This window comes from Doryrhamphus excisus, chromosome 11, assembly GCF_030265055.1.
Source record: "Doryrhamphus excisus isolate RoL2022-K1 chromosome 11, RoL_Dexc_1.0, whole genome shotgun sequence".
Lineage (NCBI taxonomy): Eukaryota > Metazoa > Chordata > Actinopteri > Syngnathiformes > Syngnathidae > Doryrhamphus > Doryrhamphus excisus.
In genome coordinates this window covers 18,926,465-19,213,954 of record NC_080476.1, presented here as the reverse complement: position 1 = coordinate 19,213,954, position 287,490 = coordinate 18,926,465, and the positions used below count along the sequence as shown (strand labels likewise).

The window sequence follows — 287,490 nt, the reverse complement described above, 5'->3', positions numbered from 1 at the left end:
TTCCTTTAAACTTAAATAGCCAAAAAATTACCACTTCCACACGGATAGGGAGGATAACTATTAACAGTTATTTAACCTTTAACATGAACTTGAATCAAACGTAATAATTTTTTCTGGGTACATGATATCAAGGCGGGGGGGCCTCAAACTAGTGTCCTGCGGGCCACGTTTGGCCCGCGGGCCGCGTGTTTGAGACCCCTGCCATACAGCATCCGTATCAAACTTGCGCGGGCCGCACTAACATTGAATTTTCATATCAAGGCGGGGGCCTCAAATTAGTGTCCTGCGGGCCACATTTGGCTGGCGGGCCGTGTGTTTGAGACCCCTGCCATACAGCATCTGTATCAAACTTGCGCGGGCCGCACTAACATTGAATTTTCATATCAAGGCAGGGGCCTCAAAGTAGTGTCCTGCGGGCCACATTTGGCCGGCGGGCCGCGTGTTTGAGACCCCTGCCATACAGCATCCATATCAAACTTGCGCGGGCCGCACTAACATTGAATTTTCATATCAAGGCGGGGGCCTCAAATTAGTGTCCTGCGGGCCACATTTGGCCCGCGGGCCGCGTGTTTGAGACCCCTGCCATACAGCATCCATATCAAACTTGCGCGGGCCGCACTAACATTAAACTTTCATATGAAGGCGGGGGCCTCAAAGTAGTGTCCTGCGGGCCACATTTGGCTGGCGGGCCGTGTGTTTGAGACCCCTGCCGTACAGCATCTGTATCAAACTTGCGCGGGCCGCACTAACATTGAATTTTCATATCAAGGCAGGGGCCTCAAAGTAGTGTCCTGCGGACCACATTTGGCCCATGGGTCTCATGTTTGAAACCCCTGCCGTACAACATCCGTATCAAACTTGCGCGGGCCGCACTAACATTGAATTTTCATATCAAGGCGTGGGCCTCAAAGTAGTGTCCTGCGGACCACATTTGGCCCGCGGGCCGCGTGTTTCAGACCCCTGCCGTACAGCATCCGTATCAAACTTACGCGGGCCGCACTAACATTAAACTTTCATATCAAGGCGTGGGCCTCAAAGTAGTGTCCTGCGGGCAACATTTGGCCCATGGGCCGCATGTTTGAGACCCCTGCCGTAAAGCGTTCATCAACACTTACAATCCTGCAAAAAAAAGTCCATTATATCCGACATAATTGAACGCTTGTGAAGTAATCGCGGATAACACGAACGATATTCAATAAAGCGGCGGCGTTTTTTTTTTTTTTTTTTTTTTGTCATTTGCGTTATCAATGGCCGCCGTTCCGAGTTCTGAACGCCATCTTTCAATTATCATTCATTGTTAAGGGTTTTATTCTGCTTGTCAAAGCGGGAGTCATCGCCGCTTCTCCCACAATGTTGAACCAACGTATCCTAAACGTTGGAAAGCCGGGAGCGAGTCTGAGGCAGTAATGAGTTTGTGTGAGAAGACGGGGTCACGACACAGTGTGTGTGTGTGTGTGTGTGTGTGCGTGTGTGTGTGTGTGTGTGTGTGTGTTAATTAATCTGTTCCCGGGTGGGAGGAACTGAAGCGAGATGATGAGATTTAAGAGAGTAAATGGGCGCACTGCACTCTCGCTGTCCTCTGTTGAGTGAGCGAGCCGGGGTTAGAGGCTGGGCAAATGGCCGTCACCATGGTAACCAGATAACTTCCCAAGGCCCGCCCCCCCGGGGTCTGTCATTCACGTCAATCAGTCATTCAGTCATGACAAGAAAAAAAAGAACACATCGTCCCCACCCGCTTCTTCTCGCCGATGCACTAAAACAAACGTGTGTTTGGAGGGAATCGCACCTGTCGGTGAATCCTGCACCACTGTCAGCTCGTCTACAGCATGGGTCTCAAACACGCGGTCCGCGGGCCAAATGTGGCACGCAGGACACTACTTTGAGGCCCCCACCTTGATATGAAAGTTTAATGTTAGCGCGTCCCGCGCAAATTTGATATGGATGCTGTATGATATCATGTACCCAGAAAAAATTATTACCTTTGATTAATGTTCATGTTAAAGGTTAAATAACTGTTAATAGTTATCCTCCCTATTTGTGTGGAAGTGGTAAGTTTTGGGCGATTTAAGTTTAAAGGAAATAACTTGAAGGCTACCGTTTACGTCGCTATAGCACTCTAGTTTGCGAGTTAGCATGTGTCTCAAGAGCCTGCAGTTACGCAATATGTTGTAAATCAGGGGTCTCAAACACGCGGCCCGCGGGCCAAAGGTGGCCCGCAGGACACTACTTTGAGGCCCCCGCCTTGGTATGAAAGTTTAACGTTAGTGCGGCCCGCGCAAGTTTGATATGGATGCTGTATGGCAGGGGTCTCAAACACGCGGCCCGCGGGCCAGATGTGGCCCGCAGGACACTAGTTTGAGGCCCCGGCCTTGATATGAAAGTTTAATGTCAGTGCGGCCCGCGCAAGTTTGATATGGATGCTGTATGGCAGGGGTTCCAAACATGCGGCCCGCGGGCCGAATGTGGCCCGCAGGACACTAGTTTGAGGCCCCGGCCTTGATATGAAAGTTTAATGTCAGTGCGGCCCGCGCAAGTTTGATATGGATGCTGTATGGCAGGGGTTTCAAACACGCGGCCCGCGTGCCAGATCTGGCCCGCAGGACACTACTTTGAGGCCCACGCCTTGATATGAAAGTTTAATGTCAGTGCGGCCCGCGCAAGTTTGATATGGGTGCTGTATGGCAGGGGTCTCAAACACGCGGCCCGCGGGCCAAATGTGGCCCGCAGGACACTACTTTGAGGCCCCCGCCTTGATATGAAAGTTTAAGTTTGATACGGATGCTGTATGGTATCATGTACCCAGAAAAAATTATTACGTTTAATTAATGTTCATGTTAAAGGTTAAATAACTGTTAATAGTTATCCTCCCTATTTGTGTGGAAGTGGTAAGTTTGTTTTTAATAAATGCGTTGTTTTTTGGGGGGGAAAACTAAGCGATGTGCACGCGTTGAAGATGCTCGGAGGCGTTAATGAGATAGTTGACACTTTGGGGGTTAATGAGGGGCCAGAGGGGGGGAGACGGCTAAACGAGCGGACTTCCGCTTGAATGAATGTGATTGGCGGCGTTGTAACTGCGCTTTTGACATTGGAGCTGTTTTTTTTTGTTGTGTTTTTTTTTTTTCTCTCATCGTAACGTAATCAAGAGAAGAATTCGCCGAATTATCCGTTGTTCTTTTGTCTCGACTATCCTTGAGGGTCGGCTCGTTACAGACGCTGATGCGCCTCGATGCTCCTAAAACAAAGTCAGCGGCAGCGAGAGGGAAGAAAAAAGGATGGGGGGGGGATAGGATAGGAGGAGAAGTGAGAGTCCCCGTCCCGCCCCCCCGCCCCCGCCATTCCGCAGATCTCCCATCAGCTCTTGTCATCCCTCTAATGAATATCAGTTAAATTGCTCCGTGGTTGTGAGGAGTTTGGATGTCAATGTGATTTGTGCGAATGTGGCGGATGGAGGGGGTCCGGACTAATGAAAGGCGAACCGGGTCTGACAGAGTGATGAGCATCGAGTCCGTCAGACCAATCACAGTCGAGTGGCTTGACAGCGCCCCGCAAAGAACAAAATGGCTGTCGGAACACACAACAAAATCGGTGAATCCTCGGTCGAAAACAATCAAAGTCTTGCACGTTTTTTGAAATAACAACATGTATAAAATACGATACAGTAAAGTAACCGAGTCGGAAGAGTCGTTCACTCACGCAGCCTCCATGTCCAAAAATGACATGATGGATTATGACAGCTTCAAACGGAGTTGCATCAAGCTTGACCTCCGACCTTCCACCTCTGTTCTGCCAAAGTATGGGAGGAGTCACGCGATGATGCTAAATGAAAATGCTAAATACACAACAAAGACTGTTTTCAAATCATCACACAATGTGACACAAGTTTGACTTGAGTCGAAGTCACCTGACTCGAGTCCACAATATGGTAAATCAGTAACTGTTCCATTTGTTCACTTCCTGCTTTCCTAATATAGTTAGTTATTTTTATTTTATTTTTTTATTATTTTTTTTTTTTACAGGTAAGACGTATGCATTTAAGTCCTTACCGTAGCTGTAGCTTTAGCCTTAGCTGTAGCTTTAGCTTTATGTAGCATGGACAATGCCCTTAACTTTAACCTTAGCGTTGCTCTTTTAACAATAGCTGACTGCCTAGCTCTTTTCTCTATGTACTTAGCCTTAGCCTTAGCCTTAGCCTTAGCCTTAGCCTTAGCCTTAGCCTTAGCCTTAGCCTTAACTTTAGCCTTAGCCTTAGCCTTAGCCTTAGCCTTAGCCTTAGCCTTAGCCTTAGCCTTAACTTTAACTTTAACCTTAGCCTTAGCCTTAGCTTTAACTTTAACCTTAGCTTTGGCCTTAGCCTTAGCCTTAGCCTTAGCCTTAGCCTTAGCCTTAGCCTTAGCCTTAGCCTTAGCCTTAGCCTTAGCCTTAGCCTTAGCCTTAGCCTTAGCCTTAGCCTTAACCTTAGCTGTAGCTTTAGCTTTAGCCTTAGCTTTAGCCTTACCCTTAGCTTTAACTTTAACCTTAGCTTTAACCTTAGCTTTAACCTTAGCTTTAACCTTAGCTTTGGCCTTAGCCTTAGCCTTAGCCTTAGCCTTAACTTTAACCTTAGCCTTAGTCTTAGTCTTAGCCTTAGCCTTAGCCTTAGCCTTAGCCTTAGCCTTAGCCTTAGCCTTAGCCTTAGCCTTAGCCTTAGCCTTAGCCTCAGCCTCAGCCTCAGCCTTAGCCTTAGCCTTAGCTTTAGCTTTAACTTTCACCTTAGCTTTAACCTTAGCTTTCACCTTAGCTTTAGCCTTAGCCTTAGCTTTAGCCTTAGCCTTAGCCTTAGCCTTAGCCTTAGCCTTAGCCTTAGCCTTAGCCTTAGCCTTAGCCTTAGCCTTAGCCTGAGCCTTAGCCTCAGCTGTGGCTGTAGCTGTAGCTTTAGCTTTAGCATTTGCTGTAGCTTTAGCCTTAGCTTTAGCTTTAACATTAGCTTTAGCTTTAGCTTTAGCTTTAGCTTTAGCTCGACTGCATATGTAAGAACAGGCGATCGGCCTAGCCACCAAAATGGAGGAAATGGCCGCTTGCAAATCCAACTCACGGTGAATGAAATCTATTTCCTGCCTATTTTTGTAGCGAAACAACAAAGATAAGAGATTTTCTCCCACAAATACTGGAGTGCGGACGCGTGCCGCCGTACATCCAAATGGAAACAAACAAGATCTAAATGAAGACGGACAAAGAGAGGTAAAGAGTTTGAGTTGGGCTTATTTCCAAAAGCGCCTTCACCAGTGGGCGCCCCAGCTAGCCGTCAAAGTGGTTTTGCTGTGATATGTGACAGATTTGCTGTAGACACTCTAGACATTCTCAGGGCTCCTCTCTATATGTCGTTAGTTTAATGCACACTGACATCACCAATTATAGGGAGCTCCTTGCTCAAATAGCATGTCAAAACCTGTGTATCAATCCATTAGATCCTGCCTTGTGTCACTTAAAGTGCTATCTTTTGCTATCAGTTTTGTGTGTAAAAAAAAAAAAAATACTAATGCAGGGGTCTCAAACTCAATTTACCTGGGGGCTACTGTAGCTAGGTTCTGGGTAGACTGGGACACATTTTTTTCCACAAAAAAAAACAAAAACGCATTTATTAAACAAAAAAATATACTAACTTTTTCAGTGCTTTGGTTCCGATTTTCTACAATAAAAGCTCTGATAAAACATTCCACTCTTCTCAAATATCTTAATTTTTATTTTTCTGCACAAAATAACATAAAAAATAAATAAATCAAGAATGAAAAAAATCAACCAATCAGTAATAAATAAATATAATAATAATAATAAAACACCAAATAATAAATACTTAAGAAACCACATATAGTTAGTGGGTAGACAAATTATTTTTTTCACATTAAAATGAACAAAGCATTATTAGAGCCCTGTAGACATGACAAAACACGACTATAGTCACATTTATACTTTTTTTATTTACAACACATTGCGCAACTGCAGGGTCTTGAGACACATGCTAACTCGCAAACTAGAGCGCTAGCGACCTAAACGGTAGCCTTCAAGTTATTTCCTTTCAACTTAAATCGCCAAAAACTTACCACTTCCACACAGATAGTGAAATCAACTATTAACAGTTATTTAACCTTTAACATGAACATTAATTAAACGTAATAATTTTTTTCTGGGTACATGATACCATACAGCATCCATATCAAACTTGCGCGGGCCGCACTAAAATTAAACTTTCATATGTAGGCGGTGGCCTCAAACTAGTGTCCTGCGGACCACATTTGGCCCGCGGGTCGCGTGTTTGAGACCCATGCCATACACCATCCATATCAAACTTGCGCGGGCCGCACTAAAATTAAACTTTCATATCAAGGCGGGGGCCTCAAACTAGTGTGGCCCGCGGGCCGCGTGTTTGAGACCCCTGCCATACAGCATCCATATCAAACTTGCGCAGGCCGCACTAATATTAAACTTTCATATCAAGGCGGGGGCCTCAAACTAGTCTCCTGCGGACCACATTTGGCCCGCGGGCCGCATGTTTGAGACCCCTGCCATACAACATCCATATCAAACTTGCCCGGGCCGCACTAACATTAAACTTCCATATCAAGGCGGGGGCCTCAAACTAGTCTCCTGCGGACCACATTTGGCCCGCGGGCCGCGTGTTTGAGACCCCTGCCATACAACATCCATATCAAACTTGTGCGGGCCGCACTAACATTAAAGTTTCATATCAAGGCAGGGGGGCCTCAAACTAGTCTCCTGCGGGCCACATTCGACCCGCGGGCCGCGTGTTTGAGACCCCTGCCATACAGCATCCATATCAAACTTGCGCGGGCCGCACTGACATTAAACTTTCATATCAAGGCGGAGGGCCTCAAAGTAGTGTCATGCGGACCACATTTGGCCCGCGGGCCGCGTGTTTGAGACCCCTGACATACAGCATCCATATCAAACTTGCGCGGGCCGCACTAACATTAAAGTTTCGTATCAAGGCGGGGGGCCTCATACTAGTGTCCTGCGGACCACATTTGGCCCGCGGGCCGCGTGTCTGAGACCCCTGCCATACAGCATCCATATCAAACTTGCGCGGGCCGCACTAATATTAAACTTTCGTATCAAGGCGGGGGGCCTCAAACTAGTGTCCTGCGGGCCACATTTGGCTTGCGGGCCGCGTGTTTGAGACCCCTGCCATACAGCATCTATATCAAACTGGCGCGGGCTGCACTAACATTAAAGTTTCATATCAATGCGGGGGCCTCATACTAGTGTCCTGTGGGCCACATTTGACCCGCGGGCTGCATGTTTGAGACCACTGCCATACAGCATCCATATCAAACTTGCGCGGGCCGCACCAACATTAAACTTTCGTATGTAGGCGGGGGCCTCAAACTAGTGTCCTGCGGGCCACATTTGGCCCGCGGGCCGCGTGTTTGAGACCCCTGCCATACAACATCCATATCAAACTTGTGCGGGCCGCACTAACATTAAACTTTCATATGTAGGCGGGGGCCTCAAAGTAGTGTCCTGTGGACCACATTTGGCCCGCGGGCCGCATGTTTGAGACCCCTGCCATACAGCATCCATATCAAACTTGCGCGGGCCGCACTAATATTAAACTTTCGTATCAAGGCGGGGGCCTCAAACTAGTGTCCTGTGGACCACATTTGGCCCGTGGGCCGCGTGTTTGAGACCCCTGCCATACAGCATCCATATCAAACTTGCGCGGGCCGCACTAACATTAAACTTTCATATGTAGGCGGGAGCCTCAAACTAGTGTCCTGCGGGCCACATTTGGTCCGCGGGCCGCGTGTTTGAGACCCCTGCCATACAACATCCATATCAAACTTGCGCGGGCCGCACTAACATTAAACTTTCATATGTAGGCGGGGGCCTCAAAGTAGTCTCCAGCGGACCACATTTGGCCCACGGGCCGCGTGTTTGAGACCGCTGCCATACAGCATCCATATCAAACTTGCGCGGGGCGGCGCTAACATTAAACTTTCATATCAAGGCGGGGGCCTCAAACTAGTCTCCTGCGTACCACATTTGGCCCGCGGGCCGCATGTTTGACACCCCTGTTGTAGAGTCACTCAGAGGCTCCTCTTATTGGAAATGATTGCAAGATATATGACGCTGTTATGACACTGGGTGTGTGTTAGAGAACAGGCCAATGTCAGCCAGGCTTTACACGCCGTGACTGATTCCTCCTAAATGCATTTCAGGGTTTTGCACAAATACATTTTCAGAGCTAAGTAAACAATGCAGGCCATTATGTAGATGTATTGTTTATGCATTTATTTGGCGCTGCGTAGCGGGGATGAGCCGGCCAGTGTGAGAGCTGTACATACAAAGACAGGAAAACAAAGAGAGACAGACAGCTCCACTTCTCCCCAAGACATCAACCCCGCTAATGGCACACGCATGGTTTTACATCCTGTCAGCATTTTTTTGTTTGTTTTTTTTTACACGCCAAACTGATAGCAAAAGGTAGCGCTTTAGCTAAGGCCAAAGCTAAGGTTAAAGCTAAGGCTAAAGCTAAAGCGACAGTACCTAGAGAAAAAAGACCAACGCTAAGGTTAAAGTTAAGGGCATTGTCCATGCTACCTAAAGCTAAAGCTAAAGCTAAAGCTAAAGCTAAAGCTAAAGCTAAAGCTAAAGCTAAAGCTAAAGCTAAAGCTAAAGCTATGGCAATGACAACGACAACGACAACGACAACGACAACGACAACAACAACAACGGCTAAAGCTAAAGGTAAGGCTAAGGCTAAGGCTAAGGCTAAAGCTAAGGCTAAGGCTAAGGCTAAGGCTAAGGCTAAGGCTAAGGCTAAGGCTAAGGCTAAGGCTAAGGCTAAAGTTACGGCTAAGGCTAAGGCTAAGGCTAAGGCTAAAGCTACGGCTACGGCTACGGCTACGGCTAAGACTAAAGCTACAGCTAAGGCTAAGGCTAAGGCTAAGGCTAAGGCTAAGGCTAAGGCTAAGGCTAAGGCTAAGGCTAAGGCTAAGGCTAAGGCTAAGGCTAAGGCTAAAGCTAAGGCTAAGGCTAAAGCTAAAGCTAAGGTTAAAGTCCAGACTCCAGACTACGGACTATGGACTACGGACTACGGACTACGGATTCCAGACTCCAGACTCCAGACTCCGGACTTCGGACTCCGGACTCCGGACTGCGGACTGCGGACTACGGACTACGGACTACGGACTCCAGACTACGGACTACGGACTACAGACTCCAGACTCCAGACCAAAACTACAGACTACAGACTAAAACTACAGACTACAGACTTCGGATTCCAGACTCCAGACTCCAGACTCCAGACTACAGACTACAGACTACAGACTACAGACTCCAGACTCCAGACTCCAGACTCCAGACTACAGACTACAGATACCAGACTACAGACTACAGACTACAGACCCCAGACTACACACTCCAGACTACAGACTTCAGACTAACTCCAGACTCCAGACTCTAGACTCCAGGGCTGAAATGAGCATAATCGGTCCCCCTTTAACACCACTATAGAACCAAATCCTTCAAGTCTGGACCTGCCTCCTCCTTTAGAGCATAAATAGATTTGATCTTGCACCAAGTTCTCAGACTAGACCTGTCCTATCAAGAACCCTAGCAAGAACCCATGAAACCTGACTTTTGGTTTCAACATTTACTTTTATCATTGAATTATTATTGGATCTCGTTATTCAAATTTGAGCATTATAAGAGCAAAAAAAATGATTTCCTTCTTCGCCTTTGTTAGTGTTCTTAACGAGGACGTCTTGACAGCTCCGTCCCGAGATGGAAGGAAAACTCAGGACATGTGCTTCCCTGCTCCGGCGAGACGTAGCCGGGAATTTTGACGCATGATGTCACGCTAATGTGACGAGACAAGCTTCGTGTTGTATGGCGGCGCTCGCAAAATACGCTGCTCGGGTCTTTAAGAGCTTTATTCCGTCTTTTCCTTGCGTGGCGGAGGTGGCACCGGGTTTGGAATGTCGTGGAAAAAATCGGAAAAAAGAGCGAGAGTGAGGAATAGTGAGAGAGAAAAAGGGTAGGAATAAAAAAAGAAAAAAAAAACAAAAGCCAGACCCGTGACCTCTTCGGCCGTGCAATGTGTCTGGAGTTGGCAGGGGACGCAATTGAGAGTGACACTCCTGGTTGGAGCTGCCAAACTGCCACTTCCTGTCCTCTTTATTCACACATAGCAGGAGTTTAAGTCGGACGTTTGAAGAGCAGAGAACAGACATGTGTCTCCTTGTACGGACATCCGGAATGACTGGCGTTAGCGTGGTTTCCCACTAGCGGATTGTTTTTGTTTTTGTTTTTGTTTTTCGGAAAATTAGGTTGTGGAAAAATGTATAATATTATGGGAATAAAGTCAAAATATTATTAAACATTTACAAAGATTATTTAATATTTGAAAAATGAAATAAAAATGAAAAAAAAATCATTCTATTGCATCTATATCACAAAAATATATGCAATTTTTTCTAAAATCGAAGTCTTAATATTACGAAAAAAATGACAAAACAAAATAAAGTTAGATTTTTTTCAAAAATTTGGTTGAGGAAAAATGTATAATGTTATGGGAATGAAGTCAAAATATTATTAGACATTTACAAAGATTATTTAATATTTGAAAAATGAAACAAAAACAGCAAAAATGAAAAAACATAATATTGCATCTATATCACAAAAATATATGCCATTTTTTCTAAAATCTAATTTTTGAAAAAGTCTTAATATTACGAGAAAGAGACACAATAAAATAAAGTTAGATTTTTTTCGGAAAATTAGGTTGAGGAAAAATGTATAATATTATGGGAATAAAGTCAAAATATTATTAAACATTTACAAAGATTATTTAATATTTGAAAAATGAAACAAAAATGAAAAAAATAATTATTCTAATTTGCATCTATATCACAAAAATGTATGCAATTTTTTCTAAAATCGAAGTCTTAATATTACGGAAAAAAAAGACAAAACAAAATAAAGTTAGATTTTTTTCAAAAATTAGGTTGGGGAAAAAATTTATATTATTATGGGAATGAAGTCCAAATATTATTAGACATTTAAAAAGATTATTTAATATTTGAAACATGAAACAAAAACAACAAAAATGAAAAAAATATTCATTCTAATATTGCATCTATATCACAAAAATATATGCATTTTCTTCTAAAATCGAAGTCTTAATATTACAAAAAAAAAGACAAAACAAAATAAAGTTTGATTTTTTTCGGAAAATGAGGTTGCGGAAAAATGTATAATATTATGGGAATAAAGTCAAAATATTATTAAACATTTACAAAGATTATTTAATATTTGAAAAATGAAACAAAAATGAAAAAAATAATTATTCTAATTTGCATCTATATCACAAAAATATATGCAATTTTTTCTAAAATCGAAGTCTTAATATTACGGGAAAAAAAGACAAAACAAAATAAAGTTTGATTTTTTTCAAAAATTAGGTTGAGGAAAAATGTATAATATTATGGGAATAAAGTCAAAATATTATTAGATATTTACAAAGATTATTTAATATTTGAAAAATGAAACAAAAACAGCAAAAATTAAAAAAATATTCAATCTAATATTGCATCTATATCACAAAAATATATGCATTTTCTTCTAAAATCGAAGTCTTAATATTACAAAAAAAAAAGACAAAACAAAATAAAGTTTGATTTTTTTCGGAAAATGAGGTTGCGGAAAAATGTATAATATTATGGGAATAAAGTCCAAATATTATTAAACATTTACAAAGATTATTTAATATTTGAAAAATGAAACAAAAATGAAAAAAATAATTATTCTAATTTGCATCTATATCACAAAAATATATGCAATTTTTTCTAAAATCGAAGTCTTAATATTACGGAAAAAAAAGACAAAACAAAATAAAGTTTGATTTTTTTCAAAAATTAGGTTGAGGAAAAATGTATAATATTATGGGAATAAAGTCAAAATATTATTAGACATTTACAAAGATTATTTAATATTTGAAAAATGAAACAAAAACAGCAAAAATTAAAAAAATATTCAATCTAATATTGCATCTATATCACAAAAATATATGCAATTTTTTTCTAAAATCAAAGTCTTAATATTACGAAAAAAAGACAAAACAAAATAAAGTTAGATTTTTTTCAAAAATTAGGTTAGGGTAAAATGTATATTATGGGAATAAAGTCAAAATATTATTAGACATTTACAAAGATTATTTAATATTTGAAAAATGAAACAAAAACAACAAAAATGAAAAAAATATTTATTCTAATTTGCATCTATATCACAAAAATATATGCAATTTTTTCTAAAAAATCAAAGTGTTAATATTACGAAAAAAAAGACACAACAAAATATAGTTAGATTTTTTTCGGAAATTAGGTTGGGGAAAAATGTATAATATTATGGGAATAAAGTCAAAATATTATTAGATATTTCCAAAGATTATTTAATATTTAAAAAGTGAAACAAAAACAACAAAAATGAAAAAAAAATATTTATTCTAATTTGCATGTTTATCACAAAAATATATGCAATTTTTTCTAAAATCAAAGTCTTAATATTACAAAAAAAAAAAGACAAAACAAAATAAAATTGGATTTTTTTCAAAAATTAGGTTGGGGAAAAATTTATAATATTATGGGAATAAAGTCCAAATATTATTAGATATTTACAAAGATTATTTAATATTTGAAAAATGAAACAAAAATAACAAAAATGAAAAAAATATTTATTCTAATATTGCATCTATATCACAAAAATATATGCAATTTTTTCTAAAATCGAAGTCTTAATATTACGAAAAAAAAGACAAAACAAAATAAAGTTAGATTTTTTTCAAAAATTAGGTTGTGGAAAAATGTATAATATTATGGGAATAAAGTCAAAATATTATTAGATATTTACAAAGATTATTTAATATTTGAAAAATGAAACAAAACAGCAAAAATGAAAAAAAAACATTCATTCTAATATAACTCTAATTTCACAAAAATATATGCCATTTTTTCTAAAATCTAATTTTTGAAAAAGTCTTAATTTTACGAGAAAGAGACACAACAAAATAAAGTTAGATTTTTTTCAATAATTAGCTTGGGGAAAAAAGGTATAATATTATGGCAATAAAGTCAAAATATTATTAGACATTTACAAAGATTATTTAATATTTGAAAAATGAAACAAAAACAGCAAAAATTAAAAAAACATTAATTCTAATATTGTATATATTACATTACATCTATATCACAAAAATATATGCCATTTTTTCTCAAATCTAATTTTTGAAAAAGTCCTAATATTACGAGAAAGAGACACAACAGAATAAAGTTTGATTTTCTTTTCGGAAAATTAAAATATATAATATTATGGGAATAAAGTCAAAATATTGTTAGACATTTACAAAGATGATTTAATATTTGAAAAATATAAAAAAAGCAAAAATGAAAAAATAGGAAAAAATGTATAATCTTATGGGAATGAAGTCAAAATATTATTAGACATTTACAAAGATTATTTAATATTTGAAAAATGAAACAAAAACAGCTAAAATGAAAAAAATATATGCAATTTTTTCTAGAATCTCTAGAATCGTTTTTCAAAAAGTCTACGAGAAAGAGATATAAAATAAATAAATATAAAGTAAATATAAATAAATATAAAATAAATATAAATAAATATCAAATAAATATCAAATAAATATAAAAAATATAATAAATAAAATAAATATAAAATAAATATAAAATATAAAAACAGCAAAAAATTTTTAAAAAAGGTCATACTAATATTGCATCCATAATCACAAAAATATATGCCATTATATGCCATTATTATTAATATATATGCCATTATTATTATATGCCTACGCCGTCCCTTCCCGCCGGAGGAATGATGGGACACCAAGCGAAATTGCATTTTTATTTGTTTTATTTCTTCCTCTAATTGACTGAAATATGAAAGCTTCCTAAACATTATTATGGAGACTTTATCATTGGATTGGGACGTCCTCTAACAATTGGACTCATCATTTTGATATTTGATGTCAGGCAGCCTTTTAACTTGGTTAGGATCAGGTTTGTCACTCTTCTTTGTGTAATCTTCTCCTCTTTAATGGCTTTGTTTTCCTTCCCTCCCAGCATCCTTATCAATGTTTTCACCGATACAAATGAGATTCAAAGTCCGGCTCCAGCTTTCATTGCGTCGTTGTGTCCCCGCAGGCGGAATGTGTTTTATTTCTCTGATTTTCTCCACTTTCCTACCTTTGTCTTTCCACTATATTCATCTTCTTTTTTTTTTCGATGTGACTGAGACGCGGTCTGCGCTCGCACACATGCACACATTATCCTTGGGCTATTACGGGATAAGTCAATTTGATCCATCCAAGGCAGCGGATGTCATTTTATTCATATATTTTCAAGCCTGGTGACTTTATTAAAGGCTAGTGCTTCAGTCTATCCTGAATGGATGAATGCACCCCCCCCCCCCCGCCGCCGCCTGATGAAACAGAGGAAAAATGAATCCCGCACAAATGACCGCAGTCATCCGAGCTGTCATGTTCACAAAGTCGGAATTTTTATACGCGATTCAAAAAATGCGGCACATTTTATCACAATGTTTGCTATTCATGTGCGACAAAAAAACAACAAAAAATGGCTGAAGAGAATTCCATTTTGGGAGGGGGGTATGGGGGTAAAGGGGGGTGAAACGTTACAGTTCATGGAGAAAGTTGGAGACGACACAAAAATGTGTCTATTCATGCCAACTGGTGTCCTGACCCCCCCCCCCCCCCCCGGCTGCCATTGCATTCCGTCAAAGGGAGGAAATTAAAGGGCTCTTCACCGGACTTGAGCGCTTCCTTTCTTTCTTTCTTTTCCGAGACGGTTTCATCCGCCCCTCGTTCGCTTGAGGTCAAGTCTTTATTGGCAAAAGTTGTTCTACTATTGTGGCGTTCGTTCAGACCAAAAAAAAAAAAAAGCGATGCCAGAACACGCAGAGGAAGGTCCCAAGAAGGACCCAAACATAACCGAAATCTGACCCAAACCTGACCCAACCCAAACCAAACCTAACCCAAACCTAACCGAAATCTGACCCTAACCTAACTCAACCCAAACCTAACCTAACCCAAACCTAACCCAAACCTGACCCTAACCTAACTCAACCCAAACCTAACCCTAACTTAACCCAAACCTGACCCCAACCAAATCTAACCCAACCCAACCCAAACCTAACCCTAACCTAAGCCAAAACTGACCCTAACCTGAAACTAACCTAACCCAAACCTAACCCAGACCTAACCCAAACCTAACCCAAACCTAACCCAGACCTAACCCAAACCTAACCCAAACCTAACCCTAACTTGACCCTAACCTAACTCAAACCTGACCCTAACCTAACCCAACTCAAACCTAATCCTAACCTAAGCCAAACCCGACCCTAACCTAACCTAAACCAAACCTAACCCTGACCCTAACCTAACCTAAACCAAACCTAACCCTGGCCCTAACCTAACCCAAACATAATCCAAACCTGACCCTAACCTGAAACTAACCTAACCCAAACCTAACCCAAACCTAACCCTAACTTGACCCTAACTTAACTCAAACCTGACCCTAACATAACCCAACTTAAACCTAATCCTAACCTAACCCAAACCTAACCCTAACCCTAACCCAAACCTGACCCTAACCAAATCTAACCCAAGCCAAACCTAACCCTAACCTAAGCCAAACCTGACCCTAACCTAACCAAATCTAACCTAAACCAAACCTAACCCTGGCTCTAACCTAACCCAAACCTAACCCAAACCTAACCCAAACCTAACCCAAACCTAACCCAAACCCAACCCTAACTTGACCCTAACCTAACCCAATTCAAACCTAATCCTAACCTAACCCAAACCTGACCCTAACCTAACCTAAACCAAACCTAACCCTGGCCCTAATCTAACCCAAACATAATCCAAACCTGACCCTAACCTGAAACTAACCTAACCCAAACCTAACCCTAACCTAACTCAAACCTGACCCTAACCCAACCCAAACCTAACCCAAACCTAACCCTAACCTAACCCAAACATAACCCAAACCTGACACTAACCTAAAACTAACCTAAACCAAACCTAACCCAAACCTAACCCAAACCTAACCCAAACCTAACCCTAACCTAACCCAAAACTGACCTTAACCTAACCAAATCTAACCTAACCCAAACCTAACCCTGGCCCTAACCTAACCCAAACCTAACCCAAACCTGACCCTAACCAAAACTAACCTAAACCAAACCTAACCCTAAACTAACCCTAATTTGACTCTAACCCAACCCAAACCAAACCTGACCCTAACCTAACCAAATCTAACCTAAACCAAACCTAACCCAAACATAACCCAAACCTGACCCTAACCTGAAACTACCCTAAATCAAACCTAACCCAAACCTGACTGTAACCCAAACCAAACCTAACCCTAACCTAACCAAATCTAACCCAAACCTAACTCTAGCCCTAACCTAACCCAAACATAACCCAAACCTGACCCTAATCTGAAACTAACCCAAACCTAACCCAAACCTAACCTAACCTAAGCCAAACCCTGACCTGCTCCAGCTTTACCAAAAATCTTTTAGATGCTTTCCGTTGAACCATACCAGATGATCCAGCAGTGTGTGTGTGGAAGGGGGGTGTTGGCATGGGTGGGTTTGGGGGTGTTGGTACGACAGTTCCCAAATCTAAATTCACCCCCCCCCCTTGCCACTGAAAGCCTCCACCTCCCTTTTTCCCGCCCCTCGTCAACAAGCATCAAGAGCCGTATGGCGGTGATGTTGTCAGGCTTCCTGTCTGTGAAGCCCCCCCCCCCCCCCCCCCCACCACCACCATAAACCAACAGCGACGTGAGTGATTGATCCAGCAATGAAGATGGCAATACTCCTCTGCATCAATATGAAGGCAGCCTGCGGGATTGGAACCTTTTCAGACGGCTCTCTGTTTCTCCTCCGAGGGGAAAATCCATACACAATTGATGGAGCTTCAAAGAGGGGCTTTATTGTGGGATATCAAATAAAACATCAAGAGAACACAGGGAAGGGGAGCAGGAGACGGAACCAAAGACTACACCACAGGGAGGGGGGGCCTTTGAAAGTGGGGGGGGGGGGGGGGTACAAAGAACCATTTGCATTTTTGCTTTATCTTCCGTTTTGCACCTGAAATGGAATAAAGTACATGGACTTTGTTTAGGACGTCAACGCTATCTATGGTGTTATTACACGGGAAGGGAAAGTAGGGAAAAGTGGGTGGGTGAGAGGGAATGACGACAAGGCTGATAGGCGTTCCGATGGAAGTGTTTATACCACTTTATTGGGAAGTGGAAGTCAAAAAGGCAGAGATATCAGTCGTGTCTCTTCTGTTTTCCGCATTGCTTTGATTTTTTTTTTAAGTTTTAATATTACGAGAAAAAGACACAAGAAAATAAATTTAAAAAAATTAAAAAAAAAATTTGGTTGGGGAAAAACTTGTTTGGGAAAAAAAATGTTATGGGAATAAAGTCAAATAAATAAAGTCAAAATATTATTAGACATTTACAAAGATTATTTAATATTTGAAAAATTAAATAAAATTACAAAATAAAATAAAAAACAGCAAAAATGAAAAATTTATGCCATTTTTTCTAGAATCACGTTTTTGAAAAAATCTTAATATTACGAGAAAAAGACACAACAAAATAAAGTTACATTTTTTTTCAAAAATTTGGTTGGGAAAAAATGCTATGGGAATAAAGTCAAAATATTATTAGACATTTACAATGGTTATTTAATATTTGAAAAATGAAATAAAATATAAAAACAGCAAAAATGAAAAAAATCTGCCTTTTTTTCTAGAAGTTTTAATATTACAAGAAAATGACACAACAAAAAAAAGTTAATTTTTCTTCAAAAATTTGGTTGGGGAAAAACTTGTTTGGGGAAAAAATGTTATGGGAATAAAGTCAAATAAATAAAGTCAAAATATTATTAGACATTTACAAAGGTTATTTAATATTTGAAAAATTAAATAAAATATAAAAACAGCAAAAATGAAAAAAATCTGCCATTTTTTCTAGAATCATGTTTTTGAAAAAGTCTTAATATTACGAGAAAAAGACACAACAAAATAAAGTTACATTTTTTTCAAAAATTTGGTAGGGAAAATTTTTTATGGGAATAAAGTCAAAATATTATTAGACATTTACAAAGATTATTTAATATTTAAAAAATTTAAAATATAAAAACAGCAAAATATTTTATACTAATATTGCATCTATAATCACAAAAATATATGCCATTTTTTCTAGAATCACATTTTGGAAAAAGTCTTAATATTACAAGAAAAAGACACAACAAAATAAAGTTAATTTTTTTTCAAAAATTTGGTTGGGAAAAAAAACTAATAATGTTAAGGGAATAAAGTCAAAATATTATTAAACATTTACAAAGGTTATTTCATATTTGAAAAATGAAATAAAATATAAACACAGCAAAAATGAAAAAATTATGCCATTTTTTCTAGAATCACATTTTTGAAAAAGTCTTAACATTGCAAGAAAAGGACACAACAAAATAAAGTTTAATTAAAGTTTATTTAATATTTGAAAAATGAAATAAAATATAAAAACAGCAAAAATGAAAAATGTATGCCATTTTTTTAGAATCACATTTTTGAAAAAGTCTTAATATTACGAGAAAAAGTAAACAAAATAAAGTTAGATTTTTTTCAGAAAATTAGGTTGGGAAAAAATTTATAATGTTATGGGAATAAAGTCCAAATATTATTAGACATTTACAAAGATTATTTAATATTTGAAAAATTTTAAATGTAAAAACAGCAAAACTTAAAAATATATGCAATTTTTTCTAGAATCTCGTTTTTGAAAAAGTCTTAATATTACGAGAAAAAGACAAAACAAAATAAAGTTTGATTTTTTTCAGAAAATTAGGTTTGGGAAAAATATATAATATTACAGGAAGTCAAAATATTATTAGAAATTTACAAAGATTATTTAATATTTGAAAAATATTAAATATAAAATATAAAAACAGCAAAAATGAAAAAAGTTCATACTAATATTGCATCTATAATCACAAAATATATGCCATTTTTTCTAGAATCTCGTTTTTGAAAAAGTCTTAATATTTCAAGAAAAAGACACAACAAATTTTTTTTTCAAAAATTTGGTTGGGAAAAAATTTATAATGTTATGGGAATAAAGTCCAAATATTTTAGACATTTACAAAGATTATTTATGATTAAAAAAATGAAATAAAAACAGCAAAAATGAAAACAAGTTCATACTAATATTGCATCTATAATCACAAAAATATATGACATTTTTTCTAAAATCAAATTTTTGAAAAAGTCTTAATATTACAAGAAAAAGACACAACAAAATTAAGTAATATTTTTTCGAAAATTATGGGGAAAAAAATGGGGAAAATCATATAATATTATGGGAATAAACATATTTCCTGTTATCATGTCTAAGACTAATAATAAAGGTGACTATAGGGGTGTTATTTCATGTCTACAGGGCTCTAACAATGTTAGAACCTTATTTGGTATATTGTATTTCTTATGAGCTGATTCACATAAAATTAGCGTGTAGGCCTCACTGCTAGGAGACCCGAGTTCGATTCCATTCCCGGTAGAAAATGAATGAATTATTCACAATTTTGTTTTTTTACGGACCTTTTTGTAAAGAACTAAAAATGGAGTTTCACTCACTGCGGCCAGGGCGTGTCGGTGAAACGGCACTTTACCCAATACCCTGCGCCTTGCAGCGATAGCACTTAATGTTTGTCCTCCTCTCTGACTCATCCTCTCTCTCCGCGATGCTCTTTGCCGCTGATTGATGGATGTGTCAGGTATGATGGGGCACGGTGGCGTCATGTGACTGCAGCAGATGGCACAACTGAGTATCAGAGCGGGTTCACCTGCTGTTTGCTCTCCTGCATTACTGCCATCGAATGCCGCCGAGGGAGGGAAAGGAGAGAAAAGGAAAGTCGACTGACACAAAACATTGGAGATAAGACGACAAAGTTGAAGACTTGCGTGGAGGTGATGCAATATGAATATGAAGAATTCGTATTTATAAAAAAAGTATTTATTAAACATGAATAAATCAAAGCAATAATCAATTAAGAATAAATAGATTTGTACTGCGTAGGTTGAAATGAGAACGAAAATGAAAGAAAAAGAAAGCTATTTCTCTCTTTCACCCCAAAATTAAAAAAAAAAAATAATAATCTAATATCAACTCCAAATGTTAAAGCTCTAATATACTCAAATGTTTCAGTTTATGAACTAAAAAAAAATGTGGCTACTTTTTGCTTCACTTTTTTTGGAGTTCTGCTAACTTATTCGGGTTTATTATACAGTGTAGCATTTTGAGCAAAATTCTATTGACACTGCTTAAATAAAATAAAATAAAATAAAATAAAATAAAATAAAATAAAATAAAATAAAATAAAATAAAATAAAATAAAATAAAATAAAATAAAATAAAATAAAATAAAATAAAATAAAATAAAATAAAATAAAATAAAATAAAATAAAATAAAATAAAATAAAATAAAATAAAATAAAATAAAATAAAATAAAATAAAATAAAATAAAATAAAATAAAATAAAATAAAATAAAATAAAATTAAATTAAATTAAATTAAATTAAATTAAATTAAATTAAATTAAATTAAATTAAATTAAATTAAATTAAATTAAATTAAATTAAATTAGGAAAGCAGGAAGTGAACAAATGTAACATGGCTCTTTGCCATGAAGCTGACCCTGTCCGTCAGCTCAGACTATATTGATATTGTATAGGATATATACTATATTGACAGTTACTATGGTACCCATCAGTGGTACCCACTTTTTTTGAGTTCTATTACAGTGTAGCAAACTTAGTTGTTTTGACCAAAATTCTAGCGGTAAAAAAATGAATCATTAAATTAAAATTTAATTTAATTTAATTTAATTTAATTTAATTTAATTTAATTTAATTTAATTTAATTTAATTTAATTTAATTTAATTTAATTTAATTTAATTTAATTTAATTTAATTTAATTTAATTTAATTTAATTTAATTTAATTTAATTTAATTTAATTTAATTTAATTTAATTTAATTTAATTTAATTTAATTTAATTTAATTTAATTTAATTTAATTTAAGCAGTGTCAATAGAATTTTGGTCAAAATGCTACAGACAGCTAAGTTTGCTACACTGTAATAAACCCGAATAAGTTAGCAGAACTCAAAAAAAGTGAGGCAATCAGTTGCCATATTTTTTTTGGGGAGTTCATAAACTCAAACATTTGAGTATATTAGAGCTTTAATATTTGGAGTTGATATTAATTGATATAAATAATTAATATGAATTTAATTTAATTTAATTTAATTTAATTTAATTTAATTTAATTTAATTTAATTTAATTTAATTTAATTTAATTTAATTTAATTTAATTTAATTTAATTTAATTTAATTTAATTTAATTTAATTTAATTTAATTTAATTTAATTTAATTTAATTTAATTTAATTTAATTTAATTTAATTTAATTTAATTTAATTTAATTTAATTTAATTTAATTTAATTTAAGCAGTGTCAATAGAATTTTGGTCAAAATGCTACAGACAGCTAAGTTTGCTACACTGTAATAAACCCGAATAAGTTAGCAGAACTCAAAAAAAGTGAGGCAATCAGTTGCCATATTTTTTTGGGGGAGTTCATAAACTCAAACATTTGAGTATATTAGAGCTTTAATATTTGGAGTTGATATTAATTGATATAAATAATTAATATGAATTTAATTTAATTTAATTTAATTTAATTTAATTTTATTTTATTTTATTTTATTTTATTTTATTTTATTTTATTTTATTTTATTTTATTTTATTTTATTTTATTTTATTTTATTTTATTTTATTTATTAAAATTTTATAAAATTTTACGAGGGGATATGAGCATCCAATGACATAACGGGTCACGTACCGAATTACGAGGTGATATGACCATACATGACCATACTTTTACAATCAGTAATTGTTACATTTGTTCACTTCCTGCTTTCCATAATACAGTTTAAGTTTTTTTTTTTGTTAAAAAAAATTAATTCCTACCCCTCCATCTGGTACTTTTACAATCAGTAACTGTTACATTTGTTCACTTCCTGCTTTCCTAATATAGTTTAAGTAGTTTTTATTTATTTTTAAATTAAATTAAATTAAATTAAATTAAATTAAATTAAATTAAATTAAATTAAATTAAATTAAATTAAATTAAATTAAATTAAATTAAATTAAATTAAATTAAATTAAATTAAATTAAATTAAATTAAATTAAATTAAAGTTTGTTACATTTGTTCACTTCCTGCTTTCCATAATACAGTTAAATTTTTTTTGTGTTTTTTTTTATTTTTATTTGACAAAGGACTGACGAAAACCTTTCATTCGAAAAGTGAAAGTATATTCATTTAGTCTCAAGTAGTGTTATGAAGGAAGCCGAGGTACTACAAACACAAAAGATGACAAAGTCGAAAGGGGAAAACTCGCGCGGAGGTGATGCAAAACGGAGGAAACGGCGTAATGAAACGCACAATATCAACCATCTCTGTTCTTCTTCTCTCTCGGATAATCATCTCGTAATGACGGGATGCGCCGGAGCGGCCATTTAACACCCGTTCCAGACCAGCGCATAAGTACAGATAGAGGGGCTACACAAAGTAACCGTGACTGATCACTCGGGCCCGGCGTCGCCAAGGGACATCCTCTGTAATTCTCTTAGTGTAGCGTAATATCATTTATCCTACAAATAGACGTATGACCCTGCAATAACCGTGTCACTCGGAGTTCAAGACCGCACGGCGAGTGCATTGAAAGGACACGGCGTGCAATTAATATCATCGGGCGGCGTACTGGGCTCGGCGCCTGCCGTAGTGCGACGCAGATAAGGAACGCCATTCACACGTATACATTACATATGCATAAGAGCAAGGGCGGTGCTGACTAATAGAAGCACTCGGCGAGCGCCCGTGAAAGTATAAACGTGTTATCAGTGATGGATTCCGCCACGGCGACCCACCTTGACGGCGGTCCAAGCGCCGCCATCCTCCGCCACCGCCGCCGCCGCTATCTGCCCTCTCCAGCCCCGTTCCTGTGTATTATTCGGAGAGTGAGTGGCAGCTGTGTGTAAACGCCGGCGCCAATATGTCAACCGCCACCAATCTGCACTCCCGTGGGGGGTGGGGGGGGGGGGATTTCTACCGGGGAGTTCAGCCCGAGTATCACACCGCGGAGAAAACAATTTCTGCTGCCAATACTCCCACGCGTATGAGAAATGTTTTAATATTTGCCGCTGCTTTATGGCCGCGTTTGTGACAGTGATGGAGAAAATGTCAGCTTTTTTTTTTCCCCCCCGCCCTTAAATGCCACTCTTTGTCTCCGTCTGTTTCTTTTCATTGATCCCTGCCGCTGACTCCCGATCGATAACGTCCGCCAAAGCGTTCTTGTTTGGTTCCTCTCAAACCTTTCAGCAATGCAGGTTTTCGCACTTTACTTTCTTGGCTAATTAGTTGTCCGAGAGGCCAAAATGGCACTTTAACGACAGACAGACGTATTTTTTTGTCAAATGATGGCGCACTAAAAATAACATGTTGTTAGTAATGACTTGCCACAAAATAATAAAGGAAAAATAATAAAGATCATTACTAAATTCAGAAAGTTCTTCCATTCTTAGGACCTGAGAGTCAATTCAAGTGTTACAAAAATCATAAAAATTACAAACAAAATTTGATTTCTGCACAAAAATAATTACAATTTAAAAAAATAATGTTTTCTTAACTATCTCAAATTTATGCTTCTAAAAATCACATCAATCATGTTGTTAGTAATGACTTGCCACAAAATAATGACTTGCTCAATATAGAAAAAATAATAAAGATCATTACTAAATTCAGAAAGTTCTTCCATTCTTTGGACCTGAGAGTGAATTCAAGTGTGACAAAAATCATAAAAATTACAAACAAAATTCGATTTCTGCACAAACATAATTACAATTAAAAAAAAATTCTTTACTATCTCAAATGTATGCTTCTAAAAATCACATAGGATGAAATAGGCTAGCATCTTCCTATCTTCCTGACTTGCCCAATATAGGAAAAATAATAAAGATCATTACTAAATTCAGAAAGTTCTTCCATTCTTAGGACCAGAGAGTCAATTCAAGTTTGACAAAAATCATAAAAATTACAAACAAAATTCGATTTCTGCACAAAAATAATTACTATTTTAAAAAAATAATGTTTTCTTAACTATCCCAAATGTATGCTTCTAAAAATCACATCAATCATGTTGTTAGTAATGACTTGCCACAAAATAATGACTTGCCACAAAATAATGACTTGCCCAATATAGGAAAAATAATAAAGATCATTACTAAATTCAGAAAGTTCTTCCATTCTTAGGGCCTGAGAGTCAGTTAGTCAATGAAGTGTGACAAAAATCATAAAAATTACAAACAAAATTCGATTTCTGCACAAAAATAATTACAATAAAAAAATGTCTTTACTATCTCAAGTTTAAGCTTCTAAAAATCACATAGGATGAAATAGGCTAGCATCTTCCTATCTTCCTGACTTGCCCAATATAGAAAAAATAATAAAGATCATTACTAAATTCAGAAAGTTCTTCCATTCTTAGGGCCTTAGAGTCAATTCAAGTGTGACAAAAATCATAAAAATTACAAACAAAATTTGATTTCTGCACAAACATAATTACTATTTAAAAAAATAATGTTTTCTTAACTATCTCAAATTTATGCTTCTAAAAATCACATCAATCATGTTGTTAGTAATGACTTGCCACAAAATAATGACTTGCCACAAAATAATGACTTATAATAATGACTAAAATAATAAAGATCATTACTAAATTCAGAAAGTTTTTCCATTCTTAGGACCTGAGAGTCAATTCAAGTGTGACAAAAATCATAAAAATTACAAACAAAATTCGATTTCTGCACAAAAATAATTACAATTTAAAAAAATAATGTTTTCTTAACTATCTCAAATTTATGCTTCTAAAAATCACATCAATCATGTTGTTAGTAATGACTTGCCACAAAATAATGACTTGCTCAATATAGAAAAATAATAAAGATCATTACTAAATTCAGAAAGTTCTTCCATTCTTTGGACCTGAGAGTGAATTCAAGTGTGACAAAAATCATAAAAATTACAAACAAAATTTGATTTCTGCACAAACATAATTACAATTAAAAAAAAATTCTTTACTATCTCAAATGTATGCTTCTAAAAATCACATAGGATGAAATAGGCTAGCATCTTCCTATCTTCCTGACTTGCCCAATATAGGAAAAATAATAAAGATCATTACTAAATTCAGAAAGTTCTTCCATTATTAGGACCAGAGAGTCAATTCAAGTGTGACAAAAATCAAAAAAATTACAAACAAAATTTGATTTCTGCACAACCATAATTACTATTTAAAAAAATTATGTTTTCTTTAGTATCTCAAATTTATGCTTCTAAAAATCCCTGAAATAAGGGATGTGCTACAAACTAAAGAGCTATTAAAGATCAGTAAGAAGCATTTCTTCCCTCCAGCCTTTGCACACTTGAAGCTATTGACAGTAATTGACCCAAACTTGCTCCCCAGTAGGGTAATTCAGTCCCTGTTGTCAAGCCAGACCAAAGGAGAAACATTTTAAAGCTCTACTCGGACTCGGGATATACTTCATCAATTGTTGCCTCCAGGAATTAGATGGTGACGAGCGCTTGTGTTCTTGTTTTCACCCCGATTCTCCTGACAGAATAAGTGGTCCTTTGTTTTTTTTTTAGCTAAAAGATGATTGAAATGTTTGCTTGAACACAAGAGCAACAATAAGTCAATTTAACTTTTCGTTCAATGGAACAATGGAGCTTCAGGTTGTGCAAAGGCGTCAAACAGTAGCAATGCCCTTATTCCAAACATGACATTTCTATGTAAAATTTTTAAAAAAATCCCTGAAATAAGGGGTGTGCTAAAAACTAAAGAGCTATTAAAGAGCAGTAAGAAGCATTTCTTCCCTCCAGCCACTGCACACTTGGAGCTATTGACAAAACTGACCCAGACTTGCACCCCAGTAGGGTAATTCAGTCCCTGTTGTCAAGCCAGACCAAAGGAGAAACATTTTAAAGCTCTACTCGGACTTGGGATATACTTCATCAATTGTGGCGTCCAGGAATTAGATGGTGACGAGTGCTTGTGTGCTTGTTTTCACCCCCGATCCTCCTGACAGAATAAGTCCTATAGGTCCTTTGTTTTTTTTAAGCTAAAAGATGATTGAAATGTTTGCTTGAACACAAGAGCAACAATAAGTCAATTTAACTTTTCATTCAATGGAACAATGGAGCTTCAGGTTGTGTAGGGACGTCAAATGGTAGCGATGCCCTTATTCCAAACATGAAATTTCTATGTAAAATTTCAAAAAAAATCCCTGAAATAAGGGGTGTGCTCCAAACTAAAGAGCTATTAAAGAGCAGTAAGAAGCATTTCTTCCCTCCAGCCTTTGCACACTTAAAGCTATTGACAGTAATTGACCCAAACTTGCACCCCAGTAGGGTAATTCAGTCCCTGTTGTCAAGCCAGTTTGCTTGAACACAAGAGCAACAATAGGTTAATTTAGCTTTTCCTTCAATGGAACAATGGAGCTTCAGGTTGTGTAGGGACGTCAAACGGCAGCAATGCCCTTATTCCAAACATGAAATTTCTATGTAAAATTTCAAAAAAATCCCTGAAATAAGGGGTGTGCTACAAACTTAAGAGCTATTAAAGAGCAGTAAGAAGCATTTCTTCCCTCCAGCCTCTGCACACTTGAAGCTATTGACAAAACTGACCCAAAGCGACAATGGAGAAACATTTTAAAGCTCCACTCCGACTCGGGATATACTTCATCAATTGTTGCCTCCAGGAATTAGATGGTGACAAGCGCTTCTGTGCTTGTTTTCACCCCGATCCTCCTGACAGAGTAAGTGGTACTTTCGTTTTTTGTTTTTTTAAGCTAAAAGATGATTGAAATGTTTGCTTGAACACAAGAGCAACAATAGGTCCATTTAGGCCAAATCGTCCAGGGTCATTCGGGGGACATCGGGCGGAGAGATGATAAAACAAAACGCATCGCTTCCTTTCCACGTTGACACCGCAGATAATTAATGCTCTGTTCTCTCAAAAAAAAAAAATGTCTTCCATTTCTGAGGGTCAGAGAAGGAGCGAGAATGGAGGAGTACGGAACTGATCCAAGATAGTGTTTATAGACACGCGTCCATGCATACATACACATTAAGTTTATAAATCGAGCCAAAACACGCGGTGAATTCATTAGCTGGTAAAATACAACAATAGATAAACTGTAAATCTCCACGGGTATCCATAATAAAGACAGGAAACAGATGTACAATACCGGGAAGCGCCAAAAAGTTGACACATTCAGCAGGTTGACGCTAGAGCAAACAGTACTTTACGGCTCACTCGCACCATTTGAATGTTTTCCCTGCGGTCCACTACAGCTCAATCAATATTTACAATGTGAGAAATGGTCTTCTAAATCCTGTGTCACAGCTTCCAGGTCCGTCCTCACGGCAGGAGAACAACAACAACCAAGTCGTACATCAGCAAACACTAAATGGTGCGGGGACACTCATGGTGACAGACTGCTATCTTTTCCAAATACTAGCTCGAGACCCAAAACCTGCTGAACTTGGGGATTCGGATCTTTGAAGTTAATCTTTCTAATTATGAAAATATGCATTGATTGATCCTGTCCTTCATTGCTTGTCCTCAATTGAACCACGGCTATATGCTACAGTCTTTAGGGATGTTAATTTAATTTAATTTAATTTAATTTAATTTAATTTAATTTAATTTAATTTAATTTAATTTAATTTAATTTAATTTAATTTAATTTAATTTAATTTAATTTAATTTAATTTAATTTAATTTAATTTAATTTAATTTAATTTAATTTAATTTAATTTAATTTAAAAAAATAAATAAAAACAACTTAAACTATATTAGGAAAGCAGGAAGTGAACAAATGTAACATGGCTCTTTGCCATGAAGCTGACCCTGTCCGTAAGCTCAGACCATATCACTATATTGACAGTTACTATGGTACCCATTATGTCATTGTATGGTCATATCACCTCGTTTTTTTAATTAAATTAAATTAAATTAAATTAAATTAAATTAAATTAAATTAAATTAAATTAAATTAAATTAAATTAAATTAAATTAAATTAAATTAAATTAAATTAAATTAAATTAAATTAAATTAAATTAAATTAAATTAAATTAAATTAAATTAAATTAAATTAAATTAAATTAAATTAAATTAAATTAAATTAAATTCCCAAATACTAGCTTGAAACCCAAAACCTGCTGAACTGGGGTACTCAGATCTTTGAAGTTAATCTTTCTAATTATGAAAACTGCATTGATATTTTCCTGTCCTTCATTGCTTGTCCTCACTCGGACCACGGCTATATGCTACAGTCTTTAGGGATGTTTAATTTAATTTAATTTAATTTAATTTAATTTAATTTAATTTAATTTAATTTAATTTAATTTAATTTAATTTAATTTAATTTAATTTAATTTAATTTAATTTAATTTAATTTAATTTAATTTAATTTAATTTAATTTAATTTAATTTAATTTAATTTAATTTAATTTAATTTTAAAAAATAAATAAAAACAACTTAAACTATATTAGGAAAGCAGGAAGTGAACAAATGTAACATGGCTCTTTGCCATGAAGCTGACCCTGTCCGTAAGCTCAGACCATATCACTATATTGACAGTTACTATGGTACCCATTATGTCATTGTATGGTCATATCACCTCGTAAAATAAAATAAAATAAAATAAAATAAAATAAAATAAAATAAAATAAAATAAAATAAAATAAAATAAAATAAAATAAAATAAAATAAAATAAAATAAAATAAAATAAAATAAAATAAAATAAAATAAAATAAAATAAAATAAAATAAAATAAAATAAAACTAAACTAAACTAAACTAAATTAAATTAAGTTAAAACAACTTCAACTATATGAGGAAAGCAGGAAGTGAACAATGTAACATGGCTCTTTGCCATGAAGCTGACCCTGTCCGTCAGCTCAGACTTAGTCACTCCTCCTCGGAGGTTAGTGATTTTCCATGACACACGCTGTGCTGCAGACCCAGTGGGCGAGAGGCCATTCATCAAGGGAACCGAGTAAGAGAAGCTGATGGCGCGTGGACTCAGCGTCCTGCAAACACCACAACAAGGTGGCGCGGCGTGTCAAAGCGGCACAGTGTCAGGTGACGGCGACTCTGGAGGAAACGGACCGGTCACGTCTCGGACGATGAGGCACAGGCCTTAGCGCCCCCCCCCCCCAACCCCTCCCTTCTGCTTCAACCCATCCATCACAACTCCAAACAGCTGCCTGCTGCTGTCACCGTCTGCTAACGTGACTCCTCGTGCACGGCTGCTTTCGTTCTCATGATTGCGACCTCACAGCTAGGAGACCCGAGTTCAATTCCACCCATGATTCATGAATCATCATGGATCCACGATTTTGGAAAGATTTGGACCTTCAAAGGCTGTGATCTTAAACTTTCCACTTTAATGATGGTCTGCAATAAATTGCAAAAAATTAAATTAAATTAAATTAAATTAAATTAAATTAAATTAAATTAAATTAAATTAAATTAAATTAAATTAAATTAAATTAAATTAAATTAAATTAAATTAAATTAAATTAAATTAAATTAAATTAAATTAAATTAAATTAAATTAAATTAAATTAAATTAAATTAAATTAAATTAAATTAAATTAAATTAAATTAAATTAAATTAAATTAAATTAGCCCTGTGATTGGCTGGTGACCAGTCCAGGGTGTACCCCGCCTCTCGCCCGAAGACAGCTGGGATAGGCTCCAGCACCCCCTATATATTGACACTATATTGACACTTACTATGGTACCCATTATGTCATATCACCTTGTTCTTTGGTATGTGACAAAAAATTTAATTAAATTAAACTAAATTAAATTAAAATAAAAAAAACTAAACAATTTTTTTAACTATATTTGGAAAGCAGGAAGTGAACAAATGTAACACAAATTAAATTAAATTAAATTAAATTAAATTAAATTAAATTAAATTAAATTAAATTAAATTAAATTAAATTAAATTAAATTAAATTAAATTAAATTAAATTAAATTAAATTAAATTAAATTAAATTAAATTAAATTAAATTAAATTAAATTAAATTAAATTAAATTAAATTAAATTAAATTAAATTAAATTAAATTAAATTAAAACAAAAAAAACTATAAAACTGTATTATGGAAAGCAGGAAGTGAACAAATGTAACAGTTTAAATTAAATTAAATTAAATTAAATTAAATTAAATTAAATTAAATTAAATTAAATTAAATTAAATTAAATTAAATTAAATTAAATTAAATTAAATTAAATTAAATTAAATTAAATTAAATTAAATTAAATTAAATTAAATTAAATTAAATTAAATTAAATTAAATTAAATTAAATTAAATTAAATTAAATTTAATTAAATTAAATTAAATTAAATTAAATTAAATTAAATTAAATTAAATTAAATTAAATTAAATTAAATTAAATTAAATTAAATTAAATTAAATTAAATTAGCCCTGTGATTGGCTGGTGACCAGTCCAGGGTGTACCCCGCCTCTCGCCCGAAGACAGCTGGGATAGGCTCCAGCACCCCCTATATATTGACACTATATTGACACTTACTATGGTACCCATTATGTCATATCACCTTGTTCTTTGGTATGTGACAAAAAATTTAATTAAATTAAACTAAATTAAATTAAAATAAAAAAAACTAAACAATTTTTTTAACTATATTTGGAAAGCAGGAAGTGAACAAATGTAACACAAATTAAATTAAATTAAATTAAATTAAATTAAATTAAATTAAATTAAATTAAATTAAATTAAATTAAATTAAATTAAATTAAATTAAATTAAATTAAATTAAATTAAATTAAATTAAATTAAATTAAATTAAATTAAATTAAATTAAATTAAATTAAATTAAATTAAAACAAAAAAAACTATAAAACTGTATTATGGAAAGCAGGAAGTGAACAAATGTAACAGTTTAAATTAAATTAAATTAAATTAAATTAAATTAAATTAAATTAAATTAAATTAAATTAAATTAAATTAAATTAAATTAAATTAAATTAAATTAAATTAAATTAAATTAAATTAAATTAAATTAAATTAAATTAAATTAAATTAAATTAAATTAAATTAAATTAAAACTGTATTATGGAAAGCAGGAAGTGAACAAATGTAACATAACAGTTACTGATTGTAAAAGTACCAGATGGAGGGGTAGGATCTCACGATCGTGGCGGCTAACGGGCCATGCTTATCCACTGACGTCAACATCCTGTCCTGTCCTGGCCTCAGTTTTAGTTTTGGGAACCACAAGTAAAATAAAAACCCGAGAACCTCATATTGTTGTCGTTTGATACGTCATCTTTTCCAGTGTCTATTTTTAGTCATCTTACATGCATTTGCAAAAACGGGGTTAATAACCAAAGACCAATCCACATAATAATAATCATAATAAAGCTGAAATTGTTTACCTTCGGCGGTACAATGCAAACATCAGGCTATGATTTAGCTGAAATCCTTCACTCCACTATAGGCATCAGTATATCATCAGGCTGCCTGTCAGGCGCTTTATCACATTATGTTTATCATGTTATGATGATGCACAAGTTTAATTACGGATAGATAGATGCTTCATTTATCTTTCCCCGCCGCTGACGTTTTGATTAAAATGTTTAAAGGATTATCCATAGTGCTCCTATTTGTGTCCTTGTGTTTGTCTTTTCAACTTTCATGCACTCATCTGATTTATTCCCTTGTCTATAAATAAGTAGACGGCGTCCATGTTGATGGATCGGAGTGTTGACATTGTACCAACTGCAGGTAAACAATTACTATTCAAGCTTCGTCGTTGCAGGATCTATACCAGGATGCCGCCACTTAGCCGTGGGGGGACAAAAGGTTAGCTTGCCAGCTATTGTTCAGTCGGCGCTCGCGGATCATTGCCGTTATATTAATACGCAATTCAAGAAATAACAGACTCGCTTGTTACATCACGTCATGTCGGGAAGTTCAAACGATTTACAGCAAAAAAAAAAAAAGGGTTTCCAAAAAAAAAAAAAAACGCATTTATTAAAAACAGAAAAATATACAAACTTTTTCAGTGCTTTGGTTCCGATTTTCTACAATAAAAGCTCTGATAAAACATTCCACTGTTCTCAAATATCTTCATTTTTATTTTTCAGCACAAAATAAGATGAAAAATAAATAAATCAAGAATAAAGAAAATCAATCAATTACTAATAAATAAATATAATAATAATAATAATAAAACGGCAAATAATAAAAACTTAAGAAACCACATATAGTTGGTGGGTAGACAAATTATTTTTTTCACATTAAAATGAACAAAGCATTATTAGAGCCCTGTAGACATGACAAAACACGACTATAGTCACATTTATACTTTTTATTTACAACATATTGCGCAACTGCAGGGTCTTAAGACACATGCTAACTCGCAAACTAGAGAGCTAGCGACCTAAACGGTAGCCTTCAAGTTATTTCCTTTCAACTTAAATAGCCAAAAACTTACCACTTCCACACGGATAGGGAGGATAACTATTAACAGTTATTTGACCTTTAACATGAACATGAATCAAACGTCACCAGTCATGATGTGTAAAATAAAATAAAATAAAATAAAATAAAATAAAATAAAATAAAATAAAATAAAATAAAATAAAATAAAATAAAATAAAATAAAATAAAATAAAATAAACGTAATATTTTTTTCTGGGTACCTGATACCATACAGCATCCATATCAAACTTTAAACATTAAACTTTCATATCAAGGCGGAGGCCTCAAAATAGTGTCCTGCGGGCCACATTTGGCCCGCGGGCCACATATTTGAGACCCCTGGGTCTTGAGACACATGCTAACTCGCAAACTAGAGCGCTAGCGACCTAAACGGTAGCTTTCAAGTTATTTCCTTTAAACTTAAATAGCCAAAAACTTACCACTTCCACACGGATAGGGAGGATAACTATTAACAGTTATTTGACCTTTAACATGAACATGAATCAAACGTCACCAGTCATGATGTGTAAAATAAAATAAAATAAAATAAAATAAAATAAAATAAAATAAAATAAAATAAAATAAAATAAAATAAAATAAAATAAAATAAAATAAAATAAAATAAAATAAAATAAAATAAATCAAACGCAATAATTTTTTCTGGGTACATGATACCATACAGCATCCATATCAAACTTTAAACATTAAACTTTCATATCAAGGCGGAGGCCTCAAAATAGTGTCCTGCGGGCCACATTTGGCCCGCGGGCCGCATGTTTGAGACCCCTGATTTACAGTTTACGGCCAATGAGTGTTTATTCGGAGTCCGGCATGGCTTCAAATATCCAAACCCAGTGGGCGGGATCCTGCTGTGGTTCTAATACTGATCGGAACCATGAGTCACTGCGATAAAAAAAAAAAAAAGAAATCAGGAGAAGATAGGGTTAAATCTCTTCCTCGGTGTGTGTGTGTGTACTATGTGTGTGTACTATGCGTGTGTAGTACATTGTGGGCCTACATCTGTCAGAGTGCGATTACAGTGTTAGGAGTTTATGAGACAGTCTCTGTAGCAACAATTATTCATGTCCCTCAGGCCACCGGAGTGAAAGGCCTTTCCCAGACGAGACTGGGAGGAAGAGGATTAGGGGGAATACGAGGAAGATGTGTGACACAGGAAACTATGTTGTATCATGGTGACATTTTTTTTCTTTCCCAGAAGGGTTATTTATGGTTTGTTGTATCAGATACATAATTTGCAAATGTTTTCTTTTATTGTGAGTGATGGCATCAGGTGAGAAAATATCATTGCTCACAATCAAGTGAGTCACACATGACGGATGTGGAATGTTTACACTTCATTGCTGTCAGATATTTGAGGCAGATACTATGATAAAGTTATACCCCAAATGTAATGGTAATGGTAATGGTAATGGTAATGGTAATGGTTTTATTTCATTTGAACATGCATCAGATTACAATTGAATGCATCCCATAATCAGTTCCCAGTTCCACATGTCCGAAAGGAGTAGGAAGAAGCAAAGCTTATTAAATCCTACCCCTCCATCTGGTACTTTTACAATCAGTAACTGTTACATTTGTTCACTTCCTGCTTTCCTAATATAGTTTAAGTTGTTTTTATTTATTTTTTTAAATTAAATTAAATTAAATTAAATTAAATTAAATTAAATTAAATTAAATTAAATTAAATTAAATTAAGGAAAGCAGGAAGTGAACAAATGTAACAGTTACTGATTGTAAAAGTATGGTCATATCACCTCATATTTCAGTAAGTGACAAAAAAAAAACGAAAAAAAAATGTAAACTATATTTGGAAAGCAGGAAGTGAACAAATGTAACAGTTACTGATACCAGAAAGCTAACACAAGAGGAAGGTTAAGTATACCTGTGGTTTTACATTAACCCTCTTCTTGTGTTAGGGCTGGCACCGACCCGGATTAAATTAAATTAAATTAAATTAAATTAAATTAAATTAAATTAAATTAAATTAAATTAAATTAAATTAAATTAAATTAAATTAAATTAAATTATGGAAAGCAGGAAGTGAACAAATGTAACAGTTACTGATTGTAAAAGTATGGTCATATCACCTCATATTTCAGTAAGTGACAAAAAAAAAACGAAAAAAAAATGTAAACTATATTTGGAAAGCAGGAAGTGAAGAAATGTAACAGTTACTGATACCAGAAAGCTAACACAAGAGGAAGGTTAAGTATACCTGTGGTTTTACATTAACCCTCTTCTTGTGTTAGGGCTGGCACCGACCCGTATTAAATTAAATTAAATTAAATTAAATTAAATTAAATTAAATTAAATTAAATTAAATTAAATTAAATTAAATTAAATTAAATTAAATTAAATTAAATTAAATTAAATTAAATTAAATTAAATTAAATTACTATAAAACCTATATTCTTCTAATTTGTAATTTGTCTTGCAAATCTTGAAAATTGAGCTGCTGCAATTTCATTGTACTATATGTAAAATGACAATAATTGGGATTATTATTCTGATTTTGGTCATTTCTAGCATTAATTTAATAAAGCATTGTGGATGATGGGTTTTCCTTCTTTTTGTTTGTATGCAAATATCTGATCTCATCATGTGACCAGTTGAAAAAAGTATTGCTTTCAAACAAAACAGTTCCTTATTTAGCCGGAAAATTCTGTTTATATAAATAAGAGATAAGAAAAGACGTGTGCGTACTTCTGGGAAAATGTTTCAATATTTTTCGACACTTGGAAAGGAACACTCTGTGTCATACTTTTGCTTTTCTTCAAGACATACCGTCGGGATGCGTTGTCAACAAAGTCCTCAAATGTACAAGACAGTCGACGGACACTTCGAAATACGAAATATGGATGCTGTATGGTATCATGTACTCAGAAAAAATTATTACGTTTGATTAATGTTCATGTTAAAGGTTAAATAACTGTTAATAGTTATCCTCCCTATCCGTGTGGAAGTGGTAAGTTTTTGGCTATTTAAGTTTAAAGGAAATAACTTGAAGGCTACCGTTTAGGTCGCTAGCGCTCTAGTTTGCGAGTTAGCATGTGTCTCAAGACCCTGCAGTTGCGCAATATGTTGTAAATAAAAATATATTTTTCTGTTTTTCTGCTCCTCTCCCAATCATTCACTTTCCATTCATCGCCATGAGACACCTTGGCGATGATGCCAGTAAAATGGGATCAATAGCATCGGAAAAAAGGGAATAGACAATCTCTTACCCCCTTGAACTTCTGTACCCGTGATTGATTTGTCCCCCGCCACCTCAGAGGAGACATTAGACATGAAACATGCGTGTGTGTGTACACCTGCGTACGTGTGTTGAAAGCATGTTTTTATAAAAGTGCTGCATATGTGCGTGCGTGCCAGTGATTGACGACCCCGAAATGCACACACATCATCAGCGAGGCATTTGCGAGGCGGGTGAGTCAAGGGCTGTCATCCCCCTCGGTCTCCCCCATCGGAGGCCTCCCTCGGCGGCTGATTTATAGTAAATCATTAAAATCTGCTTATTATTGCAGAGCAGGGGTCTCAAAGTCAATTTAACTGGGGGGCCACTGGAGCTAGGGTCTGGGTGAGACTGGACGGCATCAGGTTTTCCAAAAAAAAAAAAAAAAAGCATTTATTAAAAAAAAAACTTTGCTTTGGTTCCAATTTTCTAAACTAGACAGCTAGCGACCTAAACGGTAGCCTTCAAGTTATTTCCTTTAAACTTAAATAGCCAAAAACTTACCACTTCCACACGGATAGGGAGGATAACTATTAACAGTTATTTAACCTTTAACATGAACATTAATTAAAACGTAATAATTTTTTTCTGGGTACATGATACCATACAGCATCCATATCAAACTAGTCTCCTGCGGGCCACATTTGGCCCGCGGGCCGCGTGTTTGAGACCCCTGCCATACAGCATCCGTATCAAACTTGCGCGGGGCCGCACTGACATTAAACTTTCATATCAAGACGGGGGCCTCAAAGTAGTGTCCTGCGGGCCACGTTTGGCCCGCGGGCCGCGTGTTTGAGACCCCTGCCATACAGCATCCGTATCAAACTTAAGCGGGCCGCACTAACATTAAAATTTATATCAAGGCGGGGGCCTCAAAGTAAAGTCCTGCGTGCCACATTTGGCCCACGGGCCGCGTGTTTGAGACCCCTGCCATACAGCATCCGTATCAAACTTGCGCGGGGCCGCACTGACATTAAACTTTCATATCAAGGCGGGGGCCTCAAAGTAGTCTCCTGCGTACCACATTTGGCCCGCGGGCCGCGTGTTTGAGACCCCTGCCATACAGCATCCGTATCAAACTTGCGCGGGGCCGCACTAACATTAAACTTTCATATCAAGGCGGGGGGCCTCAAAGTAGTGTCCTGCGTGCCACATTTGGCCCGCGGGCCGCGTGTTTGAGACCCCTGCCATACAGCATCCGTATCAAACTTGCTCGGGCCGCACTGACATTAAAATTTATATCAAGGCGGGGGGCCTCAAAGTAGTCTCCTGCGTGCCACATTTGGCCCATGGGCTGCATGTTTGAGACCCCTGCCATACAGCATCCATATCAAACTTGCGCGGGCCGCACTGACATTAAACTTTCATATCAAGGCGGGGGGCCTCAAAGTAGTCTCCTGTGTGCCACATTTGGCCCGCGGGCCGCGTGTTTGAGACCCCTGCCATACAGCATCTGTATCAAACTTGCACGGGCCGCACTGACATTAAAATTTATATCAAGGCGGGGGCCTCAAAGTAGAGTCCTGTGTGCCACATTTGGCCCGCGGGCCGCGTGTTTGAGACCCCTGCCATACGGCATCCATATCAAACTTGCGCAGGGCCGCACTGACATTAAACTTTCATATCAAAACGGGGGGCCTCAAAGTAGTCTCCTGCGTACCACATTTGGCCCGCGGGCCGCGTGTTTGAGACCCCTGCCATACAGCATCCATATCAAACTTGCGCGGGGCAACACCGACATTAAACTTTCATATCAAGGCGGGGGGCCTCAAAGTAGCGTCCTGCGTACCACATTTGGCCCGCGGGCCGCGTGTTTGAGACCTCTACCATACAGCATCCCTATCAAACTTGCGCGGGCCGCACTGACATTAAACTTTCATATCAAGGCGGGGGGCCTCAAAGTAGCGTCCTGCGTGCCACATTTGGCCCGCGGGCCGCGTGTTTGAGACCCCTGCCATACAGCATCCATATCAAACTTGCGCGGGCCGCACTAACATTAAACTTTCATATCAAGGCGGGGGGCCTCAAAGTAGTAACCTGCGTACCACATTTGGCCCGCGGGCCGCATGTTTGAGACCCCTGTTGCAAACGCTCACAGAGCGATGGTCAGCAAGCTCCGGCACAGAAAATCCATTTTTTGATGCATGTTGGGAAATAAACAGCCAGATGTCTTTTTTCATAAACATCGCCAATGAAAGAAGCTGGCTGGGTTCCTGTGGAACAGCTGGAGAAGAGAGTCTGTCCTTAAAAAGTGGAATTGAAGGGCTCAAGAAACTTTATGACACACACACACACACACACACCTGTCTATGCAAGTGTAAATGTGATGTGACTTGAACAATGACAGGTGTGTTTGTCAAGGATGGAGCTGTCACTTCAAATCAGAGGACGAGGTCCTCTCGCCGTGCAGGTTTTCCACTTCTTGGGCTCTCGGAGTATCGCACAAAAAAAAAAAAAACAGGAAGTGTTGTTTCGGCATCTTTGTTGATGTGCACATCAAAACTCCGGCATGGAAAAACACGCGGTGGCTATCGATGCCTCATTACGGTGTTCTTTTTTAACCTGAACACACCACCGTCAACACATTTCCTATTTATTCACACTTACTATGGTACCCATTATATCACTGTATGCTCATATCACCTTGTACTTCGGTACTAGGTGCATTATTAAAAAAAAAACAAAAAAAAAAACCTTAAACTGTATTATGGAAAGCAGGAAGTGAACAAATGTAACAGTTACTGATTGTAAAAGTATGGTCATGTATGGTCATATCACCTCGTACTTCGGTATGTGACAAAAAAAACTAAACAAAATTTTTTTTTAACTATATTTGGAAAGCAGGAAGTGAACAAATGTGACAGTTTAAATTAAATTAAATTAAATTAAATTAAATTAAATTAAATTAAATTAAATTAAATTAAATTAAATTAAATTAAATTAAATTAAATTAAATTAAATTAAATTAAATTAAATTAAATTAAATTAAATTAAATTAAATTAAATTAAATTAAATTAAATTAAACTATATTCAGAAAGCAGGAAGTGAACAAATGTAACAGTTACTGATTGTAAAAGTACCAGATGGAGGGGTGGGATTTAATAAGCTTTGCTTCTTCCTACTCCTTTTGGACATGTGGAACTGGGAACTGATTATGGGATGCATTCAATTGTAATCTGATGCATGTTCAAATGAAATTAAACCATTACCATTACCATTACTTTGATGGACAAAATTAATAATAAATGAAATTAAATGAAATTAAATGAAATTAAAACAAAAACACAAAACGTAAACTATATTTGGAAAGCAGGAAGTGAACAAATGTACAAAACGAAAAAAAATATGATACTCAAATTAAATTAAATTAAATTAAATTAAATTAAATTAAATTAAATTAAATTAAATTAAATTAAATTAAATTAAATTAAATTAAATTAAATTAAATTAAATTAAATTAAATTAAATTAAATTAAATTAAATTAAAACTAAAACAAAAAACTTAAACTATATTAGGAAAGCAGGAAGTGAACAAATGTACAAAACGAAAAAATATATATTTATATTAGGAAAGCAGGAAGTGAACAAATGTAACAATTACTGATTGTAAAAGTACCATCACCATGACCAAAATGTCCAAATAAATAAATTGTTAGTATTACTATTAGTTGGGTATCGGGTATGTATGATTATGATACTCAAATTAAATTAAATTAAATTAAATTAAATTAAATTAAATTAAATTAAATTAAATTAAATTAAATTAAATTAAATTAAATTAAATTAAATTAAATTAAATTAAATTAAATTAAATTAAATTAAATTAAATTAAATTAAATTAAATTAAATTAAATTAAATTAAATTAAATTAAATTAGGAAAGCAGGAAGTGAACAAATGTACAAAACGAAAAATTTTTTTTTATTTATATTAGGAAAGCAGGAAGTGAACAAATGTAACAATTACTGATTGTAAAAGTACCATCACCACGACCAAAATGTCCAAATAAATAAATTGTTAGTATTACTATTAGTTGGGTATCGGGTATGTATGATTATGATACTCATATTAAATTAAATTAAATTAAATTAAACTAAATTAAATTAAATTAAATTAAATTAAATTAAATTAAATTAAATTAAATTAAATTAAATTAAATTAAATTAAATTAAATTAAATTAAATTAAATTAAATTAAATTAAATTAAATTAAATTAAATTAAATTAAATTAGGAAAGCAGGAAGTGAACAAATGTACAAAACGAAAAAAAAAATATTTATATTACGAAAGCAGGAAGTGAACAAATGTAACAATTACTGATTGTAAAAGTACCATCACCATGACCAAAATGTCCAAATAAATAAATTGTTAGTATTACTATTAGTTGGGTATCGGGTATGTATGATTATGATACTCAAATTAAATTAAATTAAATTAAATTAAATTAAATTAAATTAAATTAAATTAAATTAAATTAAATTAAATTAAATTAAATTAAATTAAATTAAATTAAATTAAATTAAATTAGGAAAGCAGGAAGTGAACAAATGTACAAAACGAAAAAAAAATTTTAAATTTATATTAGGAAAGCAGGAAGTGAACAAATGTAACAATTACTGATTGTAAAAGTACCATCACCACTACCAAAATGTCCAAATAAATAAATTGTTAGTATTACTATTAGTTGGGTATCGGGTATGTATGATTATGATACTCAACCCAAGCCAGAATAATAAACCAAAAAATCCGAATCAGTTGTTTTGAGCGTCGGCCTCGTGAGATGGATGATCGTAAAAGCGTGGCCAGGTTGCGGTGACTCACACTGTGAAGAAGAAAATCATTATCTGGGCGTGTATCCATCTGAAGACCATTAGCAGCAACAAAAGTGAGGATCAGCGTTTGACGTGCTATCCGAGCGAGTTCTAAAGGGAGCACAATGAAATCATGCTGATTATTCCCGCAAAATAACTCAGGTGAGAATGGCAAGCTTGTCTGTCGCCCGCCTTGGTTGGTCGCACGGTTTGTCAAACCGCTTTTCAATTACAGCCTTTAACTTCCAGCGTTCCCGCATCTCCATGAAATGATTTTAATGGAGTTTTTGGCGCCATTGTTTGTTATTCCCGACAGGTCTTCTCGGGAGGATGAGGAGAGCGAAGGAAAGATAACACGATACAAAGCGGGCGAGCGGGTGTTACACTTTGTCACTTCCTGTCGACGCCATTTAGCTGAACATGTGTATGAACCCAAGGCGTGGCTACGCTAATACAATATTTTATATCGGGAAAATAAATGGATTCACTTACTAAGCGTTCCGTGGGCAGTTTTGTGGGAATTTTCAGTTCAGCCACATATCGACACTAGCCACGTTTTTCTCTTTCCGAATAGAATCTTTCCGAAAACAATGGTATCCACGGGAAGGAATATTCCAATCTCCTGTTTACATGCGCCGCTATAATCAAACAGAATAGTCAATAGGGCATGCCCAGTAAAATGTAGTTTTACTTCCACTTGTTGGAATAACTCCGTATTGCCGGTTTTTCCTTTCGTCCAGTCTTGAAATAAAATAAAATAAAATAAAATAAAATAAAATAAAATAAAATAAAATAAAATAAAATAAAATAAAATAAAATAAAATAAAATAAAATAAAATAAAATAAAATAAAATAAAATAAAATAAAATAAAATAAAATAAAATAAAATAAAATAAAATAAAATAAAACTAAATTAAATTAAATTAAATTAAATTAAATTAAATTAAATTAAATTAAATTAAATTAAATTAAATTAAATTAAATTAAATTAAATTAAATTAAATTAAATTAAATTAAATTAAATTAAATTAAATTAAATTAAATTAAATTAAATTAAATTAAATTAAATTAAATTAAAAGAAGAAAGAAAGCAGGAAGTGAACAAATGTACAAAACGAAGAAAATTTTTTTTAAACTATATTTGGAAGCAGGAAGTGAACAAATGTAACAGTTACTAGTTGGGACACCGTTTGTGAAGCACCAATATGGTATCGGGTATCGGGTATGTATGATTATGAAATGAAATGAAACGAAATGAAATAAAATTATGAAAGCAGGAAGTGAACAAATGTACAAAACGAAGAAAAAAATTTAAACTATATTTGGAAAGCAGGAAGTGAACAAATGTAACAGTTACTAGTTAAATTAAATTAAATTAAATTAAATTAAATTAAATTAAATTAAATTAAATTAAATTAAATTAAATTAAATTAAATTAAATTAAATTAAATTAAATTAAATTAAATTAAATTAAATTAAATTAAATTAAATTAAATTAAATTAAATTAGGAAAGCAGGAAGTGAACAAATGTACAAACTGAAAAAAATGTAAACTATATTTGGAAAGCAGGAAGTGAACAAATGTAACAGTTACTAGTTGGGACACCGTTTGTGAAGCACCAATATGGTATCGGGTATCGGGTATGTATGATTATGATACTGATACTGAAATTAAATTAAATTAAATTAAATTAAATTAAATTAAATTAAATTAAATTAAATTAAATTAAATTAAATTAAATTAAATTAAATTAAATTAAATTAAATTAAATTAAATTCGACCGCGCCTCTCGCCCGAAGACTCTAGTGAGGATAAGCGGTAGAAAATGAATGAATGAATGAATGAATGAATGAATGAACCGTGATGCTCTAGCATAATCAAGCCCGGCGAAATGGGAAAAGATCACGATACCGGACCGTCGGCATTCCGCTTGTATCAACACGCCGCAGACGCCAGGTACCGTATCTCCATTTGAGTGACAGCTACAGCGATCTGCTGTCACTCAAGCCGCCGTGTCCGTCTTTGCCCCTTATTGATTTTCCACAGGAAACACCATCCCGGTCTCCATTGTGCTTCCGAAGCTCCCGGACGGCCCGAGCAGGTGCAGGACTGCCGAAAGGCCATGGAATCCGAAACAAGAGAAGCAAGCCTGCACGCATTCGGAATAACAATGCCTCCATTTCTCGCACTGACATAATCCCCGTGTTTTATTTGTCCCCTTGTAATTCTTTTTTATATCTGGAGCTTATGTTCCTTGGCATCCGTTCAATCCCGGCCTCGGGACACACGGATCTAGCCAGCCCGTATGTGTGCCTTGCTCCAGTTAACGCCTATTAGTTCCATTGTAAGTGTGACTAAACTGGGAGATGGGCTAGCTTTGATTGACAGGCCATGTCTGGATCCCGTACTTTGAGGCTCATGCGGGCTTGTCAAACACGGCCTGCGTCGAAGCATCCTTCACTCCGCTCGTCGAGCACATCACATGACATGACGTCACGATTTTTTTGAAAGAAAATCGGCCCCGGTGATGATCTGTTAAGTCACGTGACGCCAACTTAAGTATTGTTTTCACAAGTGTGCAAAGCTAATTACTTTGAATTTTTCATCTGTGCTCCGAGGGTTGTACGAGAACGTGATTAGCAATTCATTACTTCTCATTACCTGACCTGTCAAACTGTTTCCGTTCCTTATTGAGCCTGATTAGGCGAACATGGCCCGTCTATCTCGGTGAGGCTGAGAAAGACCTCAAGCATGATTCCGCAGATGAGACGCTGATGAGATGATAATGAAGGGATGTGCGGAAAGAAAAGGAAAGATGGTTTTCTGATGGAAAGAAAGAAAAATGGACGTCGGCATAGACGAATGTGTTGGAGGTCGGACAAGACAGACACAATACGGACAAAATGTACGACTGGATATGGATGGACGAATGGAGGACTTATTAAATCCTACCCCATCCTGCTTTGCTAATATAGTTTTATAAGTTTTTTAATTTAATTTAATTTAATTTAATTTAATTTAATTTAATTTAATTTAATTTAATTTAATTTAATTTAATTTAATTTAATTTAATTTAATTTAATTTAATTTAATTTAATTTAATTTAATTTAATTTTATTTTATTTTATTTTATTTTATTTATTTTTTTTTATTTATTTTATTTTATTTTATTTTATTTTACACATTGTGATTAATGTTCATGTTAAAGGTTAAATAACTGTTAATAGTTATCCTCCCTATCCGTGTGGAAGTGGTAAGTTTTTGGCTATTTAAGTTTAAAGGAAATAACTTGAAGGCTACCGTTTAGGTCGCTAGCTCTCTAGTTTGCGAGTTAGCATGTGTCTCAAGACCCTGCAGTTGCGCAATATGTTGTAAATAAAATTTAATTTAATTTAATTTAATTTAATTTAATTTAATTTAATTTAATTTAATTTAATTTAATTTAATTTAATTTAATTTAATTTAATTTAATTTAATTTAATTTAATTTAATTTAATTTAATTTAATTTAATTTAATTTAATTTAATTTAATTTAATTTAATTTAATTTAATTTTGTCTATAAAAGTAATGGTAATGGTTTTATTTCATTTGAATATGCATCAGATTCCAATTGAGTGCATCCCATAATCAGTTCCCAGTTCCACATGTCCGAAAGGAGTAGGAAGAAGCAAAGCTTATTAAATCCTACCCCTCCATCTGGTACTTTTACAATCAGTAACTGGTACATTTGTTCACTTCCTGCTTTCCTAATATAGTTTTATAGTTTTTTTGTTTTAATTTAATTTAATTTAATTTAATTTAATTTAATTTAATTTAATTTAATTTAATTTAATTTAATTTAATTTAATTTAATTTAATTTAATTTAATTTAATTTAATTTAATTTAATTTAATTTAATTTAATTTTGTCCATAAAAGTAATGGTAATGGTTTTATTTCAATTGAACATGCATCAGATTCCAATTGAGCGCATCCCATAATCAGTTCCCAGCTCCACATGTCCAAAAGGAGTAGGAAGAAGCAAAGCTTATTAAATCCTACCCCTCCATCTGGTACTTTTACAATCAGTAACTGTTACATTTGTTCACTTCCTGCTTTCCTAATATGGTTTAAGTTTTTTGTTTTTGTTTTTGTTTTTGTTTTTGTTTTTGTTTTTGTTTTTGTTTTTGTTTTAATTTAATTTAATTTAATTTAATTTAATTTAATTTAATTTAATTTAATTTAATTTAATTTAATTTAATTTAATTTAATTTAATTTAATTTAATTTAATTTAATTTAATTTAATTTAATTTAATTTAACACAAGAAGAGGGTTAATGTAAAACCACAGGTATACTTAACCTTCCTCTTGTGTTAGCTTTCTGGTATCAGTAACTGTTACATTTGTTCACTTCCTGCTTTCCAAAATTATTATTTTTTTTTTCGTTTGTTTTTTTTTGTCACATACTGAAATACGAGGTGATGACCATAAATGACCATATTTTTACAATCAGTAACTGTTACATTTGTTCACTTCCTGCTTTCCATAATTTAATTTAATTTAATTTAATTTAATTTAATTTAATTTAATTTAATTTAATTTAATTTAATTTAATTTAATTTAATTTAATTTTATTTTATTTTATTTTATTTTATTTTATTTTATTTTATTTTATTTTATTTTGTAGTTTGAATTGTTTTGTGCATTAAAAGTGTCATTGTTTTAAGTGTTTTTACACAAAATATGCATTTAAATATGCATTTCTTGTACTAATAATAGCAGTAGTCAACTCCAAACCAGTGATGTCATGGAGGTAGGTCGACCAATTCCAAACTGGTGGACCTCGGTGTCCTATGACATCGGAATATCTGGGAAAGACAGTCGAGTGTAATTCAATGGCTTCGGCATCACGCCGGAACATTCATCACCATTAGGAGTAATTAATCCCTTGTATTAATTAAAGGCTGTTGCTTTAAGGGATAGTGCGGCTAATTAGGAGCTTTGACAGGAATGACGCCCACATCTCGTAAACCCATTTCAGGGGAACAAGGCAAGGTTTTGGATCATTTCAAAAAGCCGGAAAACGTGTCGGTTCTGGTTCTGAAAGTTATTGACAGGTGTCACAGGCCTCCGATTAGCTAGTCAACTGGAGTCCCAGACCTTGTCACATGTCAGGTAGCGAGACTGGGTCCGCTGCGGTACTGTTTCTGTGGCGCTCCATCCCGAAAAAGGTGACAAATGCGGATCCAGGGAATCTGTGATTGGATCAGGGATTAAGGAGGTGAGGTGTCTCTGAAGGGAAGGACACACTTCAAGGAAAGAGGACGGTAAATAAACTGGCGGGCAAGCAAGCAAGCGCGCGGTGGCAGAGTGGGTGGGCTTTGACAGACACATCTCACGCGGGCTGACAGCGCCGTCAATAGCCGCGGGACGGCCACTCTGATTGACAGCTAGCAGGTGGCGCATGAATGGAGTTGTCGGGACGACTGTCAGTCAAAGTCACATCATGTGAACAGGCGCAGCTGCCCAAGGTGATCCGCGGATACGGGGGGGGGGGCGGGGGGAATGTTGGCACGGGAACGCCGAGGCAGATCGGATCATATGCTGAAATGACCACAAACGGAAACCGGACTTCGGTCCTACTTAACACGAGACCACGACATTTTTCTCAATATCACTTCAAAAATCCGGCTGTTCGGTTTTCCTGGTTCTATTTAATTGAACATTATTCCGGCATAGGAGTTAATGGGATGTTGGCACGGGAACGCCGAGGCAGATCGGATCATATGCTGAAATGACCACAAACGGAAACCGGACTTCGGTCCTACTTAACACGAGACCACGACATTTTTCTCAATATCACTTCAAAAATCCGGCTGTTCGGTTTTCCTGGTTCTATTTAATTGAACATTATTCCGGCATAGGAGTTAATGGGATGTTGGCACGGGAACGCCGAGGCAGATCGGATCATATGCTGAAATGACCACAAACGGAAACCGGACTTCGGTCCTACTTAACACGAGACCACGACATTTTTCTCAATATCACTTCAAAAATCCGGCTGTTCGGTTTTCCTGGTTCTATTTAATTGAACATTATTCCGGCATAGGAGTTAATGGGATGTTGGCACGGGAACGCCGAGGCAGATCGGATCATATGCTGAAATGACCACAAACGGAAACCGGACTTCGGTTCTACTTAACACGAGACCATGACATTTTTTTCAATATCACTTCAAAAATCCGGTCGTTCGGTTTTCCTGGTTCTATTTAATTGAGCATTATTCCGGCATAGGAGTTAATGGGATGTTGGCACGGGAACGCCGAGGTAGATCGGATCATATGCTGAAATGACCACAAACGGAAACCGGACTTTGGTCCTACTTAACACGAGACCACAACATTTTTCTCAATATCACTTCAAAAATCCGGCCGTTCGGTTTTCCTGGTTCTATTTAATTGAACATTATTCCGGCATAGGAGTTAATGGGATGTTGGCACGGGAACGCCGAGGCAGATCGGATCATATGCTGAAATGACCACAAACGGAAACCGGACTTCGGTCCTACTTAACACGAGACCACGACATTTTTCTCAATATCACTTCAAAAATCCGGTCGTTCGGTTTTCCTAGTTCTATTTAATTGAGCATTGTTCCGGCATAGGAGTTAATGGGATGTTGGCACGGGAACGCTGAGGCAGATCGGATCATATGCTGAAATGACCACAAACGGAAACCGGACTTCGGTCCTACTTAACACGAGACCACGACATTTTTCTCAATATCACTTCAAAAATCCGGTCGTTGGGTTTTCCTGGTTCTATTTAATTGAGCATTATTCCGGCATAGGAGTTAATGGGATGTTGGCACGGGAACGCCGAGGTAGATCGGATCATATGCTGAAATGACCACAAACGGAAACCGGACTTCGGTCCTACTTAACACGAGACCACGACATTTTTCTCAATATCACTTCAAAAATCCGGTCGTTCGGTTTTCCTTGTTCTATTTAATTGAGCATTATTCCGGCATAGGAGTTAATGGGATGTTGGCACGGGAACGCCAAGGTAGATCGGATCATATGCTGAAATGACCACAAACGGAACCGGACTTTGGTTCTACTTAACACGAGACCATGACATTTTTCTCAATATCACTTCAAAAATCCGGCTGTTCGGTTTTCCTGTTTCTATTTAATTGAGCATTATTCCGGCATAGGAGTTAATGGGCAATAATTATATGTGAGAGAACCGTTCTCCCTGGAGTGGAATCCGGAACAAATGGAATCTCTGATGTGCAACATTCTACTTCATTACATCTGCCGCCATGAAAGCCCCAACATCTGGCAACGCATCCTTGACGGATAGACAGGACTTGCGAACCGGAAGGGAAAAATCAAGGAATATTTAGAGACGACGTTACACGCTGTGTTTGTTGCATGAATGAACAAACGTGCTCAGGTGTCAAAGTCAAGGCCCTGGGGCCAAATTTGCCCTGCAAAAGCCTGGAAATAATCCACATCAAAAATACCGATGGGTCCATGATTCGGTCGTCGATTAGTATGGGCTGATTTCTGTAAAAAATAATAAACCAGAGTATTCCGAGCTGACGAGGAACGTTGAGAGATGGCGTTCCATGTATCCTTATCGTAGTAATTCCGACTCTGGATCCTTGAACTAATGACAAATGAGTTCTAAGTCCTATGAAAAAAAAAAAACGATGAAAAAAAAGTGCAACTTATAGTCCGGAAAATACGATATTTGGTTACCTGAAATTTTCCATGGACTCCCCGGGGCCCCCGCACCACAGTTTGCCAAAAAAAAAAAAAAAAATCCGATATTGTGTGTCGCTGCTCTATAGGAGCCATTAATGCCATAATAAATGACTCTAAAAGGCAAAAATACAATGAAAATAAATAAATATAAAATAAAATTGACTTCAATAAAAGTGTAAGAAAATAATAAATATAAAAATGACTTAAATGTGAAAAAGTTTCATAAAAATTATGTTAAAAAAATAAAAATAAATCACTAAAAAAGGACTTGAAAAAATAGGAAAAATAATAGAAAATCAAAATGACTTAAATTAAAATATACGAATCATATAATTAAATACAAATCAAAATGTCTTAAGAAAAGTCAATAAAATTTATTATTATTATTATTATTATTATTATTATTATTATTATTATTAAAAGTGTAAACAATTTAAAATAAAAAAAATAATTGTATAAAAAGAAGAATTACCTTAAATGTAAAAATTAATAAAAATAATAGAAACTCAAAATAAGTAACATAAATTTAAAAAAGAACAAATGCCTTAAATATGTAAAAAAAAATAAAAATAAAAATGTATTAATAATGAAAAATAAAATAAATAATACACATTATAAAAGTCTAAATTGACATCGTAAAACAAAATAAAAAAATACATAAATCGCTTACATAAAAAATAAAAAATATAAAATTACAAACAAGCTGAATGAAAGCATTTAAAAAATGACTTAAATGAAAATAGAAAAATAATACAAATAATTACAAATGAAACTGACTTAAATACAAGTGTAAAAAGAATTTTTTTTAAAATCAAAATAAATTTTATAAATGCGGCTCACAGACAAAATGTAATGCTATTGTTACACTTTCACATCACAGTGGACTTTATTATTCTTGTCATTATTATTATTATTATTATTATTATTATATGCAACTTCATTGCTACAGTTAAATACATACTGCGGATTTTCGAGAAACACTGGAATGTACATCAAAGTTTTCCGTTAAACGGGATCTGGTTCCCCCGTACATATCCCCATTTCTCCGAGTGATGTTTTTCGGCAGCACTTTCCGAAGAAACGACAAACAGGAAGTCTCAGTTCTTAGTGTGCCGACACCCAAAAAGTGTAATATTATGATAGAACGTAAGAAAGTGCATAATAGAACCCCTTAACGTCTCAGTCTATTTAACCAAAGCAATAATAATAATAACTGTCTGTATCCGTGGTTGCCGTGACAACAACATCAAGTCCCACTTGCCGCGTTCATCTGCTCTCTACCCGCAACCCGATTATCTTCCGCCGTGCTCGGAGGCGATTTGGAGGGCCGCTGGGGCGTGTGCGAGCGGCGGAGGCGGCGGTCGGGGTACAGGCTGTTGTCGAAGGGCTTGCGGTGGACGCAGATGACGTGAGTCTTCAGGTTGCCCTTCTGGGAGGCACTGTAGGGGCAGTAGCGGCACGGGAACGGCTTCCGAGCTATAAAATGGGAAAAAAAAAAAAAAAAAGAACAACAGTTAACAAAGCAGAAATACATCGAGAAATATTCCACAGTATAAAAAAAAACAAAAAAAAACATAAGTCGCTCTGGAGTATAAGTGGCAGGAACAGCCAACCAATGAAAAAAAAGTGCGACTTATACTCCGGAAAATACGGTATATATTGTATTTTCTGGACTATAAGTCGCTACTTATAAGTCGCACTGGAGTATAAGTCAAATTTTTTAAGGTAATTTTTATAAGTCGCTCTGGAGTATAACTTGCAGGAACAGCCAACCTATGAAAAAAAATATGACTTATAGTCCGGAAAATATTTCTGGACTACAAGTCGCACAAGGCCAAAAATGCATAATTAGGTCGAAAAAAAAAACATACATAAGTCGCTCTGGAGTATAAGTCGAATTTTTTCAGTTAATTTATTTTAACTACTTAACCAAAACAGACATTACGTCCCCTTGGAAGACAAGTTCTAACAATAAAAGAATATGCTAACATGCTAACATATGCTAACACATATGCTAACACATATGCTAACACATATGCTAACACTTATGCTAACACATATGCTAACACATATGCTAACACTTATACTAACATATATGCTAACACATATGCTAACACATATGCTAACACATATGCTAACAATGGTTATTCAGCTACACAAAAAATAAACAGAAAAGGTGTCCAGTGTTTATGTAACACTTTTTTCAAATTTTTTAAGGTAATTTTTATAAGTCGCTCTGGAGTATAAGTCGCAGGAACAGCCAACCTATGAAAAAAAGTGCGACTTATAGTACGGTATTTGCTTAGCTGAAATTTTCCAAGGACTCTCTGGGGTCCCTGCACCACAGTTTGCCAATCTCTGCATTAGACTGTATACAATACACGACTATAAAAATGACATATGTGATATTGTATTTATCGTATTTTATATCCTATTTTCTGGACTATAAGTCGCTCCGGAGTATAAGTCGCACAAGGGCAAAAATACATAATTAGGTATAAAAAAAATAACATAAGTCGCATTTTTTCAGGTAATTTATTTTAACTACTTAACCAAAACAGACATTACGTCCCCTTGGAAGACAAGTTCTAACAATAAAAGAATATGCTAACATGCTAACATATGCTAACACATATGCTAACACTTATGCTAACACTTATGCTAACATATATGCTAACACATATGCTAACACTTATGCTAACACATATGCTAACACATATGCTAACACATATGCTAACACTTATGCTAACATATATGCTAACAGATATGCTAACATATATGCTAACACATATGCTAACACATATGCTAACACATACGCTAACACATATGCTAACACATATGCTAACAATGGTTATTCAGCTACACAAAAAATAAACAGAAAAGGTGTCCAGTGTTTATGTAACACTTTTTTCAAATTTTTTAAGGTAATTTTTATAAGTCGCTCTGGAGTATAAGTCGCAGGAACAGCCAACCTATGAAAAAAAAGTGCGACTTATAGTCCGGAAAATACGGTATTTGGTTAGCTGAAATTTTCCAAGGACTCCCTGGGGTCCCTGCACCACAGTTTGCCAATCCCTGCATTAGACTGTATACGGTACACGACTATAAAAATGACATATGTGATATTGTGATATTATTTATACCAAAAATATGGTATATATCGTATTTTCTGGACTATAAGTCCAAAATACGTTATATAACATACGTTATGTTATATATATGTTAACATATATGCTAACACATATGCTAACATATATGCTAACATATATGCTAACACATATGCTAACATATATGCTAACACATATGCTAACACATATGCTAACACATATGCTAACACATATGCTAACACATATGCTAACTCATATGCTAACAGATATGCTAACACATATGCTAACACTTATGCTAACACATATGCTAACATTTATGCTAACACATATGCTAACACTTATGCTAACACATATGCTAACTCATATGCTAACACATATGCTAACACATATGCTAACACTTATGCTAACACATATGCTAACACATATGCTAACACATATGCTAACACATATGCTAACACTTATGCTAACACTTATGCTAACACATATGCTAACACATATGCTAACACTTATGCTAACACGTATGCTAACACATATGCTAACACATATGCTAACACATATGCTAACAATGCTAACAATGGTTATTCAATGGTTAATTTAATGGTTATTGTGTGTCGCTGCTCTATAGGAGTCCACAAAAAAATGTAAGTATTTCAAAATAACGTAGTATTTTAGAGCTTTGGTACTTCTGTATATTTTTTTTAACGTGAATAATTTTGAGTTTTGGCTCCGACTTTATGGAATGCTGGCTATTAATACACACACAGATAAATAAACACACACACACACAAGTGTTGAGTTGAGGAATGACAGACGTCTGCAGCTGAGAGAGGAAAGGAATGCCAACACTTCCTGTCCGTCCCGTGCAACCCAACCCCCACTCGCTAACCCTTAAGCCCGCTAACAACAAAGCAGCTAATAGCTTCCATGCGTTGATCAAACCGTAATGTAAAACAAAAAAGTCAGCACGACGCCGGGGGGGGGGGGGGGGGGGTGGTGTTCCGGACGAATTAGCTCATAAAAACGACTTTTTCCTGTCTGTCTCACACTTCAATGTGTTTCTCGGTGATTCATCCTTACAGTAAACTGTGATGTAATGATGTCATGTGACATCACTTCCCAAAAACCGAGGCTGTCTCAAGTTTGTACCCCCCCCCCTCCCTTGCATTCTTCTCCCCCTTTTTCCTCTCTATCACGCTCATCATCGGAGTCGTGGAAGAAGGGTGGCAGGATGGAAGGGTGGAAAGGTGGAAGGATGGAAGTGTGGAAGGTTGGAAGGAGGGAAGGGTGGAAGAATGGAAGGATGGAAGGACCGAAGGACCGAAGGACTGAAGGACCGAAGGACCGAAGGGTGAAAAGATGCAAAGTTGGAAGGGTGGAAGGATAGAAGGGTGGAAGGGTGGATGGGGGGAAGGATGGAAGGGGGAAGGGTGGAAGGGTAAAAGGGTGGAAAGTTGGAATGGTGGAAGGGTGGAAGGATGGAAGGGTAGAAGGGTGAAAGGATGGAAGGGTGGATGGGTGGAAGAATGGAAAGGTGGATGGGTGGAAGGATGGAAGGATGGAAGGATGGAAGGATGGAAGGATGGAAGGATGGAATGGTAAAAGGGTGGAAGAGTGGAAAGTTGGAATGGTGGAAGGCTGAAAGGGTGGAGGGATGGAAGGGTAGAAGGGTGAAAGGATGGAAGGGTAGAAGGGTAGAAGGGTGGAAGGATGGAAGGGTGGATGGGTGGAAGGATGGAAGGGTGGAAGGATGGAAGGGTGGAAGGGTGAAAGGATGGAAGGGTGGAAGGATGGAAGGATGGAAGGGTGGATGGGCGGAAGGATGGAAGGGTGGAAGGGTGGAAAGTTGGAATGATGGAAGGATGGAAGGGTGGAAGGTTGGAAGGGTAGAAGGGTGAAAGGATGGAAGGGTGGAAGGGTGGAAGGATGGAAGGGTAAAAGGGTGAAAGGATGGAAAGTTGGAAGGATGGAAGGGTGGAAGGGTGGAAGGATGGAAGGGTGGAAGGGTGGAAGGGTAAAAGGGTGGAAGGGTGGGAAGTTGGAATGATGGAAGTATGGAAGGGTGGAAGGATAGAAAGGTAGAAGGGTGAAAGGATGGAAGGGTGGAAGGATGGAAGGGTAGAAGGGTGAAAGGATGGAAGGGTGGAAGGGTGGATGGGTGGAAGGATGGGAGGGTAGAAGGGTAGAAGGGTGGAAGGATGGAAGGGTTGCAGGGTGGAAGGATGGAAGGGTGGATGGGTAAAAGGGTGGAAGGGTGGAAAGTTGGAATGGTGGAAGGATGGAAGGGTGGAAGGATGGAAGGGTGGATGGTTGGAAGGATGGAAGGGTGGAAGGATGGAAGGGTAGAAGGGTGAAAGGGTGAATGGGTGTAAGTATGGAAGGGTAGAAGGGTGGAAGGATGGAAGGGTGGAAGGATGGAAGGGTAGAAGGGTGAAAGGATGGAAGGGTGGAAGGATGGGAGGGTAAAAGGGTGGAAAGTTGGAATGGTGGAAGGATGGAAGGGTGGAAGGATGGAAGGATGGAAGGATGGAAGGGTGGAAGGATGGAAGGATGGAAGGATGGAAGGGTGGAAGGATGGAAGGATGGAAGGATGGAAGGGTGGAAGGATGGAAAGGATGGAAGGGTGGAAGGATGGAAGGCATCGCAGGTCCTCCTCCTGTCCTCCTGTCCTCCTGTCCTCCTGTCCTCCTGTCCTCCTCCTCCCCCCCCCCCCCCCATCCCAGTAGGACATCTGCGGGAATCGAACACTCTGCCGTGCATTTCCATAAAAATGTGTTTTGGGGGTGAAATTAGTGAAAACTCCCAGAAGGTGTAAGCAATAAAAGGTAATGCTCCATCTGCTGGTGTATCATAACCTGATGGACAATAAAGTACACACACACACACACACACACACACACACCTGACACCTGAATATCATCATAATACTACACAAGGTTGTGTATATTTGTGTGTATGTGTGTATGTGTATATGTGTGTGTGTGTCAGTGAAAACAAAAACAATAATTTTTTTCCAAGAAATCATGAAATAAAAACACAATGGACGCCATCTTTATACAAAGTCAGGTTAAAAGAAGTCAAAAGGTTTTCACGTTTTCGGACCCCCCCCCCCCCCCCCGAACCCCCCCTCCCACGGGAGAGGTCCAGGAGAGGGCAACCTCCAAATAAGTTCCATTAATCACCAAGCAGAATCTAATGTAACTAATATTTTACAATTAGAGAAGACAGGAACCATCCATCTCTTCGCCGCGTGATCCTCTATTCATAGCTTAGCTTGCTCACGCCGCCACACGCACACAATGTACACACAATGTACACACAATGTACACACAATGTACACACGTGTGCATGTGATGCTATACCTTTACATGCACATGCGCATGCACATGCACACGTATGGGAGTAAATAGAATTGAGGGGAAATGAGAAAGGAGGGATGACAGAAAGAGAAATGATATTCCAATAGTAAAGATTGCTGACTTGGTCCCAGACACTGACCTGTCTTAAGGGGGGAAATGACACTTGACAATGCATCTGGCAACCAGGAACATACTTTTTACATTAAAAACTCTCAATTCGTATGCACGCATGCACAGGGAGTCTTTATTCTTATTCTGTCTTTACTGTTTTTACTTTTTTACTGTCTTCACTGTCTTTACTGTCTTTATTGTCTTTACTGTCTTTATTGTCTTTATTGTCTTTACTGTCTTTACTGTCTTTATTGTCTTTACTGTCTTTATTGTCTTTATTGTCTTTACTGCCTTTACTGTCTTTATTGTCTTTACTGTCTTTATTGTCTTTATTGTCTTTACTGTCTTTACTGTCTTTATTGTCTTTACTGTCTTTATTGTCTTTACTGTCTTTATTGTCTTTATTGTCTTTACTGTCTTTACTGTCTTTATTGTCTTTACTGTCTTTATTGTCTTTATTGTCTTTAGTGTTTTTACTGTCTTTACTGTATTTACTGTCTTTATTGTCTTTATTGTCTTTATCGTCTTTACTGTCTTTACTGTATTTACTGTCTTTATTGTCTTTATTGTCTTTACTGTCTTTATTCTTTACTGTCTTTATTGTCTTTACTGTCTTTATTGTCTTTATTGTCTTTACTGTCTTTATTGTCTTTACTGTCTTTATTGTCTTTATTGTCTTTACTGTCTTTACTGTCTTTATTGTCTTTACTGTCTTTATTGTCTTTATTGTCTTTAGTGTTTTTACTGTCTTTACTGTATTTACTGTCTTTATTGTCTTTATTGTCTTTATCGTCTTTACTGTCTTTACTGTATTTACTGTCTTTATTGTCTTTATTGTCTTTACTGTCTTTATTCTTTACTGTCTTTATTGTCTTTACTGTCTTTACTGTATTTACTGTCTTTATTGTCTTTATTGTCTTTATTGTCTTTACTGTCTTTATTGTCTTTATTGTCTTTATTGTCTTTATTGTCTTTATCGTCTTTACTGTATTTACTGTCTTTATTGTCTTTATTGTCTTTACTGTCTTTATTCTTTACTGTCTTTATTGTCTTTACTGTCTTTACTGTATTTACTGCCTTTATTGTCTTTATTGTCTTTACTGTCTTTATTCTTTACTGTCTTTATTGTCTTTACTGTCTTTACTGTTTTACTGTCTTTACTGTCTTTACTGTCTTTACTGTCTTCATTGTCTTTATTCTTTACTGTCTTTATTGTCTTTACTGTCTTTACTGTCTTTACTGTCTTTGCGGTCTTTATTCTTTGCTGTCTTTACTGTCTTTACTGTCTTTATTCTTTACTGTCTTTACTGTCTTTACTGTCTTTGCAGTCTTTATTCTTTGCTGTCTTTACTGTCTTTATTGTCTTTACTGTCTTTATTCTTTACTGTATTTACTGTATTTACTGTCTTTATTGTCTTTACTGTCTTTATTCTTTACTGTCTTTACTGTATTTATTGTCTTTACTGTCTTTATTGTCTTTATTCTTTACTGTCTTTACTGTATTTACTGTATTTACTGTCTTTAATTTCTTTACTGTCTTTGTTGTCATTATTGTCTTTATTGTCTTTACTGTCTTTACTGTCTTTATTCTTTACTGTCTCTATTGTCTTTACTGTCTTTACTGACTTTACTGTCTTTACTGTCTTTATTGTCTTTACTGTCTTTATTGTCTTTATTGTCTTTACTGTCTTTACTGTCTTTACTGTCTTTATTGTCTTTACTGTCTTTGCTGTCTTTATTGTCTTCATTGTCTTTATTGTCTTTACTGTCTTTACTGTCTAGTCTTTACTGTATTTATTGTCTTTACTGTCTTTATTGTCTTTATTCTTTACTGTCTTTACTGTATTTACGGTCTTTATTGTCTTTCCTGTCTTTACTGTCTTTTTTGTCTTTATTGTCTTTACTGTCTTTACTGTTTTACTGTTTTTGCTGTTTTTACTGTCTTTACTGTCTTTGCTGTCTTTATTGTCTTTATTGTCTTTACTGTCTTTACTGTCTTCTGTTTTTACTGTCTTTGCTGTTTTTACTGTCTTTACTGTCTTTATTGTCTTTACTGTCTTTACTGTCTTTTTGTCTTTACTGCCTTTATTGTCTTTATTGTCTTTACTGTCTTTACTGTCTTTACTGTCTTCATTGTCTTTACTGTCTTTATTGTCTTTACTGTCTTTACTGTTTTTGCTGTTTTACTGTCTTTACTGTCTTTATTGTCTTTATTGTCTTTATTGTCTTACTGTCTTTACTGTCTTTACTGTCTTTACTGTCTTTGCTGTTTTTACTGTCTTTATTGTCTTTATTCTTTACTGTCTTTATTGTCTTTACTGCCTTTACTGTCTTTATTGTCTTTATTGTCTTTACTGTCTTGACTGTCTTTATTGTCATTACTGTCTTTACTGTCTTTATTCTTTACTGTCTTTATTGTCTTTATTGTCTTTATTGTCTTTACTGTCTTTACTGTCTTTACTGTCTTTACTATCTTTATTGTCTTTACTGTCTTTACTGTCTTTACTGTCTTTATTGTCTTTACTGTCTTTACTGTCTTTATTCTTTACTGTCTTTATTGTCTTTACTGTCTTTACTGTTTTTATTGTATTTATTGTCTTTACTGTCTTTACTGTCTTTATTGTCTTTACTGTCTTTACTGTTTTTACTGTTTTTATTGTCTTTATTATCTTTATTGTCTTTGCTGTCTTTACTGTGATATTAGTCTTTGAAGCCAAATCCTGTCCTCTGAAACATTGCCATGTTTTGGTCGTGTTCGTAACAAAAAGAAACCAAAGGGCGACGCCGCGGGGCCCGAAAGCGAAGCAGCCGCAGCGTGAAAGTGCTAAAAATGATCAGGACCACCATGACCCCGCCTCAGCACCAAGCGCACGTTTGTGTGTGTGAGCGTGAGATAATGACCATGATGACAGCGGCGGGGGGGCCCGACTGGGGGGGGGGGGCGGCCAGGGGCGGCCAGAGGAGCTGAATGGTGACGGATGACACAGCGCCGAGCTCTGATGGCCTACAGACATTGAGTGATGACCGCACATCCTTCCCCGGCGCTCCACCCTTCATTATCTCCATGAGGAGAAGCGACGGCACAAAAGAGGACGGCGTTGCCCTCACGCTGCCCTCGCACGACATCTGCTCACGGAGACGAACGCGCTACTCCCGTCACTCCATCCATCTCCATCTGCGGCCATCTTTTCTTGCTTCTCATCTACGGACTCTCTTATAGGGGACGCGGAGGTCAAAGAATGAGATAATGACCTTTCTGGTTCTGGTTCTGGTTCTGGTTCTTAATCATTTATGTATAGATCTTATGCTCACCGGTAAGAAACCGGGATTTATCATTTCATTTGTGAAGTGCTTCAAAGTTATTCAAGGGCATTTATGTTATGAAAACTGTAATAGGAAAAAAAATATATTGTATTTTAGAGTGGTAAATGTCGCCATCTTGTGGCTGAACCCCGCTATTGCAAGTGAATTGAAGCCAGCTTTAAAAACACAAGGGATGTTCCAATGGAGGACTAATGAGCATGCAGAAAGGGTTCAAACCGGGGTCACCATCTGGCCAATTACTACCACCGCCACATTGGAGTCGACCCGAACTGTCAACGCAAAACGCATCACTCGCGTGTCCAAAGTGCCCGGCAATATGTCAGCGTGCCACTCGACATGCCATCCAGCGTGGAAAAAGATGGGGGGGGTCGAACAGGAAAAAGACAGAGCCGTGACAAAGCCACCTGGTCATCGCTGAGGACGGGACAGGCGGCGAGAGGGGGCGGGGGACCACCTGCTCCGATTCGCCTTTTGGAGGACGTCCACGTATCCTCAATGTCGGTCAGCAATGGACGTCTGTTTGACTGACAGGCCTGATAGAGAATGCAAGAGACTGACTAGACGGGGTGCCCAAATGTAAATATTACCCTCCCCGCTCCGATTTTTTATTTATTTAATATTTCATATATTTAATATTTTATTTCATATATTTACTATTTAATAAAAATATTTCATATATTTCATATTTAATAAAAAATATTTCATATATTTCATATTTAATAAAAATATTTCATATAATTCATATTTAATAAAAATATTTCATATATTTAATATTTAATATTTAATATTTTATTTCATATATTTAACATTTAATAAAAATATTTCATATATTTAATATTTAATAAAAATATTTCATATATTTAATATTTAATAAAAATATTTCATATATTTAATATTTAATAAAAATATTTCATATATTTAATATAATAGAAGGAGTTCAATATATTTCAAGGAAAAAATGCATACAGGTGAAATCCTAAAATATTTAATATGTAACAATTTATCTCGGGGAAATTCAGGAAAAAAATTTGGACAAAAATTAAATAGTTTTGAAAAAAAACTGCTATAATTTTATGACAATAAAGTATTTATATATTGAGAGAAAAAAGCCGAATACAATTTTAATATTGTATATGTTACTATATAATAATAATTTAATTTAATTTTAATAATTTAATAAAATAAATCATAAAAAGAAAATAATTTAATTTAATAAAAAAAAAGTCAACAAACTAAATACATTTTTAAGGAGAGAAAGTTGGAATTATTTGAGCAAAAAGTTATAATACAGTTATAATAATAATATTGATATTAATATTATAATAATATATAATATTATATAATAATATAATAATAATAAATAAAATAGATAATAATAATATTATATATATATTGATATTAATATCAACATCGACATCAATATTAATATTATAATAATATAATAATATTATAATCATAATAATAATAAATAAAATAAATAATCATAATAATATTATATTGATATTGATATTAATATCAACATCAACATAAATATCAATATCAATATTAATATTATAATAATATATAATAATATATAATAATATAATAATAATAAATAAAATTAATAATAATAATATTATATATATATACATATATATATTGATATCAACATCAACATCAATATTAATATTATAATAATATAATAATATAATAATAATAATAATAATAATAATAATAATAATAATAATAATAATAATAATAATAATAATAATAATAATAATAATAATAATAATAATAATAAATAAAATAAATAATCATAATAATATTATATCGATATCAATATTAATATCAACATCAACATCAATATTAATATTATAATAATATAATAATAATAATAATAATAATAATAATAATAATAATAAATAAAATAATCATAATAATATCTATATTAATATCAACATCAACATCAATATCAATATTAATATCAATTGACCTAAAAAATGAGGTTCCCACAACAAAGCAATAAGTCACGTGAGCTGGATTATTAATATTAATATTAAATATTAAAATAATATAAAACTCTCATAATATTAATATTGATATTGATATTTAAATTAATATTATTTGACCTAAAAAATGAGTTTCCACCACTGACAAAATATGGAAATATGAGATTAAAAAAATCCAAATTATGGGCATAGAAAACGAATGAATTTCTGTCCCAATTAGAGTTTGACCTTTGATCCACGGAGACGGGAATGTCGCTACAGAAGATTCTGGAATATGATCTGTTCCGATCGAGGTGCAATTACGGCGCCGTGACAAGCGCGAGAGTCGCCTTTCGCCTTTTCGCCTTTCCGCCATATTGTCATAACCATCTGTGCACGACGACGCCGCACCATCACGACTTAACTGTTCCACAATCGGGAAGAAACGGGAACAGATGTGATTCCCTAATGGAGTTGACAGCCACTTCCTTGTCTTTCATATGAAACATATTGAGTTTCAGAATTTAACAGGGGAGGGGGGGGCACAATTTTTTTTTGGGGGGGGGGGGGGGGGTCATGTTGCACTCATAATATGAATGCATATCAAAGACCCCAGCTGTTGCATCCACCCCTCCCCCCCGGGGGAGAGACGCCATTATTAAATCGGGGGGGGGGGGGGGCACGGGGGGGGCTCAACTGGTCCAATCATCAGACACACCTGGGTCTTCCTTAGCTCCGTTTCCAAGTTCCAACCGGGAAAAAAAAAAAAACAAAAAAAAACAAAACAGGAAATAACTACGTTTTTGAAGTACCAGTGAAGTATCACGTGTGTATAATTGGCGGGATTTATTCACATGCACGCTTCACACCTTCCCAGTCAGGTGATGATGGCTCGGGATCTGCAGCCGAAAATATTTTAGAAGGGGGTGGGGGGTTGGGGGGGGGGGGGTGGTAGCGTCTAACACAAAGTCACACTAAGTCACACTAAGTCACACTAAGTCACACATGACACAGGAAGCAGGATGTGATACTGATAAAACACCCCCCCATTCCCCCCCCAAAAAAACAACAAAAAAAACCTGAGGGTGCATTAATGCTATTTGTCCACTAGGTGGGAGTATAAGCATTCAAATATCAGGCTTCATGTTGCTAACTTCAAATATGGAGCATATTGAAAAAATATGGATATATGCGGACAAGTTATGGATACTTCAAGAAAAAAAATGCATCTCAGTTTTTTTTGTCCATTTTTTAAATTAATTTTACAAATATTTCAACCTTCTCAAGTAATTGTTGTCATTTTTTCCTCATACTATTTTGACTTTATTTGCATAATATTAATATTATATATCATATATAATAATATATTAAGAATATAATGATAATAATAATACATTTTTAATTTTTTTCTCATACTATTTTGACTTTGTTTGCATAATATAATATATTAATATTATATATCATATATAATAATATATTAATAATATAATATAATATAATATAATATAATATAATATAATATAATATTATATTATATTATATTATATTATATTATATTATATTATATTATATTATATTATATTATATTATATTATATTATATTATATTATTAGTATATATAATAATAATAATAATAAAGTTGTCGTTGACTATTCAAATATTATTAATATATAATATTATATATCATATATTAATATTATATAATATTATAATATATAATAATAAAGTTGTCATTTTTGTCTATTTTGACTTTAATAATGACTTTTTACTTTAATAATATTATATTATATTATATTATATTATATTATATTATATTATATTATATTATATTATATTATATTATATTATATTATATTATATTATATTATATTATATTATATTATATTATATTATATTATATTATATTATATTATATTATATTATTAATATATAATAATAATAAAGTTGTCATTTTTTGTCATACTATTTTGACTTTAATAATGACTTTTGACTTTGACTTTAATAATATTAATTATATTATATTATATTATATTATTAATATATAATAATAATAATAATAATAAAGTTGTCATTTTTTGTCATACTATTTTGACTTTAATTATGACTTTTGACTTTAATATTAATTTAATATTATTATTAATATTATATATCATATATAAGATATTAATAATATAATAATATTATATTATATATTATTAATACATAATAATAATAATAATACATTTGCCATTTTTTCTCATATTATTTTGACTTTATTTGCATAATAATATATTAACATTATATATCATATATAATAATATATTAATATTATATAATATTACTAATATATAATCATCATCATCATCATCATCATCATCATCATCATTGTCGTCATCATAACTTTTTCCCCAATATAATTCTCCAAAACGACTTTCTAAATCCTAGTTTTAGAATGCACCATGGGCCGCAAATGGCCCCAGGATCCCAACTTGGACACCCCTGACCTACCACGTACGACCCGTCAGCGTATGCTCACCTGATGTCCCGTTATTCACGTTCCCTCCGCCGTTCACTTCGTTCCGATGCACGCCGCCGCGAGTCTTCTGAGCCCGCAGTAGCGACAGAAGCCCGACTTGCGGATACGGACTCATCGGTTCCGGCGTCGCGTTATCGGGCGCCGCGGCCCATTCGCCCATCTTGTCCGCTTGACCCCCGTTTGTCATCACTTCCACCCCGTTTGGGGCCGCTTTCTCAACATCAACTGCGGAAACGCTTACGGTTTCTTTTACCCCTAAAATGTCACACGTGTACGCAGGGGGGGCGGGGGGTCCATTCCTGAACATGTCGGACATATGGAGTAGCAAAGCGGGGGTCACGGTGGGGTGCGAGGACACCGACAAATCCAAAGGCTCATACTGGGACTTGGGTGTGATTACAGATGAAGGACTCGTATCACTGTGGTTCTCAGCAGGAAGGTACTGACTACTTCCTGGACTCCTGGCTTTGACTTTTGGGTTTTGGTTGGGACTGGAACTCCCGTTGCTGTTCTGCCAGGACGGGAATCGGTAGCGTTCCAGCTGGAAACCGACGGCGGGTACACACTTGTAGGAATTGTCGCCTAAAAAAAACACACAAAAGCAACAAAACACAGGATGCAAATCAAATTCCCGAAGCATAGTAAGCACTTTGTTTCCGAGCAAGGCACGCCGAGGTACGGCGGTTCTCAAACATGAAAAATGTTGCAATCCCCCCCCCCCACACACACAAACACACACGGAGTTGAATGATTTAAGCGGTGCCCTGCAGTAAATCAAGCTTGTAATCAGCTTTCAGCTCCAGTGATCCATCATTTTACAGTATGGCCGCCACCGCCACGTAATAATAAATACAAACCCGAAGATGCTAACGCTGAACGTGATTCCTACAGAAATAACACAAGAGTCAAATTTGCAAAACATCTCAAAGAGGATGAGAGGGTACCCCCCCCCCCCCCCCCCCCACCACGATTAACCCTCCTCTTGTGTTAGCTTTCTGGTATCTCTTATGTTAACGGGTCGGTTTTGACCCATATATTGAATCAGCTATAAAATACACTAAAAATAATAATAGTTATCATCAAATTTGCTTTTCAGCTTATTTTATTTTATTTTATTTTATTTTATTTTATTTTATTTTATTTTATTTTATTTTATTTTATTTTATTTTATTTTATTTTATTTTATTTTATTTTATATGTAAAACGGGTCGGTTTTGACCCATATATTAAATCAGCTATAAAATACACTAAAAAATAATAATAGTTATCATCAAATTTGCTGTTCAGCTTATTTATTTTATTTTATTTTATTTTATTTTATTTTATTTTATTTTATTTTATTTTATTTTATTTTATTTTATTTTATTTTATTTTATTTTATTTTATTTTATTTTATTTTATTTTATTTTATTTTATATGTAAAACAGGTCGGTTTTGACCCATAGATTAAATCAGCTATAAAATACACTAAAAAATAATAATAGTTATCATCAAATTTGCTTCTCAGTTTATTAAATCCTACCCCTCCATCTGGTACTTTTACAATCAGTAACAATCAGTTACATTTGTTCACTTCCTGCTTTCCTAATATAGTTTTATAGTTTTATAGTTTTATAGTTTTATAGTTTTGTTTTTGTTTTTGTTTTTGTTTTTGTTTTTGTTTTTGTTTTTGTTTTTGTTTTAATTTAATTTAATTTAATTTAATTTAATTTAATTTAATTTAATTTAATTTAATTTAATTTAATTTAATTTAATTTAATTTAATTTAATTTAATTTAATTTAATTTAATTTAATTTAATTTAATTTAATTTAAATTAAACCAGAAGTGGGTCAAAAATGACCCGGTCAGGTTGTTTTCTTGAAATATCTTTGTAATGAAATTTTTTTATCATTTCATATTCCAGGTATTCCTCAAAAACATGTTTTTGATATCATGCCGTTTACATTTTTAAGAAATTTTAAGAAATTTTAGTTTTTGTGTTACTACCCCAACCTTCCATAAGTGGGTCAAAAATGACCCGGTCAGGTTGTTTTCTTGCAATATCTTCATAATGAAATTTTTTCATCATTTCATATTCCAGGTATTCCTCAAAAAACATGCCGTTTACATTTTTAAGAAATTTTAAGAAATTTTAGTTTTTGTGTTACTACCCCAACCTTCCATAAGTGGGTCAAAAATGACCCGGTCAGGTTGTTTTCTTGAAATATCTTTGTAATGAAATTTTTTAATCATTTCATATTCTAGGTGTTCCTCAAAAAACATGCCGTTCACATTTTTAAGAAATTTTAAGAATTTTTAAGAAATTTTAGTTTTTGTGTTACTACCCCAACCTTCCATAAGTGGGTCAATAGCTTCTTAATGAAAATTTTTCATGGGTCAAAACCAACCCGTTAGCATAAGACATGATACCAGAAAGCTAACACAAGCGAAAGATTAATCCCACTCCCAAAAAAAAAGTGCAATAATCCCGTCTTCTTTAGCTTTCATCCTGTTTATCTGTGAATGATGTGTCGTTCCTAACATCTTCTTGTGTTTACACACAACGTAACGGTCCCGGCGATGACGGAAACACCCTCCGGGGTTAAACACACTTCAGCGTGACCGTTTGGGAGGAAGAGATCGTCAGCCTCGCGTTGTCTTTAAACAGCCCAGCTGTTTCGCCGCCATTCCAATTACAGTAAAAGTCATCCGACGCCATTAAGCCACAAATATTGGCAGTTTATTGCCCAACACTCTCTTGGCATTTGAAGGTCAGGCCATACATTATACTGTGTCTTTTAGGGATGCGTCTGGGATAGGCAGATAAACCCACCACCATTAATTTAATTCCATGCATATTGATGCCTTATTGTTCTTCTTTAATGGACTAATATCTGAGTTACAGCGGTGATTCATCCTCCGCCAGAGAAATATCAATTTCATACCCCTCAAGATGTGACCCTGAGGTAATTCTCCAGATCTAATGATGTGAAGTCGGCGCTTTACTTTGTTTCTAACTTTAATAGAAAAACTACAATTGTGAAGCGAACGGCAATAAAAGGACGGCTGGTTCTTTTATGTTTCATATGTAGAAAACCATAAAATATCAACGTCCTTGAAGTAAAGACGCAGTATTTGGTGCAACACGATACAGGGGGGGTGTAGTACAGGGACCGCAAGGACCACCGAGGGTCACATCTAAAAATCTAAGACAGAACTTAAAAACTTTTTTTGCAAAAAACTTTTAAAATTATATGTGATTTTATTATTATTGGGTCACAGTATTGACCCCTGGGGGACGCCGCATGATATATTTAAGCTCACAGGTGTATAAGGCTACTGTTTCCTGAGTAACTTTTAATCTGATTTAAGACTTGTTTGCTTTGTTTATTATTACAATTAAAAAAAATATTTATTCATAATTTTTTTCTTGAGAATTTGAACTCTCAACTACTAAAATAATTTATGATTTTATTATTATTATTAGCTCTTGAGTGCTATAACCAGAAAAAATGTTGTTTTATTTTTTGCAAGTAATATTAGATTTAAGTATTTTGTGACTTAACAGATGTCATATAGATTGAAGAGTTTTGGTCTCAGTATTGACCCCTGGGGTACACCGCATGATATATATTTAAGCTCTTCTGAGTAATTTTTAATCTGATTCAAAACTTGTTTGCTTTGTTTCTTATTACAATTTAAAAAAAAAAATATTCTTCATTTTTTTTCTTGAGTATTTGAACTCTCAACTACTAAAATTTCATTATTTTTCTTCATGATATTATATTTTTTTCCAGTGTTTTTTTTTTTTTCTTTTCTTCTCAGAATTATGACTTTATTCCCATGGAATGGTGACATTATTCCATTGATATTCAAACTTTTTTCCCAACATAATTTTCTAAAAATTAAGGCTTGATTTTGTCTATTACTAAATTTAAAAAAAATATATTATTTATAACATTTTAACTTTACGTTACTAAAATAACATCATTTTTCCTCAGCATTATTATATAGCGTGAAATTAAATTAAATTAAATTAAATTATTACATTTTCCTCATAATTTTTTGACTTTATTCTATTAAAATTACTGTTTAAATTTTTTAAATTTTTGCCGTAGTTGGGTTTTCATGTTAAATAAAATTTTTAGAATGTATTCCGAACCAATAACAAAGCACCTGCGGGCAGCATGTGGCCAATAGGCCGCACTTTGGACACCACCGGTCCCCTGGTGTAGCATATGAAAATTGTTTTATTTCATTTTGTGTATATATAGTATATATACATATATATGGATATATGAAATGTACACATAGACATGCATCATGGATGTAGACGAGCGGGAAAGATGCTTCCACAATGCCACACCCTCGCGTCTGCGCTAAGAGCCAAAATCCCGCCTGCTTAATGGAACTCTTCCCGATGCTCCATATATATTAGTTATTTTGCGGTTTAAATTACGACGACGTTGCCAGTTGCAGGAAACACACATCTGACCTCATCTTTTAGCGTCCCGAGAAGCCATTTACCCGAACTAAACATGGGAGCAGTAAAACAACATAAAGGCTGAGGATTCTACTCAAAGCACCCCCCCAACCCCCACTTCCTTTGGACGGGTGCCATCTTTGTGATTGCCTGGTTCATGCTAACTTAATCAGTTTAAGATTTACTTACACTGTCGAGGCTCACAATATGTGAGGGGAGTCATTTCAGAGCTTAGATTTATCAGGCAAAAGTCCAATTACTGCATCATTACAAGCCGACGCCTCTCTCGCATAACACAGAGACTCTAATAAAACCATGCGTATGCGTTATCTGACCTTACAGAGAAAACTCTAAATCAGGGGTCTCAAACTCAATTTACTTGGGGGGGGGGGGGGGGGGGGCACTGGAGCTAACGTCTGGGCCGCATCAGTTTTTCAAAACAAAAAAAAAACAAAAAAAAACGTTATTTCCTTTAAACTTACATAGCCATAAACTTACCACTTCCACACAAATAGGGAGGATAACTATTAACAGTAATTTAACCTTTAACATGAACATTAATCAAACGTAATATTTTTTTTCAGGGTGCATGATACAATACAGCAGGGGTCTCAAACATGCGGCCCGCAGGCCAAATGTGGTACGCAGGACACTACTTTGAGGCCCCCCGCCTTGATATGAAAGTTTAATGATATGGATGCTATATGGTATCATGTACCCAGATAAAATATTATTACGTTTGATTAATGTTCATGTTAAAGGTTAAATAACTGTTAATAGTTATCCTCCCTATCCGTGTGGAAGTGGTAAGTTTTTGGCTATTTAAGTTTAAAGGAAATAACTTTGAAGGCTACCGTTTAGGTCGCTAGCGCTCTAGTTTGCGAGTTAGCATGTGTCTCAGGACCCTGCAGTTACGCAATATGTTGTAAATCAGGGGTCTCAAACACGCGGCCCGCTGGCAAAATGTGTTCCTCAGGACACTACTTTGAGGCCCCCGCCTTGATATGAAAGTTTAACGTCAGTGCAACCCGCGCAAGTTTGATATGGATGCTGTATGGTATCATGTACCCAAATAAAAAATTATTACGTTTGATTAATGTTCATGTTAAAGCTTAAATAACTGTTAATAGTTATCCTCGCTATCCGTGTGGAAGTGGTAAGTTTATGGCTATGTAAGATTAAATGAAATACCTTTGAAGGCTACCGTTTAGGTCGCTAGCTCTCTAGTTTGCGAGTTAGCATGTGTCTCAAGACGCTGCAGTTACGCAATATGTTGTAAATCAGGGGTCTCAAACACGCGGCCCGCGGGCCAAATGTGGTACGCAGGACACTACTTTGAGGCCCCCGCCTTGATATGAAAATTTAATGTTAGCGCGGCCCCGCGCAAGTTTGATATGGATGCTGTATGGTATCATGTACCCAGATAAAAAATGATTACGTTTGATTAATGTTCATGTTAAAGCTTAAATAACTGTTAATAGTTATCCTCGCTATCCGTGTGGAAGTGGTAAGTTTATGGCTATGTAAGATTAAATGAAATAACTTTGAAGGCTACCGTTTAGGTCGCTAGCTCTCTAGTTTGCGAGTTAGCATGTGTCTCAAGACGCTGCAGTTACGCAATATGTTGTAAATCAGGGGTCTCAAACACGCGGCCCGCGGGCCAAATGTGGTACGCAGGACACTACTTTGAGGCCCCCGCCTTGATATGAAAGTTTAATGTCAGTGCGGCTCGCGTAAGTTTGATATGGATGCTGTATGGTATCATGTACCCAGAAAAAAAATGATTACGTTTGATTAATGTTCATGTTAAAGGTTAAATAACTGTTAATAGTTATCCTCGCTATACGTGTGGAAGTGGTAAGTTTTTGGCGATTTAAGTTTAAAGGAAATAACTTGGAGGCTACCGTTTAGGTCGCTAGCGCTCGAGTTTGCGAGTTAGCATGTGTCTCAAGATCGTGCAGTTGCGCAATATGTTTTAAATCAGGGGTCTCAAACACGCGGCCCGCGGGCCAAATAACTATTAACAGTTATTTAACCATTAACATGAACATTAATCAAATGTAATATTTTTTCCCGGGTGCATGATACAATACAGCAGCGGTCTCAAACACGCGGCCCGCGGGCCAAATGTGGTACGCAGGACACTACTTTAAGGCCCCCGCTTTGATATGAAAGTTTAATGTTAGCGCGGCCCCGCGCAAGTTTGATATGGATGCTGTATGGTATCGTGTACCCAGAAAAAAAATGATTACGTTTGATTAATGTTCATGTTAAAGGTTAAATTTATGATTTATTTAGGTTTATTTTTCATCTTATTTTGTGCAGAAAAATAAATAAAATATTTGAGAACAGTGGAATGTTTTATCAGCGCTTTTATTGTAGAAAATCTGTTTTTAATAAATGCATTTTTTTTATTTTTTTTTTGAAAACCAGACTTTAGCTCCAGTGGCCCGCAAGTAAACTGAGTTTGAGACCCCTGCCATACAGCATCCATATCAAACTTGCGCGGGCCGCACTAACATTAAACTTTCATATCAAGGCGAGGGCCTCAAATTTGTGTCCCGCGTACCACATTTGGCCCGCAGGCCGCATGTTTGAGACCCCTGCCATACGGCATCCATATCAAACTTGCGCGGGGCCGCACTAACATTAAACTTTAATATCAAGGCGGGGGCCTCAAATTAGTGTCCCGCGTACCACATTTGGCCCGCGGGCCGCATGTTTGAGACCCCTGCCATACAGCATCCATATCAAACTTGCGCGGGGCCGCACTAACATTAAACTTTCATGTCAAGGCGGGGGCCTCAAATTAGTGTCCCGCGTACCACATTTGGCCCGCGGGCCGCATGTTTGAGACCCCTGCCATACGGCACCCATATCAAACTTGCGCGGGCCGCACTAACATTCAACTTTCATATCAAGGGCGGGGGCCTCAAATTAGTGTCCCGCGTACCACATTTGGCCCGCGGGCCGCGTGTTTGAGACCCCTGCTCTAAAGAATTATATAAAAGACTGCGGAAAAGCGGGTAACCAGTGATTCATTTCATATGGAAATTGCCTTTAAGATTTATCCCCATACATCCCCATCAATGCAATCACAGCCTTGCATGTATATACTCTATATGCTTACACAGCCGTTTGGCAGTTATATTGTCAGCATCAAAGCGCGTGGCGCTTTCTATACGTGCAATCAAGCACCTGAGATGCAAAACAGTTCTTCATGGTGGCTGGCTCGGTTTAAGATGAAACAAGAGTGAGAGTCGCACACACGCCAGACTGGTGAGGAAAAAAAAAAACAGGGGCGCCAGATGTTCTTTGATGTTTATAATAGCATATATTATTAATATTAATTAGAGCACATAGTCAATGACGCATTTGGGACGTTTCCAAGTCAATTAAGCCGCGTGGCATTCAGGGTACAGTGGAAACAATATTTCAGGGCAGGTGTTCACAACTCCCAGGGTAAATCTTTTTATCTGCATGCTAGGAAAACAAGCATTTTGAGCTTAATTTGAGTCTCGTATCTGCAATAATAATTAAAAAGAGGATTAAATGACAGAAGTGAGGCTGAGACGATGAAAGCCAACAGGTAATCTGGCTGCTTAAAGCGGTCTGACTGACATTTAGGAAAAAGAAGAATAACACCTTTTGGATCTGATTAAAAAAAAATGCATACATTGTCGCGGCGGAGGAAAAAAACATTCATTCGTTCGTTCATCAGCACTGATATTATAATGATTTTATAATAAAGCATTGCACTACCATTTAAAACACATAAACAATTTTCACTCGATAAATGTACTGCAAAAAAGGCCAGTAAGGATAATTCATAATGCCGCCAACAGAGAACATACTAAGTCCTTATTTCTAAACTCACAAATACTTCAACTTGATGATATAGTTCATATTCAAACAGCTAAAAGAATACATAAGGCTAAAAATAACCAATTAGCTCAATTTTTTTACTCATGAATTTAAATTTTTTTTTGTAAATTTTCTATATTTTTTACTCATAAATTTACAAGTTTTTCTTGTAAAGTTTCTATATTTTTTACTCGTTATTTTACAATTTTTTTCTTGTAAATTTTCTATTTTTTTACTCATAAATTTACAAGTTTTTTTTCTTGTACATTTTCTATATTTTTACTCATAAATGTACAAGTTTTTTTCTTGTAAATTTTCTCTATTTTTTATGCATATATTTACACGTTTTTTCTTGTAAATTGTCTATATTTTTTACTCATAAATTTACAAGTTTTTTCTTGTAAATTTTCTATATTTTATACTCATAAATTTACAAGTTTTTTTCTTGTAAATTTTCTATATTTTATACTTATAAATTTACACGTTTTTTTCTTGTAAATTTGCTATATTTTTTACTTGTAAATTTACAAGTTGTTTCTTGTAAATTTGCTATGTTTTTTACTCATACATTTACAAGGTTTTTCTGGAAACTTTTCTATATTTTTAACTCATAAATTTATGAGTTTTTTTCTTGTACATTTTCTATATTTTTTACTCATAAATTTACAAGTTTTTTTCTTGTAAAATGTCTTAATTTTTTACTCGTAAATTTACAGTTTTTTTGTAAATTTTCTATATTTTTTACTCGGAAATGTACAAGTTTTTTTCTTGTAATTTTTCTACATTTTTTACTCATAAATTTACAAGTTTTTTCTTGTAAATTTTCTATATTTTTACTCATAAATTTACAGGTTTTTTTCTTGTAAATTTTCAATATTTTTTACTCGTACATTTACAAGTTTTTTTGTAAATTTTCTTTATTTTTTTACTTGGAAATGTACAAGTTTTTTTCTTGTAATTTTTCTACATTTTTTACTCATAAATTTACAAGGTTTTTTTCTTGTAAATTTTCTATATTTTTTACTCGTAAATTTACAAGGTTTTTTCTTGTAAATTTTCTATATTTTTTACTCGTAAATTTACAAGGTTTTTTCTTGTAAAATTTCTATATTTTTTACTCATAAATGTACGAGTTTTTTCATGTAAATTGTCTATATTTTTTACTCGCAAATTTATGAGTTTTTTTCTTGGAAATTTTCTATATTTTTTACTCATAAATTTACAAGGTTTTTTTTCTTGTAAATGTTCTATATTTTTTTTACTCATAAATTTACAAGTTTTTTTTCTTGTAAATATTCTATATTTTTTACTCATAAATTTACAAGTTTTTTTTCTTGTAAATGTTCTATATTTTTTTTACTCATAAATTTACAAGTTTTTTTCTTGTAAATTTTCTATATTTTTTTACTCATAAATTTACAAGTTTTTTTTCTTTGTAAAATTTCTATATTTTTTATTCATAAATTTACAAGAATTTTTTTCCTTGTAAAATTTCCATATTTTGTACTCATAAATCAATACATATCAATACAATCCTTTGGCCGGCAACCGCGGCTCTCACTGTGTTTGAAAGATGCACCGCCAAGCGGTTGCTAGTCTTGCGATACTGGTGCATGTCTCCACCATCGATCCATCCAGGGATTTATGGCTGATTCTTATGGATCCAGGAGGCTGCTAGCGATGCGGCCGTATCTCTGGCTTGTCAAAGCGGATACCTGCTGGCATCGTTCACGACCCTAACAGCAGCTTTTCCTCAGCATGAGTCCATCTGACTAGCTATTTAGCTTCCTGTGCTAAATAGCAACACAAAGCAACGCATGTACATACTGTATGGTAAGAAGGTATATGAATAGAAGTATAAACAAAAGTATATTTTGCTGTTTGTTTTATTTTTCCAAATATTTCCAATAATATAACTTTCTTATGAAATCATTTTTAGAATTTTTTTTACTTTAGTATTATAATTTTTTTTCCCCACAAATGGCAACTTTTATTTGTGTCTCATAAGATTACACATTTTTGAAAAATATGTGTAAAATATTATTATTTTTATTGGTTCTTGGGCGTCTTTATTGGTTCTTTATTGGTTCTATAGGCGTCTTTATGGGTTCTTGGTTGGTTCTTGGGCGTATTTATTGGTTCTTTATTGGTTCTTGGGCGTCTTTATTGGTTCTTTATTGGTTCTATAGGCGTCTTTATGGGTTCTTGGTTGGTTCTTGGGCGTCTTTATTGGTTCTTTATTGGTTCTATAGGCGTCTTTATTGGTTCTTTATTGGTTCTATAGGCGTCTTTATTGGTTCTTGATTGGTTCTTGGGCGTCTTTGTTGGTTCTTTATTGGTTCTTTGGGCGTCTGTATTGGTTCTTGGGCGTCTTTATTGGTTCTTTATTGGTTCTTTGGGCATCTTTATTGGTTCTTTGGGCGTCTTTATTGGTTCTTTGGGTGACTTTATTGGTTCTTTGGGTGACTTTATTGGTTCTTGGGCGTCTTTATTGGTTCTTTATTGGTTCAATAGGCGTCTTTATTGGTTCTTGATTGGTTCTATAGGCGTCTTTATTGGTTCATAGGCGTCTTTATTGGTTCTTTAGGCGTCTTTATTGGTTCTTGGGCGTCTTTATTGGTTCTTTGGGCATCTTTATTGGTTCTTTGGGCGTCTTTATTGGTTCTTTGGGTGACTTTATTGGTTCTATAGGCGTCTATATTGGTTCTTTGGGCGTCTGTATTGGTTCTATAGGCGTCTTTATTGGTTCTTGGGCGTCTTTATTGGTTCTTGGGCATCTTTATTGGTTCTTTATTGGTTCTTTGGGCATCTTTATTGGTTCTTGGGCGTCTTTATTGGTTCTATAGGCGTCTTTATTGGTTCTTGGGCGTCTTTATTGGTTCTTGGGTGTCTATTGGTTCTTTATTGGTTCTATAGGTGTCTTTATTGGTTCTTGATCGGTTCTATAGGCGTCTTTATTGGTTCTATAGGCATCTTTATTGGTTCTTTGGGCGTCTTTATTGGTTCTTGGTCGTCTTTATTGGATCTTTGGGCATCTTTATTGGTTCTTTAGGCATCTTTATTGGTTCTTTGGGCGTCTTTATTGGTTCTTTAGGCGTCTTTATTGGTTCTTGGGCGTCTTTATTGGTTCTATAGGCGTCTATATTGGGTCTTTGGGCGTCTATATCGGTTCTTTGGGCGTCTTTATTGGTTATTGGGGGTCTTTATTGGTTCTATAGGTATCTTTATTGGTTCTATAGGTGTCTTTATTGGTTCTTGATCGGTTCTATTGGCGTCTTTATTGGTTCTATAGGCGTCTTTATTGGTTCTTTGGGCATCTTTATTGGTTCTTGGGCGTCTTTATTGGTTCTATAGGCGTCTTTATTGGTTCTTGATCGGTTCTATTGGCGTCTTTATTGGTTCTATAGGCGTCTTTATTGGTTCTATAGGCGTCTTTATTGGTTCTTGGGCGTCTTTATTGGTTCTATAGGTGTCTTTATTGGTTCTTGATCGGTTCTATTGGCGTCTTTATTGGTTCTATAGGCGTCTTTATTGGTTCTTTGGGCATCTTTATTGGTTCTTGGTCGTCTTTATTGGTTCTTTAGGCGTCTTTATTGGTTATTGGGCGTCTATATTGGTTCTTTGGGCGTCTTTATTGATTCTTTGGGCATCTTTATTGGTTCTTTGGGTGTCTTTATTGGTTCTTTTGGCGTCTTTATTGGTTCTTGGACATCTTTATTGGTTCTTGGGCGTCTATTGGTTCTTTATTGGTTCTATAGGCGTCTATATTGGTTCTTGATCATTTCTATAGGCGCCTTTATTGGTTCTTTAGGCGTCTTTATTGGTTCTTGGGCGTCTATATTGGTTCTTTGTGTGTCTTTATTGGTTCTTGGGTGTCTTTATTGGTTCTTTAGGCATCTTTATTGGTTCTTTAGGCGTCTTTATTGGTTCTATAGGCGTCTTTATTGGTTCTTGGGCATCTTTATTGGTTCTTTAGGCATCTTTATTGGTTCTTTAGGCGTCTATATTGGTTCTTTGGGCATCTATATTGGTTCTTGGGCATCTATATTGGTTCTTTATTGGACGACATGCGAATACACGACGATGGCGTCTTCTCAATGACCTTGAGGTTAAAAGACGTTAATTATGACGTGTCAAAACATTTTGGTCTTGTTTGGAGATCTTTCCCCCCTAAGCCGGACCAATGTAGGTCAGCAGCCTAAAGCACGCATCCTTCATTAGTCCATCATCCTCAGCGTTCCTCCTATGTGCGTTTTCCAATCTGCCCCCGATCAGATATTGAGAGAAGCAATTTGCCTCCTATTGAAAGCAGACAGTGATTCCTAATTTAAGACGCTATTTGTCGCCGGGAATCTAAATCCAGCTCGGGTATCGGAACGGAATCAAACAAAAGCAGCCGTCTCTCTCGGTGACAGCCGTGACTGTACTATATTTGCCATCCATATTGAGAACATCAATAACATCATGACCACCATAGGCTGTAGTATGAATAATGCAGTCAGTAATTCCGCACTAATCAATGTTCCTCCAGCTGAACATCTGGCACTGGTAATTCTTCCTCGGCATCTCCGCTTTCCTGAATTAGAAAACACTTTCTCACTTCCTTCACGTGTGTGAGCATCCAAACAGGGAGACTTGATCGGTAACCGAACACCCGCCCCCCCCCCCCCCCCCATCTCCTTCGTTATGAAAGCCTCATCAAGTGGTGCGTGTTGGCCATATGTGTAGGATTTACCGAGAAGACCTGAGTGTTTGTTTCTTGTAATATTTCTATATTTTTTACTCATAAATTTACGAGTTTTTTCTTGTAAAATTTCTATATTTTTTACTCATAAATTTACGAGTTTTTTCTTGTAAAATTTCTATATTTTTTACTCGTACATTTACAAGTTTTTTTGTAAATTTTCTATATGTTTTACTCGGAAAAGTACATGTTTTTTTCTTGTAAATTTTCTATATTTTTTACTCGGAAATGTACTCGTTTTTTCTTGTAAATTTGCTATATTTTTTACTCATTAATTTACGTGATTTTTCTTGTAAATTTTCTATATTTTTTACTCGTAAATGTACAAGTTTTTTCTTGTAAATGTTCTATATTTTTTACTCGTAAATTTACGAGGTTTTTTCTTGCAAATTTTCTATAATTTTTACTCGTAAATTTACGAGTTTTTTTTGCAAATTTTCTATATTTTTTACTCATTAATTTACAAGTTTTTTTGTAATTTTTTTATATTTTTTACTCGGAAATGTACATGTTTTTTTCTTGTAAATGTTCTATATTTTTACTCTTAAATTTATGAGTTTTTTCTTGTAGATTTTCTATATTTTTTATTCATAAATTTACGAGTTTTTTTTCTTGTAAATTTTCTATATTTTTTACTCGGAAATGTACATGTTTTTTTCTTGTAAATTTTCTATATTTTTCACTCATACATTTACGGGTTTTTTTTCTTGTAAATGTTCTATATTTTTTACTCATAAATTTACGAGTTTTTTTCTTGTACATTTTTTTATATTTTTTACTCATAAATTTACAAGGTTTTTTTCTTGTAAATTTTCTTTATTTTTTACTCATAAATTCCGGAGATTTTTTCTTGTAAATATTTTTACTCATAAATTTACAAGTTTTTTTTCTTGTAAATTTTCTATATTTTTTACTCATAAATGTACAAGTTTTTTTTCGTGTAAATTTTCTATATTTTTTACTCTTAAATTTACGAGTTTTTTTCTTGTAAATTTTCTATATTTTTTACTCATAAATTCCCCAGTTTTTTCTTGTAAATATTTTTGCGCATACATTTACAGGTTTTTTTCTTGTAAATTTTCTATATTTTTTACTCATAAATTTACAAGGTTTTTTTTCTTGTAAAATTTTAAATATTTTTTACTCATAAATTTACAAGTTTTTTCTGGTAAATTTTTATAAAACACTTTCTTCCTTCACGTGTGAGCATCCAAATAGGAAGACTTGATCAGGAACCGAACCCCCGCCCCCCCCATCTCCTTGGTTATGAAAGCCTGATCAAGTGGTGCGTGTTGGCCATATGTGTAGGATTTACCTATCAGTCCTGCAGCAGACCTGGGTCTTGAGTCCGGGCCAGCAGTTTTGTGATTGTGTTAATGAATCTGTCATTGTGAGCGCAGGGAGCAGCTGCGAGGTCTCAGGGATATATTGTCACAGGCAAACAATGCGCCGCTAAGCCCCCCCGAGTGAGTCTAGCATTACACTAACTAAGAACAGAGAGAAGAGGGCAAGGCACCCCCCCGGATGGGGGCGGGCGGGCGGATGGGGAGAGAGAGAGAGAGGGAGGCTGCCCGGATTCATCATTGACTAAAGCAATGACGCCTGACCTTTACAATGAATTAGTTTCCATGCTTAATATTGACTGAAATTAGAGTCTGATGCTGAATGTGGCATCCCACCACCGGGGGCTCTGAAACGTAAAAAGGGACGCAAATGCAAAAAAATCAAAAATAATAAAAATAAAAAAGGGACGCAAATGCAAAAAAATAAAAAGAAATAAAAAAATAAATAAAAGGGATGCAAATGCAAAAAAATATTTAAAAAAATAAATACAAATTTAAAAAACAACTAAAAGGGACGCAAATGCAAAAAAATCAAAAATTTAAAAAATAAATGAAGAAATAAAAAATAAATAAATAAATAAAAGGGACACAAATGCAAAAAAATAAAAAATAAAAAAGGGACGCAAATGCAAAATAAATAAATAAATAAATAAAAGGGACGCAAATGCAAAAAATAAAAAAATAAAAAGGGACACAAATGCAAAAAATTCATAGAAATAAAAGAATAAATAAAAGGGACGCAAATACAAAAAAATATAAAAATATATAAAAATATATAAAAATAAATAAATAATAAATAACAAATAAATAAAAGGGACACAAATACAAAAAAATATAAAAATATATAAAAATATATAAAAATAAATAAATAATAAATAACAAATAAATAAAAGGGACAGAAATGCAAAAAAATATAAAATGTAAAAAATGAATAAATAAAAAATAAATAAAAAAGGGATGCAAATGCAAAAAAATAATAACTAAAAAAATAATAAATAAAAAAGGGATGCAAATGCAAAAGAATAAATAAAAGGGACGCAAATGCAAAAAATATAAAATGTGAAAAATTATTAAATAAAAAATAAATAAAAAAGGGACGCAAATGCAAAAAATAAAAAATAAAAAAATAATAAATAAAAAAGGGATGCAAATGCAAAAAAATCAAAAATGTAAAAAATAAATAAAGAAATAAAAAATAAATAAAGAAATAAAAGGGACACAAATGCAAAAAATAAAAAATATAAAAAAGGGATGCAAATGCAAAAAAATCAATAAATAAAAAAGGGATGCAAATGCAAAAAAATGAATAAATAAATAAATAAAAGGGACGCAAATGCAAAAAATAAAAAAAATAGAAAAATAAAAAGGGACACAAATGCAAAAAATTCATAGAAATAAAAAAACAAATAAAAGGGACGCAAATACAAAAAAATGTAAAAATATATAAAAAAATAAATAATAAATAACAAATAAATAAAAGGGATGCAAATGCAAAAAAAATATAAAATGTAAAAAATAAATAAATAAAAAATAAATAAAAAAGGGATGCAAATGCAAAAAAATAAGAACTAAAAAAATAATAAATAAAAAAGGGACGCAAATGCAAAAAATATAAAATGTGAAAAATTATCCAATAGAAAATAAATAAAAAAGGGACGCAAATGCAAAAAATAAACAATAAAAAAATAATAAATAAAAAAGGGATGCAAATGCAAAAAAATAAATAAAAGGGACGCAAATGCAAAAAAAATATAAAATATAAATAAATACTTTTTTTTAAAAAAGGGACACACATTTTTTTGAAAATATGCCAGGGTTGGCCCCGCCTCTCCCCCAAAAGTCAGCTGAAATAGGCTCCAATTACGCCTTAATATTTCAACTTTATGCTCCTAAATAATATTATTATATTATAATATTATGTTATTCTCCTAAAATGATAACATTCTTGTTAGATTCAAACCTTTCTTTTAAAATTTTCACTTTATTGCTGTAAAATAGTCATTATTTATTTAGAATTTTTTTTGTTAAATTATATTTTTACAATATTGGCGGGCCGCAAATGGCCCCCGGGACGCACTTTGGACGAGAAGCGAAAACAAACGCTTGAACTTAGACCTGATCCATTATATCTCCGCTATACGGTTTACATCAAGTCCGGTCCTTGACAGACCACATCGGACTTCCTCGGTTTTAAGACTCCAACGACTACAAGCTGAAAAATGAAAAAAAAAAAAAAAAAAAGCACGGCTTAGTTTCTCTTCTCTTAAGTGTTATGGCAGTAATTTAGCCCCATGATAGCATGTTAGCAGGATGCTATGACGAGAACGGCACCAGGTGGAACAGAAGACTATCAATAAAAATACCAGGTGGTAGATCAAATCATCAAAATGGCTGGGTGCGATATATCAAATCATTAAAAACACCAGATGGCGTACATTAACATCTTGGGCCCCCGGAGGCAATTGGGTGGGGATATGACGGGTATAAAATGGAGGCTACTAATTACCCCGCCCGTGACGATCACCATCACCATCACCATCACCATCACGCCTTTTGTCTTCAAAAAGAAGACGCAGTCCTTGTGGAGGACGGTGCATTTGCTGACCCGGCGTTCCGTGTCCAAGATGGCTGCTATAATATATATAACATATATTCCACATTTGGTGATGACAAAGAGGAAGACAGGAATATAGATACGATGTAAGGGTCTACAAGCTGTGACACGCATCACAGGAACATCTGCCCTGGACATTTATTACACCTTATTGGTCTCGTTCTACTTTCTTCTGTCTGCTTTGGATGAATGTTCTGCATTGGTTCTTTATTGGTTCTATAGGCGTCTATATTGGTTCTTTGGGCGTCTTTATTGGTTCTTTATTGATTCTTTGGGCGCCTTTATTGGTTCTATAGGCGTCTTTATTGGTTCTTTATTAGTTCTTTGGGCGTCTTTATTGGTTCTATGGCGTCTTTATTGGTTCTTTATTGGTTCTTTGGGCGTCTTTATTGGTTCTATAGGCGTCTTTATTGGTTCTTTATTAGTTCTTGGGCGTCTTTATTGGTTCTTGATTAGTTCTTTGGGCGTCTTTATTGGTTCTATGGCGTCTTTATTGGTTCTTTATTGGTTCTTTGGGCGTCTTTATTGGTTCTATAGGCGTCTTTATTGGTTCTATAAGCATCTTTATTGGTTCTATAGGCGTCTTTATTGGTTCTTTATTGATTCTTTGGGCGTCTATATTGGTTCTATAGGCATCTTTATTGGTTCTTTATTGGTTCTTTGGGCGTCTTTATTGGTTCTTTGGGCGTCTTTATTGGTTCTATAGGCATCTTTATTGGTTCTATAGGCATCTTTATTGGTTCTATAGGCGTCTTTATTGGTTCTTTATTGATTCTTTGGGCGTCTATATTGGTTCTATAGGCATCTTTATTGGTTCTTTATTGGTTCTTTGGGCGTCTTTATTGGTTCTTTGGACGTCTTTATTGGGTCTATAGGCATCTTTATTGGTTCTTTATTGGTTCTTTGGGCGTCTTTATTGGTTCTTTGGGCGTCTTTATTGGTTCTATAGGCGTCTTTATTGGTTCTTTATTGGTTCTTTGGGCGTCTTTATTGGTTCTATAGGCGTCTTTATTGGTTCTTTATTGGTTCTTTGGGCGTCTTTATTGGTCTTTATTGGTTCTTTGGGCATCTATATTGGTTCTTTATTGGTTCTTGGGTGTCTTTATTGGTTCTTTATTGGTTCTTTGGTCATCTATAGTGGTTCTTTGGGCGTCTTTATTGGTTCTTTGGGCGTCTATATTGGTTCTTTGGACCTCTATATTGGTTCTTTGGGCGTCTTTATTGGTTCTTTGGGCGTCTTTATTGGTTCTTTGGGCATCTATATTGGTTCTTTTGGCATCTTTATTGGTTCTTGGGCGTCTTTATTGCTTCTTGGGTGTCTTTATTGGTTCTATAGGTGTCTTTATTAGTTCTTTATTGGTTCTATAGGCATCTTTATTGGTTCTATAGGCGTCTTTATTTGTTCTTTATTGGTTCTTTGGTCATCTTTATTGCTTCTTTGGGCGTCTTTATTGGTTCTATAGGTGTCTTTATTGCTTCTTGGGTGTCTTTATTGGTTCTATAGGCGTCTTTATTTGTTCTTTATTGGTTCTTGGGCGTCTTTATTGGTTCTATAGGGTCTTTATTGGTTCTTTATTGGTTCTTTATTGGTTCTTTATTGGTTCTTTATTGGTTCTTTGAGCATCTTTATTGGTTCTTGAATGTCTTTATTGGTTCTTGGGTGTCTTTATTGGTTCTATAGGCGTCTTTATTGGTTCTATAGGCGTCTTTGTTGGTTCTTTGGGCGTCTTTATTGGTTCTTTATTGGTTCTTTGGGCGTCTATATTGGTTCTATAGGCGTCTTTATTGGTTCTTTGGGCGTCTTTATTGGTTCTTGGGCATCTTTATTGGTTCTTTAGGCGTCTATATTGGTTCTTGGGCGTCTTTATTGGTTCTATAGGCATCTTTGTTGGTTCTTTGGGCGTCTTTATTTGTTCTTTGGGCGTCTTTATTGGTTCTTTATTTGTTCTTTGGGCATCTATATTGGTTCTATAGGCGTCTTCATTGGTTCTTTAATGGTTCTTTGGGCGTCTTTATTGGTTCTCGGGCGTCTTTATTGGTTTTTTAGGCGTCTTTATTGGTTCTTGGGCATCTTTATTGGTTCTATTGGTCCTAACTAAGTTACCTGCAGCTGAAGCTGGAGAAGAAGACCGCGGTCGGCGTTCTAGAACATTTCCAGAGTGGCTGTTCCCGGTCTCCGGGGGGGTGACCTCGGTGGTCCCGTGATGACTCAGACTACCTTTACTGCTGGGTCGGCTCCCGGCGTTGGCGTCTTGGTCTAGACCAAGACCTGCCGTGCCCTCGTCCAATGAGAGGCGTCGCTCGGGCAGGTAGGAGGAGCTGTACTGATGTTCAACCTGCAGCGCCGGCGCCATCATGTGCCAGCTTGGGTACCTCACGGTTTCTCTTGTGGAAATGACCTTCTGGAGGTAGTCCACATTGGCGGAACTCAGTGGAGAGTGAAGCTGATTTAAGGCCAACATGGATGAGTTCTTAGCGCCGGTCGAGGAACCGAGACCCCCTTGACTTAACATCTCAAGAACCTTCAAATCAACACCGGCGGTGGCGAGTAACTGGTTGTAGTCCGACTGCTCAGGTCTCTCGGAAGTGAGGAACCGGTCTTGAAGGCGGGATATGTACTGCGAGTAAAGACTGCGTTGGTGGTCTTCTGTTGGGCGGTTCCCCTTGGAGGCTAACTTATTCAGGTGCACTTTCATGTGGTTCTTGAGAAACCAGGGTTCTTTGAAGCGCCGGCCGCAAATTTGACAGGAGTGCTCAAACGAGTCCTTGTGTTTCCTCATGTGACCCTTGAGGAACCAGGCTTGGGTGAAGGTTTGACCGCAAACATCGCACGGGAATTCGCCAACGGTTTTTGCTTTGTCGTTGGTTCCGGTTGAAGGTTTCTGTCCCGGACTTGAATCGGTGGTTATGTGGGTGGTTTCAACGTGCCCGATGAGGTCTTCCTCGTGCGAGGCGGCGAACTCGCATAAGGTGCATTTATACGGCTTGTGCAAGATCCGAATATGCCGTTCAAGTTCTTGTTGCTTCCTGAACTTGCCCTTGCAGAACGAGCAACGGAATCCGGCAACCGGAGGTTGCGCGGGTTCTTCGTGGATCATCGGTACTTTCGTGGACCCAACCGGTTGGTTACTCGGGGACGGGTTTTGCAGTGTAGACGCGACGTGACCGGATCGCATCTGCCTATCCCGAAGTATCGCACGTTCTTCCAGTTCATGTAGCAACCGGTTCTCCTCACGGATTCGACCTCGACCTTTACCCAGAATGCCTTGCTTGTGGGTCCGGAGGTGTATCTTCAGGTTCCCTTTCTGCGCGGCTCGGTGGTCGCAGTACGGACACTTGAATGGTTTTTCGCCGGTGTGCGTTCGCATGTGAAGCGACAGGATGCTATTAAATCGGAAACGCTTCCCGCAAAGCGGACAGGGGTACTTCCTGTTCTTGCGGTTGTCCTCCTGAGCGGCGTCGACGCTCTGATTGGTTACCCTCAAAAACTGCGAGAGTTCGACTCTTCCGTTCATGTTGCTGAAAATTCTCGCGTCCATGATTTGATTAGCGAGAAGCGCCATCTGGTTCCTAATTGGGCGGCCTAATTGGAACCGTCCTTTCGGTTCCAGACTTCGGCGGTCTGGGGTCTGGGGGGGGGGGGGGGGGTGCTTGGAAGATCTGCAGTGGACTCTTTGCACGTATTCACGTTAAAACAGGATGTGGATTCATGCTGACGAGACCAAATGGCGGCTCGGACCTAAAGAGAGAACAAAGGGAACATTAAGTGCGTTCAAAATGTCGACAAACAAAGAAAGCATTCATAAGTAAAAAAAAAAAACATTTGGTGATGACAAAGAGGAAGACAGGAAGAGGCGTGCTAAAGACTTGCCAGAAACATTAAGATACGATGTAAGGGTCTACAAGCTGTGACACGCATCACAGGAACATCTGCCCTGGACATTTATTACACCTTATTGGTCTCGCTCTACTTTCATCTGTCTTCTTAGAATGAATGTTCTGCATTGGTTCTTTATTGGTTCTTGATTTGTTCTATAGGCATCTTTATTGGTTCTTTATTGGTTCTTTGGGGGTCTTTATTGGTTCTTTATTGGTTCTTTGGGGGTCTTTATTGGTTCTATAGGCGTTTTTATTGGTTCTATAGGCGTCTTTATTGGTTCTATGGGCGTCTTTATTTGTTCTATAGGCGTCTTTATTGGTTCTATGGGCGTCTTTATTGGTTCTATGGGCGTCTTTATTGGTTCTATGGCATCTTTATTGGTTCTTTATTGGTTCTTTGGGCATCTATATTGGTTCTATAGGCATCTTTATTGGTTCTTTGGACGTCTTTATTGGTTCTATAGGCATCTTTATTGGTTCTTTGGGCGTCTTTATTGGTTCTATAGGCGTCTTTATTGGTTCTATAGGCGTCTTTATTGGTTCTTGGGCGTCTTTATTGGTTCTATAGGCATCTTTATTGGTTCTATAGGCGTCTTTATTGGTTCTATAGGCGTCTTTATTAGTTCTATAGGCATCTTTATTGGTTCTATAGGCGTCTTTATTGGTTCTATAGGCGTCTTTATTGGTTCTTTATTGGTTCTTTGGGCATCTATATTGGTTCTTTATTGGTTCTTTGGTCATCTATATTGGTTCTTTGGGCGTCTTTATTGGTTCTATAGGCGTCTTTATTGGTTCTTTATTGGTTCTTTGGGCATCTATATTGGTTCTTTGGGCGTCTTTATTGGTTCTATAGGCGTCTTTATTGGTTCTATAGGCGTCTTTATTGGTTCTTTATTGGTTCTTTGGGCATCTATATTGGTTCTTTATTGGTTCTTTGGTCATCTATATTGGTTCTTTGGGCGTCTTTATTGGTTCTTTGGGCGTCTATATTGGTTCTTTGGGCGTCTTTATTGGTTCTTGGGTGTCTTTATTGGTTCTTTATTGGTTCTACAGGCGTCTTTATTGGTTCTTTAGGCGTCTTTATTGGTTCTTTAGGAGTCTTTATTGGTTCTATAGGCGTCTTTATTGGTTCTTTGGGCATCTTTATTGGTTCTTGGGCGTCTTTATTGGTTCTTTAGACGTCTTTATTGGTTCTTTAGGAGTCTTTATTGGTTCTATAGGCGTCTTTATTGGTTCTTTGGGCATCTTTATTGGTTCTTGGGCGTCTTTATTGGTTCTTTAGGCGTCTTTATTGGTTCTTTATTGGTTCTTTAGGCGACTTTATTGGTTCTTTGGGCGTCTATATTGGTTCTATAGGCGTCTTTATTGGTTCTATAGGTGTCTTTATTGGTTCTTTATTGGTTCTTTGGGCGTCTTTATTGGTTCTTTAGGCGTCTTTATTGGTTCTTTGGGCGTCTTTATTGGTTCTATAGGCGTCTTTATTGGTTCTTTGGGGGTCTTTATTGGTTCTTTGGGCGTCTTTATTGGTTCTATAGGCGTCTTTATTGGTTCTTTGGGGGTCTTTATTGGTTCTTTGGGCATCTTTATTGGTTCTATAGGCGTCTTTATTGGTTCTACAGGCATCTTTATTGGTTCTTTGGGCGTCTATATTGGTTCTATGGGTGTCTTTATTGGTTCTTTGGACGTCTTTATTGGTTCTATAGGCATCTTTATTGGTTCTTTGGGTGTCTTTTTTGGTTCTATAGGCATCTTTAATGGTTCTATATGCATCTTTATTGGTTCTCTGGGCGTCTTTATTGGTTCCTTGGGCGTCTTTATTAGTTCTATAGGTGTCTTTAATGGTTCTATAGGCGTCTTTATTGGTTCTATAGGCCTCTTTATTGGTTCTTTGGGTGTCTTTTTTGGTTCCATAGGCGTCTTTATTGGTTCTATAGGCATCTTTATTGGTTCTTTGGGCGTCTATATTGGTTCTTTGTGTGTCTTTATTGGCTCTTGGGCGTCTTTATTGGTTCTTTGGGCGTCTTTATTGGTTCTTGAGCGTTTTTATTGGTTCTTTATTGGTTCTTTGGGCGTCTTTATTGATTCTTGGGCGTCTTTATTGGTTCTATAGGCGTCTTTATTGGTTCTTTGGGTGTCTTTTTTGGTTCCATAGGCGTCTTTATTGGTTCTATAGGCATCTTTATTGGTTCTTTGGGCGTCTATATTGGTTCTTTGTGTGTCTTTATTGGCTCTTGGGCGTCTTTATTGGTTCTTTGGGCGTCTTTATTGGTTCTTGAGCGTTTTTATTGGTTCTTTATTGGTTCTTTGGGCGTCTTTATTGATTCTTGGGCGTCTTTATTGGTTCTATAGGCGTCTTTATTGGTTCTTTGGGTGTCTTTTTTGGTTCCATAGGCGTCTTTATTGGTTCTATAGGCATCTTTATTGGTTCTTTGGGCGTCTATATTGGTTCTTTGTGTGTCTTTATTGGCTCTTGGGCGTCTTTATTGGTTCTTTGGGCGTCTTTATTGGTTCATTATTGGTTCCTGGGCGTCTTTATTGGTTCTATAGGCGTCGTTATTGGTTCTTTATTGGTTCTTTGGGCGTCTTTAAAAAAAAAAAAAAAAAAAAAAGCAACAATATGGATTCTTTTGCACGTCACAACGCTGACTAATTATTGTGCAAATATGATTCGCTTCAAATAGGTCAGGAAATAAAGCAAAGTAGGTTATGACTCTTCTCATCCTGTTAAGTAGACCTGTGGTTTTACATGAACCCTCTTCTTGGGTTTAATGCTAATGGTTTGATTTCATTTGAACATGCATCAGATTACAATTGAATGCATCCCATAATAAGTTTGAAATGTCCGAAAGGAGTAGGAAGAAGCAAAGCTTATTAAATCCTACCCCTCCATCTGGTACTTTTACAATCAGTAACTGTTACATTTGTTCACTTCCTGCTTTATTTTATTTTATTTTATTTTATTTTATTTTATTTTATTTTATTTTATTTTATTTTATTTTATTTTATTTTATTTTATTTTATTTTATTTTATTTTATTTTATTTTATTTTATTTTAATCATTCATTTGGAGCCTATCCCAGCTGTCTTCGAGCGAGAGGCGGGGTACACCCTGGACTGGTGGCCAGCCAATCACAGGGCATGTATTAATAAATAATGTGTATTAATAAATGTGTATTAATTAATAATAATAATAATAATAATAATAATAATAAAATATATTATTGTTATTATTATGGACAATTGCACCTTTATTTTATTTTATTTTATTTTATTTTATTTTATTTTATTTTATTTTAGTTTATTTTATTTTATTTTAGTTTATTTTATTTTATTTTAGTTTATTTTATTTTAATTTAATTTTTTAAATTTAATTAATTTTTACACCCTGGACTGGTGGCCAGCCAATCACAGGGCACATATAGACAAACAACCATTCACACTCACATTCATAACCTATGGTATTAAAATAAAATAAAATAAAATCATGGTTCACTAAATGTATTAATAAATAATAATAATAATAAAAAATATTATTATTATTGCAGTCCTAATTTAATTTAATTTAATTTAATTTAATTTAATTTAATTTTTAATAGCACCCCATTAACCTTCCTCTTGTGTTAGCTTTCTGGTATCATCTCTTATATTATATTATATATATACATATATTATATTATACGCTTATATATAGCACATCATGACTGGTTCAAGACTCTTCATCCTTGTAACCAACTGTTACATTTGTTCACTTCCTGCTTTCTTAATTTAATTTAATTTAATTTAATTTTGTTTTAATTTGTTTTATTTTATTTTATTTTATTTTATTTTATTTTATTTTATTTTATTTTATTTTATTTTATTTTATTTTATTTTATTTTATTTTATTTTATTTTATTTTATTTTATTTTATTTCAACCATTTTAAAATTTAGTAAAAAAATTTTTTTTTGGTTTTATTTTGTTGAAATAGAGTTTCCTGACAAAATCAAAAAGCCTGTGTTTTTTTTATTTTTATGCATTAACGTCAGAGACGGCGAAACTGCTGATTAAGTCCGACCACAAAAAACACGTCAGCTCCACCAAGAAGGGTTGGTGGGGGGGGGGGGGGGGGGGGGGGGGGGGGGGGGGTTGAGATGGAAATCTTTCTCTTATTTTGCACTGACACACAACAAACCACACCAGCTCCCACTTCAAAGTCTGGCCTCTTCTTACTTAAGCGCTTCTTCTTTGCATTTCCCAAATAACCGAAACGCTTAGAAAAAGAAAGATTAAAGTACAAGAGTTAAAGCCAAGACGCAGGAGTAGCAACAAAAATAAACAACTTAATGATGCAAAAAATGCAAACTCAGTTTAAAACGAGGGGTGGGGGGTAGGGGGGGTGTATTCAAATTAAAAGCTAATTTTTTTTTTTTTTTTCCTCCCCCGGCCGCTAAACAAAGCCTGAAATTCACATGCTAGCACAATGGTCGGGGTCACATAAGCGAGCGCCAAAGGCCGCGGAACAAAGACTTCAGTGTCCGTGTTGAATGAACACAGGATTGCATCATCCCGAACGGCAACCTCAGTCACTCGTGAAAATGATGTACACAAAACCGCACTGAGGACGAGGAAGAGGAAGAGCAGCAAATATCGATCAGCGATCTATGTAACCGTGACGACCTCATCTCGGAATATCTGTCAGGAACAAAGAGGAATGCATTGCATGTTATTTAATCTTATATTTACCTTATAAGGATTACAGTAATGCTAATTATTACGACTTAATATCGTTACAAGACCGCAGACTCGGACACGCAACCTGCTAAAGTGTATCCAATTTGAAGTCTGCACAGCCGATCAATAATATCGATCAAAGTCGGGTTCGGCTGCGTTTATGATTGCTTTAATAGGCGATTCGCAGATGCTCCTTCAGACGACCTCTGATGGACCGGGGATGTCCACGTGCACACATACATGCACATGCACGCACACACACACATATATGGCCACTTGGATGATAAACTTATAGATACTTTCATTCATTCATTTTCTACCGCTTTTTCCTCACGAGGGTCGCGGGGGTGCTGGAGCCTATCCCAGCTGTCTTCGGGCGTAAGGCGGGGTACACCCTGGACTGGTGGCCAGCCAATCACAGGGCACATATAGACAAACAACCATTCACACTCACATTCATACCGAGTCGCCAATTAACCTAGCATGTTTTTGGAATGGGGGAGGAAACCGGAGTACCCGGAGAAAACCCACGCATGCACGGGGAGAACATGCAAACTCCACACAGAGATGCCCGAGGGTGGGATTGAACCCTGGTCTCCTAGCTGTGAGGTCTGCGCGCTAACCCCTAGACCACCGTGCCATAGATACTTTGATTTATAGAAATATTGGCTGTTTTTCATTTTCTTCCTAAACTTATTTTTTCAACCTATTTCTTACTAACTTTGAATAAAATAACGGCTTTTTCTTTAATTTATTATTAATATTTTATTATTTTATTATTTTATTATATATATATATATATATATATATATATATATATATATATATATATATATATATATATATATATATATATATATATATATATATATATATATATATATATATATATATAAATTTATTATTTCACCTTTGGCCTTCTAAAAAAAACAAATTTTCCACACTAAATTACAAGGTCCATAAAATTGCAACTTTTGTTCTCGTTAGAATATTTTTATGTAACAGTTTATTTCCAAATATTTTATTTTTTTTGTTGTAGTTATGACTTTATTCTAGGTCTTTATATATATATATTTTTTTTCTTTAATTTTATGCCACTAAAATGATCTTATTCTAAAATATATAATATGTCGTTATATTACCACGTTTTTCTCTTAATATTTTGACTTTATTTTTATAAAATAACTTCTATTTTCTTTAATTTTGTATTAATTATTATATTAATATTTATATATTTATTATTAATATATCTATTTATTATTTCAACTTTGTACTTCTAAAAAACAAAAACAAATTTTCCACACAAAATTACAAGGTCATTGCCATAAAATTGCAACTTTTGTTCTGGTTGGAATATTTTTTTATGTAATAGTTTATTTCCAAATATTTCTCGTAGTTATGACTTTATTCTAGGTCTTTTTATATATATACATATTTTAACTTTATGCCACTAAAATGATCTTATTTTAAAATGTATAATATGTTGTTATATTACTACATTTTTCTTTTAATATTTTGACTTTATTTTTATGAAATAACTTATATTTTCTTTAATTTATTATTCTATTATTATATTATATTTATTATTATATTATTAATATTATATTTATTATTAATATATTAATTTATTAGTAATTTTATTATTTAATTTATTTATTATATATATATTTATATTTATTTGTATTTTTAATTTATTATTATCATCAAAATATTATGATTATCAAATTCTTGTACATTTTTTTTTTGCTGTTTTTGGAGGAGGATCTCTTGTTCAATGATGTTTTTAGATGGTACCACAGGCCCGTAAAAAGCAATGCGACATACAAAATACGAAAAAATACAAAAAAATGCAAAAAATACAAAAAATATAAGAAATACAAAAAGTACAAAAAATACAAAAAAAAAAAAAGTCACTTTTTGTCCGCCGCTTGACGGTCCTGCACATACATAAAATCCCCCGGTTCCTGCTGCGATATGAAATCAATACACCCCCCCCCCCCCACCAAATCACATCTGACACAGTACAAATCCAATATTAACAAATAATTCATCTTTTCCAAAAAAAACATCCTCACCCGCCAAAATAAAAGCGTTGCATGTACGGAGAATACCGAGAAGCCATCAGGTGTTTTTCCTTCTGTCAGTACGCATTAGTCTCTTTTTTTTTTGGAAGCACATTCACGGAGCGCTTGAACGCTATTAAACATCATCTCACAGCAGCACCGCGCAGGCATGGCGGCGCGTTGACGAACAAGGAGCAGGTGCGATTACATGCCAGGCAATAAAGAGAGGAAAAAAAGAAACGGAACAGGAATTTAAACCAGCGACGGGAGATGACTTGGCGTATCAAAAAAATTGGCGTATTTATTATTTTATTTTTTTTACTGCTGTCAGGCGAAGGAATCTGGAAGCTATTTAATCAACAAGGAAGTGGAGATGTAATCTTTTAACTTTGTTGCCGCGGAATATTGTCAGCGAGGATGGATGGACGATATTGTAAATCCATAGTGAGGTGACAACGCTGAAGCACATGAATATAATTTATAGATCAGAAGTGCATATTTTATTTTATTTATTTATTTTTTTTTAAACCAGCAGATGCGAGGCATTAATAATTCGCTTGGTTGGTGGAGCAGAACACAACATGCACCGTAAAAAAAACTGCTTCTGTAAACGGCAGAATGCAAATGATGCGTAGAAATTAAAGCTTTATGAAGAAAAGCAATTATTTCTTTTTTTTTTTTTTTTTTTCCAAAATCACGCTCAAGTCAATCAAGACTTGCTGACACAAAATCTGGGAATCTAATCATGTTCCCGTGAAGCGGCTTTGCTGTGGAAAATATGGGATGCACGATCGTTACAATTTCAGGAAATGAGACTCAAATATGGAATATTGGAATATTCATGGCCGTCTCCATCATGTTACATCATTTGGATATCAACACATTATAATGGGACTGTTTGTGTAGCTTCTCTTTACGGTACAGGTGCTACTCTTGACGGTACAACGGTACAGGTGCTACACTTTATGGTACAGGTGCTACTCTTGATGGTACAACAGTACAGGTGCTACACTTTACGGTACAGGTGCTACTTTTTACGGTACAATGGTACAGGCGCTACACTTTACGGTACAGGCGCTACACTTTAAGTTACAGGTGCTACACTTCAAGGTACAGGTGCTACTTTTTACAGTACAGGTGCTACATTTTATGGTACAGGTGCTACTCTTTACGGTACAGGTGCTACTCTTTACGGTACAAAGGTACAGTTGCTACACTTTACGGTACAAAGGTACAGTTGCTACACTTTACGGTACAACAGTACAGGTGCTACACTTTAGGGTACAAGTACTACATTTTAGGGTACAGGCGCTACTCTTTACGGTACAGGTACTACACTTTAGGGTACAGGTGCTACACTTCACGGTACAGGCGCTACATTTTACGGTACTGGAGCTGCACTTTACGGTACAGCGGTACAGGTGCTACTCTGTACAGTACAACGGTACAGGTGCTACAGTTTACGGTACAACGGTACAGGTGCTACACTTTACGGTACAACGGTACAGGTGCTACACTTTACGGTACAACGGTACAGGTGCTACTCTTTACAGTACAACGGTACAGGTGCTACTCTTTACGGTACAGGTGCTACACTCTACGGTACAGGTGCTACACTTTACGGTACAGGTGCTACATTTTAAGGTACAGCTGCTACATGCGTTGATCCAGCAAACTCCAATTGAGAATAAAAGCCCACTGATGCGCCTGCCCTGTCATTATTTAACAAGTATTTTTACCAAGAATTACAAAGACAACTCCTACACAGGCTGCCATATATCAACCCCCCCGCCCCCCGCCCCCGCCGCCCCCCTCCCAGGGTCTCTTCACTCCACATACGCGGCGAATCCGCCACCCCACCAGGCTGTGTACCGTCCCGTCAGGGTTCTGAGGGGCCAGTAGTAACGCAGCTGCCCGTGCCTGTGCCCGACCCGGACAAAAAGATAGCAGCCATATACTTTCTGACAGGCAGATTAATGAAAGCCTATAGGAGCTTCTCTGTAGGACCCCCCCAAATGCCTGACGGAGATAGAATAGTCTAACCGGCGCCATTCATTACTGGGGGAGCACAGAAAGAGCACACACAGCACTGACAAACTAGCTCCTTGTGAGTAATAGCTAAAGAACTCATAAAGGAATACACACACATTTGTGGAGGATGCAGTCAATTGATGCTTTTGCACTATTAAAAAAAATAATAATAATAATAATAATTACCATTATTTAATAGTAATGGTTTAATTTCATTTGAACATGCATCAGATTACAATTGAATGCATCACATAATCAGTTATTAAATCCTAAACCCTCCTTCTGGTACTTTTACAATCAGTAACTGGTACATTTGTTCACTTCCTGCTTTCCTAATATAGTTTTTTTTGTTTTATTTTTCATCAAATTAAATTAAATTAAATTAAATTAAATTAAATTAAATTAAATTAAATTAAATTAAATTAAATTAAATTAAATTAAATTAAATTAAATTAAATTAAATTAAATTAAATTAAATTAAATTAAATTAAATTAAATTAAATTAAATTAAATTAAATTAGATCTGGGTTTGATTCTCAGTCACTATTAATGGTAATGGTAATGGTTTTATTACAGATTACAATTGAATGCATCCCATAATCAGTTCCCAGTTCCACATGTCCGAAAGGAGTAGGAAGAAGCAAAGCTTATTAAATTCTACCCCTCCATCTGGTACTTTTACAGTCAGTAACTGTTACATTTGTTCACTTCCTGCTTTCCTAATATAGTTTTATGTTTTTTTTAGTTTAAATTAAATTAAATTAAATTAAATTAAATTAAATTAAATTAAATTAAATTAAATTAAATTAAATTAAATTAAATTAAATTAAATTAAATTAAATTAAATTAAATTAAATTAAATTAAATTAAATTAAATTAAATTAAATTAAATTAAATTATTTTAGCTGTTTGAATATGAACTATATCAACAAGTTGAAGTATTTGTCATTTTAGAAATAAGGAGTTAATATGTTCTCTGTAGGCGCCATTATGAATTATCCTTACTGGCCTTTTTTTTTTTTTTTTGCAGTACATTTAGCCAGTGAAGATTACTTTTATAGTTATTATCCCATATTCTATTCTATGATAGTTTGTTTTGTTTGTAAATATAACCAGCTTCTCTATGTCTGAAAGTGTTGCATTCCCTTAAAAATGACGTTATTGTAAAAAATAAAAACTAAAGATAAATTATGACGTATTAATCTTGCAACAGTGTATCAAATGTAAACGTTGCATTCAGGGGCTTCCAGGGATGCCTGCAATAGTGTAATACAAACACTGTAATCTTTAATACTCCCTCATGAAACAGTGTCTTTGTGCACCCCCCCCCCCCCCCCCCCCAAACACACACACACACAAGCATGTGTATATAGAATGTATTTTAAATCACTCATGTGTAAACAGTTGCTGGTGTTTGCACAGGCCACCTGTTCTTCCTGGACACAAACAAAGCGCCGTGCGTAGGGGACGCCTTGCGCAAGACAAGCCAATCCGCATGACGCCGGGCACCGCATCAGATGGTTGTGGGCCCCCCCCCTTGCAGAACGGCTGCCAATTCCAGCAGAACTCACACAGATCTCCAAAGAATTTGGATCTTTTTTGGGGGGTCGGTCGGCAATAAGACACAGCAAGCGCTTTTGACTGAATTTACATCAGGTGTCCACATTTGGCCCGCAGGACACTAGTTTGAGACCCATGCACTACAATGTACCGAAACACTAGTTGGCAATTATTCTGCATTATGCATCGGTAGTGTCTGTTTTTATCCATTCAATCATTGAATTTGATTGGGAATCATGGGCCAAATTCCCAAAAAAAAGCGCACTTCCCCTTTAAGTGTCCTGCATTCCTAAAATTCAATGGTTTTCATACAAGAACTACACACAGCAATGCAATAGGTGGATAAAAAAAAAGACACTACCAATGCATAATGCAGAATAATCACCAAATACAGTTTCTGTACATTCTAGTGCAGATGTCTCAAAAATGCGCACCGCGGGCCAAATGTGGCACGCAGGACACTACTTTGAGGCCCCCGCCTTGATATGAAATTTTAATGTTAGCGCGGCCCCGCGCAACTTTGATACGGATGCTGTATGGTATCATGTACCCAGATAAAAAAATGATTACGTTTGATTCATGTTCATGTTAAAGGTTAAATAACTGTTAATAGTTATCCTCCCTATCCGTGTGGAAGTGGTAAGTTTTTGGCGATTTAAGTTGAAAGGAAATAACTCGAAGGCTACCGTTTAGGTCGCTAGCGGTCTAGTTTGCGAGTTAGCATGTGTCTCAAGTTGCGCAATATGTTGTAAATAAAATAAAGTATAAATGTGAGTATAGTCGTGTTTTGTCATGTCTACAGGGCTCTAATAATTTTTTGTTAATTAAATGTGAAAATAATAATTTTCTTAATAATTTATAATTATAATTATAATATTATATTATTATATAATATTATTATATTATAATTATATAATAATTATAATTAATAATTTTCTTTATTCTTGATTTGTTTATTTATTTTTCATCTTATTTTGTGTATTTTGTTTTCTTGTAGAAAATCGACTCGCAAACTAGAGAGCTAGCGACCTAAACGGTAGCCTTCAAGTTATTTCCTTTCAACTTAAATCGCCCAAAACTTACCACTTCCACACGGATAGGGAGGATAACTATTAACAGTTATTTAACCTTTAACATGAACATGAATTAAAACGTAATATTTTTTTCTGGGTACATGATACCATACAGCATCCGTATCAAACATTAAACTTTCATATCAAGGCGGGGGCCTCAAAGTAGTGTCCTGCGGACCACATTTGGCCCGCGGGCCGCATGTTTGACAAGGTTGAAAATCACTGGTTTAATACACAACACCGCATTCAAAGCGCTAACGTGCTATAACTTTCAAGGTTTTTTTTTTTTGTTTTTTTTAAACGACAAACCCCGCTAAGAATTGTCGCTCGCCGCTCGCCGCCCCAACGCACCGATTAGCGTTACCTTTAATAATAATAATAAGGTTGCAAGTGATGGGAGAAGGCGCCCCTGTTCGAGTTGTAATTATTGCAGGCGGGTGCAGCTGCACTACTTAGGGAGATGATGATAATTATTTGTCTTTTTTTTTTTATTTCCACCGCGGGTTGATTTTTTAAGAGCATCATACACTCATCAGAGTAATCAGGAGAGAGTGATTAGTGGAAATCCACGAGGCTAACAGCTGCCACATTAAACACTTGCCTCTGTTGCCAACACACCGAGGCTGCACGTCGGACACCACAACGACGAGGCACTTCACCTTCGTGTGTTTGTCAGAAAGTCATGGCCGCCGCCGACGACGCACAACTCACACTCACACACACACACACGCTCACACACACACTCAATTAGAATAAACAGGGCTCCTCCTGAAAGGCACCAAGGTCGAATTGCAGTGGAGTCCAGGAAGGGAAAGTTGCTGAAATGGAGATAGAGACCTTGCTGTCCAGCTCCCAAGCCCCCCCCCCAAAAAAAAAAATCATATATTTCTCATCACTCATAGACTTTGGCTTGAACTTTGAACCTAACTTCAGTCATTTTCCAACTTTAAATCAGATAACACAAATACGATCGCAGTCGAATATTTGGAGCGGCTTTCTCATTCGGTGTCATGACGAAGTGCTCAAACTTGTACTTGTACTCCAAATGTGTACTCGCCCATCTCAGAATACTTTATTTTCATTTGAAGAAGTTTTTCTAAGCCAAGACGACAAAAAGATGACGAGAATTAGCCCATACATGCAATGTAGCCATGGCATTTATACTTTAATTAATACGGATTAATACAATGGAGAGATTAATTAATTTAATTCATTAATTATTAATCAAAATTATTGCTGAGAAAACCCTATAGGAACGCTTAAAACAGATTTTATATAAAAAAAAAACAACTCGCATACAGAAACAGTGAAGTTAACCTGATTAAAACTTAGATTAACCTGATTAAAAAACGAAATAACTATATATAATTCATTGCAATAATGCTTAATTACCACCACATTAGCCATGGCATTTATACTTTAATTAACACAAATTAATACAATGGAGAGATTAATTAATTTAATTAATTAATTATTAATCTAAATTATTGCTGAGAAAACCTTATAGGAATGCTTAAAACTGATTTTATAAAAAAAACAACTCGCATACAGAAACAGTGAAGTTAACCTGATTAAAAAAACGACATAACTAAATATAATTAATTGCAATAATGCTGCATTACCACCACATTAGCGCTGTCAAAACATATATTTTTAATCATATATCATGTACCCAGAAAAAAATTATTACGTTTGATTAATGTTCATGTTAAAGGTTAAATAACTGTTAATAGTTATCCTCCCTATCCGTGTGGAAGTGGTAAGTTTTTGGCGATTTAAGTTTAAAGGAAATAACTTGAAAGCTACCGTTTAGGTCGCTAGCGCTCTAGTTTGCGAGTTAGCATGTGGCTAAAGACGCTGCAGTTGCGCAATATGTTGTAAATAAAAAGAGTATAAATGTGACTATAGTCGTGTTTTGTCATGTCTACAGGGCTCTAATAATGCTTTGTTCATTTTAATGTGAAAAAAATCATTTGTCTACCCACCGACTATATGTGGTTTCTTATTTTTTATTATTTGCTGTTTTATTATTATTATTATTTTTATTTATTACTGATTGATTGATTTTCTTTATTCTTGATTTATTTATTTTTCATCTTATTTTGTGCAGAAAAATAAAAATTAAGATATTTGAGAACAGTGGAATGTTTTATCAGAACTTTTATTGTAGAAAATCGGAACCAAAGCAAAGTTTATTCATTTTTCTGTTTTTAATAAATGCGTTTTTTTTGTGTGGTTTTTTTTTTTTTTGAAAACCTAATGCGGCAGGTTGTGTCTTGAGACACATGCTAACTCGCAAACTAGAGAGCTAGCGACCTAAACGGTAGCCTTCAAGTTATTTCCTTTAAACTTAAATAGCCCAAAACTTACCACTTCCACACGGATAGGGAGGATAACTATTAACAGTTATTTAACCTTTAACATGAACATTAATAAAAACGTAATAATTTTTTCTAATGTGGTTTCTTAAGTTTTTATTATTTGCCGTTTTATTATTATTATTATTATTATTTATTTATTACTGATTGATTGATTTTCTTTATTCTTGATTTATTTATTTTTCATCTTATTTTGTGTAGAAAAATAAAAATTAAGATATTTGAGAACAGTGGAATGTTTTATCAGAACTTTTATTGTAGAAAATCGGCACCAAAGCAAAGTTTATTCATTTTTCTGTTTTTAATAAATTTTAAATAAATTTTAAATAAATTTTAAATACATTTTAAATACATTTTAAATAAATTAATCTTTTAAATAAATCTGTTTTTAATTTTTAATGAATGCGTTTTTTTGTTTTTTTGAAGACCTAGGGTCTGGTCTGGCCCAGACCCTAGCTCCAGTGGCCCCCCAACCAAAGCAAAGTTTATTCATTTTTCTGTTTTTAATAAATTTTAAATAAATTTTAAATAAATTTTAAATAAATTTTAAATAAATTTTAAATAAATTTTAAATACATTTTAAATACATTTTAAATAAATTAATCTTTTAAATAAATCTGTTTTTAATTTTTAATCAATGCGTTTTTTTTTGTTTTTTTGAAAACCTGATGTGGCCCAGTCTCGCCCAGACCCTAGCTCCGGTGGCCCCCCAACCAAAGCAAAGTTTATTCATTTTTCTGTTTTTAATAAATTTTAAATAAATTTTAAATAAATTTTAAATAAATTTTAAATACATTTTAAATAAATTTTAAATACATTTTAAATACATTTTAAATACATTTTAAATACATTTTAAATAAATTAATCTTTTAAATAAATCTGTTTTTAATTTTTAATCAATGCGTTTTTTTTGTTTTTTTGAAAACCTGATGTGGTCCAGTCTCGCCCAGACCCTAGCTCCAGTGGCCCCCCAACCAAAGCAAAGTTTATTCATTTTTCTGTTTTTAATAAATTTTAAATAAATTTTAAATAAATTTTAAATACATTTTAAATACATTTTAAATACATTTTAAATACATTTTAAATAAATTAATCTTTTAAATAAATCTGTTTTTAATTTTTAATCAATGCGTTTTTTTTTGTTTTTTTGAAAACCTGATGCGGTCCAGTCTCGCCCAGACCCTAGCTCCGGTGGCCCCCCAAGTAAATTGACTTTGAGACCAACAAGTCAATATAGCTAGCATATAGCTAATATAGGATGTAGTGACCAGTTTCTATGCCCTAGACTGGAAAATATAACATGTACGTTTAGCCCTGCTAAAGTCCGGATGCTAATTCTCTTAGCCCAGATGTTGCCCAGGCATAGTCCAGGGATCCCACTGGGTTTGATGAGCTCAATCAGTGAAATGATGAAAAGATGATTTTTTGTCCCTGTAATTACAGAGTATAAACTACTTAGCTAGGATTGCAAAGGAAGTCATTTTCTAATTACGTCGGTACCCCGTTGTCTAATGGTGGATGTTTTGTTGTTTTTGAAAAAGAGAGAGAGCGGGTGAATCGGAGAGAAAGAATATGCATTTAAAAAAAAAAAAAAAAAGACCATCACGAAAGCAAAATGGCTGCCAAATGAGGGCTCATTGAATTATCGGGCCAGTTAATGTGCCTTGGATTATATTCTTTGTTTGTCATTTTTTTCCTGGAGATGCCATAGCTTAATGAGATACTGTAAGTGGCATTACCCGACTCCTGCTGTGGTTTTGGGATGACTCGTTTAATGTCTTTTGTTTTATTGCCTCCGAGTGCTTTGGCAAGCGAAATGCCGCCGCCATCACCGCCGCCACCACCGCCGTCGCATCTCCAGTTTCCTGCATTTTCGCCACCTCGGTGTTGCTTTGTGAATATCGAGCACGGCGTCTAACGTGATGTAAATCAGGGGTCTTAAACTTAATTTACTTGGGGGGCCACTGGAGCTAGGGTCTGGGCGAGACTGGGCCGCATCAGGTTTTCCAAAAAAACAAAAAAAAAAAACGGAAAAAAAAAACGCATTTATTAAAAACAGAAAAATGAATAAACTTTGCTTTATTTTGCAAAATTAAATTTTGCAAAATAAAGTAAAAAGTGCAAAATAATTAAACCTTTTTTTCATCAATATGTATATGTAGAAACCGTGTTCGCAGTTATCCGTTTGTGGTTATCCGTTTGCGGTTATAAGTTTGCGGTTATCTGTATCTGTTCGCGGTTATCCGTTCGCGTTTTTCCATTCACGGTTATCTGTTCGCGGTTATCCGTTCGCGGTTATCCGTTTGAGGTTATCTGTATCTGTTTGCGGTTATACATTTGTGGTTATCCGTTTGCGGTTATCCGTTTGCGGTTATCCGTTCGCGGTTATCCGTTCGCGGTTATCCGTTCGCGGTTATCCGTTTGTGGTTATCGGTTCACGGTTATCCATTTGTGGTTATCCGTTCACGGTTATCCATTCGCGGTTATCCGTTCGCGGTTATCTGTATCTGTTCGCGGTTATACATTTGTGGTTATCCATTTGCGGTTATAAGTTTGTGGTTATCTGTATCTGTTCACGGTTATCCGTTCGCGGTTATCCGTTCGCGGTTATCCGTTCGCGGTTATCCGTTCGCGGTTATCCGTTCGTGGTTATCCGTTTGCGGTTATCTGTATCCATTCGCAGTTATACGTTTGTGGTTATCCGTTTGCGGTTATAAGTTTGCGGTTATCTGTATCTGTTCGCGGTTATCCGTTCGCGTTTTTCCATTCACGGTTATCTGTTCGCGGTTATCCGTTCACGGTTATCCGTTCGCAGTTATCCGTTTGCGGTTATCTGTATCTGTTTGCGGTTATACATTTGTGGTTATCTGTTTGCGGTTATCTGTTTGCGGTTATCCGTTTGCGGTTATCAGTTTGCGGTTATCTGTATCTGTTCGCGGTTATCCGTTCGTGTTTTTCCATTCACGGTTATCCGTTCGCGGTTATCCGTTCGCGGTTATCCGTTCGCGGTTATCCGTTTGTGGTTATCGGTTCACGGTTATCCATTTGTGGTTATCCGTTCACGGTTATCCATTCGCGGTTATCCGTTCGCGGTTATCTGTATCTGTTCGCGGTTATACATTTGTGGTTATCCATTTGCGGTTATAAGTTTGTGGTTATCTGTATCTGTTCACGGTTATCCGTTCGCGGTTATCCGTTCGCGGTTATCCGTTCGCGGTTATAAGTTTGCGGTTATCTGTATCTGTTCGCGATTATCCGTTCGCGTTTTTCCATTCGCGGTTATCTGTTCGCGGTTATCCATTCGCGGTTATCCGTTCGCGGTTATCTGTTCACGGTTATCTGTTCGCGGTTATCCGTTTGTGGTTATCCGTTTGCGGTTATCAGTTTGCGGTTATCTGTATCTGTTCGCGGTTATCCGTTCGCGTTTTTCCATTCGCGGTTATCTGTTCGCGGTTATCCATTCGCGGTTATCCGTTCGCGGTTATCTGTTCGCGGTTATCTGTTCACGGTTATCTGTTCGCGGTTATCCGTTTGTGGTTATCCGTTTGCGGTTATCAGTTTGCGGTTATCTGTATCTGTTTGCGGTTATCCGTTCGCGTTTTTCCATTCGCGGTTATCCGTTCGCGTTTTTCCATTCGCGGTTATCCGTTCGTGGTTATCCGTTCGCGGTTATCCGTTCGCGGTTATCCGTTCGCGGTTATCCGTTCGCGGTTATCCGTTCGCGGTTATCCGTTTGTGGTTATCCGTTCACGGTTATCTGTTCGCGGTTATACGTTTGTGGTTATCTATTTGCGGTTATAAGTTTGCGTTTATCTCTATCTGTTCGGGGTTATCCATTCGCATTTTTCCATTCGCGGTTATCGGTTCACGGTTATCCTTTCGCAGTTATCCGTTTGCGGTTATCTGTATCTGTTTGCGGTTATACATTTGTGGTTATCTGTTTGCGGTTATCTGTTTGCGGTTATCCGTTTGCGGTTATCAGTTTGCGGTTATCTGTATCTGTTCGCGGTTATCCGTTCGTGTTTTTCCATTCACGGTTATCCGTTCGCGGTTATCCGTTCGCGGTTATCCGTTCGCGGTTATCCGTTCGCGGTTATCCGTTTGTGGTTATCGGTTCACGGTTATCCATTTGTGGTTATCCGTTCACGGTTATCCATTCGCGGTTATCCGTTCGCGGTTATCTGTATCTGTTCGCGGTTATACATTTGTGGTTATCCATTTGCGGTTATAAGTTTGTGGTTATCTGTATCTGTTCACGGTTATCCGTTCGCGGTTATCCGTTCGCGGTTATCCGTTCGCGGTTATAAGTTTGCGGTTATCTGTATCTGTTCGCGATTATCCGTTCGCGTTTTTCCATTCGCGGTTATCTGTTCGCGGTTATCCATTCGCGGTTATCCGTTCGCGGTTATCTGTTCACGGTTATCTGTTCGCGGTTATCCGTTTGTGGTTATCCGTTTGCGGTTATCAGTTTGCGGTTATCTGTATCTGTTCGCGGTTATCCGTTCGCGTTTTTCCATTCGCGGTTATCTGTTCGCGGTTATCCATTCGCGGTTATCCGTTCGCGGTTATCTGTTCGCGGTTATCTGTTCACGGTTATCTGTTCGCGGTTATCCGTTTGTGGTTATCCGTTTGCGGTTATCAGTTTGCGGTTATCTGTATCTGTTTGCGGTTATCCGTTCGCGTTTTTCCATTCGCGGTTATCCGTTCGCGTTTTTCCATTCGCGGTTATCCGTTCGTGGTTATCCGTTCGCGGTTATCCGTTCGCGGTTATCCGTTCGCGGTTATCCGTTCGCGGTTATCCGTTTGTGGTTATCCGTTCACGGTTATCTGTTCGCGGTTATACGTTTGTGGTTATCTATTTGCGGTTATAAGTTTGCGTTTATCTCTATCTGTTCGGGGTTATCCATTCGCATTTTTCCATTCGCGGTTATCGGTTCACGGTTATCCTTTCGCAGTTATCCGTTTGTGGTTATCCGTTTGTGGTTATCCGTTTGTGGTTATCCGTTTGTGGTTATCCGTTCACGGTTATCCAGTCATGGTTATCCGTTTGCAGTTATCCATTCGCGGTTATCCATTTGCAGTTATCCGTTCACACGACGGAGCCGGGGGGGCTGTAGACGCCCGGACTGATTTGCCCCCGGTTGGGCCCTCCCCTTTTCCTCGGGTATGAGCCTGGCAGAAACAATTAACATTTTCATAAAAACAATTCCCTGCCTCCAAATAGTCCGATGTAATTTGTTTTCCATCTCTGTTCATTAATCATTGTTTAAATCGGGGCGGCCACCCCCCCCCCCCCCTCCATAACCCCCCCCCGCCGCCATCTGCACTCAGCTGCGTTACAGATATGACACCTTCCGATTTAATGGGAGCTGACAGCCAAGGAGAGGAGGCCTGCGGAAAATGGCTTCCTGCGTGTGCACTTCCACCTTCGCGCGGTGCCAGCAGGTGAGAAAGGGGGGGGGGGGGGGGCATCTAATAGCTTCTGATTAGTCTCAAACGCAAACACCCGACGGCGTACGGCGCTCGCACGTCTGTATTTAAACCGCCGTGTGACCACCAAAAAGGAAAAAAAAACGTTCCCAAAGTTCTTTGTGCTTCCCGCTTAAAGGAGCGCGGCGCTCCGACAATATGCTATTGTTTTCCTGGAATTGGGAGCAAGGTTATTAATTATTCACCGTTGTGTTCTCATATCATGGCGGCGATGCTTTTCACTCTATTGCCTCATAGATCAAATACTTGGGGGGCCAACGTGCCCCCCCAGGCCCCCTCCCCCCACCCCGACCCCCCCAGGCTACATCCTAAAGACATTATTACTACAAAGCAGGCGTTTTGGTCGGATGACAAGTTTCCTGAAGAGTTGGAGTGGCGAGGAAAGGTTACGGAGAGGGGGGGGGGTCTCCAACAGGTAGCTTGCGAGCTACACGGGGGGGGGGCAGATATTATGTCTCTAATTCGGGGGTGCCCGGTGATGTCGATCACATGAGTTAACGTGGCGGTAAGTGGCGAACAGACGACTCAGGGGTTATCTGTTCACGGTTATCCGTTTGTGGTTATCCGTTCGTGGTTATCTGTTCGTGGTTATTCGTTCGTGGTTATCCATTCTTATCCGTTTTTATCCCTTCACGGTTATCCGTTTGCAGTTATGCGCTCATGGTTATTCGTTCGCGGTTATCCATTCTTATCCGTTCACGGTTATCCGTTTACGGTTATTCGTTTGCGGTTATTCGTTCGCGGTTATCCATTGCGGTGATCCATTCGAGGTTATCCATTCAAGGTTATCCATTTGAGGTTATCCGTTCGTGGTTATCTGTTCGCGGTTACCCGTTCACGGTTATCCGCTTGTGGTTATCCATTCTTATCCGTTTTTATCCCTTTGCGGTTATCCGTTCACGGTTATCCGTTCGCAGTTATCCGCTCATGGTTATTCGTTCGCTGTTATCCATTCTTATCCGTTCACGGTTATCCGTTCGCGGTTATTCGTTCGCGGTTATCCGTTCTTATCCGTTCTTATCCATTCTTATCCGTTCTTATCCGTTCACGGTTATCCGTTCGCAGTTATCCACTCATGGTTATTTGTTCGCGGTTATCCATTCTTATCCGTTCTTATCCGTTCGCGGTTATCCATACTTATCCGTTCACGGTTATCCTTTTGTGGTTATCCGTTCGCGGTTATCTGTATCTGTTCGCGGTTATCCGTTTGCGGTTAACAGTTTGCGGTTATCTGTTCACGGTTATCCGTTCGCGGTTATCTGTATCTGTTCGTGGTTATCCGTTCGTGGTTATCCGTTTGTGGTTATCCGTTTGCGGTTATCTGTATCCGTTCGCAGTTATCCGTTCGCGGTCATCCGTTCGCGGTTATCCATTTGTGGTTATCCGTTTGCGGTTATCCGTTTGCGGTTATCCGTTTGCGGTTATCCGTTTGCGGTTATCCGTTTGTGGTTATCCGTTTGCGGTTATCCGTTTGCGGTTATCCGTTTGCGGTTATCCGTTTGTGGTTATCCGTTCGAAGTTATCCGTTCACGGTTATCCGTTCACGGTTATCTGTATCCGTTCGCGGTTATCCGTTTGTGGTTATCCGTTTGCGGTTATCTGTATCTGTTCGTGGTTATCCGTTCGCGTTTTTCCATTTGCGGTTATCCGTTCACGGTTATCCGTTCACGGTTATCCTTTTGCGGTTATCCGTTCACGATTATCCGTTCACGGTTATCCGTTTGAGGTTATCCGTTCACAGTTATCTGTTCGTGGTTATCCGTTCGCGGTTATCCGTTCGCGCTTAGTGGCGGTTGAGTCCGGGCTCGGCTTGGCGTCCTCGACTCTGCGATGGAAACGTCTTCTACACTTTGGTTGATGAAACTATTACGTCTTTGCTGAAATATGTTGCCATGACTTTGGTTGCGTAATCATTTTTCATGTCTTGTAATGTTTGATATCAGATGCTAACCGAACGTAATACAGGAAGTGGACGTATGACGTATGCTACGTCACTATTTGAAACTTCATTATTGTTTTTTTTGTTTGTTTGTTTTTTAACCGGTCCCTCTCTCATTTCTTTTTCTCAAATTTTTTTTTAAAAATTTGAAAATCTGGGAATCTGACCCTCCCCCCCTAAAAAACGTTGCTGAACGTCTAAACAGCTTAGGAGAGAAAATCCGACTCAGTCAGGTACCAAAACGTTCAAATGCTATTCTGATCATGTGCCCTGTTCAAACAAGTGTATCCATCGGAGGGTGGGGGCTTGGGGGGTTTGGGGGTTTTTTTATCAAAAATATTTTGATAAAATTTTGCAAAATAAAGTAAAAAGTGCAAAATAATTAAACAATTTTTTTCATCAATATGTATATGTAGAAATTATATTGTTTTTTATTTTTTACTGGAAAAAATATCTATTGGTGAAAAAAATATTTTTATTAAATTTTGCAAAATAACGTAAAAAGTGCAAAATAATTAAACATTTTTTGATTAATATGTATATGTAGAAATTATATTGTTTTTTATTTTTTTACTGAAAAAAATTATCTATTTAATGGTGAAAAAAATATTTTTTCTTAAATTTTGCAAACTAAAGTAAAAAGTGCAAAATAATTAAAAAATTTTCATCAATATGTATATGAAGAAATTATATTGTTTTTTAATTTTTTTTACTGAAAAAATATATATATATATTTATTGGTGAAAATTTTATTTTTTTATTAAATTTAGCAAAATAAAGTAAAAAGTGCAAAATAATTAAACACATTTTTTTCATCAATATGTATATGTAGAAATTATATTGTCTTTTTTATTTTTTTACTGAAAAAAATATCTATTGGTGAAAAAAATATTTTTTCTTAAATTTTGCAAACTAAAGTAAAAGGTGCAAAATAATTAAACATTTTTCATCAATATGTATATGAGGAAATTATATTGTTTTTTAATTTTTTTACTGAAAAGAAATATATATATATTTATTGGTGAAAATTTTATTTTTTTATTAAATTTAGCAAAATAAAGTAAAAAGTGCAAAATAATTAAACACATTTTTTTTCATCAATATGTATATGTAGAAATTATATTGTCTTTATTTTTTTTACTGAAAAAAATATCTATCTATATATTGGTGAAAAATATTTTTTATTGAATTTTGCAAAATAATAAAAACAATTTTCCCATCAATATGCATATGTAGCAATTATCGGTTTGGGGGGGGTGGGGGCTCCCGAACCCCAGCTTTGTCACGGATGCTACGGCGACACATCCTCCTTGTGTTACTTCCTCTCATCGCAGTCGCAGATGTAAACTGCATCAGAAAAGAATCACAAGTGTCCCCACGTGGCCCCCACGTGGCCCCCAAAAGGTGCCACGACTTTCCCAAACCGCCGCCACCAGCGTTCTAACAAGGGCGGCCACCAGCGCTACTAGTAGTAGTAGTAGTCGCAGAGTAAATGATGTGTGTATTCAAAGCTGAATATTTCATGTTGATTGATCGCACTGACTTCCGCCCACCTGCTCCTCCCCCCGTCCCAGCGGAGCTGGCATGAGGAGAATTCAGTAATTGAGAGGAGCAGAGCGTGGTCTCCCTTTGCTCATATATGACAGATGGGGCATCATCGCTTCAAAGGAGAGCATTTGGAACCAGGAGGGAGGGGGGACAAGAGGCTAAGGGAGGCTTTGAAAGGGGGCCGTGCCACCCTGTACAGGTGACAAGCGGGGGTGGGCGATAATGACAATTTCTGTATCGATACCGTACTAATATTATCCGGCTGTGGAATTGTTTGACTTTAATTATTATTTTTTTGGATACTATTTATATTACTATATATATATATAAAATAGATATGTAGCAATTATATTGTTTTGTTTTTTTTTTACTGAAAAAAATATCAGCAGATTTTTTGGTGGAAAAAATATTTTTATTGAATTTTGCAAAATAATTAAACTTTTTTTTCATCAATATGTATATGTAGTAATTATATTGTTTTTTTTAATTTTTTTTACTGAAAATAAATTATTTATTGGTGAAAAAAATATTTTTTAATTAAATTTTGCAAAATAAAGTAAAAAGTGCAAAATAATTAAACATTTTTTCATCAATATGTTTATGTAAAAATTATATATATTTTTTAATTACTGAAAAATACTTATCTATTTATTGGTGAAAAAAATATTTTTTATTAAATTTTGCAAAATAAAGTAAAAAGTGCAAAATAATTAAACATTTTTTCATCAATATGTATATGTAGCAATTATATTGTTTTTTTATTTTTTTACTGAAAATTAATTATTTAATGGTGAAAAAAATATTTTTTAATTACATTTTGCAAAATAAAGTAAAAAGTGCAAAATAATTAAACATTTTTTCATCAATATGTTTATGTAAAAATTATATTGTTTTTTAATTTTTTTACTGAAAAATACTTATCTATTTATTGGTGAAAAATATATTTTTTATTAAATTTTGCAAAATAAAGTAAAAAGTGCAAAATAATTAAACATTTTTCATCAATATGTATATGAAGAAATTATATTATTTTTTAATTTTTTTTACTGAAAAAAACTATATATATTTATTGGTGAAAAAATATTTTTTATTAAATTTATATGTCGAAATTATATTGTTTTTTAATTTTTTTTCTATTATTCGTGAAAAAATATTTTTATTACATTGTGCAAAATAAAGTAAAAAGTGCAAAATAATAAAACTTTTTTTCAACAATATGTATATGAGGAAATTATATTGTTTTTTACATTTTTTACTGAAAAAAATATCTATTTACTGGTGAAAAAATGTTATTAAATTTTGAAAAATAAAGTAAAAAGTGCAAAATATTTTTTTTAAAAATTAATCAATATGTACATGTAGAAATTATATTGTTTTTGTTTAATTTTTTTTTACTGAAAAAAAAATCTATTTATTGTTGAAAAAAATTCTAAATAAAGTAATAAATGCAAAATAATTAAACATTTTTTTCAGAAATATGTCACAATATTAACAACACCAACCCTAAAACATAAATCTATGAAAATAAATATAGCCCACAACTAAAAAAAACAGACACTACCCGGCTCTTGGTATCAATACTATCAATACATGGATCGATCCAGCCTCCCTCGGTAACAAGGACCAAAATAAATCAGGACTCGAATAAAAACCGATGATTTACATGACTTAAGAGCCTAAATGATCCAAACTTGAATTGACGTCAGGAACGCCATGCAGAATTCCGAGCATAAACGAAGCCAACACAAGCTTCCACACACTTGCTGCGTTCAATGCACCTTTTTAAAAAAACAAACTTTCAACTATCAACTTAATGAAACGTTAAGGAGTCTTACCGGATCTGGACAGGTGTCGTCAGCCGGACGCGGGGATCCGATGCCGAGCTCGACACTAACGAGCTCCAGAAACGGAAGTCGAAGCCGATCTTTTCTCTAAAAAAAAAAAAAAAAAAAAAGAGTTTTCAATGATGTCGCCACCAGAGAAAGCGCACACTTCTTCTTTGCTGCCGGGTATTTCCGCCGGAAAAAGGCGAGCTAACGTAAGGTTCCGAATGGCTCTCGGAGTTCTCGCGTCTGTGAGCCTTCGGCGTCTCCTTCCTCCTTCATGTGGACGCTGACGTGCGAGTGGAAGAGACGTGCGCCGTGCGTAAAAATGTGCAGCGGCGCGTCCGTGGCGCATCACGCCGCTGTATGCGTCTATTTGAATATTTAATTAGCTATTATGCATGTCACATTTGATAAGAGGAGACACTGGACGCTTTGTGTGTGCGTGGGGGGGGGGGTTAGACAGGGGCGGCTTTCAGCACTTTGGCGGTTGGGGGGTGGGGGGGGTTATGAATGGGAATGGTTATTTCTATATTTTAATCATATGATAATATGGCGTGTTATTGTTTTATTGTTTAGGAATTTGACAATATGGATTTCATCATCGGCGTCATAAATATGACCTTGATTAACCTTGATTGTCACAAACTTTTTCCAGTGGGGGGGGGGGGCACATGAAAATGAAAAGATGCTACTTTCGCTACTTTGATATTTTGTAAAACATAATAATAAGGAAAAAATACGTCTCAGCATTGTAATATAGGTTATTTTATTAATATGTAAATATATGTAAATATGTAATATTCATTAATATGTAAACTAATATTACTAATATATTAGTTTATATAATAAAGTTTTATATTATATTATATTTAGCATAATATAATGAAGTAAAAAGCAAAATAATTAGTTTCTATAATATAATAATATATTATTACTAATAATAATAAATAATAAAAAAAGTAACTTTGCTTTCTTTTCCTCCATTTTTGCTGTAGTACTATGCTCCACTTAAAATGAATACTGCAATACATACAATTTGAATGACTTGAAGCATTTTTTAAAATATTTTATATTTTTTAAATATTTTTTAATATTAATAATATTTTAATATTTTAATATGATGAAGGAAAATAACATAACATAATTATTTTAGTAGAATAAAGTTGAAAAAAGTTGAAATACTACATTATTTTTAAGCAATATGACAACCAAAACCATTAAAAAATAAGGCCAATATTTATAAGAAAGTTGGAAAAAAATAATTAATAACAATAATAACAAAAGTCTACATTTTATGAGGACAAATTATAAATATTATGAGAAAAAAATAGTCTACTAATTTTATTAATATAAAGTGTATGTATGTATATACACAATATGTATATGTAGAAATTATATTGTTTTTTATTTTTTTTTACTGAAAAGAATTATCTATATATTGGTGAAAAATATTTTTATTATTATTATTATTTATATGTAGAAATTATATTGTTTTTTAAATTTTTTACTGAAAAAAACTGATCTTTTTTAATTTTCTAATTTTTTTATAAAAATTTGCAAAATAAAGTAAAAAGTGCAATATAATTAAACATTTTTTTCATCAATATGTATATGTAGAAATTATATTGTTTTAATTTTTTTTACTGAAAAAAATATCTATTTATAGGTGAAAAATTTTTTTTTTATAAAATTTTGCAAAATAAAGTAGAAGAAAGTTGGAAAAAAATAATTAAATAATTTTAGAAAAAATTTAGAAAAACAGAACAAAAGTCTACATTTTATGAGGACAAATTATAAATATTATGAGGAAAAAAAATCTAATTTTATTAATATAAAGAGTATGTATGTATATACACAATATATATATGTAGAAATTATATTGTTTTTTTTTTAAAAATTTTTACTGAAAATAATTAGCTATATATTGGTGAAAAATATTTTTATTATTATTATTTATATGTAGAAATTATATTGTTTTTTAATTTTTTTACTGAAAAAAATGATCTTTTAGTTTTCTAATTTTCTTATTAAAATTTGCAAAAAAAAATGAAAACGTGCAAAATAATTAAACATTTTTTCCATCAATATGTATATGTAGAAATTATATTGTTTTTTTACTGAAAAAAATATCTATTTATTGGTGAAAAAATATTTTGTATAAAATTTTGCAAAATAAAGTAAAAAGTGCAAAATAATTAAACATTTTTTTCCATCAATATGTGTATGTAGAAATTATATTGTTTTTTTTAGTTTTTTTTTTACTGAAAAAAAAATCTATTTATTGGTGAAAAAATATTTTTTTATAAAATTTTGCAAAATAAAGTAAAAAGTCCAAAATAATTAAACATTTTTCCATCAATATGTATATGTAGAAACGATATTGTTTTTTTTTAAATTTTTTTACTGAAAAAAATATCTATTTATTGGTGAAAATATATTTTTTTTAAAACATTGCAAAATAAAGTAAAAAGTGCAAAATAATTTTAAAAAAATCATGAATATGTATGTGTAGAAATTATTTTTTTTTACTGAAAAAAAATCTATTTATTGGTGAAAAAAATTGCAAAATAAAGTAAAAAGTGCAAAAATAAGTAAACATTTTTTTTCATCAATATGTCACAATATGAACAACACCAACCCTAAAACATAAATCTATGAAAATAAAATTGAAGAAAATGTACATAATTTTTTTTAAAGACTCCAAATTGTCCATAGGTATGAATGTGAGTGTGAATGGTTGTTTGTCTATAGCAGTAGAAAATGAATGAATGATTTTTTTTTAAAAGTTCCCATATTTACAAAAGAGTATATAAAGCAAAAATGGGGTAAAATGTACTAACAATTGTCTTATTCGCCTGTACCTGTACTACGCTTTCCAAAAATACTACTTGCATCCAGTCGCTGGAATACTTCACGTCCAACATTCTTCCGCAATAACGCCGTTATACGTTAATTTCCAGGTTTCGGCTCCCCCTCTCTTCAGGCCCCCCCCAGCAGCACCTGTCTGGATAACAATACCTGTTGGAATCCATCATCCTTAATCCCTGAAATGTAGATTTTTTGTTTCGTTTCATCCCAGTTTATGTGTCGGGATTCTTGAAAAAGTAAGTTCTGCTCCGTTCCGGCATCCACCTGGGCAGCTTAACCTACATTAAGACCATTGATCTGCGTCTCGGCGGCACAACGCCGGCATGTTAAGCATTGCTTAATCTGCCTCATGCTACCTGGATTTTCATATTGGAGTAATAATCCGAACCGAAATAAGCGAAATAAGGGCCGAGTCACTTCAGAATCTTGTTTAAAAGCTTCTTATCAGAGACCCGCACCCCCCCCCCCCCCCTCACGGCGTTAAAACTAAAAAGGCAATGATAGCCTTTCAAGCTCACAAGCTACGGATTTAATCAAAGCAGCTTGGGTGACGTGTGTGTGAGTTCGGGTCGGGATCACGTCCGAAAAAACAATACCGGTTCAGTCCACACCCATGTCAAGTCTGTGGAATTCTAACCCCCCCCCCCCATGGAAGACTCCAAAATGTCCTAAAAATGTCCTAAGAGATAGCTTCATAATATTATCAAAGGCTTTAAACTCCACTTGGACTTGACTCACAATTTAGTCTAATGACTTGTAATGACTTTATAGTTTGCAATGAAGTTTCAAAAGTGGTTGCCAAAACTTAAAAAATAAAAAATAATAATTCTGCAGCAACAAATCATAACTAAATTATCCCCCCCCAAAACAAACATTTTGTATTTTAATTTCAAATATGAAAAAATATGACTTTTACTAAAAAAAAAACAACTAAGTTTATATAAATTCTTTGTTTACATCACTTTGCCCGGGATCACCGCTGCTAGCAAAGCAAGCTAACTTGTTAGCCTCTCCAATTTACTCATTTCAAATATAAATATTTCAATATTTCAATCACCAAAAAATTACCACTTCCACACTGAATGAGAGGAGAACCATTTTTTTCCCGCTCAATCTCAATCATGTCCAAAAACAATACCGGTTCAGTCCACACCCATGTCAGGTCTGTGGAATTCTAACCCCCCTCCCTCATGGAAGACTCCAATACTCCAAAATGTCCTAAGAGATAGCTTCATAATATTATCAAAGGCTTTAAACTCCACTTGGACTTGACTCACAATTTAGTCTAATGACTTGTAATGACTTTATAGTTTGCAATGTTTCATAAAGTTTCATAAAGTGGTTGCCAAAACTTTAAAAAATTATTCTGCAGCAATAAATCATTACTAAATTATCCCCCCCAAAACAAACATTTTGTATTTTAATTTCAAATATGAAAAAATATGACTTTTACTTAAAAAAAACAAAACTAAGTTTATATAAATTCTTTGTTTACATCACTTTGCCCGGCATCACTGCCGCTAGCAAAGCAAGCTAACTAGTTAGCCTCTCCAATTTACTCATTTCAAACATAAATGTTTCAATCAGGTTGGGGGAAGAAGAACAACAAAGAAACCAAAAAAATTACCACTTCCACACTGAATGAGAGGAGAACCATTTTTCCCGCTCAATCTCAATCATGTCCGAAAACAATACCGGTTCAGTCCACACCCATGTCAGGTCAGGTCTGTGGAATTCTAACCCCCCCCCCCCCCCACCCTCATGGAAGACTCCAATACTCCAAAATGTCCTAAGAGATAGCTTCATAATATTATCAAAGGCTTTAAACTCCACTTGGACTTGACTCACAATTTAGTCTAATGACTTGTAATGACTTTATAGTTTGCAATGAAGTTTCAAAAGTGGTTGCCAAAACTTAAAAAATAAAAAAAATAATTCTGCAGCAATAAATCATGACTAATTATTCCCCCCCAAAAAGAAACATTTTGTATTTTAATTTCAAATATTAAAAAAAATATGACTTTTACTACACTTCAAGTTAAAACTAAGTTTATATAAATTCTTTGTTTACATCACTTTGCCCGGGATCACCGCCGCTAGCAAAGCAAGCTAACTAGTTAGCCTCTCCAATTTACTCATTTCAAACATAAATGTTTCAATCAGGTTGGGGGAAGAAAAACAAAGAAACAAAAAAAATTACCACTTCCACACTGAATGAGAGGAGAACAATTTTTTTTCCGCTCAACCGTCTCGGCCATGGCGATCGAACGCCGTGTCTCATAACAGTACCGATTTTTAAAAAAATTAAATTAAATTAAATTAAATTAAATTAAATTAAATTAAATTAAATTAAATTAAATTAAATGTGTTAGGGTCGGCACCGACCCGTATTAAATGAAATGAAATGAAATGAAATTAATTTAATTTAATTTAATTTAATACGGGTCGGTGCCGACCCCAACACAAGAAGAGGTTTAATGTAAAACCACAGGTATACTTAACCCTCCTCTTATGCTATTCTGGTATCAGTAACGGTTACATTTGTTCACTTCCTGCTTTCCTAATATAGTTTTAGTTTTTTTTGTTTTAATTTAATTTTTTTAATGTAATTTAATGTAATGTAATTTAATGTGATGTGATTTAATTTAATTCAAAACAGGTCGGTGCCGTTTTCTGGCATCAGTAACTGTTACATTTGTTCACTTCCTGCTTTCCTAATATAGTTTTATAGTGTTTTTTTTATTTAAAAAAATTTAATTTAATGTAATTTAATGTGATGTAATTTAATGTGATGTAATTTAATGTGATTTAATTTAATTTAATGTGATGTAATTTAATGTGATTAAATTAAATTAAATTAAATTTAATTTAAAACGGGTCGGTGCCGTTTTCTGGTATCAGTAACTGTTACATTTGTTCACTTCCTGCTTTCCTAATATAGTTTTATAGTTTTTTTTGTTTTAATTTAAAAAATTTAATTTAATTTAATTTAATTTAATTTAATTTAATTTAATTTAATTTAATTTAATTTAATTTAATTTAATTTAATTTAATTTAATTTAATTTGGGTCAGTGCCGTTTTCTGGTATCAGTAACTGTTACATTTGTTCACTTCCTGCTTTCATAATATAATTTAAGTTTTTTGTCAAGTCCCAAAGTACAAGGTGATATAACCATACAATAACATAATGGGTACCATAGTAACCATTATAAGAAGCCAAAGTCACAACCACGGGATAAGAATGTTGAACTTTTGATATAAAAAGTTGAAATTATGACAATTTTTTGTATCTGGTAATTTAGATTTTTATTCATAAATATGACTTATCATCGGATATGGATTTTCTTCCAATGGTGAAAACGAGAACATATGACGAGAAAACTTCAAGACTTGACTTTCTCGTCTTCCTCGAGACTATAACTAACCTGAACCCCCCCTGCTCTCGCCCACCCACCCATGCTAAACACCAGTGGGTTACGCAACCATGAACCAACGTCAACTTTGAAGGATTAAACAACAATAGGGATTAGATCAATTCGGAATTGTGAAACTTCATCTTAGAAATAACAAGTCTTTATTTCTCAAGTCATGTGATGTTTTCATTTCGACGCCGCTGCTCTTCGCCAACATATTTTTAACTTTTCACAAATGTTGTGATGAAATATTATCGTTCCGTGTAAAGTTTGCTAGCAATTCTATTTCAAGGTAATGCAGACAGGAGAAACAATTATTAATAATGACAATATCGCACCGTAACCATTTACACCGGGAGCAAAACTGACACGCTATTACCATGCGGCATAACATCAATTTAGCTCCTGACAAACAGTCACACGATACAGGAAGAGCTATATGAAGCTAGCAAGGATGCGGTCAGGTGCAATGAAAGATTATTCCTTAGAACAGGGGTCTCATATAATAATAATAATAATAAAACAGCAAATAATAAAAACTTAAGAAACCACATATAGTTGCCACATTTGGCCCGCGGGCCGCATATTTGAGACATCTGCCATACAGCATCCATATCAAACTTGCGCGGGCCACACTAACATTAAACTTTCATATCAAGGCGGGGGCCTCAAAGTAGTGTCCTGCGCGCCACATTTGGCCCGCGGGCCGCGTGTTTGAGACCAACGCCATACATCATCCATATCAAACTTGCGCGGGCCGCACTAACATTAAACTTTCATATCAAGGCGGGGGCCTCAAAATAGTGTCCTGAACGCCACATTTGGCCCGCGGGCCGCGTGTTTGAGACCCCTGCCATACAGCATCCGTATCAAACTTGCGCGGGCTGCACTAACATTAAACTTTCATATCAAGGCGGGGGGCCTCAAACTAGTGTCCTGCGGGCCACATTTGGCCCACGGGCCGCGTGTTTGAGACCCCTGCCGTACAGCATCCATATCAAACTCGCGCGGGCTGCACTAATATTAAACTTTCATATCAAGGCGGGGGCCTCAAAATAGTATCCTACGGGCCACATTTGGCCCACGGGCCGCATGTTTGAGACCCCTGCCATACAGCATCTATATCAAACTTGCGCGGGCCGCACTAACATTAAACTTTCATATCAAGGCAGGGGCCTCAAAATAGTATCCTGCGGGCCACATTTGGCCCGCGGGCCGCGTGTTTGAGACCCCTGCCGTACAGCATCCATATCAAACTTGCGCGGGCCGCACTAACATTAAACTTTCATATCAAGGCGGGGGGCCTCAAACTAGTGTCCTGCGCGCCACATTTGGCCCGCGGACCACATGTTTTTGAGACCCCTGCCATACAGCATCCGTATCAAACTTGCGCGGGCCGCACTAACATTAAACTTTCATATCAAGGCGGGGGGCCTCAAAGTAGTGTCCTGCGGGCCACATTTTGCCCGCGGGCCGCGTGTTTGAGACCCCTGCCATACAGCATCCGTATCAAACTTGCGCGGGCCGCACTAACATTAAACTTTCATATCAAGGTGGGGGCCTCAAAGTAGTGTCCTGCGGGCCACATTTGGCCCGCGGGCCGCATGTTTGCAGTGGAATGTACAGAAATTCTAGTCGGTAATTATTCTGCATTATGCATTGGTAGTGTCTGTTTTTATCCACCTATTGCGTTGCTGTGTGTAGTTCTTGTATGAAACCATTGAATCATTGAATTTGATTGGGCAAAATTCCCCCCCAAAAAAGCGCACTTCCCCTTTAAGTGTCCTGCCTTAGAAGGAAAACCAAAGAGAATGACTTGTAAGCAAAATCATTTATTGTCATTTTCCCCTTCTAATATTGTTTGCGTCTCATAATAAAGCTTGTCATAAAACTACGTAGTACATTCACGATAAAGGATTACCTTTGATGGCTGAAAAGAGACCCGACATTTTTATCCTTACCTTCGATACCGACCCAAACCGTGTAGTGTACAGTATTTATGTATGTACTGTACAGTATTTAAGTACTGTAATGATGCAAGAGTATAACGAAAAAAGGGGAAACAAAAAGACGCTAGGACATCAAAAACAAGCGCGCCATCATTTCTGCTGCATCCTGGCAGCTTTGAACTTTGACACGCGTTTACCAGGCTGCTGAGGGGGCGCCGCGTCGGGCGCCACCTCTTCCTGTTTCCACTCAAGGATGGTGGGCAAAGCCGGCGGGGCGATGGTCAGGTGGGGAACGGCCAAGGGCATGGGGTCTTTTTCCACCACGGTACCCGAGAACGCCTGCAAGACAAAAAAATGGGGTGTCATTCTGAGAACCGCCACCTGATGTGGTGTTGTTATTTCCCCACATGAAGAACAGTATCATAGGATACTTGACCAGGGGTGTCCAAAAGGCGGGCCGGGGGCCTTTTATGGTGCGCAGAACATTCAATTTTTTTTACAAAGCTTATTTTATTGATTGTAAGTGTTTGTTTGGCCAGTTAATTAATAATATAGTCTTACTTTTTTGTTTTTTTTTGTAACTAACCAATACAGCACATTCTAAACATATGATAACATATAATATATTATAGAGTATAAGTCGCAAAAGGGCAAAAATGCATAATTAGGTAGAAAAAATCATACATAAGTCGCACAAGGGCAAAAATGCATAATTAGGTAGAAAAAACATACATAAGTCACTCAAGGGCAAAAATGCATAATTAGATAGAAATAAAACATACATAAGTCGCACTGGAGTATAAGTCGCACAAGGCCAAAAATGCATAATTAGGTCGAAAAAAACATACATAAGTTGCTCCGGAGTATAAGTCGCACAAGGGCATAAATACATAATTAGGTAGAAAAAAATCATACATAAGTTGCACTGGAGTATAAGTCGCATAGGGCCAAAAATGCATAATTAGGTAGAAAAAAAAACATACATAAGTCACTCCGGAGTATAAGTCGCAAAAGACCAAAAATGCATAATTAGGTAGAAAAAAACCCATACATAAGTCGCTCCGGAGTATAAGTCGCACAAGGCCAAAAATGCATAATTAGGTAGAAAAAATCATACAGAAGTCGCACCGCACTATAAGTCGCACAAGGCCAAAAATGCATAATTAGGTAGAAAAAAAACATACATAAGTCGCTCCGGAGTACAAGTCGCACAAGGCCAAAAATGCATAATTAGGTAGAAAAAAAACATACATAAGTCGCTCCGGAGTACAAGTCGCACAAGGCCAAAAATGCATAATTAGGTAGAAAAAAACATACATAAGTCACACTGGAGTATAAGTCGCACAAGGCCAAAAATGCATAATTAGGTAGAAAAAAACATACATAAGTCGCTCCGGAGTACAAGTCGCACAAGGCCAAAAATGCATAATTAGGTAGAAAAAAACATACATAAGTCACACTGGAGTATAAGTCGCATAAGGCCAAAAATGCATAATTAGGTAGAAAAAACATACATAAGTCGCTCTGGAGTATAAGTTGCACAAGGGCAAAAATGCATAATTAGGTAGAAAAAAAACATACATAAGTCGCACTGGAGTATAAGTCGCACAAGGCCAAAAATGCATAATTAGGTCGAAAAAAAACATACATAAGTTGCTCCGGAGTACAAGTCGCACTAGGGCATACATACATAATTAGGTAGAAAAAAATCATACATAAGTTGCACTGGAGTATAAGTCGCATAGGGCCAAAAATGCATAATTAGGTAGAAAAAAACATACATAAGTCTCTCCGGAGTATAAGTCGCAAAAGGCCAAAAATGCATAATTAGGTAGAAAAAAAAAACATACATAAGTCGCTCAAGGGCAAAAATGCATAATTAGGTAGAAAAAAAACATACATAAGTCGCTCCGGAGTATAAGTCGCACAAGGCCAAAAATGCACAATTAGGTAAAAAAAAAACATACATAAGTCGCTCCGGAGTATAAGTCGCACAAGGCCAAAAATGCATAATTAGGTAGAAAAAAACATACATAAGTCGCACCGGAGTAGGAAGTATTAAATCCCGGTGCATGCGTGGGTTTTCTCCGGGTACTCCGATTTCCTCCCACATTCCAAAAAAAACATGCTAGGTTAATTAGCGACTCCAAATTGTCCATAGGTATGAATGTGAGTGTGAATGGTTGTTTGTCTACGGACTAATTCTACCTCAAATCGTCCATTTGGAAGCGGCGCCAATCCCGTCGGGCTGTCCTCCTCCGTAAGTCCGTCGCTGGTACTGTTGTCGCTGGGCGTGGCCTCGTCGTGGCTGAGACCGCGTCCCAGAATTCGTCGTTCTTCCATATCTGCCGCGCTGCTCTCGCTCGTGTCGCTGCACACGCTGTTCTCCCGGCTTCGGGATTTCAGTATGGACTTCTTGGGGATGGGTTCTCCGTTCCTCACGTCCACGAACAGCCTAAGGGTGAAGAACTATTAAACTAAGCAAACAAAGTCCGGCGATGTTGCGGCCATACCTGTAGATGTCTGCGGGGGTTTGGATTTTGTGGACTTCGTGATGCGAGTGTCCGTTATGGTGACCGTTTCTTTTCTTTCGTTTTGAATGTTCCTTGTGTTCTTTTCTTTCGCTGAACTTCAACATGGTGTTTTTACTCGTGTTGATCCTCACCTAAGCACACAGACACCATTTTGACGCCGACACGGAGACACGAACCACATGACTTGTCGTAGAAAAAAAACATACATAAGTCGCTCCGGAGTATAAGTCGCACAAGGGCAAAAATGCATAATTAGGTAGAAAAAATCATACATAAGTCGCTCCGGAGTATAAGTCGCACAAGGCCAAAAATGCATAATTAGGTAGAAAAAAAACATACATAAGTCGCTCCGGAGTATAAGTCGCATAAGGCCAAAAATGCATAATTGGGTAGAAAAAAAACATACATAAGTCGCACAAGGGCAAAAATGCATAATTAGGTAGAAAAAATCATACATAAGTCGCTCCGGAGTATAAGTCGCACAAGGGCAAAAATGCATAATTAGGTAGAAAAAAAACATACATAAGTCGCTCCGGAGTATAAGTCGCACAAGACCAAAAATCCATAATTAGGTAGAAAAAAACATACATAAGTCGCACTGGAGTATAAGTCGCATAAGGCCAAAAATGCATAATTAGGTCGAAAAAAAACATACATAAGTCGCTCCGGAGTACAAGTCGTACAAGGCCAAAAATGCATAATTAGGTAGAAAAAAAACATACATAAGTCGCTCCGGAGTATAAGTTGCACAAGGCCAAAAATGCATAATTAGGTAGAAAAAAACATACATAAGTCGCACTGGAGTATAAGTCGCATAAGGCCAAAAATGCATAATTAGGTAGAAAAAAAACATACATAAGTCACATAAGGGCAAAAATGCATAATTAGGTAGAAAAAAAACATACATAAGTCGCTCCGGAGTATAAGTCGCACAAGGGCAAAAATGCATAATTAGGTAGAAAAAAAACATACATAAGTCGCCCCGGAGTATAAGTCGCACAAGACCAAAAATCCATAATTAGGTAGAAAAAAAACATACATAAGTCGCTCCGGAGTATAAGTCGCACAAGGCCAAAAATGCATAATTAGGTAGAAAAAAAACATACATAAGTCGCTCCGGAGTATAAGTCGCAAAAGGCCAAAAATGCATAATTGGGTAGAAAAAAAACATACATAAGTCGCACAAGGGCAAAAATGCATAATTAGGTAGAAAAAAACATACATAAGTCGCTCCGGAGTATAAGTCGCACAAGACCAAAAATCCATAATTAGGTAGAAAAAAACATACATAAGTCGCACTGGAGTATAAGTCGCATAAGGCCAAAAATGCATAATTAGGTCGAAAAAAACCATACATAAGTCGCTCCGGAGTACAAGTCGTACAAGGCCAAAAATGCATAATTAGGTAGAAAAAAAACATACATAAGTCGCTCCGGAGTATAAGTCGCACAAGACCAAAAATCCATAATTAGGTAGAAAAAAACATACATAAGTCGCACTGGAGTATAAGTCGCATAAGGCCAAAAATGCATAATTAGATCGAAAAAAAACATACATAAGTCGCTCCGGAGTACAAGTCGTACAAGGCCAAAAATGCATAATTAGGTAGAAAAAAACATACATAAGTCGCACTGGAGTATAAGTCGCATAAGGCCAAAAATGCATAATTAGGTAGAAAAAAAACATACATAAGTCGCTCCGGAGTATAAGTTGCACAAGGCCAAAAATGCATAATTAGGTAGAAAAAAACATACATAAGTCGCACTGGAGTATAAGTCGCATAAGGCCAAAAATGCATAATTGGGTAGAAAAAAAACATACATAAGTCGCACAAGGGCAAAAATGCATAATTAGGTAGAAAAAAACATACATAAGTCGCTCCGGAGTATAAGTCGCACAAGACCAAAAATCCATAATTAGGTAGAAAAAAACATACATAAGTCGCACTGGAGTATAAGTCGCATAAGGCCAAAAATGCATAATTAGGTCGAACAAAACCATACATAAGTCGCTCCGGAGTACAAGTCGTACAAGGCCAAAAATGCATAATTAGGTAGAAAAAAAACATACATAAGTCGCTCCGGAGTATAAGTTGCACAAGGCCAAAAATGCATAATTAGGTAGAAAAAAACATACATAAGTCGCACTGGAGTATAAGTCGCATAAGGCCAAAAATGCATAATTAGGTCGAAAAAAAACATACATAAGTCGCTCCGGAGTATAAGTCGCACAAGACCAAAAATCCATAATTAGGTAGAAAAAACATACATAAGTCGCACTGGAGTATAAGTCGCACAAGACCAAAAATCCATAATTAGGTAGAAAAAAACATACATAAGTCGCACTGGAGTATAAGTCGCATAAGGCCAAAAATGCATAATTAGGTCGAAAAAAACCATACATAAGTCGCTCCGGAGTACAAGTCGTACAAGGCCAAAAATGCATAATTAGGTAGAAAAAAAACATACATAAGTCGCTCCGGAGTATAAGTTGCACAAGGCCAAAAATGCATAATTAGGTAGAAAAAAACATACATAAGTCGCACTGGAGTATAAGTCGCATAAGGCCAAAAATGCATAATTAGGTCGAAAAAAAACATACATAAGTCGCTCCGGAGTACAAGTCGCACAAGGCCAAAAATGCATAATTAGGTAGAAAAAAAACATACATAAGTCGCTCCGGAGTATAAGTCGCACAAGGCCAAAAATGCATAATTAGGTAGAAAAAAAACATACATAAGTCGCTCCGGAGTATAAGTCGCACAAGACCAAAAATCCATAATTAGGTAGAAAAAACATACATAAGTCGCACTGGAGTATAAGTCGCATAAGGCCAAAAATGCATAATTAGGTAGAAAAAAAACATACATAAGTCGCACAGGAGTATAAGTCGCATAAGGCCAAAAATGCATAATTAGGTCGAAAAAAAACATACATAAGTCGCTCCGGAGTATAAGTCGCACAAGGCCAAAAATGCATAATTAGGTAGAAAAAAACCATACATAAGTCACTCCGGAGTATAAGTTGCACAAGGCCAAAAATGCATAATTAGGTAGAAAAAAACATACATAAGTCGCTCCGGAGTATAAGTCGCACAAGGCCAAAAATGCATAATTAGGTAGAAAAAAAACATAGATAAGTCGCTCCGGAGTAGAAGTCGCAAAAGGCCAAAAATGCATAATTGGGTAGAAAAAAAACATACATAAGTCGCACAAGGGCAGAAATGCATAATTAGGTGGAAAAAAAACATACATAAGTCGCAAAAGGGCAAAAATGCATAATTAGGTAGAAAAAATCATACATAAGTCGCACAAGGCCAAAAATGCATAATTAGGTAGAAAAAAAAACATACATAAGTCACTCCGGAGTATAAGTTGCACAAGGCCAAAAATGCATAATTAGGTAGAAAAAAAACATACATAAGTCGCACTGGAGTATAAGTCGCATAAGGCCAAAAATGCATAATTAGGTTGAAAAAAAACATACATAAGTCGCTCCGGAGTATAAGTCGCATAAGGCCAAAAATGCATAATTAGGTCGAAAAAAATCATACATAAGTCGCTCCGGAGTATAAGTCGCACAAGGGCAAAAATGCATAATTAGGTAGAAAAAAAACATACATAAGTCGCTCCGGAGTATAAGTCGCACAAGACCAAAAATCCATAATTAGGTAGAAAAAAACATACATAAGTCGCACTGGAGTATAAGTCGCATAAGGCCAAAAATGCATAATTAGGTCGAAAAAAAACATACATAAGTCGCTCCGGAGTACAAGTCGTACAAGGCCAAAAATGCATAATTAGGTAGAAAAAAAACATACATAAGTCGCTCCGGAGTATAAGTTGCACAAGGCCAAAAATGCATAATTAGGTAGAAAAAAACATACATAAGTCGCACTGGAGTATAAGTCGCATAAGGCCAAAAATGCATAATTAGGTAGAAAAAAAACATACATAAGTCACATAAGGGCAAAAATGCATAATTAGGTAGAAAAAAAACATACATAAGTCGCTCCGGAGTATAAGTCGCACAAGGGCAAAAATGCATAATTAGGTAGAAAAAAAACATACATAAGTCGCCCCGGAGTATAAGTCGCACAAGACCAAAAATCCATAATTAGGTAGAAAAAAAACATACATAAGTCGCTCCGGAGTATAAGTCGCACAAGGCCAAAAATGCATAATTAGGTAGAAAAAAAACATACATAAGTCGCTCCGGAGTATAAGTCGCAAAAGGCCAAAAATGCATAATTGGGTAGAAAAAAAACATACATAAGTCGCACAAGGGCAAAAATGCATAATTAGGTAGAAAAAAACATACATAAGTCGCTCCGGAGTATAAGTCGCACAAGACCAAAAATCCATAATTAGGTAGAAAAAAACATACATAAGTCGCACTGGAGTATAAGTCGCATAAGGCCAAAAATGCATAATTAGGTCGAAAAAAACCATACATAAGTCGCTCCGGAGTACAAGTCGTACAAGGCCAAAAATGCATAATTAGGTAGAAAAAAAACATACATAAGTCGCTCCGGAGTATAAGTCGCACAAGACCAAAAATCCATAATTAGGTAGAAAAAAACATACATAAGTCGCACTGGAGTATAAGTCGCATAAGGCCAAAAATGCATAATTAGATCGAAAAAAACCATACATAAGTCGCTCCGGAGTACAAGTCGTACAAGGCCAAAAATGCATAATTAGGTAGAAAAAAACATACATAAGTCGCACTGGAGTATAAGTCGCATAAGGCCAAAAATGCATAATTAGGTAGAAAAAAAACATACATAAGTCGCTCCGGAGTATAAGTTGCACAAGGCCAAAAATGCATAATTAGGTAGAAAAAAACATACATAAGTCGCACTGGAGTATAAGTCGCATAAGGCCAAAAATGCATAATTGGGTAGAAAAAAAACATACATAAGTCGCACAAGGGCAAAAATGCATAATTAGGTAGAAAAAAACATACATAAGTCGCTCCGGAGTATAAGTCGCACAAGACCAAAAATCCATAATTAGGTAGAAAAAAACATACATAAGTCGCACTGGAGTATAAGTCGCATAAGGCCAAAAATGCATAATTAGGTCGAACAAAACCATACATAAGTCGCTCCGGAGTACAAGTCGTACAAGGCCAAAAATGCATAATTAGGTAGAAAAAAAACATACATAAGTCGCTCCGGAGTATAAGTTGCACAAGGCCAAAAATGCATAATTAGGTAGAAAAAAACATACATAAGTCGCACTGGAGTATAAGTCGCATAAGGCCAAAAATGCATAATTAGGTCGAAAAAAAACATACATAAGTCGCTCCGGAGTATAAGTCGCACAAGACCAAAAATCCATAATTAGGTAGAAAAAACATACATAAGTCGCACTGGAGTATAAGTCGCACAAGACCAAAAATCCATAATTAGGTAGAAAAAAACATACATAAGTCGCACTGGAGTATAAGTCGCATAAGGCCAAAAATGCATAATTAGGTCGAAAAAAACCATACATAAGTCGCTCCGGAGTACAAGTCGTACAAGGCCAAAAATGCATAATTAGGTAGAAAAAAAACATACATAAGTCGCTCCGGAGTATAAGTTGCACAAGGCCAAAAATGCATAATTAGGTAGAAAAAAACATACATAAGTCGCACTGGAGTATAAGTCGCATAAGGCCAAAAATGCATAATTAGGTCGAAAAAAAACATACATAAGTCGCTCCGGAGTACAAGTCGCATAAGGCCAAAAATGCATAATTAGGTCGAAAAAAAACATACATAAGTCGCTCCGGAGTACAAGTCGCACAAGGCCAAAAATGCATAATTAGGTAGAAAAAAAACATACATAAGTCGCTCCGGAGTATAAGTCGCACAAGGCCAAAAATGCATAATTAGGTAGAAAAAAAACATACATAAGTCGCTCCGGAGTATAAGTCGCACAAGACCAAAAATCCATAATTAGGTAGAAAAAACATACATAAGTCGCACTGGAGTATAAGTCGCATAAGGCCAAAAATGCATAATTAGGTAGAAAAAAAACATACATAAGTCGCACAGGAGTATAAGTCGCATAAGGCCAAAAATGCATAATTAGGTCGAAAAAAAACATACATAAGTCGCTCCGGAGTATAAGTCGCACAAGGCCAAAAATGCATAATTAGGTAGAAAAAAACCATACATAAGTCACTCCGGAGTATAAGTTGCACAAGGCCAAAAATGCATAATTAGGTAGAAAAAAACATACATAAGTCGCTCCGGAGTATAAGTCGCACAAGGCCAAAAATGCATAATTAGGTAGAAAAAAAACATAGATAAGTCGCTCCGGAGTAGAAGTCGCAAAAGGCCAAAAATGCATAATTGGGTAGAAAAAAAACATACATAAGTCGCACAAGGGCAGAAATGCATAATTAGGTGGAAAAAAAACATACATAAGTCGCAAAAGGGCAAAAATGCATAATTAGGTAGAAAAAATCATACATAAGTCGCACAAGGCCAAAAATGCATAATTAGGTAGAAAAAAAAACATACATAAGTCACTCCGGAGTATAAGTTGCACAAGGCCAAAAATGCATAATTAGGTAGAAAAAAAACATACATAAGTCGCACTGGAGTATAAGTCGCATAAGGCCAAAAATGCATAATTAGGTTGAAAAAAAACATACATAAGTCGCTCCGGAGTATAAGTCGCATAAGGCCAAAAATGCATAATTAGGTCGAAAAAAAACATACATAAGTCGCTCCGGAGTACAAGTCGCACAAGGGCAAAAATGCATAATTAGGTAGAAAAAAACATACATAAGTCGCTCCGGAGTACAAGTCGCACAAGGCCAAAAATGCATAATTAGGTAGAAAAAAACATACATAAGTCGCTCCGGAGTACAAGTCGCACAAGGTCAAAAATGCACAATTAGGTAGAAAAAAACATACATAAGTCACTCCGGAGTATAAGTTGCATAAGGCCAAAAATGGATAATTGGGTAGAAAAAAAACATACATAAGTCGCACAAGGGAAAAAATGCATAATTAGGTAGAAAAAATCATACATAAGTCGCTCCGGAGTATAAGTCGCACAAGGGCAAAAATGCATAATTAGGTAGAAAAAATCATACATAAGTCGCTCCGGAGTATAAGTCGCACAAGGCCAAAAATGCATAATTAGGTAGAAAAAAAACATACATAAGTCGCTCCGGAGTATAAGTCGCACAAGGCCAAAAATGCATAATTAGGTAGAAAAAAAACATACATAAGTCGCTCCGGAGTATAAGTCGCACAAGGGCAAAAATGCATAATTAGGTAGAAAAAAACATACATAAGTCGCACTGGAGTAGAAGTCGCAAAAGGCCAAAAATGCATAATTGGGTAGAAAAAAAACATACATAAGTCGCACAAGGGCAGAAATGCATAATTAGGTAGAAAAAATCATACATAAGTCGCTCCGGAGTATAAGTCGCACAAGGCCAAAAATGCATAATTAGGTCGAAAAAAAACATACATAAGTCTCTCCGGAGTATAAGTCGCACAAGGCCAAGAATGCATAATTAGGTAGAAAAAAACCATACATAAGTCGCTCCGGAGTATAAGTTGCACAAGGCCAAAAATGCATAATTAGGTGGAAAAAAACATACATAAGTCGCAAAAGGGCAAAAATGCATAATTAGGTAGAAAAAATCATACATAAGTCGCACAAGGCCAAAAATGCATAATTAGGTAGAAAAAAAACATACATAAGTCACTCCGGAGTATAAGTTGCACAAGGCCAAAAATGCATAATTAGGTAGAAAAAAAACATACATAAGTCGCACTGGAGTATAAGTCGCATAAGGCCAAAAATGCATAATTAGGTTGAAAAAAAACATACATAAGTCGCTCCGGAGTATAAGTCGCATAAGGCCAAAAATGCATAATTAGGTCGAAAAAAAACATACATAAGTCGCTCCGGAGTACAAGTCGCACAAGGGCAAAAATGCATAATTAGGTAGAAAAAAACATACATAAGTCGCTCCGGAGTACAAGTCGCACAAGGCCAAAAATGCATAATTAGGTAGAAAAAAACATACATAAGTCGCTCCGGAGTATAAGTCGCATAAGGCCAAAAATGCATAATTAGGTCGAAAAAAAACATACATAAGTCGCTCCGGAGTACAAGTCGCACAAGGCCAAAAATGCATAATTAGGTAGAAAAAAAACATACATAAGTCGCACAGGAGTATAAGTCGCACAAGGCCAAAAATGCATAATTAGGTAGAAAAAAACCATACATAAGTCACTCCGGAGTATAAGTTGCACAAGGCCAAAAATGCATAATTAGGTAGAAAAAAACATACATAAGTCGCACTGGAGTATAAGTCGCATAAGGCCAAAAATGCATAATTAGGTCGAAAAAAAACATACATAAGTCGCTCCGGAGTACAAGTCGCACAAGGCCAAAAATGCATAATTAGGTAGAAAAAAAACATACATAAGTCGCTCCGGAGTATAAGTCGCACAAGGCCAAAAATGCATAATTAGGTAGAAAAAAACATACATAAGTCGCTCCGGAGTATAAGTCGCACAAGACCAAAAATCCATAATTAGGTAGAAAAAACATACATAAATCGCACTGGAGTATAAGTCGCATAAGGCCAAAAATGCATAATTAGGTAGAAAAAAAACATACATAAGTCGCACAGGAGTATAAGTCGCACAAGGCCAAAAATGCATAATTAGGTAGAAAAAAACCATACATAAGTCACTCCGGAGTATAAGTTGCACAAGGCCAAAAATGCATAATTAGGTAGAAAAAAACATACATAAGTCGCACTGGAGTATAAGTCGCATAAGGCCAAAAATGCATAATTAGGTCGAAAAAAAACATACATAAGTCGCTCCGGAGTACAAGTCGCACAAGGCCAAAAATGCATAATTAGGTAGAAAAAAAACATACATAAGTCGCTCCGGAGTATAAGTCGCACAAGGCCAAAAATGCATAATTAGGTAGAAAAAAAACATACATAAGTCGCTCCGGAGTATAAGTCGCACAAGACCAAAAATCCATAATTAGGTAGAAAAAACATACATAAGTCGCACTGGAGTATAAGTCGCATAAGGCCAAAAATGCATAATTAGGTCGAAAAAAAACATACATAAGTCGCACAGGAGTATAAGTCGCATAAGGCCAAAAATGCATAATTAGGTCGAAAAAAAACATACATAAGTCGATCCGGAGTATAAGTAGCACAAGGCCAAAAATGCATAATTAGGTGACTTGTCGTCGTCACCGACCTTCTTAAGCTCCACCGTGTGAGAGAAGTAAATAGTCGGCAAACTGTCGTCTTCCTCGTCTCCACTAGGGGGCGCGCCATCACGGGGTTCCACGCCGAGTCCATTCACCGGATGGGCGGAGTCCCTTTCATTCTGCTCCTCCGACGAAGACGACGACGACGTGTCCTCGCCGACAAGATCTGCGTTGTCAGACAACCTAAGGAAAAATATTTTAATAACTTTAATAACAGAAAATGATAAAGTGGGCGTGGCTTACCTATCACGCTCGTTGTGAAGATCCTCCATTTTCTCCAGTTCGTCTAATCGAGCCCACAACTCCTCCTGAGTCATGAAAGAATTTGTCGTTTTTTTATGGGCGTCCTCTCCACTTCCGTCACTGTCCTCTTCCAGATCCAAGACCGCGTCCAGTTTGGGTTTTGAATGTGGTTTGTGAGCCACTCTGTGTTTTCCTTTTGGGGGGGGGGGGGGGGGGGGGGGGGTTGGAATGCGACAAATATGTGATTTCAGCTCCAGTGGACGCCATTAGCGTGGTGGTTAAAAATTTAAATACCTTTAGTGAAAGTGGTCTCATGTTCCCCGATCTCCTCTCTGATGTCAACGTAGCCCCCCTTTTCCTAAAACACAAGCGATGTCAAGTAAAGGTGTCAACATGTGGCACGGGGGCCGCGGGCCGTAGGCGGCGTGTGGAACATTCTAAACATAGAACACTACTCAAATCTGGAAAATCTGTAATAATCTAAAAAAAAAAAAGTCAACAAAAAGTCTAAATATTAAAAGAAAAAAGTTGTAATATAACAAGAAAAAAATATTTTTAAGTAATTAAGTAATTTCTTTATTATTTTTTTTTATTTTATTTTATTTTTTTTAATTAAGTAATTTTATTGTAACATTGTAATAGTTATTTTTCAGTAGAATAAGTCAAAATATTGTTATTTTTCAGCAAATAAGTCAAAATATCATAGCAATAAAGTTATAATTACAAGAAAAAAATTAACTAACAAATTAAACAAATAATAAATAAAAGTTCAAGCCATTGGAAAAAAGTGTAAAAATAGAAAAATTAATTATTTCATGAGATTTTTTAAATATCTACGTGATTTTTCCTCCTAATATTTTTTTTTAATTATTAAGAGGAAAGATCATGTAGAGTTCAACTATAGCAGGGGTCAGCAACCCGCGGCTCCAGAGCCGCATGTGGCTCTCCAGTCTCTTTGTTGCGGCTCCCTTTGCAATGCTTGAATATTTTTTAAGCACCCGAGTGGTGAAAATGCACATCTTCGTTATGAGTTTACAAAAATCCAACTTTGTGTGAGACCATGAATGCATCCTGACTGAGTTCTGACTGGTGACTGAATGAGCAGACAGGATGCTATCCAGTTCTCTCTGACAGGTTAACATGAAGGGAAATGAGTAATACTTTGAGTTATTTGAGTTATTAATTATTATTAATGAGTTATTTGACGATTCTAAAAAATAAATTAGAGCTCATTTAAAAACAAAAGTTTATCTCCAGTACTAGCAAGAGTACTCCAACTCGTCTTTTTTTTTTCCCTCCAATGTTGTTTTAAACATACAACGTTTTGCGGCTCCAGGCTATTTTTCTTTAGTGGGCAAGTGGGTGAAATGGCTCTTTTCATAGTAAAGGTTGCCGACCCCTGAACTATAGAGTTGGAATATTAAAGAAACATTTCATTGCTTTTAGTAGTTATAATATTGGCAGAAACAAAAACATTTGTAATAAAAGTTGAAATATTTTGACATTAAAAAACAAAAACATAAAAAAATAACTAACTCTTCAAGAATAAAGAATTAAATATTAAGAGAAACTTTTAACAAGATAAATAAAAGTTGAAGCCATTGGGGAAAAAACTGCAGAAATAGAAAAATAAATAATTTCATGACAATAAAGTTAAAATATTAACATTGGATTCTGACGGGAAAAAAGGTATAAAAAAATATATAGTTCAACTATAGAGTTGGAATATTAAAGAAACATTTCATTGCTTTTTGTAGTCATAATATTGGGAGAAACAAAATTAAGTTGGAATTTTTGGAAAATTAGCTTGGAAAAGTTTTTTCATGGGAATAAAGATAATTTTAAGAGAATTTGATTATAATTATGAGAAGAACATTTGTAATAAAAGTTGAAATATTTTGACATTAAAAAACAAAAACATAAAAAAATAACTAACTTTTCAAGAATAAAGTTAAATATTAACAGAAAATTTTTAATTTTTAGAAGAAAAATTTTACAATTTTATGAGAATGAAATTGAGTCATATTGTCTTTAAAATATTTTTTAAACAAACCAAAATTCAATTTTTGGAAGATTAGGTTGGGAAAATAAAATATGGGATATAAATATATATAAAATATGGCAATAAAGTTAAAAAAAATAAAATAAAAGTTGAAGCCATTGAGAAAAACTGCATAAGTAGAAAAATAAATAATTTCATGACAAATTTAAAATATTAACAACAAAGTTGGATTCTGACGGGAAAAAAATGTTAAAAAAAATATTAGAAAAAAAAATCACAGACTTCAAATATAGAGTTGGAATAAGAAAAGAAACATTTCATTGCTTTTTATAGTCATAATATTGGCAAAAACAAAAAATTAAATTGGAATTTTTGGAAAATTAGCTTGGAAAAGTTATATCATGGGAATAAAGATAATATTAAGAAGATTTGGTTATAATTATGAGAAGAACATTTGTAATAAAAGTTGAAATAGTTTGACATTAAAAAAAACAAAAACAGAAAGAATAAAGTTAAATATTAAGAGAAACTTTTAACAAGAAAATTTTTTACAATTTTATATGAGAATGAACTTGAATGAATTTGAGTCGTATTGTGTTTAAAATATAATAAAAAATTAAAAAATAAATTAATGCAATTTTTTGAAGATTAGGTTGGGAAAAATAAAATATGGGATATAAATATATATAAAATATGGGAATAAAGTCCTAAAATTACAAGATAAAAATGTAAAAAGATTATAAAAAAAATGTAAATAAAAAAATGAAGAGCATTTTTTGGAAGATAAAAATGTACAAAGATGATAAAAAAATGTAAATAAAAAATGAAGAGCATTTTTTTGGAAGATAAAAATGTACAAAGATGATAAAAAAATGTAAATAAAAAATGAAGAGCATTTTTTTGGAAGATAAAAATGTACAAAGATGATAAAAAAATGTAAATAAAAAATGAAGAGCATTTTTTTAAAGATAAAAATGTACAAAGATGATAAAAAAAATGTAAATAAAAAATGAAGAGCATTTTTTTGTAAAAGTGTTGTGTAAAGCAACATACAGATGAGATGTTCTCCCAGTCCTTCACCATTCCCACTCTGGCTTCAAAGTTGTTCCTCGTCTTGGATAAACCGTGCATCTCACTCTTCACATCTGAAAGCAGAGATTTGGAAACATCAAAATGTATAAACATAAAAAAGTATAAACACGTCTGCAGGCCGCATGCGTGCATGCGAAACAAACATTCAACATAATGACTGAAATGTTTCAAAGTTGAGGGGGGGGGCAAATTATGACTCAAACCGTACACAATATCCTCTGCCCTGAATACCACTCCGGATCATTAAATCTTCACAACAATTAAGCCCTTTTACAAAAAGCAAGCAGAGAGCCCTTGTTTCCATGGTGACCGGGAGCCCCTTCAGCGTGTGCATCAAGTGGAAGTGAGAAAAGGTCAAACAGGGAAGGCCTGACAAGCCCGTCCGCTGTCTGACACATTTCAGCTCGCTATGTTTGCATTACAGCACTTAACTCTGTAATAGCAGGGCAGGCTGGGGCACCAAATTTTGTGGGTGCGTGTTTTTTTTTGGGGGGGGGGGGGGGGGTGGCAGCACATTTCTACGTCACTTAACACTCTCACAAGAGTTCTCATCAGGGATCGCTACATGCGTTCCGTTAGAACCGGGGTCTCAAACATGCGGCCCACGGGCCAAATGTGGTCCGCAGGACACTATTTTGAGGCCCTCGCCTTGATATGAAAGTTTAATGTTAGTGCGGCCCGCGCATGTACCCGGAAAAAAATATTCCGTTCCATTAATGTTCATGTTAAAGGTTAAATAACTGTTAATAGTTGTACTCCCTATCCGTGTGGAAGTGGTAAGTTTTTGGCAATTTAAGTTTAAAGGAAATAACTTGAAGGCTACCGTTTAGGTCGCTAGCTGTCTAGTTTGCGAGTTAGCATGTGTCTCAAGACCCTGCAGTTGCGCAATATGTTGTAAATCAGGGGTCTCAAACACGCGGCCCGTTTGAGGCCCCCGCCTTGATATGAAAGTTTAATGTTAGTTTGATATGGATGCTGTATGGTATCATGTACCCAGATAAAAAATGATTACGTTTGATTAATGTTCATGTTAAAGGTTAAATAACTGTTAATAGTTGTACTCTCTATCCGTGTGGAAGTGGTAAGTTTTTGCAATTTAAGTTTAAAGGAAATAACTTGAAGGCTACCGTTTAGGTCGCTAGCGCTCTAGTTTGCGAGTTAGCATGTGTCTCAAGACCCTGCAGTTGCGCAATATGTTGTAAATCAGAGGTCTCAAACACGCGGCCCGTTTGAGGCCCCCGCCTTGATATGAAAGTTTAATGTTAGTTTGATATGGATGCTGTATGGTATCATGTACCCAGATAAAAAATGATTACGTTTGATTAATGTTCATGTTAAAGGTTAAATAACTGTTAATAGTTGTACTCTCTATCCGTGTGGAAGTGGTAAGTTTTTGCAATTTAAGTTTAAAGGAAATAACTTGAAGGCTACCGTTTAGGTCGCTAGCGCTCTAGTTTGCGAGTTAGCATGTGTCTCAAGACCCTGCAGTTGCGCAATATGTTGTAAATCAGAGGTCTCAAACACGCGGCCCGTTTGAGGCCCCCGCCTTGATATGAAAGTTTAATGTTAGTTTGATATGGATGCTGTATGGTATCATGTACCCAGATAAAAAATTATTACGTTTGATTAATGTTCATGTTAAAGGTTAAAAAACTGTTAATAGTTATCCTCCCTATCCGTGTGGAAGTGGTAAGTTTTTGCAATTTAAGTTTAAAGGAAATAACTTGAAGGCTACCGTTTAGGTCGCTAGGGCTCTAGTTTGCGAGTTAGCATGTGTCTCAAGACGCTGCAGTTGCGCAATATGTTGTAAATAAAAAAAGTATAAATGTGACTATAGTCGTGTTTTGTCATGTGGCAACACATTTCTACGTCACCTAACACTCTCATCAGAGATCGCTACATGCGTTCCGTTAGAACCGGGGTCTCAAACACGCGGCCCGCGGGCCAAATGTGGTCCGCAGGACACTATTTTGAGGCCCTCGCCTCAAAATGTTAGTGCGGCCCGCGCAAGTTTGATATGGATGCTGTATGGTATCATGTACCCAGATAAAAAATGATTACGTTTGATTAATGTTCATGTTAAAGGTTAAATAACTGTTAATAGTTATCCTCCCTATCCGTGTGGAAGTGGTAAGTTTTTGGCAATTTAAGTTTAAAGGAAATAACTTGAAGGCTACCGTTTAGGTTGCTAGCGCTCTAGTTTGCGAGTTAGCATGTGTCTCAAGACCCTGCAGTTGCGCAATATGTTGTAAATCAGGGGTCTCAAACACGCGGCCCGTTTGAGGCTCCCGCCTTGATATGAAAGTTTAATGTTAGTTTGATATGGATGCTGTATGGTATCATGTACCCAGATAAAAAATGATTACGTTTGATTAATGTTCATGTTAAAGGTTAAATAACTGTTAATAGTTGTCCTCCCTATCCGTGTGGAAGTGGTAAGTTTTTGCAATTTAAGTTTAAAGGAAATAACTTGAAGGCTACCGTTTAGGTCGCTAGCGCTCTAGTTTGCGAGTTAGCATGTGTCTCAAGACGCTGCAGTTGCGCAATATGTTGTAAATAAAAAAAGTATAAATGTGACTATAGTCGTGTTTTGTCATGTGGCAACACATTTCTACGTCACTTAACACTCTCATCAGAGATCGCTACATGCGTTCCGTTAGAACCGGGGTCTCAAACACGCGGCCCGCGGACCAAATGTGGTCCGCAGGACACTATTTTGAGGCCCTCGCCTCAAAATGTTAGTGCGGCCCGCGCAAGTTTGATATGGATGCTGTATGGTATCATGTACCCAGATAAAAAATTATTACGTTTGATTAATGTTCATGTTAAAGGTTAAATAACTGTTAATAGTTGTACTCCCTATCCGTGTGGAAGTGGTAAGTTTTTGTTTTTTTAAGTTTAAAGGAAATAACTTGAAGGCTACCGTTTAGGTCGCTAGCTGTCTAGTTTGCGAGTTAGCATGTGTCTCAAGACGCTGCGCAATATGTTGTAAATAAAAAAGTATAAATGTGACTATAGTCGTGTTTTGTCATGTCTACAGGGCTCTAATAATGCTTTGTTCATTTTAATGTGAAAAAAAAATAATGTGTCTACCCACCAACTATATGTGGTTTCTTAAGTTTTTATTATTTGCATTTTTATTATTATTATTTTATTACTGATTGATTTTCTTTATTCTTGATTTATTTATTTTTCATCTTATTTTGTGCAGAAAAATAAAAATTAAGATATTTGAGAACAGTGGAATGTTTTATCGGAGATTTTATTGTAGAAAATCGGAACCAAAGCACTGAAATGTTTTTTTTATATTTTTCTGTTTTTAATATATATTTTTTTTCTGTGGAAAACCTGATGCGACCCAGCCTTGCCCAGACCCTAGCTCCAGTGGCCCCCAGGTAAATTGAGTTTGAGACCCCTGCGTTAGAATGAAAAACAGGGGGAAAAAAGACTATTTATTATTATTTCATATTTCAAAATGCAACTTGTAGGATGTTATTTGATCACAAGGAAAAAAAAACATGAAGTCAGGACTTTAAAATGAAGCGTTGCTGTGACTAATGCAACAGCGCCCTCTGCTGGTTACAGTGGAGAATGCTTTGACATCAACCTGTTAATAGGGTGCTTTTCGCAGGGTGCGACACCTTTTGTAAGAGAGAGAGAGAGAGGGGGGTGGGGGGGGGACTCACACTTCATCCTGTGGTCGACAATTTTCTCGGCCTGCTTGGCGGAGCACTTTGCAAACCAGTTGTCACCTAGCAACACCGTGACTTCGTTGGAGTGCACCAGCTTCCCGGGCATGAAGGCCAGAGGGCCGAACGGCACCTGGAAAAATGGAGGACGGAAGATGGAAACTATACACCGAGTGGAAATTGGGGCAGCTTTTTGGTCAGGAATGTATGAAATAGAGGGAACGCTTACCATGATGTCGTACGAGACTTGATCGGGAAGAGTTTTGAGGCGGTCTTTCAGGGTTTGGTAATCACCTGACAGATTCTCCCTGTATATATCGTACATAACAACGTAAACAGTTAGACTAGTCACATGCTAGCTAGCGCCATTATTCAGTTCATTTAATATATAATAATAATAATAATAATAATAAGGGATGCTCCCATCGATCGGACACCGATCCATATCAGTCAATTTTGTTCCAAAAAAAAATCACATATGCTATTTAATGCCTTTAAATGCTAACAACCTGTAGCTAGCGCCATTCTAGCCCGCAGCAATCGCCACCTGCATGTAAATGAAGCAGATGAAACAAAAACAATCATGTCCGCCGCGTGAAACCTCACCTCGTTTAATGTCACAAACGTGACAAAATATGGTGAGTTTTTCGAGGCTCGAGCTAAGACCAACATTCGCCCGAATGTGCGCGATAGTCAGAAAGCCAAGCTAATAACGCCAAAAAACGATAACATTCATCGGTTAAGGTGAAGAGCCCTGTAGACATGACAAAACACGACTATAGTCACATTTATACTTTTTTTTAATTTACAACATATTGCGCAACTGCAGGGTCTTGAGACACATGCTAACTCGCAAACTAGAGCGCTAGCGACCTAAACGGTAGCCTTCAAGTTATTTCCTTTAAACTTCAATCGCCAAAAACTTACCACTTCCACACGGATAGTGAGGATAACTATTAACAGTTATTTAACCTTTAACATGAACATTAATCAAACGTAATAATTTTTTCTGGGTACATGATACCATACTGCATCCATATCAAACTTGCCTCAAAATAGTGTCCTGCGGGCCACATTTGGCGCGCGGGCCGCATGTTTGAGACCCATGGTCTAACTCGCAAACTAGAGCGCTAGCGACCTAAACGGTAGCCTTCAAGTTATTTCCTTTAAACTTAAATCGCCAAAAACTTACCACTTCCACACGGATAGGGAGGATAACTATTAACAGTTATTTAACCTTTAACATGAACATTAATCAAAAGTAATATTTTTTTCTGGGTACATGATACCATACAGTATCCATATCAAACTTGCCTCAAAATAGTGTCCTGCGGGCCACATTTGGCGCGCGGGCCGCATGTTTGAGACCCCTGGTCTAAATTAAGGAGATTTTATGGTTCCCTTTTCATGAGCAGGAGTGCAACCAGGAATTGTGGGTCCCATGAAAAAAAAAAAATAAATCCGCCCTCCCCTTATGAATTGATTACCAATTCATGTATTAGCGTTACTTACCAGTGCTGAATCCGACGTTCGCAGTCCTTCACCACCTGTTTTCGTGTGGACAAACAAACTTGCATAAATCATAATACTGAATAGAAATGTGTTTGAAAAAAAAACGTCTTCATTCGTAGATTTCCGCACTCATCATATTCTATTTCTTGCATTTTTAATTTGGTCTCATAATTTTGATCACCACAGTATATTACAAACAATAACTACATACATAGAACCCACTGGGGAGAGGCAAATGGAGTGCACTACTTGTCTTCAACCAGCAGGGGCGCTGTTTCCTCGGTTAATGTAATTTCCAGTCCATCTGTCAGAAACTATTTTATCGGGGACAATACTACTGAAATTAAATGTTAATAACTGTCAAGGGAATATATAAGATTCTTTAATAGCGGAATTTTTGTATATTTTAGGGGACTAAAAGTACATACAAAGCAAACCTCACAGATAAAATGGAACACAATGATACTAGCCAAACAGGCCACCATTTCATAGGAAACAAGTTTAAGGAAGTAGAAGATGACCAAAAAAAAAAGACCAAATCGTTCAAGATAGTCAAATAAAAATATGCAGTATAGCTAGTATTTGTATCTTAGTATTTTCTACCACTCCCAGTGTTTTTATAGTGTGACTTTTAAAGTAGAGCAAGGGGGCGTTGACGTGCGAGAGTTTCAAGCTAACGTTAGCTCCTGTAGCTAGATGGCTAACTAGCTTGGTGCTGGTTCACTTTCGTTTAGCGATTCAAACACCTAAATGGGAAATACGCACGAATTACTACATTTTATACATTTTATACACGACGCAGTTTAATTAAACCCGTTTGTGGCGTAAGTTCAGAGGCTGCCAAGAAAATGAAGTAAGGTTATGGAAAATAGAAGCGTCATCGTGACAGACATTTAAATGTGCCATGCAGTGAACATAAGTAAATCAGTGTGTTTATTTGATTGTTTATTTATTGCACAAAAGCACTAAAGCTGACCCATTTGGACCTGAACTCCCCCTCTGGCCTCCACATGGTCACCAGCTGAGACTGGACGAGTTCATTTGAAGCCATGCTTTGTGTCTTATATACAGTTTTACCTTTTCGTGTTCCTCACGGAGCCTGACAACGCCACCGGGATCCTCCATGTTTATCATATTCTTTTCAGCCATTGTCATCCCAATCGCACAGCAAGTTTGTTTGTTTTGTTGTCGGTGGGTAAACAAAGCTCAAGGGCTGTTGTGAGTCCTAAAGAAGTGTTTATGAATGCAGCAGAAGCTTCTTCTCAGACCCACTTTAGCAGAAGTCATCAACGTGGCAACGGGTATTATCCACACTTTCGGAAGTAATAACATCTCACACTCTCATTTCAGGATTTCCGCATCATCCCATCCAAAAAAAATAACAATTGTTTGAAGAAATCCAGAGAAAATAAGTCCTCCTCGACGTCGTCCTGCGCCACGCACTTACAAGGACAAGTTATCTTAAGTCGAAGTGAAACATCCGGTTTCATTTCTGCTTTCTTTTCAGAATAAAATAACAAGAATTGACTAGTTAAAGTACAAGTTTAATAAGTGCTGATTTTATCAGATGAACGTATTACTAGTCTTGTAAATGTTGTTTTCATCAAAAATTGTTCTTCAATGAGTTTGTTTGCATTCGAATATAGGCGTTATTTAGCTCTTATTTTGAAGACAATTTCGTTACGTTTCCTTTTTCAGGCCAACTTCACACAATAGCTTGTTGCACGTCCTCCCGGTGCATTGTGGGTAATTGTGCATCTACGCATATGTAAACATTAACAAATAGCATTTGTAGGTCACGTTAAGCAAATGTAGTCACACAGCACGACGAAATGTTAGGAGATTTAACCATTTCCATAACTAGAGCTTTCTTTCTTTAGACAACTGTCGTTGTTTTCTTAGCAGCAAACATCGTAACGTAACATCGTAATATCACACTAAGCTCATTAAAATCCAAAACAATAAAACTATTTTTATTCATGAACACAATAACTACTACTACATCCCAGACAAAAAAATAGTGTTATGATATTATGTTGTTGTGTAATAAGTGAAAGTCAATGGCCAGAGGCGGTGTTTGTGTTGCATTTAGGTGTGATGGGAAAGTTCGGAAATGTCACTTTATGTTATATTTATATATTAAGACAGTGTCATTATGTTATTTTCATAATCCTATATTGTGCTGTTTTATCGTTTCATATTTGAAATTGTTCAATTAAAACCAATATCGTTGATTTAGCATAGGTGATACTGTAGCTTTAATAATTTGATATCGAATCGATACCAAAATTTTCTGTATTAGCCTATCCCCACTGACGAGTCATTGTGGATTTTCCCATCAGGCATTGCGGTCATCGCCCAACGGCGGCATCTGGAATGAACGTCATGGCGGAACACAGTGGAAAGAAAACAACACAATGCCAAATAATTCATCGATTTTTCTGAAGAACCGGTAGTTTAACAAGGTATGTTGACATAATTCACGGTTAGGAAGATTACTGATATAATACTACTGACGTTTTGTACGTACAGCAACTGTATTTTTAAATAAAGCTGTGAGAATCATACAAGTTTAGCATAAGTTATGCTAACTACCCGAATGTTTTGCTTGAATTTGATGATAGCTTCTGTTTTTTTTTTTCATAACAGATAATGTGTCACAGGCTTGAAGATGTTATGAAACTGTGCTGTGAGTTATCTGCTGATCAGCAGATCCAGACTACAGTGAAGGGGTCTGGGAAGGGGGCAGCAGCAGCCGGAGGCCTGGCCTTTGCTGGAGGCCTGGTTGGAGGTCCTCTTGGTATTGCGGTGGGTGAGTGGAACAGATGTAGTAGAGTCTGTTAGTTATTATTGAATATTGTCTTCACTCAGATGGAAAATGAGAAAAAAACACTTGATTAAACCTCTCGGCTCTAATCAGGTGGAGCTGTCGGCGGCCTCCTTGGCTGCTGGCTGACCAGCGGCCAGTTCAAGCCTCTCCCTCAGGTCATCATGGAGCTGAGTCCTCAGCAGCAGCAGAAGCTCTACGCCGATGTCGCCGCCATCCTTGGAGACATTCAGTGGACCGACGTGGCGCAGCTGACGGCTCTTGTGATGAGCAACAGCAGCCTGAAGCAGCAACTCACAGCTGCCCTTCTTGGCTATGTCACCAAGGAGCTTCAAGGAAACGTGCACTACGTGGATTAGTGTCTACGGGTCCGCTGGGTGTCAGACTCCTTAAAGGTATCCTTAAAACCCACACTGACAACACCGGCCTTGTGGTGACAACACATATATGGGAATTGTGCCATTGCATTTGTGCATAGTATTCATACCCAGACCATGTTTTGAGTTTTTTTATTTCATAAATATTATTTTTTAGCTGGTGGGAGAACATGCAAACTCCACACAGATATGACCCAGAAGAAAACATACAAGAAGAAAATAATTTTTTATTTAAATATATTTAACCTCTTAGCATTGCTATGCAAAAATGGAAAAAAGGTCAGTATTTTCTGAGTTAATTCTGAGTCAATCTGAGTTAAAGTTATAGTTATTAGTATTGTTTTAAGCTTGAATGATATGACTGAAGTTGTGTTAGATCAGGGGTCTCAAACTCAATTTACCTGTGGGGCCCCTGGAGCTAGGGTCTGGGCAAGGCTGGGCCGCATCAGGTTTTCCAAAAAAACGCATTTATTAAAAACAGTTCTGATTTTCTACAATAAAAGCTCTGATAAAAAATTCCACTGTTCTCAAATATCTTAATTTTTATTTTTCTGCACAAAATAAGATTAAAAATAAATAAATAAATCAAGAATAAAAATCAATCAGTAATAAATAAATATAATAATAATAAAACGGCAAATAATAAAAACTTAAGAAACCACATATAGTTGGTGGGTAGACAAATTATTTTTTTTCCACATTAAAATGAACAAAGCATTATTAGAGCCCTGTAGACATGACAAAACACAACTTTAGTCACATTTATACTCTTTATTTACAACATATTGCGCAACTGCAGGGTCTTGAGACACATGCTAACTCGCAAACTAGAGCGCTAGCGACCTAAACGGTAGCCTTCAAGTTATTTCCTTTAAACTTAAATCGCCAAAAACTTACCACTTCCACACTGACAGGGAGGATAACTATTAACAGTTATTTAACCTTTAACATGAACATTAATCAAACGCAATATTTTTTTTATCTGGGTACATGATACCATACAGCATCCATATCAAACTTGCGCGGGCCGCACTAACATTAAATTTTCATATCAAGGCGGGGGGGCCGCATTTTTGAGACCCCTTCAGTCATGTAATTCAAGCTTAAAAACAATACTTATAACTTTAACTCAGATTGTGGCCAGGATATTAATGCTTTTTGTGCTTATTTGTATCTTTTTATTCATCAACCTTTTCTTAGTATGAGTTAAGATGTTATATTTATTCTTGGAACCCTCACTTTACGTTTACGATGAGACGAATAAAGATGTTTCTTTAAAAAAAAACAAAAAAAACATGCAGTACATTTCTGCAGGACTGTAGTCCCCCATTGGAACTAGTGTGGCTCCACTAAGGAAGACTAATGTGACTTATTAGTTAACTTTGTGCACGTTATTATGTCCCATAATGTTAGGCTCACTCTCTGGGGTTATTTTATCATAACCGTGTCTTATATTTTGAGGGCATTTTTTTTATTTAGATTTATTTATTAGATCTACTTTAACTCAGAGGATGAAATAATGCAATTGTGGTCATACCATAGGAAACAGGTCTTTATTGTTAATTAAATAAATCACCTTTGAACTCTGGATAGAGAACCTATTTTCATTAATACATAATATATAGTCGAGAGAGCAGATGGATTTATCCCACGATAACCGTGTCGTCATCAGGGAACTCGTAGTAGGGGACCTCCAGGTTAAGAGGAGCCGGCCCCTTTCTAATTCTTCCCGAAGCGTCGTAGTGGGACCCGTGGCAAGGACAGTAGTAGCCTCCGAAGTCGCCGGCGTTGGAGATCGGCACGCAACCCAGGTGGGTGCACACGCCGAGAACGATAACCCACTTGGGGTTGACGACTCGATCCTTGTCGTGCTGCGGATCGCGGAGCTCGGTGAGGTTCACCGCTTCCTCTGTTGCGATCTCCTTCTCCGTGCGGTGACGGACGAACAAGGGTTTGCCTCTCCATTTGAAGGTCATGTTTTTGCCTTCGGGGATGTCGCCGAGCTTGATCTCGATCTTCGACAAGGCCAAGACGTCGGCCGAGGCGCTCATGGAGGAGACAAATTGAGTGACTACGGTCTTGGCGGCGTAGACACCGACGACGGTGCTCGCCCCGGTGACCAGGTAAGAGAAAGCCCTCCTGCCCTCGCTGCTGTCCTGGGACGATTTGTTGGGGTCGGTCACCTCGGGGCGACGGTAATCTGTGAAGTCGGGGATCTTGATGTCCGTGTGAGCGAGGCGGGTTCCTCCAGGAGCTGAAACCAAACCAATAACAATACAAAACATGTAAATGTCGTTACACCTCTAATTACACTCAGATATTTAAACCAGTTCTTAGTTCCTGAGGCGCCATATTTTCACAGTGTTGTGCTGTTGTTACACACAAACTAGTCCCTTTCCTTCCGCTACTAGCCAAGACGTCGAAATAATATTTTAATTACTAAGCCAAACTAATCATCCCGAGGGGGGACACTGTCAATTTTAGTGCTATATAACTTACTGGAAAACCGTCCAATGTGAACTTTAACCCCATGCAATTAAAGGTCATCCAGTCACTTCCGCAAATACATTAACATTAGCTATTTCCCATAGTAATATACAACCGTTGTTTAGCTTTGTGTGTTCATTTCAGGCTTGTTGACATTATTTTCCGGGCGTTGCCTTTTAATAGTTCGACATTGCGGGTAAACTTGTCTGTCAGACAAAAGGAAAAAAAACCGAATCTGCGTACTTTTAAGACAACACTACGCCGCAGTGTACAAAAAAACCCACGTAGCTTCAATGTGTCGCTAACGTTAAATTAGCCGTTAGCATGTAGCCCGATCGCAAAGCTTACCAGCAACACACAGGAAGTCCTTAACTCCAGGTAACACCACACGTTTGACGGATTGCTTTGTCGCCTGCAACACTGGGGCAAAAGCCCCAAAACGAGCAGCGGTGGTAATCATTTTTTTTGCTCGATAAACGAACCCCGTAGTTGGGGACACGACCTTGCTACAACAACTCGCCTGTGTCGTACTCTAAATATGACGTGTCGGAAACACGGTGTCTTTACAGAAGGTTCCTACATGAAGAAAATGCGAATTGGGTTTGTTTAAATATCTGTTTTCATGGCTAACAATCAGAAAAATATAATATAATTTTGTATATATTTGATGTCAATTTACTATATATATTTAAGCATTTTTTTAAAAAGGAAATTTTAACAGGCACATCCTCAGGGCACCCGCATTTGCGTATCCTCGTGATGTAAACAAGGGTCCTGTTAGAATGGAAAGAAAAAATGGAAGAAGAGGCGCAGAATGGTGACACAAAACCGAACAAAAGGGACGAAAAATGAAAATTCCAAAGCGTAAACTGTTTCTTTTCATAATTTTCGCATATGTAGCATTCTCACTCTATGCTGCCTACAATGTATTTTTTAGCAACAAAATCATCTCCCGCGTCCACAGGGTAGTGAAGAAAGAGGCAGGACCCTTAGGTATTTACAGTCGCTCTATATATAATGTTAAATATAATTTGCATTTAAATAACATTCAATGCGATGTGTTGTGTTTGCAGGACGCGTTCGAGATGGCGGAGCTGCTGCAGTCTTAGCGGATCAATGGAATCCCTGGGAGGATGAAGAGGTGGAGTACAATTCCGACCTGAATAAAAGGAGAGAAGCCTTCAAACAGCATATGGAACGAATAGAAAAGAACAAACCCAAAAGATATAAGGTCCAGATTTGGGGTAAAGCAGCCATAGGTGAGTTATGTTGTCACAGGTACTCAAACATCCTTCTTCATCCATTAAAAAAAACATGCATACAAGGTCGATTAGAGTCTTTAAAATTATCCATGGTGTGAATGGAGCCTACATTAGCTAATAGCATCAAAGAACCGCAACTACACTACACACGGATGATTAAAAAATACTGATATTTTGCATAAAACGCATCTCCATTGTGAGGGTGTGGATAATAATTACAGAATAGTCATTACCACAGTACTGTTTTGACCGTACTCCACTAAAACGCAACTCTGAATCCCAGACGCCACTTCCTGTTTACACATCTGGAAGATATTTATTGAAACATGACGATTTATTGAGCACGACTCGGATTTGCGTCTTAAATGGCTTATTTTCTCTGATTATATCAACGATATTGGGTAATATGAGTGCAAAAGGGGAGTGTAGGGATGTTATTTAATGTCTAGAAGGCTCTAATAATGGTAAACAGTTTTATTTAGAATATCATAAACAGGTTTTATAAGCTGAAAGTATGAAAATATTCAGTTTATTAATTAATTATACGAGTGGTTAGCGTGCAGACCTCACAGCTAGGAGACCAGGGTTCAATTCCACCCTCGGCCATCTCTGTGTGGAGTTTGCATGTTCTCCCCGTGACAACTTAATTTCCCCAAAATTGCAACTTTAATTAGTTTTTACTTTTTTTTCACTTTTTTTCCCCCAAATTTCTATTTAAATAATTTGTCAAATTTATTCCTGTAATATTTGGATTTTATTCCACAACTCACTTTTTTTTTTTCCAAATTTCTATTAAAATAATTTGTCAAATTTATTCCCGTAATATTTGGATTTTATTCCACAACTTAATTTCCCCAAAATTGCAACTTTTAATTAGTTTTTACTTTTTTCCCTTTTTTTTTTTACTTTTTCAAATTTCTATTTAAATAATTTGTCAAATTTATTCCTGTAATATTTGGATTTTATTCCACAACTTAAGTTCCCCAAAATTGCAACTTTAATTAGTTTTTACTTTTTTTTCACTTTTTTTTGTTTTACTTTTCCAAATTTCTATTTAAATAATTTGTCAAATTTATTCCCGTAATATTTGGTTTTATTCCACAACTTAAGTTCCCCAAAATTGCAACTTTAATTAGTTTTTACTTTTTTTTTCACTTTTCCAAATTTCTATTTAAATAATTTGTCAAATTTATTCCTGTAATATTTGGATTTTATACCACAATTTAATTTCCCCAAAATTTCAACTTTAATTAGTTTTTACTCTTTTTTTTCCCCCTTTTTTGTTTTTACTTTTTCAAATTTCTATTTAAATAATTTATTCCCGTAATATTTTGATTTTATTCCACAACTTAAGTTCCCCAAAATTGCAACTGTAATTAATTTTGTTTGTTTATATTTACAGGCTGCACGGCGGCCAAGTGGTTAGCACGCAGACCAATAGAGTTTTCTGTTAAGATAATTTCTTTTGAGACAAATTTATTTGGTTAAAGTACATTTCTGTTCAGATGAATGACCTTAACCAAGGTTCCACTGGAATATCTCAGCATTCGTTGAAAGAACGCACCCGGAAACAGGAAAAGATCAAGTTCAATCTTGCTAATATTGGATGCCCCAGGGTTCAATTCCACCCTCGGCCATGTCTGTGTGGAGTTTGCATGTTCTCCGGGTTTTCCAAAAACATGCTAGGTTAATTAGCGACTCCAAGGTTATGTACATGCTTTTTAATATGAAATGATATGGTTGCCATGTTGCAGGGCTTTATCTTTGGGAACATATTTTGGAGGGACCCCTAAACCCGACTGACAAGGTCGCACAATGGAGAGAAGGCGAGCTCCAGTCAGGAAAAATTGATTTCAGGTAAAAAGTCACATTTTTTTTTTAGTCTGACATTGTAAACACTGTGCCACTTCCTGTCAGTAGAGACACGCCCACAATATGGATTCATTTCCTTTGTCGCTTTAGTTTCTACACAGGTCCAGCCGTGGTCCAGGGCCACGTTCCCTTCGATATGAACAGTCTGGTCGTGGTCTTAAACGGTCGCGAGAAGCAGAAAGTGGAGTACTCCACGCGGTGGTTGGAGCACGTTCAAGCTCTGGTTCATTCCCACGCCGTGTCTCACGTGGCTGTCGTCCTGCTGGGCAACGAGCGCTGCGACAATGACTGGATCGGCCCGTACTTGAAGAGAAATGGCGGCGTCGTGGACCTGCTTTTTGTCGTCTACGACAGCCCTTGGGTCAACGACAGAGATGTCTTCCAGTGGCCCCTCGGCGTTGCTACGTAAGTTCGTCTTTTTGTCAGGAAGTTTATAATTGACAATCAAAAATTGGCTGTCAAAAAAAATAAATAAATAAAAATAAAAAAAAATTAAAAAAAATTAAAAAATATAAAATAAAAAAGGCTTTTATTCCCGTAATATTTTTACCTTAATCCCATGTTATTCAAAATTTTTTGGAATTAAAAAAAAAAATTGTTTGTACCATTTAACAAAAAAAACAAACATAGTTTGTCTTAAATATTTTAACTCTGCTACTAGAAATATTATTTTTCATCATATTATTTAGTGGTTAGCGCGCAGACCTCACAGCTAGGAGACCCGAGTTCAATCCCACCCTGTGTGGAGTTTGCATGTTCTTCCCGTGCATGCGTGGGTTTTTTTCCGGGTATTCCGGTTTCCTCCCACATTCCAAAAACATTCATTCGGGGGTGCTGGAGCCTATCCCAGCTGTCTTCGGGGCGAGAGGCGGGGTACATGCTGGACTGGTGGCCAGCCAATCACAGGGCACATATAGACAAACAACCATTCACACTCACATTCATACCTATGGACAATTTGGAGTCGCTAATTAACCTAGCATGTTTTTTTTGGAATGTGGGAGGAAACCGGAGAAAACCCATGCATGTACGGGGAGAACATGCAAACTCCACACAGAGATGGCCGAGGGTGGAATCAAACCCTGGTCCTCCTAGCTGCGAGGTCTGCGCGCTAACCACTCGCCCACCATGCCAAAAACATGCAAACCCTTGCATTTCAGAGATGCGTGGCGGCTATTAGCTTGATTATTTTATTTATTATTATAAATGTTTTGGGCATGGGTCTCAAACATGTGGTCCACGGGCCAAATATGGCCCGCAGGACACCAGTTTGAGGCCTTGCTGTATGGTATCATGTACCCAGAAAAAATGATTACGTTTGATTAATGTTCATGTTAAAGGTTAAATAACTGTTAATAGTTATCCTCCCTATCCGTGTGGAAGTGGTAAGTTTTTGGCTATTTAAGTTTAAAGGAAATAACTTGAAGGCTACCGTTTAGGTCGCTAGCTCTCTAGTTTGCGAGTTAGCATGTGTCTCAAGACGCTGCAGTTGCGCAATATGTTGTAAATAAAAAAAAGTATAAATGTGACTATAGTCGTGTTTTGTCATGTTTACAGGGCTCTAACAATTTTTGTTAATTTTAATCTAAAAAAAGGTTTTATTATTTGCCGTTTTATTATTATTATTATTATTATTATATTTATTTATTACTGATTGATTGATTTTCTTTATTCTTGATTTATTTATTTTTCATTTTATTTTGTGTAGAAAAATAAAAATTAAGATATTTGAGAACAGTGGAATGTTTTATCAGAGCTTTTATTGTAGAAAATCGGAACCAAAGCAAAGTTTATTCATTTTTCTGTTATTAATAAATGGGTTTTTTTTTGTGTTTTTTTTTAAAAACCTGATGCGGCACGGTCTTGAGACACATGCTAACTCGCAAACTAGAGCGAGTTAGCATGCCCCTTTTTTTTGTTTTTACTTTTTCAAATTTCTATTTAAATAATTTGTCAAATTTATTCCTGTAATATTTGGATTTTATTCCACAACTTAAGTTCCCCAAAATTGCAACTTTAATTAGTTTTTTCTCTTTTTTTCTCCCTTTTTTTTTTTTTTTTACTTTTCCAATTTTCTATTTAAATAATTTGTCAAATTTATTCCTGTAATATTTGGATTTTATTCCACAACTTAATTTCCCCAAAATTGCAACTTTAATTAGTTTTTTTTTCACTTTTTTTTTTTTACTTTTCCAAATTTCTATTTAAATAATTTGTCAAATTTATTCCCGTAATATTTGGATTTTATTCCACAACTTAATTTCCCCAAAATTGCAACTTTAATTTGTTTTATTTTTCACTTTTTTTTTTTTACTTTTCCAAATTTCTATTTAAATAATTTGTCAAATTTATTCCTGTAATATTTGGATTTTATTCCACAACTTAAGTTCCCCAAAATTGCAACTTTAATTAGTTTTTACTGTTTTTTTTTTCCCCTTTCTTTTGTTTTTACTTGTTCAAATTTCTATTTAAATAATTTGTCAAATTTATTGCTGTAATATTTGGATTTTATTCCACAACTTAAGTTCCCCAAAATTGCAACTTTAATTAGTTTTTACTTTTTTTTCCCTTTTTTTTGTTTTTACTTGTTCAAATTTCTATTTAAATAATTTGTCAAATTTATTCCTGTAATATTTGGATTTTATTCCACAACTTAATTTCCCAAAAATTGCAACTTTAATTAGTTTTTCCTTTTTTTTCACTTTTTTTTTTTTGTATTTTTGTATCACCCAGTCTCACCCAGACCTGAGCTCCAGTGGCCCCCCAAGTAAATTGAATTTGAGACCCCCCCGGTTTAGGGCCATACATACAATCCTAATATTTGCAACTTGAACAGTTACAGGCAGTTCCCCATGGTCAGGCCCAGCGCCGAGATGATCACCTCCGACCGCCCGTACCTCTGCAATTTCCTCGGAACTGTTTACAAGAATTCTTCCCGAGAAACACTCATGCAGGTTCTGAAACAATCCGGCCTGGAAAAGGACTGCATTACCTCTGCCAGGGAAAGGTAAGCCAAAAATGTCATTTCTATGTCACCGTTTCTTTTAAACTCTTACGCATCCTTCAGGTGGCTCCCTCAGGAGACATCGGAGAGTCTGAATCGATACCACACGGCGTTGTCTCAAAGCGAGCTCACTCTCTGCCCCGTCGGCGTCAACACAGAATGCTACCGCATCTACGAGGCTTGTTCTTACGGGTCGATTCCCGTAGTGGAGGATGTCCTGACGCCCGGTACCTGCGCCGGTGGTCCCAGCTCACCTTTACGTCTCCTGAAAGCGGCGGGAGCACCTTTCGTGTTCGTTAGCGACTGGAGGGAGCTTCCTGCTATACTGGAGAGAGAGAGAGCGATGAGTCAGGAGCGGAAAGTGGACAGGAGGCGGAGGTTGCTGGAATGGTACGCGACATTCCGTGGACAGATGAAGGAGAGGTTCACCGAGGTCATCGAGGAGAACTTCTTCAAACGCGGCTGAGTTTCTGAACTCCAGGTGTGCTCGCACTCGGACATTCGGGACGTGACGGATTTCCTCTTTTTTTTTGGTCCGCCCACTCCAGATTAATTAATTAATTCCAGTTTTAATTCGATTTATTCTGATTATTTTGGCTCAATGGCGCGGGACTTCGTTCATTCATTTTCTATCGCTTATCCTCACGAGGGTCGCAGGGGGTGCTGGAGCCTATCCCAGTTGTCTTCGGGCCAGCCAATCACACATACAGACAACAAACCATTCACACTCACATTCATACCTATGGACAATTTGGAGTCGCTAATTAACCTAGCATGTTTTTTTTGGAATGTGGTAGGAAACCGGAGAAAACATGGAAATTCCATACAGAGATAACCGAGGGTGGAATTGAACTCGGGTCTCCTAGCTGTGAGGTCTGCGCGCTAACCACTCGACCACCGTGCAGCCTATTTTACTTCAACTACAACTATTTTTTTCTCTACTACAGCGGTGTCCGAAAAATATCTAAAAAATATCTAAAAAATATCATAAATATTATAAAAATATTAGAGTAATATCAAGAGTTGGACAATATCGGTTTTCGGCAAAAAAAAAAAATCCAATATGAGAATATGAATATCCCAAATGAAAACCATAATAAAAGTGCAGCCTATTTTACTTCAACTACAACTATTTTCCCTCTACTACAGCAGTGTCCGAAAAATATATAAAAAATATCTAAAAAATATCATAAATATTATAAAAATATTAGAGTAATATCAAGAGTTGGACAATATCGGTTTTTGGCAAAAAAAAGCCACTTTAATTAGTTTTTACTTTTTTTTCACTTTTTTTTTTTTTTACTTTCCCAAATTTCTATTTAAATAATTTGTCAAATTTATTCCTGTAATATTTGGATTTTATTCCACAACTTAATTTCCCCAAAATTTTAACTTTAATTAGTTTTCACTCTTTTTTTTGTTGTTTTTACTTTTAAAATTTCTATTTAAATAATTTGTCAAATTTATTCCTGTAATATTTGGATTTTATTCCACAACTTAATTTCCCCAAAATTGCAACTTTAATTAGTTTTGCTGCACGGTGGGCGAGTGGTTAGCACACAGACCTCACAGCTACGAGACCAGGGTTCAATTCCACACTCGGCCATCTCTGTGTGGAGTTTGCATGTTCTCCCCGTGCATGCGTGGGTTTTCTCCGGGTACTCCGATTTCCTCCCACATTCCAAAAAAAAAAAAAACATGCTAGGTAAATTAGCGACTCCAAATTGTCCATAGGTATGAATGTGAGTGTGAATGGTTGTTTGTCTATATGTGCCCTGTGATTGGCTGGCACCTTTTGCGCACCCTGGTGAGGATAAGTGGTAGAAAATGAATGAATGAATGAGTTCTAATATGGGATAATAAACACAATATTACAAGAAGAAAATATACAAATATTATGTTAGAAGAAACATTGAAATATTGGAAAAGTATAAAATTAGTATACGATATGTCTAACACTGATGTATTTATTATATGGGAAAGCGGAGTGATGCGGTACTTTTTGTGTAGTGACCCGGTGATGATGATGATGATGATTAGTCGTAATTTTGAATAATAATAATAATATTTCAGTATTTGTGACGGTGAAAGACTAAAACTTATATTTGTGTTTCATTGTTGTTCAGTCATGTAGAATCACTGGAGCACATGATGCCTTCACTTACCCTGGGAGAAAACTGCCAACACAGCAGTAGAAGCATTTTGAATGATTGTACTGTAGTTTAGTTGTTTTGGAAAAGCTGTTTTCTATCGTGAAAGTTAAAATTGCAGAATTTAATATCGCATGCGGATATGATTTGTTCTTAAAAAAAGTGGTTTTGTTTATTATCGGTGCTGTGTTGAATTGCATGGATGTTTTTTAGTCGGTGCAATAAAATGAAGTCGGTTTCTATTTTGTCCAGCAGATGGCGCCACAGTTTCAATGTGCAACAGGAATGCTAACTACTCGAATGTATTGATATTTTTCCCGATTCATATCTCAAACCTACAACAGCGGCTTCAAGTTGGATTTATTGTTATTGTGGTTTTTAGATGGTAGGTCTTTAAATTGCGTTTATTGCATAGAAATTAATACACGTGAGATATGAAGTTGAATCGTGACTCATGAACTTACTTGTGCGCGTGCGCAGTTACTTGTGCTCCCCTTGCCCGGCTCTAGCTGCGGAGTGCCGCAGCAGACAACTCAGTCCACTGGGCCTTCCCACTCCGCCGGGAGTAACCACTGGTGTGGGGAGGGGGGGTTCCAAGCTTCCAAGCTTCCAGAAAGGGGGGGAGGTGTTTGCGTGGCAGTGTGTGTCCGAGTCGCAAACAACGAAAAAAACGAACAAAAGCCACAATTTAACTCGATACCAAGGCGCTTGTGAGGCTGTGTTTTAGGGGGACTACTTTCTTACGCGGTGCTAACTGCGACCGATTCTCCTCCACGAAGCCAATGAAACTTGCGTGATTGTGTGATTTTTTTTTCTTCTTCCACTCGCTCTCTTTAGTCACACCGGTGGCAGACATCGAACTGGATTGCAGACTAAAAACGGAATCCTATCCACGAAGAAGTGATCGTTTCCTGCTTTTTTTGCTGTGGACTTCAAATCCCCCCCTTGGTTTGGGATGCACCGCTTATTGTAGCCCCCCCCAGCTTGTTGACAAGCACTTTTTTTTTTTTGCAATCTCTCAACAGGAAGCTACCAAAAGATGTCTTCTCCGAGGTTCAAAAAGGATAAAGAGATCATAGCGGACTATGAGAGTCAAGTGAAAGGTGAGAGTGGACGTGGGACGTTCAAGTGCAAAAGCCAAACCGCATCACTGAGGCTAGTTAGCTTATGGCTGAAAAAGTTTGGAATGCATGACCTCCAGCAGTGTTTAAAGCCGTAAAATCGTCTAACCGATTAGCATAGATTAGCAGGATACTGTAGATTATGTTTATGTTAATATTTCCCATTTTCATGTAATTGTATGCAAGTTGGTTGAAGTTGCAAAAAAAAAAAAAACACATGTTTAGGCAGCACACCTGTATTGTATTGCTCAAGGGCACTTCAGAAAAGATATGTTTACTACTGATGTGCATCCTTTCATTGAGCATGACGTCATTTCCTTCAATATTACCCAGCCAAGGCACAGACCACATAAAGTTTATGATATTTGAATTTCAAAATGAAGCAATAAAGCATTAGAACTTTTTTTTTAATTAGTATTTTTTTATAAGTGAACCTAATTTGCATAATTTGCTCTTCTCTAACAAGGTACAGGATCCAGGAAGCCCCCAAAGTGGACTTGAGCCATTCGGTTTTTTGTTAGAAGGGGGCAGCAATCTGTGTAAAAAGTACAGAGTTTTAGTTTTAGCTAATTTTTCTGTCAACTTGCTGCTCAGAATAACTGCTACCGGGTCAAAGGTCAGAAATGTTTATTAACGCTTTCAATATTTATGAATCAGGAAGTGGTTTAATGGTTTAATTCCGTTTGAACGTGCATCAGATGACAATTGAACGCATCACATAATCAGTTCCCAGTTCCACATGTCCAAAAAGGAGTAGGAAGAAGCAAAGCTTATTAAATCCTACCCCTCATATCTGGTACTTTTACAATCAGTAACTGTTTGTTCACTTCCTGCTTTCCTAATAGATTTTTTTAGTTTTAATTTTTATTTTTTTAATTTAATTTTGTTTAATTTAATTTAATTTAATTTTGTTTTATTTAATTTTATTAAATTTTATTTAATTTACTTTATTTTAATTTAATTTTATTTATTAATTTTTTTGTCACGTAGTACAAGGTAATATGACCATACAATGACATAATGGGTACCATAGTAACCGTCAATATAGTGATACAATATAGTTTAATTCCACATACTGAAATGCTATGCTAACGCTAACGTAGTCCTAGCATAGCAAGTGTTTCAAATGTAGTTCTTCCCTGAGATCATATTTCTCCTCTCTTTTTAGAGAAGTATTGAATTACATTTTTAGCTAATTGCTTGTTTTTAGCCTTTTAGCTTGTTGTCGATGGAAAGTAGAATTAGCACAGATGCTACTTGCTATTTTCTCCGAGGTCAATATTTGATGTCTATTTTGACGTCTCGAGTGTCGTTTCCGTCGAGGATCAGACTTTGTGAGGAAATCTGATTTTAATAATCGTTTTATTGTTTACGTTTCTTTTCGCCACAGATGAGCTAACATTAGCCTAGCATGAGTAAATGAAAGTAGTTGTGCCGTTCACTCGCTTGTAAAAGTTTTCCATTTGTGTGTGGCTCGTCTGCTACATAATCCATTTGGTTCGAGAGGAAAATTGATTGGCAGCGGACGTGTTACATAACGCTGGTCACTGAAGCCGGCTGATGTGCCCTTGAGCAAGACATGCTGCAACTCCCACAAGTTGGAAAGTTGCCGTCTGCTCCGCTGATGATACTTGACTGTGATAGAACGATCTCACAGCATGATATGATATGACTCTATTTGCATAACGTGTGGTCAAGATGTGACAGAGAAGCTAACCGTTAGCATATTCGTTCCTTTTTATTCTCCCAAAAAACCGAACCAGCGTCTTATTTACATGGGCAGTAATGGGCTTACCTGCTGTCTAATCTCATTGGCGAAGATTACTTACACTGTCGGTAACTTCAGTTAAAGGTAATCCAGTAGAACCTTGGTTAAGGTCATGAATCTGAACGGAAATGTACTTTAACCAAATAAATTTGTTCATTCATTCATTTTTCTACCGCTTTTTTCTCACGAGGGTCGCGAGGGGGGGTGCTGGAGCCTATCCCAGCTGTCTTCGGGCGAGAAGCGGGGTACACCCTGGACTGGTCGCCAGCCAATCACAGGGCACATGTAGATACCAGTTTTTGGAATGTGGGAGGAAACCGGAAAACCCGGATAACATGCAAACTCCGCACAGACATGGCCGAGGGTGGAATTGAACCCTGGGGCATCCAATATTAGCAAGATTGAACTTTTATCTTTTCCTGTTCCCGAGTGCGTTCTTTCAACGAATGCTGAGATATTCCAGTGGAACCTTGGTTAAGGTCATTAATCTGAACGGAAACGTACTTTAACCAAATACATTTGTTTCAATAGAAATGATCTTAACAGAAAACTCTATTGGAGTAGTACATAATAAATTCAGGGTGGGGGGTGCTGGAGCCTATCCCAGCTGTCTTCGTGCGAGAGGCGGAGTACACCCTGGACTGGTGGCCAGCCAATCACAGGGCACATATAGACAAACAACCATTCACACTCACATTCATACCTATGGACAATTTGGAGTCGCTAATTAACCTAACATGTTTTTTTTGGAATGTGGGAGGAAACCGGAAAACCCGGATAACATGCAAACTCCACACAGACATGGCCGAGGGTGGAATTGAACCCTGGGGCATCCAATATTAGCAAGATTGAACTTTTATCTTTTCCTGTTCCCGGGTGCGTTCTTTCAACGAATGCTGAGATATTTCAGTGGAACCTTGGTTAAGGTCATTCATCTGAACGGAAATGTACTTTAACCAAATACATTTGTCCCAACCATTCACACTCACATTCATACCTGTGGACAATTTGGAGTCGCTAATTAACCTAGCATGTTTTTTTTGGAATGTGGGAGGAAACCGGAGTACCCGGAGAAAACCCACGGCTGAGGGTGGAATTGAACCCTGGTTTTCTAGCTGTGAGGTCTGCGCGCTAACCACTCGTCCACCGTGCTCCTTTGATATTTTGGAATAATAGAAAAAAAATTGACTTTATTCTTGTAACATTGTATTCCGACTTTCTATAATTAATAAAAAAAATTCTTAAAAAAAAAATTAATATTTCACCCTCATATTTTCCCTTATGTTACATTTTTCCTCAATATGATGACTTTAAAAAAAATAATAAAAAATAATAAAAAATAATAAAATAATTAATAAACAAAAAAAAACTTAAACTGTATTATGGAAAGCAGGAAGTGAACAAATGTAACAGTTACTGATTGTAAAAGTACCAGATGGAGGGGTAGGATTTAATAAGCTTTGCTTCTTCCTACTCCTTTTGGACATGTGGAACTGGGAACTTATTATGGGATGCACTCCCTTGTAATCTGATGCATGTTCAAACGAAATAAAACCATTAGCATTAAACTACTTCCTGATTCATAAATATTGAGGTCATAAATAAACATTTCTGACCTTAGTATTACCATAATTTGTATTGTAGTTTTGTAATTTTCTTGTTAAATTATATTTTTTTACAAGGTACCGCGGGACAGTAAATCGCAAATGGCCCCTGGGCTGCACTTTGGACACCCCTGGTGTAGTAGTAGATGGACTAATGGAATCAAGTAAAAGCCGTACAGTCTGTTTGCAGTATTCCTTCATGTAACGGTGTGTATCTACGTTACATTTCCATGGTATTGGGTGTGTACTTGTGTACATGTGTACTTGTGTATATGCGTGTACTTGTATATGCGTGTACTTGTGTACAAGCGTGTGCATGGCGGTTGAATGATGTTATTGACAGCCCCATCTGTGGCCGTTCACGCTTTTTCTGCCGAACCAAAAGCTTCACTTTTCCTGCTGCGCTTTTCAAAAAAAAAAAAAAGCCACAAAGGCCACCGGGACATTGCGGCACCCCCACCCCCACCCCCACCCCCATGAACTCCCCTCCCAAAAAGGGGCAAAGCGGCCTTTTCAATAGCCGATTGTGCAAAGCCCACCATAATAGCAAGACCACCATCATGGACCCTGCTTTTTAAAAACAAAAAAAGTAGTCCTGCAAAGCCATCCTTAGATGGTTTTAGGCAGGGCTCTCAAACTCAATTTAATAAATATATAAATCAAAAAATTAAAATAAATAAATCAAGAATAAAGAAAATTATTCAGTAATAAATAAATATAATAATAACAATAATAAAAACTTAAGAAACCACATTAAAAACAATTAATACGTTTTTTTTTTAATGTTCATGTTAAAGGTTAAATAACTGTTAATAGTTATCCTCCCTATCCGTGTGGAAGTGGTAAGTTTTAGGCTATTTAACTTTAAAGGAAATAACTTGAAGGCTACCGTTTAGGTCGCTAGCGCTCTAGTTTGCGAGTTAGCATGTGTCTCAAGACACAACCTGCCGCATCAGGTTTTCAAAACAAAAACAAAAAAAAAACGCATTTATTAAAAACAGAAAAATGAATAAACTTTGCTTTGGTTCCGATTTTCTACAATAAAAGCTCTGATAAAACATTCCACTGTTCTCAAATATCTTAATTTTTATTTTTCTGCACAAAATAAGATGAAAAATAAATAAATCAAGAATAAAGAAAATCAATCAGTAATAAATAAATATAATAATAATAATAATAATAAAATGGCAAATAATAAATAAATAATTAAATCGGCAAAAACTTACCACTTCCACACGGATAGGGAGGATAACTATTAACAGTTATTTAACCTTTAACATGAACATTAATCAAACGTAATAATTTTTTCTGGGTACATGATATCAAGGCGGGGGCCTCAAACTAGTGTCCTGCGGGCCACCCCTGGCCCGCGGGCCGCGTGTTTGAGACCCCTGATTTACAACATATTGCGCAACTGCAGGGTCTTGAGACACATGCTAACTCGCAAACTAGAGCGCTAGCGACCTAAACGGTAGCCTTCAAGTTATTTCCTTTCAACTTAAATAGCGAAAAAAGTACCACTTCCACACGGATAGTGAGGATAACTATTAACAGTTATTTAACCTTTAACATGAACATGAATCAAACGTAATTATTTTTTCTGGGTACATGATACCATACAGCATCCATATCAAACTTAAACTTTCTTATCAAGGCGGGGGCCACATGGAGAGGGAGGTCTATGGGGGGGGTAATGATCCGGATGAGATTGGATGTGTAGCATCGCTTTGCATGAGCTAACAACAAAGTACCACCGCGTTAATAGAATTGGACTCAGATTGGAGAGAAAGTAAATAGAGGAATTAAAGTAATGAGAGAAATTAACAGAAACAGAAAACCCCGGGGGGGGGGGGGGGGGGGGGGCAATTTGGATTTTGAGAGATTTTTGCTACTTTAATTCCTTTGAATGGTTGCTGGTTGCGGGGCTCCAGTTTGACCATCCGCCCACTCTGCCACCTCGTAGTCCCGGATTAGCGGCAAGGAGATTCCAGGGGGATGGGTGGAGGCCATATGAGGTCAGTGTAGGATAAGTGGGTGGGGGGGGGGGGGGGGGGGGGTCATCATAGACTCTGACTGGTATTCATGTGCCATATGTAATATGTTCTTGGGGTTACTGCTGGGTTATTAATATGAGCACAAATGTCTGGCCACAGATTTCAGGTGTTTTGTATTTGGAATTTTTCCTCTCGTAATTATGACATCATTCCCATATTTTATTTTACTTATTTTTATTAAAATTCATGGTAATTTTTCAATTTTTGCAGTTTCTTTTAGTTAAGTTGTTACTTTTGTTGATTTGCTATTTAAACTTTCTTGTCATTTTTCCTCTCGTAATTATGACATCATTCCCATATTTTTTTACTTTATGCTTGTGACATAAGTTTTGTTTTTCATAATTTTACGACTTTTATTCTCAAGTTTTTTTTGTATTAAAATTCATGGTAGTTTTTCAATTTTTGCAATTTTTTTTAGTTGTTACTTTTGTTGATTTGCTAACTATTTAAACTTTCTTGTCATTTTTCCTCTCGTAATCATTCCCATATTTCTCAATATTTTAATTTTATTCTCTCTTAATTAGTATGTTTTATTTTTATTAAAATTCATGGTAATTTTTCAATTTTTGCAGATTTTTTTTAGTTGTTAATTTTGTTGATTTGCTAACTATTTAAACTTTCTTGTCATTTTTCCTCTCGTAGTTATGACATCATTACCATATTTCTTTACTTTATGCTTGTGACATAAGTTTTTTGTTTTTCATAATTTTACAACTTTTATTCTCTCTTAATTAATGTTTTTTGTATAAAAATTCCTGGTAATTTTTCAATTTTTGCAATTTTTATTCTCTCTTAATTAATGTTTTTTTGTATAAAAATTCCGGATCATTTTTAAATTTTTCAATTTTTTTTGCAGTTTTTTTTTTAGTTGTTACTTTTGTTGATTTGCTAACTATTTAAACTTTGTTGTCATTTTTCCTCTCATAATTACGACATCATTCCCAGATTTTTTAACTTCATGCTTGTGACATAAGTTTTTCATAATTTTGCAACTTTTTTCTCTCAATGTTTTATTTTTATTAAAGTTCATGGTAATTTTTCAATTTTTGCATTTTTTAAGTTACTTTTGTTGATTTGCTAACTATTTAAACTTTCTTGTAATTTTTCCTCTCGTAATCGTTCCCATATTTCTCAATATTTTAATTTTATTCTCTCTTAATTAATATGTTTTATTTGTATTAAAATTCATGGTCATTTTTCAATTTTTGCCGTTTTTTTTGTTGTTGTTACTTTTGTTGATTTGCTAACTATTTAAACTTGTAATTTTTCCTTTAGTAATCATTCCCATATTTCTCAATATTTAAATGTTATTCTCTCTTAATTAATATGGTTTATTTGTATTAAAATTCATAGTAATTTTTCAATTTTTGCAGTTTTTTTTAGTTTTTAGTTTACTTTTGTTGATTTGCTAACTATTTAAACTTTCTTGTCATTTTTCCTCTCGTAATTATGACATCATTACCATATTTCTTTACTTTATGCTTGTGACATAAGTTTTGTTTTTCATAATTTTACAACTTTTATTCTCTCTTGATTAATGTTTTTTTTGTATTAAAATTCCTGGTAATTTTTCAATTTTTTGCAATTTTTATTCTCTCTTAATTAATGTTTTTTTGTATAAAAATTCCTGGTAATTTTTCAATTTTTGCAATTTTTTTTGTTACTTTTGTTGATTTGCTAACTATTTAAACTTTTTTGTAATTTTTCCTCTTGTAATCATTCCCATATTTCTCAATATTTTTATTTTATTCTCTCTTAATTGTTTTATTTTTATTAAAATTCATGGTAATTTTTCAATATTTTAATTTTATTCTCAATATTTTATTTTATTAAAATTAATGGTAATTTTTCAATATTTTAATTTTATTCTCAATATTTTATTTTATTAAAATTCCTGGTAATTTTTCAATTGTTGCCTTTTTTTTTAGTTGTTACTTTTGTTGATTTGCTAACTATTTAAACTTTCTTGTAATTTTCCCTCTTATAATATTATATTAATATTCTCAATATTTTTATTTTATTCTCTCTTAATTGTTTTATTTTTTTTTATTAAAATTAATGGTAATTTTTCAATTTTTGCATTTTTTTGTTACTTTTGTTCAGTTGCTAACTATTTAAACTTTCTTGTAATTTTTCCTCTCGTAATCGTTCCCATATTTCTCAATATTTTAATTTTATTCTCTCTTAATGAATGTTTCATTTTTATAAAAATGAATGGTAATTTTTAATTTTTTGCATTTTTTTAGTTTAGTTCTTACTTTTGTTGATTTGCTAACTATTTAAACTTTCTTGTAATTTTTCGTAATCATTCCCATATTTTTTTTACTTTATGCTCGTGACATAAGTTTCGTTTTTCATAATTTTACAACTTTAAGAAAGAATATCTTTCTTGAATATTTCAACTTTCTGACACTAAAATATTAGTTTTCTTTATAATATTACAACTTTATTGCTATTACAACCATTTCTCTTAATGTTGTAATTATTATTATTATTATTCCCATCATATTACTGTTAATTTTTCCAATTTTGCTGTTTATTAGATTATACTTTTGCAGTATGCCGTGGGCGAATCGGTGTATGATTCAAAGCATTGGCGTCCACTCGACTACGTTTCACAACTTGCTACCGTTGCGCAATGCCGGTCAGCTGTTTGCGTGAGTAACACAATCATTTTATTATCATCGGACATGAAGTCATGTGGTTATTATGCAAAGCTGACGTATAGCGTAGAGCGCGTAGAAATCGAACTGCGCTGAGTTATTCCAGCAACCGTCATCGGTCTAATTCGTCACAGAACGCCAACGGTCTGCATTTTATAAACCTGCATCATTTGGTGTCCCATTTCAGCCTGTTCCGCTCCCCGTCTGTCTCGCAGACTTCCTGTTGACGGCTCTTTGTTCCGGACAACTTGACCCTTTGGTCAAAAAAAACGACTGACCTCCGAAGTAGTCGGTATCTCCTTACTTAGTCTTTCACCAAACACCAACTGAGTCTTCATTTTTGACCCACTTATGGAAGGTTGGGGTACTAACACAAAAACTAAAATTTCTTAAAATGTATAAAAGATAAGTTAAAAATGTGAACGGCATGATATCAAAAAAATGTTTTTTGAGGAATACCTGGACCGGGTCATTTTTGAACCACTTATGGAAGGTTGGGGTAGTAACACAAAAATTAAAATTTCTTAAAATTTCTTAAAAATGTGAATGGCATGATATCAAAACATGTTTTTTGAGGAATACCTGGAATATGAAATGATAAAAAATTGTAATTACAAAGATATTTCAAGAAAACAACCTGACCGGGTCATTTTTGACCCACTTATGGAAGGTTGGGGTAGTAACACAAAAACTAAAATTTCTTAAAATGTATAAAAGATAAGTTAAAAATGTGAACGGCATGATATCTAAAATATAATTTTTCAGGAATACCTGGAATATGAAATGATTAAAAAAAATTTCATTATGAAGATATTTCAAGAAAACAACCTGACCGGGTCATTTTTGACCCGTTTATGGAAGGTTGGGGTAGTAACACAAAAACTAAAATTTCTTAAAATGTATAAAACACAAGTTAAAAATGTGAACGGCATGATATCAAAAATATAATTTTTGAGGAATACCTGGAATATGAAATGATAAAAAAATTTTTCATTATGAAGATATTTCAAGAAAACAACCTGACCGGGTCATTTTTGACCCACTTATGGAAGGTTGGGGTAGTAACACAAAAACCAAAATTTCTTAAAATTTCTTAAAATGTATAAAAAATAAGTTACAAATGTGAACGGCATGATATGAAAAACATGTTTTTTGAGGAATACCTGGAATATGAAATGATAAAAAATTTTAATTACAAAGATATTTCAAGAAAACAACCTGACCGGGTCATTTTTGACCCACTTATGGAAGGTTGGGGTAGTAACACAAAAACTAAAATTTCTTAAAATTTCTTAAAATGTATAAAAGATAAGTTAAAAATGTGAACGGCATGATATCAAAAATAAAATTTTTCAGGAATACCTGGAATATGAAATGATAAAAAAAATTTCATTACGAAGATATTTCAAGAAAACAACCTGACCGGGTCATTTTTGACCCACTTATGGAAGGTTGGGGTAGTAACACAAAAACTAAAATTTCTTAAAATTTCTTAAAAATGTGAATGGCATGATATCAAAAACATGTTTTTTGAGGAATACCTGGAATATGAAATAACAATTTTTCATTATGAAGATATTTCAAGAAAACAACCTGACCGGGTCATTTTTGACCCACTTATGGAAGGTTGGGGTAGTAACACAAAAACTAAAATTTCTTAAAATGTATAAAAAATAAGTTAAAAATGTGAACGGCATGATATCAAAAATATGATTTTTGAGGAATACCTGGAATATGAAATTATTTTTAAAAAATTCATTACAAAGATATTTTAAGAAAACAACCTGACCGGGTCATTTTTGACCCACTTATGGAAGGTTGGGGTAGTAACACAAAAACTAAAATTTCTTAAAATTTCTTAAAATGTATAAAAGATAAGTTAAAAATGTGAACGGCATGATATCAAAAATAAAATTTTTCAGGAATACCTGGAATATGAAATGATAAAAAAAATTTCATTACGAAGATATTTCAAGAAAACAACCTGACCGGGTCATTTTTGACCCACTTATGGAAGGTTGGGGTAGTAACACAAAAACTAAAATTTCTTAAAATTTCTTAAAAATGTGAATGGCATGATATCAAAAACATGTTTTTTGAGGAATACCTGGAATATGAAATAACAATTTTTCATTATGAAGATATTTCAAGAAAACAACCTGACCGGGTCATTTTTGACCCACTTATGGAAGGTTGGGGTAGTAACACAAAAACTAAAATTTCTTAAAATGTATAAAAAATAAGTTAAAAATGTGAACGGCATGATATCAAAAATATGATTTTTGAGGAATACCTGGAATATGAAATTATTTTTAAAAAATTCATTACAAAGATATTTTAAGAAAACAACCTGACCGGGTCATTTTTGACCCACTTATGGAAGGTTGGGGTAGTAACACAAAAACTAAAATTTCTTAAAATTTCTTAAAATGTATAAAAGATAAGTTAAAAATGTGAACGGCATGATATCAAAAATAAAATTTTTCAGGAATACCTGGAATATGAAATGATAAAAAAAATTTCATTACGAAGATATTTCAAGAAAACAACCTGACCGGGTCATTTTTGACCCACTTATGGAAGGTTGGGGTAGTAACACAAAAACTAAAATTTCTTAAAATTTCTTAAAAATGTGAATGGCATGATATCAAAAACATGTTTTTTGAGGAATACCTGGAATATGAAATAACAATTTTTCATTATGAAGATATTTCAAGAAAACAACCTGACCGGGTCATTTTTGACCCACTTATGGAAGGTTGGGGTAGTAACACAAAAACTAAAATTTCTTAAAATGTATAAAAAATAAGTTAAAAATGTGAACGGCATGATATCAAAAATATGATTTTTGAGGAATACCTGGAATATGAAATTATTTTTAAAAAATTCATTACAAAGATATTTTAAGAAAACAACCTGACCGGGTCATTTTTGACCCACTTATGGAAGGTTGGGGTAGTAACACAAAAACTAAAATTTCTTAAAATTTCTTAAAATGTATAAAAGATAAGTTAAAAATGTGAACGGCATGATATCAAAAATAAAATTTTTCAGGAATACCTGGAATATGAAATGATAAAAAAAATTTCATTACGAAGATATTTCAAGAAAACAACCTGACCGGGTCATTTTTGACCCACTTATGGAAGGTTGGGGTAGTAACACAAAAACTAAAATTTCTTAAAATTTCTTAAAAATGTGAATGGCATGATATCAAAAACATGTTTTTTGAGGAATACCTGGAATATGAAATAACAATTTTTCATTATGAAGATATTTCAAGAAAACAACCTGACCGGGTCATTTTTGACCCACTTATGGAAGGTTGGGGTAGTAACACAAAAACTAAAATTTCTTAAAATTTCTTAAAAATGCGAATGGCATGATATCAAAAACATGTTTTTTGAGGAATACCTGGAATATGAAATAACAATTTTTCATTATGAAGATATTTCAAGAAAACAACCTGACCGGGTCATTTTTGACCCACTTATGGAAGGTTGGGGTAGTAACACAAAAACTAAAATTTCTTAAAATGTATAAAAAATAAGTTAAAAATGTGAACGGCATGATATCAAAAATATGATTTTTGAGGAATACCTGGAATATGAAATTATTTTTAAAAAATTCATTACAAAGATATTTTAAGAAAACAACCTGACCGGGTCATTTTTGACCCACTTATGGAAGGTTGGGGTAGTAACACAAAAACCAAAATTTCTTAAAATTTCTTAAAATGTATAAAAAATAAGTTACAAATGTGAACGGCATGATATGAAAAACATGTTTTTTGAGGAATACCTGGAATATGAAATGATAAAAATTTTTAATTACAAAGATATTTCAAGAAAACAACCTGACCGGGTCATTTTTGACCCACTTATGGAAGGTTGGGGTAGTAACACAAAAACTAAAATTTCTTAAAATTTCTTAAAATGTATAAAAGATAAGTTAAAAATGTGAACGGCATGATATCAAAAATAAAAATTTTCAGGAATACCTGGAATATGAAATGATAAAAAAAATTTCATTACGAAGATATTTCAAGAAAACAACCTGACCGGGTCATTTTTGACCCACTTATGGAAGGTTGGGGTAGTAACACAAAAACTAAAATTTCTTAAAATTTCTTAAAAATGTGAATGGCATGATATCAAAAACATGTTTTTTGAGGAATACCTGGAATATGAAATAACAATTTTTCATTATGAAGATATTTCAAGAAAACAACCTGACCGGGTCATTTTTGACCCACTTATGGAAGGTTGGGGTAGTAACACAAAAACTAAAATTTCTTAAAATGTATAAAAAATAAGTTAAAAATGTGAACGGCATGATATCAAAAATATGATTTTTGAGGAATACCTGGAATATGAAATTATTTTTAAAAAATTCATTACAAAGATATTTTAAGAAAACAACCTGACCGGGTCATTTTTGACCCACTTATGGAAGGTTGGGGTAGTAACACAAAAACCAAAATTTCTTAAAATTTCTTAAAATGTATAAAAAATAAGTTACAAATGTGAACGGCATGATATGAAAAACATGTTTTTTGAGGAATACCTGGAATATGAAATGATAAAAAATTTTAATTACAAAGATATTTCAAGAAAACAACCTGACCGGGTCATTTTTGACCCACTTATGGAAGGTTGGGGTAGTAACACAAAAACTAAAATTTCTTAAAATGTATAAAAAATAAGTTAAAAATGTGAACGGCATGATATCAAAAATATGATTTTTGAGGAATACCTGGAATATGAAATTATTTTTAAAAAATTCATTACAAAGATATTTTAAGAAAACAACCTGACCGGGTCATTTTTGACCCACTTATGGAAGGTTGGGGTAGTAACACAAAAACTAAAATTTCTTAAAATTTCTTAAAAATGTGAATGGCATGATATCAAAAACATGTTTTTTGAGGAATACCTGGAATATGAAATGATAAAAAATTGTAATTACAAAGATATTTCAAGAAAACAACCTGACCGGGTCATTTTTGACCCACTTATGGAAGGTTGGGGTAGTAACACAAAAATCAAAATTTCTTAAAATTTCTTAAAATGTATAAAAAATAAGTTAAAAATGTGAACGACATGATATCAAAAACATGTTTTTTGAGGAATACCTGGAATATGAAATGATAAAAAATTTTAATTACAAAGATATTTCAAGAAAACAACCTGACCGGGTCATTTTTGACCCACTTATGGAAGGTTGGGGTAGTAACACAAAAACTAAAATTTCTTAAAATGTATAAAAGATAAGTTAAAAATGTGAACGGCATGATATAAAAAATATGATTTTTGAGGAATACCTGGAATATGAAATTATTTTTAAAAAATTCATTACAAAGATATTTTAAGAAAACAACCTGACTGGGTCATTTTTGACCCACTTATGGAAGGTTGGGGTAGTAACACAAAAACTAAAATTTCTTAAAATTTCTTAAAAATGTGAATGGCATGATATCAAAAACATGTTTTTTGAGGAATACCTGGAATATGAAATGATAACAATTTTTCATTACAAAGATATTTTAAGAAAACAACCTGACCGGGTCATTTTTGACCCACTTATGGAAGGTTGGGGTAGTAACACAAAAACTAAAATTTCTTAAAATTTCTTAAAAATGTGAATGGCATGATATCAAAAACATGTTTTTTGAGGAATACCTGGAATATGAAATGATAAAAAATTGTAATTACAAAGATATTTCAAGAAAACAACCTGACCGGGTCATTTTTGACCCACTTATGGAAGGTTGGGGTAGTAACACAAAAACTACAATTTCTTAAAATGTATAAAAGATAAGTTAAAAATGTGAACGGCATGATATGAAAAACATGTTTTTTGAGGAATACCTGGAATATGAAATGATAAAAAATTTTCATTACAAAGATATTTCAAGAAAACAACCTGACCGTGTCATTTTTGACCCACTTATGCATCTAAGGCAGGGGTCTTAAACTTTCATATCAAGGCGGGGGCCTCAAACTAGTGTCCTGCGGGCCACATTTGGCCCACGGGCTGCGTGTTTGAGACCCCTGGTGTACACACTAATCCCTCGTTTATCACGGCTTCATTGGTTCAATGTAATATTTTAACAGCGCATAGAATCCCCGTTTACGGCCTTCTAAATACCTTTAACATTATTAAAGCCCACTAGGCATGAAATAACACCCCTATAGTCATCTTTAAACGTGTATTCCCACAACATTGTGTAGTAGTAATATATATATAATAGCAAAAGATAAGAATTTAAGACATAAAAATGTGTGTTTCGATGACTGAGTCTGGTGCTTGTGTGTCACACCGAAGTGACCAGTGTAGAATAATACATTAAATATAAATAAAACTTAAAAATCTTTGGGAATACTTGGGAAAATTTTGGGAATACCCAACACCAGATGTAGGATTTAGGCTTTTCCTAACCAAGAAAACAACAACCAAAGTATTCCACCCTTTGCTCAGGTTTCAGAGGGAATGACCCCCAAGCTGTGGTGTGCAGGCCCCGTCCCGGGCACAGCCAGCAGTGATTGATTTTTTTTTTCTTTTTTTTTTTCTTTTTTTTTTTTTTTTACAAGCGATGTGCGGTGAAAACTAAGCCGTTGGGAATGTCGGCAATGATGCCTCCTTGTCCCTGAACGGGATCAGAGGCAACAAAACACGGAAAGATCATACAAACTCCAAAAGGCCAAACATCCACATAATTATAGCGTGCCGCTAAAGGAGGAAGTGACAGAGCCGCATGTTGTTATCTCCCGACTAACCCCCGGGGGGGGGGGACTTTACCTGCCAATCATCTCCCATCTCATTAGGAGGCCTCGCTAACCTTGAAAGCACCACCAGCAACCCAGACAAGACCGGACAGGTGACGCTAAAACGGCAGCTATCGTTAGCCGTGCGATCGGAGTCACAGCTGCTCCGAGCGACACACAAAGAAAAAGAAGAAGAAGAAGAAGGGAGGGGGGGAAAAAAAAGGCAGAAAATAACACACGGATCAGCTTTCAGTGGTCTTTGTGTCTCTGTTCAATGCCGAGCAAGACGAGGCTTTTCTCCGTGGAGAAAAGAGGCCGGCGTTCCGTGACGGCGAGACCACAGTATGGCTCCCGTGCATCCTAACTCCCTGGAAGTCCACCGACACGGGCCTGATTAACCCTTAAATCAGGGGTCTCAAACATGCGGCCCGCGGGCCAAATGTGGCCCACAGGACACTACTTTGAGGCCCGCGCAAGTTTGATACGGATGCTGTATGGTATCATGTACCCAGAAAAAAAATTATTACGTTTGATTAATGTTCATGTTAAAGGTTAAATAACTGTTAATAGTTATCCTCACTATCCGTGTGGAAGTGGTAAGTTTTTGGCGATTTTAGTTAAAAGGAAATAACTTGAAGGCTACCGTTTAGGTCGCTAGCGATCGAGTTTGCGAGTTAGCATGTGTCTCAAGACGCTGCCGCATCAGATTTTCAAAAAAATTTTTTTTTTATTAAAAACAGAAAAATTAATTTGGTTCTGATTTTCTACAATAAAAGCTCTGATAAAACATTCCACTGTTCTCAAATATCTTAATTTTTATTTTTCGGCACAAAATAAGATGAAAAATAAATAAATCAAGAATAAAGAAAATCAATCAATCAGTAATAAATAAATATAATAATAATAATAAAACGGCAAATAATAAAAAATAAGAAACCACATATAGTTGGTGGGTAGACAAATTATTTTTTTCAGATTAAAATGAACAAAGCATTATTAGAGCCCTGTAGACATGACAAAACACGACTATAGTCACATTTATACTTTTTTATTTACAACATATTGCGCAACTGCAGCGTCTTGAGACACATGCTAACTCGCAAACTAGACAGCTAGCGACCTAAACGGTAGCCTTCAAGTTATTTCCTTTCAACTTAAATCGCCAAAAACTTACCACTTCCACACGGATAGGGAGGATAACTATTAACAGTTATTTAACCTTTAACATGAACATTAATCAAACGTAATAATTTTTTTCTGGGTACATGATACCATACGGGGGCCCTCAAAGTAGTGTCCTGCGGGCCACATTTGGCCCGCGGGCCGCGTGTTTGAGACCCCTGATTTACAACATATTGCGCAACTGCAGCGTCTTGACACACATGCTAACTCGCAAACTAGACAGCTAGCGACCTAAACGGTAGCCTTCAAGTTATTTCCTTTAAACTTAAATAGCCAAAAACTTACCACTTCCACACGGATAGGGAGGATAACTATTAACAGTTATTTACGTAATAATTTTTTTACGTAATAATTTTTTTCTGGGTACATGATACCATACGGGGGCCCTCAAACTAGTGTCCTGCGGGCCACATTTGGCCCGCGGGCCGCGTGTTTGAGACCCAAACAAACAAAACAATGAAAAAAGTTGTACGTCTTGGAAAATCAGGTTGGTCATAATTAAGAGAAGAGTCGTTTTTATAAGAATAAACTCAAAATAAAAAAATTAAAAAGTAAAAAAAATATTTATAAAAAAATACATAAATAAATAAATAGGGAGGATAACTATTAACAGTTATTTAACATGAACATTAATCAAAATTAATAATTTTTTCATTTTTACATTAAACTGTTTAACCTTTTTAGATTCTAAAAACCAAAAGCTACATAAGTTATTTTTCTGTAGGTTCCAATCCTAAGTCAGGAAAAAAAAAAAAGAATAATTACAATGTAACATGGCTTCCATCTTTGGGATTCCAAGTTCCAGGAATAATTTGGTTTTCAGTTGATAAAAAAAAAAACGGGGGAAGACGGAAGGAAATCTGGAGAGCCAATGAAATGCTTGGATGCGGTTGCCAGTTATAATTACCCCGCCAGCGAAGAAGAAGACCAAGTTCTGCTTTTGGACCACAATGCCAGTCCCCACGGTCTTGGTATGCCAGGAACGCCCTGATATGTCTGGTTTTTTCTGTCGTTGGTTTCAGGCTGTCCTAAAGTATCAGCGGCAGGGATAGAAAGGCCGGGTAGTCCCAGTATTCCCAGTAGTCCCAGTGGTGTTTTATGGAGGGCCACCTACTGTAAAACTTATCGTTTTTTCCAAAAAAAAAAAAATCCAAATCCTTGAGAATGCATCTGGCAACCAAGAAGCTACTTTTTAGATTAAAAACTCTAAATTTATTCATTCATTCATTTTCTACTGCTTTTCCTCACGAGGGTCGAGTTTAGTAAGATACAAAAATCTTGAGAATGCATCTGGCAACCAAGAAGCTACTTTTTTTTATTAAAAACTCTAAATTCATTCATTAATTCATTCATTTTCTAGCGCTTTTCCTCACGAGGGTTGAGTTTAGTAAGATACAACAATCTTGAGAATGCATCTGGCAACCGAGAAGCTACTTTTTAGATTAAAAACTCTAAATTCATTCATTCATTTTCTACCGCTTTTCCTCACGAGGGTCGAGTTTAGTAAGATACAAAAATCTTGAGAATGCATCTGGCAACCAAGAAGCTACTTTTTACATTAAAAACTCTATATTCATTCATTCATTTTCTACCGCTTTTCCTCACGAGGGTCGAGTTTAGTAAGATACAAAAATCTTGAGAATGCATCTGGCAACCAAGAAGCTACTTTTTTATTAAAAACTCTAAATTCATTCATTCATTCATTTTCTACTGCTTTTCCTCACCAGGGTCGAGTTTACTAAGATACAAAAGTCTTGAGAATGCACCTGGCAACCAAGACGCTACTTTTTTTGATTAAAAACTCTAAATTCATTCATTCATTCATTCATTTTTTACCGCTTTTCCTCACGAGGGTCGAGTTTAGTAAGATATAAAAATCTTGAGAATGCATCTGGCAACCGAGAAGCTACTTTTTTGATTAAAAACTCTAAATTCATTCATTCATTTTCTACCGCTTTTCCTCACGAGGGTCGAGTTTAGTAAGATACAAAAATCTTGAGAATGCGTCTGGCAACCGAGCAGCTACTTTTTAGATTAAAAACTCTAAATTCATTCATTCATTTTCTACCGCTTTTCCTCACGAGGGTCGAGTTTAGTAAAATACAAAAATCTTGAGAATGCATCTGGCAACCGAGAAGCTACTTTTTTTTATTAAAAACTCTAAATTCATTCATTCATTCATTTTCTACTGCTTTTCCTCACAAGGGTCGAGTTTAGTAAGATACAAAAATCTTGAGAATGCATCTGGCAACCAAGAAGCTACTTTTTTTTATTAAAAACTCTAAATTCATTCATTAATTCATTCATTTTCTAGCGCTTTTCCTCACGAGGGTTGAGTTTAGTAAGATACAACAATCTTGAGAATGCATCTGGCAACCAAGAAGCTACTTTTTTGATTAAAAACTCTAAATTCATTAATTCATTCATTTTCTACCGCTTTTCCTCACGAGGGTCGAGTTTAGTAAGATACAAAAATTTTGAGAATGCATCTGGCAACCAAGAAGCTACTCTTTACATTAAAAACTCTAAATTCATTCATTCATTTTCTACCGCTTTTCCTCACGAGGGTCGAGTATAGTAAAATACAAACATCTTGAGAATGCATCTGGCAACCAAAAAGCTACTTTTTTGATTAAAAACTCTAAATTCATTCATTTTCTACCGCTTTTCCTCACGAGGGTCGAGTTTAGTAAGATACAAAAATCTTGAGAATGCATCTGGCAACCAAACAGCTACTTTTTTATTAAAAACTCTAAATTCATTCATTCATTCATTCATTTTCTACCGCTTTTCCTCACGAGGGTCGAGTTTAGTAAGATACAAAAATCTTGAGAATGCATCTGGCAACCAATAAGCTACTTTTTTTTTATTAAAAACTCTAAATTCATTCATTCATTCATTTTCTACCGCTTTTCCTCACGAGGGTCGAGTTTACTAAGATACAAAAATCTTGAGAATGCATCTGGCAACCAATAAGCTACTTTTTTAAATTAAAAACTCTAAATTCATTCATTTTCTACTGCTTTTCCTCACGAGGGTCGAGTTTAGTAAGATACAAAAATCTTGAGAATGCATCTGGCAACCAAGAAGCTACTTTTTACATTAAAAACTCTAAATTCATTCATTCATTTTCTACCGCTTTTCCACACGAGGGTCGAGTTTAGTAAGATACAAAAATCTTGAGAATGCATGTGGCAACCAAAAAGCTACTTTTTTGATTAAAAACTCTAAATTCATTCATTCATTTTCTACCGCTTTTCCTCACGAGGGTCAAGTTTAGTAAGATACAAAAATTTTGAGAATGCATCTGGCAACCGGAAACCGGAATACCCGAAGAAAACCCACGCATGCACGGGGAGAACATGCAAACTCCACACAGAGATGGCCGAGGGTGGAATTGAACCCTCGACTCCTAGCTGTGAGGTCTGCGCGCTAACCACTAGACCACCATGCCGCCCCCTTCAACTTTAAATTTTCATATTGTTTTTCATTAATTTTCATTGAGGAAAAACATTTTCCCCAAACTAATTTTTCCCCCCCCAATTTTTTTTTCCTTATTTTGGCTACTAAAAAAAAAATTTTTTTTCCAATTTTTTTCCTGTAAATTTTTTTCTGGTATTTTTTCCCCATGTTAATGTTATGACTATTATGACTATTATGCTACTGAAATGACATTATCTTTCCTTAAAATATTGCATAATATCATCATTCATTCATTTTTCTACCGCTTTTTCCTCACGAGGGTCACGGGGGGGTGATTTTCATATTTTCATATTTTTTTCATTAATTTTCATTGAGAAAAACATTTTCCCCAAACTAATTTTTCCCCCCCAAATTTGTTTTTTTTCCCCATATTTTGGCTACTAAAAAAAAAAAAAAAATCATAGATTTTCCAAATTTTTTTCCTGTAAATTTTCTTCTGGTATTTTTTTCTCCATAATATGTTGACTTTACTCTTGGAACTTTGCAACATTTCCCCTCAACTAAATTTTTGGAAACTGCAGGAATGAAGAATGAAAGTGCTGCGTCTGGCAACCCGATGATAGTTGAACTGTGTTAAAAGCTCTGCAGATCAAGCTAGCGTACGGCAAACCCATTCGGCTTACAAGGCTGTTTTTTTTTTAACACAAAAGAACCGGCATACTTTCTATTTTGAAAATAAATGGGAATTATGGGATGCGGCCTCCGAAGGGACATTTTGGATATCATCCAGTTCGGAAACAAAGACACTATAGTCCGACCTGATCACCACAGAGACCAAACTGGGCTCTTTTATTGTCCGTGATCTCTGGGGCACATGGACTTGCTACTCTGTCAGTCAGCTGGATTTGTTGCTGACGGCTTATTGGCTCGTCGAATTCTGCTAGTCACTATCGGCATGGCAACATGTTATACATATTGCGCAACTGCAGGGTCTTTAGCCACATGCTAACTCGCAAACTAGAGCGCTAGCGACCTAAACGGTAGCCTTCGAGTTATTTCCTTTCAACTTAAATCGCCAAAAAACTTACCACTTCCACACGGATAGGGAGGATAACTATTAACAGTTATTTAACCTTTAACATGAACATTAATCAAACGTAATATTTTTTTATCTGGGTACATGATACCATACGGGGGCCCTCAAAGTAGTGTCCTGCGGGCCACATTGGGCCCGCGGGCCGCGTGTTTGAGACCCCTGATTTACAACATATTGCGCAACTGCAGCGTCTCGACACACATGCTAACTCGCAAACTAGAGAGCTAGCGACCTAAACGGTAGCCTTCGAGTTATTTCCTTTCAACTTAAATCGCCAAAAAACTTACCACTTCCACACGGATAGGGAGGATAACTATTAACAGTTATTTAACCTTTAACATGAACATTAATCAAACGTAATCATTTTTTATCTGGGTACATGATACCATACGGGGGCCTCAAAGTAGTGTCGGCCCGCAGGCCGCGTGTTTGAGACCCCTGATTTACAACATATTGCGCAACTGCAGCGTCTTGACACACATGCTAACTCGCAAACTAGAGAGCTAGCGACCTAAACGGTAGCCTTCAAGTTATTTCCTTTCAACTTAAATCGGCAAAAACTTACCACTTCCACATGGATAGGGAGGATAACTATTAACAGTTATTTACGTAATAATTTTTTTACGTAATAATAATTTTTTTCTGGGTACATGATACCATACGGGGGCCTTCAAACTAGTGTCCTGCGGGCCACATTTGGCCCGCGGGCCGCGTGTTTGAGACCCAAAGAAACAAAACAATGAAAAAAGTTGTACGTCTTGGAAAATCAGGTTGGTCATAATTAAGAGAAGAGTCGTTTTTATAAGAATAAACTCAAAATAAAAAAATAAAAAAAAAATAAAAAATTATTTATAAAAAAATACATAAATAAATAAAAAATTAAAAAAATATATTTAAAATTTTTATTTATAAATGTATTTTGTGGTTGTTGTTTTATCAGAGATCCGGGCACAGTTGGTGGAGCAACAGAAATGCATGGACCAGCAGACGGAGATGAGGGTCCAGCTGCTGCAGGACCTTCAGGATTTCTTCAGGAAGAAGGCAGAGATCGAAATGGAATATTCCCGAAACCTGGAAAAACTGGCCGAACGCTTCATGGCCAAGACTCGCAGCACCAAGGACCACCAGCAGTACAAGTAGGTCGACTGCTGCTTTTGTTTACGTTGTCACAGTTAAGTGTGGGGTACACTTTTTTTTTTTTAGACGAAACGGCAACATATAACACACACCAACATATTTCATGGTCTGCCACATAATTAGGGAAGAGTCGTTTTTATAAGAATAAACTCAAAATAAAAAAAAAATTAAAAAAAATGTTATTTTAGCTTCTGTTGTATCATGAAAAACAAACAAAACAGTTGTACGTCTTGGAAAATTAGGTTGGTCATAATTAAGAGAAGAGTCTTTTTATAAGAATAAACTCATAATAAAAAAATGAAAAAAATTAAAAAAAAATTTTAACATAAAAAATAAAAAAATTAAAAGAAATAAAATAACAAAAAAAATATTTTTAGCATCTGTTGTATCATCAAAAACAAACAAAACAGTTGTACGTCTTGGAAAATCAGGTTGGTCATAATTAAAAGAAGAGTCTTTTTATAAGAATAAACTCATAATAAAAAAATAAAAAAATAAAAAACAATTAAAAAAAATTTTAAACATAAAAAATAAAAAAATTAAAAGAAATGAAATAACAAAAAAAATATTTTTAACATCTGTCGTATCATGAAAAACAAACAAAACAGTTGTACGTCTTGGAAAATCAGGTTGGTCATAATTAAGAGAAGAGTCTTTTTATAAGAATAAACTCATAATAAAAAAAAAATAATAAAAAAAAAAATAAATTTAAACATAAAAAATAAAAAATTAAAAGAAATAAAATAACAAAAAAATATATTTTTAACATCTGTTGTATCATGAAAAACAAACAAAACAATGAATAAAATTGTACGTCTTGGAAAATCAGGTTGGTCATAGTTAAGAGAAGAGTCGTTTTATAAGAATAAACTCAAAATAAAAAACTAAAAAAATTTAAAAAATTAAAAATAAATAAAAAAAATTAAAAGAAATAAAATAACAAAAAAAATATTTTTAACATCTGTTGTATCATGAAAAACAAACAAAAGAATGAATAAAGTTGTAAAATCTTGGAAAATCAGGTTGGTCATAATTAAGAGAAGAGTCGTTTTTATAAGAATAAACTCAAAATAAAAAAAAATTAAAAATATATATATATTTAACATCTGTTGTATCATGAAAAACAAACAAAACAATGAATAAAGTTGTACGTCTTGGAAAATCAGGTTGGTCATAATTAAGAGAAGAGTCGTTTTTATAACAAACTCAAAAATTAAAAATAAATGTAAAATTTGTTTTACAAAAATAAAATAACAAAAAAATGTTATTTTTAACATCTGTTGTATCATGAAACAAACAAAACAATAAATAAAGTTATACGTCTTGGAAAATCAGGTTGGTCATAATTAAGAGAAGAGTCGTTTTATAAGAATAAACTCAAAATAAAAAAAATTTAAAAAAATAAAATAACAAAAAAAATGTTATTTTTAACATCTTTTGTATCATGAAAAACAAACCAAACAATGAATAAAGTTGTACGTCTTGGAAAATCAGGTTGGTCATAGTTAAGTCGTTTTTATAAGAATAAACTCAAAATAAACATTTTTAAAAAATACAAAAATAAATAAAATAACAAAAATGTTATTTTTAACATCTGTTGTATCATGAAAAACAAACAAAACAATAAATAAAGTTGTATGTTTTGGAAAATCAGGTTGGTCATAATTAAGAGTCGTTTTTATGAGAATAAACTCAAAATAAAAAAATGTAAAAAATTTTTAAAAAATAAATAAAATAACAAAAAAAATGTATTTTTAACATCTGTTGTATTATGAAAAACAAACAAAACAATGAATAAAGTTGTATGTTTTGGAAAATCAGGTTGGTCATAATTAAGAGTCGTTTTTATGAGAATAGACTCAAAATAAAAAAATGTAAAAAATTTTTTTTAAAATAAATAAAATAACAAAAATATGTTATTTTTAACATCTGTTGTATTATGAAAAACAAACAAAACAATAAGTAAAGTTGTACGTTTTGGAAAATCAGGTTGGTCATAATTAAGAGTCGTTTTTATAAGAATAAACTCAAAATAAAAAAAATGTTATTTTTAATCTTATTTTAGGAAAAATAGTCCTTTTTAGTAGCATGGAATTGAAATATAAAATAAAAAATAATCTATTTTCTAAAAGCCGTAATATGAGAAACAAAATGTTGGAATCTTTGGTGAAAAAGTGATATTATAGGAATAAAGTCATCATATGCAAATGAGGTCATAATATGAAAAGAAAATTAAATGGAAAATTAAAAATGTACTATTTGGAAAATAAAAAAAAACAGAATAAATGTAAAAAAAAAACTAATTATTCAAGAATAAAAAAAATATTTAGACAAAATTTAAACAAAATAATTTTTTTTTAATATTATGATCATAAAGAACGCCGTAATAATTGTTTTCCTTTTTATTTTTGTATCGTCTCCTCCCTCACATGACCCACTTCCCACTAATGAATAGCGCTTGTTAAAAACTGCAGACATTAGCATAATATAATTTAAAAAATAAAATGTATCCTCCGCTCACTTCCTGTAAATACACGATGCTCGCTGGATGCTAAATCGCTCCAATTGCTGCAGCATCTGGTGTTGCCCGGTGGATGAGTGTTTTTTTATGGCACGGTTCATACTCCCAGGAGCATACTTCTTAAACAAATACAAGAAGTTGAAATAACATTAAAAAAATTTAAAAAAAGCACAAGTACAGTAAAACCTTTATGATCACGTTCTCCGACATGTTTTTCTTGGACAGATTGGACACCGAATGTTAAAATAGAACCACAATGACCAGTTCAATTTCTGGGTAATTAGTCTAGACAAGCAGCACTCTGTTGAGGGGGCGCCCCTGCTGGGGCCCCCCGTCATCGGAGGTGAAATAACACACTTGAAGTCAAAATATGGAATATTGATTCTTCAGTTGGACAATTCTGTTCTTGTTCTCGGTATTATTCCATGTGGACTCCGCGTCTGAATAAAACTCGCTAAATGTACTGCAAAAAAAAAAGGCCAGTAAGGATAATTCATAATGCCGCCTACAGGGAAGAAGTACATTAGAAACACTTCTATGCTAGGACTATGTTATGCTAGCCATAGCATTTCAGTATGTGGAATCAAACTATGGAATGGATGGAGTAAGGGAATCAAACAATGCACAACGATGAGCCAATTCAAGAAACAATACAAGCAGTTGATGTTTGCTAAATACAAGGATGAAGAGTCTTGAACCACTTTAAATTAAATTAAATTAATGTCCTGAGTTTAAATGAAATTAAATTAAATTAATGTCCTGAGTTTAAATTAAATTTAAATTAAATTAATGTCCTGAGTTTAATTTAATTTAATTAATGTCCTGACTTTAATTTAATTTAATTGAATAACTCAGGACATTAATTAAATTAAAATAAAATAAATTAATGTCCGGAGTTGAATTTAATTTAATTTAATTTAATAACTCAGGACATTAATTAAATTAAATTAAATTAATGTCCTGAGTTTAATTTAAATTAATGTCCTGAGTTTAAATTAAATTTAATTAAATTTAAAGAATGTCCTGAGTTTAAATTAAATTGAAATTAAATTACTGTCGTGAGTTTAATTTAATTTAATGAATGTCCTGAGTTTAAATTAAATTTAAATTAAATTAATGTCCTGAGTTTAATTTAATTTAATAACTCAGGACATTCATTAAATTAAAATAAATTAATGTCCTGAGTTTAAATTAAATTTAAATTAAATTAATGTCCTGAGTTTATTTTAATTAAATAAAATTAATGTCCTCAGTTTAAATTAAATTTAAATTAAGTTAATGTCCTGAGTTTAAATTAAATTTAAATTAAATTAATGTCCTGAGTTTAAATTAAATTTAAATTAAATTAATGTCCTGAGTTTAAATTAATTAAATTAATGTCCTGAGTTTAAATTAAATTTAAATTTAATTAATGTCCTGAGTTTAAATTAATTTAATTAATGTCCTGAGTTTAAATTAAATTTAAATTAAATTAAATTGATGTCCTGAGTTAAAATTAATTTAATTAAATTAATGTCCTGAGTTTAAATTAATTTAATTTAATGAATGTCCTGAGTTTAAATTAAAATTTTAAATTAAATTAATATACTGAGTTTAATTTAATTTAATTATTTAAAAAAAAACTTAAACTGTATTATGGAAAGCAGGAAGTGAACAAATGTAACAGTTACTGATTGTAAAAGTATGGTCATGTATGGTCATATCACCTCGTACTTTGGTACGGTACGTGACAAAAAAAACTAAAAAAAAATTTTTTTTAACTATATTTGGAAAGCAGGAAGTGAACAAATGTAACAGTTACAATTAAATTAAATTAAAACTATAAAACTATATTAAGAAAGCAGGAAGTGAACAAATGTAACAGTTACTGATTGTAAAAGTACCAGATGGAGGGGTAGGATTTAATAAGCTTTGCTTCTTCCTACTCCTTTCGGACATGTGGAACTGGGAACTGATTATGGGAATCAAACCATAATAAATTATTAGGACTTCATTTGGGGTTAAAAACCTGGAAACGAAATGTTGGTTCCTGTCGTTTAATGAGCGACATTATCATGGAGCCACTAGAGGACTTGGATAAGATCTCATGTTTCAGTATCCTGCAGAGGGATGTGGCAATCCTTTACTTCCACCCCCCCCCCCCCACACCCCCCCATTCTATCTATCAGTCTGTCTGACCCAGTTCCTGCTCAAGCCGAGGAGGAAATGATGACATTGGGATATTTTCCTGGTATTATTATGTGTGGTGAGCAACTCCCAGTGTTGTCATCCTGTGTGAAATATGATCATAGATAGAAATACATAATGTTCATACCAAGTGTGGATGCTAATTTATGGTCATTATCTCAGACCTTCATTGGATTGGCTTCAATTTGGGGACCCAGTTGAAGGATATTATTTAAAAATAATAATTATAGACTATTTAAAAAAAAGCTCTAGAAAATGTTTATGAAGGGATCCCCTCTCTAATATCTCCACATAGCCAGATGCAGTTTGACGCCCCTGGACAAACCGAAGCTCCATTGTTCCATTGAATAAAAAAAGCACCCCAAGATCATGATGGTGCCCCTTCCACTGTGCTTCCACACTGCTGTGTGGAAAACGTCTAGTTGTCTATAGTCGTCCATAGTCATCGCTAGTCGCGCTAGTCATGCTAGTCGTCCATAGTCGTCCATAGTCATCGCTAGTCGCGCTAGTCATGCTAGCCATGCTAGTCGTCCATAGTCGTGCTAGTCATGCTAGTCGTCCATAGTCGTGCTAGTCATGCTAGTCGTCCATAGTCGTGCTAGTCATGCTAGTCGTCCATAGTCGTGCTAGTCAAGCTAATCGTCCATCGTCGTGCTAGTCATGCTAGTCGTCCATAGTCATGCTAGTCGTCCATAGTCGTCCATAGTCGTGCTAGTCATGCTAGTCGTGCTAGTCGTGCTAGTCGTGCTAGTCATGCTAGTCGTCCATAGTCATGCTAGTCATGCTAGTCGTCCATAGTCGTGCTAGTCATGCTAGTCGTCCATAGTTGTGCTAGTCATGCTAGTCGTGCTAGTCGTGCTAGTCATGCTAGTCGTCCATAGTCGTGTTAGTCATGCTAGTCGTCCATAGTCGTGCTAGTCAAGCTAATCGTCCATCGTCGTGCTAGTCGTCCATAGTCGTCCATAGTCGTGCTAGTCATGCTAGTCGTGCTAGTCGTGCTAGTCGCCCATAGTCATGCTAGTCATGCTAGTCGTCCATAGTCGTGCTAGTCATGCTAGTCGTCCATAGTCGTGCTAGTCATGCTAGTCGTGCTAGTCATGCTAGTCATGCTAGTCGTCCATAGTCGTCCATAGTCATGCTAGTCGTCCATAGTCGTCCATAGTCATGCTAGTCGTCCATAGTCGTGTTAGTCATGATAGTCATGCTAGTCGTCCATAGTCGTCGCTAGTCGTGCTAGTCATGCTAGTCGTCGCTAGTTGTGCTAGTTGTGCTAGTTGTGCTAGTCGTGCTAGTCGTCCATAGTCGTGCTAATCGTCCATAGTCTTTCTAGTCATGCTAATTGTCCGTAGTCGTGCTAGTCGTGCTAGTCGTGTTAGTCATGCTAGTCGTCCATAGTCGTGCTAGTCGTGTTAGTCATGCTAGTCATGCTAGTCATGCTAGTCGTCCATAGTCGTGCTAGTCACGCTAGTCGTCCATAGTCGCGTTGGTCACGCTAGTCATGCTAGTCGCCCATAGTCGTGCTAGTCATGCTAGTCGTCCATAGTCGCGTTAGTCATGCTAGTCATCCATAGTCATGCTAGTCATCCATAGTCGTCCATAGTCACGCTAGTCGTCCATAGTCGTGCTAGTCACGCTAGTCGTCCATAGTCGCGCCAGTCGTCCATAGTCATCCATAGTCGTGCTAGTCACGCTAGTTGTGCTAATCGTTCTAGTCGTCCATGGTCGTGCTAGTCATGCTAATCGTGTGTGGCCACATGGACATTAAACATGGGTATGGTTCCTGCTGGTCCATCATACAGGAAGGACTTAGTTGCTCTTTGACTGAGGTGTCTGTGATGTAGTCCAGTATTCTGTTTTTCTATTTAGCTTTAGCTTCTCTCCCTTTGCACGTGGCTAGCTGGACCACGCATCACCAGTACATCCATCTTCCCGGGCTTGGAATTTCCATCCTGTTTTTCCAGTTTTTCAGCGAACATCGTTTATTTATCGCTTCTCCAGGAATGTCGACTTTTTTGCCCTGGCAGCTAAATGCTAACTGCGAGGTTGAGGTCAAGGCCGGGGTCACTTGCCAAGTTCTGGGTTTTTCACCTGTTGTGTTGACAAGAGCCGTGTCTGCTAAACGGCCCCCGTGGGGGCAAGAGCAGAGGCGATTCTCCATATGGTTCCTGTAAGACCTGACCCCAGACCCAGTCTTAAAACATTCTCACTCCTATGTTGCTGTCATGGATGACTCCCATAGTCTGTCTTCTAGGAGAGGATATTAAGAGTATTTAAGGCGTGCTTGTGGTCGCCCGCATGGGTTCTGCCCCAGAAATGTCATGGACTACAAATGTGTCACACTTAGAAAGTGTTGACCTTGAAAACTAGGCAGGACTTGTAGGCCTGGAACCGATGGTATCTGGGCCATTGAACACCAAGGGAGGTCTATGACACGTTCCTGCTGTTGGCCTTCTTATTTTGTCATCCTGCTCATTGAAAAGCTGCTACAAACTACCAGTAATTACCATGTTTTGGTTGTTTGTTTGGTTGTTTTTTTGCTAGTGGCGCTAGTCGTCCATAGTCGTGCTAGTCGTCCATAGTCGCGCTAGTTGTCCATAGTCGCGCTAGTTGTCCATAGTCGCGCTAGTTGTGCTAGTTGCGCTAGTTGCGCTAGTCGTCCATAGTCGCGCTAGTCGTCCATAGTCACGCTAGTTGTGCTAGTTGCGCTCGTCGTCCATAGTTGCGCTAGTGGTGCTAGTCGTCCATAGTCATGCTAGTCGTCCATAGTTGCGCTAGTGGCGCTAGTTGCGCTAGTGGCGCTAGTTGCGCTAGTTGCGCTAGTTGCGCTAGTGGCGCTAGTGGCGCTAGTGGCGCTAGTGGCGCTAGTCGTCCATAGTCATCCATAGTCGTGCTAGTTGTCCATAGTTGCGCTCGTCGTCCATAGTTGCGCTAGTGGTGCTAGTTGTCCATAGTCGCGCTAGTCCTCCATAGTCGCGCTAGTCGTCCATAGTCGCGCTAGTCGTCCATAATGGCGCTAGTCGTCCATAATGGCGCTAGTCGTCCATAGTCGCGCTTGTCGCACTCGTCGTCCATAGTCGCGCTAGTCGTCCATAGTCGTGCTAGTTGTGCTAGTTGTCCATAGTCGCGCTTGTCGCACTCGTCGTCCATAGTCGCGCTAGTCGTGCTCGTCGTCCATAGTCACGCTAGTCATTCATAGTCACGCTAGTCATGCTCGTCGCGCTAGTTGCGCTAGTCGTCCATAGTCGCGCTAGTCGTCCATAATCGCGCTAGTCGTCCTTAGTCGCGCTAGTCATGCTCGTCGCGCTAGTTGCGCTAGTCGTCCATAGTCGCGCTAGTCGTCCATAGTCGCGCTAGTCGTCCATAATCGCGCTAGTCGTCTATAGTCGCGCTAGTCGTCTATAGTCGCGCTAGCCGTCCATAGTCGTGCTAGTCGCCCATAGTCGCGCTAGTCGTGCTCGTCGTCCATAGTGGTCCATAGTCATGCTAGTCCATAGTCACGCTAGTCATGCTCGTCGCGCTAGTCGCCCATAGTCGTGCTAGTCGTCCATAGTCGCGCTAGTCGTGCTCGTCGTCCATAGTGGTCCATAGTCATGCTAGTCCATAGTCACGCTAGTCATGCTCGTCGCGCTAGTCGTCCATAGTCGCGCTAGTCGTCCATAGTTGTCCTTATAAATGCCTACCCCTTTTTTTCTTGTTTTCCCCTGTTATTATTATCTTTGTAATATTATTATTGTTATTATGATTATCATTATTGTTATAATCTTTATCATTATTATTGTTATTATTATCACCATTATTATAATCATCATGAAAATTACCATTTTCATCATTATAGTTGTAACATTTTTTTTTTTTTCCCAGACTTGATTGCCTCCTGTCGAGTACTGTATCATTCCATCAGTTGTTTTCTGTTCTGAATGGAACCTTCCTCTTCCCCTTAGAAAAGACCAGAACCTGTTGTCCCCCGTCAACTGCTGGTACCTGCTCCTGAACCAGGTGAGGAGGGAGAGCAAGGACCACGCCACCCTGAGTGACATCTACCTCAACAACGTCATCATGAGGTTCATGCAGGTCAGCGAGGACTCCACGCGACTACTGAAGAAGGTGAGGATTTCTTGACAATACACTACAGATGCATAATGCAGAATATGGACCGTCTGTCTTTATTTCTGCCTCTTAAGTCCTGCAAGCCATAAGTCATAAACCTTTAACCCCCCCCCCCCCCCCCCCCCCTTGTTGAGGTAAGGTTCTTTCATTCGAGTTCACAGAAACAGGAAGCCGCTGCTCCCATTTCCTGTTGGTGTTTAAATTGCCCTTCCTGTTTGTATACATTAGATGCTACGGAAGGTTAGGCTAGGCTAAATTAGCGGTTAGTTCAAGTTAAAATAATTTATTATTATTTATAATTTATTATTCAAATAATTTGACTAAATTAAGAAAAAAATATAAATTAAAAAAAATAAAAAATAATATATAAATATTATAACTTCTAGTTGTTTAAACAATATTAAGACAAAAAATAATTTGACTAAATTAAGAAAAAAAATTCTGTACCAAAATATGACTGTATTCCCATAATATTATAACCTCTAGTTGTTTAAAAAATATTAAAAAAAAATAATTTGACTAAATTAAGAAAAAAATATAAATAAAAAAATAAATAATAATATATAAATATTATAACTTCTAGTTGTTTAAACAATATTAAAACAAAAAAATAATTTGACTAAATTAAGAAAAGAAATTCTGTACCAAAATATGACTGTATTCCCATAATATTATAACCTCTAGTTGTTTAAAAAATATTAAGACAAAAAAATAATTTGACTAAATTAAGAAAATAATTTTCTGTCCCATAATATTATAACCTCTAGTTGTTTAAATAATATTAAAACAAAAAAATAATTTGACAAAATTAAGAAAAAAAAAATTCTGGACCCAAATTTTCCCCCAAATTTTTTGTTTTTTTTCACATAATTTCCAACTTTAATCCAACTTTAAAAACATAAGACCTGTGAATGTGCCACAGGCGAATATAAAAACAGCAAATGGCCCCCGGGCCGCACTTTGAACCCCCCCCCGCTGTAATTAAAGCCTCACCGAGTCTTTGATCCCAAGTGAGTCTCCTGAATAACGAGGCACTAGCAAGGCAGCATTTCCAGATGTTGGACTTTTGCGGCGGCAGCTGTCGTGTTGTCATCCTCGGGTTTCCTGTTTCCTGTGAAGACGTCGGCGTCGGCCATGTTGTCTTGACCCATTTCTTATTTTCTCTCCGCCATCAATTCTTCAAGGAAAAAAAAAACGTGCGTTTGTTTCTTTTTTTTCCCTGCCGAGCCAAGATGGAATCCCATGGAAGTACTTTACATTATTCATGATCCACCGGTGGCTGGTTCAACGCTGCCCTCCTTTATTTATTTATTTAAGTCACCTTCTGTAGGCTGCGGCCATCGGCTTCAACCTCGCAACCAAGGTTTTTACACTGTGGGGGGTGGGCGTCATGTCGTCATCTTTCTTGGAGAGGGGGGGGGGCGTATGTTACCGGGAAGACATGGTTTTAACCCCTCATTACCAGCTTCTATCCTTCCTTCCTTCCTTCCTTTTTTCGGTTTCCTTCCTTCTTTCTTTCCTTCCTTCTTTCCTTCCTTCTTTCCTTCCTTCCTTCCTTCCTTCTTTCCCCCCTTCTTTCCTTCTTTCCTCCCTTCTTTCTTCCCTTCTTTCCTCCCTTCTTTCCTTCCTTCTTTGCTTCTTTGCTTCCTTCCTTCTTTCCTTCCTTTTCCTTCCTTTTTTCGGTTTCCTTCCTTCTTTCCTTCCTTCCTTACTTCCTCCTTCCCTTCCTTCTTTCCTTCTTTCCTCCCTTCTTTGCTTCCTTCTTTGCTTCCGTCTTTGCTTCCGTCTTTGCTTCCTTCCTTCCTTCTTTGCTTCCTTCCTTCCTTCTTTGCTTCCTTCCATCCTTCCTTCCTTCTTTCCTCCCTTCTTTCCTTCCTTCCTTCCTTCTTTCTTTCTTTCCTCCCTTCTTTCCTCCTTTCCTCCCTTCTTTCCTCCTTTCCTCCCTTCTTTCCTTCATCCTTTCCTCCCTTCTTTCCTCCCTTCTTTCCTTCCTTCTTTCCTTCCTTCTTTGCTTCCTTCTTTGCTTCCTTCTTTCCTCCCTTCCTTCCTTCCTTTCTTCCTCCCTTCTTTCTTTCTTTCCTCCCTTCCTTCCTCCCTTCCTTTCTTCCTCCCTTCTTTCTTTCTTTCTTTCCTCCCTTCTTTCCTTCCTTCTTTCCTCCCTTCTTTCTTCCCTTATTTCTTCCCTTCTTTCCTCCCTTCTTTCCTTCCTTCTTTGCTTCCTTCCTTCCTTCCTTCCTTCCTTTTTTCGTTTTCCTTCCTTCTTTCTTTCTTTCCTTCCTTCCTTCTTTGCTTCCGTCTTTGCTTCCCTCTTTGCTTCCGTCTTTGCTTCCCTCTTTGCTTCCCTCTTTGCTTCCCTCTTTGCTTCCTTCCTTCCTTCTTTGCTTCCTTCCGTCCTTCCTTCCTTCTTTCCTCCTTTCTTTCCTTCCTTCCTTCTTTGCTTCCGTCTTTGCTTCCCTCTTTGCTTCCGTCTTTGCTTCCCTCTTTGCTTCCCTCTTTGCTTCCCTCTTTGCTTCCTTCCTTCCTTCTTTGCTTCCTTCCGTCCTTCCTTCCTTCTTTCCTCCTTTCTTTCCTTCCTTCCTTCTTTCCTCCCTTCTTTCCTTCCTTCCTTCTTTCTTTCTTTCTTTCCTTCCTTCTTTCCTTCCTTCCTTCTTTCTTTCTTTCCTCCCTTCTTTCCTCCTTTCCTCCCTTCTTTCCTTCATCCTTTCCTCCCTTCTTTCCTCCCTTCTTTCCTTCCTTCTTTCCTCCCTTCTTTCCTTCCTTCTTTGCTTCCTTCTTTCCTCCCTTCCTTCCTTCCTTCCTTCCTTCCTTTCTTCCTCCCTTCTTTCTTTCTTTCCTCCCTTCCTTCCTCCCTTCCTTTCTTCCTCCCTTCTTTCTTTCTTTCTTTCCTCCCTTCTTTCCTTCCTTCTTTCCTCCCTTCTTTCTTCCCTTATTTCTTCCCTTCTTTCCTTCCTTCTTTCCTTCCTTCCTTCCTTCCTTCTTTGCTTCCTTCTTTGCTTCTTTCCTTCTTTCCTCCCTTCCTTCCTTTCTTCCTTCTTTCCTCCCTTCTTTCTTTCCTTCTTTCCTCCCTTCTTTCTTTCTTTCCTCCCTTCCTTCCTTCCTAGCTCTATAATGGAGTTTCCCTTTTTCCAAGCCATGAGTCGTTCCAACAAGTCTTTTATTTTGGAAGAATGTGAAAAAAAAAAAAAGTTTTCTCAGATGTTGTGATGCTAGAAAGACGTCTCAGATGTTGTCAGCTCCTCAGATTAGACAAGAGCTTCAAGTTGGGGAATATTCCAGGATGATGATGGAGGCCATTTTACTCAGCACGCTTCCCTAATTCCAGACACCAGCCCGGATAAGAACGTAATCCACTTTGCGCCGTGTTGAAGTGGATCCTACGCCATGCATGCAGCTTTGGGAGGAAACGTGTCCTCAGCAACAATCACTGTCAATTTTTCACGATCCGAGTTGCACGATGTTCGATTTTAAAGGAACGCCTCTTTGCTCGACTTTGAACTTCCTGAAGATCTAACAGTGGAAAAATAAAAATTCTTGCAATTCCGACTCGTCTTAACGTTGTCATTAGCTTTTATTTCCTGTGTGTAATTCAATTATTTCCTCAAGTGGGAATGTGTTAAGTGATTCCCAGTATCGTTCTCATCGGTTTTCCCTTTTTTTCTTTTATTTTTCCAGAGCAAGGAAATCGCATTTCAGCTGCAGGAAGACTTAATGAAGGTCCTTAACGAGCTATACACAGTAAGTAGTAACGATTCCCCCTTTTTAATAGCATCAGAATGTTACATTTTCAAAGTGACACACTAAAAAAAAACATTCAAATCAGGGGTCTCAAACACGCGGCCCGCGGGCCAAATGTAGCACGCAGGACACTACTTACGCGGCCCGCGCAAGTTTGATATGGATGCTGTATGGTATCATGTACCCAGAAAAAATTATTACGTTTTTATTAATGTTCATGTTAAAGGTCAAATAACTGTTAATAGTTATCCTCACTATCCGTGTGGAAGTGGTAAGTTTTTGGCTATTTAAGTTTCAAGGAAATAACTTGAAGGCTAACCGTTTAGGTCGCTTGCGGTCTAGTTTGCGAGTTAGCATGTGGCTAAAGACGCTGCAGTTGCGCAATATGTTGTAAATAAAAAAAAAAGTATAAATGTGACTATAGTTGTGTTTTGTCATGTCTACAGGGCTCTAATAATTTTTTGTTAATTTTAATCTGAAAAAAATAATTTGTCTACCCACTATATAACTATATGTGGTTATTATTATTATTATTATTATTATATTTATTTATTTATTACTGATTGATTTTCTTTATTCTTGATTTATTTATTTGTGAAAAAAAAAAAAATTAAAAATAAAATAAAATTTGTAGAAAAATAAAAAATTAAGATATTTGAGAAATGCGGAAATTTTTATTATTTTTTTTTTTACAATAAAATTTTTTTTTTTCTGTTTTTAATAAAAAAAAATTTTTTTTTTGAAAATCTGATGCGGCCCAGTCTCGCCCAGACCCTAGCTCCAGTGGTTTGAGACCCCTGATTAAAATCATAAAAAGCATACTTAGAAAATGTTGTCTGTAAACCAAGACAACAAGGGTAATCGATGCGGTTCAGCCACGACTTTACCCGGTTTGACCCGTTTTCACCCCCGCCCCCCCTTGGTGGATAGACCCACGCCCACCCTGGTAAAGCGTTGCATCAGACATACAGAGTCCCAAAGTCTGCCACCAGCAGTGAAATAACAGGCCTGGTGTGTCTCTAAATAACGTCCATCTAAAAGAAGCAGCAGAGTCAACACTGCAGTGCCAGAATCCAGACCTCTAAATGAGGACCACATGGTCCAAGGTCAGTCCACCAGCGCTAAATTAGCATCCGCTAAGCCAAACCTCACCAAAGGCTGTGTTGTTCCCGTCCCACAGAAATAACTTGGAGAAAAACGTTTACATTAGAAGATGGTTGAATCTGAATTTGTGCTCAAGATGAGATTATTATTATTAGTAGTAGTAGTATTATTTTATTATTATTGTTATTTATTTATTTATTTATTTATTATTATTATTATTATTATTATCATTATAATAATAATAATTATTATTATTGTAATTGTAATTATAATTATTATAATTATTATTATAATTATAATAATTATTTTTATTATAATTATAATTATTATTATAATAATTATTATAATTATTATTATAATTGTAATACAAATAATAATAATATATTATATAATAATTATTATTATTATTATATAATAATAATTATTACAATTATAATTATAATAATATTATAATTATAATTACAATTATAATTATAATTATAATAATATTATAATTGTAATTGTAATTATAATATTATTATAATTATAATTGTAATTGTAATTATAATAATATATTATATATATAATAATATATAATATATAATAATAATAATTATATTATAATTATAATTGTAAATAATTATAATTGTAATAATAATAATAATTATTATTATTATTATAATTGTAATTGTAATTATTATAATTACAATTATAATAATAATTATTATTATTACAATTATAATAATAATTATTATTATTACAATTATAATTATAATATTATTATTACAATAATAATTATAATATTATTACAATTATAATAATAATAATAATTATAATAATAATAATTATTATTATAATTATAATAATAATTACAATTATAATTATAATTACAATTATAATTATAATTATAATTACAATTATAATTATAATTGTAATAATATTATAATTATAATAATAATAATTATTATTATTATATAGTAATAATAATTATTATAATATAATAATAATAATTATTATATAGTAATAATAATTATTATTATATAGTAATAATAATTATTATTATATAATAATAATAATTATTATTATATAATATATTATTATTATAATTATTATTACAATTACAATTATAATAATAATAATTATTATTATTATGATTATTATTGTGATTATTATGATAATTATTTAGCATATAAAAGCAAATTGTCCAACTGACCAAACTATGGCCCCTCCAGGTGATGAAGACCTACCACATGTACCACTCGGAGAGCATTAGCGCTGAGAGCAAACTCAAGGAGGCGGAGAAGCAGGAGGAGAAGCAGATGGGAAGAGGAGATCCGGTTTTCAGCATCCGGATGGAAGACCATACCAAATACCAGAAACGCAACTCCGTGAAGAAGATGGAGAAGATGAAGGAGAAGGTAAGAAACAAAATGGGTGAACGCTTTATATGTTACCTCCTTACTTCCTTCACTCCATCCTTCCTCCCTCCCTCCCTTATGTCCATCCTTCCTTGCTCCCTCTCTCCCTTCCTTCCTCCCTCCCTTATGTCCATCCTTCCTTGCTCCCTCTCTCCCTTCCTTCCTTCTTTCTCTTCTTCCTCCCTTCTTTCCCTTCTGCCTTCCTTCCTTCCTTCCTTCCTTCCTTCCTGCCTACTCCCTTCCTCCCTCCCTTCCTGCCTACTCCCTCCCTCCCTTCCTTCCTACTCCCTTCCTTATGTCCGTCCGACCTTGCTCCCTCTCTCCCTTCCTTATGTCCATCCTTCCTCGCTCCCTCCCTTCCTTTATCCTTTCCTTCCTCCTTTCCCTCCGTCCGACCTCTCTCCCTTCCTCCCTCCCTCCCTCCCTCCCTCCCTTATGTCTGTCCTTCCTTGCTCCCTCTCTCCCTTCCTTCCCTTTTTCCCTTCTTCCTCCCTTCCTTCCTTTTTTCCCTTCTTCCTCCCTTCCTTCCTTCTTTCCCTTCTTCCTCCTTTCCTGCCTTCCTTCCTTCCTTCCATCCTTCCTTCTTCCCTCTCTCCTTTCTTCCTCCCTCCCTCCCTTATGTCTGTCCTTCCTTGCTCCCTCTCTCCCTTCCTTCCTTCTTTCCCTTCTTTCCCTTCTGCCTTCCTTCCTTCCTGCCTACTCCCTTCCTCCCTCCCTTCCTGCCTACTCCCTCCCTCCCTTCCTTCCTACTCCCTTCCTTATGTCCGTCCGACCTTGCTCCCTCTCTCCCTTCCTTATGTCCATCCTTCCTTGCTCCCTCTCTCCTTTCCTCCCTTCCTTCTTTAGTTCGTTCGTTCCTTCCTCCCTTCCTTCTTTCCCTCCGTCCTACCTTGCTCCCCTTCCTCCCCCCCCTCATGTTCGTCCTTCCTTCCTTCCTTCCTACTCCCTTCCTTCCTTCCTTCTTTCCCTTCTTCCTCCTTTCCTGCCTCCTTTCCTGCCTTCCTTCCTTCCTCCCTTCCTTCTTTCCTTCCTTCCTTCCATCCTTCCTTATTCCCTCTCTCCTTCCTCCCTCCCTCCCTTATGTCCATCCTTCCTTGCTCCATTCCTTCTTTCGTTCGTTCGTTCCTTCCTTCCTCCCTTACTTCCCCCCCTCATTTTCGTCCTTCCTTGTTCCCTCGCTCCCTCCCTTCCTTTCTCCTTTCCTTCCTCCTTTCCCTCCATCCTACCTTGCTCCCTCTCTCCCTTCCTCCCTTATGTCTGTCCTTCCTTGCTCCCTCTCTCCCTTCTTTCCCTTCTTTCCCTTCTTCCTCCTTTCCTGCCTCCCTTCCTTCCTCCCTTCCTTCTTTCCCTCTGTCCTACCCTGCTCCCTCTCTCCCTTCCTCCCTTCCTCCCCCCCCCTTCATGTTCATCCTCCCTTGTTCCCTCGCTCCCTCCCTTCCTTTCTCCTTTCCTTCCTCCTTTCCCTCCGTCCTACCTTGCTCCCTCTCTCCCTTCCTCCCTCCCTCCCTTATGACTGTCCTTCCTTGCTCCCTCTTTCCCTTCCTTCCTTCTTTCCCTTCTTGTGCCTCAAATGGCCCCCGGGCTGCACTGTGGACACCCCTGTCTAATACGCTTATTAACTGTAACCTGTGTTTTCCTGATTGAAGGTCTCTGTAGATGATGAGTAGATGACGATGAGTAGATGACGATGAGTAGATGACGATGAGTAGATGACGATGATGAGTAGATGATGATGATGAGTAGATGACGATGAGTAGATGACGATGAGTAGATGACGATGAGTAGATGACGATGATGAGTAGATGATGATGATGAGTAGATGACGATGAGTAGATGATGATGAGTAGATGACGATGAGTAGATGACGATGAGTAGATGACGATGAGTAGATGACGATGATGAGTAGATGATGATGATGAGTAGATGACGATGAGTAGATGACGATGAGTAGATGACGATGAGTAGATGACGATGATGAGTAGATGATGATGATGAGTAGATGACGATGAGTAGATGATGATGAGTAGATGACGATGAGTAGATGACGATGAGTAGATGACGATGAGTAGATGACGATGATGAGTAGATGATGATGATGAGTAGATGACGATGAGTAGATGACGATGAGTAGATGACGATGAGTAGATGACGATGATGAGTAGATGATGATGATGAGTAGATGACGATGAGTAGATGACGATGAGTAGATGACGATGAGTAGATGATGATGATGAGTAGATGATGATGAGTAGATGATGATGAGTAGATGATGATGAGTAGATGATGATGATGAGTAGATGATGATGATGAGTAGATGATGATGATGAGTAGATGATGATGAGTAGATGATGATGAGTAGATGATGATGATGAGTAGATGATGATGAGTAGATGACGATGAGTAGATGATGATGATGAGTAGATGATGATGAGTAGATGATGATGATGAGTAGATGATGATGAGTAGATGATGATGAGTAGATGACGATGAGTAGATGATGATGATGAGTAGATGATGATGAGTAGATGATGATGAGTAGATGATGATGAGTAGATGATGATGATGAGTAGATGATGATGATGAGTAGATGATGATGAGTAGATGATGATGAGTAGATGATGACGATGAGTAGATGACGATGAGTAGATGACGATGAGTAGATGACGATGAGTAGATGATGATGATGAGTAGATGATGATGAGTAGATGACGATGAGTAGATGACGATGAGTAGATGATGATGAGTAGATGATGATGATGAGTAGATGATGATGATGAGTAGATGATGATGAGTAGATGATGATGATGAGTAGATGATGATGAGTAGATGATGATGATGAGTAGATGATGATGAGTAGATGATGATGATGAGTAGATGATGATGAGTAGATGATGATGAGTAGATGATGATGAGTAGATGATGATGAGTAGATGATGATGATGAGTAGATGATGATGATGAGTAGATGATGATGAGTAGATGATGATGAGTAGATGATGATGATGAGTAGATGATGATGAGTAGATGATGATGAGTAGATGACGATGAGTAGATGATGATGAGTAGATGACGATGAGTAGATGACGATGAGTAGATGACGATGAGTAGATGACGATGAGTAGATGATGATGATGAGTAGATGATGATGATGAGTAGATGATGATGATGAGTAGATGATGATGATGAGTAGATGATGATGAGTAGATGATGATGAGTAGATGATGATGAGTAGATGATGATGAGTAGATGACGATGAGTAGATGACGATGAGTAGATGACGATGAGTAGATGACGATGATGATGAGTAGATGATGATGAGTAGATGATGATGAGTAGATGATGATGAGTAGATGATGATGAGTAGATGATGATGAGTAGATGATGATGAGTAGATGACGATGAGTAGATGACGATGAGTAGATGACGATGAGTAGATGACGATGAGTAGATGACGATGAGTAGATGACGATGAGTAGATGATGATGATGAGTAGATGATGATGATGAGTAGATGATGATGAGTAGATGATGATGAGTAGATGATGATGAGTAGATGATGATGAGTAGATGATGATGAGTAGATGATGATGAGTAGATGACGATGAGTAGATGACGATGAGTAGATGACGATGAGTAGATGACGATGAGTAGATGACGATGAGTAGATGACGATGAGTAGATGACGATGATGATGAGTAGATGATGATGATGACGATGAGTAGATGAGATGATGATGAGTAGATGATGATGAGTAGATGATGATGAGTAGATGATGATGAGTAGATGACGATGAGTAGATGACGATGAGTAGATGACGATGAGTAGATGACGATGAGTAGATGATGATGATGAGTAGATGATGATGATGAGTAGATGATGATGATGAGTAGATGATGATGAGTAGATGATGATGAGTAGATGACGATGAGTAGATGACGATGAGTAGATGACGATGAGTAGATGACGATGAGTAGATGACGATGAGTAGATGACGATGAGTAGATGACGATGATGACGATGAGTAGATGATGACGATGAGTAGATGATGATGATGAGTAGATGATGATGATGATGATGATGATGATGATGAGTAGATGATGATGAGTAGATGATGATGATGATGATGATGAGTAGATGATGATGAGTAGATGATGATGAGTAGATGATGATGAGTAGATGATGATGAGTAGATGATGATGAGTAGATGATGATGATGATGATGATGAGTAGATGATGATGATGATGATGATGAGTAGATGATGATGATGATGATGATGATGAGTAGATGATGATGATGATGATGATGTAGATGATGATGATGATGATGATGATGAGTAGATGATGATGATGATGATGATGAGTTGATGATGATGATGATGATGATGAGTTGATGATGATGAGTAGATGATGATGATGATGAGTAGATGATGATGATGAGTAGACGATGAGTAGATGATTTAGCTGTCAGCTATGCGACCCATCGTCTTGCGAACGAGACCGAATCCTGACTCGTTGAATCGTTCAGAAGCTCTGACGTCCTCCCTTCCACTTCTCTCATTAGCGACAAGCTAAGTACTCGGAGAACAAGATGAAGTCCATCAAAGCGCGGAACGAGTACCTCCTCACCCTGGAAGCGACCAACTCGTCTGTCTTCAAGTACTACATCCACGACTTGTCCGATCTCATCGACGTAAGAGTGAAGCCACGCCCCCCCCTGAGATAACGAGCAGTCCATAACGAACAGTTGTTGCGGTTTCCGTGTAGTGCTGTGATTTAGGGTACCACGCCAGTTTGAACCGAGCCTTACGGACGTACCTGTCGGCCGAATACAACCTGGAGACGTCTCGCCACGAAGGTCTCGACATCATCGAAAACGCCGTGGACAGCCTGGACCCACGAAGCGACAGACAACGCTTCATGGAGATGTTCCCGACCGCGTTCTGCCCGCCTGCAAAGTTCGAGTTCCAGTCTCACATGGGAGATGAGGTGAAATGAGTCGTAGAGTCGTTCATGAGTCGGGAATGGAATATGTTACTTGGGGGAAATGGGGAGTGGTGATTTTCTGTGGATTCCGTGGATTTTTCTCAGGTGTGTCAGATTTCGGTGCAGCCTCCCGTGAACGGGGAACTCGTACTGAGGTTCCAGCAGCTGCAGTCTCGCCTCGCGACTCTGAAGATCGAAAACGAGGAGGTAAGATTGGACGGATTTCAGGTTGCCAGTCGGATTTCTTACTTTCTAATACTTTTGAGTGTCCCTGACAAATCCCGTCATCTGATTGGTTCCCAGGTGAAAAAGACCTCGGAGGCCACCCTCACCACCATCCAGGACATGGTGACCATCGAGGACTACGACGTGTCCGAGTGCTTCCACCACAGCAGATCCACGGAGTCGGTGCGGTCCGCCGTGTCGGAGACGTACCTCAGCAAACCCAGCCTGGCCAAGAGGAGGGCCAACCAACAGGAGACGGAACAGTTCTACTTCATGGTTGGTCCACTTGGGGAGGAAACCTGGACACGTACAAATTAGCTTCCTTCCTTACTTACTTCCTTCCTTCCTTCCCTCCTTACTTCCTTCCCTCCCTCCTTCCTTTGTCCCTCCCTCCTTCCCTCCCTCCCTCACTTATGTCCTTCCTTCCTTGCCCCTCTCCCTTCCTCCCTCCTTCCTTTGTCCCTCCCTCCCTCCCTTATGTCCATCCTTCCTTGCTCCCTCTCTCCCTTCCTCCCTTTGTCCCTCCCTCCCTCCCTTATGTCTGTCCTTCCTTGCCCCCTCTCTCCCTTCCTTCCGTCCCTCCCTTCCTTCTTCCCTCTCTCCTTCCTTCCCTCCTTCCTTCCCTCGTTCCCTCTCTCCTTCCTTCCTTCCTTCCCTCCCTCCCTCCCTCCCTTATGTCTATCCTTCCTTGCTCCCTCTCTCCGTTCCTTCCCTCCTTCCTTCCTTCCTTCCCTCCCTCCTTCCTCCCTCCCTTATATCCATCCTTCCTTGCTCCCTCTCTCCCTTCCTTCCTCCCTTCCTTATGTCCATCCTTCCTTGCTCCCTCTCTCCGTTCCTTCCTCCCTCCCTTATGTCCATCCTTCCTTGCTCCCTCTCTCCCTTCCTTCCTCCCTTCCTTATGTCCATCCTTCCTTGATCCCTCTCTCCCTTCCTTCCTTCTTTCTTTCCCTTTGTCCGACCTTGCTCCCTCTCTCCCTTCCTTCTTTCCTTCCCTCCCTCCCTCCTTCCTCGCTCCCTCCCTTATGTCCATCCTTCCTTGCTCCCTCTCTCCCTTCCTTTCTTCCTTCCTTCCCTCCCTCCCTCCTTCCTTCCTTCCTTCCCTCCCTTATGTCCATCCTTCCTTGCTCCCTCTCTCCTTTCCTCCCTTCCTTCCTTCCTTTTTTCCTCCCTTCCTTCTTTCCCTCCATCCTACCTTGCTCCCTCTCTCCCTTCCTCCCTCCCTTATGTCCGTCCTTCCTTGCCCCCTCTCTCCCTTCCTTCCATTCCTCCCTTCCTTCCTCCCTCCCTCCCTCCCTCCCTTATGTCCGTCCTTCCTTGCTCCCTTCTCTCCTTTCCTCCCTTCCTTCCTTCTTTCCTCCCTTCCTTCTTTCCCTCCGTCCTACCTTGCTCCCTCTCTCCCTTCCTTCCTCCCTCCCTTATGTCCGTCCCTTGCTCCCTTCCTTCCTTTCTCCTTTCCTTCCTTCTTTCCCTCCATCCTACCTTGTTCCCTCTCTCCCCTCCTCCCTTCCTTCCTCCCTCCCTTATGTCCGTCCTTCCTTGCCCCCTCTCTCCCTTCCTTCTATCCCTCCTTCCCTTTCTTCTTCCTTCCTTCCTTCCTTCCTTCCTCCCTCCCTCCCTTATGTCCATCCCTCCTTGCTCCCTCTCTCCTTTCCTCCCTTCCTTCTTTCCCTCCGTCCTACCTTGCTCCCTCTCTCCCTTCCTTCCTCCCGCCCTTATGTCCGTTCTTCCTTGCTCCCTTGCCCCCTTCCTTTCTTCCTCCTTTCCTTCCTTCTTTCCCTCCGTTCTACCTTGTTCCCTCTCTCCCTTCCTCCCTTCCTTCCTCCCTCCCTTATGTCCGTCATTCCTTGCTCCCTCTCTCCCTTCCTCCCTTATGTCTGTCCTTCCTTGCCCCCTCTCTCCCTTCCTTCTATCCCTCCTTCCCTTTCTTCTTCCTTCCTTCCTCCCTCCCTCCTTCCCTTATGTCCATCCTTCCTTGCTCACTCTCTCCTTTCCTCCCTTCCTTCCTTGTTTCCTCCCTTCCTTCCTCCCTCCCTTATGTCCGTCTTTCCTTGCTCCCTTCCTTCCTCCTTTCCCTCCGTCCTACCTTGCTCCCTCTCTCCATTCCTTCCTCCCCCCCTTATGTCCGTCCTTCCTTGCTCCTTCTCTCCCTTCCTTCCTTCGTTCCCTTCTTCCTCCTTTCCTGCCTCTCTTCTTCCTTCTTTCCTTCCTCCCCCCCCCCCATCTGTAAGTGTGAAGATAGTCCATCCTAATCCCAGGATGTAATCCTGACTGCTTTTCTTCTTGCATTGTGAAGATGAACATCTTCTCAGTTCTGATCAAAGTTCAGAAAGTCTTCCTGTGTACTTTGCCCTTAGTTGTCTTAATAATAATAATAATGATGATGATAATAATAATAATAATAATAATGATGATGATGATGATAATAATAAATGATGATTGGGCCCATGAATAATCACTCAAATGTTTTTCCAGAAATTCCGTGAGTTCTTGGAGGGCAGCAACCTGATCTCCAAACTGCAGGCCAAACATGATTTGCTGAAGAGGACACTTGGCGAAGGTACGTTTGATTCCCCTTGCTGACCCTCCGCTAGATATTTCCTTCCTACGATGAACACCATCATGTTTCTCCAAGGACCTCACAGACATCATCACCAAGCATCTTCATTCTGTTTTTATCTCTGCAGGCCACCGAGCCGACTACATGACCACAAGGTAAAGCACCCACCCAAGTCCGAGGAGGCCACGCCTACTCTTAAGTCTCCGATACTGATACTTTTACTGCATCGGAGTCACACTTTCATAACGCCGTATCCTTAATTGGTTTGGAACGGAAACTGAAGGTCAGAGTGAGACCTCTTCTCGCATTAAAACGTTTGTGCTGCCACACATCAATAATCTGGAAAAATAACCTCATTTTAGTAGAATAAAGACAAAAAAATATTAAAAAATAAAGCAAAAAATAAATAAATAATGAGAATAAAGTCCAAATATTATGGGATGTTTAGTGTCATTATTACAAGAAAAAAATTGAAAATTAGCAGCTGTCTTTTTATGAGAATAAATCAAAAATATTAAGAGAAAACAGTGGTAACGTAAGAAGAAAAATAATAATAATAATAGCCAATAGCCAGTAGCATAAGTTTAAATATTAAAGCAAAAAAAAGTTGGAATATTATGAAAAACAAACAAATGAATTTTTGGAAAATTATGATTTAAAAAAAAATACATTTGCCTGGTTTGACTTAAATAATAATAATAAATAGGCCATCATATTAAGAGGAAAAATGTCTTTTTAGTAGCATAAGTTTAAATATTAAAGCAAAAAAAATTGTAATATTATGAGAAACAAACTAATGATTTTTTGGAAAATTATGTTTGGGAAAAAGTTATAATATTATTGGAATAAAATATGAAGAAAGTTGAATTCAATGGATTTTTCAAAAGATGGCTGATTAAAAAAAAAATACATTTGCCTGGTTTGACTTAAATAATATAATAAATAAATGAAATATAATATTATAATAATAATAATAATAAATAAAATAAATATAAAAGGAAAACAAGAAAACAAATGAACTTCATTTAAGGTGTAAAAAAATTTAAAAGTAAAAGAAATAATAAATGAAATATAATAATAATATAATAATATAAATATAATATAATAATAACAATAATAATAATAATAATAATAATAATAATAATAATAATAAATAAAATAAATATAAAAGGAAAACAAATGAACTTCAATTAAGGTGTAAAAAAATTTAAAAGTAAAAGAAAGAATAAATGTAATATAATAATAATATAATATAATAATAATAATAATAATAATAATAATAATAATAATAATAATAATAATAATAATAATAATAATAATAATAATAATAATAATAATAATAATAATAATAATAATAATAATAAATAAAATAAATATAAAAGGAAAACAGGAAAACAAATGAACTTCAATTAAGGTGTAAAAAAAATTAAAAGTAAAAGAAAGAATAAAAGAAAAATAATACAAATAAATAAAAATTACTTAAAAGTATTTAAAAAAAAATAAAAATACATTAAAAGATATGTTCTGAAATTATAGAAAGTAAATAAAAAAATCAAAATGACTTGTAAATAAAAAGACATTTGAGAACGGAACTGGTTCCAGCACGAGGACCCCCTGTCCTGGAATCAGATTGAGCAGATAGTTAATCAGATTAATTATGAATTATTGATCTCGAACTTGAGTCATCTCAAGTCATCTTCTCTTCTAATGTACTTTTTGTATCCTAGACACCCCAACGGCGTGTTCAAAACCCACACTGGCCCCCGCCGGGCTCGACCCCGCTCTGTTTTTAATGTTCGGTTATTTAACGGGAATATGGAGTCGTACATCAAGGTACTTGATGACCGCATTGGTATTCCACATTTGCTCCCGCCTCCTTATTTTTCCCGCTCTTGCTCCAGCTTTCCGGCCATTTTCACAGGACCCCCCCCTCCCCCGAAACCCCCGCAAGCTTCAGTTAACATGCTAAATAACCGTCTGCACCCAAGGTGTAGCGTTAGCGTGGGGATAGTAGAAGGGCTTCGGGAAAATGCTAACATGGTCGTTTCGGTCGATTCCCGTTAAATCGCCGCCGGAGGAAATGGCGTCCGCTTCTTTGCGGTTTGGTGAGCACCTGCTGTGGTTCTAATCTTTGGGTCTTGCTTCTTTCTGTCTCCTTTGCAACGCCCGTCCGTAGCCGCGGACGACGGAACTCGCACGCCCGTCACCAGGTTAGACGCCTCGACGCAACGTAGGGCGCCGCCGCCAACCGCTTGCCTGCTTTCGCCAAAGCTGAATGTGTTTTTGTGTGTTTGTGTCATGTTCGCCCTTGGTTAGGGTTTGTGTCAAATACTACTTCCTGTCGCCATCAAAACACGTATTTGTTTTACCCCCCCCCCCAGTAAAGACACAATAACAGCCAGGAAGATCACTAATATTTGCAGATTTAAAAAAATCCTAACATGATTTTATTATTTTTTGTGGAAAACTCGCCATTCCGGTGTATAATCTTCATTATGAGGCTGTCGATTGGGAGAAAACTCGGGACAAAATAATCTGAGTGGCGTCTAGCGTCATGGCCTTGTCACGGCCTTGTCAAGAACTGGTCATGGCCTGGTCACGTCCTGGTGCCGGCCTTGTCACGGCCTTGTCACGTCCTGGTGCCGGCCTTGTCACGTCCTGGTGCCGGCCTTGTCACGTCCTGGTCACGTCCTGGTCACGTCCTGGTCACGTCCTGGTCACGTCCTGGTCACGTCCTGGTCACGTCCTGGTCACAGCCTTGTCACGTCCTGGTCACAGCCTTGTCACGTCCTGGTCACGTCCTGGTCACGTCCTGGTCACAGCCTTGTCACGTCCTGGTGCCGGCCTTGTCACGGCCTTGTCACAGCCTTGTCACGGCCTTGTCACGTCCTGGTGCTGGCCTTGTCACGGCCTTGTCACGTCCTGGTGCTGGCCTTGTCACGGCCTTGTCACGTCCTGGTCACGGCCTTGTCACGTCCTGGTGCCGGCCTGGTCACATCCTGGTGCCGGCCTGGTCACGTCCTGGTGCCGGCCTGGTCACGTCCTGGTGCCGGCCTTGTCACGTCCTGGTCACATCCTGGTGCCGGCCTGGTCACGGCCTAGTGCCGACCTGATCACGTCCTGGTCAAGACCTGGTCAAGACCTGGTCACGTCCTTGTCACGTCCTTTTCACGTCTTTTTCACGGCCTTGTCACGTCCTGGTCACGTCCTGGTCACGACAAGGTCACATCCTGGTCACGACCTGGTCACGTCATGGTCACGTCATGGTCACGGCCTGGTGGTGCCAGCCTTGTCACGGCAAATACAGCCAGTTGATGCTCGGAGTGGCCTCCAGCATCACGGCCTGAGCACGGCCTTGTCACATCCTGGTCACGGCCTTGTCACATCCTGGTCACGGCCTTGTCACAGCCTGGTCACGGCCTTGTCACGGCCTAGTCCTGGCCTGGTGGTGCCAGCCTTGTCACGTCCTTGTCACGGCAAATACAGCCAGCTGATGCTCGGAGTGGCCTCCAGCGTCACGGCCTGGTCATGGCCTTGTCACATCCTGGTCATGGCCTTGTCCCGACCTCGTCACGGCCTTGTCATGGCAAATACAGCCAATTGATGCTCGGTTTAGGCCGAGACTTAAATGAAGCATCTAACATAGACCTTTATAAGGGTGGTCCCGCATCGTAACCCCAGTCCACAATGACGTAATCCCGCTGTATGAAATGATCACCGCATCAGCGGCTCCAACCCCAACACTTGACAGCCACGGCATCGGCAGACTCTACCGGACTGTGAAGACCCTCGAGACCCGTAAACGAATGCATCGTCATCGAACGGATTCCCGATGATAAATGATCATTTGATGTGATTAGACTTATATATACACGACTTAGACATGACTTAGTAGCGCCTGGTACCAGTCATCATATGCTGACTTGTTGGGAGTTAAACCCAGTATTCCATAGACCAAGGTACTGGTAGTGAAGGCTAACTGCAGCTGATCGTGTCGAATCTGGATGAGTCAGCATGCTAGCTAACTCGCTAACTAACTCACTAACTAACCCTCTTGAACACACTAGTTCCTTAAGATGTGCATGTTTGTGTAGTTGATCCCTTCCTGTTATTATGAAATTGTGTTTTCACATTTGCAATAACATTTTTAGGGGTTTGTGTTGATAATTGGGGGGGGGGGTTATTTTGAGTTTTTCTTAACGAACCCCATAACGCAAATGTTAAAACACAAACAGGAAGTAGTCAGCGACTGATTAGCTAAATTGAATAGTTACACTTTATCTCCTTTCCGTCTAAAGGACTCGGGCCAAGCGATTCCTCGTGTGGTTGAAAGCTGCGTTCGCTACATAAACCTGTACGGTGAGTATACATCTACATCTAAACCGGGGGGTGTTCAAAGGGTGGCACTCAACCCCCCTTACACGCATTCTAAAAACAGAGTTTAACAAGAAAAACAAAACTGCAGTAATTTTTGCAAAATATAAATGACATATTATGGGGAAAACAATGCATAATAAATATATCATAAGTGTGTTTATATATTGAAATATTGGCAATGGTAATGGTTTAATTTCCCATAATCAGTTACCAGTTCCATATGTCCAAAAGGAGTAGGAAGAAGCAAAGCTTATTAAATCCTACCCCTCCATCTGGTACTTTTACAATCAGTAACTGTTACATTTGTTCACTTCCTGCTTTCTTAATATAGTTTTATAGATTTTTTTTTTGTTTTAATTTTTATTTTTTTAATTTCATTTAATTTTAATTTAATTAAATTTCATTTAATTTTATTTAATTCTATTTAATTTTATTTAATTTTATTTTATTTTATTTTATTTTATTTTATTTTTTTGATTTCCTTACTCAATCCATTCCATAGTTTGATTCCACATACTGAAATGCTATGGCTAGCATAACGTAGTCCTAGCATGTGTAGCAAGTGTTTCAAGTTTTTTTTTATTTTATTTTATTTTTTGTCTATTTGAGTCGTAATTGAGTCGTTATATTACGGGAATACTGTGGAAAATATGGCAATTAAGTCAGCAAGGAATACATTTTATGCTTTCCTAATATAGTTTTATAGATTTTTTTTGTTTTAATTTTTATTTTTTAATTTTATTCAATTTTAATTTTATTTAATTTTATCATTCTTGTATTTAGCAAACAACTGCTTGTATTGTTTCTTGAATTGTTCGATTTCCTTACTCAATCCATTCCATAGTTTGATTCCACATACTGAAATGCTATGGCTAGCATAACGTAGTCCTAGCATAGAAGTGTTTTAAGTTTTTTATTTTATTTTATTTTTTGTCTATTTGAGTCGTAATTGAGTCGTTATATTACAGGAATACTGTGGAAAATATGGCAATTAAGTCAGCAAGGAGTACATTTTCTGCTTTCCTAATATAGTTTTATAGATTTTTTTAGTTTTAATTTTTATTTTTTAAATTTTATTTAATTTTAATTTTATTTAATTTTATTTAATTCTATTTAATTTTATTTAATTCTATTTAATTTTATTTAATTTTATCATCCTTGTATTTGGCAAACATCAACTGCTTGTATTGTTTCTTGAATGGGCTCATCGTTGTGCATTGTTTGATTTCCTTACTCAATTATTATAATTATATATTATATATTATAAAATTACTCAATTTTCTGCTTTCCTAATATAGTTTTATAGATTTTTTTTGTTTTAAATTTTATTTAATTTTATTTAATTTTATTTAATTTTATCATCCTTGTATTTAGCAAACAACTGCTTTTATCTAGCCTAAGTTTATCCTAACTGCAGGCTAATTATTCTCCATGTTCAACCTTGCCCTGCCTTTAAACCCTAATCCCAGTTTAAAGTCAATGTTAATGGGAATAATCCTTGATTAGGAACGTCGGGAGTATTTGTTCCAATGACGATGAAGGACTGACTGTTCTATTCTGGGATACTTTGAGGAAAATGTGACTTTAAAAACTGGTTGCGTCTGTGCAGGCCTCCAACATCAGGGAATATTCCGAGTGTCTGGATCCCAGCTGGAAGTCAATGACATCAAGAACTCATTCGAGAGAGGTACGCAAGACCCGATCCATCCGGTCCCAATTTACTTCCAAACGTGATGTGAATGCGATGCCTTTAATTAGCACCGGAATCTCTGTCCGTTTGACCTGGTTCTTGCTTCTGTGTTAAAGGCAATGACCCTCTGACGGATGATGAGAGCAACCACGACATCAACTCGGTGGCCGGGGTTCTTAAACTGTACTTCCGAGGTCTGGAGAACCCGCTTTTCCCAAAAGAGAGGTTCAATGACCTCCTCTCCTGCATCCGTAAGAGCATCCGTCTTCCGTGCTGTGTTCTGCATTCAGTCCATGTTGTTGTGTTTTGGTGCACCGTGAGTGAGGCAGGCATTCATTAGGTTTTTCTACCGCATCATCGGCTTCATTGTGGAGAATCCAAGTACAAAAGGACTGGGTTTTCATTTAGTCAGTAGAGGCCCCCCTTTTCATTGACGTTCTGTCTGTATGTGACCAGGATGTGGTCGGTGACATTTTATTACCTCGTGACTGTCTGGGTGGTCTTTTTCAGCCTGCAGGATATTACATGGGTGGCTTGGCAATCAAACCTGTGTGGGTTGGTGTGGGTCGTCTGTGTTCCTGGGGGTACTTGAGCACACTTGTCCTGTTTACATTCCTTAGCTAAGATTCCAATTCATGGCCTCTTGTTGAGTTTCCTAGCAGCAATGCAGCTACTCCAGTCTTTCATTGAGGAATACGCAGTACTGGGGGCCGGGGGCTAGGGACTGAGCACTGGGGGCCGGGGTCTAGGGACTGAGCACTGGGGGCCGGGGTCTAGGGACTGAGCACTGGGGGCCGGGGACCAGGGGCTGGGGACTGGGCGCTGGGGACCGGGGCGCTGGGGACCGGGGGTCGGGGACCGGGGCGCCGGGGGCTGTGGACAGGGGGCTAGGGACTGAGCACTGGGGGCTGGGCACCGAGTACTGGGGGCCGGGGTCTAGGGACTGAGCACTGGGGGCTGGGGACCAGGCGCTGGGGGCCAGGGACCGGGCGCTGGGGGCCGGGGACCGGGCGCTGGGGGCCGGGGACCGGGCGCTGGGGGCCGGGGACCGGGCGCTGGGGGCCGGGGACCGGGCGCTGGGGGCCGGGCGCTGGGGGCCGGGCGCTGGGGGCCGGGGACCGGGCGCTGGGGACCGGGGGCTGGGGGCCAGGGGCTGTTGCCCAGGCACTGGGGACCGGGACTGAGCACTGTGGACAGGGGGCTAGGGACTGAGCACTGGGGGCCGGGGACCGTGCACTGGGGGCCGGGTGCTAGGGACCAGGGGCTGGGGACCGGGCGCTGGTGTGGAGGTTCTCAAGTGCTTCCACACATGTTCCTCTAGGAATGGACAACCTCTACGAGAGAGCTTTGTACATCCGAAAGATCCTCCTGACCATTCCCAGATCAGTCCTCGTCGTGATGCGCTACCTCTTTGCATTCCTCAACCAGTAAGTTGATTAGCATTAGTTAGCATTAGTTAGCATTAGCACCAGTTTGTAAACGTTCCCATTCAAATAACCTGTTATCCTTTTTCACGTGTTCTTCCCAGCCTGTCGCAGTACAGCGACGAGAACATGATGGACCCGTACAACTTGGCCATTTGCTTTGGCCCCACACTCATGCCCACGCCGGAGAGTCAGGACCAGGTCTCCTGTCAGGCCCACGTCAACGAGATCATCAAGACCATCATCATCCACCAGGAGACCATCTTCCCTGACGCCAAAGAGCTGGATGGGCCCGTCTATGAAAAGTGCATGGCGGGAGGAGACTATTGGTAAAGTCTATCGTTTATCTTTTTGAAATGAATTTATTAATTTATTAATTTAATTATCAAAACGTAATTTTTAGTTTTTCTTTTTAATAATATAACATTTAAAAAAACATAATTTTTTCTTCAAATATTTCCACTTTATGCTACTAAATTATATAATTTTCCTTATGATATTTTGAGTTTATTGTAGTAAAATTGCAATCTTTTTGGATAGTTTATTACACTAGGTATATTAGTAAAATTACTACCACTATTTTAACTTTCTTCATATCATTTTTTATGACTTTATTTAAAAAAAAACATACTTTTTTCTTCAAATATTTACACTTTATGCTACTAAATTATATAATTTTCCTTATAATATTATGAGTTTATTCTACTAAAATTGCAATATTTTTGGACAGTTTATTATGCTGGGTATTTTAGTAAAATTACTACCACTATTTTAACTTTCTTCATATCATTTTTTACGACTTTATTCTCAAAATAAAAATACTTTTTTCTTCAAATATTTCCACTTTATGCTACTAAATTATATAATTTTCTTTATGATATTATGAGTTTATTGTAGTAAAATTGCAATATTTTTGGACAGTTATTATGCTGGGTATTTTAGTAAAATTATTTCCACTATTTTAACTTTCTTCATATCATTTTTTATGACTTTATTCTAAAAAAAAATACTTTTTTCTTCAAATATTTCCACTTTATGCTACTAAATTATATAATTTTCCTTATAATATTATGAGTTTATTGTAGTAAAATTGCAATATTTTTGGACAGTTATTATGCTGGGTATTTTAGTAAAATTACTACCACTATTTTAACTTTCTTCATATCATTTTTTATGACTTTATTCTCAAAATAAAAATACTTTTTTCTTCAAATATTTCCACTTTATGCTACTAAATTATATAATTTTCCTTATAATATTATGAGTTTATTGTAGTAAAATTGCAATATTTTTTGACCGTTTATTACGCTGGGTATTTTAGTAAAATTACTACCACTATTTCAATTTTCTTTATATCATTTTTTATGACTTTATTCTAAAAAAAAACATACTTTTTTCTTCATATATTTCCACTTTATGCTACTAAATTATATAATTTTCCTTATAATATTATGAGTTTATTCTAGTAAAATTGCAATATTTTTGGACAGTTTATTATGCTGGGTATTTTAGTAAAATTACTACCACTATTTGGACTTTATTCATATAATTTTTTATGACTTTATTTAAAAAAAAACATACTTTTTTCTCCAAATATTTCCACTTTATGCTACTAAATTATATAATTTTCCTTATAATATTATGAGTTTATTGTAGTAAAATTGCAATCTTTTTGGATAGTTTATTACACTAGGTATTTTAGTAAAATTACTACCACTATTTTAACTTTCTTCATATCATTTTTATGACTTTATTCTAAAAATAAAAATACTTTTTTCTTCAAATATTTCCACTTTATGCTACTAAATTATATAATTTTCCTTATAATATTATGAGTTTATTCTAGTAAAATTGCAATATTTTTGGATAGTTTATTACACTAGGTATATTAGTAAAATTACTACCACTATTTTAACTTTCTTCATATCATTTTTTATGACTTTATTTAAAAAAAAACATACTTTTTTCTCCAAATATTTCCACTTTATGCTACTAAATTATATAATTTTCCTTATAATATTATGAGTTTATTGTAGTAAAATTGCAATCTTTTTGGATAGTTTATTACACTAGGTATTTTAGTAAAATTACTACCACTATTTTAACTTTCTTCATATCATTTTTATGACTTTATTCTAAAAATAAAAATACTTTTTTCTTCAAATATTTCCACTTTATGCTACTAAATTATATAATTTTCCTTATAATATTATGAGTTTATTCTAGTAAAATTGCAATATTTTTGGATAGTTTATTACACTAGGTATATTAGTAAAATTACTACCACTATTTTAACTTTCTTCATATCATTTTTTATGACTTTATTTTAAAAAAAACATACTTTTTTCTCCAAATATTTCCACTTTATGCTACTAAATTATATAATTTTCCTTATAATATTATGAGTTTATTGTAGTAAAATTGCAATCTTTTTGGATAGTTTATTACACTAGGTATATTAGTAAAATTACTACCACTATTTTAACTTTCTTCATATCATTTTTTATGACTTTATTTAAAAAAAAACATACTTTTTTCTCCAAATATTTCCACTTTATGCTACTAAATTATATAATTTTCCTTATAATATTATGAGTTTATTGTAGTAAAATTGCAATCTTTTTGGATAGTTTATTACACTAGGTATTTTAGTAAAATTACTACCACTATTTTAACTTTCTTCATATCATTTTTTATGACTTTATTTTAAAAAAAACATACTTTTTTCTCCAAATATTTCCACTTTATGCTACTAAATTATATAATTTTCCTTATAATATTATGAGTTTATTGTAGTAAAATTGCAATCTTTTTGGATAGTTTATTACACTAGGTATATTAGTAAAATTACTACCACTATTTTAACTTTCTTCATATCATTTTTTATGACTTTATTTAAAAAAAACATACTTTTTTCTCCAAATATTTCCACTTTATGCTACTAAATTATATAATTTTCCTTATAATATTATGAGTTTATTGTAGTAAAATTGCAATCTTTTTGGATAGTTTATTACACTAGGTATTTTAGTAAAATTACTACCACTATTTTAACTTTCTTCATATCATTTTTATGACTTTATTCTAAAAATAAAAATACTTTTTTCTTCAAATATTTCCACTTTATGCTACTAAATTATATAATTTTCCTTATAATATTATGAGTTTATTCTAGTAAAATTGCAATATTTTTGGATAGTTTATTACACTAGGTATATTAGTAAAATTACTACCACTATTTTAACTTTCTTCATATCATTTTTTATGACTTTATTTAAAAAAAAACATACTTTTTTCTCCAAATATTTCCACTTTATGCTACTAAATTATATAATTTTCCTTATAATATTATGAGTTTATTGTAGTAAAATTGCAATCTTTTTGGATAGTTTATTACACTAGGTATTTTAGTAAAATTACTACCACTATTTTAACTTTCTTCATATCATTTTTATGACTTTATTCTAAAAATAAAAATACTTTTTTCTTCAAATATTTCCACTTTATGCTACTAAATTATATAATTTTCCTTATGATATTATGAGTTTATTGTAGTAAAATTGCAATATTTTTGGACAGTTATTATGCTGGGTATTTTAGTAAAATTATTTCCACTATTTTAACTTTCTTCATATCATTTTTTATGACTTTATTCTAAAAAAAAAAATACTTTTTTCTTCAAATATTTCCACTTTATGCTACTAAATTATATAAATTTCCTTATGATATTATGAGTTTATTGTAGTAAAATTGCAATATTTTTGGACAGTTTATTATGCTGGGTATTTTAGTAAAATTATTGCCACTATTTTAACTTTCTTATCATTTTTTATGAGTTTATTTTCATAACTTTTTCTGTAAGCTGATTTTTAAAGGGCCAGCCTTAAAGGGCCGGCTTTAAAGGGCCATCCTTAAAGCTCCATCCTTAAAGGGCCGGCCTTAAAGCGCCATCCTTAAAGCGCCATCCTTAAAGGGCCGGCCTTAAAGCTCCATCCTTAAAGGGCCGGCCTTAAAGCGCCATCCTTAAAGGGCTCCATCCTTAAAGGGCCGGCCTTAAAGCTCCATCCTTAAAGGGCCGGCCTTAAAGCGCCATCCTTAAAGGGCTCCATCCTTAAAGGGCCGGCCTTAAAGCGCCATCCTTAAAGGGCTCCATCCTTAAAGGGCCGGCCTTAAAGCGCCATCCTTAAAGGGCTCCATCCTTAAAGGGCTGGCCTTAAAGCGCCATCCTTAAAGCTCCATCCTTAAAGGGCCCGCCTTAAAGGGCCGGCCTTAAAGCTCCATCCTTAAAGGGCCCGCCTTAAAGCGCCATCCTGAAAGCGCCATCCTGAAAGCTCCATCCTTAAAGGGCCGGCCTTAAAGGGCCCGCCTTAAAGGGCTGGCCTTAAAGGGCCGGCCTTAAAGCTCCGGCCTTAAAGGGCCAGCATTAAAGGGCCAGCCTTAAAGGGCCTTAAATTACAACTTGTATTATTTTTTTAATGGAGGCAATAAAGAACAGCTGCGGGCTGCAAATGCCACCCGGGGCCACACATTGGACACCCTCTGTCCACAAAAAGAATCAATTATCTAAAGGCTTGCAGTTAAACCTTCACCTGCATGCCTTGCGGGCGCGCTAAGTAGACCCACATAGCAAACCGGGGGGAAGGGCGTGAAACGATGACTGGATGCAGGGGGCGCGATGAGGTGGTCATACCTTGTACTCACGCGTGTCCCCTGCTCTCGGGTCCCCGCACCCCCCAACCGCTCCGCCCCGCCCGGCCCGGATTGGAGCTCATGAAGCATCTCGGTCACGAATGCACACTTTCAGCAGATTTCTCCTCTTGGCGTCTTGTAAAAAAGGCGGCAGGCGGGGGCATGCTGCTATTGTGGGGGCGGGGGCGGGGGCCCCGGCCCCGACAGTTAGGGGGGAATCTATTCCACAGAGATACGTTTGCCACCTCTCCCATGATGTCAGACGGACACCATGTAGTAAAAGGAGGCCAAACCACAGATAATGGGGGGGGGGGGCTAATCCTCATATTATACATTCTAAGAGTTTGTTCGCTTGTGTCCCCCCCCCTCCCTTAGTGAGAGTCCCTACAGTGAGCATGGAGCCCTGGAGGAAGTTGACAACGAGGGGGGAGCAGAGACGCACACCAGTGAGGATGGTGAGTAAAGACATGCAGTATATTGCAGCCATTATTATTATTATAGATATTAATAGTATATTAATACTATAATAATATAGTAATAGGTACTGGGTTAAATGAAACATGCAGGTCACGTGTACCTTCCTCGGGGTTAAACCCAGCTCACCGCAGCTAATCCCGCCTTAAATGCAGTGACCATGTAGAGCCGGGGTACCGGGTGTTAGCATTCCAACGTTTCAGCTTCCTCGGAACGCCTCAACATTGCTTTAGTCTCCGTTGGGTCAGGAACGACTAGAGAAGAGAAACCATATGTCGTTAAGCTTAGGGTCCCATTTTGGAATTCTTTTGGAATTTTTTTTTAGCATTTCTATAATTTGTAAAAATTTTAAAAATTTCGCTTTGGTTCCAATTTTCCACAATAAAAGCTCTGATAAAACATTCTACTGTTCTCAAATATCTTAATTTTTATTTTTCTATTTTTTATTAATAATTTAATAAAAAAAATAATATAATATAATTATTTATTTAATATAATAATAATTTATTAATAATTTAATAATAATATTTTTGTATTTTTTTATTAAGATGAAAAATAAATAAACAAATCAAGAATAAAATCAATCAATCAGTAATAAATAAATATAATAATAATAATAACAATAAAACGGCAAATAATAAAAAATTAAGAAACCATATGTCGTTAAGCTTAGGGTCCCATTTTGGAATTCTTTTGGAATTTTTTTTTAGCATTTCTGTAATTTGTAAAAAATTTAAAAATTTTGCTTTGGTTCCAATTTTCCACAATAAAAGCTCTGATAAAACATTCCACTGTTCTCAAATATCTTAATTTTTATTTTTCTGTTTTTTATTAATAATTTAATAAAAAAAATATATAATATATATTTATTGATATAATATAATAATAATTTATTAATAATTTAATAATAATATTTTTATTAAGATGAAAAATAAATAAACAAATCAAGAATAAAATCAATCAATCAGTAATAAATAAATATAATAATAATAATAATAATAAAACGGCAAATAATAAAAACTTAAGAAACCACATATAGTTGGTGGGTAGACAAATTATTTTTTTCACATTAAAATGAACAAAGCATTATTAGAGCCCTGTAGACATGACAAAACACGACTATAGTCACATTTATACTATTATTTTTTTTTTTTTTACAACATATTGCGCAACTGCACGATCTTGAGACACATGCTAACTCGCAAACTAGACCGCTAGCGACCTAAACGGTAGCCTTCGAGTTATTTCCTTTCAACTTAAATCGCCAAAAACTTACCACTTCCACACGGATAGGGAGGATACCTATTAACAGTTATTTAACCTTTAATATGAACATTAATGAAACGTAATATTTTTTTCTGGGTACATGATACCATACAGCAAACATATCAAACTTGCCTGGGCCGCGCTAACATTAAACTTTCATATCAACGGTGCTTGGGTAAGGCTGCAACTGTCCAGGGACTCCACTTCTGACTTGAAGTGAGATGTGGGGGTGGGGGGGGGGGGGGTTAGGGAGGAACAAAGATGCTATTTTTAGCCCCGTGTTGCTGTAGCGCACGTTGGACCAACGGCGGTAGGAGTGAGCAGACAGAGTCCCGGTATTTGTCTGTGTTGATGGTTGATAGTTCAACAAAGAACAGGCTTTGCTACACATCTTAAAAATAAAACCTGTATTTTTGCCATCTTTCCGCTTTTTTAAAATGTAAACATTTTTGGCAAAACGCAAATAAATCTTTGTTTCAGTTAAAGAATTACATGGGAATTTGGATAAAATCATGTTGGAGTGGAACCTTGGTTAGCATCAGTCACTAACCAGAAAATGTACTCAAACTGAGGCATAACTTTTTTTTGAATGTTAACCAAAAAACATGCTGAGGTTCCACTGTACACAATAAAATCAGACGGGTAGATTATACTGGTATCTTCCGATATTATTATTATTATTAGTTTCATGATTATCATTCATATACATTTATAATAATTTGATGTATGTAAAACCATAAAAATATGTTTTTGGAAATATGACAAGCAAAGTAAGGAAACTGATTTCCGGTTGTCATTTCCTCATCTAGTGACTAGGACGCGAACAAGGAAGGACCCGCGCAGTGTATTAACGACATACCAATATTGTACGCTAACCAGAAAGTGTACTCAAACCGAGGCATAACTTTTTTTTTTTAATGTTAACCAAAAAAAAACACGCTAACTGAGGTTGAAGAGTCCAATTACAATATTACACTGAATTACCAGCGGCATGCTAAACTACCACGGAAGCTAATTGTCTGTGTTTATTTCCCCCGTGGGTTGATCCCGGGGGTCCGCCTGTACGGTTATCAGCCCAATTTAATAGTCCACCCACGGTCATGCCCCCGAGTCTCGGCCCCTTCTCGCCGGCGTCTATAAATAGCGTGTGCGTTACTTCCTCCAGGCTCGGGCTGCGTTGCTGGAGCTAAAATAACCGACCCGGCTCACGCAGTCGGCACCCTTCAACGCCACGTGCGCCAGCTGTCACACTCGCATCCACGTGTGCGAACATCTGCAGCAGAGCATCAGACCTAACGCCAACTTTCCGACACGCGTCATACGTGACGATATGGGTGTCTTCCGGATGTCACCTGACCTGTCTAACACGCTTATGTCGACAGAGGGCGAGCCGATTGAAGCCATCGCCAAGTTTGATTACGTCGGGCGCTCTTCCAGGGAGTTGTCCTTCAAGAAGGGCGCCTCGCTGCTGCTGTATCAGCGGGCGTCGGAAGACTGGTGGGAGGGGCGGCACAACGGCATCGATGGCCTGGTGCCACACCAGTATATCGTGGTCCAAGACATGTGAGTATCTTGTGTGCACAGACGGCAACCTGATGAGAGCATGAATGATGGAGATGGACTGTACAAGACCTTCCTCTTTAATACCACCTTCCTGTTTTGCCATGAGTTGTTTCTCCAATTCAATAATGTTTCTTACTTTCTTTATTGAACTCAAGGAATGACTCATGGCAAAACAGGAAGGTTACCAAAAAACACAATGTGGCGGCGAGATCAAGACCTTCCTCTTTAATACCACCTTCCTGTTTTGCCATGAGTTGTTTCTCGAATTCAATAATGTTTCTCAACTTCTTTATTGAATTCAAGGAATAACTCATGGCAAACCAGGAAGGTTACCAAAAAACACAATGTGGCAGCGAGATCAAGACTTTAATACCACCTTCCTGTTTTGCCATGAGTTGTTTCTCGAATTCAGTCATGTTTCTCACCTTCTTTATTGAATTGAAGGAATAACTCATGGCAAAACAGGAAGGTTACCAAAAAACACAATGTGGCAGCGAGATCAAGACTTTAATACCACCTTCCTGTTTTGCCATGAGTTATTCTTTGAATTCAATAAAGAAGGTGAGAGACATTATTGAATTCAAGAAACAACTTCCTGTTTTGCCATGAGTTATTCCTTGAATTCAATAAAGAAGGTGAGAAACATTATTGAATTCAAGGAATAACTCATGGCAAAACAGGAAGGTTACCAAAAAAACACAATGTGGCAGCGAGATCAAGACCTTCTTCTTTAACACCACCTTCCTGTTTTGCCATGAGTTATTCTTTGAATTCAATAAAGAAGGTGAGAAACATTATTGAATTCAAGAAACAACTTCCTGTTTTGACATGAGTTATTCCTTGAATTCAATAAAGAAGGTGAGAAACTATTGAATTCAAGAAACAACTTCCTGTTTTGCCATGAGTTGTTTCTTGAATTCAATAATGTTTCTCACCTTCCTTATTGAATTTAAGGAATAACTCGTGGCAAAACAAGAATGTGGCAGCGACATCCTCTTTAACACAACTCATGGCAAAACAGGATGTTGTTTCTTGAATTCAATAGTTTCTCACTTTCTTTATTGAATTCAAGGAGTAACTCATGGCAAAACAGGAAGGTGAGAAACATTATTGAATTCAAGAAACTACTTCCTGTTTTGCCATGAGTTATTCCTTGAATTCAATCAGGAAGGTGAGAAACATTATTGAATTCAAGAAACAACTCATGGCAAAACAGGAAGTTGTTTCTTGAATTCAATAGTTTCTCACCTTCTTTATTGAATTCAAGGAATAACTCATGGAAAAACAGGAAGTAGTTTCTTGAATTCAATAATGTTTCTCACCTTCCTGTTTTGCCATGAGTTGTTTCTTGAATTCAATAATGTTTCTCATGTTCTTTATTGAATTCAAGGAATAACTCATGGCAAAACAGGAAGGTGGTATTATTAAAGAGGAAGGTCTTGATCTCGCTGCCACATTGTGTTTTTTGGGAACAGTGACGTCAGGAATGACGTCGTCAATGAAGGTAGAAGTAAAAAATTTTGGAGAGACAAAATTCCAAAATATTCATTTGTGGTTCTACTTTGCAGTCACGTACCGCGGTGCTTTAATAACAATAATAATTAATAATAACAAGATTGTTGGTAGAATCTAGAGGTAGAATCGTTCATGCTCTCATTAGATTGTGGTCGGTCCCTCTTTAGCCATGTGATACTCCCAGATCACCAAGCTGCCTGGTGAATTGATTCAGTCTGGTTAGCATAGAAGCATATTCACTCCGAATGCCCACAAAATGGCCATTTGGACTTCTTGCTGCGCTCATGTCCTGTCTCTCTTGTGCCTCTATTCGTAAATCAGCAGGAGGGGGGGGGCAGCGCTGACGTAGTCTTGCTTAATGAAAAGAGCAGTAGGATTTACTGCCGTGTCCGGGTAGAGCCCGTCACATCCTGCTCTCTTAAAGCAGGAAGAAGCACGAGTGCAGCATCTTCACATAATCCCATAAAAGAGCTCGTAATAAAGCGTGCGTCACCGAGACCATTTCAACGCTTCCATCTAATGAACGCTTTATAAATGCTGTTTTCAATCAGGACTTGACCTTGCTCTCGTTTAACTTGCGAGCCAGCAACTATATTCCGATATTCCGAAGACTGAAAAGCACAGAAATAACCAATCCGTTCATCACCTCCTCGTCTTTTTCTGTGTCAATGTCTGGTGTCTCAGAGATGACAACTTCTCAGACACTCTGAGTCAGAAGGCCGACAGCGAGGCCGGCAGCGGCCATGCCGGAGAGGAGAAATGCTCGGGAAAAGACATCAGTTCGATGCCTGACGCCAGGATCTCTGAGGCCTTCATCACCAGGTTGGTACCATACGTGTGGACGAATGTTCCACCGGATACTACATATATCTTAAATTGAACAATACAATACCTTGTGTGGGCAACCATAACGCCAATGTGGAATAACTCATGGCAAAACAGGAAGGATGCCAAAAAACACAATGTGGCAGCGAGATCAAGACCTTCCTCTTTAACACCACCTTCATATTTTGCCATGAGTTGTTTCTTGAATTCAATAATGTTTCTCATATTCTTTATTGAATTCAAGGAATAGCTCATGGCAAAACAGGAAGGTTACCAAAAAACACAATGTGGCAACGAGATCAACACCTTCCTCTTTAACCCCACCTTCATATTTTGCCATGAGTTGTTTCTTGAATTCAATAATGTTTCTCATATTCTTTATGGAATTCAAGGAATAACTCATGACAAAACAGGAAGGTTACCAAAAAACACAATGTGGCAGCGGTATCAAGACTTTAATAACACCTTCCTGTTTTGCCATGAGTTGTTTCTCGAATTCAATAATGTTTCTCACCTTCTTTATTGAATTCAAGGAATAACTCATGGCAAAACAGGAAGGTTACTAAAAAACACAATGTGGCAACGAGATCAAGACCTTCCTCTTTAACACCACCTTCATATTTTGCCATGAGTTGTTTCTCGAATTCAATAATGTTTCTTACCTTCTTTATTGAATTCAAGGAATAACTCATGGCAAAACAGCAAGGTTACTAAAAAACACAATGTGGCAACGAGATCAAGACCTTCCTCTTTAACACCACCTTCATATTTTGCCATGAGTTGTTTCTTGAATTCAATAATGTTTCTCATATTCTTTATTGAATTCAAGGAATAACTCATGGCAAAACAGGAAGGTTACTAAAAAACACAATGTGGCAACGAGATCAAGACCTTCCTCTTTAAGTTTGTCTTTAAGTGGGTTTGATACCCCCCCCCACCCAAAAAAAAGACAATTCCTATTGCTAATGGTGCAGCACATGCAGTATTTTTGTCAGCAGGAGTTAGTCACGTGCGTGTATTTGGTCTCCGCTGCTCTTCTACTTCCTCATTGCTCCATTTGGTGACCTTGAAACGTGTTACACACACACATTCCCTAACCACACTGCCTCCGCTTCACATTTGCCGTTGAGCCTTTTTACCTTTTCTAGAATATTCACTATCCCAGTCTTGCATATTTAGATATATTTAAGATGTACATTATTATTATTATTATTTTATTAGTAGTCATAATAAATATTGCCTGAGCTGGTGGTGATGAGGCTTAGTGGCAGTACTCCTGACTCCAGTGTAACATGTTCAAGCAGACTACGCCCCCTGCAGCTACCAATAGTTACTACAGTTGTTTTTCTCTCCATCCAGCTCTGCGCCATGGAGGAACATCCGCTATTTTAATTGCGATTAATCTACACAAAATAAGATGAAAAATAAACAAATCAAGAATAAAGAAAATCAATCAATCAGTAATAAATAAATAATTATAATAATAATAATAAAACAGCAAATAATAAAAACTTAAGAAATCACATATTTTTTTCAGATTATTATTATTATTATTATTATTATTATTATTAGCATTATTAGAGACCTGTAGACATGACAAAACACGACTATAATCACATTTATACTTTTTCTATTTCCAACATATTGCGCAACTGCAGGGTCTTGAGACACATGCTAACTCGCAAACTAGAGAGCTAACGACCTAAACGGTAGCCTTCAAGTTATTTCCTTTCAACTTAAATCGCCAAAAACTTACCACTTCCACACGGATAGGGAGGATAACTATTAACAGTTATTTAACCTTTAACATGAACATTAATCAAACGTAATAATTTTTTCTGGGTACATGATACCATACAGCATCCATATCAAACTTGCGTGGGCCGCACTAACATTAAACTTTCATATCAAGGCGGGGGCCTCAAACTAGTGTCCTGCGGGTCACATTTGGCCCGCGGGCCGCGTGTTTGAGACCCCTGCCATACAGCATCCATATCAAACTTGCGTGGGCCGCACTAACATTAAACTTTCATGTCAAGGCGGGGGCCTCAAAGTAGTGTCCTGCGGGCCACATTTGGCCCGCGGGCCGCATGTTTGAGACCCCTGCCATACAGCATCCATATCAAACTTGCGCGGGCCGCACTAACATTAAACTTTCATATCAAGGTGGGGGGCCTCAAAGTAGTGTCCTGCGGGCCACATTTGGCCCGCGGGCCGCGTGTTTGAGACCCCTGCCATACAGCATCCATATCAAACTTGCGCGGGCCGCACTAACATTAAACTTTCATATCAAGGTGGGGGGCCTCAAAGTAGTGTCCTGCGGGCCACATTTGGCCCGCGGGCCGCGTGTTTGAGACCCCTGCCATACAGCATCCATATCAAACTTGCGCCGGGGCCGCACTAACATTAAACTTTCATATCAAGGCGGGGGCCTCAAAGTAGTGTCCTGTGGGCCACATTTGGCCCGCGGGCCGCATGTTTGAGACCCCTGCTGTTAAGGGGTTAAAATAAGGGTTATTGTAGTCATGCCATATTCCAGCAAATCAGAAGTATTTTCCCTAAAGGATGAGCCCATGTTCCTTTCATTTTCCAGCAGGCACAGAAAAAGGTCCGAGCCGCCATCACGCCGCCCTCCCGCCCGCCCCAGCGATGTCCACTGCAAGGTCCATCCGTCCCAGCAGGGTCACACTACACACGGAGGCACCCCCGAAACGGGCTCGCCAGTCCTGGGCCACTTCAGTCCGCGTGACATGCTACGGAGTCGCAACCACTTGCCCGTGGATAGCCCGGAGCGCCGGCGCCGCACCGGTCACGGCAGTCTCACCAACATCAGTCGCCACGAGTCCCTGAAGAAAACGGAAAGCCCGCCCATCCGCCGCTCCACCTCGTCGGGCCAGTACACGGGCTTTAGCGACCACCACCACCACCACCATCACCATCACCACCACGGTGGCAAGACGCTGGACCCGGAGACCATCGCACAGGTCAGCGCGGGACGAGCGGCGACGTGACCGCAGCTCCCTCCACCGCCCTGCCCCCCCCCCGGCCTTGTAACGATCTAGTCAGTCCCTGTCTTCTGCTACCGTGTCTTTGTGTGCTAACTACACGCTTGACACATTGGGATCACCAGTTAGCTACGTTAGCGACTAGCGAATCCTAGACCAGGGCCGCCCCCCCCGACCTTAGAACTAGAACTAGTGGTCTTTTTTTAAACCACAGGGATCCATCCCAGTTTTTGGGACCACCCATGGTAGAGTAATGATGCTTTAGGAGCGCTGTGATTGGCCGGCGACCAGTTCAGGGTGTAATCGGCCCCGGCTGGGATGGGCTCCAGCATACCCCGGTGACCCTAGTGAGGTGTTTATTGAATTCAATAATGTTTCTCACATTCTTCGTTGAATTCAAGCAATAAGTCATGGCAAAACAGGAAGGTTACCAAAAAACACAATGTGGCAGCGAGATCAAGACTTTAATACCACCTTCCTGTTTTGCCATGAGTTGTTTCTCGAATTCAATAATGTTTCTCATATTTTTATTGAATTCAAGGAATAACTCGTGGCAAAACAGGAAGGTTACCAAAAAACACAATGTGGCAACGAGATCAACACCTTCCTCTTTAACACCACCTTCATATTTTGCCATGAGTTGTTTATTGAATTCAATAATGTTTCTCACATTCTTCATTGAATTCAAGCAATAAGTCATGGCAAAACAGGAAGGTTACCAAAAAACACAATGTGGCAGCGAGATCAAGACTTTAATACCACCTTCCTGTTTTGCCATGAGTTGTTTCTCAAATTCAATAATGTTTCTCACCTTCTTTATTGAATTCAAGAAATAACTCATGGCAAAACAGGAAGGTGACCAAAAAACAATGTGGCAACGAGATCAAGACCTTCCTCTTTAACACCACTTTCATATTTTGCCATGAGTTGTTTATTGAATTCAATAATGTTTCTCACCTTCTTTATTGAATTCAAGGAATAACTCATGGCAAAACAGGAAGGTGACCAAAAAACACAATGTGGCAACGAGATCAAGACCTTCCTCTTTAACACCACCTTCATATTTTGCCATGAGTTGTTTATTGAATTCAATAATGTTTCTCACATTCTTCATTGAATTCAAGCAATAAGTCATGGCAAAACAGGAAGGTTACCAAAAAACACAATGTGGCAGCGAGATCAAGACTTTAATACCACCTTCCTGTTTTGCCATGAGTTGTTTCTCAAATTCAATAATGTTTCTCACCTTCTTTATTGAATTCAAGAAATAACTCATGGCAAAACAGGAAGGTGACCAAAAAACAATGTGGCAACGAGATCAAGACCTTCCTCTTTAACACCACTTTCATATTTTGCCATGAGTTGTTTATTGAATTCAATAATGTTTCTCACCTTCTTTATTGAATTCAAGGAATAACTCATGGCAAAACAGGAAGGTGACCAAAAAACACAATGTGGCAACGAGATCAAGACCTTCCTCTTTAACACCACCTTCATATTTTGCCATGAGTTGTTTCTTGAATTCAATAATGTTTCGCATATTCTTTATTAAAATCAAGTAATAACTCATGGCAAAACAGGAAGGTGACCAAAAAACACAATGTGGCAACAAGATCAAGACCTTCCTCTTTAACACCACCTTCATATTTTGCCATGAGTTGTTTCTTGAATTCAATAATGTTTCGCATATTCTTTATTGAAATCAAGGAATAACTCATGGCAAAACAGCTGGGATAGGCTCCAGCATACCCCGGTGACCCTAGTGAGGTGTTTATTGAATTCAATAATGTTTCTCACATTCTTCATTGAATTCAAGCAATAAGTCATGGCAAAACAGGAAGGTTACCAAAAAACACAATGTGGCAGCGAGATCAAGACTTTAATACCACCTTCCTGTTTTGCCATGAGTTGTTTCTCAAATTCAATAATGTTTCTCACCTTCTTTATTGAATTCAAGGAATAACTCATGGCAAAACAGGAAGGTGACCAAAAAACACAATGTGGCAATGAGATCAAGACCTTCCTCTTTAACACCACCTTCATATTTTGCAATGAGTTGTTTCTTGAATTCAATAATGTTTCGCATATTCTTTATTGAATCAAGGAATAACTCATGGCAAAACAGCTGGGATAGGCTCCAGCATACCCTGGTGACCCTAGTGAGGATAAGCGGCATAGAAAATGAAGTTTTAGGATCAGGCAAGGATCCATAACGAAGCTTTGCATGGCAGCGGTTACTCACTTCAAATATGCAATGCATGTCACTTCCTGTTACATCATCGCCACCGTATCCTCGTTCTGATCCTGAACCTATCTCCGCAGGACATAGAAGAAACCATGAACACGGCTCTGAACGAGCTTCGTGAGCTGGAGCGCCAGAGTTCGTCCAAGCACGCCCCCGACGTGGTGCTCGACACCCTGGAGCAGCGTCAAACCCCCACGCCGGCCAGCTCCAGCGAGTCCCTCGGCGCTCCTATCCACGGCGTGGTGCTGAGGTCCGCCGCCAACACCGAGCCGCCGTTCCGCCGCAGCGCCAGCGATTCCATGAGCACCTTCAAACCGGCGGCGACGGTGACGTCGGTGACGCCTCGCATGGGAGTTCAGCTCAAGCCGCCCGCTTTGAGACCCAAACCCGTGCTCGTGCCCAAGTCCGGCCAGATACCGCACCAGTCTGCTGTCACTCAGGATCCGTTGGACAAATCCTGCACCATGTAAACCTTGGAATGGAAGCAACTTCCGCGGACGCCGTAGTGGAATTATCGTTCATCGGTAACCAAATCACAAATGCTTCCCGTAACGCATAGTAGTACTACCTGAAATACACGCCAATACACGTGCATGTACCACGTTTACCACTGAGGCCCCAAATCGGGGTGACCTGATTCGCCGGCTGCTCCGATGAACATCGAACATCTTCGCCATCGTGAAGCTGCTGTGACCACAACCGGCTCGGAGAAAAACCACCCACTCGGAGAAAAACCACTACTTCATGATAGCGGCATGATACTTTTTACATGTACATCCTGAAGTAAATATGAAATACTGTATTCGCACGTTTGCGGAACGCCGTGTAGTTTAGTTGGCACCATTTAGCCTCTCCAAAAAGATGGACCGTGATATTCCATGCTGGGATTAGAATGGATGAGAAAAACCGGGAAAACGAGGGTTCTCACGTGCCTTTGAGCAAGCACGTGAGTTCCATTTGCGTGTCCATTTGTGTATTTAAATCTCTGCAGGTTGTTTTTTTTGGAAATTTTCATCCTAACGCTACGACGATTGGACTGGATTTGCAAGGTTTACGCGCGCGTGTGTACTCGTCAAAAGCTGCGTAGATTTCTCAATGACTAACTTGTTATTTTTATTTTAAAAAATGCCATGAGTTGTTTCTCGAATTCAATAATGATTCTCATATTCTTTATTGAATTCAAGGAATAACTCATGGCAAAACAGGAAGGTGACTAAAAAACACAATGTGGCAACGAGATCAAGACCTTCCTCTTTAATACCACCTTCATATTTTGCCATGAGTTGTTTCTCAAATTCAATAATGTTTCTCATATTCTTGATTGAATTCAAGGAATAACAGGAAGGTTACAAAAAAACACAATGTGGCAGCGAGATCAAGACTTTAATACCACCTTCCTGTTTTGCCATGAGTTATTTCTCAAATTCAATAATGTCTCACCTTTATTTAATTCAAGGAATAACTCATGGCAAAACAGGAAGGTTACAAAAAACACAATGTGGCAGCGAGATCAACACCCTCCTCTTTAATACCACCTTCCTGTTTTGCCATGAGTTGTTTCTTGAATTCAATATTTCTCATATTCTTTATTGAATTCAAGGAATAACTCATGGCAAAACAGGAAGGTTGCAAAAAAACACAAATGTGGCAGCGAGATCAACACCTTCCTCTTTAATACCACCTTCCTGTTTTGCCATGAGTTGTTTCTTGAATTCAATATTTCTCATATTCTTTATTGAATTCAAGGAATAACTCATGACAAAACAGGAAGGTTACAAAGAATGTGGCAGCGAGATCAAGACTTTAATAACACCTTCCTGTTTTGCCATGAGTTGTTTCTCAAATTCAATCATGTTTCTCACCTTCTTTATTGAATTCAAGGAATAACTCATGGCAAAACAGGAAGGTTACAAAAAAACACAATGTGGCAGCGAGATCAAGACTTTAATACCACCTTCCTGTTTTGCCATGAGTTGTTTCTCAAATTCAATAATGTTTCTCACCTTTATATAATTCAAGGAAGGTTACAAAAAAACACAATGTGGCAGCGAGATCAACACCCTCCTCTTTAATACCACCTTCCTGTTTTGCCATGAGTTGTTTCTTGAATTCAATATTTCTCATATTCTTTATTGAATTCAAGGAATAACTCATGGCAAAACAGGAAGGTGACTAAAAAACACAATGTGGCAACGAGATCAAGACCTTCCTCTTTAATACCACCTTCATATTTTGCCATGAGTTGTTTCTCAAATTCAATAATGTTTCTCATATTCTTTATTGAATTCAAGGAATAACTCATAGCAAAACAGGAAGGTTACAAAAAACACAATGTGGCCGCGAGATTAAGACTTTAATACCACCTTCCTGTTTTGCCATGAGTTGTTTCTCTAATTCAATAATGTTTCTCACCTTCTTTATTGAATTCAAGGAATAACTCATGGCAAAACAGGAAGGTTGCCAAAAAACACAATGTGGCAACGAGATCAAGACCTTCCTCTTTAACACCACCTTCATATTTTGCCATGAGTTGTTTCTTGAATTCAATAATGTTTCTCATATTCTTTATTGAATTCAAGGAATAACTCATGGCAAAACAGGAAGGTTACAAAAAAACACAATGTGGCAACGAGATCAAGACTTTAATACCACCTTCCTGTTTTGCCATGAGTTGTCTCTCAAATTCAATAATGTTTCTCACCTTTATTTAATTCAAGGAATAACTCATGGCAAAACAGGAAGGTTGCAAAAAAACACAATGTGGCAGCGACATCAACACCCTCCTCTTTAATACCACCTTCCTGTTTTGCCATGAGTTGTTTCTCGAATTCAATAATGTTTCTCACCTTCTTTATTGAATTCAAGGAATAACTCATAGCAAAACAGGAAGGTGACTAAAAAACAGAATGTGGCAACAAGATCAAGACCTTCCTCTTTAACACCACCTTCCTGTTTTGCCATGAGTTGTTTCTTGAATACAATAATGTTTCTCACATTCTTTATTGAATTCAACCATAACGCCAATGTGGCCCACAGTATAAGCGGGTTTGATACCCCCCAGACTACAACTGACTGATATTTAGAGAGCCGATAATGTAGTATAAATGTGTACTGATATGAAGTGTACTATGTGCTTATGAAAGTGCCTTGGAAGATTTTTCCCGACATTCATTCATTCATTCATTCGGTTGCTGTGAACGGAGCAGATATGCTACATCGAGACGCCAAGACGTCGATATTGAAATCAAACCATCACGTACACGTAACTGTACACAAGGCATGTAACATCATAACCGTTCCTGCGGGGGCTCCTTTCCAATAAATGGAATAGTTTGTCCAGTCTGAGGAAGAGTTATTGCAACAGCGTGTGACGGCATTGAACCTGCTGTTTGATTCACTCCATTGCAACATAAGCAAAGATTAGTCCAGATTTATTGATAAATTATTAAATAATAATTATAAACTGCATTTAAGCTTTTTATCATCAGTGGAAAAAGCATATTATTAATACAAACATCTGTTTTACTTTTGAAATATTCTTCTTAAATCATATTTGTGATTTTTTTTTCATTATTTTTTTTTATTATTACCATAACAGAACTTTCTTCCACAACCTCATTTTCCAAACAATACAACTGGATTTTATTGTTAGTTTCTTATAAAATTATGACTTTAAAAATCATATTTATTATCCTCAATTGATGGCTCCGCCCCCTCATTTGAATAAATATAGTTTTTTTTAGTCTTTATTTGGTTTTATTTTTTTATCATTTTGTTCCCATTTCTGCTGGGTTCTTTTAATGATGTAATGACTTATATTTCCTTTTCGGAATTATGACTTTATTACCATATTTTGACTTAATTCTGATAACTTTTTCCCGATTAATTTTGTTTCTCATAATACAACTTTAATATTTCAACTTTAGGCTGCTAAAATTTATGTTTTTGTAAAATTATGACATGTTTCTTTTTCTTTGAATATTATGACATCATCCTTTTTTTTGTTTTTTGGTTGTTAAATTCAATGTGCCCTTGACCCCAAATGTCCCCTGAGCCGCACTTTGGGCACACCTGTGGGCCACATTGGGTCCGCCAAGTGTCGTAATCATCTGCAAGGCATGCTGGGTAGCTTGTCACATTTTTTTTTTTTGACGGCAAAAACATGTTGAGGCGGTCGTCGGAGAAGTAAACAGGAAGTTAAAATACTCTTGATCTCCAGTGTTTCATTGTTTGTTGTTGAAGCTGGACTACCGAGCATGCCTTGCGGGCATTGTTAATCAGTCACTTTTAAAAAAAGAAAAACGATAAAATGTTCTTTTTTATAGTTTATATTTTTGTTTTCATTTCATTTATTTTGTTATTAGCTTCCAGTAAATTAGTTAGCCATTATTACAAGGTTTATAAACTTTAATTAAATTAATTTTTTTACATATTTGTGCATTTTGAAAAATGATTTCCTATGAAAAATGAATCTTCATCTTTACTATGTTTGCCAGTAAATATAAATTTATTGTTATTCATTTCCAGAGTGTCAAATTTTGAAGATTTCTGGAAGATTTGAAGCCCAAACTAGCAACTAATATTTAAAAGAATCATTAAAAAATCAGTTATGGATTTTCAATGACATATATATTTGAACCTTAGAGGTTATTTCTCATTTCTAAATTAAAAAAAAAAATCAACTCCACACTACACTTCCTGTCAAATGCTATTCTATGCTATATGTGGTAGCTTCACTGTTCCGACATCTGCACCGTTTACAGGAGCGCCTCGGGTTTTGCTCCTGGATTTAGTCTTCGAAGTCATCTGGGCAGAACAGAAGGGACGCAATACCGAAATATATCAAATACCGTACAACGATAAATGACGCCCGAGAAACCCGCCTCACCTCAGCAACATCGACGTTCCTCTGCAAAGTGCGGATGTTCTGCTGCAGCTTCTTGTGCTCGTTTTTGGCGTGCATGTACTGAGCGACGCCGGGCGCCTGGTACTCCGACATTTGGTGGCGGAGATGCTTGTTGAGGACCTCGGTCTTTAAACGCTCCTACAAGGAGGAATAATTAGACAAGGCCTAATTTTGACTTTCTATCTCGTTATTTCGACTTTTTATCTTGTTATTTGGACTTTGTATCTCCTTATTTGGACGATCTATCTTGTTATTTCGACTTTATGTCGTTATTTCGACTCTGTCTTATTATTTCAAGTTTTTGTCTCGTTATTTTGACTTTCTATCTCGTTATTTCGACTTTCTAAAAACTTTATTTGGACAATCTATCTTGTTATTTTGACTTTATGTTCTTATTTCGACTCTGTCTTGTTATTTCAACTTTTTGTCTCGTTATTTTGACTTTTTGTCTCGTTATTTTTACTTTTTATCTTATTATTTCAACTTTCTATCTCATTATTTCAACTTTTTATCTTGTTATTTTGACTTTTTGTCTCGTTATTTTTACTTTTTATCTCATTATTTCAACTTTCTATCTCATTATTTCAACTTTCTATCTCGTTATTTTTACTTTTTATCTTGTTATTGCGACTTTCTATCTCTTTATTTTGACTTTCTATCTGTTCATTTCGACTTTTTAGCTCATTATTTCGACTTTCTATCTTGTTATTTTGACTTTCTATCTCATTATTTCGACTTTCTATCTCGTTATTTGGACTTTGTATCTCCTTATTTGGACAATCTATCTTGTTATTTTGACTTTATGTTCTTATTTCGACTCTGTCTTGTTATTTTGACTTTTTGTCTCGTTATTTTGACTTTCTATCTCATTATTTCCACTTTTGATCTCGTTATTTTGACTTTTTGTCTCGTTATTTCAACTTTCTATCTCATTATTTCCACTTTTTATCTCGTTATTGCGACTTTCTATCTCTTTCATTTGACTTTCTATCTGTTCATTTCGACTTTTTAGCTCATTATTTCGACTTTCTATCTTGTTATTTTGACTTATCTAGTTATTTCGACTTCCTATCTCTTTATTTCGACTTTCTATCTATTCATTTTGACTTTTTAGCTCGTTATTTGGACTTTCTCTCGTTATTTTGACTTATCTCGTTATTGTGACTTTCTATCCAGTTATTTCGACTTTCTATCTCATTATTACGACTTTTTATCTGGTTATTTTTACTTTTTTATCTTGTTATTTCGACTTTCTATCTCTTTATTTTGACTTTCTATCTCATAATTTCGACTTTCTATCTTGTTATTTGGACTTTGTATCTCCTTATTTGGACGATCTATCTTGTTGTTTTGACTTTATGTCGTTATTTCGACTCTGTCTCGTTATTTCGACTTTCTATCTCGTTATTTTTACTTTTTATCTTATTTCGACTTTCTATCTCTTTATTTCAACTTTCTATCTATTCATTTTGACTTTTTAGCTTGTTATTTTGACTTATCTCGTTATTTCGACTTTCTATCTCGTTATTTGGACTTTTTATCTTGTTATTTGGACTTTATGTTCTTATTTCGACTCTGTCTTGTTATTTCAACTTTTTGTCTCGTTATTTTTACTTTTTATCTCATTATTTCAACTTTCTATCTCGTTATTTTTACTTTTTATCTTGTTATTGCGACTTTCTATCTCTTTCATTTGACTTTCTATCTGTTCATTTCGACTTTTTAGCTCATTATTTCGACTTTCTATCTTGTTATTTTGACATCTCGTTATTTTGACTTTCTATCTCGTTATTTCGACTTTCTATCTCGTTATTTTGACTTTTTATCTCATTATTTTGACTTTCTATCTATTCATTTTGACTTTTTAGCTTGTTATTTGGACTTTCTCTCGTTATTGTGACTTTCTATCTAGTTATTTCGACTTTCTATCTCATTATTCCGACTTTTTATCTCGTTATTTTTACTTTTTTATCTTATTTCGACTTTCTATCTCTTTATTTTGACTTTCTATCTTGTTATTTGGACTATCTCCTTATTTTTCAGTAAAGTAATTGCACTGCGTTCCAGAACCTCTTCAGCACGTAGCATGTCCTCCTCCGTTTTCTGTAACATCTCCTTTCTTCTGGTGATGTCGCTGCTGAGCTCTACGGACTCCTGCGTCACATCCTGAAGCATCTCCTGTCCACATATTTAAACAACCAGGACTCTGCTGTGCCAAGCTGGTGTGTGTGTTGAGCTACCTTGTGAGAGTTGAGGACACGTTGAGCTTGTAAAAGTTTAACCCGGAGATCTCCAACGTTGATGTCTGTCATGGGTTCATCGTACTCCAAGAAGATGTCCTGGATGCACAGGCAGAAGAAGGAATAGGTTGTCGAACCATCAACTTCACATCTCCTTCCCTCCCCCCCACCTCGTGTCCTGCTTTTCCCAGGTCTCTCTTCTCCTGCAGCTGCTGCTGGAGCCTCTTCTGCTGCACCTTCAGGGCTTGGATCTTCAGTTTTAAAGTCTGACACTGCGTGTCCTGCTTAGATTGTGGGGAGGGAAAAGCACCAATTCATATATTAATATTAATTTTTATGACTATGACTCAGCTAATGGTAATGGTTTTATTTCATTTGAACATGCATCAGATTCCAATTGAGTGCATCCCATCATCAGTTCCCAGTTCCACATGTCCAAAAGGAGTAGGAAGAAGCAAAGCTTATTAAATCCTACCCCTCCATTTGGTACTTTTTTAAAATCAGTAACTGTTACATTTGTTCACTTCCTGCTTTCCTAAGATGATTTAAGGTTTTTATTTTTATTAATTTTTATTTATTTTATTTGTTTTTTTTTAGTTTTTTTTACGTACCAAAGTACAAGGTGATATGAGCATCCAATGACATAATGGGTACCATAGTAACTGTCAATATAGCGATATATATAGCACATCATGACATGACATCAACTTTTTATCTCGTTATTTTGACTTTTTAATCTCGTTTTTTCAACTTTCTATCTCGTAATTTTGACTTTTTATCTTATTTGGATTTTGTATCTCATTTGGACGATCTATCTTCTTATTTCGACTATCTCGTTATTTCGACTCTGTCTTGTTATTCCAACTTTTTGTCTCGTTATTTTGACTTTTTATCTCGTTATTTCCACTTTTTATCTCGTTATGTTTACTTTTTATCTCTTTATTTCGACTTTCTATCTCTATTTCGACTTTCTATCTCATTATTTCGACTTTCTATCTCATTATTTGGACTTTCTATCTCATTATTTGGACTTTGTATCTCCTTATTTGGACGATCTATCTTGTTATTTCGACTTTATGTCGTTATTTCGACTCCGTCTTATTATTTCAACTTTTTGTCTCGTTATTTTGACTTTCTATCTCGTTATTTCGACTTTTTATCTTGTTATTTGGACTTTGTATCTCCTTATTTGGACAATCTATCTTGTTATTTTGACTTTATGTCGTTATTTCGACTCTGTCTTGTTATTTCAACTTTTTGTCTCGTTATTTTGACTTTTTGTCTCGTTATTTTTACTTTTTATCTCATTATTTCAACTTTCTATCTCGTTATTTCCACTTTTTATCTCGTTATTTTTACTTTTTATCTTGTTATTGCGACTTTCTATCTCTTTATTTTGACTTTCTATCTGTTCATTTCGACTTTTTAGCTCATTATTTCGACTTTCTATCTTGTTATTTTGACTTATCTCGTTATTTTGACTTTCTATCTAGTTATTTCGACTTTCTATCTATTCATTTAGACTTTTTAGCTCGTTATTTTGACTTTCTATCGTTATTTTGACTTATCTCGTTATTTTGACTTTCTAACTAGTTATTTTGACTTTCTATCTAGTTATTTCGACTTTTTATCTCGTTATTTTTACTTTTTATCTTGTTATTTTGACTTTCTATCTCTTTATTTCAACTTTCCATCTATTCATTTCGACTTTTTTGCTCGTTATTTCGACTTTCTATCTCTTTATTTTGACTTATCTCGTTATTTTGACTTTCTATCTAGTTGTTTCGACTTTCTATCTATTCATTTAGACTTTTTAGCTCGTTATTTTGACTTATCTCGTTATTTCGACTTTTTATCTCGTTATTTTTACTTTTTATCTTGTTATTTTGACTTATCTTGTTATTTTGACTTTCTATCTTGTTATTTTGACTTTCTATCTCATTATTTTTTATCTCATCATTTTGACTTACCATTGGGATCTTTTTTTTTTTCCAGTGACGGAAACGGGCTTCCATAGAAAACACCCCTTCAGTAAAGTAATTGCATGCGTCGTGATGTACAGGATGTACCACAAATGAATTCTAGTGTCTACAAGTTAGTGAATTGCACTGATATATAGTATTTTTACATTTTAAAAAAAATACCTGATAGTCACTGGTAAGCAAAGAAAAACACCTATAATGTACCTTACTCCTGATGTACTGGAGCACCTTCTCTGGTTCTCTCGTGTTGGACACTTTCATCATTGGTGTGACGAGTCGGTCTTCCAGTTCATTCTTAGCCTTCCGGATGTCCGCTCGCTGTTGCGCTGTTTCTTTAAGGGAGGCCTTGAAGGCAGAACAGGAGGTGAAAACATGGCGTGGCTTTTTTTTATTTTTTTTTTCTACTCTGTGGCACTAACCTTGTACCTGTCCTTCATTTTCTCAAATGTCTGTTTGTGTTTCTCCTTGTCTTGTATCACCTGTGCGACTTCCTGCTGCGCCACGCTGAGTTTCTGGTCCAACGTCAGTTGCAAAGGGCCATCGGGCAAGTTGCACTGACTCTAACCAGGCAATACACACATAGATGTTACATTAAAGTAACATGCCCAACACTGTTTTCTATTTGTTTTTATGTGCCAGAGGCCAATAATAAAAGAGCTGCGGGGTATAAAGGTCTTTATATGCTTACCACACAGTCCAGCTGAGGGGTTCTGGTCTCTCCCAGACTCTCAGGGTCCAGGCCGGTGATAAAACATTCAAACATCTCATTCTCTGCCAAGAGTGCTGCAATGGAACATCTAGTGGACACAAGATACAAGTCAGCCATAATGGCTTCACTTGAGTCACAGCGTAAAATTATTAAAGCATAATAAAGTGAGTATTATGTATTATTTGTTGAGTGACAAGTTCAAGAAAACAAGCCAGTTTACTCATAAGACTTTAATTTTGACTATTTTAGGTATTTAGCATGAAGCCGTTCAAAAATGGTCGACAAGCTAAGCTAGCATTAGCGCCCTTCTCCTGTTGACAAAGCGCGGGAAAATAAACTAAACTTATTTTCACTCATCCATTTAAGTGTTGTTGAGTTACTGTAGTTGTTGAATCCGGGCGTCGACGAGTTCTTGTTGCTCCTGTGGGACTGTTGTCTCCATTAGGGACAGTTTTTCCTCCATGGTTGCGACGGTACACTTGCTTTGGTTGCTAAGAGGGGGGAAGGTCGATACAAATAAAAACTTTATTGACACCAAGGGTAGAACAATATCGGTACACGAAAGCGTGATTTCAGAAATACTCACTCATATTTCCATTTAGTTTATTATTTACATTATAATTATTTATTATTCACAAACATGAAGTTTATTCTTTTACGGAACATTAACTTACACTCCTCGCTCCGTGAGACATAACAGCGAACTCTCAGCAGCAACAACAACAAAAAACCCTTTACCCTCACGCACATTCTTCCGGGTGGCAACTACTTCCCTCACAAAGGTTCCGGGGTGAATTATGTACCATTATGAACCTAGCACTACAATGTAATATTATTATATTGTTTATAATGTACTGTGAACAATTAAAATTAAAATATTTTGTTTTATAATGTTAAATGTGTAAATAAAAGCCTCATTTTTTATTTTATTTAACTATTGGTGCTGGTATGGCGCTCACGATAACTTTTGTGTTTACTTCCGCGTTTTGGGGGCAGGAAGGCGTTCCCCTGTGCAGAGGTTTCACTTTCATTTCTCTGTAAGGGGTCGCAGTTCTGGATCGAAACAGACACAGAGTCCACAGACGGGGAGAAATAAGTGGAAGATGAGTTCCAGCGTGTCTGACTTCATCATCCAGACCCTGTGCGACAACCAGGGCGGTTTAGACTTCAAGACGCTGAGTGAGAAGTTGGAACAGAGGTTTCGTGTGGAGTACTCGATCCTTCGGCAAATATTTTTGGAAAACGAGCAAATAGCGGTACTTCCGGGTGTGCTTCCTATCCGCGCGGGTCAAATTCTCAGCCAGGACAGCGTCATTGTGGCTAAAACTGCCCTGCGGATTTGCCAAAGGAATCCTTCCGATTGCGCATCATGCCAAAGTTTGCACTTGTGCAAGTTTTATGTTTTGGGGACTTGCGCGTTTGGGTAAGTGAAGGCCGCATGTTGCATTTGTATTTTAATGTTTTTTTTTTTAATGATTATTATTAAATAGCAAATGACTACACAGGGAAGCATTATTAAGGGGACATTCAGTTCTACGCATGCGCAAGACTTGTCACTTCTTTGTTGGAATTTTTTACAACAGCACTTCTGCGACGTCACGCGCTGTTTTTAACTGCATGGACATAAATAGTCAATACCGTACTTCATCTATGTAACATATTGGGGAAGGGAGTTATTATATTTGTGACTTATTAAAATAATTGGTTAGCTTGGTTAGCTTGTTTTGTTTTGTTTTTTTTAGTCACCAACACTGAACAACATAAAAACTGATGCAATCCATGTAGTGCAAGAGAGAAACATCCTATCCGGTTATATAGTATCTCGTTATTTTGACTTTTTAATCTCGTTATTTTGACTTTTTAATCTCGTTATTTTGACTTTTTAATCTCGTTATTTTGACTTTTTATCTCGTTATTTTGACTTTATATCTCGTTATTTCGACTTTTTATCTCGTTATTTTGACTTTATCTTGTTATTTTCACTTTTTATCTCGTTATTTCAACTGTTTATCTCGTTATTTCGACTTTCTATCTCGTTTTTTTGACTTTCTATCTCTTAATTTTCACTTTCTATCTTGTAATTTTGACTTTCGATCTTGTTATTTTGACTTTTTATCTTGTTATTTTGACTTTTTATCTCGTTATTTTGACTTTATCTTGTTATTTTGACTTTTTATCTTGTTATTTCAACTGTTTATCTCGTTATTTCGACTTTCTATCTCGTTTTTTTTACTTTCTATCTCTTAATTTTCACTTTCTATCTTGTAATTTTGACTTTTTATCTTGTTATTTGGACTTTGTATCTCCTTATTTGGACGATCTATCTTGTTAGTTCGACTTGATCTCGTTATTTTGACTTTTTATCTTGTTATTTTGACTTTCTATATCGTTATTTTGACTATATCTCGTTATTTTGACTTTGTATCTCGTTATTTCGACTTTGTATCTCGTTATTTCGACTTTGTATCTCCTTATATTGACTTTATCTTGTTATTTCGACTTTCTATCTCGTTATTTCGACTTTCTATCTCGTAATTTTGACTTTTTATCTTGTTATTTGGACTTTTTATCTCCTTATTTGGACGATCTATCTTGTTATTTCGACTTTATCTCGTTATTTCAACTCTCTTTTTAGTTGAACTTTTTGTCTCGTAATTTTGACTTTTTATTTTATTTCGACTTTCTATCTCGTTATTTCGACTTTCTGTATCGTTATTTCGACTTTGTATCTCGTTATTTCAACTTTGTATCTCGTTATTTCAACTTTCTATCTCGTTATTTTGACTTTCTATCTCGTTATTTTGACTTTTTATCTCATTATTTTGACTTTCTATCTCGTTATTTTGACTTTTTATCTCATTATTTTGACTTTCTATCTCGTAATTTTGACTTTTTATCTTGTTATTTGGACTTTTTATCTCATTATTTCGACTGTCTTGTTATTTCAACTTTTTGTCTCGTTATTTTGACTTTTTATCTCATTTCGACTATCTATCTTGTAATTTCGACTTTGTATCTCGTTATTTTAACTTTGTATCTCGTTTTTTTGACTTTCTATCTCGTTTTTTCGACTTTCTATCTTGTAATTTTGACTTTCTATCTTATTTGGACTTTCTCCTTATTTGGACAATTTATCTTGTTATTTCGACTTTCTCGTTATTTCGACTATGTCTTGTTATTTCAAGACATTATTTCTATTTACCATTGGGAAAATTTTTTTTCAGTGACAGAAATGGGCTTCCAACGAAAACACTCTACAAGTTAGTGAATTGATTTCAAGTTACTGAACCGTTTCCCGTATCGCATCATGTAAATGAACCAATTTCGTCCTTGAATGGTATCGCCATCCATGAAATGTGATCCAAATGAAGCGTTACCTATTCGTCTTGTATTTTTCCATTGTTGACATTGGTTTTAACTGAGGATGCTGCATGAATGTGGTTTTCCAGGTTCCGGTGTAAAAATCCCCATTCATTGACTTGGCCATACAATACAGCACTGTTGGATACATTTCACCTCCGACACCTGACAGAGAAACAGCTCTTCCAGCTCTTACTGCAGAACGATCCTTACCTGCTCCCCGAGGTAGGTGTTGCAGGGAAATGGGAAACACTGAACAACATAAAAACCGATGCAATCCATGTCATGCAAAGAGAAACATCCTATCCGGTTATATAGTATCTCGTTATTTTGACTTCCTATCTCGTTATTTTGACTTCCTATCTCGTTATTTTGACTTTGTATCTCGTTATTTTGACTTCCTATCTCGTTATTTTGACTTTTTATCTCGTTATTTCAACTTCCTATCTCGTTATTTTGACTTTTTATCTCGTTATTTCGACTTTCTATCTCGTTATTTCGACTTTTTATCTTGTTATTTCGACTTTATCTTGTTATTTTGACTTTGTATCTTATTTCGACTTTGTATCTTGTTATTTCGACTTTGTATCTCGTTATTTTGACTTTTTATCTTGTTATTTTGACTTTTCATCTCGTTATTTCGACTTTGTATGTTGTTATTTCAACTTTGTATCTCGTTATTTTGACTTTTTATCTTGTTATTTTGACTTTTCATCTCGTTATTTCGACTTTGTATGTTGTTATTTCAACTTTGTGTCTCGTTATTTTGACTTTGTATCTTGCTATTTTGACTTTTCATCTCGTTATTTCGACTTTGTATGTTGTTATTTCAACTTTGTGTCTCGTTATTTTGACTTTGTATCTCGTTATTTTGACTTTCTATATCGTTATTTCGACTTTCTATATCGTTATTTCGACTTTGTATCTTGTTATTTTGACTTTGTATCTCGTTATTTCGACTTTTTATCTCGTTATTTCAACTTTCTATCTCGTAATTTTGACTTTATCTTGTTATTTGGACTTTGTCTCTCCTTATTTGGACGATCTATCTCGTTATTTCGACTCTGTCTTGTTATTTCAACTTTTTGTCTTGTTATTTTGACTTTCTATCTCGTTATTTCGACTTTCTGTATCGTTATTTCGACTTTGTATCTTATTTTGACTTTGTATCTCGTTATTTCGACTTTTTATCTCGTTTTTTTGACTTTTTCTCCTAATTTTGACTTTTTATCTTGTTATTTTGACTTTGTATCTTGTTATTTCAACTTTTTATCTCGTTATTTTGACTTTCTATTTCGTTATTTCGACTTTATCTCGTTATTTTGACTTATCTCATTTTTTGACTTTCTATCTCGTAATTTTGACTTTTCATCTTGTTATTTGGACTTTGTATCTCCTTATTTGGACGATCTATCTTGTTATTTTGACTTTATCTCGTTATTTCGACTCTGTCTTGTTATTTCAACTTTTTGTCTCGTTATTTTGACTTTTTATCTCGTTATTTCGACTTTGTATCACATTTTTTTGACTTTCTATCTCGTAATTTTGACTTTTTATCTTGTTATTTGGACTTTGTATCTCCTTATTTGGACGATTTATCTTGTTATTTCGACTTTATCTCTGTCTTTCCTTGTAGATATGCTCGTACTACAATATGGGCGAGGGCCAGCAGGGTTCGTGCAAGTTTGCTTCAAAATGCACCAACCTTCACATTTGCAGTCTCCGTTTCACCTCGGGAGTCTGCAAACTGGACTCTTCCTGTCACAGAAGCCACAATCTGGATGCGAGGTCGCACAAGAGTTTTGAAAAATTGAGTCAGGAGATCATCGAGCGACTTCCGAAAGTCTACAAAAACAAATGGATCATCTTGGATCAACGGAGCCCATCTTCTGCTTCTTCGGGTAGGTCATCTGAAGTGGGGATCATGTGGTCATCGTATTTGTTTTCATACGCACGTTTTGTCTGGAATGGTCAGGAGGTCCCGCCCGGCACCTTTCAAGCAGCAGACAAACTCCCTCGGTGGGTGCAGCTAAAGCGGCTAAACCTGCCGGTGATCCCAACAGCAAGGACATCTGCCTCTTCTCCATCTCCTCACATTGCAGCTTTGGCGGTAAGAACAAAAACCTGAGACACATGCTAACTCGCAAACTAGAGCGCTAGCGACCTAAAAACGGTAACCTTCAAGTTATTTCCTTTCAACTTAAATCGCCAAAAACTTACCACTTCCACACGGATAGGAAGGATAACTATTAACAGTTATTTAACCTTTAACATGAACATTAATCAAACGTAATATTTTTTTCTAGGTACATGATACCATACAGCATCCATATCAAACTTGCGCGGGCCGCACTAATATTAAACTTTCATATCAAGGCGGGGGCCTCAAAGTGTCCTGCGGGCCACATTTGGCCCGTGGGCCGCGTGTTTGAGACCCCTGCCATACAGCATCCATATCAAACTTGCGTGAGCCGCACTAACATTAAACTTTCATATCAAGGCGGGGGCCTCAAAGTAGTGTCCTGCGGGCCACATTTGGCCCGCGGGCCGCGTGTTTGAGACCCCTGCCATACAGCATCCGTATCAAACTTGCGCGGGCCGCCCTAACATTAAACTTTCATATCAAGGCGGGGGCCTCAAACTAGTGTCCTGCGGGCCACATTTGGCCCGCGGGCCGCGTGTTTGAGACCCCTGCCATACAGCATCCATATCAAACTTGCGCGGGCCGCACTAACATTAAACTTTCATATCAAGGCGGGGGCCTCAAACTAGTGTCCTGCGGGCCACATTTGGCCTGGGGCCGCGTGTTTGAGACCCCTGCCATACAGCATCCATATCAAACTTGCGTGAGCCGCACTAACATTAAACTTTCATATCAAGGCGGGGGCCTCAAAGTAGTGTCCTGCGGGCCACATTTGGCCCGCGGGCCGCGTGTTTGAGACCCCTGCCATACAGCATCCATATCAAACTTGCGCGGGCCGCACTAACATTAAACTTTCATATCAAGGGGGGGGCCTCAAAGTAGTGTCCTTTGGGCCACATTTGGCCCGCGGGCCGCGTGTTTGAGACCCCTGATTTAGATAGATAATTTTAGTTTCATTTCATAGACTTTTAAGAAATTATTCTTCCTGAGTTGCAGGTTTTTTTGTACTATTTGTTTACACTTTTATTTCAGTAATTTTACATATTGATTTAATTCTGTTTTTATTTATATGTATTAATTTTAATTAATTAATTTACACTCTAAATATGTATTTATTTTATTGTGCACTTTTTATAATTTTTTTTGTCATAATTGTAAATTTTATTTGTATTATTTTTTCATCCTTTCAAGTAATTATTATTTTTAATATGTGTATGTGTTTTTATTTTTTACATTTAACATATTTTGCCTTTATGTAAGTCTTTTTAGTTCATTTTCGTTTTGTTATATTAATGTCATTTTTTAAAAATTTATTTTCATTTTTAATACTCATGTCATTTTATTAGTATTTTTTTACATTCATTCATTCATTTTCTACACCCTGGACTGGTGGCCAGCCAATCACAGGGCACATCTAGACAAACAACCATTCACACTCACATTCATACCTATGGACAATTTGGAGTCGCTAATTAACCTAGCATGTTTTTTTGAAAAACCCACGCATGCACGGGGACAACATGCAAACTCCACACAGAGATGCCCGAGGGTGAAGGAAGGAATTGAACCCTGGTCTCCTAGCTGCCGGACATATTTTTTTACACTTTCCAAAAAATTTTTTTTACAGGTCTTTTTAGTTCACTTTCATTTTGTTATATAAATGTCATTTTTTTTAAATTTTATTTTTATTTTTAATACTCATGTCACCCTGGACTGGTGGCCAGCCAATCACAGGGCACATCTAGACAAACAACCATTCACACTCACATTCATACCTATGGACAATTTGGAGTCGCTAATTAACCTAGCATGTTTTTTTGGAATGTGGAATTTGGAAACCGGAGTATACACGGAGAAATCCCACACATGCACGGGGAGAACATGCAAACTCCACACAGAGTGGAATTGAACCCTGGTCTCCTAGCTGCCGGCCATATTTTTTTACACTTTCCAAAAAATTTTTTTACAGGTCTTTTTAGTTAATTTTCATTTTGTTATATAAATGTCATTTTTTTAAAATTTATTTTAATTTTTAATACTCATGTCACCCTGGACTGGTGGCCAGCCAATCACAGGGCACATCTAGACAAACAACCATTCACACTCACATTCATACCTATGGACAATTTGGAGTGGCTAATTAACCTAGCATGTTTTTTTGGAATGTGGAATTTGGAAACCGGAGTATACCCGGAGAAATCCCACGCATGCACGGGGAGAACATGCAAACTCCACACAGAGTGGAATTGAACCCTGGTCTCCTAGCTGCCGGACATATTTTTTTTACACTTTCAAAAAAATTTTTTTTTACAGTTTTATTTATTCATTTATTAATTTTCTGGTCATTTGTGTGTTTTCTAACCCATCAGAGAAGTGTATCTATGTCCACTGGCACTTGCCGTATCGATGGCAGTTTTTAGACGGTGACGGTGTGACCTGGAAAGATTTGAGCGAGATGGAGGAGATTGAGAAGGCCTACTGTGACCCAGCACAGGAGTCATGGTTGGGCACAAAAACACAAAAAAAATTCAGGTAGTGTACCCGCATATGTACACTTGGTACGCACACCCTCCCTTTTAGACACATCTTTACCGTACTTCGAACTGGATTCGAACAAGAGACATGCAATACACAGTGTTTTTTAATAAATAATACGTGTAATTAAAATGCCATTTTCACTTTCAGCTACGTAGTGGACTTCATGAGGATGACATACAAAAAATCTCAATTGCGTCGCCTGTCCACCGCCTCCTCCGTCCTTAAGCCCCCTCACTTCATATTGACAACACAATGGGTGTGGTACTGGAAGGATGACAATGGTGCATGGAAAGAGTTTGGCCAGGTTAGTCTATGTCGTTATTTCGACTTTGTATCTCGTTATTTTGACTTTGTATCTCGTTATTTCGACTTTTTAATCTCGTTATTTCGACTTTTTTATCTCGTTATTTTGACTATCTCGTTATTTCGACTTTGTATCTCGTTATTTCGACTTTGTATCTCGTTATTTTGACTTTGTATCTCGTTATTTTGACTTTGTATCTCGTTATTTCGACTTTTTAATCTCGTTATTTCGACTTTTTAATCTCGTTATTTCAACTTTTTAATCTCGTTATTTCAACTTTGTATCTCGTTATTTTGACTTTGTATCTTATTTCGACTTTGTATCTCGTTATTTTCGACTTTGTATCTCGTTATTTTCGACTTTGTATCTCGTTATTTTCGACTTTGTATCTCGTTATTTTGACTTTGTATCTCGTTATTTTGACTTTGTATCTTGTTATTTTGACTTTGTATCTCGTTATTTTTACTTTGTATCTTGTTATTTTGACTTTCTATATCGTTATTTCGACTCACTATTTTGACTTTGTATCTCATTATTTCGACTTTGTATCTCGTTATTTCGACTTTTTAATCTCGTTATTTCGACTTTTTAATCACGTTATTTCGACTTTGTATCTCGTTTTTTCGCCTTTCTATCTCATTATTTTGACTGTATCTCGTTATTTTGACTTGGTATCTCGTTATTTTGACTTTGTATCTCATTATTTCGACTTTGTATCTTGTTATTTTGACTTTGTATCTCGTTATTTTGACTTTGTATCTCGTTTTTTTTACTTTGTATCTCATCTTTTTGACTTTGTATCTCGTTATTTTCGACTTTGTATCTCGTTTTTTCGACTTTGTATCTCGTTTTTTCGACTTTGTATCTCGTTATTTCGACTTTGTATCTCGTTATTTTGACTTTGTATCTCATTATTTCGACTTTGTATCTTGTTATTTTGACTTTGTATCTTGTTATTTCGACTTTTTAATCTCGTTATTTCGACTTTGTATCTTATTTTGACTTTGTATCTCGTTATTTTGACTTTGTATCTCGTTATTTTGACTTTGTATCTCGTTTTTTTTACTTTGTATCTCGTCTTTTTGACTTTGTATCTCGTTATTTCGACTTTGTATCTCGTTATTTTCGACTTTGTATCTCGTTTTTTCGACTTTGTATCTCGTTTTTTCGACTTTGTATCTCGTTATTTCGACGTTGTATCTTGTTATTTCGACTTTGTATCTTGTTATTTCGACTTTTTAATCTCGTTATTTCGACTTTGTATCTTGTTATTTCGACTTTGTATCTTGTTATTTCGACTTTGTATCTTGTTATTTCGACTTTGTATCTTGTTATTTCGACTTTGTATCTTGTTATTTCGACTATCTCGTTATTTCGACTTTGTATCTCGTTATTTCGACTTTGTATCTCGTTATTTTGACTTTTTAATCTCGTTATTTCGACTTTTTAATCTCGTTATTTCGACTTTTTAATCTCGTTATTTCAACTTTGTATCTCGTTATTTTGACTTTGTATCTTATTTCGACTTTGTATCTCGTTATTTGGACTTTGTATCTCGTTATTTGGACTTTTTATCTTGTTATTTCGACTTTCTATCTCGTTATTTCGACTTTCTATCACGTAATTTTGACTTTGTATCTCGTTATTTTGACTTTCTATCTCGTTATTTCGACTTTCTATCTCGTTATTTCGACTTTTTATCTTGTTATTTGGAATTCTTATCTTGTTATTTGGACTTTGTATCTCCTTATTTGGACGATCTATCTTGTTATTTCGACTTTATCTCGTTATTTCGACTCTGTCTTGTCAATTCAACTTTTTGTCTCCTTATTTTGACTTTTTATCTCGTTATTTCGACTTTTTATCTTGTTATTTTGTTATCAACTTAGCTGCATGAGTTGTTTGCATTTAAACGTTGATGGGATCTGCATTTACAGTAGGGATGTTCGCATTGATCAGCCACCTGTCGGTATCGGATCCTTTCTGTACTAAAACGGTGGGATCGTCATACGCCCGTGAAATGCCCATCACTTGTGACCGGCTCTATTGCGCTATTCGACTATCCCCGGTTGAACATCGTTCCGTCATTGTGGTTTTTGTGTCCCTCCTCAGAGCGACGTCAACCAGCCGGCTTCCTTGACTTCGGAAACTCTGGAGAAAATTTACACCGCCGACCAAACCACACCGGTTTCTTTCTCTGCCGGCGACCATCAGTATGTACTGCACTTCAGCGGCTATGAAGCAGGATCCCTGAGGATGTTTCAGCAAAATGTCAAACATTTGACCAAGCGGGAGGTCAGGAGGAGGCCTCGCTTTGTGTCGGCGCACGATGTGGAGGTCAAGCGGCGGAGGTACTACACATTAATCCAAGGGGTGGGCAAACTTTTGGACTGGTGGGCCGCACTGAGTTAACAAAACTGTGCGGGGGGGCCAGAATATATATTTTATAACACACACTATTTTACGCTTATAATTATAACAGTCCACCTTTAATTATTTGTCTAATTTTATTTATTTATTATATATTATAATGATTAATTATATTATATATATATTATTTTTAATATTAATTTTAATATTAATATTTTTAATATTAAATAATTAATTAAAATACTAATTATATTTAATATATTATATTTTATATATTTATTATTTCTTTATTTAATTTATTTATTTGTATATATGTATATTTGTATATATATATATATTTGTATATATTTGTATTTGCTTATAATTATAACAGTCCACCTTTAATTATTTGTCTAGTTTTATTTATTTACTATATATTATAATGATTAATTATATTATATATATTAATTTTATTATTATATTTAATATATTATATTATATTTTATATATTTATTATTTCTTTATTTAATTTATTTATTTGTATATATGTATATTTGTATATATATATATATATATATATTTGTATATATTTGTATTTGCTTATAATTATAACAGTCCACCTTTAATTATTTGTCTAGTTTTATTTATTTACTATATATTATGATGATTAATTATATTATATATATTAATTTTATTATTATATTTAATATATTATATTATATTTTATATATTTATTATTTCTTTATTTAATTTATTTATTTGTATATTTGTATATATATATATATATATATTTGTATATATTTGTATTTGCTTATAATTATAACAGTCCACCTTTAATTATTTGTCTAATTTTATTTATTTATTATATATTATAATGATTAATTATATTATATATATTAATTTTATTATTATATTTAATATATTATATTATATTTTATATATTTATTATTTCTTTATTTAATTTATTTATTTGTATATATATATATATTTGTATATATTTGTATTTGCTTATAATTCTAACAGTCCACCTTGAATTATTTGTCTAATTTTATTGATTATATTATATTATATATTATATTTAATCTACACATTATATATATATAATTTATTATATATTATAATTATATTATTAATTACATTACATATCAATTATATTTTTATATATTTATTATTTATTTTATTTATTTACTTATTTGTATAATTTTATCTGTAAACGTGTCAGATTATTAGCTATATGTTTTAAATATATTCCATATATCCCTTTTTTCCAGAGCATTTTAAACATCAGACCACATCAAACTACAAACTTTAATTTTACATTTTTATTATTATTTTTTTTTATTATTATTTATTTTTTTTTACTGAATAAGACATCCGACTTGCAAGTCATGTTGCCAGCATGTACGTATGTTAAAAGTTAGAAAGCAACTGGCGGGCCGGATTCAAACGCTTAGCGGGCCGCATGTGGCCCCCCGGGCCGTAGTTTGCCCACCCCTGCATTCATCACACGTGAAGATGCTCTTGTTCCTCGCAGGGGTCAACAGTCAAAACCCAGTGTCTACAGAACCCACCCAAGCTCATTGACCGCCAGCCATTTTCAGTGAAGAGCGTTTGGGGTCATTTTTAGGGGTCATTTTCAAGACCCCCAAACTACATAAACATTCAAACTACTATTTAAAGACATTTTAGACTCTCTTCTTTCACCATCAAATGTGATCTGATCTTTGTCACAATCACGCAGATGAAAAAACAGTGTCTGCTTTAACTGAAACCGCCCAAACATTTATAGGATTTCATATTTTAATGAGGATAGCATGCAAATTATAACAGAAGGGGGAGGAATACATGTTTTTGAACTACTTACGAGTGGTCTGCACAGTGGTCAAGTGGTTAGCATGTAGACGTCACAGCTAGGAGACGTGGGTTCGATTCCAAGGGGAGTTTGCATGTTCTCCCCGTGAATGCGTGGGTTTTCTCCGGGTACCATTCAAAATGTATTACTGACTTGGACCGTAAAGAAATTTTAGACTCAAAAAAAGGGTTTGTTTCTAGCCTTTTGGGGTCTTTATAAATCGTCAGTAGAACATGGGTGGTTTCAGTTGAAACACCTGACGTCCATATTTTTTTGTTTAAGTGACACCTCAAACATTTTCGACTTTGTATCTTTTTATTTCAACTTTCTAGATCGTTATTTCGACTTTGTATCTCGTTATTTCGACTTTGTATCTCGTTATTTTTGACTTTGTATCTCGTTATTTTGACTTTGTATCTTGTTATTTTGACTTTTTATCTTGTTATTTCAACTTTCTATATCGTTATTTTTGACTTTATCTCGTTATTTCGACTTTGTATCTCGTTATTTCGACTTTCTATATCGTTATTTTGACTTTGTATCTCGTTATTTAGACTTTGTATCTCGTTATTTTTGACTTTCTCGTTATTTCGACTTTGTATCTCGTTATTTCGACTTTGTGTCTTGTTATTTCGACTTTGTATCTCGTTATTTCGACTTTGTGTCTTGTTATTTGACTTTGTGTCTCGTTATTTTGACTTTTTATCTTGTTATTTCGACTTTCTAGATCGTTATTTCGACTTTGTATCTCGTTATTTTGACATTGTATCTTATTTTGACTTTGTATCTCGTTATTTCGACTTTGTATCTCGTTATTTTTGACTTTGTATCTCGTTATTTCGACTTTTTAATCTCGTTATTTCGACTTTGTATCTTATTTTGACTTTGTATCTCGTTATTTCGACTTTGTATCTCATTATTTTGACTTTGTATCTTGTTATTTCGACTTTGTATCTTGTTATTTCGACTTTTTATCTTGTTATCTCGACTTTGTATCTTATTTCGACTTTTTATCTTGTTATTTCGACTTTTTATCTTGTTATTTTGACTTTCTATATCGTTATTTTGACTTTGTATCTCGCTATTTCGAGTTTGTATCTTGTTATTTCGACTTTGCATCTTGTTATTTTGACTTTGTATCTTGTTATTTCGACTTTGTACCTCGTTATTTTGACGGGTGGTTTCATAGGTATGAATGTGAGTGTGAATGGTTGTTTGGCCACCAGTCCAGGGTGTACACCGCCTCTCGCGCAAAGACAATAATAATATTAATAGGCTCCAGCTTCAGACACAGTCAGCGGCCATTTTGGAGCTATTGTTGTCTGTTTTATAGCAAGACGTCATGCAAATGTTCCTTCTTCTAAAGCTATTTTTTTTATCGTCACACAGATCCAGTTCCCTCAAAGCCGACTTCCCCGAATACTGGGACAAAAACGCCCTACCTGACATTGGATACAAGGTGTCTGAGATGCTGGAATTCGTGTCGGACCAATCGCGTGGCTAACGTTGAATAACCTATGTCTTCTTCTCCACTCTGGAAGCTGGTGCCTCTACTCGTGAATACCGAGTATCACAAGATTGAAGGTTTGTTCAAAGCAACAATGCCAAAGAGTACCATCAAGAGCATCAAGAGGATTCAGAATCCATCTTTGTGGACGACCTTTCAGTGGTAAGTCCCACTTTTTACATTTTCTTAATAAGAGAACAAAAACCCGTAGGTCACACAACATTTAGATAGATGGCATACTATAGTAAACCTCGGATGTATCGGATTCAATTGTTCCCATTGGTTTTGTCCGATATAAGCGAAATCCGTTATATGCGTATACCGGAAAATGTCCGTTTTACGCATATATGGGATTTATATCCGGTATATGCGTAAATGGGATTTTATCCGTTATAAAAAGGCACTTCCTTGACTATGTTTCCAATGTACCTGGACGCGCAGGCAACGCTGCAAACGCTGCAAATGACGTCGTATAGCGATAGCCTGTCACGATTCGGCGAATCGGAGCGCCACGATGCGGCCATCCGATACATGCCAGGGAAATTTCATGGAAATGCATTGGAACGGGACTGGAGATTTTGTCCGAAATAGGTGAAATCCGTTATAAAAAAAATCCGATATATGCAATGAATTTTTATTGGAAATGCATTACAGAAAAATTGGTTCTTTTCTATCTTTCTATCTCGTTTTTTCGACTTTCTATCTCGTAATTTTGACTTTGTATCTCATTATTTTGACTTTCTATCTCGTTATTTCGACTTTTTATCTTGTTATTTGGAATTTTTATCTTGTTATTTGGAATTTTTATCTTGTTATTTGGACTTTGTATCTCCTTATTTGGACGATCTATCTTGTTATTTCGACTTTATCTCGTTATTTCGACTCTGTCTTGTTAATTCAACTTTTTGTCTCCTTATTTTGACTTTTTATCTCGTTATTTCGACTTTGTATCTCGTTATTTCGACTTTTTAATCTCGTTATTTCGACTTTCTATCTTATTTTGACTTTGTATCTTGTTATTTCGACTTTGTATCTCGTTATTTCGACTTTATCTCGTTATTTTTGACTTTGTATCTCGTTATTTTTGACTTTATCTCGTTATTTCGACTTTGTATCTCGTTATTTCGACTTTGTATCTCGTTATTTCGACTTTGTATCTCGTTATTTCGACTTTGTATCTCGTTATTTCGACTTTGTATCTTGTTATTTCGACTTTGTACCTCGTTATTTTGACTTTCTATCTTATTTCGACTTTCTAGTTTGTAATTTTGACTATCTTGTTATTTCAACTTTTTATCTCGTTATTTCGACTTTCTATCTCGTTTTTTTTAACATTCTATCTTGTAATTTTGACTTTATCTTGTTATTTTGACCTTTTATCTCGTTATTTTGACTTTCTATCTCGTTTTTTCGACTTTCTATCTCGTAATTTGTCACGATTCGGCGAATCGGAGCGCCACGATGCGGCCATCCGATATATGCGAGGGAAATTTAATGGAAATGCATTGGAACGGGACTGGAGATTTTGTCCGAAATAGGTGAAATCCGTTATAAAAAAAATCCGATATATGCAATGAATTTTTATTGGAAATAGAAACAGAAAAATTGGTTCTTTTCTATCTTTCTATCTCGTTTTTTCGACTTTCTATCTCGTAATTTTGACTTTGTATCTTGTTATTTGGAATTTCTATCTTGTTATTTGGAATTTTTATCTTGTTATTTGGACTTTGCATCTTGTTATTTGGACTTTTTATCTTGTTATTTGGACTTTTTATTTTGTTATTTCGACTTTCTATCTCGTTATTTCGACTTTCTATCACGTAATTTTGACTTTGTATCTCGTTATTTTGACTTTCTATCTCGTTATTTCGACTTTTTATCTTGTTATTTGGACTTTGTATCTCCTTATTTGGACGATCTATCTTGTTATTTCGACTTTATCTCGTTATTTCGACTGTCTTGTTAATTCAATTTTTTGTCTCCTTATTTTGACTTTTTATCTTGTTTTTTCGACTTTGTATCTCGTTATTTTGACTTTTTAATCTCGTTATTTCAACTTTCTATCTTATTATTTCGGTTTTGTATCTCGTTATTTCGACTTTGTATCTCGTTATTTTGACTTTGTATCTCGTTATTTCGACTTTCTATCTTATTTTGACTTTGTATCTCGTTATTTCGACTTTGTATCTCGTTATTTTGACTTTGTATCTCGTTATTTCAACTTTGTATCTCGTTATTTTGACTTTGTATCTCGTTATTTCGACTTTTTAATCTCGTTATTTCGACTTTCTATCTTATTTTGACTTTGTATCTTGTTATTTCGACTTTGTATCTCGTTATTTCGACTTTGTATCTCGTTATTTCGACTTTGTATCTCGTTATTTTGACTTTGTATCTCGTTATTTCGACTTTGTATCTCGTTATTTTGACTTTGTACCTCGTTATTTTGACTTTGTATCTCGTTATTTCGACTTTGTATCTCGTTATTTTGACTTTGTATCTCGTTATTTTGACTTTGTATCTCGTTATTTTGACTTTGTATCTCGTTATTTCGACTTTGTATCTCGTTATTTCGACTTTGTATCTCGTTATTTTGACTTTGTATCTCGTTATTTTAACTTTGTATCTCGTTATTTCGACTTTGTATCTCGTTATTTCGACTTTGTATCTCGTTATTTCGACTTTGTACCTCGTTATTTTGACTTTTTATCTTGTTATTTCGACTTTTTATCTCGTTATTTTGACTTTCTATCTTGTTATTTCGACTTTCTAGCTTGTAATTTTGACTATCTTGTTATTTCAACTTTTTATCTCGTTATTTCGACTTTCTATCTCGTTTTTTTACGTTCTATCTCGTAATTTTGACTTTATCTTGTTATTTTGACTTTATCTTGTTATTTTGACCTTTTATCTCGTTATTTTGACTTTCTATCTCGTTTTTTCGACTTTCTATCTCGTAATTTTGACTTTCTATCTCGTTTTTTCGACTTTCTATCTCGTAATTTGTCACGATTCGGCGAATCGGAGCTCCACGATGCGGCCATCCGATATATGCGAGGGAAATTTAATGGAAATGCATTGGAACGAGACTGGAGATTTTGTCCGAAATTGGCTAAATCCGTTATAAAAAATCAGATATATGCAATGAATTTTTATTGGAAATGCATTACAGAAAAATCGGTTCTTTTTTATCTGTCCGTTGTGAGCAAATTTCTGATATATCCGAGTCCGATATATCCGAGGTTTACTGTATATATATATAAAAAAAATTCCAAATATTTCATTATAATAGGCAATTTTAGTTTAATTTCATAGACTTTTAAGAAATTATTCTTCCTGATTTGCAGGGTTTTTTGTTTACACTTTTATTTCAGTAATTTTACATATTGATTTAATTCTGTTGTTATTTATATGTATTAATTTTTTTACACTCTAAATATGTATTTATTTTATTGTGCACTTTTTTTATAATTTTTTTGTCATAATTGTAAATTTTATTTGTATTATTTTTTTATCCTTTCAAGTAATTATTATTTGTAATATGTGTATGTGTTTTTATTTTTTACACTTAACATATTTTGCTTTTATGTAAGTCTTTTTAGTTCATTTTCGTTTTGTTAAATAAATGTCATTTTTTAAAATTTATTTTCATTTTTAATACTTATTTTATTCATGTTTTTTACACTTTCAAATATTTTTTTTTACAGTTTTATTTATTCATTCATTCATTTCACGAGGGTCGTGGGGGTGCTGGAGCCTATCCCAGTTGTCTTTTTCGGGCGAGAGGCGGGGTCCACCCTGGACTGGTGGCCAGCCAATCACAGGGCACATATAGACAAACAACCATTCACACTCACATTCATACCTATGGACAATTTGGAGTGGCTAATTAACCTAGCATGTTGTGAAAAAACAGTGTCTGCTCTAACTGAAACCACCCAAACATTTATAGGGTTTCATATTTTAATGAGGATAGCATGCAAACAATGACAGAAAGGGGGGGGGGGGGGGGGGGGAAGTAATACATGTTTTTGAACTATTTACGAGCTGCACGGTGTTCGAGTGGTTAGCATGTAGACCTCACTGCTAGGGGACTTGGGTTCAATGCCAGGTGGAGTTTGCATGTTCTCCCCGCCTATACTATCGCGGTGTTTCGTTTCGCATCCAAACACGTGCTGATACGTTGTATTCCACACCAAACTAGAAGTGAAAAGGTGACTATAGGGGTGTTATATTTGTCTAGAGAGCTCATAAGGTTAAACTATATAAAAATATTATATGTATGAATAAGGGATCCTACATCTGATGAGTGATGATTCTCTTTTGGCGCTCAGGCAGAAAGAGCAGATGAAGAAGAGGAATGGCGGAAAACCCGTCAATGAGCAGTACTTGTTCCACGGGACAAATGAGACCCTGGTTGAAGCCATCTGTGAGCAGAACTTTGACTGGAGGATGAGTGGCGTTCACGGCACCGCCTTTGGCAAGGGTACGTATGTGCGCCATAAAATGGTAGCCTCCTTCCGCTGCGTAGCGACATTCAAATTTTAGAAATTTTAGACTCTCTTTTTTCATCAGAAAAAAAAAGAGTTTGTTTCTAGCCTTTTTGGGTCTTTATAAATCGTCAGTAGAACATGGGTGGTTTCAGTTGAAACACCTGACGTCCATATTTTTTTGTTTAAGTGACACCTCAAACACTTCAAGAGTTGTTTACATCTATGAAAAAACAAAAACAAAATTGAAAAAACAGTGTCTGCTTTAACTGAAACCGCCCAAACATTTATAGGATTTCATATTTTAATGAGGATAGCATGCAAATTATAACAGAAGGGGGAGGAATACATGTATTTGAACTATTTAGGAGTGGTCTGCACAGTGGTGGAGTGGTTAGCATGTAGACGTCACAGCTAGGAGACCTGGGTTCGATTCCATGGGGGAGTTTGCATGTTCTCCCCGTGTATACGTGGGTTTTCTCCGGGTACCATTCAAAATGTATTACTGACTTGGACCGTAAAGAAATTTTAGACTCAAAAAAGGGTTTGTTTCTAGCCTTTTGGGTCTTTATAAATCGTCGGTAGAACATGGGTGATTTCAGTTGAAACACCTGACGTCCATATTTTTTGTTTAAGTGACACCTCAAACACTTCAACAGTTGTTTACGTCTATGAAAAAACAAAAACAAAATTGAAAAAACAGTGTCTGCTTTAACTGAAACCGCCCAAACATTTATAGGATTTCATATTTTAATGAGGATAGCATGCAAATTATAACAGAAGGGGGAGGAATACATGTTTTTGAACTATTTACGAGCTGCACGGCGATCGAGTGGTTAGCATGTAGACCTCACAGCTAGGAGACCTGGGTTCGATTCCAGGGGGAGTTTGCATGTTCTCCCCGTGAATGCGTGGGTTTTCTCCGGGTACCATTCATAATGTATTACTGACTTGGACCGTAAAGAAATTTTAGACTCAAAAAAAGGGTTTGTTTCTAGCCTTTTGGGGTCTTTATAAATGGTCAGTAGAACATGGGTGGTTTCAGTTTAAACACCTGACGTCCATATTTTTTGTTTAAGGGACACCTCAAACACTTCAACAGTTGTTTACGTCTATAAAAAAAACAAAAACAAAAACAAAAACAAAATCAAATCACGCAGATGAAAAAACAGTGTCTGCTTTAACTGAAACCGCCCAAACATTTCTAGGATTTCATATTTTAATGAGGATAGCATGCAAATTATAACAGAAGGGGGAGGAATACATGTTTTTGAACTATTTACGAGTGGTTAGCATGTAGACATCACAGCTAGGAGACCTGGGTTCGATTCCATGGGGGAGTTTGCATGTTCTCCCCGTGAATGCGTGGGTTTTCTCCGGGTACCATTCAAAATGTATTACTGACTTGAACCGTTTGTTTTTGACAGGAAGCTACTTCGCCAAAGAGGCCAAGTACTCACACAAGTACGCCAGCGCCAGAGATGGTCTGAACAAGAGTATGTTCGTGGCTCTGGTCCTGGTCGGGGACTACACACAGGGACACGGCAGCTATGTCCGCCCCCCGCCTAAAGGAACGAGCACAGCCCTTTATGATAGCTGTGTTGATAACATAAACGACCCGAAGATCTTTGTAGTCTTTGAAAAACTTCAAATGTATCCCGAGTACATTATTCACTACTCGGGGTAGGAGAACATGTTCTGGTTCTGGTATTTTCAGTTAGAACGTCATAGGTTTATACTTTATTATACGGGGGTGTCACCTGACTGTACTTTCCTGAAGAAAGCGGTAAAAAAACACACACTTAAATACTAAATACTGTAAATACTAGCACTTAAATGTTACTGTACTTTTTTTTCTTGGTAGCAAGATGGCACCAAGTGGCCAAACGGCAAGACAAAATAAAATCCCACTTGTCCGCCAAGTCCTCCCATTCTGTGTGGAAGTGGTACTGTCCTTCTTTGAATCGGAGACGCTAACTCGTTAGCACTGAGCAATGTGGCGTCAACAATAATAGTTAAATAATAATAATTAAATGAGCTTCCATTTTCTTGTTTTTTTTCCTGTACTGTAATCACATTGTATTATTATTATTGTCAACAACCTGTTCACAATGATATAATATTTTGTCATAATACTACAAAGAATGCAATTTTAAGTCCAGTATGTACAGAAATTGATATCATGAGGTTATGAAGATCTTGTCTGAAAAATATTTTCTCGAGATGAAGTAGAGAAAAGTGCAAAAAGTGCAGATGCGGTTCTGGTATCGGTTGATTTTCGACTGCGGTCCGGCGACTTATTAGTAGTCAAAATTAGAGTAGAGTAGAATAGAGTAAAATTCAAATTAAATCAAATCAAAAATTCAATTTTTAATCCTCGTCACATTAATCACAGTTTTGAGTGTAGAATCCCTTTGCTGTCATTCGTTAAAATCCTAGTGTGTTAATTAGGAGTCACTGCCAATGCAGCTTTAGGATATACACCAGGGGTGGGCAAACTTTTTGACTCATGGGCCGCATTGAGTTAACAAAATTGTGCGGGGGGCCAGAACATATATTTAACACACATGATTTTACGCTTATAATTTTAATAATTTTTATAATTTTTATAATTTTTATAATTTTTATAATTTTTATAATTTTTATAATTTTTATAATTTTTATAATTTGAATATTTTTTAAATATTTCTTAAATATTTTTAAATTATTTTAAATAATTTTAATAATTTTTAATAATGTTTAATAATTTTTAATAGTTTTTAATAATTTTTTAATAATTTTTTATTTTTTTTTTAAATAATTTTTAATAATTTTACGCCTTGAATTATTTGTCTAATTTTAATTGTCATACTATCAGCTATATGTTCTTGTTTCCTTTTTTTCAGGAGCACTTTAAACATCAGACCACATCAAACTGCGATTTATTTTTTTTTTTTTTTTACTGAATAAGACATCCGACTTGAAAGTCATGTTGCCAGCTGGTATGTTAAAAGTTGAAATACTTAAAAGCAACTGGCGGGCCGGATTCAAATGTTTGGTGGGCCGCATGTGGCCGTAGTTTGCCCACCCCTGATATACACGATTCCCTGCTCTACAGCGACGTTGCTAATTATATTATTGTGGACTATTTTGGAATATAATGGAACCTACTTCAACGTGATGTCCAGGAGTGCTTCATTATTCTCGGTTGGAATCAGCGACTGGACTCAAAATTTCACTCTTGTCTCGTCTTGCGATCTTGACAAAAATGCCATTTTTGGGTCCGAGCGTGCTCGCCGACTTCAACTCAAGCGGAACCTGTAGAAAAAAAAAAAAAAAAGCTTTGGGAATATTGACATAAGCCCATATTGACAGGGGTCTCAAACTCAACTGGAGCTAGGGTCTGGGCGAGACTGGGCCGCATCAGGTTTTCCAAAAAAAAACAAAAAAAAAACGCATTTATTAAAAACAGAAAAATTAATAAATTTTGCTTTGGTTTCGATTTTCTACATTAAAAGCTCTGATAAAACATTCCACTGTTCTCAAATATCTTAATTTTTATTTTTCTGCACAAAATAAGATGAAAAATAAATAAATCAAGAATAAAGAAAATCAATCAATCGGTAATAAATAAATATAATAATAATAATAAAACAGCAAATAATAAATAATTAAGAAACCACATATAGTTGGTGGGTAGACAAATTATTTTTTTCACATTAAAATGAACAAAGCATTATTAGAGCCCTGTAGACATAAAACACGACTATAGTCACATTTATACTTTTTTTGTTTACAACATATTGCGCAACTGCAGCGTCTTGAGACACATGCTAACTCGCAAACTAGACCGCTAGCGACCTAAACGGTCGCCTTCGAGTTATTTCCTTTAAACTTAAATAGCCAAAAACTTACCACTTCCACACGGATAGTGAGGATAACTATTAACAGTTATTTAACCTTTAACATGAACATTAATCAAACGTAATAATTTTTTCTGGGTACATGATACCATACAGCGAGACACATGCTAACTCGCAAACTAGACCGCTAGCGACCTAAACGGTCGCCTTCGAGTTATTTCCTTTCAACTTAAATAGCCAAAAACTTACCACTTCCACACGGATAGTGAGGATGACTATTAACAGTTATTTAACCTTTAACATGAACATTAATCAAACGTAATATTTTTTTCTGGGTACATGATACCATACAGCATCCATATCAAACTTTCATATCAAGGCGGAGGCCTCAAACTGGTGTCCTGCGGGCCACATTTGGCCGCGTGTGACCCCAGCCCTACGAGGATGCAAAGAGGCGCAGCAAAGGCACTACCCACCTTTGTTTCGGAGCACATCAGGAGAGTGAAGCGGTGGAAAAGACGAACCAGAGCCATCTTGATCTCCAGCTGGGCGAGCCTCATTCCCACACAGTTGCGTGGCCCGGCCCCAAAGGGCAGATACACAAATGGATGTCGACTTGCTTTTGCCTCAGGAGTGAATCTGTAGGGGAGATGCATGACGTTTATCTCCTGCACTCGGTGTTAAATGACTATAACACAAGACTAGACATACTACATATCAGGGATGTTCAACAGCAATTCAAATAGGTACAGGGAACCAAAAAAGTGACTAAAAAGTGTATTCTGAGTTTCTATCACCTGTACAGTGTTCCCTCGCTTTATCACTGTCGCCTTTTTAGATTTTTTAAGGCAATTTTAGTATTTTTGTGTTTTTTTTTTTTTTACCTGGTAAAGCTGACACCGGCCCTTTAAGAAGAATTGTATTGTGGGAAGTTGTGGCTTCCGCCCGTAATTGTCTTCTGCGTCCTGATTGGCTGTACACTAATGCCAATCAATCTTAGCGCCGCCCCGCTATGTCTCTTGTAGTCTTGCTGCTAGCTAGGTTTGTTTGAAAGTTTCTCCCCAACAAAGCGTTCTGCGTACAAAAAGGCAGAGGAGGATGCTAACCATCACACAAAAAAATATTGGACATACTGAAGGAATGTTGAAGTTACACTGCCGTAGGTCGCCATTACAGAAAATCCATTTTGGGTTTGAGGAGTGCTACAGTAACACCGGAACTTCGCCAGGATGAACAGGAATCGTCAGAGGATTTAAATACACGTGAGTCCCTTTATGATTTATTGCTTGATCATTAAAAATTCAAACAAAGGTTTGGACTTTAACATTAACATTTTAAACAAGAGAGAAATGTAAGAAAGTGTTAATGCCTGTCCAGTGGCGGGAGCTACGGTGTGGCCGGAACACTACTTCAGCGTTATCACCGTTTCCGCTTGGATGCATTTGACTGCAGCACACAATATTCATTGGGGAAGCGGAAGTGCCATCAAGGTAGGTTCTCCACTATTGTTTTGGTCGGTTCCTGTCACTTTGTCTCGCTATGTTGACTTTGAAGTGTGATTTAGCACATAAAGCTGTTAATATTGGAAGCATGAATTGGCATGTTTCCTCCCGAAACAGGAATAGGTGTTTGATTCCACATCGAGTAAGGACTGAAAACGGGTAAACGGAATACCTGCAGTGACAGGAAGCATACAGAGGGGGTGCTAATGAGTATTTATAGAGCAGGGGTGCTCTACCTTTTATTTATTTGTCATTTTTCATACTTATGTATTTCAATTTTTTTTTTACCTTTTTTAAGTCATTTTATTTTATTTACATTTTGTCTTTTTCCATACTTATTCACATAATTTTTATTAAATTTTTTGGACATTTTTATATGCCATTGTTATTTATTTTTATTTCTAGTATTTTTCTTACACTTAATAAATTTTTCATTTCATTATTTCTATGCTTTTATTTAAGTCTTTATTTTATTTATTTTTTTACACTCACATTTTAATTATTTTTATTTTTTTATTATTATTTTATATATATATTTTTTTTATATTATTTTTTATTATTTATTTTATTTTTAAACGTGAGTGCCGATAAGTGTATACTTTCGTGATTTTGGCCGTCATGATCGTGAGCAGAATCATATGCATTGAAAACATGTCCTGAATTGCTTCACACGGTCCTCCAAAAGAACCAGAATTGTACATTTTTTGGAATCTATCCTTTGCAATAAACGAGAGAACATTGTATGTAATTTTTTTTTAGTTCATGTGACCCTTTCAATGCTTGATTTAGGCATAAAATATGTACTTAAATATGCATACTTTTGACTAAAAAGGCAGTGAGGCTGCTAACCGTGATGCGATAAGTGACATGAAAACTTTCATGAAAACAAGCTGCAAACCTCTCAGGGATGAATTTCTCAGGCTCGGGCCAGTGCTCCGGATCGGAGTGAAGGAAACCAGCGGGGATCTCCAATGAAGCTCCTTTCGGGAAGAAAACGCCGTTGACAACGCAGTCCTCCTCAATGTCTCGTGCAAACCTTTAAGTATATATATATCACAAAACAAAAACGTGGGTTTGGACACGTATTGACAACGTAAATGTTTACGTCAGGGATGCTCATTAAGTCGATCGCGAGCTACCAGTCGATCGCTGGTCGATCGCGGCGTGACATTAAAAAAATATCATCCCAGCATCAATGCCGTCACTTGATTGACATACAGGGCAGCCATTCAGATGACAACTGAATGTTGCCCTTCGGGCGACCAATCAAATCAAACAACGTCTCTAAGTGCAGCAGAACTTACGATGTCAGCCTATCATCCATCCCCGTTACTTGATTGACATACAGGACAACCAATCAGATGACAACTGAATTTTGACCTTTAGGTCACCGCTCATGCGTAAACAACGATGCAAAGTGCTAAGCTAGTCGGCGAATTGCGAGATTTTAAAGCCCTCGCTAAAGTTTATGGTCACTAAAATGAGTGAAGGAGCTGGACCAAGTAAAAAGGCAAAAACTGGACCAAGTAAAAAGGCAAAAAACATATCACTTCCATACGGATATGGAATATTATACGGATATTATGATACGGATATTATCCATGACTGATAAACATTTGGAAGTGTGCTTGAGGCTGGCTATCAGCAGCTACTGTCCGGACTATGCATCCCTGGCTGATTCAATTCAGTGCAAGTCATCAAAGTAAACTCAGGTAATTACAAAAAATGTTAATAGTTAATTATGTGTGTTTTGCAATATTGGCTCATTTGGTTATGTAAGGTACATCAACATACATTGTACGTACAAATAATCCTCAATACATTTGAAAATAAATAGATGTTTTGCATTTTTGTAGTGGGTAGATCATTTTGACTCGGTCATTTTTAAAAGTAGCTCGCATGCTGAAAAAGTGTGAGCACCCCTGATTTACGTTATCTTTTACCTGAATGCAGGAGGATAGAGGCGCAATGCTTCACTCACGACCATATCTAAATACTTCAGCTCCTGGACGTTCATGTAGTCAGGTGACTCCTATAAGGAAAGATTAGATGATTATTTTATTTATTTATCTTTTAACCACACTAAAAGAAACCACGACGCAACAGACTTACATGTCTGCGAAAGAAGTCATCCACCTCTTCCTGGACTCGCTGCTGACATTCCGAATGGAGCGCGAGGAGGTAGCACGTGAAGCCGAGCGTGTTGCTGCTGGTTTCGTAGCCCGCTAACAGGAAGACGAAAGCTTGCCCTATAATCTCATCTTCAGTCATGAGCTTTTTGGATGAACTCGCTGTGTCGGAGTGCTCCCAAGAGTCCAACATCAGCTGAAGGAAATCTCGACGTCTCTGCGTTGGGATTTGGTCAGGTGGAATTAGAAGCTGGAAAACATGGAGGACGATGATTGGGAGAAGTACCTGCTCGGGAGGTTGCGCCTGCCTCTGTGTGATGATCGCCTTAATGCTCTTGATGAAGAAATGATTCATTTGGTTGCGCCGTTTATTCGGGATGAGTCCCACCAGCGGAGCCATGATGTGCGGGAAAGCAACTGTGAAAACAAATCCGCGGAATGATTGGCATTTTAATTGTAGAACGTCATAGACGGGCGGCGCCGTAAATTAATTAAAAACGTCACCGTGGTGAGTAGTATATTTTACATTAAACATTTACGCTGCATGTATTTCATTATGGAGGACCAAAACTGCCAAAATAATAAATAAATAAATAAATAAAATATAAAAGCAATTCTATTTATATATTTATTTTTGTATTTATTTCTACATTTATTTTTGTATTTATTTTTAATTTTTGAATCTTGTTTTTTATTTTTGTATTTATTTTTGCTTTTATTTATTTATGTATATATTTTTTATTTTTGTTTTTATTTCCATTTATATTAATTTTTTTTGTATTTAATTTTTTGATTTTTTTTTTGATTTTTGTTTTTATTTCCACGTTTATTTATTTATTTATTTATTATTTTGGCAGTTTTGGTCCTCCATATTTCATCGGTATATTCGATTTCGAATAAAAAAATAAAAAATAAAAAATAAAAAATAAAAATATTCCTGCCGCAAGGCATGCTGGGTAGTGATTGTTAATGGTATAGTGGTATAGTGATATCATCAAACGTATTTTCCCTCCCCCGTTTTATTTGCTGGTACGTGTCCTTTTCTACTGCTACCAAATATCATGATTTTAGTTTTATTTAAGTTCAAGAATTATTATTGTTCTAATATAATTAGAACAATTATCAAAGCATTTTTTTAAATATAATATGACAATTTCTACTCTGACCTTTTCTATGATTATGATTATGATTTATTCTATGCTGCCTCCACGACAAAAAAAAATCATAAATAATACCAGCTTTAAGTCTTTTGTAAATTTGCAAATGTCATTGGTCACAGTATTGACCCCTGGGGTACTCCACGTGTAATATTTAAACTTGTAAATGTGTGTTTTTTAGCTTTAGATATTACTTCCTGTCAGCTAAGTAGTTATGTTATGTTTCTAATGTCATGATTGATTGATTGATCAAAGGCTTTTGTCAGATCTATAAATATTAATCTATAGATAAAATATATAAAATATGATTGAAAAATACGTTGAGGTTGTCAGAGGAGGTAACATATGTTTGATATCCAATATTTTATTGTTTATATTGACATTGTCATTGTAGCTGGACTACCTAGCATGCCTTGCGGGCATTTGGGAATAACATTATAGGTGTTGATGTGTTGTGTTTTCGTTTTGTTGCACCGTGAGCAGGTATGTCGCTCCGTTTGATGCCAAAAACGGCCAAATTATTAGTTTATTATTATTATTAGTTATTATTATTATTATTATGAGTGGCTTGTGAGTCAAAATGTCGACCTGTCCCGACTTGATGCATTGGTTGATTTCTTCTGAATGGGGATAATTACCTGATAAACAGGCTGGACTTACTAAAAAAAAACATTGGTCACAGTATTGACCCCTGGGGTACTCCACATGTAATATTTAAACTTGCAGATGTGTGTTTTCGTAGCTTTAGATATTACTTCCTGTCAGCTAAGTAGTTGTCATGATTGATTGTATCAAAGGCTTTTGTCAGATCCATAAATACTCATCAACAATATTTTATTGTTCATATTGTCATATTGTCGTTGCAGCTGGACTACCCAGCATGCCTTGCGGGCATTTGGGAATAACATTATAGGTGTTGATGTGTTGTGTTTTCGTTTTGTTGCACCGTGAGCAAGTATGTCGCTCCGTTTGATGCCAAAAACGGCCAAATTATTAGTTTATTAGTTTATTGTTATTAGTTATTATTATTATTATTATTATTATTATTATAAGTGGCTTGTGAGTCAAAATGTCGACCTGTCCCGACTTGATACTCATCAACAATATTTTATTGTTCATATTGTCATATTGTCGTTGCAGCTGGACTACCCAGCATGCTTTGCGGGCATTTTGAAATAACATTATAGGTGTTGATGTGTTGTGTTTTCGTTTTGTTGCACCGTGAGCAGGTATGTCGCTCTGTTTGATGCCAAAAACGGCCAAATTATTAGTTTATTATTATTAGTTATTATTATTATTATTATTATTATTATTATTATTATTATTATTATTATAATAAGTGGCCCGTGAGTCAAAATGTCGACCTGTCCCGACTTGATGCATTGGTTGATTTCTTCTGAATGGGGATAATTACCTGATAAACAAGACTGGACTTACTAAAAAACATCATGATGGGCCTGAAGAACGAAAAGGAGAAGAACATCTGAGCGTGGCGGACAAACGGGTCGTCTGGGTTCTTCTGGGAGTCCACCTGCATCGCAAACGCCACGCTGCCGATTACGTCCATCGTGAAGCAGCCGAAGCACCTGATAGAGGAAAAGAGAGAAATAAAAAGAGGGTGAGTTGTTTATGATTTATTGGGTTTTGGGAAATAATTTCACCTGTGGATGTCAAAGGCCTCCTTTGATCCCGCATGGACGTCTAAGTTGTTGATCAGGGCGCTCGTGGCTGTTTGGATGAGAGGAACCATCTACTGGAACATACGCCACTTGTCACAACAATGATCATGGTATTATTTTAATATTTTCATATTCTCAAAATAAAATTTAACAAGTCAAACTGGGGAAAGATGACATCATTTTAGTAACAAAACACAAACTTTTGATACGTTTTTTCCGATGCAATATAATGGGAAACAAACAAAACAACAAATAAAGTTGAATTTTGGAAAATGACATTGTAGAAAAAGTAATGTTACAATAAAAATGTCAAAATATTAAAGTCAAAAATTTTAAAAAGTTTAAATAGTTGGGAAAAATTACAAAAATAATTTTGAGAATAGTCAAAATATTGACAAAAAGAAAAAATTGCAATTTTATGAGATTTTAAAAAATGGAATATAATGAGTAAAAAACAAAATATTTTTTGAAATATTTGAATTTTAATATTTTAATATTAATAATATATATTAATAATAATATATTAATATATATTTTAATATTTTTTGAGTCAAAATATTGACAAAGGAAAAAGTTTGAATTTTTTTATATATATTTTTTAAGTCGGAATATTGTGAGAAACAAAACAATGAAATTCAGTTTTGGAAAATTAAGAATATTAAGACAATTAAGAATATTGACAAAGTTGCAATTTTATGAGATTTTTAGAAAAAAAGATGGAATATAATCAGTAAAAAACAATAAAATTAGGTTTTGGAAAATATATAATGAAGTCAAAATATTGATAAAGGAAAAAGTTTGAATTTTTTTATATATTTTTTCAAGTCGGAATATTATGAGAAACAAACAAAACAAAATGAAATTCAGTTTTGGAAAATTAAGTTGTGAAACGGTTATAATAATATGAGAATATTCACAAAAAGTTGCAATTTTATTCGATTTTTTTTTAATAAGATGGAATATAATGAGTAAAAAACAAATAAAAATTAGTTTTTGGAAAATATATAATAAAGTCAAAATACTGACAAAGGAAAAAGTATAGATATTTTTTTAGGTCGGAATATTATGAGATTTAAAAAAAAAAAAGATGGAATATAATGAGTAAAAAACAAAATAAAATTCGTTTTTGGAAAATATATAATAAAGTCAAAATATTGACAAAGGAAAAAGTTGCAATTTTCTGATATAGATATTTTTTTAAGTCGGAATATTATGAGATTTAAAAAAAATGGATTATAATGAGTAAAAAACAAAATAAAATTAGTTTTTGGAAAATATATGATAAACTCAAAATATTGACAAAGGAAAAAGTTGCAATTTTCTGAAATATATATAATTTTTTAATTCGGAATATTGTGAGAAACAAACAAAACAAAATGAAATTCAGTTTTGGGAAATTAAGTTGTGAAACGGTTATAATAATAATATGAGAATATTGACTAAAAGTTGCAATTTTATTAGATTTTTTTTTAAAATAAGATGGAATATAATGAGTAAAAAACAAATTAAAATTAGTTTTTGGAAAATATATAGTAAAGTCAAAACATTGACAAAGGAAAAAGTTGCAATTTTCTGATATAGATATTTTTTTTAAGTCAGAATATTATGAGATTTAAAAAAAAAGATGGAATATAATGAGTAAAAAACAAAATAAAATTATTTTTTGGAAAATATATGATAAAGTCAAATTATTTACAAAGGAAAAAGTTTGAATTTTTTTATATATTTTTTTAAGTCAGAATATTATGAGAAACAAACAAAATGAAATTCAGTTTTGAAAAATTAAGTTGTGAAAAGGTAATAATAATAATATGAGAATATTAACAAAAAGTTGCAATTTTATTCGATTTTTTTTATTTAAAGATGGAATATAATGAGTAAAAAACAAAATAAAATATATAATAAAGTCAAAATATTGACAAAGGAAAAAGTTGCAATTTTCTGATATATATATATATATATATTTTTTTTTTAAGTCGGAATATTATGAAACAAAATGAAATTCAGTTTTGGAAAATGAAGTTGTGAAACGGTTATAATAATATGAGAATAAAGTCAAAATATTATTAGGATAAAGTCATAATATGCCCAGATTATTTAATCAAATATTTAATAATTTAATTTTAATAAGTCATTAAAATTCATGAATTTAATTAATTAAATTTAATAATTAAATAAATAAAATAACTAAAAAGGAAAAAAAAATAAATAAATAATTAAAAAGAAAAATACAGAAAAAAACTCAAGTTTGTACTAATAGTACACATTATTCTTGAAATATTTTTCAATATACGTTTTTAAAAAATAAAAATAAAAATAGCATACATACTGCAGTATTTTCAAAACAGTTCTCACCTCTTTCATTTTGGCAGCACTGAAGGACGGGGTCAGGATGCTGCGAACTCTCTTCCACTGTTCGTTCCTCAACATGAGCAGACAATCGCTCATGGGTTTGCCGGCAAAGCGAATCTTCTGCATTTAATTCCACGGGATCGCTGTCAGCTTAGTCAAAAATTAACTCCTTCGTATTCATCAAAAACTAAGACTCACCCCTCTGTTCGGGAAACCTCTGAACTCTCTCACCATCACTTGTTTAAGAATGTCAGGATCCGCCACCACTACTACTGCTCTCCTACCCAAATAGTATCTAAAAACACAAAAACATGTTAATAATGTCGCCGCACGTCACATGATACCGATGAAGAATATGTGTACCTACCCGCAAACTCTTCCATATGTTTTTATAAGGTCAGACAAAGGACGGAAAAAGCCCTAAAAGCCAATATAGAACAGAAATATTACACCATTCACTCGTAAAACAAGTACTTGAGTGGCATGTCGCTATAAAGGAAATCTCAAACTCACCTCCCGAAACAGGAATAGGTTTCCGAAAAAAGGAACTGTCCTTGGATGTTTGATTCCACATCGAGCAAGGACTGAAAACGGGTATACGGAATACCTGCAGTGACAGGAAGCATACAGAGGGGGTGCTAATGAGTACTTATAGAGCAGGGGTGCTCAGATGGTGTCAATTTTTTTTATTTAAGCTATTTTTTTTAACCTTTTTAAAGTTATTTTATTTTATTTATATTTTTGTCTTTTTCCACATTTTTTTTCACATAATTTTTATTTTATTTTCTTGGACATTTATTTATTTTTATTTGTAGTATTTTTCTTACACTTAACTTATTTTTCATTTCATTATTTCTGTGCTTTTATTTAAGTCATTTTTATTTATTTTTTACGCTCACATTTTAATTATTTTTTTCTTTTACATTTTACATGCCATTTTTTTACACTTTTATTTAAGTCACTTTTAATTGTAATTTATTTGCATTATTTTTATGTTTTTATTTGTATTTTTTTACAAAATTTAAGTCCATTTTATTTATTTATGCCTTCAGCTGTTTATTTATTCACGTGCCCTGTGATTGGCTGGTGACTAGTTCAGGGCGTACCCCGCCTCCCACCCCATGACAGCTGGGATAGGCTCCAGCACCCCCTGCAATCCTCGTGAGGAAAAAGTGGTAGAAAATGAATGAATGAATAATCCATTTTTCATTTCATTATTTCTATGCTTTTATTTAAGTCATTTTTATTTTATTTTTTTACACTCACATTTTAATTATTTTTTTCTTTTACATTTTACATGCCATTTTTTTACACTTTTATTTAAGTCACTTGTAATTGTAATTTATTTGCATTATTTTTATTTTTGTTTATTTGTAATTTTTTTTAAGTCCACTTTATTTATTTATTTATGCCTTCAGCTGTTTATTTATTTACGTGCCCTGTGATTGGCTGGTGACTAGTTCAGGGCGTACCCCGCCTCCCACCCCATGCCAGCTGGGATAGGCTCCAGCACCCCCCCCCCCCTCCGCGACCCTCGTGAGGAAAAAGCGGTAGAAAATGAATGAATGAATGAATGAATGAATAATCAATTTTTCATTTCATTATTTCTATGCTTTTATTTAAGTCATTTTTATTTTATTTTTTTACACTCACATTTTAATTATTTTTTTCTTTTACTTTTTACACACCATTTTTATTTTTGTAGTTTTTTACACTTTTATTTAAGTCACTTTTAATTTTAATTTATTGTTTTTATTTGTATTTTTTTTTAAAGTCCACTTTATTTATTTATTTATTTATGCCTTCAGCTTTATTTACGTGCCCTGTGATTGGCTGGTGAGCAGCTCAGGGCGTACCCCGCCTCCCACCCCATGCCAGCTGGGATAGGCTCCAGCATATATTGAATTAATGAATGTTTATTTGTATTTTTAATTACACTTTTAAGTATACACTCTTGGGTCCCGACTCACCAGTTATAAAGTATAATAAACATATCATAATAATTGTTATCGTACATATTGCCAACTATAAACATTAATCAAGCTAATCCAGAACATCATGACCATACTGACCAGTACAGAAGACCCAGGAAGAGGAGGCCGAGTGCCATGGATACTCCAACGGGCTCCATGTTGAATATCTTAACTATTATTTGACTATTATTAAAAAAAACAAAAAAAAACAGATTAGTTCACCACAAGCAGCCAGGTAGTGTTTTTAAAACAGAAAGCACATATTCTACATTAAACACTATCATCTTGAGAAACAAATATGAATGTTTGTAAGTGTATTATGAATGTACTTTATATATAATTCCAATCGTTGTTACCATTTTTTTTTAGCATATGCTTTAAGTCACGTCATTGCTCACTTTTGGTATGAATTTTATACAAAAATGTAACAGTTTGGCGTACATGTCCGCATTTTACGTCATTTACCATTCACAAAACAGCCAAAAACCTGTACTTAGTAATGTATATTAATAGCATAAATGCTATTGTATGCTAACTGTGTATACTGTACATGCTATTCAACAGCGATAACATTAAACATCATTTACGTAGCTGTAGAGAATCACCAATGACATAAGTTTGCTTTATAACTTATACAACTGTCAATTACTAATATTCGGAACCATTCTTGTTGCCGAAAATATGAAAAAAAAAACAATGTTTATTTACTCACGTTACTTCCTTTCTCTGTCACATGACTTGTGTCAGTGCGTCTTCTTCGTCTCCTCATTGGTTTATAAGCGAACCTGAACTAAAGAACGTACTGCTATCCTGTGTTCAGTATGGGTAATTACAGGAAATAATGACTTGCAGTTCTTCATTTGGGCAATAGAGGGCATTGTCTGACCATATCAGTCCATATATTTTAACATGAATGGTTGAGTATTTTCTTGGGAAATCTTGAACTACGGTTGAAGATGAAAAAAAAATGATTTATGGCTAATAATTGGTAGAATTATGCTGGTAATGGAGTGCAGGGTGTATTTTGCAAAAAAATAAAATAAAAATAAAAGTGTGTGAGACATAAAGAAAAATATTTTTAAAAATACATCAAATTAATTATATATATTTAAAAAATATTTCATATTTTTGTGCAACTGATATAATTTTTAGTTTTTATTTTTCCTCATCAAATTTCTTTCAAATATTTTGACTTTATTTTTGGAAAGTTAAAAATAAAAGTGTGTGAGACCGATAAAGAAAAATATTCTTAAAAATACATCAAATTAATTATATATATTTAAAAAATATTTTATATTTTTGTGCAACTAATATAATTTGTATTTTTCCTCATAAAAGTAGGACTTTTTCCTCATCAAATTTATTCTCAAATATTTTGACTTTATTTTTGGAAAGTTAAAAATAAAAGTGTGGGAGGCAGATAAAGAAAGATATTCTTAAAAATACATCAAATTAATGATATATTTTTACAAAATATTTCGTATTTTTTTGCAATTAATATAATTTATTTTTATTTTTCCTCGTCAAATTTTTTCTCAAATATTTAGACTTTATTTTTGGAACGTTAAAAATAAAAGTGTGTGAGGCAGATAAAGAAAAATATTTTTAAAAATACATCAAATTAATTATATATATTTAAAAAATATTTCATATTTTTGTGTGACTAATATAATTTTTATTTTTTATTTTTCCTCATCAAATTTTTTCTCAAATATTTTGACTTTATTTTTGGAACGTTAAAAATAAAAGTGTGTGAGACCAATAAAGAAAAATATTCTTAAAAATACATCAAATTAATTATATATATTTTAAAAATATTTCATATTTTTGTGCAACTGATGTAATTTTTAGTTTTTATTTTCCCTCATCAAATTTTTTCTCAAATATTTTGACTTTATTTTTGGAAAGTTAAAAATAAAAGTGTGAGACAGATAAAGAAAAATATTCTTAAAAATACATCAAATTAATTGTATATATTTAAAAAATATTTCATATTTTTGTGCAACTAATATAATTGTTATTTTTTATTTTTCCTCATCAAATCTTTTCTCAAATATTTTGACTTTATTTTAGGAACGTTAAAAATAAAAGTGTGTGAGACCAATAAAGAAAAATATTCTTAAAAATACATCAAATTAATTAAAAAATATTTCATATTTTTGTGCGACCGATATAATTTTTAGTTTTTATTTTTCCTCATCAATTTTTTTCTCAAATATTTTGACTTTATTTTTGGAAAGTTAAAAATAAAAGTGTGTGAGGCAGATAAAGAAAAATATTCTTAAAAATACATCAAATTAATTAGATATATTTAAAAAATATTTAATATTTTTATGCGACTAATATAATTTATTTGTATTTTTTATTTTTGCTCATCAAATTTTTTCTCAAATATTTTGACTTTATTTTTGGAATGTTAAAAATAAAAGTGTGTGAGGCAGATAAAGAAAAATATTCTTAAAAATACATCAAATTATATATATTTAAAAAAATATTTCATATTTTTGTGCAACTGATATAATTTTTAGTTTTTATTTTTCTCATCAAATTTTTTCTCAAATATTTTAACTTTATTTTTGGAACGTTAAAAATAAAATGTTATGGTATTGTTTCAGTGAGGTTGAAAAATAAAAGTGTGTGAGACCAATAAAAAAAATATTCTTAAAAATACATCAAATTAATTATATATATTTAAAAAATATTTCATATTTTTGTGCAACTAATATAATTTATTTTTATTTAGTATTTTTCCTCATCAAATTTTTTCTCAAATATTTTGACTTTATTTTTGGAAAGTCAAAAATAAACCGATAAAGAGACCAATAAAGAAAAATATTCTTAAAACTACATCAAATTAATTATGTATATTTTAAAAATATTTTATATTTTTGTGCGACTAATATAATTTTTAGTTTTTATTTTTCCTCATCAATTTTTTTCTTAAATATTTTAACTTTATTTTTTAAGTTAAATTATCGCCGGCCAATAAAAAAAAATATATCCCCCCCATATGCTGCACATTGGACTCAACATATGCATCCTTATACTTATACAGGGTCATGCTTAGGAATATGTGTCAAGTCAAAATGCATCAGTCTTAATAAAAAGAGGCTTTTGTGAGCCATGCAAGGGTGATAAAGTGGCTTTGTCCTCCCCAGATAGGACCCGTCTGGGATGATGCTGCATGTGTGAATAATGCATTAGAGACGATAACCCCTCCCCGGCTTAGAGATGGACAGAAATAACACTGACGTCAGGATCGGGGCCTCGTGGTACCGGCGGGCGTGGAGCGGCGAGGCTGGAGAGCGGGGCTTAAATCGGCCTGTTGGAGTGCGTCTGTGTTGTGCACTTCCTCTTTTGTCTTTTCATGGTGACGTGGTGGGGGAAGGTGTTTGTGTTATGCGGTCCTTCCTCGTTTACCAAGGTTATTTGGTTCCAGGCTGGACCGTGATGAGTAAATAATATGAATTCATAGATGGTTACGGCATCGTAAACCTGTTTAAATACCTTTAGCATATAGTCACCTTTACATTAGCATTAACCAATATAGCATTGGAGTGGCGGCTCGTATTAACCAACGTAATAAGAACTGCACTTTTAATATTTTAATTTTAATTTTAATTTTAATTTTAATTTTAATTTTAATTTTAATTTTAATTTTAATTTTAATTTTAATTTTAATTTTAATTTTAATTTTAATTTTAATTTTAATTTTAATTTTAATTTTAATTTTAATTTTTTATGTAATGAAAGTTACATATTTAACATTTAACATTTATATTTGCCATTTACATTTAGATTGAAGATGTTCAGTACAGTTAACATTTTTTAATAAACGTTTATATTTAGATATTACAGTTTTATATTTAGCATTTCGAGCTAGCTTTAACATTGCAAGTCACAATTTTTAATTTTTAATTTTTAATTTTTAATTTTTAATTTTTAATTTTTAATTTTTAATTTTTAATTTTTAATTTTTAATTTTTAATTTTTAATTTTTAATTTTTAATTAATTTATTTAATTAATTAATCAATTTTTAATATGTAATATTTAATATTTTTATTTTTTTTATGTAATGAAAGTTCTATATTTAACATTTATATTTACCATTTACATTTAGATTGAAGATGTTCAGTATAGTTAACATTTTTTAATAAACGTTTATATTTAGATATTACAGTTTTATATTTAGTATTTCGAGCTAGCTTTAACATTGCAAGTCACAATTTTAAATTTTAAATTTTAAATTTTAAATTTTAAATTTTAAATTTTAAATTTTAAATTTTAAATTTTAAATTTTAAATTTTAAATTTTAAATTTTAAATTTTTAATCTTTAATTTTTCAATTTTCAATTTTCAATTTTCAATTTTCAACTTTTCAATTTTTAATATTTAATATTTAATATTTAATATTTAATATTTAATATTTAATATTTAATATTTAATATTTAATATTTAATATTTAATATTTAATATTTAATATTTAATATTTAATATATATTTTTTTTATATTTTTTTTATGTAATGAAAGTTCTATATTTAACATTTATATTTACCATTTACATTTAGATTGAAGATGTTCAGTACAGTTAACATTTTTTAATAAACGTTTATATTTAGATATTACAGTTTCATATTTAGCATTTCAAGCTAGCTTTAACATTGCAAGTCAACATTTTTAATTTTTAATTTTTAATTTTTAATTTTTAATTTTTAATTTTTAATTTTTAATTTTTAATTTTTAATTTTTAATTTTTAATTTTTAATTTTTTATTTTTTATTTTTTATTTTTTATTTTTTATTTTTAATTTTTGCAAGTCACAATTTTTAATTTTTGATTTTCATATTTAAAATATTTAATATGTTCATTTTTATATTTAGCATTTCAAGCTAGCTTTAACATTGCAAGTCACCATTTAATTTCAACCTCATACGTGAAGAAAATGAGATAAAAATGAGAAAAGCCTTGTGCTTCCTTTTCTTCTTTTGGGCGGCCATCTTGGATGAAAGCTGATTTAATCATGTGATTAATTCCCGACGTTTCACAGCCCCTCGTCGTTTCCTCAACTGAATGACTTTAACGGCCGAGCTCTAAACCACATAAAACTTGAGCCCGACTGAAAGTGGACGGGGTTAGAATCCGGGGCAGCCAAACGGGGACGGGGGGCGGGCGGCGCGGGGGGGTCCATGAAGAAGAACAGGTGAGCTGATTGAACGTGACAGGAGCGGTCACGTTTCAGTTTCCCAAATGAAGATCTAGATGGCGGGACACGGGTTCAGACCTCCGCGTGCCAGACCGAGACCACTTTTAAACCACTTCTGTCAGCTCAACTTAAAAAGTAAGATTCCAACATTCCACATCAAGTAGGCTGGCTGTTTAAGTCGGACGATGCTTGGATGAGTTTGGTGTGGAAGAACGTGATGGTCGGACCTCAAATTCTAATATAATTAAATTAATTACAATTATGAATGCATAAATATAAAAAAATTTACATGGAAAATTTAAATAAAAATTACAAAATGATGGCCGCCAGCCAAGTAATACCATGACCTGACTTGAAAAATGACTTGACAAAATAAAAAAACAATTAATTATTACATAACGCAGAAAATTAAAAAAAATTATAATGAAAAATAATTTAATTAATTAAAATTATGAATGCATACATGCATAAATGCATAAATATAAAAAAAAATTACATGGAAAATTAAATTAAAAATAACAAAATGATGGTCGCCAGCCAAGTAATACCATGACTTGACTTGAAAAATGACTTGACTAAATAAAAAAACAATTAATTATTACATAATGCAAAAAATACAAAAAAATTATAATGAAAAAAATAATAATTAATTAAAATTATGAATGCATACATGCATAAATGCATAAATATAAAAAAAATACATGGAAAATTAAAATAAAAATTACAAAATGATGGCCGCCAGCCAAGTAATACCATGACCTGACTTGAAAAATGACTTGACAAAATAAAAAAACAATTAATTATTACATAACGCAGAAAATTAAAAAAAATTATAATGAAAAATAATTTAATTAATTAAAATTATGAATGCATACATGCATAAATGCATAAATATAAAAAAAATTTACATGGAAAATTAAATTAAAAATAGCAAAATGATGGTCGCCAGCCAAGTAATACCATGACTTGACTTGAAAAATGACTTCACTAAATAAAAAAACAATTAATTATTACATAATGCAAAAAATACAAAAAAATTATAATGAAAAAAATAATAATTAATTAAAATTATGAATGCATACATGCATAAATGCATAAATATAAAAAAATTACATGGAAAATTAAAATGAAAATTACAAAATGATAAAAATGATAAAAACACACAACTTTAAAAGCATCAAAATAATATAAAGAAATACAATAAACAATAAAAATGACTTGAAAGTGAAAGAAATTACAATAAAAAAGTAAAAATAAATATCCATAAAAAAACAATGTACAAACACTAAAAATACACCATAAACTGGTCGCCAGCTAGGTAATACCATGACTTGTCTTGAAAAATGACTTGACAAAAAAAATGACTTATTACATAATGCAGGAAATACAAAAAAAATTCTAATGAAAAATAATTGAATTAATTAAAATTATGAATGCATAAATATAAAAAAAATTACATGGAAAATGAAATGAAAATGAAAATAAAATAAAAATTACAAAATGATAAAAATGATAAAAACACACAACTTTAAAAGCATCAAAATAATATAAAGAAATACAATAAATAATAACAATGAAGTGACAAAAATGACAATAAAAAACATAAAAATAAATATCCATAAAAAACAATTTACAAAGCTTAAACCAAAGCTTAAGCCTAAACTGGTCGCCAGCCAAGTAATACCATGACTTGACTTGAAAAATGACTTGACTAAATAAAAAAACAATTAATTATTACATAATGCAGAAAATCCAAAAAAATTATAATGAAAAATAATTTAATTAATTAAAATTATGAATGCATAAATAGAAAAAAATTACATGGAAAATTAAAATGAAAATTACAAAATGATAAAAATGATAAAAACACACAACTTTAAAAGCATCAAAATAATATAAAGAAATACAATAAATAATAAAAATGACTTGAAAGTGAAAAAAATGACAATAAAAACATAAAAATAAATATCCATAAAAAACAATTTACAAAGCTTAAACCAAAGCTTAAGCCTAAACTGGTCGCCAGCCAAGTAATACCATGACTTGACTTGAAAAATGACTTGACTAAATAAAAAAACAATTATTATTACATAATGCAGAAAATACAAAAAAAATAATGAAAAATAATTTAATTAATTAAAATTATGAATGCAAAAATAGAAAAAAAATTACATGGAAAATTAAAATGAAAATAACAAAATGATAAAAATGATAAAAACACAACTTTAAAAGCATCAAAATAATATAAAGAAATACAATAAATAATAAAAATGACTTGAAAGTGAAAAAAATTACAATAAAAAAGTAAAAATAAATATCCATAAAAAAACAATGTACAAACACTAAAAATACACCCTAAACTGGTCGCCAGCTAAGTAACACCATGATTTGACTTGAAAAATGACTTGACTAAATACAAAAAAAACAATTAATTATTACATAATGCAGAAAATACAAAAAAATATAATGAAAAATAATTTAATTAATTAAAACTATGAATGCATAAATATAAAAAAAATTACATGGAAAATTAAAATAAAAATTACAAAATGATGGTCGCCAGCCAAGTACTACCATGACTTGACTTGAAAAATGACTTGACTAAATAAAAAAAAATTAATTATTACATAATGCAGAAAATACAAAAAAATTATAATGAAAAATAATTTAATTAATTAAAATTATGAATGCATAAATATAAAAAAAATTACATGGAAAATTAAAATGAAAATTACAAAATGATAAAAATGATAAAAACACACAACTTGTGTGCCCTGTGATTGGCTGGCCCGTTGTGTTTTTTCGTTGTGTGTGTGAAACCTCTCCGGCTTTGTCTGCTGAACATAGCAAGTGTGAATTCTCACAGCTAACACAACAAAGAAGAGACGCCCACGTACGAGTCTTCGGTTTTCCCCCGTCTCCTTTTTGACATTTCACAGGCGTGGTGCGCCTCAAAGCCAATATACGGAATGATGAAAGCCGGAGCAGCCCGGTGACCTCTGAACCCCATTTGATGCTTGTCTCAGCCTGTCATTAGCCGCCGCTGAGGTGTGCTGAGATGCTGCGGGACTCCATCGCTACATCCTGAGCCCCGCTCATAACTCACGGCCGCCCTCCTACCCATGGAAAACGGAATTTTGCCCCCTGAACGGGAGAACAAATTAACGGTGCTTGGCGAAATTTGGAATATTCCAATATTCATTCCAATGAGCCCCACTAGAGGTCAGCGGTTAATTGAATTAATGCTGACTTGCTACACTCATTTGAAAGATTAATAACTATTAACTAGCAAATTAACTAAGTTTGTGGACGCACATGCTCTAATTTTATTTTAGTTTGTATAATTTTTTTACACTTTTTTTTACACTTTTAAAGTATTTTTTATTTTTTATTTATTTTTACACATTTTTTTCATGTAAGTCATTTTTTATATTTTTAAGTTATTTTTATTTATTCTTTTACACTTGCCATTTATATTTATTTGTATTTTTGTATACACTTATGGAAGTCAACTTTTATATTATGCTATAAAGTTATTTTTTTAATGAATATTTTTAATTTTTTGTTTGTATAATTTTTTTTACACTTTTTCCACTTTTAAAGTATTTTTTTACATTTTTTATGTTTTTGTAATTTAAGTCATTTTTTATATTTTTAAGTTATTTTTATTTATTCTTTTACACTTGCCATTTATATTTATTTGTATTTTTGTATACTCTTATGGAAGTCAATTTTTATATTATGCAAAAAGTTATTTTTTAATGAACATTTTTAATTTTTTGTTTGTATAATTTTTTTTACACTTTTTCCACTTTTAAAGTATTTATTTACATGTATTTTTTATTTTTCTTGTTTTTGTAATTTAAGTCATTTTTAATATTTTTAAGTTATTTTTATTTATTCTTTTACACTTGTCATTTATATTTATTTGTATTTTTGTATACTCTTATGGAAGTCAATTTTTGTATTATGCTATAAAGTTATTTTTTAATGAACATTTTTAATTTTTTGTTTGTATACTGTTTTTTTACACTTTTTCCATTTTTAAAATATTTTTTACACATATTTTTTTATTTTTCATGTTTTTGTAATTTAAGTCATTTTTTATATTTTTAAGTTATTTTTATTTATTCTTTTACACTTGTCATTTATATTATTTGTATTTTGTATACTCTTATGGAAGTCAATTTTTATATTATGCTATAAAGTTATTTTTAATGAACATTTTAAATTTTTTGTTTGTGTAATTTTTTTACACTTTTTCCACGTTTAAAGTATTTTTTACATGTATTTTTTATTTTTCTTGTTTTTGTAATTTAAGTCATTTTTTATATTTTTTAGTTATTTTTATTTATTCTTTTACACTTGCCATTTATATTTATTTGTATTTTTGTATACACTTATGGAAGTCAATTTTTATATTATGCTATAAAGTTATTTTTTAATGAACATTTTTAATTTTTTGTTTGTATACTTTTTTTTACACTTTTTCCACTTTTAAAGTATTTTTTGTTTTTGTTTTTGTAATTTAAGTCATTTTTTATATTTTTAAGTTACTTTTATTTATTCTTTTACACTTGCCATTTATATCTATTTGTATTTTTGTATACTCTTATGGAAGTCAATTTTTATATTATGCTATAAAGTTATTTTTTTAATGAACATTTTTAATTTTTTGTTTGTATAGTTTTTTTACACTTTTTCCACTTTTAAATAATTATTTTACACGTATTTTTTATTTTTCATGTTTTTGTAATTTAAGTCATTTTTTATATTTTTAAGTTATTTTTATTTATTCTTTTACACTTGTCATTCATATTTATTTGTATTTTTGTATACTTTTATGGAAGTCAATTTTATATTATGCTTTAAAGTTATTTTTTAATGAACATTTTTAATTTTTTGTTTGTATAATTTTTTTACACTTTTTCCACTGTTAAAGTATTTTTTACACATATTTTTTTATTTTTCATGTTTTTGTAATTTAAGTCATTTTTTATATTTTTAAGTTATTTTTATTTATTCTTTTACACTTGCCATTTATATTTATTTGTATTTTTGTATACACTTATGGAAGTCAATTTTTATATTATGCTATAAAGTTATTTTTAATGAACATTTTTAATTTTTTGTTTGTATATTTGTTTTTACACTTTTCCCACTTTTAAAGTATTTTTTACACATATTTTTTATTTTTCATGTTTTTGTAATTTAAGTCATTTTTTATATTTTTAAGTTATTTTTATTTATTCTTTTACACTTGCTATTTATATTTATTTGTATTTTTGTATACTTTTATGGAAGTAAATTTTTGTATTATGCTATAAAGTTATTTTTTAATGAACATTTTTCTTTATTTTTGTTTGTATACTTTTTTACACTTTTTTTAAACTCTTTTTTCCCACTTTTTCCACTTTTAAAGTATTTTTATTTTTACATGTATTTTTTATTTTTCATGTTTTTGTATTTTAAGTCATTTTTTATATTTTTAAGTTATTTTTAATTATTCTTTTACACTTGTCATTTATATTTATTTGTATTTTTGTATACTCTTATGGAAGTCAATTTTTATATTTAAAAACTTATGCTATAATATTTATGCTTTAAAGTTATTTTTTAATGAAGATTTTTTTTTAATTTTTAGATTTAGATAAATAGATTTTTTTTGCTACCAACTTTTGAAACATTAATACACATAATTACATGTCCAATTTGCATTTTAGAGTAATTTCTTACATTATTCTGTCAAAGAAATTGGGAAAAAATGCCAAAATGTTGCTCAATTTTAATTAAATATAGGTTGTATATTAGCTATTATCGTGTAATTGCCCCCCACCGTCAAACCTAGCAAATAAATTATTTTTTGCTGCCAACTTTTGAAACATTAATACACATAATTACATATCCAAATTGCATTTTAGAGTAATTTCTTACATTATTTTGTCACAGAAATTAGGAAAAAATGCCAAAATGTTGCTCAATTTTAATTAAATATAGGTTGTATATTAGCTATTATCGTGTAATTGCCCCCCACCGTCAAACCTAGCAAATAAATTATTTTTTGCTGCCAACTTTTGAAACATTAATACACATATTACATGTCCAAATTGCATTTTAGAGTAATTTCTTACATTATTTTGTCACAGAAATTGGGAAAAAATGCCAAAATTTGCTCAATTTTACTTCAATATGGGTTGCATATTAGCTATTTCCGTATAATTGACCCCCCCCCTCCCCCCCGGGTCAAACCTAGCAAATAGATTTTTTTTGCTACCAACTTTTGAAACATTAATACACATAATTACTTGCCCAAATAGCATTTTAGAGTAATTTCTTACATTATTTTGTCACAGAAATTGGGAAAAAAATGCCAAAATTTTGCTCAATTTTACTTCAATATAGGTTGCATATTAGCTATTTCCGTGTAGTTGACCCCCCCCCTCCCCCCCCCCCCCCCCCCCCCCCCGGTCAAACCTAGCAAATAGATTTTTTTTGGTACCAACTTTTGAAACATAAATACACATAATTACATGTCCAAATTGCATTTCAGAGTAATTTCTTACATTATTTTGTCACAGAAATTGGGAAAAAATTCCAAAATGTTGCTCAATTTTAATTAAATATACGTAGGTTGTATATTAGCCATTTCCGTGTAATTGACACCCCCCCCCGTCAAACCATTTTTTTTGCTGCCAACTTTTGAAACATTAATACACATAATTACATATCCAATATGCATTTTAGAATAATTTCTTACATTATTTTGTCACAGAAATTGGGAAAAAATGCCAAAATGTTGCTCAATTTTACTTCAATATAGCATGTATATTAGCAATTTCCGTGTTGTTGACCCCCCCAAGCCCATCCCCCCCCAGAATGGATCTGCAACCGACTTGGGTCCCGACCCAGCAGCTAGCTAAGAATCACAGCTTTAAATAATACACACGGCTTATTTTGTGACATGCTACAGTATCCCGACATCCCAAACATGGATCCCTGCATCCGTAATTCCGGACTGAGGTCTCTGCAGCATTCATGGGAAAAGTGGCGCACCGTTGAATGGATCCTCCGCCTCACAAAGGAGGACTTGTCTGCCAAGGTGCTTAGAAAGCGCTCAGATCGTTGATATGCAAGGCGTCATGGCCGCCTGCAGCTTGCCTGCTTTACAGTTAATGAAGCTGCACGCTCTTTTTTTTGGGGGGGGCAGGAGCCCCCCCTTTGCCCCAACTTTGGCGCCATCATTTCCACAGACTCGGCACTTCAATGTTTCAAGAAGGAGTTAGCGCTTATAATGGAGGTTCCTAAATTTATCAGCATTCAAAAGCTGATAAATCGAGCGCACCTTAAGAGGCGCACGCTCATTACCTGAATTCCCTCGTCTCCGTGCTGCTCCTTCCTCGTTCCGTTTGACCTCACCTTTCTCTGCTGTCATCCACATATGGGTTCCACTCCCTGGGTCCCTGGCATGAGGGCGGCCTCCATCAAAAGGCACCGACTCCCCGGTGGCCTGGCAGGACTCTAATTGCGGATTCATCCCAGACGGAGCGGATCAATATGGCTGTCTTAAGTCTACGCAATGCAGGGTGCGCTCCATTCAGGTTTGTCCTGTTGGAATTTAGTCCATACCAAGTGGGATTAGAGGGTCCTGCTTGGCAGCGGGACCTGGATCTTAGACCCAGACTGTCATCTGGTCAGTCGGGACCTAAAAGTGGGTGGCAGACATCTATCCATCATGTTTCCATGCCGCTGATCCTCATCAGGGTCGCGGGGGGGAGGATGAGCTGATAGCAGCTGACTTTGGACCAGAGGCAACTAACTAACTCACTAACTAACTCACCAACTAACTCACTAATTAACTCACTAACTGACTCACTAATTAACTCACTAACTAACACGACACCTCACTAAGCGCTCGTCTCAGTGTCAATCACAGACGGATAAGTGGATAGCTAGCTCCAAGTGTGGCTAGCTAGCTCCAAGTGTGGCTATAGCTAGCTCTCAGTGCGGCTATAGCTAGCTCCAAGTGTGGATATAGCTAGCTCCAAGTGTGGCTATAGCTAGCTCTCAGTGCGGCTATAGCTAGCTCCAAGTGTGGATATAGCTAGCTCTCAGTGTGGCTACAGCTAGCACTGAATGTGGATAGCTAGCTCTAAGTGCGGATAGCTAGCTCTCAGTGTGGATATAGCTAGCTCTCAGTGTGGCTATAGTTAGCACTGAGTGTGGATAGCTAGCTCTAAGTGTGGATAGCTAGCTCCAAGTGTGGATATAGCTAGCTCTAAGTGTGGATAGCTAGCTCTTAGTGTGGGTAGCTAACTCCAACTGTGGATAGCTAGCTCCAAGTGTAGATAGCTAGCTCCAAGTGTGGGTATAGCTAGCTCTCAGTGTGGTAGCTAGCTCTCACTGTGGCTATAGCTAGCTCTCAGTGTGGAGATAGCTAGCTCTCACTGTGGATATAGCGAGCTATCAGTGTGGCTATAGCTAGCTCTCAGTGTAGATATAGCTAGTTCTCAGTGTGGCTATAGCTAGCTCTCAGTGTAGATATAGCTAGTTCTCAGTGTGGATAGCTAGCTCCAAGTGTGGATATAGCTAGCTTTCAGTGTAGATATAGCTAGTTCCAAGTGTGGATATAGCTAGCTCTAAGTGTGGAGATAGCAAGCTCTAAGTGTGGCTATAGCTAGCTCTTAGTGTGGATATAGCTAGCTCAAAGTGTGGATATAGCTAGCTCTCAGTGTGGATATAGCTAGCCCTCAGTGTGGATGTAGCTAGCTCTCAGTGTGGATGTAGCTAGCTCTAAGTGTGGCAATAGCTAGCTCTCAGTGTGGCTATAGCTAGCTCTCAGTGTGGCTATAGCTAGCTCTCAGTGTGGATAGCTAGCTCTCAGTGCGGCTATAGCTAGCTCTAAGTGTGGATAGCTAGCTCTAAGTGTGGATAGCTAGCTCTCAGTGTGGATATAGCTAGCTCTCAGTGTGGCTATAGCTAGCTCTCAGTGTGAATATAGCTAGCTCTCAGTGTGGCTATAGCTAGCTCTAAGTGTGCATAGCTAGCTCTAAGTGCGGATAGCTAGCTCCAAGTGCGGATAGCTAGCTCCAAGTGCGGATTGCTAGCTCTCAGTGTGGATATAGCTTGCGCTCAGAGTGGATATAGCTAGCTCGAAGTGTGGATTGCTAGCTCTAAGTGTGGATATAACTAGCGCTCAGTGTGGATATAGCTAGCTCTAAGTGTGGATAGCTAGCTCTAAGTGTGGATAGCTAGCTCTCAGTGTGGCTATAGCTAGCTCTCAGTGTGGCTATAGCTAGCTCTCAGTGTGGCTATAGTTAGCTTTCAGTGTAGCTATAGCTAGTTCTCAGTGTGGATAGCTAGCTCTCAGTGTGGCTATAGTTAGCTTTCAGTGTAGCTATAGCTAGCTCTCAGTGTGGACAGCTAGCTCTCAGTGTAGATAGCTGGCTCCAAGTGTGGATATAGCTAGCTCTCAGTGTAGATATAGCTAGCTCTCAGTGTGGCTATAGCTAGTTCTCAGTGTGGATATAACTAGCGCTCAGTGTGGATATAACTAGCGCTCAGTGTGGATATAGCTAGCTCACAGTGTGGATAGCTAGCGCTAAGTGTGGATAGCTAGCGCCAAGTGTGGATAACTAGCTCTAAGTGTGGATGGCTAGCTCCAAGTGTGGATAGCTAGCTCTAAGTGTGGATAGCTAGCTCTAAGTGTGGATAGCTAGCTCTCAGTGTGGCTATAGCTAGCTCTAAGTGTGGATCGCTAGCTCTAAGTGTGGATAGCTAGCTTTAAGTGTGGCTATAGCTAGCTCTCAGTGTGGATTGCTAGCTCTAAGTGCGGATATAGCTAGCTCTAAGTGTGGATAGCTAGCTCTCAGTTTGGCTACAAGCTAGTTTAGCTAGTGTTTTAATCATCCGAATTGGGCAAGATACTGCAACTATGACCTGTTAGCATCAGTGTGCATGCTAATTCATGATGGATATCATACAATGCAACATTGGTGTATCCCAATGAGTGCATTGTGAGCTAGCTTATATTAACTTTTTTTTTGGTGTGTGGGACTGGGTGATATTATTTTGCCCTCGAGTGAGTCTGACTTTTATTATTGTTATTATTGTTATTATTATTATTTTTTATTTTATTTTTCATTATTTGTGAAATAGTGATAAGTAATAATAATAGTATAAAATAATTATAAATAATAATAGTAGTAAATAGTACTATTATTACTACTACTTTTACTACTACTATTACTTTATATAACTAAATTTTTTAGTTATTATTATTATTTTTTCATTTTATTTTTCATTATTTGTGAAATAATAATAAGTAATAATAATAGTATAAAATAATTATAAATAATAATAATAATAGTAGTAAATAGTACTATTATTACTACTACTTTTACTACTACTATTACTTTATATAACTAAATTTTTTTTAGTTATTATTATTATTTCTTTTTATTTTATTTTTCATTATTTGTGAAATAATAATAAGTAATAATAATAGTATAAAATAATTATAAATAATAATAATAATAGTGGTAAATAGTACCATTATTACTACTACTTTTACTACTACTATTACTTTATATAACTAATTTTTTTAGTTATTATTATTATTTTTTTTCATTATTTGTGAAATAATAATAAGTAATAATAATAGTATAAAATAATTATAAATAATAATAATAATAGTAGTAAATAGTACTATTATTACTACTACTTTTGCTACTACTATTACTTTATATAACACATTTTTTTAGTTATTATTATTATATTTTTTTTCATTATTTGTGAAATACTAATAAGTAATAATAATAGTATAAAATAATTATAAATAATAATAATAATAGTAGTAAATAGTACTATTATTACCACTACTATTACTTTATATAACTAAATTTTTTTAGTTATTATTATTATTATTTTTTATTTTATTTTTCATTATCTGTGAAATAATAATAAGTAATAATAATAGTATGAAATAATTATAAATAATAATAATAATAGTAGTAAATAGTACTATTATTACTACTACTATTACTTTATATAACAATTTTTTGTTATTATTATTATTATTATTTATTTTATTTTTTATTATTTGTGAAATAATAATAAATAATAATAATAGTATAAAATAATTATAAATAATAATAATAGTAGTAATTTTTTACTATTATTAAAATATTAAAATAATAATAGTAATAAAATAAATAATAATAATAATAATAAGTGAATTAAAAGTATTTTTTCCTCAATACTGACAAAGAAACTGTTTCACAGCTGCTGCCTTTTTGTAGACGTAGACGTCCAAAGAGTTCACGTCGATTAAAATAATTTTTAAAAACAATGAGAGATTATTTGTTAAATAATAATAATAGTATAAAATAATTATAAATAATAATAATAATAGTAGTAAATAGTACTATTATTACTACTACTTTTACTACTACTATTACTTTATATAACTAATTTTTTTTAGTTATTATTATTATTATTTTTTATTTTATTTTTCATTATTTGTGAAATAATAATAAGTAATAATAATAGTATAAAATAATTATAAATAATAATAATAGTAGTAGTAAATAGTACTATTATTACCACTACTATTACTTTATATAACAATTTTTTTTAGTTATTATTATTATTTATTTTATTTTTTATTATTTGTGAAATAATAATAAGTAATAATAATAGTATAAAATAATTATAAATAATAATAATAATAGTAGTAAATTTTACTAATATTAAAATAATAATAGTAATGAAATAAATAATAATAATAATAATAGTAAGTGAATTAAAAGTGTTTTTTCCTCAATATTGACAAAGAAACTGTTTCACAGCTGCTGCCTTTTTGTAGACGTAGACGTCCAAAGAGTTTATGTCGATTAAAATAAAAAAAAAAAAACGAGAGGTCATATGAAAGGTCAAAGCTTCATACAAAATGTCATGTCAAATGTATTTACGTCATAGCCAACAAGGTTAAAAACGTAGGTGAGGGGGTTGTGTTCACTTTGTGACTCACTGAATATTGATCCCGGAATTCCATCAGGATGTGCTCTGCATCGCTGTTGCACTGCAGTGAAATGAAACGTAGTATCAGCATACCTGCCTCTGTAGTATTACAATATTGTGGGCATTCATCAAAATGTATTTTTTCCAAGGCCTGAGACTGAAAATCCATCGACGTGACGCTGATGAATCTTCATTCCCAAATGGAGCTTGAGTGAAATATAGCATTAGGAATTCTGCCATGTGCCCACGCTCATTTTCCCTTTCTACATATTCATCATAAACGAATGCAATTAACGAGGCTGTAATCTATTTGGATGTCACATGACTTTATGTAGACTCCAGCGTACCCCCGACACCCGCAAATATAAGCGGCATAGAAAATGGATGGATGATTTTATGTAAGGCAAATTTTCCAGACCGATGGTGGGTGGGGTTGGGTATTGTTGACATAACAGATAATAATGATAATAATGATAATAATGATAATAAATAAATACAAATAAAAAGACCGATGGTGAGTTGGGTTGGGTATTGTTGACATAACAAATAATAATAATAATAATAATAATAATAATAATAATAATAATAATAATAATAATAATAATAATAATAATAATAATAATAATAATAATAATAATAATAATAATAATAATAATAATAATAATAATAATAATAATAATTATAAGAATGATAATAATGGTAATAATGGTAATAATAATAAATACATAAAAATAATAAATAAATAAAAATAAAAAGACTGATGGTGGGTTGGGTTGGGTATTGTTGACATAACAAATAATGATAATAATGATAATAATGATAATAATGATAATAATGATAATAATGATAATAATGATAATAATGATAATAATGATAATAATGATAATAATGATAATAATGATAATAATGATAATAATGATAATAATGATAATAAATAAATACAAATAAAAAGACCAATGGTAGGTTGGGTATTGTTGACATAACAAATAATAATAATAATTATTATTATAATAATAATGGTAATAATGGTAATAATGGTAATAATGGTAATAATGGTAATAATGGTAATAATGGTAATAATGGTAATAATGGTAATAATAATAAATACATAAAAATAATAAATAAATAAAAATAAAAAGACTGATGGTGGGTTGGGTTGGGTATTGTTGACATAACAAATAATGATAATAATGATAATAATGATAATAATGATAATAATGATAATAATGATAATAATGATAATAATGATAATAATGATAATAATAAATAAAAATAAAAATAAAAATAAAAATAAAAATAAAAATAAAAATAAAAATAAAAATAAAAATAAAAATAAAAATAAAAATAAAAATAAAAATAAAAATAAAAATAAAAATAAAAATAAAAATAAAAATAAAAATAAAAATAAAAATAAAAATAAAAATAAAAATAAAAATAAAAATAAAAATAAAAATAAAAATAAAAATAAAAATAAAAATAAATATAAAAATAAAAATCATACACAGGATATGAATGAATGAATTCAATGAATGAATGAATTTTTAAAAATCCTAAAAAATCCTAAAAAATCCTAAAAAATCCAAAAAAATCCTAAAAAATCCTTAAAAATCTTTAAAAATCTTTAAAAATCTTTAAAAATCCTAAAAATTCCTAATCCAAATCCTAAAATTTTTAATTTGTCATTTTAAGAAAATACATAATAATTTAAATTGATTAATTTTGATAATTTATTTATTTATTTTATTTTGATTTAATTATTTTATTTTTTTTATTAATATTTTTATTGCTTTTTTTTAAAACGGAAAAAAACAATTATTTTTAAACAAAAAAAACAATAAAAAACATAAATTTATTTAGAGGAGCTTAAGAATATTTTAAGCCTAATGACGCCACTGTACTGTACACACCCTCCTACGTAAACATGTAAGATTATGACACTTGACTGACTTATTTGCTCATGGGAATGTAAGAATCAAACCGCTGCCATACATTATTCACACACACACACACACACACCAGCACAGCAGTTTCTGCTGATGTGCAAGTCCTTGAACATGTGCATCGGACGTCTGTACAGGACTTTGGCTTTAAGGGGAATTATGGGAGACGTGGGAGGCTGTCATCCAGGAATGTAATGTGTGTCATTTGTCTGCTGCTTTCCTCAGACAAAGAAAGCTTCTGGGATGAAATGTCAATCACAAAAAATGTCGGCTCTAGGGCATGAAATATGGCGGCGGTGAACATTAAAAAAATCACGTTTAAGTCTTAGACTTCATAGAATCTGCAAACCGAAGTAGCAATTTTAGCTACGTATTTTTAAAAAAAAAGTCAATGGCGCTCTTCGTCTGCAACAACCCCCCCCCCCCGAAGCGCGCTCTGGTTCTAAAATCAAAAATAGCTTTTACTGTCACCATCAACCACGCCGTTCCTTAATCTCTTCAAGGAGATCCATTACCATATTAATAATGAGATGTGAACCAGTCGTAGATTAAATCCAGCAATAAAGCAGCCTGCAAGGCACTGGCACTGAGTCATTTTAATGACAGTGGGATAATTAGAAGTGCTTTCATCGCAACTGATAGACAAGAGTCCCTCACACGTTCTCTTCTCGCTTCGAAATCTATGCCGAAAACAACCGCCTTTGACCTTTGACTCAAGTCGGCTCACAAGTGTAACTTGTAAATTTTGGTCAGAATTAAAGGAAAACATTTTTCCTCACGAGGGTCGCGGGGGTGCTGGAGCCTATCCCAGCTGTCTTTGGGCAAGAGGCAGGGTACACCCTGGACTGGTGCCCAGCCAATCACAGGGCACATATAGACAAACAAGCATTCACACTCACATTCATACCTATGGACAATTTGGAGTCACCAGTTAACCTAGCATGTTTTGGAATGTGGGAGGAAACCGGAGTTTAATTTAATTTAATTTAATTTAATTTAATTTAATTTAATTTAATTTAATTTATTTTATTTTATTTTATTTTATTTTATTTTATTTTATTTTATTTTATTTTATTTTATTTTATTTTATTTTATTTTATTTTATTTTATTTTATTTTATTGTGAGGAAAAAGCGGCACAAAATGAATTGAATTGAATTGAATTGAATTGCATCTCTGTGTGGAGTTTGCATGTTCTCCCCGTGCATGCGTGGGTTTTCTCCGGGTATTCCGGTTTCCTCCCACATTCCGAAACATGCTAGGTTAATTGGCGACTCCAAATTGTCCATAGGTATGAATGTGAGTGTGAATGGTTGTTTGTCTATATGTGCCCTGTGATTGGCTGGCGACCAGTCCAGGGTGTACCCGGCCTCTCGCCCGAAGACAGCTGGGATAGGCTCCAGCACCCCCCGCAACCCTCGTGAGGAAAAAGCGGTAGAAAATGAATGAATGAATGAATTTTATTTTATTTTATTTTATTTTATTTTATTTTATTTTATTTTATTTTATTTTATTTTATTTTATTTTATTTTATTTTATTTTATTTTATTTTATTTTATTTTATTTTATTTTATTTTATTTTATTTTATTTTATTTTATTTTATTTTATTTTATTTTATTAATGAATGTAATTGAATGTAATTGAATGTAATTGAATGTAATTTAATTTAATTTAATTTAATTTAATTTAATTTAATTTAATTTAATTTAATTTAATTTAATTTAATTTAATTTAATTTAATTTAATTTAATTTAATTTAATTTAATTTAATTTAATTTAATTTAATTTAATTTAATTTAATTTAATTTAATTTAATTTTATTTTATTTTATTTTATTTTATTTTATTTTATTTTATTGAATTGAATTAATGTTCCCACCCTCACCTATGGTCATGAGCTTTGGGTCATGACCGAAAGAATGAGATCGCGGATACAGGCGGCTGAAATGAGTTTCCTCCGTAGGGTAGCTGGACTCACCCTAAGAGATAGGGTGAGGAGCTCAGCCATCCGGGAGGGGCTCAGAGCAGAGCCGCTTCTCCTTCACATCGAGAGGAGTCAGTTGAGGTGGCTCGGGCATCTAGTCCGGATGCCTCCCGGACGCCTCCCTGGGGAGGTGTTCCGGGCATGCCCAGCCGGGAAAAGGCCCCGGGGCAGACCTAGGACACGCTGGAGGGACTATGTCTCACAGCTGGCCTGGGAACGCCTTGGTGTCCTCCCGGTGGAGCTGGAGGAGGTGGCCGGGGACCGGGAAGTCTGGGCTTCCCTTCTAAGACTGCTGCCCCCGCGACCCGGACCCGGATAAGCGGAGGAAAATGGATGGATGGATGGATGGATGAATTGAATTGAATTGAATTGAATTGACTTTTATTTAATTGTGAGGAAAAAGCGGCAGAAAATGAATTTAATTTAATTTAATTTAATTTAATTTAATTTAATTTAATTTAATTTAATTTAATTTAATTTAATTTAATTTAATTTAATTTAATTTAATTTAATTTAATTTAATTTAATTTAATTTAATTTAATTTAATTTAATTTAATTTAATTTAATTTAATTTAATTTAATTGTGAGGAAAAAGCGGCAGAAAATGAATTTAATTTAATTTAATTTAATTTAATTTAATTTAATTTAATTTAATTTAATTTAATTTAATTTAATTTAATTTAATTTAATTTAATTTAATTTAATTTAATTTAATTTAGAAAGCAGGAAGTGAACAAATGTAACAGTTAGCCGTAACAAAAAAGCACACAGAACACTCAAATACGCGCTACCTAGCTAGGTAGGTAAGTACTTTATTCATCCCCATGGGGAAATACACGGTGCTCGTCGAGTACTTTTCTTTTTTTTTGTTTTATTTAACTTTTTTTGTTAAATGATATATTTCCAGAATGTGCCGTCCCCCAAGCGTTAAATGGCCCCAGGACGGCACTGTGGAGACCCCTGCCCTGAAAGAACAGCCCCCCTTACTGCTGCAGCAGCCATGCATAGTCCAAGAAGAATGGTCGGCATGGTAATGGAAGGTCACCTGGAAAGTCAAGTTGTGAAGACAAGAGGCCTCCTCTGATGTTTTTTCACAGCGCGGGTGTCCGCCATTGTCAGACTTGAGACAGAAACGCAGGCAGGTAAGCCAATTTGTGCTGAGGTCTCATTAGCCGCCCCTGGGGGCTGGGCGACTGAGGAGGACTAGATGAGTGGGAACGCTGCGGTATGAAAGACCAGGAATAAGAGGAACAATGGAGAAGGACTCCACACACAAAGATTACCTTGATAGACATCTTTAGGGATGACTGGATGGCTGTTTGTGGGACCAGGATGGCTGTTTGTGGGACCAGGATGGCTGTTTGTGGGACCAGGATGGCTGTTTGTGGGACCAGGATGGCTGTTTGTGGGACCAGGATGGCTGTTTGTGGGACCAGGATGGCTGTTTGTGGGACCAGGATGGCTGTTTGTGCATGAAAACAAGCGTGCATAGCAAATGCCTTTAACTTATGATGGCTGCACGCGCACAGCTGCCTGCGTGGTGGTGTACGTGCTCGCAGAAAGCCCATCTGTACGTCTTCATGATGGGAATAATTGAGTGGTGGAGGACAGGGCTTATCACCGCGGGGAGCCAGCTGCATTTGTTGAGGGATGGGCGGACGACCTCCGATCAGCTCTGTCTCTCCTTCAGAACAAAGATGGAGAGACAAATAAACATTTTGTGGGGGGGGACGCTGGATGGATTGAGGCATGACAAACGTCTCTGGGCTGGACACCGGGGGCCGGGTGCCAGGTGCCGGGGCAGATGCCGGGGACCGGGCACTGGGGACCGGGCACCAGGGACTGGGCGGCGGAGACCAGGCGCTGTGCACCGGGGGCTGGGCGGCGGGGACCAGGCGCTGGGCACCGGGGGCTGGGCGGCGGGGACCAGGTGCCGGGGGCCGGGGACCAGGCGGCGGGCACCGGAGTGGGTGCCGGGGACCAGGCGGCGGAGACCAGGCGGCGGGGACCGGGCGGCGGGGACCGGGCGGCGGGGACCGGGCGGCGGGGACCGGGCGGCGGGGACCGGGCGGCGGGGACCGGGCGGCGGAAACCGGGCGGCGGAAACCGGGCGGCGGAAACCGGGCGGCGGAAACCGGGCGGCGGCGACCGGGTGGCGGCGACCGGGCGGCGGGGACCGAGCGGCGGGGACCGAGCCAGGTGCCAGGCACCTGGGGCTGGGCGGCGGGGACCAGGCGTCGGGCACCGTAGGCCGGGCGGCGGGGACCAGGCGCCGGGCACCAGGGGCGGGTGCCGGGGACCGGGCGGCGGGGACCAGGTGCGTGCCGGGGACCGGGCGGCGGGGGGTGGGGCAGGGACTGGGGACCAGGCGGCGGGCACAGGGTGCCGGGGCATGGACCAGGCGCCGGGCACCGGGGCTGGGCGGCATGGACCAGGCACCGGGGGCCGGGCACCGGGGACCAGGTACCGGGCACCGGGCACCAGGGGCCGGGCGGCCCAGGCGGCCCAATTAATTAATTGTGATTAATCACCATTTCATTGCAGTATTACATATACACGTTTCTATATGCGGGCTTGCCCTGAGTCTCTTTAATAGTAGCAGGACACTTAACTGCGTTGTGTTCAGTGACAGTGTTGCATTCAAAGACATTTAGATTTATTTTACAGTGGCATGCATGCCCCCCCCCCACCCCCCGAAAGTCAAAGAAGAACGTAGAAGAGGCCAGATACTGCAGAGACAAGCATGTCTGCACTTTGTACAATACAAAGTGTTCAAGACAAACACTCGCATTGATTAGTGACTTTTTTTGGTTGAGGTCCGTTAAAAGGGGCGCTAATTCACCCCCCCCCCCCCCCCCCCCCGCCACCCCACCGGGGCCCGGCCCTGGTACAGATACAAGAGACTGCAGTGGCATGGAAATAATGGCCACATTCACTCCTTTAAAAACATCACACAATTACAATCAATCAGTGACATCATCCCTCACGATGCCTTCACTTGCATCAGGACAACATAACTCCCCCCACCCTTGGCACCAAAACACAATATCTCCATCAGCTTTTATTCTGCTGCTGTCGACTTTATGCCAAGACTTTTATTTAATTCAGAAAACAGAGAGTCATTTGAAGAGCGGAGTGTGGAAACTGCGGGTTGGGGGCTGCTAGGTGACGCTCCACTGGGCCGCACCAACAACAGGGGGATGTTTTTCCTCCAGCATGGAGGACACACATTTAGGAAAAGCAGAGTGGGAATGTGATTTTTTTTTACCTCATAATATGATGACAAGGAAGCAAAACAATAACATTGGGAAATTGTTACAATTGAAGAAAATAAAGTCCTAATTAGTCCTAAATTAGCTGTAATCTTCCAAAAATTATAGCAAAAATATTAGAGAAAAGGGAAAAAATTAAGGCAAAAAAAAAATTCTCCAAAAGTTTTGGGGAAAAATATATTAACAGAATCAAGACAGTATTATGGGATGAAAAAAAATTTATGAGAGGAAATTGGTAAAAAAAATAGCTGTAATCTTCCAAAAAATATAGCAAAAATATTAGAGAAAAGGGAAAAAATTAAGGCAAAAAAAAAAATTCTCCAAAAGTT

At 35.5% G+C, this 287,490-nt stretch overlaps 9 protein-coding genes across 18 annotated transcripts; 4 read left to right on the top strand and 5 right to left on the bottom strand.

The window, feature by feature from the left end:
* Positions 1 to 49,355: 49,355 nt before the first annotated feature.
* Positions 49,356 to 88,526, bottom strand: LOC131138355 (zinc finger protein 536-like). Its single transcript, XM_058087197.1, has 6 exons — positions 88,461 to 88,526; positions 88,042 to 88,114; positions 83,702 to 83,723; positions 82,089 to 83,656; positions 62,956 to 63,537; positions 49,356 to 50,051 (listed from the first exon to the last, which is right to left on the bottom strand). Exons 1-6 carry the CDS (start codon positions 88,524 to 88,526, stop codon positions 49,822 to 49,824), a joined length of 2,541 nt encoding a protein of 846 aa, XP_057943180.1. The 3' UTR covers positions 49,356 to 49,821.
* A 26,383-nt stretch (positions 88,527 to 114,909) lies between these two features.
* uri1 (URI1 prefoldin like chaperone) lies at positions 114,910 to 138,506 on the bottom strand. Its single transcript, XM_058087581.1, has 11 exons — positions 138,125 to 138,506; positions 137,048 to 137,082; positions 135,765 to 135,843; positions 135,533 to 135,668; positions 131,808 to 131,899; positions 129,047 to 129,110; positions 128,753 to 128,945; positions 128,497 to 128,692; positions 119,228 to 119,379; positions 118,923 to 119,169; positions 114,910 to 117,053 (listed from the first exon to the last, which is right to left on the bottom strand). The coding sequence occupies exons 1-11, from the start codon at positions 138,200 to 138,202 to the stop codon at positions 116,865 to 116,867; spliced, it is 1,461 nt and encodes a 486-aa protein (XP_057943564.1). The 5' UTR covers positions 138,203 to 138,506; the 3' UTR covers positions 114,910 to 116,864.
* Positions 138,507 to 139,386: 880 nt separating this feature from the next.
* On the top strand, positions 139,387 to 141,522 carry zgc:112052 (protein C19orf12 homolog). The gene is made up of 3 exons (XM_058087589.1): positions 139,387 to 139,512; positions 139,697 to 139,859; positions 139,968 to 141,522. Exons 2-3 carry the CDS (start codon positions 139,700 to 139,702, stop codon positions 140,231 to 140,233), a joined length of 426 nt encoding a protein of 141 aa, XP_057943572.1. The 5' UTR covers positions 139,387 to 139,512; positions 139,697 to 139,699; the 3' UTR covers positions 140,234 to 141,522.
* Positions 141,523 to 141,785: 263 nt separating this feature from the next.
* On the bottom strand, positions 141,786 to 143,285 carry LOC131138567 (cytochrome b-c1 complex subunit Rieske, mitochondrial-like). Its single transcript, XM_058087588.1, has 2 exons — positions 143,087 to 143,285; positions 141,786 to 142,505 (listed from the first exon to the last, which is right to left on the bottom strand). Exons 1-2 carry the CDS (start codon positions 143,196 to 143,198, stop codon positions 141,895 to 141,897), a joined length of 723 nt encoding a protein of 240 aa, XP_057943571.1. The 5' UTR covers positions 143,199 to 143,285; the 3' UTR covers positions 141,786 to 141,894.
* Positions 143,286 to 143,400: 115 nt separating this feature from the next.
* Positions 143,401 to 152,004, top strand: rxylt1 (ribitol xylosyltransferase 1). Of its 3 annotated transcripts, none has more exons than XM_058087585.1 (7): positions 143,401 to 143,602; positions 143,703 to 143,731; positions 143,812 to 143,997; positions 145,755 to 145,857; positions 145,963 to 146,277; positions 148,709 to 148,879; positions 148,940 to 151,563. In XM_058087585.1, exons 1-7 carry the CDS (start codon positions 143,553 to 143,555, stop codon positions 149,340 to 149,342), a joined length of 1,257 nt encoding a protein of 418 aa, XP_057943568.1. In that variant the 5' UTR covers positions 143,401 to 143,552; the 3' UTR covers positions 149,343 to 151,563. The 3 variants fall into 3 exon arrangements, with proteins under 3 accessions (XP_057943568.1, XP_057943567.1, XP_057943566.1); XM_058087584.1 differs by adding an exon at positions 151,864 to 152,004 and having other exon boundaries at positions 143,453 to 143,731; positions 148,940 to 149,357; XM_058087583.1 differs by having other exon boundaries at positions 143,453 to 143,731.
* srgap1a (SLIT-ROBO Rho GTPase activating protein 1a) lies at positions 151,978 to 221,163 on the top strand. Of its 2 annotated transcripts, none has more exons than XM_058087573.1 (22): positions 151,978 to 152,129; positions 173,645 to 173,840; positions 182,491 to 182,653; positions 186,329 to 186,391; positions 188,707 to 188,892; positions 193,452 to 193,580; positions 193,655 to 193,876; positions 193,979 to 194,080; positions 194,177 to 194,374; positions 196,571 to 196,655; positions 196,783 to 196,810; positions 198,832 to 198,865; positions 200,954 to 201,014; positions 202,642 to 202,719; positions 202,839 to 202,973; positions 204,044 to 204,149; positions 204,251 to 204,475; positions 209,211 to 209,290; positions 211,958 to 212,138; positions 214,338 to 214,475; positions 217,072 to 217,462; positions 219,806 to 221,163. In XM_058087573.1, exons 1-22 carry the CDS (start codon positions 152,066 to 152,068, stop codon positions 220,196 to 220,198), a joined length of 3,258 nt encoding a protein of 1,085 aa, XP_057943556.1. In that variant the 5' UTR covers positions 151,978 to 152,065; the 3' UTR covers positions 220,199 to 221,163. The 2 variants fall into 2 exon arrangements, with proteins under 2 accessions (XP_057943556.1, XP_057943555.1); XM_058087572.1 differs by lacking the exon at positions 198,832 to 198,865 and adding an exon at positions 198,383 to 198,488.
* Positions 221,164 to 221,492: 329 nt separating this feature from the next.
* ccdc113 (coiled-coil domain containing 113) lies at positions 221,493 to 234,870 on the bottom strand. Of its 2 annotated transcripts, none has more exons than XM_058087587.1 (9): positions 234,631 to 234,870; positions 229,946 to 230,056; positions 229,545 to 229,653; positions 229,276 to 229,416; positions 229,061 to 229,201; positions 227,045 to 227,158; positions 226,875 to 226,973; positions 226,705 to 226,812; positions 221,493 to 224,772 (listed from the first exon to the last, which is right to left on the bottom strand). In XM_058087587.1, the coding sequence occupies exons 2-9, from the start codon at positions 230,026 to 230,028 to the stop codon at positions 224,518 to 224,520; spliced, it is 1,050 nt and encodes a 349-aa protein (XP_057943570.1). In that variant the 5' UTR covers positions 230,029 to 230,056; positions 234,631 to 234,870; the 3' UTR covers positions 221,493 to 224,517. The 2 variants fall into 2 exon arrangements, with proteins under 2 accessions (XP_057943570.1, XP_057943569.1); XM_058087586.1 differs by lacking the exon at positions 234,631 to 234,870 and adding an exon at positions 230,240 to 230,316.
* On the top strand, positions 230,554 to 253,409 carry parp12a (poly (ADP-ribose) polymerase family, member 12a). Of its 2 annotated transcripts, XR_009132104.1 has the most exons (12): positions 230,554 to 230,988; positions 233,015 to 233,150; positions 234,562 to 234,826; positions 234,901 to 235,035; positions 237,438 to 237,600; positions 237,754 to 237,910; positions 240,023 to 240,261; positions 243,501 to 243,570; positions 243,653 to 243,780; positions 247,953 to 248,104; positions 249,536 to 253,212; positions 253,328 to 253,409. XR_009132104.1 is itself a non-coding variant. In XM_058087576.1 (11 exons), exons 1-11 carry the CDS (start codon positions 230,669 to 230,671, stop codon positions 249,793 to 249,795), a joined length of 2,025 nt encoding a protein of 674 aa, XP_057943559.1. In that variant the 5' UTR covers positions 230,554 to 230,668; the 3' UTR covers positions 249,796 to 253,409. The 2 variants fall into 2 exon arrangements, 1 of the variants encoding a protein (XP_057943559.1); XM_058087576.1 differs by having other exon boundaries at positions 249,536 to 253,409.
* tbxas1 (thromboxane A synthase 1 (platelet)) lies at positions 234,630 to 263,532 on the bottom strand. 5 transcript variants are annotated; one of them, XR_009132105.1, is made up of 16 exons: positions 263,455 to 263,532; positions 262,842 to 262,925; positions 261,283 to 261,376; positions 261,137 to 261,189; positions 260,968 to 261,064; positions 260,773 to 260,889; positions 258,400 to 258,488; positions 258,176 to 258,324; positions 255,868 to 255,998; positions 255,565 to 255,798; positions 255,396 to 255,484; positions 254,351 to 254,488; positions 252,427 to 252,589; positions 251,259 to 251,405; positions 234,881 to 235,027; positions 234,630 to 234,770 (listed from the first exon to the last, which is right to left on the bottom strand). XR_009132105.1 is itself a non-coding variant. In XM_058087579.1 (15 exons), exons 2-14 carry the CDS (start codon positions 262,898 to 262,900, stop codon positions 251,286 to 251,288), a joined length of 1,533 nt encoding a protein of 510 aa, XP_057943562.1. In that variant the 5' UTR covers positions 262,901 to 262,925; positions 263,455 to 263,532; the 3' UTR covers positions 246,196 to 248,777; positions 251,259 to 251,285. The 5 variants fall into 5 exon arrangements, 4 of the variants coding, with proteins under 4 accessions (XP_057943562.1, XP_057943561.1, XP_057943560.1 ...); XM_058087579.1 differs by lacking the exons at positions 234,630 to 234,770; positions 234,881 to 235,027 and adding an exon at positions 246,196 to 248,777; XM_058087578.1 differs by lacking the exons at positions 234,630 to 234,770; positions 234,881 to 235,027 and adding an exon at positions 248,786 to 249,220.
* Between the last annotated feature and the right edge of the window lie 23,958 nt (positions 263,533 to 287,490).

What these genes read in the sequence shown, in the direction of transcription:
- LOC131138355 (XM_058087197.1), bottom strand. Translation starts at nt 88,526, where the DNA reads ATGAGGTCGTCACGGTTACATAGATCGCTGATCGATATTTGCTGCTCT. An exon ending in CCGAGCCGCCATTTGGTCTC is followed by an intron (nt 83,657 to 83,701) that starts GTCAGCATGAAT and finishes ATACGTGCAAAG; the next exon opens with AGTCCACTGCAGATCTTCCA. An exon ending in TTCTCCAGCTTCAGCTGCAG is followed by an intron (nt 63,538 to 82,088) that starts GTAACTTAGTTA and finishes TGTTTTTTTTAG; the next exon opens with GCGACAATTCCTACAAGTGT.
- uri1 (XM_058087581.1), bottom strand. Translation starts at nt 138,202, where the DNA reads ATGACAATGGCTGAAAAGAATATGATAAACATGGAGGATCCCGGTGGC. An exon ending in TCCGTGAGGAACACGAAAAG is followed by an intron (nt 137,083 to 138,124) that starts GTAAAACTGTAT and finishes ACACGAAAACAG; the next exon opens with GTGGTGAAGGACTGCGAACG. An exon ending in TTCCAAATGGACGATTTGAG is followed by an intron (nt 117,054 to 118,922) that starts GTAGAATTAGTC and finishes TTTGTCTTGCAG; the next exon opens with GCGTTCTCGGGTACCGTGGT.
- zgc:112052 (XM_058087589.1), top strand. Translation starts at nt 139,700, where the DNA reads ATGTGTCACAGGCTTGAAGATGTTATGAAACTGTGCTGTGAGTTATCT. An exon ending in TCCTCTTGGTATTGCGGTGG is followed by an intron (nt 139,860 to 139,967) that starts GTGAGTGGAACA and finishes GGCTCTAATCAG; the next exon opens with GTGGAGCTGTCGGCGGCCTC.
- LOC131138567 (XM_058087588.1), bottom strand. Translation starts at nt 143,198, where the DNA reads ATGATTACCACCGCTGCTCGTTTTGGGGCTTTTGCCCCAGTGTTGCAG. An exon ending in GGACTTCCTGTGTGTTGCTG is followed by an intron (nt 142,506 to 143,086) that starts GTAAGCTTTGCG and finishes GTTTGGTTTCAG; the next exon opens with CTCCTGGAGGAACCCGCCTC.
- rxylt1 (XM_058087584.1), top strand. Translation starts at nt 143,587, where the DNA reads ATGAAAATTCCAAAGCGTAAACTGTTTCTTTTCATAATTTTCGCATAT. An exon ending in TCAGGAAAAATTGATTTCAG is followed by an intron (nt 145,858 to 145,962) that starts GTAAAAAGTCAC and finishes TTGTCGCTTTAG; the next exon opens with TTTCTACACAGGTCCAGCCG. An exon ending in ATTACCTCTGCCAGGGAAAG is followed by an intron (nt 148,880 to 148,939) that starts GTAAGCCAAAAA and finishes CGCATCCTTCAG; the next exon opens with GTGGCTCCCTCAGGAGACAT.
- srgap1a (XM_058087572.1), top strand. Translation starts at nt 152,066, where the DNA reads ATGTCTTCTCCGAGGTTCAAAAAGGATAAAGAGATCATAGCGGACTAT. An exon ending in GAAGAGGACACTTGGCGAAG is followed by an intron (nt 196,656 to 196,782) that starts GTACGTTTGATT and finishes TTATCTCTGCAG; the next exon opens with GCCACCGAGCCGACTACATG. An exon ending in ATATGGAGTCGTACATCAAG is followed by an intron (nt 198,489 to 200,953) that starts GTACTTGATGAC and finishes TTCCGTCTAAAG; the next exon opens with GACTCGGGCCAAGCGATTCC.
- ccdc113 (XM_058087587.1), bottom strand. Translation starts at nt 230,028, where the DNA reads ATGGAGGAAAAACTGTCCCTAATGGAGACAACAGTCCCACAGGAGCAA. An exon ending in GCCCGGATTCAACAACTACA is followed by an intron (nt 229,654 to 229,945) that starts GTAACTCAACAA and finishes TGTGTCCACTAG; the next exon opens with ATGTTCCATTGCAGCACTCT. An exon ending in TCCAGTACATCAGGAGTAAG is followed by an intron (nt 227,159 to 229,060) that starts GTACATTATAGG and finishes CCACAATCTAAG; the next exon opens with CAGGACACGCAGTGTCAGAC.
- parp12a (XM_058087576.1), top strand. Translation starts at nt 230,669, where the DNA reads ATGAGTTCCAGCGTGTCTGACTTCATCATCCAGACCCTGTGCGACAAC. An exon ending in CCCATCTTCTGCTTCTTCGG is followed by an intron (nt 234,827 to 234,900) that starts GTAGGTCATCTG and finishes TGGAATGGTCAG; the next exon opens with GAGGTCCCGCCCGGCACCTT. An exon ending in AAAACACAAAAAAAATTCAG is followed by an intron (nt 237,601 to 237,753) that starts GTAGTGTACCCG and finishes TTTCACTTTCAG; the next exon opens with CTACGTAGTGGACTTCATGA.
- tbxas1 (XM_058087579.1), bottom strand. Translation starts at nt 262,900, where the DNA reads ATGGAGCCCGTTGGAGTATCCATGGCACTCGGCCTCCTCTTCCTGGGT. An exon ending in TTCCTGGGTCTTCTGTACTG is followed by an intron (nt 261,377 to 262,841) that starts GTCAGTATGGTC and finishes CTGTCACTGCAG; the next exon opens with GTATTCCGTATACCCGTTTT. An exon ending in GAGAAATTCATCCCTGAGAG is followed by an intron (nt 252,590 to 254,350) that starts GTTTGCAGCTTG and finishes TCTCCCCTACAG; the next exon opens with ATTCACTCCTGAGGCAAAAG.